The following is a 288,358-nucleotide window of genomic DNA, read 5'->3' on the forward strand; positions in this document are numbered from 1 at the left end:
TCCTCACCCAAAGGGATCTGGAGACTTCATAGGGGAGGTGATGTAGTAAAGCTGTTCCCAGTTTAAATACCATTGTTTTTAACCATAGGTTCATTTTCAGAATCCAGGTCCTGGTACTCAACGGACATTCACCCGTTTCTAGGTACACAAGAAGTTACATTTAGAAGATCTCTTATAAACCTTGCTTGCACTCTGCCTAAGTTTATAGTCGAATGTTCATACCATATGGCAAATAACATTTGGAAGAACAGTCCTGAAAGCAGTCGTTCAAAAGGACAGCAGCCAATCCTGTCCTTAAGGCAATGATGGGCAACCTTTTGCATTTGGTGTGTCAAAATTCACCAAAAAACCTAGCATGACTTGGGTGGTGTGTCACTTCGAGAAAAAAAACCATAATTTCACAATATATATACTTTAAATAACAAAAATATATAATTGTAATATATAACTGTATTTAATAAATCAAAAACTATTTACTACAATTATTTCCATGTACAACAATCTATGGTACCTCTTGCAGTTTCCACGCTGATTTCTCTCTATTGTAGTTTCAATGTAGTCATGAATAATGAATATAATAATAATAATAATAATATAATAGTAATAATATAATAATATACTACAATAATAATAGAATATATATATAAATGTAATGTGCATAATTCCCATGGAGTAAACAAACAACAAAACCACTGGACCAAATCACATCAAATTTGGCCACAAAAGACATTAGTCATCCAATCAATCTGCATGCGGCAGCGTGTCAGCAAAAATGGCTATGCGTGTCAGTGCTGACACTCGTGTCATAGGTTGGCCATCACTGCCTTAAGGGGTGAAATTTGAATATATCCTACTAGTTCTGGATTGTTCTTTTCTGAAAATGAAAGGTTGATACCTAATATAATTTATTGTTCTATAGCATGGCTAAAAGAGAAATCCACTTCTGCTTTGTGGCTGCAAGCCCACCCCGCAAACCTTGCCTATTAAAGTATTTTCCTGTAAGTCTTCAAAACTTTTAAGTGTAAGCAAGGCTATGTTTTTAAATTATCAATTAGGAATAAAGAGAAGACGTCTTTAAAATTTTAAACTCTTGCTTCAATTAGCCAGCACAGTGGTTCTCATCCTGTGGTTCGCAAGAAATAAAATATTGTCCATGACCTCACCGTTACTACTATGGATAATAACACTTTTTTTTCTTGGTGTCTTCATTTTTAGGCCTGTTCTTGGGGTTATTTGGGGTGCTAATTCAGAAAATTGCATTGGATAGACCACATCAGCTCTAAATTATTAAATATGGTTTTCTGTGGGCAAACAGATGGTGACTACTGGATGGTATATGTTCTGTATCAGAAACTAGATCTGATGTGGTTTATACAATGCAGTTTTCTGAATCAGCACCCCCAATAACCAAACCGAATGTAAAGTTGACCAAAGACTGATTCGTAACCCTTTTAGTACTGATGCTGGAGCGTGGTCCCTGGTCGAAGTGGTCCCTGGTCAAAAATAGGTTGGGAACCACTGAGCTATCATAATGGAATGACCCAGAATGATTATTCATATAGATATCAACCTCTCACTTCTTTATAAGACACAATAAGTTGTTCTCCGAAATTATGTCCAAAATCTTCAGAGCAGTGGTTCTCAAACTTCCTAGTGCTGTGACCCTTTAATACAGTTTCTCATGTTGTGCTGACCCCCAACCACAAAATTATTTCCATTGCTCCTTCAGAACTGTAATTTTGCTACTGTTATGAATCGTAATGTAAATATCTGATATGCAGGATGTACTTCATTCTCTGTACCAAATTTGGCACAAATACCTGATAGGCCCAAATTTGAATACTGGTGTGGTTGGGGGGGGGGGGTTGATTTTGTCATTTGGGAGTTGTAATTGCTAGGATTTATAGTTAACCTACAATCAAAGAACCTTCTGAACTCCACCAATGATGGAATTGAACCAAACTTGGCATACAGAACTCCAATGACTAACAGAAAATACTGGAAAGATTTGGTGGGTATTGACCTTGAGTTTTGAAGTTGTAGTTCACCTACATCCAGAGAGCACTGTGGACTTATACAATGATGGATCTGGACCAAACTTGGCACAAATACTCAATATGCCCAAATTTAAACACTGGTGGAGTTTGGGGATAATAGACCTTGACATTTGGGAGTTGTAGTTGCTGGGATTTATAGTTCACCTGCAAAGGAGTTCCTAAGACCATCACAAAATTGTTGACAGATAGTTGTACTGGACAGTAGGTCTACTGCAAAAGCTACCCTGTTTCCCTGAAAATAAGACATCCCCGAAAAATAAGACCTAGTAGAGGTTTTGCTGAATTGCTAAATATAAGGCCTCCCCCGAAAGTAAGACCTAGTAAAGTTTTTGTTTGGAAGCATGACCACCAAACAGAACACCAGAGCATCCAGGATCGGTAAATGTACATACCAGTTGTACATGGAAATAATGGTAGTAACAAGAAATTATTGATAGGATTCACCGTTTGTCTGGTTATGCTGGTTTATGATGACAACTACTGTACAGTATATAATAAATGTTCATTTTTTTGTTCAACAATACATGTGAATTCTTCTTCATGGAAAAATAAGACATCCCCTGAAAATAAGACCTAGAGCATCTTTGGGAGCAAAAATTAATATAAGACACTGTCTTATTTTCGGGGAAACACGGTACATTGCCTCCCCATTGTTCCAAGACTATTACAGACAAGCAACATATTTTAGGACTGCAGAAAAAAGTTTATCAAATGAAAATTGGGGCTTTGTGATGGATGCAATGAATGTTTATTTAGCTTAGACAAATGGTATACCATGTTTTAAGAAATGGTGGTTGGAAATTTCAGTGTTTACAGCCTTTATAGGGCCCACAATAAGCACATGTATGCCTGTGAAAAGCTTATATGAACCTTTTTGGACCTACAGCAGAGGCAGACAGATGTGACGCAGCTGGGAAATGCTAGTTGGACTACCAAAAGTCCACACAATTAAACAGTAATGGCTGAACGTTCAGTTTTAGTTTTGAAAACTCATTTTAAAATGTAAATGCAAAGTGCTCATGCATCTGAAAGAGTCGACAATTGCCAAAGTCTAGGGAATCTGGAGGAGCTGGATGCTGCAATAGAAACCATGGTAAGTTGTTCACTCCAACCAGTATTCTCTTTATATTTGTGGTGACAGGATGTCCCTCCTGCAGCACAAAAAAATCAGGTGCCATGCTTTTCCACTCAGATTTAATTTTATCACCACAATGGGAGCACCCAGGGAAACATTCCCATGGTTTTAAAGTCAAGCCACATCAAATTGTAGCATCCTCTCCTTCTTTGCTGGTATCTCCCTTTTCTGCTCCATCTACCCTGAAGGCACCAGATCCAGTCTGATCTTGAAAGCAAAAGCAGAGTCATTCCTGGTTAGTACTTGGATGAGAGACTACCAACAAATGCCAGGTGCCATAGGCTATATTTCAACAAGACTGGCAAAATTAATGGGGTTGCCATAAGTTGACAGGTGACTTGAAGGAATTTACATTCAGCTCTTCTGTCTGTCTTATTGTTTCCTTTTGGTGCAGCAGCTCTCCTTTGAGGTGGTTCAAAGCCTGTGGGATAAAAATGCCACTTCAAAATAGACATGACCATCCTTTTCTCCTTGGTAGATGAGTAAAGTGTAAGTTATTGCATTTTCTGAAACCTCAAGCAGGTCTGATGTGACTACATACTGCTTGGCAATAGCCAAGTATAATGGTAAAGGTTTTCCCCTGACATTAAGTCTAGTTGTGTCCGACTCTGAGGGTTGGTGCTCATCTCCATTTCTAAGCCGAAGAGCCGGTGTTGTCCGTAGACGCCTCCAAGGTCATGTGGCCGGCATGACTGCATTTTCCCGCTGGAGCGTTACCTATTAATCTACTATTGATTTACATTTGCATATTTTCAAACGGCTAGGTTGGCAGAAGCTGGGGCTAACAGCGGGAGCTCACCCTGCTCCCCGGATTTGAACCGCCGGCCTTTCAATCAGCAAGTTCAGCAGCTCAGAGGTTTAAGCCGCTATGCCATTGCCAAGTATACAATTCTTTATTTTCTGTTTTGACAGCTACAATAAAGCCTTCTGGATAAGAGGTTTGTCCCGACATGAGAAAAATGTGGGAGGTACTAAAATGTATCAATGATAGAACAGCCCATGAAGCCTGATTAACTCTTGGAACCATTGCAGGAGACTTTAAATCTTACAATGAATATTTTTGCCTATTTCTGGGATCTCTCTGCATTGTTGAGTCCCCAATGGAGCAATCCTTGAGCAAAAGCAAAGCTGGCTGGAGGCCAATTCCTGGATGGGAAAAATAAAATATTCAATTCTCCACTTTGTTAATTGAGGCCCATGGAATCATTGTGCCCATGTTGTTTATTAGCATAAATCCCTACCGGTGCATTAACCCCCTCCCCAGATTATTGATGCAAATACTTATCCGCCTCCTTAGACACTTCAGCGAGGGGAAATGTTGTAAATCATATTGTTACTTCTCCTTCATAACCATGGCACTGTCTTCAGGAGGACATTTGTTTTTTTCTTACCCACTGTTAATGGTCACCACGTTGGCCAAATATTCTCCAGTAACTGTTCTGAAGAGCATCGCTTTTGGTTTTCTTGTGGCATTCATTCATTCCCTTTGGAGAAAGCAAAGAAACACTTGGGGAAGGTACCATGCCATGCAAGTGAGGACTCCAGCCTGGCTTAGGATTCTGGCTGCCAAGGAGGGAATAATGCTCAGCCAAAAGGAAAAAAGGAAAAGTATGGTATATAATATTAACTAAGTTATGTTATAGTTATATACTTCTATAGTGATATAGTCACTTATGATTGTAGTATCAGTTTATATATTCCAACTGTACAGGTAAATACATATAATTCAAAATTGTCTCACATTTGCTGAGCAAAATTCGGTTTGGATTACCTGAAGAAGGTCTACCTGAAGAAGGTCGCCGAAACTGGATGCATACCTGGGAGACCAGTCGTATCAACCAGATTTGATTGACCACATTATCTCCGGGATCCATATACTGTATAGACGCTGGAATCCACCAATATACTCCTTTAACCAGGGAGTTATCCTTCTTTGTTACTATTGACATGGAACTTTGATTTACTTTGAATGATTGATTTTGAAGAATAGTGTTACAAACCTTGAGAATATCATCAAGACTTTAATAAGACTAATTTGTGTACCAATAATTATATGTGTTAGAATTGGACATTGAATTATACGTGGTTTGTTATATTGATATTGATACTATACATAAGTCTACCATTATTCATTGTGTAAACGACAGGAACGGAGTTATGGTCTATCATCAGGTTTATTTAAACCCAATTTAGATTTGAGACAATTTTGAATTATATGTATTTACCTGTACAGTTGGAATATATAAACTGATACTACAATCATAATATATGTGACTATATCACTATAGAAGTATATAACTATAACATAACTTACTTTATATTATGGGGCCCCTGGTGGTGGCACAGTGTGTTAAAGCGCTAACCTGATGAACTTGCAGACCGAAAGGTCCCAGGTTCAAATCCCGGGAGCGGAATGAGCACCTGCTGTTAGCCCCAGCTCCTACCAACCTAGCAGTTCGAAAACATGCCAATGTGAGTAGATCAATAGGTACCGCTCCGGCGGGAAGGTGACGGCGCTCCATGCAGTCATGCCGGCCACATGACCTTGGAGGTGTTTACGGACAGCGCTGGCTCTTCGGCTTAGAAGTGGAGATGAGCACCAACCCCCAGAGTCGGTCACAACTGGACTTAACGTCAGGGGAAAACCTTTACCTTACCTACTTTATATTATATACCATACTTTTCCTTTTTGCTGTATATAATAGACATCTGTGCATATAGCAGGGAATAATGCTCCCCAAATTTCTCTACCCGCATGGGACATGTCCTAGCCCAGCTCCCCAATCTCCACTCTTGGAGATTCTCCTCACAGTTGCTAAGCATACGGCAGATTGTGGGCCTATCCTGCACAGACTCAAAACAACTCCTGGGAAAGCATTAGATGTTCATACATTTTATGTTTGCCTGTAGGGATAACAAAATTTGTATGTTTTCAGGAGTTGGAGTTAAAGGAATCTTACCTCACAAGAGGATCAACAAGTTCAGCTTTGAAGCATGGCAAATAAAGAAAATGACACTTAGCCTGAGTGGTACTTGTGATTGGTTAAAATAACGTGTGAGCTTGACGTTTATGTACGATGTTGAAGAAAAAGAAAGGGAACAGACAAAAATATGAAAGAACTGAACTTGAGAGGCAGAATTTGAAGCTAGAGCACAGTTACAGTTAGAAGCTGGGAGAAGTGCAGGGAAGAAGAAGGAAGGAAGGAAGGAAGGAAGGAAGGAAGGAAGGAAGGAAGGAAGGAAGGAAGGAAGGAAGGAAGGAAGGAAGGAAGGTGGGTTGGTTTGCTGACTAGCTAACTAGCCTGCTGTCAATGCAGATTGTTTAACTGACAGAATTGGAAGCTGCCTCTTGAATTAATATTTGTTGGGTTCTGAACACTTATTTATTTACTGGTTATTTTTATTTGCCTGTAACTAGCAAAACTTCTAAAGATAGTTCTCCCACCAAAAAAAGATTTCCTTAAATGGTTGAATTTGTTCTATTTCCAACATCTTTAAATAAAAGTGCCACTTGTTTGAAAGGACATTCTTTTGAAAACTTGACTTACTTGGGCCCCTTCCACACAGCTGAATAAAATCCCACATTATCTGCTTTGAACTGGAATATACGGCAGTGAGGACTCAACCCAGTTCAAATCAGATATTGTGGGATTTTCTGCCTTGATATTCTGGGTTTCAGTGTTCCCTCATTATTTTGCGGTTCACTTTTTGCGGATTCGCTTTATTGCAGGTTTTCAATAAACTCTAAAAGACTATTATAAATCATAAAAAATTACAATTTACAGCCTAAGGAAGAGAGGAAGGAGAAGCCAAAGGGAGAGAAAAGGAGCCCAAGCGGCAACGGGAGGAAAAGGAGGCGATTTATCAACACAGGATTTGTTGATAGACTTAAAATAGTGTATAACTATTAAAATAATGTATAAACATTAAAATAAATATAGTATCCCTACTTCGCTGATTTTCACTTATTGTGGGTGGTTCTGGAAGCTAACCCCAGTGATAAGTGAGGGAACACTGTACATGGCTGTGTGGAAGGGCCCTTGCTTAATTACTTGTTTCTGTTTTGCCTCCCAACCAACAAGGCTCCTTGAGGTGATGGAAAAATGAAAACTAATTAAAACAGAGGTCCCCAAACAAAGGCCCGCTAGCCAGATGCAATCCTCCTAGATCATTTACCCAGCCCTCCTTCTAAACTTAGGGTCGCCTTAAGTCTGAAATGACTTGAAGGCACACAACAACAACAATCTTAATTAACTTGACTCTTATCAGCCAAAAGCAGGCCCACACTTTCCATTCAAATACTGCTAAGTTTATGTCGGTTAAAATTGTTTTTCTTTTGATATATTGTATTCTTTCATTTTTTTTGCACTACAAATAAGATACGTGCAGTGTGCATAGGAATTCGTTTGTGTTTTTTTCAAACTCTAGTCTGGCCCCCCAACAGTCTGAGGGACTGTGAACTGGCCCTTGGCTGAAAATTTAAGGACCCCTGCATTCAAACAATACAAAAATAAGATCCTGGGGTATAGGGCCTGTCTGTAAGGGCCCTAAAGGTAAAGGTAAAGGTTTCCCCTGACATTGTCCAGTCGTGTCCGACTCTGGGAGTTGATGTTCATCTCAAATTCTAAGCCGAAGAGCCGGCATTGTCCGTAGACATTTCCAAGGTCACGTGGCCGGCATAACTGCATGGAACGCCGTTACCTTCCCGCCGGAGCGGTACCTATTGATCTATTCACATTTGCATGTTTTTGAACTGCTAGGTTGGCAGAAGCTGGAGCTAACAGCGGGAGCTCACTCCGCTCCCCGGATTTGAACCTGGGACTTTTCGGTCTGCAAGTTCAGCAGCTCAGCGCTTTAACACACTGAGCCACCGGAGGCTCCTCAATACAAAAATAGAAACAAACAAAAAGTTTTCTAGAAAGAATTAAGAAGCACAGGTTTGTCTTCTCCCGCCTCTCACGGGCACAGGTCACATACCCATGGCATCACACCTTCAGGTGTGTCTTTCACAGATGAGTGGCTTCATGGGGATCCAGCCTCGTGTTGCCCTGCTCACCTGCCGTCAGCCAGGCCTGGGCCTCCCCTTGGCTGCACAAACACTTTGCTGACTGGAGAGGACAGGTTCCCGCCTCAACTGTGTGCTTTTAATGGCTTAGTAGTTAGGGAGGAGGAAAAGAACAGTGTCTCTGCAGTATTAGAATGTCTTAACAACTGGATGTCGAATTGTTCTGCATTTTCATCCATTCAAATGTCAAAGGCGTCCCCTTTTTGTGGTTTGCTAAGTGAAGCAGGGTCACAGCAGGGTTAGTGCCAACACACAGTGCAGGAGTAAAAGCTGTTCATTGTGGAGCAAAGGATATAACAGCTCCACCTCTACAACTGTGCCTGTGGTAGTGTATTTTTTCCTTCCCCCTTTCCATTTAGTGGATTTCGTGTGATTCCTGCGGGCAAGTGGAAGCAAGCCCCTGAACAGCCACGCTTATGGGGTTGCACAAGGAAATGGAGAGGAGACTGGAAGGGAACTTTTTTTTAAAAGCAAAAGAAAAGAGCCCTGATATAAAATGAAGGAAAACAAGGTTTGGTCAAGTGAGGTAGTAGCGTGAAAGTTGCATTTCAAAGCAAAAAAGAAAAAGAAAAAAAGGCCTGGCCTGAATTTGACTCTATGGAAACTTTTTCAGTATGTGAGACAATCTTCAACTTTTGGCCTCCACCATCTGAGTGTGAAACTGGAGAAAAGCTACATGAGGATGTCGTTTACCCCCACTCCATGAAAAAAGTTTTCCCCCATCAGGTTTTCCTTTGGTCCCTACATTTCTTACACTGTAGAGTACAAGACCCTGAAAAACGCCTGCGAAACGTGGACTGTGTACAGACGTCACAGCAAACTCCTGGAGCGTTTCCATCAGCATTGCCTCAGGAAAATCCTGCAAATCTCTTGGGAAGACAGGCGGACAAATGTCAGCGTGCTGGAAGAAGCAAAGACTACCAGCATTGAAGCGATGCTCCTACGCCATCAACTCCGCTGGACTGGCCACGTTGTCCGAATGCCCGATCACCGTCTCCCAAAGCAGCTCCTCTACTCCGAACTCAAGAATGGGAAACGGAATGTTGGTGGGCAGGAAAAGAGATTTAAAGATGGGCTCAAAGCCAACCTTAAAAACTGTGGCATGGTCACTGAGAACTGGGAAGCCCTGGCCCTTGAGCGCTCTAATTGGAGGTCAGTTGTGACCAGCAGTGCTGCGGAGTTTGAAGAGGCACGAATGGAGGGCCTAAGGGTGAAACGTGCCAAGAGGAAGGAGCGTCAAGCCAACCCCGACCGGGACCGCCTTCTACCTAGAAACCGATGTCCTCACTGCGAGAGAATATGCGGGTCAAGAATCGGTCTCTTCAGCCACCTAAGAACCCACCCCCAAGATGGAAGACAATTGTCCTCGAGCTACGAGGGATCGCCTAAGTAAGTACAAGACCCTGAAAACTGTGCACACCCTAGGGCCCTTCCAGATAGGCCCTATACCCCAGGATCTGATCCCAAGTTTTCTGCTTTAATCTGAATTATATGAGTTCCCACTACCAGATAATCTTGGATAAACAGAAAACCTGGGATCAGATCCTGAGATATAAGGCCTGTTTGGAAGGGCCCCTAGATACCCTAAAGGCACCAAATCTGGGCTCATTTGGACGTGATGCAGGGTCAGCCCTGGTTAGGACTTGGGTGGGCGACTGCCAGTGAAGACCAGGGGGAGGGGGGGGGGGCTTCCACACAGCCATATAACCCAAAATAGCAAGACTGATAATCCAAAATATTTGCTTTGAACTGGATTATCTGAGTCGACACTCCCATATAATCCAGTTCAATGAAGGTTTTTTACAGCTGTGTGGAAGGGGCCTCAATGAGATATTATTTATTGAAAAACTATAGCAACATGTGCTGTAGCAGGATGTTCAGCAACAACCAAGTTTTGACAGTTTCATAAACTTTCCCCATGTTTTTATGATAGCACCAATTAGGAAATGACATTTGTAACCCAGGAACAAAAAATGTGTTACTATGTGCCCCTTTCACACAGCTGAATAAAATCCCATATTTTCAGGTTGGAACTGGAATATATGGCAGTGTGGACTCAGATAACCCAGATATTATGGGATTTTCTGCCTTGATATGCTGAGTTATATGGCTGTGTGGAAGACCCCATAGTGTAATTGTTTTACATAGTTTTACATACTGTGTCCAATTCTGGGCACTGCAGGTGAAGGGAGATGTTGACAAGCTGGAATGTTTCCAGAGGAGGGCAACTAAAATGATCAAAGGTCTGGAGAACAAGCCCTATGAGGAGCGGCTTAAAGAACTGGGCATGTTTAGCCTGCAGAAGAGAAGGCTGAGAGGAGACATGATAGCCATGTATAAATATGTGAGGGGATATCATAGGAAGGAGGGAGCAAGCTTGTTTTCTGCTGCCCTGCAGACTAGGACGCGGAACAATGGCTTCAAACTACAGGAAAGGAGATTCCACCTGAACATTTATGGATTTAATTTCCAAAAATGTTGCTACTGTAAGTTCATTTTATGCCATTCTATCTTTATTTTGAGTCAATTTGTTAGTAGCCAATGTTTTTGTAGTCAATGTTTTCAATATTTTGCGATGTTTTGGTGCTAAATTCATAAATACAGTGACTCCTCAACCTCTGAGGATGCCCGCCATAGATGTGGGTGAAATGTCAGGAAAGAATGCTTCCGGAACATGGCTATACAGCTTGGAAAACTCACAACAATCCAGTGATTCCGGCCATGAAAGCCTTCGACAACATATTTTAGCAGTCTGTTCTTTAAGCATTCTGTTTCAGTCTCTTGTCTGATGTATGAAGACTAACACTCTGTTCTGATGCATACTGTACTCAACTAACTTCTAATGCATATTGACTACTACATTCAACTATACTGATTTCTAAAATGGATTGTCAGTCTGAAGAGTCTCAGATATGGTCACATGGTTTGTAGTCCCTCCCAGAACTTCAAGCAACATAGAGTTAAGGGAAAAACTGCAAACTAAATTACAGACATACAATATAGTAAGTGATGACCGTGACCCCGGCTTTCAAATTGATTTGAACCCGCAGCGGAGAGTTCCGCAGATCCATCACCAAAAGGAACGGAGAGGGACCGCAGCAGACTATTATTAAAAGATCTTTTTTTTCTTCACTTTCCCCTTTCCTGAACTATGTAACCAATCCCCCAATAAAAGTAGCATTCATTTTTAACAGTAACACTCTCTACCTGGTTATTTTGTGTCTTTCCCTGACTCCTTCTTTTGCACGCAATCTCTCTCTCTCTCTATCTAACCCGTCCGTCCTTTTAACTCTGGCTGAGGCTTCCCCGCCATAGGTTAATACAGCGGACGATACAAATTGGCTCATATCTTTATCAAAATTACCCCTAGCACGCTCTTCTTTTAGTCCTAATCCTTTCTAAGGCTCCTGACTCAAGGACCACCAACGGAACCAAAATCGGTCCAGTTCTCGGCGCCTCATCAGCTGACTGTCAAACGGAACCGACTGCTCCTTTCAAGCCAGACTGCTCTCTTCCAACCTTATCCCGGACTTTCCTCTCCCCGCGACCCGCGGGATGGTTTTAGGAGATCCCTGGTCCCTTTCTGTGAACTGTGGATGGGGGATCGCTCTCCCGTTGGGGAGACATAGTTCTCCAAGGACCTTCACCCTCTCTACAGCTGCCAGGAGGGTGCCTGGACGGGCGCCCTCCACGTTTCATTCATACCTTCATAATTTTATGAAGGAGAAGAACACTCTTCCCCAGACCTATCCCTGAACTTATGAAATCTTATACTTCCAAAGACTGCAACCCACATGTGCCTCTTCCCATGCCATCTCTATGAATTCCTTCCACCACAGATGAACTCTTTTCCTCATGTATCCATGAATTTTCATATTCTATGTACCTGGACACCCTCATGAATCACTGTTGTATGAATTTCTAATCGTTGGGCTAACTTCATGAATTGTGAGATCATGCTGCTAGAACTCCACTTCTATGAATTTCCATATTGGGTTCCCCAGATGTTGTGAACTTCGTTCTTATCAAATGTTTTCAATTGTTTATATCATTCATGATTCCCCTTTATGCAATGTAACCCACCTCTATGGATTCTCCCTTACTTCCGTGAAATCTATCTATCTGCCTATATGTATTTGTACTCTTTGGGATCCCCGGAAAATATGTATTTTTCCCAGCTGGGTTTATATTCCAACTTTATTTTATTTTTCATTTTATTTCATATAATTGCCAAGACATGAAATCAAATAGGGAATATTTCGAACTCAACTTGAACCCCGGAACCTGCCCCATTTTCTATGACCCAGGCTTACCTTCCCAAAAACAAAAGGTTAATCCGCTGCCGCTAAACCCAATCAAATTCAGATTGCATGGACAATATAGGGCTTGAGTCGCCGAATTCGGAGTATTTGACCTAAAGGTGATTCGCCCTCAAGGCAAACATTGTCATATCTCCTCCAAAAGGAAATCCAGGACACCTCAGGAAGGCGCCCTGCTGAGCCCATCACCACCCATCCCTACTTCCACCCCTGACACCCCAAGACATATCTGAAATCTGTATACGTGACAGGAACCCTTGATTGCTGTCATTAATCCCTTTAGAATTCGGCCGGGCAGGAATTAATCCGATCTTTCCTGCTCAGTCACTTCATTGTTTCAATAACTCCCGCCTTCTCCTCCCTGATTGGCTCGAGTGGGGACAAAAAGCAGCTCCCTATTGGGCCAGCAGAGCAAGGCGGGAAACGAAAGCCCGCCTCGTTCAACCCTCTAGCCTATCCGCGATCAGATGGGCGGGGGAGCGGGGCGGGAAATTCAAGGGGCTGTCAGACTGAAACACTGTATAAATATGGCTTTATTTTTGATATATGGTACCCTAGTAGACTGAATGATCACTACTAGAGTCCTTTTCAGCTGAATCGCTCAATAAAGACTCCTTGGCGGATTTTCCTTCAACTTTGGCGGACCTTCTTCATTTCGGCTTCAGGTTGTATTGCGGCTCATATTTTCCTATTGGCTCCGCCAAGGTCCGTTCTCTCAGGACCGGATCGGGACTCTCCTTAAGGGCCCGATCCCCTAAAGCGCGGTCGACAACATAAGCAATCTCTATATACATAACAACTAGTACAGGAAGCTTGTAGTAGGTTGCCATTTCCAACAATTTGCTTCCCCTTATGTTCTTGAATGACAATTCCCATCCCTTGTGATGATCCGCCATGCAGACTTGGCATCACGGAAATGGCAACCCATCTGCACTTGTGGCTCTGAGGTCAGAGAAAGGTGAAAGGGCACTTTAAAGCCACGCTTCCTCTCCACAATCATTGTTATCTAAATCCACTGTCCTGACTAAACAGGGCAAAGGGCAGCCTTCCAGATGTGACTGTGGGCTCTTCCACACAGGCCCTATATCCTAGGATCTGATCCCAAGTTTTCTGTTTATCCCAGATTATTTGACAGTGTGGACTCATATAATCCAGTTTAAAGCAGAAAACCTGGGATCAGATCCTGAGATATAGGGCATGTCTGGAAGGGACCTGTATGGCAACTCCCATCTGCGCTAGTCATGATGTCTAATGACGTGGAATATGGGAGTTGGAGCCTCAGGGTGAAAGCAGAGGGACAACGATAATACTATGCAACAAAAATTGAAAAAAAATCTGTTTTTGGTTTGAAAGTGCTCTTTCCTTTTTGTGCATTTGATAGGGATTAGGCAGTGAAGGGACCCAGCAGAGACCTACTCCAGGTCGAAGTGGAAGAAGGTTTCAGGGAGCTTTAACAAAACTGTGTTGTCGAAGGCTTTCACTGAGTTGCTGTAAGTTTTCCGGGCAGTATGGCCACATTCCAGAAGCATGGAATGCGTTTCTCCCACATCTATGGCAGGTATCCTCAGAGATTGTGAGGTCTGTTGGGAGACTAGGCAAGTGGGGTTTATATAACTGTGGAAAGTCCAGGGTGGGAGAAATAACTCTTGTCTGTTGGAGGCAAATGTGACTATTGCAATTGGCCACCTTGATTAGCACTGAATAGCCTGGCAGCTTCAAAGCCTGGCTGCTTCCTGCCTAGGGGAATCCTTTGTTGGGAGGTGTTAACTGGCCCTGATTGTTTCTTGTCAGGAATTCATCTATTTTATGAATGTTGTTCTTTATTTACTGTCCTGATTTTAGAGTTTTTTTAAAATACTGGTAGCCAGATTTTGTTCATTTTCATGGTTTCATGGATTTCCCCCAGGCAGGAAATAACCAGGCTTTGAAGCTGCCAGGCTATTCAGTGCTAACAAACATCCAACACCTCACAACCACTGAGGATGCCTGCCATGGATGTGGGCTAAATGTCAGGAGAGAATGCTTCTGGAACATGGCCATACAGCCCAGCTTCGAAGCTATTCAATGCTAACAAAGCAGGCCGATTGCAACATACAACAGGCCTCACAACCTCTGAGGATGCCTGCCATGGATGGGGGTGAAACGTCAGGAGAGAATGCTTCTGGAACATGGCCCGGAAAACTCACAGCAACTCCCTTAACATAACTGTTCTGTGCCCCGCGGCTACCAGTGTCTTACAAATCCCCGAAAAAGTTAAGAAAGGAAGGCTGTGACTCAGGCAAGGGAAGGGAGTGCGTGTTGGAGCAGTGGGAAGCGGGCTGGCTTGTGGGCGCCGTGGCCAATTCCTCGCCCCTTCTTCTCCCTCCAAAGCCCGGCCTCTCGGCCCAAGAGCGGCGCCCTTCAGGGGCGGGCCTGGGCCTGGCTCGCTCACTCGCTCCTCCTCGGGGGAAAGGGGCCGGCAGCCCAGCTCGGCCAGCCCGCAGAGAGCTTCAGTGGCGGCGGCGCTGAGGAGTCTTCGGAGGCGGCGGCGTCGAGGTGGCCGATGGCGTCGGCGGGGCGGGCGGGGTCCCCCTCGCGGCCCAAGATGCCCGCCTGGGCCGCCCTCCCGCTCGCCCTCCCGGCCTTCAGCATCAGCGGCATGGGCCTCGTGTGAGTGGCTTCTCCCTCCCCTCCTTCTCCTCCTTCCCCTCCTAGGCAGGCATCGCCCTCCTGCTCCTCCGTAAGGATCCCAGATGTGCTGCGTGAGGCCTGCCTAATAAGGGGTCTTTGTAAGGCCTGCCTCCCCTACACTGTCTCCCTATGTAGACTTGTCCACAGCTGCCTGGCGTAGTGGTGAGAGGATCCTTCTCCTCCTTTGCTGAAAGTAGCATTTGCTGCCTTTTCTTTTTGGGTCTGTAGATTGTTTGGAGGTTGTGTTTCTTCACTAGTTTCAGTAGGCCAGGTATGGGCAAACTTGGGCACTCCAGGTGTTTTGGACTTCAACTCCCACCATTCCTCACAGCCTCAGGCCCCTTCCTTTTCCCCCTCAGCCGCTTAAGCAGCTGTCTCACTTATCCAAGCCTCGCTTATCCAAGTTTCTGGATTATCCAAGCCATTTTTGTAGTCAATGTTTTCAATATATCGTGATAATTTGGTGCTAAATTCGTAAATACAGTAGAGTCTCGCTTATCCAACGTTCTGGATTATCCAATGCATTTTTGTAGTCAATGTTTTCAATACATCATGATATTTTGGTGCTAAATTCATAAATACAGTAATTACTACATAGCATTACTGTGTATTGAACTACAGTAGAGTCTCACTTATCCAACGTTCTGGATTATCCAATGCATTTTTGTAGTCAATGTTTTCAATACATCATGATATTTTGGTGCTAAATTCGTAAATACAGTAATTACTACATAGCATTACTGTGTATTGAACTACTTTTTCTGTCAAATTTGTTGTATAACATGATGTTTTGGTGCTTAATTTGCAAAATCATAACCTAATTTGATGTTTAATAGGCTTTTCCTTAATCTCTCCTTATTATCCAACATATACGCTTATCCAATGTTCTGCCGGCCCGTTTATGTTGGATAAGTGAGACTCTACTGTACAGTAATTAGGTAAAGGTAAAGGTTTTCCCCTGACGTTAAGTCCAGTCGTGACCGACTCTGGGGGTTGGTGCCCATCTCCATTTCTAAGCCGAAGAGCCAGCATTGTCCATAGACATCTCCAGGCATGACTGCATGGAGCACCTTCCCGCCGGAGCGGTACCTATTGATCTACTCACATTTGCATGTTTTCGAACTGCTAGGTTGGCAGGAGCTGGGGCTAACAGCGGGCGCTCATTCCGCTCCCGGGATTTGAACCTGGGACCTTTCGGTCTGCACGTTCAGCAGCTCAGCGCTTTAACACACTGCGCCACCACCAGGGTCCCACAGTACAGTATGGTGATATTTTGGTGCTAAATTCGTAAATACAGTAATTACAACATAACATTACTGCGTATTGAACTACTTTTTCTGTCAAATTTGTTGTATAACATGTTTTGGTGCTTAATTTGTAAAATCATAACCTAATTTGATGTTTAATAGGCTTTTCCTTAATCCCTCCTTATTATCCAAGATATTCGCTTATCCAAGCTTCTGCCGGCCCATTTAGCTTGGATAAGTGAGACTCTACTGTATATGGATGATTTGGTTTCATCTTTGGTTTCATACTTGTCATTTGCCTTGAGAAAAGATGTAACCTATCTCCAAAGTAAGAAAACCTGCAAATGTGAGTAGATCAATAGGTACCGCTCGGGTGGGAAAGTAACGGCGCTCCATGCAGTCATGCCAGCCACATGACCTTGGAGGTGTCTATGGACAACTCCGGCTCTTTGGCTTAGAAATGGAGATGAGCACCAACCCCCAGAGTCGTACACGACTGGACTTAACGTCAGGAGAAACCTTTACCTTTACCTATGAATCATAATGTAGGATGTATTTTCATTCACTGAACCCAATTTGGAACAAATACCCGATACACTCAAATTTGAATACCGGGGGGGGGGAGGTTGAGGGGGTTTAATTTTGTCATTTGGGAGTCATAGTTGCTGGGATTTATAGTTCACCTACAATCAAAGAGCCTTCAGAACTCCACCAACGATGGAATTGAACCAAACTTGGCACACAGAACTCTCATGACTAACAGAAAATACTGACAGGGTTTGGTGGGCATTGACTATGAGTTTGGGAGTTGTAGTTCACCTACATCCAGAGAGCACTATGGACTCCAAACAATGATGGATCTGGACCAAACTTGGCACAAGTATTCAATATGCCCAAATGTGAACACTGGTGGAATTTGGGGAAAATAGGCCTTGACATTTGGGAGTTGTAGTTGCTGGGATTTATAGTTCTCCTACAGTCAAAGAGCCCTTTGAACCCCACCAATGATAGAATTTGGCCAAACTTCCCACACAGAACCCCCATGACCGATTCTATTTAAGCAGAGGCTGGATGGCCATATGTCGGGGGTGCTTTGAATGCGATTTCCTGCTTCTTAGCGGGGGGTTGGACTAGATGGCCCATGAGGTCTCTTCCAACTCTACTATTCTATGATTCTACCCTGTTTCCCCGAAAATAAGACATCCCCGAAAAATAAGACCTAGTAGAAGTTTTGCTGAATTGCTAAATATAAGGCCTCCCCCAAAAGTAAGACCTAGCAAAGTTTTTGTTTGGAAGCATGCCCAGCGCCTGACAAACAGAACACCAGAGCATGCAGGATTGGTAAATGTACATACCAGTTATACATGGAAATAATGGTAGTAACAAGAAATTCTTGATAGGATTCACAGCTTGTCTGGTTATGTTGGTTTGTGATGACAACTACTGTACAGTATTTAATAAATGTTCATTTTTTGTTCAACAATAAATGTGAATTCTTCTTCATAGAAAAATAAGACATCACCTGAAAATAAGACCTAGCACATCTTTGGGAGCAAAAATTAATATAAGACAGTCTTATTTTCGGGGAAACACAGTATGATTCTACTGACAGAAAATACTGGAGGGATTTGGGAGGATTTGACAGTGATTTAGTGGTGATGTATTTCAGCTACCTCCGGAGAGAATTGAGAATTAATATATGTTTTCTGATGGTCTTTGGTGACCCCTCTGACACCCCTTCGCGACCCCCCCCCCGGGGGGGGGGTCCCGACCCCCGGGTTGAGAAATGCTGCTCCAGGTGGATTTTTGTCCTTACTCTTGCGGCTTGTTCTTGGTTTTGTATCTCTTCTGATGTGTGTAGTGGAGTACCCATTGGCCTGTAGAACCCAGTTTAGGTGGTTCAGGTTATCTTGGAGGAGGTGGGGTTCGCAGAATCTTTTTGCACGGTCTGCCTAACCTGAATGCAGCATTGCCCAAATGCGAATCAAGGAATATGAAAGACACTGCAGATAGCAGTACATATGAAAAAGATCTTGGAGTCCTCGATGCTACCCTTTTATTCTGCCTTGATCAGATCACACCTGGAATCATACTGTGTCTGGGCACCACAACTTAAGGAAGATGTTGACAAGCTGGAATGTGTCCAAGGAGGGCAGCTAAAATGATCAAGGGTTTGGAGAACAAGCCCTATGAGGAGCGGCTTAAAGAGCTGAGAATGTTTAGCTTGCAGAAGAGAAGGCTTAGAGGAGACATGATAACCATGTATAAATATGTGAGAGGAAGTCATAGGGAGGAGGGAGCAAGCTTGTTTTCTGCTGCCCTGGAGATTAGGACACGGAACAATGGCTTCAAACTATAGGAAAGGAGATTCCACCTGAACATCAGGAAGAACTTCCTCACCCCTGAGAGCGGTTCAGCAGTGGAACTCTCTGCCCTGGAGTGTGGTTGGAGGCTCTTTCTTTGAAGGCTTTTAAGCAGAGGCTGGATGGCCATCTGTCAGGGGTGCTTTGAATGCGATTTTCCTGCTTCTTGACAGGAGGTTGGACTGGATGGCCCATGAGGTCTCTTCCAACTTTATAATTCTATGATTCTATCTCAACAGAGAAGTCAGCCATAGCAGAACACTTGATGAACCAACCTGGACACAGCATATTATTTGAGAACACAGAAATGCTGGACCACTCTTAAAAACCACCATGTCAGACTATATCTATTGAAATCCACAAGCATGTGTACAATTTCAACAGAAGGGAGGAAACCATGAAAGTGAACAAAATCTGGTTACCAGCATTTAAAAAACACCAGAATCAAGGACCCTTCCACACAGCGGTATAAAATCCCATATAATCTGCTTTGAATTGGAATATATGGCAGTGTAGACTCAGGTAACCCAGTTCAATGCAGATATTGTGGGATTTTCTGCCTTATCATTCTGGGTTATATGGCTATATGCAAGGGCCCCAAGACAGTAAATAAAGAACATCACTCAAAAACAGGGGGGACACCTGGCTAGACAGCAGTACATGTGAGAAAGATCTTGGAGTCCTTGTGGACAACAAGTTAAACATGAGCCAGCAATGGAACTCTCTTCCCCGGACTGTTGTGGAGGCTCCTTCTTTGGAGGCTTTTAAACAGAGGCTGGATGGCCATCTGTCGGGGGTGCTTTGAATGCGATTTCCTGCTTCTTGGCAGGGGGTTGGACTGGATGGCCCATGAGGTCTCTTCCAACTCTACTATTCTATGATTCTAGGGATTCCTGACAGCCAACTATCAAGTGTCAGTTAATGCCTCACAAACAAAGGACCCCCCCCCCCCCCCGCAGCAACAAACAGACTTTGAAGCTGCAATGCTAATCAAGCTGACAAATGGCAACATTCACACTTACCTTAAACAGACAAGAGTTTGTTCTCCCACCCTGGACCTTCCACAGATATATAAACCCCACTGCCTCATTTCCAACAGACCTCACAACCTCTGAGGATGCCTGCCATAGATGCAGGTGAAACGTCAGGAGAGAATACTGCTGGACAGCCCAAAAAACTCACAGCAGCCCAGTGATTCCAGCCATGAAAGCCTTCGACAACATGTTTTAGCAGTCTGTTCTTTAAGCATTCTGTTTCAGTCTCTTGACAACACATTCTATGATATCTTTCCCCTCCTGCCTCCGTCCCATGAACCCACCACCCATGACTTCTAACACTATGAGTCCCATATCTCATAAAATCTACCCTTATATCTCCTTTAGTAAATTCCCCTTCCGGCTGTTTTAAAGTCGACATTTGTCTTCCTTTCCATGTATTCAAATGTCAGCCTCAATTTTTTTTAACAAATGTCATTATTTCCTCCCTGGATACCATTAGCTTGGCCTTATGAAAATAACATGATGCACCTTAGTTTGAAATGCCATTTGAACAAGGTCCTGTAGGAACTTTCAAATGGCATTTCAAACTAAGATGCATCATGTATTATCTTCATAAGCAACCCCTTGTGGCAGAGCATGATTCTCTTCCAGGAGTAGATTCTTGGCGGTGGGTCCGTAAGTGACTTTGGACACCTTTTCTGGGTTATTATGATCTTTTGCAATGAGGACATAGATTTCCCAATGGAAAGTGGTCCCAACAAAAGTTTGCTTTGTCATGGTATGTTTCTCTCTTTCACCTTCTATTTGAGCCTCTTCAAAATCCACATCACCTATGGAAACATCTGCCCACCAGTTATAAAGCTCCCAGTTCTCTGTTTATACTACATTTTCTAATGTTACCTTTAAGCCCATCTTAAATCTCTTTTTCTGCCCACCAACATTCCATTTTCCGTTCTTGAGCTGAGAGTAGAGTGTCTGCTTTGGAAGACAGTGATCAGGCATTCAAACAATGTGGTCAGTCCAACAAAGTTGATGATGGAGGATCACTGCTTCAATGCTGGTGGTCTTTGCTCCTTCCAGTCCGCCTGTCTTCTCGAGAGATTTGCAGGATTTTTGGGAGGCAGCGTGATGGAATCTTTCCCGAAGTTGAGAGTACAACAGAGTTGGAAGGACAATAACTTTATAAACAAGCATCTTTGTATCCCTCCGAATATCTCAGTACTCTATGCATAAGGCTTCCCTGAAAGAACAAAAAAGGAAGGGATCCCTAAATTGAAAACCAAGCCTTTTTTACATTGTATCTTTTACATCTTTGACTTTTATTGGGCCCTGCTTTAGGAGACTCTTTGAAAAATAATCTAAAAAACGGGCTTTTAAAGATAACGTTTGTTGATAGGATTGTGTTTTCAGCAGTAGTCTGTGACTCCCCTTCTCTGACCGGTGTGTTTCCTTAAGACAGGCCTCAGTTCACCCAGCCAGTGGTTCATTCCTGTCGATCATTAGCTGTTGTTTATTGTCCGCTAGTCCGTGTGACAGCACTTGTATCTACGCCAGTTTGCATTAATTTTGAGAACAGTGCTTCGGGAGCTGCTGCCTCAAACCTCGTGGGCAATCAGCAGGAGTAACAGCACTGGGAAAACTGCTGCTGGCGAAGAAAAGCCTTTTACGTTCAAACGAAGGTCTCATGTGTTTGTTGCCTGGCTCCGGCTCTCCTATGCTGGCCAGTCTGTAAAACAGGAATCGTGGCAGTCTCCTCGGGGGTCTATTAAGAACACAAAGTGGTAGTTATCACTGATCTGTGAAGACTGGTGTGTAGTCTAAGTTCAATAATTGTCAGCCTAAATTGCTTTCAAGTGTGCTTTGTGACTAATGCACTGTTCTAAGTTCATTGGAGATGAGACAAGGCATCAGTTTGGACTTTAAGGCTTTTACATCCAGAAAAAGGCAGGTTTGAGTCTGTGTTTGGTTTTGGGATTAGCCAGGTCATTTGTGCACTGACTAGGAGTGTCACATGGCTGTTTGGTGAATAGTCGTGGCCTATATTCCAGGAATCCATGGGGTCCCAAAAGACTAGTTGAGCACAAGAAGAGCTCTTTCCCCCTCTCAGGACCCTTCCACACAGCCATATAACCCAGAATTTCAGGGAGGAATAACCCACAATATCTGCTTTGAACTGGGTTATCCTAGTCCACACTGCGATTTATCCCAGTTCAAAGCAGATAGTGTGGGATTTTATTCAGCTGTGTGAAAGACCTCTGTAAGTAGTACATACTCCAGCATTGTCAATTTTGTCTTCTCGCTGTGAGCACATTCAGAAATAACCTTGTTGGAATTTCTTTGGATTTGTTTGCCTGAGATTTTCCAGGATGCGTTTTAAAGGTGTGTCTCAATGAAAGGAAGTACAGCCATGAGTGGGCTTTTGTTGTATAGTTGTTTTTGCGTTTACGCTATAAACTTGAACTGCTGAGAAGTAAAGGTTCCATACAGCACTGCTTCCTAAATTGTGAGTCCCAACCCTACATGGGATCCCCTTAGCTCAATGGTAGCGTCTCAAATTTTATTTCTGAAAATTACCTAGTGACTTTTACACAAATCTGTTGTGTAGTGTTTGCAGTGGAATCTGCAGAAAATGCTTCAGATATACTTCACAAAAAGGAAAATAGGCCTTTTAGCAAGCCTTGCAAATGCTGATATGTTATCAGTAAATGTTTTATATTTATATGCATTTTATATAGCTATAAACCTGGGGTCATGTACAAATTTCTCAGATCAATAGGGGTCCCAAGTAGAAAAGTTTAAGAAGCCCTGTCATAGAGCATCATTCACTGAAAAGCATCAGTACTAAAGGAAATGGGAAAGAGAATGAACTAGAATTAAATTAAATGCAATGAAAGGAGGGGAAAATAGAATAAGCTACAATGAAAGAAGTATCTTGTTCAGACAGAGGAAGCCTAAGCAATCCTACCACTTGAGATAGGGAGCAAAGCAGTGTCCCCCGATTGCACCTCCGATTGCACAATGCCAGGGATTTCTAGCTCCAAATCACTTGTTCATTCCCATGTATCACAAGCATGCTTGTACCCACATACACAGACCTTTGGTGCTGCGTTAAAGAGCCCTTCCCTGGCCAGAGGAGTTGCCAGCCATGGCAGCCCCTCTGCCTCCCCAGCCATAGATTTTTTATCGTGTCAGAAGTGACTTGAGAACATACTGCAAATCGCTTCTGGTGTGAGATAATCGGCCATCTACAGAGACGTTGCCAAGGGGACGGTTGGATGTGTTACCATTCTACTGGGAGGCTTCTCTCATGTCCCTGCAAGCTACAGCTGACAGGTGGGAGCTCACCCTGTATTGCGGATTCAAACTGGCAACTTTCAGGTCAACAACCCAACCTTCGGGTCAGCAGTCCAGCTGGTACAAGGGTTTAACCCTTGCACCACCACGGCTCCTCCCAGCCATAGATAAAGAGAAGGAAAGAGGAAGAAAAGAAGACAACAAGGAAGGCAATGCTAGATGCTAGCAGCCCTACTGGAGCAACCTACTGGGCTGCTTATAGATTCCCTAAGGTCAAAGGCACTGTGCAAAGAAGTGGCAGGAGAATTGGCTGCACTATGGAATACATAATTTTTCAGATTCAGAACTCCATTAACCAAGTTGCCACTGTTGGTTAGATCATATCTAAAGTAATTGATCTCCTTGTTGCCTCTTCCAACTTCTGGACAATCACATTGTTTGCAAGACAAGTAAGGAATTTGTTGGACCTGATATTTTTGACAGAGTTTATCTTCCAAGGGCCCTTCATAGAATCATAGAGTTGGAAGAGACCTCACAGGCCATCCTGTCTAACCCCCTGCAAGAAGCAGGAAAATATCAGCAGAATAAAAATCCCTCATTATCTGCTTTGAATCCTTCCACACAGCTGAATAAAATCCCACATTATCTGATTTGAACTGGAATATATGGCAGTGTTGATGCAGATATCCCAGTTCAAAGCAGATATTGTGGGATTTTCTGCCTTGATATTCTGGGTTATATGGCTGTGTGGAAGGACCCCAAGAAATATCAGGATAGTTGAAAACTTCCATTACTACTACATCTCTGGTTTTTAAATGTGTGGTAGACTCCCACAGTGACACCCCTGTTGTTTTTCCCCCCTTAATTTTTACTCAGATTCTCTCAAACTGGCTTCTAGGATTTACGCCATGGATCTCCCTACAAGTGTAAACATCTTAGACATACAATACTCCTCCTCCTCTTTTCCTGTTTGGTTTATTTCTCAGAAATGATTACACCTCTCTGTTAATACATTCCAATCTTGAGACTCATCCCATAAGGTTTCACTTATGCCAATTATATCATATTTGGTTTGTTATGTTAAGAACTCCAGGTCTTCTTCGTGATCTGTGCATTGGTCTGAGACACCAGAAGCTATATCCACTAGTTTCCTATTTATCTTTTCCCCCTTTTCTCTGTGAGTTCTTGTATTTTTGCTCTATTCTTTCTATATCACTTGGGGTATCCTCTCCTGATCAACTCCTATCTAGCCAAATACTGTCTCCCTCCCCTAGATGACTCTGTTTAAAGCTCCTCTGATTAGATTTGTGAGATTCTAACATATGATATTTTGTGCTATCCCATGCCCAACCCTTTTATAACCTGGTCATGTCCATTTTTGTAATTATGGTCATTGTTTTTTTTTTAACACAGTCTGATGGAGCCTCAATGCTGCTGTTTTGCTCTTATGTTTAATTGTGTTTATAAGGATTGTTTTATTTTATGATGTTCTTATTTTATTTTAGTGGTGGTTTTGTTTTAATGGATTGTTTGCTTTTATGTCTGTTGGACTTTCTGTTCTAGATGTAAGCCACCCGAGTCCCTTCAGGGAAATAGTGGCGGGGTATAAAATAATAATAATAATAATAATAATAATAATAATAATAATAATAATAATAATAATAATGGTTCCTGCCAACTTCTATGAGGTGCAAGCTATCCCTTGCCAGAAGCCCAACTTCATTAAACCTCAGATCATGGTTCAGGAAGCCAAATTGTTCCCTAAGGCATCACTTATATTATCCTTCTTTTCTGTGTCATGTCCTTGATTTGAGTGACCTGGGGTCAGTTGCTATCTCTTAACTTAACCTATGGTACTTTGCAGAGTTGTTGATGCTAGCCTAGGAGAGCAATAACTACTGGTATATATTATATGCAATTCAGCAGGCAAGAAGCATGAAATAACATAGCACTGTGACCAAAAGAGGACTTCTTTCACTTTGGATGTCTTCCAGATAAGATTGGGTAATGCAAGTACAAGGGAAAGTTAGGGTAGTCACAGCCAGCAGAAAATATTTCATTCTTCTTTCTTTCTGCCTTATGAACCATATGTCAGCGGATTCGTGCTCAAATAGTGATGGTAATAAAAATGTTTCCAGTGCAGACGTGGCAGAAGAAAACCCACAAAAGTACACAATGAACCCCACAAAGGTTGTTATGAACTGGGTTCTTTGTGCCATTTTTACCTGCTGAGGAAAACTGAATGAAATTTCATGGTACTTGCTCTCAACAAGACAGACTTTCTTTCTATTCTCTCACCCCAGATGTAAAGGGGGAGGGGAAGGATTTGGTGGCTCTAACTCAGGCATGAGCAAACTTCGGCCCTCTTGGTGCTTTGGACTTCAACTCCCAGAAATCTCAGCCAGCTTATTGGCTGTTAAGAATTGTGGGAGTTGAAGTACAAAACACCTGGAAGGCCAAAGTTTGCTCAGGCCTGGCTAGCAAGAAACAACAGCCCAGCAGATGTTTTTCCAGTGCCTCACATGTGGTGCAAAGTGTTGCTCTCCTGGGATAGTTACCCCAGTTGACAGGTTGTGGCTGGTCTAAGCAGTTGGAACAAAGAAGGATTTTGCTCCAACCCAGTTTTTCCTTTTATTCTGCATAGCAAAGAGGCATCACCAGGTCGTAGAAATGAAATAAATAAAGCCACACACACACGGGTTGTGTTTTAAAAAAATATATAGCTCAGAACTTGCTTCTATTGAACATGTTCCTTCAGCAAGTAAAATGCTTTCTGGCTTCTAGCAGGGGAAAACAACTGTCAACCTTAGCTTGTAGCTAAATAGACTCTTTATGCAGCCTGAAAGTATCATCCACAAATTCTTGGCATACAATATATTTACTTTTGGGGAGGCACATCTGTGCAGTTTTAGAAAGATTTTTGTTTGGGCCTTCATGGAAGGGGAAGAAAATATTTTGTACTTTGGTTAGAAGTCACAAAATTAATATTGTATAAAATTAAATATGTGTAGCTTAGAATAGTATTTATGATACTTTGCTACAATGTGAATGTCTCTTTACAGAGAGGCTTTAACTGGATTGAACAACAGGGTTATGGATTCAATTTTAAGAGCAGGGTTATGGATTCAATTTTAAGAATCAAAAATAATTCGATGTCTTTGGAAGTCCAGCATTACATTTTTTTATCCCCTTCATGACCGCAGTTCTAAATCATAATCAAATTATGCTTTAGCCAAATTAGCCATTTGTAGATTATTAATTAATTGTTCAGTCATAGCTAATTGCTATACCTTATTATTTTGGGCTCGCACAGTTATCCCATTTAAATCTCATGTTTAAGAATTGAGTAATTTTGAACAAATAACCCATTATGAGCTAGCCTTGCATTGCTTTATTGAAAGGGGCACGGGAAGGCCAAATCTAACATCTTCAGAAGTATGGGTCAATGATGTTATTTATGCCGAGAGAAAACTTTATTCAAGAATTAACATGTTTTGCTGCAGAGTTGCCTTAGATGTTCAAAGGAACCTCTAATTTTCATATACTTGTCAGCAAAGGTCAGGCAAGAGAAGGAACAATGTATGAGTGTCACACTGGAGTCAAAAAATGTTTTGTGCCAGGAGTGACTTGAGAAACTGCAAGTCACTTCTGGTGCAAGAGAATTGGCTGTCTGCAAGGATGTTGCCCAAGGGACGCCCAGATGTTTTTTCCATCCTTGTGGAAGGCTTCTCTCATATTCTTGCATGGAGCTGGAGCTGATAGAGAGAGCTCATCCACGCTCTCCCCGGGTTGGATTCGAACCGGCAACCTTTAGCTCATCAGTCCTGCTGGCACAAGGGTTAACCCACTGTGCCATTGGGGGCTCCTGGAGTCAAATGCCATCAAAATATATAAATGTGGGGCTTGTTTCCAAAAGATACCAAATTCTTCTGATTTTACAGGAATAAAACTTAATAGGTACTGTGTACATTTTTACAGGAATACATTTTACAGGAATAAAAAAAACTTGCTGATGATACCATTCTTTTGCTATAAAATGCAATTTTAAGCCCTGTATGGAAGTGATTTGATATATTTTGATCTACAGTGTTCCTTCACTTATCGCGGGGGTTACGTTCTAGGACCACCCGTGATAAATGAAAATCCGCAAAGTACGGAAGCTGTTATTATTTTAATATTTAATATTTATTCATTTACTCCATTGCCGCTTCTCTTCAGGGCTGCCTCCTTGCTTCGTGCCTGGTGTGTTCTTCTGGCTGCCTCTGCTCCTGCAGCCAGGGAAAAAGGAACACTGCTCCCCCCGGTCAGTGAGCGAGCAAGCGAGGGAGGGTGGGTGAGAGAGTGAGGGCGGGCGGCAGGAGCCTGGAAGAGGCAGCCAGGCGCTTCTGCTGCTGCTCCAGCCAGGTCATGCTGGAAATGTGGAGGATTTGGAAGAGAGGGCGGGACTCGTGGAGGACTCCGCCCCCTCTTCCAAGTCCTCTACATTTCCAGCGAGACCCAGCTGGAGTGGCAGCATAAGCTCCTGGCCACCTCTTCCAGGCCCCTTCCGCCCGCCCTCACTCTCTCATTCTCTCACCCACCCTCCCTCCCTCGCTCGTTTACTGACCGGGTGGAGCGGCGTTCCTTTTTCCCTGGCTGCAGGAGCAGAGGCAGCCAGAGGTACATGCCAGGCACGAAGCAAGGAGGCAGCCTTGAGGAGAAGCAGCAATGGGGTAAATAAATAAATAATTTCCCCGCGAAAGAGCGAGTCCACGATAAGCGAACCACAAAGTAGCTAGGGAACACTGTATACACAATATTCTACTCCTAGCCAACAATGTGATGCCACCTATAGCTCATTTTTCCTTTCCTTTTTGATTTGATACATTTTGGATACAAAATGTCTGTAGATAGATATTTTCTCTCTTATTGAAGCAAAACAGGCCTAAAAGGGAACTTGCCCAACATATTACTATTGCCTTTTGATTTATCTATGAAACACATTATCTGGATCCATCTCAATCTGGTTTCAAGCCAGGTTACAGAACTGAAACAGCATTGGTCGCCTTGGTGGATGATGTACAAAGAGAGCTAGACAGGGGGAGTGTGTCCCTGCTGGTTCTCCTGGACCGCTCAACGGCTTTTGATACCATCAACCATGGTATCCTTCTGCGCTGTCTCTCTGGAATGGGGCTTGAGGGCACTGTTTTGCAGTGGCTCCGGTCCTTCCTGGAGGGCTGTACCAAGATGGTGGAGCTGGGGGACTCCTGTTCGACTCCCTGACCTGTGGCCTGTGGGGTCCCGCAGGGTTCAATTCTGTCCCCCATGCTGTTTAACATTTAAATGAAACCACAGGGAGAGATCATCTGGAGTTTTGGAGTTCGGTGTCAAATTTACACAGATGACACCCAGCTCTATTACTCCTTTCCACCAAAAGCCAAGGATGCTGTTCTGATCTTGAACTGGTGCCTGTCATCAGTGATGGACTGGGTGAGGGTCAACAAGCTGAAACTAAATCCAGACAAGACAGAGGTACTTCTGGTCAGTCGGAAGGCAAAACAGGGTATCCTGTGATAGGCGGGGTCGCACTCCCCCTGAAGACACAGGTGCACAGCTGGGGGGGGGGGGGGTAATCCTGGACTCATCCTGACCCTGGAACCTCAGGTGTGGGCAGTGGCTAGGAATGCTTTTGCACAGTTAAAATTTCTGTGCCAGTTGCGCCCGTACCTTGAGATGTCTGACTTGCCCATGGTAATCCACGCCTTGATCACATCCCATTTGAATTACTGCAACACTCTCTACATGGGGCTACCTTTGAAGATAGTTCAGGAGCTTCAGCTAGTTCAGCAATCAGCAGCCAGGTTACAGAGAGAGAACCACTCCCATATTATGGTAGCTCATCTGGCTGCTGGTCTGCTTCCAGGCTAAATACAAAGTGATGGTTGTTACCTATAAAGCCCTAAACGGTTCGGGTCCAGGCTGTCTGTCAAATCGCATCTCCCTATACAGACCACCTCGCACACTGTGGTCAGCGGAGGCCCTGCTCTCAGTCACACCCTCGTCCCAAGTATGGTTGGTGGGAATGAGAGAGGTGGCCTTCTGTGATCGCTCCCTGTCTCTGGAATCCCTTCCCAAAGAAATAAAAATGGCCCACACCCACCTCGCTTTTAAAAATCTTTTGAAAATGCACTTATGTACTTTAGCATATGGAGAAGAGGAGGACTAGCACACCTTAAGGCAATTTCATTGGAACGCTGGCAAATCTACTTATATTTTATGAGCTGCTGTGATACATTTTAAATCAGTACGGATATGTTAGGCACTTTTTTGTATTTTATTGTTTTAACTTTTTGGGGCACATGTGTCTCTGTGTTATGTTTCATTTAAATATTAGTATTTCTGTCTCAAGTTGAGTCTATTGATATTCTGCATTGTTTTGATTTGGTGTTTTTAGTGACTATGGCATTGAATGCTTGACTTTTTGTATGTAAACCGCTCTGAGTCTCCTTGGGGAGAGAGGATGGTATATAAATAAAGTATTTATTATTTATTTATCAAAATGAAAATCTCTGTCAATTTCTGATATTCTTCTGAGACTCTCAATCAACCAGACTGCTGTATATATGGGAAACAAATTCCTTCACTTACCCCTTTATCATATTTAATGGAGTTTCAAATAGGATAAGCTCTTATAAGGCTTGGTTTTTAGTATCTGGTTGCCTGATACAACCACCAGCCTGACACCATGTAAATCTACTTTTGTTTAAATCCTTAAGTTGGCTGTTCCACAGATCCTATAGGACTGGCTAGTTTCAATATAAACATCTCACACCAGGCCTACTTTATAAGAGTGTTTTATATTGATTTTTTTTCTGAATGAAATTCTAGATAGCAATTTAATGAGAAAAGGGAGGAATTTTGTTTCTTTCACCTCAAGACCAACTGGGAGGTTCTGTTTCTGGTCCCAGTAACTCTGAAGACAATAAGAGTGAGCATCTCGGCCAGCACCATACATCTCTCTGGATCTCTCAGTAATTTATATTAATTACTCATTCAAGCCACATCAAGTCGCTGAATAGCTTTAAATAAAACAACTTATAATAAAGCAGGATAACATTCAACATTGCTAGAAAACGAATATGCAGATGGAGGTTTAAGATCTAATGGGTTCAATAATGTATTTTAGGATGGTAGGTCACTGCTGAGGGAGTTCACTCACCAGTGTAAGCGTAAACGGTTTTGAGCCTTCATATGTTTTGAGCCTGTGATTCCTTACCATTGACTTTTGTGAATAAGATTGGTGGGAGTAGTAGTACAACAATACCTGAAGCCCATGATTGCCAAATCCTGCTCTTGTGGCTTCAATTTAGTCAGAAGTTTATGGTTTTTGGTATATATATATATATTCAAACTATGGTTGCTTTGCATCTGAATATTTAAAAGATAGAGGACATGGAGTAACAACATTTTTTGTTAGAAGCTTTGTTCGCTAGGGACATTTATAGACGTCACTGTGGACTAGTGGCGATTTATTTTTAGTCTGGAATAAGAACCAAAATCTCAGGCCCCATCTGCCATATAATCCAGTTTCTAAATTCAGATTATCTCATTTGAACTGGATTATATGTCAGTGTAGACCCATAATCCAGTTCAAGCAGATAATTTGGATTCAGAAACTGGATTATATAGCAGTATAGATCCAGCCTCAAAGTCTTTTTTAGTTCCAGTTCAGTTCATTTATTGGGATCAATTATGTGCCACAAAATATTCACAACATGCATGCTAAAAAAACATTATTTTCCAATGTTAGCTGTGATCTACTGTTTATACAGGCAGTCTCTGTGTTACAGATATGATAGGTTCTGTAGGTTTGTTTTTAAAATGAAATTGTATGTAAGTCAGAACATGTACATTTTAAAGTGTAATTCCAGCCAAAAATATATAGCATAACATAGAAAAGAATTAACACTTCTGTGGTTTATTTGTTTTTTATCAAAAGCATTGCATAAATAAATAGGTTTAAAACTGATAAAATAAAGGGATCACAAGCAGCTAAATAGTTTTAGACCAAAAACGGCCAACAGTGACTTCATTGTCTGTAGCTTTACACAGTTATTCCTCTGTGCATGAGGCAGGGCGTTGTGGGCAAGTATACAGATGGTGAGTTGTTTGTTCTGCTTCACAGTCGCACAAGGTGGAGGATTCTTCTAGGTAGCGCCATTTTGCTAGATTGTCTTTTGATCTGCCCACTCCGCTTCTGAGCCTGTTCAGGGACTTCTAAGTTGCCCATTCTTGGTTTGCTCCTGGAGGAAGACCCCCATGGGAGGCCATCCAGTTGGAATTGCCTGATTTTGGTGTCCACGGGGATATTCTTGCTGATGCTGGGGAAGCATTTAGAGGAGTGGTGATTCTCATAAAACTTTTCCTTGATTTAAGTCTGCTGGGAGGAGGCTGATAGCCATACAGTGGGTGGCTTTCGCGGTGTTCAACCTTATTTCTCTCGCACTTGGCAACAACTTCCCATCACATATCAGGGGGGGGGCAGTGCCAACTAGCTTATAGAGTTTATCAACAGCTGTAGGTTTAAGATATCCTGCGATTATTCTAGATGTCTCATTCAGTGCTATATTCACCTGCTTCGCGTGGACGCATTTATGCCAGACAGTGCAGGCATACTCAGCAGTGCTTGTTTTACTCCGTGCCTCTGTTCAGAAGATTTTACCTCACTTTCTGTCCCTGTGATAATTGGATTTTGAAAAATTTGGCTTGTTGCGGAAACAAGGATTAGTGAGAAAGCTTTAGTTGAAATACCTTTTCCCCGTGATAACTCTCTCAGGAGTGATTTTCCCTTCCTAGGGGTAGATGTCTTTCACTTCCTGTTGTCCCAACCTGTACTTAACCATGAGTCATATGTAAGTTGGATATCTGTAATTTGGGACTGTCTGTATAACAAATCCATGAGGCCTTACTGAAATTAAAAAAACATTGTTTAGATTGTAAGCTTCACTCTAATATAGTATGCACGTTGATGCTGTTGTTGCTTGATGACATCATGTACGATGTCACCTTTGATTTCTGGTCACACTCTGATGTAGAGGCCTCCTTGATAAACTACCATTAGCAGCCCTATTCAGATCCTGCAGACCCAGGGCTGTGGCTTCCTTGATTGAATCCATCCACCTGCAGGGTACTTTCCCTCTTTCTCTGATGCCTTCCATTTTTCTGGGAACTTTTCCAATGAGTCATGATAATGAAATAGTCTTTTCCAATGAGTCATCATAAATAATAAAATTTGAATGATGTTATTACAGTGTTGCAAATGGCTGAATATATATCATGGATCCAAGAGTTGGAAATTTGTATGCTGAAATTTGTGTGGAAAACTTGCATTTGTGCAAGATAGATAGGCAGGCAGATAGACAGCTACATGTGGGCTTTGTTTTGGAAGCACAGACAATCAGTCTTGTGCCAACTGTTAAAGCCGCAGCAATGGTAAGGATGTTTTATTGACTTTTCTGGAGGGTGTAGGTTGCGACAGGAAAGGTACACATTTCCACCATGGGCTGGTGGTTTTAGTGGTTGGAGCAACTTGCAGTTAGAGGTAGACCAGCTCTTGATTCCTAGGAGTCTTCTGTGCTAACAAAACATGTGAAAGCTATTTACAGAACTATAGAAATATGTGATTCCCACTTAATTATTTATACATACCTTAAATAAAACATTTGTCTTGTCCTTCAACCAAAGTTCATGCCGGATTGCAGAAACTCAAAAAAGCAATATGCAGTATGTGAAAGAATGAAATAAGTCTTGTTAATGTCTACAGCAATGGTTCCCAACCTTTGGTCCTCCAGATGTTTTGGACTTCAGCTCCCACAATGCTAGCAGCTGGTAAACTGCCTGAGATTTCTGGGAGTTGAAGTCCAAAACAACTGGAGGACACGTTGGGAACCACAGGTCTATAGCAAGGAGAAGTTACCCAATAGTTGGACATTTTTGTTTGATGCACAGAATTGTGCCTACAGTTCAGTTGTGAATGGAGATGAATGTTCTCAGTCAGGGAGTGTCTGCCGGACCCTACTGAAATACTGCTCTTGGCTGTACAGTCTGCTGTGCCTGTAGTTGTGAAATTCCTACTTTATAAAGGTTTTGGAATTGAATCCAAGGTGGCTGGTACTCAATAGTGCAAAGACAGCATCCACTTTTTTTTTTTTACTTAGCACAATATTTTCATTCTGCCCTAAGAAAAACTATCTCAGGTACAAATAGCAAAGCAACAATTTAAAAATAATTTATTTTAAATAGTCTAAATTCCACAGAAAGGGGAAATTGTGGCACATGGAATTTAAGATTATGCCTTTAATCCCAGAGATACAGTTGAAAGAGGATGAGATAAAAATTGTAGCATCTTCAGAGCAGTAAAGTGGACTTTTAAACCTCAAGCAAGTAGCAATCCTTTCTATGGAAAGGGGAACCAGGAGAGTACCAGCAAACCACCCCCCCCCCCCCACACACACACTTTCACAAAGACACCATGAGTGTGTAACAGAGATGGGCAGGCATTGGGGAGGGAGTGGGAATCTTAACAATCAAAGTGAAAAACAACTTATTCACAACTTGTACCACAGAAACTCAAAGGACAAACACTTTATTTTTCCCCACAATTCAGTGCTCAGGAAGAAAAAGTGAGGCATGTTTGTCAATGTTAGGATCAGCAGTGCTAAAGAAAGACTGGTACAGGGTATTAAAAATGACCAAATCCCAAACAGTTAAAAAAAACAAACTAGAGTCCTCTCAATACAAACAACAACAAAAAATTAAACCTGTCTTTTCCATTTCCCCAGATTTTATTCACTTTCTCACTGGTACTTGTCTGCTATGCTGGCATCTCCTTTGGTACTTAGGCCACTCATCCATTCATAACATTTACTGTTCCTCTATTATTATTTTTTTGTGTCAGGAGCAACCGGAGTTGCTTCTGGAGTGAGAGAATTGGCTGTCTGCAAGGACGTTGTCCAGGGGACGCCCGGATGTTTTGATGTTTTACCATCCTTGTGGGAGGCTTCTCTCATGTCCCCGCATGGAGCTGGAGCTGAAAGAGGGAGCTCATCGGCGCTCTCCCCGGGTGGGATTCGAACCTGGCCGCTTTCAGATCAGCAACCCAACCTTCAAGTCACGAGGCTTTTATCCCCTAGGCCACTGGAGGCTCCTTCTCTATGAGAGCAGCAAATGGCATTTACAGAGAGGGTAAACCAGGATCACCTGCCCTGGAGCTGGGTGTCATGGCCATCTTGGATAGTAAGGGCAAGGAGTTTCCAGAACGGCCAGCAAGAAGAAGGAGGTCAGCAGCTTCCAGCAGTCTGCTACGCTTAGTTCAGCCACTGTCGAAGATGAGCCCCTAGTTGAAGCAAAAACTCCACAACAGTCTGTGCAGACCCCTGTAGGTGATGCCAAAGCAACACATCTGCGCAAGATACAGAGAGGTTAAACATACCCACATCTCTAGAGCATTGATTAGAGCAGTGGTTCTCAACCTGGGGTCCCCAGATGTTTTTGGCCCTCAACTCCCAGAAATCCTAACAGTTGATAAACTGGCTGAGATTTCTGGGAGTTGTAGGCCAAAAACATCTGGGGACCCCAGGTTGAGAACCACTGGGTTAGAGTATCAGGGCTTTGCTAGATTTGTAGATTTGCTGAAAATCACTTGTTAATCAAGCAGCAGTTGAGATCTTGAGATATAAAGCTCTCAGTGCTGAGGCTCTCTCACTGCAGACAACATCATATTCTGGTTTGAGTCCAATGGTGATTTGGTCTTGATCTAGGACCCGATTCTGCTGCTTCCCAATTTGTTACCAAAGAACTTCTGACTTCAATTTCTGGAACTCTAAATCTTATACTTCATGTTTCTGACTGTGGCCAGGACTTCTGCATATTCTGCTGTTTTCCAAGGATCTTGTATTCAGCATTTCTGACATTGGACTGTTGACGTTGGCTAGCTTACCCTCTTCAGTGTATTTTTTTGGATTTAGGTCATGTTTATGACACTGGATATGTTCCCTGTTGCCCACATTCCCAAGATCCCATATAGATGGATTCTAACTATGCATGATGGAGCTACTGGCCTCATGTGCCCAATCAGGCCCAATATAATTTTTCCAAAAGTTGTGAAAACACATTGTGTAGATGAATTATTAACAAGATTGCTAACAAAAACAACTGTCATTCAAAGGGAGGATAGGTAGGAGGAAGATAGAAGCCTAAATACAGTCTAAGCCTCAGAGAAATGGTTTTATGCCCTTTGAGATGATCCAAGTGAAATGCTCAGGTCTAGCTTAGATAGCCTCCCTACAGCCAACCAGGCTCCGTTTGATTGACAATTTGACTGCCTTGTCTTTGGAAGTTCATGAAATCAAGCAGGCTCCTGGGAGAAAGCCACTGCCACCTCCAAAGATGGTTCATCTCCTCCAATTTCCTCCTCCAAAATGTACCACACACACTCTTGGGTAGGGCTTGATTCACATGAGCCTCCCTCAGATCTCCAGTCCTCTGGTTGTCCTTTGGGAAGCAGGGATGCACATATATGCACAGTGCTTTCTGCTGACTCTTCTGGTGCCAGATCATGCCCTGCAGTGGAATAGCTAGACGCTGTACAGCAATCTGCTCCTTTTTCACATGCACAGCCTCTCTGCTTCAACTGGAAAACTGCCACTCACTTAAGTCTTGGCTAGCTAGTAGTGAACCAATGTCATTAGCAACAAATCACAAAAAGGAAACACACATTTGAGCAGAGTATCCATGCTGTTTGGAATTTTTTACATGGGATGCAGGTAGAGTCCCCTGTCTACACTCGATGGTTCCCTACTTCTGGATGTAATGGGACCTGGTTGTTAACAGATAGAAATATTATGAATTAATTTAATACAAATTCAGAAATATCAGTCAGTAGTAGTGCATTGTGCGGAATAGCTAAATTCCGCTTCGCTGTGCAGCTTGCCTGCCTACTTACCTATTGAAAAGTGGGCAAGCGAGACTGAAAACACTGATTTGCTATAAGTTATACCATGAATCCATGGTTGGAAATGTAAACAAGATTTTCTCTATTGTGTTCTGTTAATGGTGGCCTGAGTTATTTGATGCAGAGAATTGGGAGACATGTCTTGGGTGTTTGAGGATACCAAATGTAACCACATTTGTCTTTTAATTCCCACAGATATGGCATGGCACTCTACAACAATCACATCTGCCCAGTTCACAACTGGTAAGAGTTTCTTTACTATTATTGTTGGTGGTGAATATGTGAGCTGGTTTTTCTGTGCCCATTTCATCATATCTCAATTGCCTTTTAACCAGTGCTGGAGAGAAGATTTATATCTGGCATTAAAATATATAAAACAGGGAGATTTATTTAGACTCAGAACTAAGTAAGGAGCTGTGCTTTTTGTTTAGTCTCTTTCAAATCAAATTTGGCTGCCCAGATGTCACAAGATATTATTTAACCAAAAGGACTTTAACTGTGAAAGCTGGATGCTGTGCAAGTCTGTAATTACCAGAACCACAAGTATGGTTTGTGCAGTCAGCTATTTACCATGTAGAGCAGTGGTTCTCAACCTGGGGTCCCCAGATGTTTTTGGTCTTCAACTCCCAGAAATCATAACAATTGGTAAACTGGCTGGGATTTCTGGGAGTTGTAGGCCAAAAACATCTGGGGACCCCCAGGTTGAGAACCACTGTTGTAGAGTATTGCCTTTTTTGTTTTTAAACCAAGAAGGTAGCCTTCATTTTCTGCAAACCACCTCTCTCTCCAGCCAATCCACAACCCTAGTTTAAAATTAACGTCATTCAATTTTCATGAACTTATAAATGTTTTAGCTTGTGATATTTCACTAACAGAAACTACTGTCTGGATTGGTGATTCAAATGGAGGAGAAAGTGCATATGTTTTTTTAAAAAACGACAGGTTGTTTTTCACTGCTTTCCCTTTACCATCTTTGAGGTCTTTTTGGGTCCAGTGCATGACCTTCATGCACATATCTTACAAGTCAAGTACCATCCAACTATAGGATCTTGGTGTTTAGAGACAATACGCCCCTCTTTCGCAGGCATGCTTATGGCCTACTGTGGACCACACTGCTTTTTGTGTTTGTGGCCATGGAGAGTTGTATCTACTGTACATCCGTCTGCCTAAGGGAATGCAAGGACTGTGCAGACATGAGTAGATTAGAGAGTGAGAACCAGGGAGTTGTCCCTGCCAAAATTGAATCAGGAGACCACATGGAAGTAGGGGAAGGGGAATATGCCCAACAAACAGGAGGAGGTGTATTCCTTGGCATCAAGTTGAAGGAAAATAAATAAATACAGCCTCAAGTTTTAGCCAATACCCCATTGTTCTCTTTTCTTATATTACTGTAACCTGCTCGGCCGCCCACATCCTTCTTTCATGAATTCTTTGAAGCCCAAAATGGCTGGATTCAATATTGGCTGTTTGGGGACTGTAGTCCAAATGGTATCCTTAGGCCCCATCTACATTACCATATAAAATACAGATTATCTGCTTTGAACTGGATTATATGATAATGTATAATATTATATCTGTCAGGGGTGCTATGAATGCGATTTCCTGCTTCTTGGCAGGGAGTTGGACTGGATGGCCCATGAGGTCTCTTCCAACTCTACTATTCTATGATTCTAGACTCAGAATCCAGTTTAAAGATGATAATCTGTATTATCTGCTTTGATAATCTGGATTATATGGCAGTGTAATTCCAGCCTCACAGAAGATGAGTGACAACAAAAGCAGAATTGGGTGAATGACTTTTTTTAGCATCAGGTCATTGCAAGGTTTGTAAAATCTGTTTATCATCAAATCAAGATAGTTTGTCTTATCAGTAGAAAAGTTAGAATTGAAAAGCTGGTTTGTAAGGAGTGTAATCTGAGCAGACTTTGATAAAACTATTTGTTCTTTGTTGTCTGCTGTCTTCTGCTTTGTTGAGTGCTATCACCAGTTCTTTTATAGCAGCTATGAAATGTTGTATTTGGAATTGTATTTGTAGCTAGTCAAAATGCAAATGTTTCTTTTAGACAGTTTAGTTATTAAAAAACCAAAATAATGTCGCAAAGATGTTGCAAAGATGTGCACATACTATGTTATCACACCATAACAGACTGCTTTAAAAGAGGCAGCCTGCATTTCTGCTGCCTGCAGAATTCTGGGAAATGTAGTTTAGGACGGGTTTTTTTGAATTCTCAGCTACAGAGGTCTTTGCTTTCCTAGACTACATTTCCCAGAATTTTGCAGGCGGCAGAAATGTGGGGCTGCCTGCTTTAAAGCCATGGTGTGATAACCTGTTAGGGCCTGACAAACATTTGCTAAAGTATTTGGTCTAAAAGATAAGGCAAACTAAGAGGGAGAAGCTGAAAAAGAAAGATCTTACCTGGTTTTTGGACTTTGTCCTGATTAACAATCAGATCTATGTCTATTTTGATATCTTCTTTGCTGCATTTATTTAGTTCACGATTGATGCCAGTAACACTGAGTGGCATTTTGGAAACATTTTAAAACTACTGTCATAGCTTTTGCCTTTTGCCAACCCAAGTGCATTTTTTGATAGACTATTAAGAATAAATGTAAAAACCAGTAAAACTGTAGGATAAGCACTGGATTTTTTCTATATTTATTTCATGTTATTCTGCAATCCATTTACTTTACAGATTGCAGAATCTGTAAAATAGACATATGGAAATAAAGATTAGTGGAACATCTATAATGTCTGAAACTCGGACTTCCGGTGGGCTGACATGGCGGCAGGACGGGTCTATTGAGAGCTCTCGATAGATCAACGTTCCAGCGGTTGGGTAGAGCATCGGCTCCCCTCTTCTTGTGGATCGATACAAGAAGGGACGCAAGGCCCCAACACCCCGTCGAGCCGACCCTCCGAATTCTGTCGGGGGGGAACGGATCCGGGTTGTTGTTGTTGGGGAGCGCGAACCGCGGGGACGGCAGCGGGCGGTAAGCCGGCACAAACTGCCGACCTAGCCCCTTTTTAACTATTTGAGAAGACAGAAGAAACCGAAGGCAAGGAAGGGCAAGGAAACGTAAGTTTCAAACAAACTCCCCTTCCTGCTAGCACGATAAAGTAGACAAATATTTAAAATTAATTTGCAAGACAACTCAAAGCAACAATCCAACAGTGCTAATCTAAGAGAGACGAAGGAGCGAGGGAGTACAAACCTCGGAGCGCGTCCGGCCGATGGTGCCAAACGGGGTGCCTCCCTCAAGGAGACACCTCTAAGATGCCCGGCAGCGGCGCGCACTAAGGTGCTGCTCCCCGATTCACCTCCCCGATTCACCTCAGGGAAAGGAGCAAATCCACCCTCACTCCACAAACCCGGCTATCCCCTCGGAATCCCGTGGAGACACGACGGTTACTAAAGAGCCACTTTCCGTGTTTATATAGCCAAACAACAAAGTTACAAAACTATTCCCTATCTGCCTTAAGAAGGGCTGAACTGTCGTTTTGAGTGCTTAGCTAAACGGGGCGATTTGGATGAGAATATAGAGAAGAAGCGAGGAACTCTCAGGGAAAAACGCTCCAAACGTATATAATACATTTAGCCATGTGTTAAGACTCGAACGCGGAGGAGAGACTGCTTAGAAGGACACTGACACAAACCAGAAAGGTGTCGCCACAAAATAATCAGATTCCTACGACCTTGACATAAATTGTTTTGACTACCTTACCCTCCTCCTTATCTGAGTGCCAGTGAGGAAACAGCGGAACTCTCGCGGGACCAAAGGGGGCGGAGAGTGGCGGCAACAAGCCGGAAACGGAACTTCATATCTTGCCCTGAGAAGGGAAAACTTCATCTGCCCAGGAAGTGCAACTGGTCCGGCACTTTCTAAATCCCGTTAAGGAAGAAAGAGGAGAAGATAAAGTCCAGCTAAGAAGGTAGGAAGACGAAGAAGAGGAATACTTGACTCAACCACAGGACAGCAGGAGGCGCTTGCAGATGCTATTTGGAAACCTGGTGACAAGCAGACTGTGCTAATAGTGACCTAAAAGACCCAAGTTTGTCTTTTTTTTTTTCTCCCTTTTCTTCGTTCTTCCATCCTTCCCTGCCTTTTAGTCTCCTCTTTCCCTACTTCTTTGCCCCTTTCTCCCTCCTACCTCTTCTGGCTTGCCCTCACCCTATCTCTTTTACACCTTTTTCTTCTTTTTACATCCTTTACTTCCTTGTCTTCTCCTTTTTTTTTTCCTAAATATCCACAGGACAAACTGTTCATCTAAAATAACTCAACCCACACCATGGCGGTCCATAAGACCAAATTTGTAAGGACATAAAAGACAACAGAGGATTTGGGAGAAGACCCTCTCAATCCGAGGAGGTCAATCTTAAAGATATCCTTCGAGAGATCCAGAAACTAGCAGAAAGACAAGAAGAACACCAACAACAATCACAAATGAAACTTGACCAACAAAATTTACAACAAAGAGAGCTCTATCAGGAAATGATGGACATGAAAAAAGAAATTAAAGAAGATATTGGACAGCTGAAAAAAGAAATGATTAAATCCCTCAAGGATATTAATGATCTGAAAATGGAAAATCAAAAGCTAACTAAGACTCAAACACAATTACAAAATAAATTAGAAAGACTAGAAGCCAAGAATGAAAAAATGGAGAAACTGCAGGAAAAAACGGAACAGCATGAAAAAGAATTTCAATTAAGATTCCGTAATATTCAAGAGGAAACCAATGAAGATATCAGACAAATCGTTATCAAACTACTAGCCAAGTTGCTATCCCAATCTGAAGAATTCATCGAATACGAGCTAGACAAGGTCTACAGAATACAAACGAATTTCTCAAGAAGAAACAAGGCCACGAGGGATGTGATTGTGCATTTTGTGAGGAAAAAAATACGCGATGAAGTATTGCTGAAAAACAATCGAAACCCATTAAACTACAAAGAAAGAAGGATTATAATACTAAAAGAATTCCCTCAACTAACCTTAATTAGAAGGAAAAAATACTTCTTCCTAACGGAGGAATTGAAAAGGCAAAAGATTAGATTCAGGTGGGAAAGAAACGAAGGCATTATGGTAACCCTGGAAGGAGAACAATACTGGCTCACATCTGAAGATAAAGCAAAAGACTTTTATAGAAAACACATACAAGGCAAAGTAAAACACTCTCCAGACACAACTCCGCCATCAACAAAAAAGAAAAAACCAAAAAAAGCAAGGCATCACTCTCCATCAGCTTTGAGCTCCAGGACAACCAAAACTCGGCCCGCCTCGGATATGTCGGATGTGGGGGGTGAAGACGAGGAAGAAGAAAAAAACGTAACAGAGGAAGAAATAATAACTGAAGAAGAAGAAATTACCAACAGAGAAAGTAATAAGAAGAAAGAAGCACACGATGAACTCGGACAGGAATGTATGTAAATTGGAACGCCAATTGAAATTCTACTCTAATAATATTAACGGAATTAATTTACCAAATAAAAGGAGAATTTTGTTCAATCAATTAATTAAAGGAAAGTATGATTTTGTGGCCTTACAAGAGACACACATTGCTCATAAACACGAGGCCCTGTTAATTAACAGAAAAATTGGAAAAGAATTCTGTTCCTCAGATCAAAAAAAAAAAAGGGTGTAGTGCTTTATGTTAACGAAAATATCCCAGCCACGTTAGAGTTTAAGGATAGTGAGGGAAGATATGTGGCAGTGCTAATACATCTAGACATGCAGAGAATACTCATCTGTAATATCTACGCTCCCAACGGCCCCCAGCGTCATTTTGTTAGCGAATTAAGAAAACAGATAATCAATTCGGACTTTGACCAATTGATTATATTAGGGGATTTCAATAGTATAATGGATATAAATTTAGATACAAGTAAAAAGATAAAAAATAAGAAACAGGCAAATTCGAGACTTATACCACAAAATTTCAAAAAATTAAAAGAGGAATTATACCTCCAAGACATCTGGCGGATTCACAATTTGGAAAGTAAGGACTATACCTTCTACTCCCACAGCCACAGGTCGTGGTCAAGAATCGACATGGTATGGCTGTCTAATTCTCTCTGTACTAAAGTAGACTATATTAATATCTTACCCAGAGATAAGTCAGACCACTGTCCAATAGAAATGCAGATAAATCAAAAAAAGACAATGAAAAAATGGAGACTGGATGATAATTTTCTTAAAAAAGAAGAAGATATAGATAATTGCAAAAAACTTACACAAGAATTTTTCAAAATTAATTGGATCCCTGAAACAAGTGACCACATTGTATGGGACACATTTAAGGATGTCCTAAGAGGTCACTTCATTCAACAAAAAGCGATAAGAAACAAATTGAAAAATCAAAAAATGAATGAACTTAGCAAGGAAATAACTTTAATAGAAAAAAAGCTAAAAGAGAGACCTCATGAAGAAGGACTAGCTAAACTTCTAATGGGACTGAAAAATAACAAAAGAAACTTGGAAATGGAACAAACAGCAAAGCAACTCAAATTCATCAAGCAGTATAGCTTTGAAAATGCAAATAAGCCAGGTGCTTGGCTAGCTCGGAAAATAAATAAAAAAGCGCAAAATCAACAGATAATCAAAATCAATAAAGAAGGAAAGACCTTGACAAGAGATGAAGATATAGTATTACAATTTCAAGACTTTTTTACGGTACTCTACCAAAAAAATGATATAGACCCAAACGAAATCTCACAATATCTGAGCAATCAAGGATTGCAAAAAATAACAGAGAGCCAAAGGGAATTACTAAACAAAGATATAACAGACGAAGAAATTAAAAAAGCTTTAAAACTGATGAGATCCAACTCGGCTCCTGGCCCAGATGGATTTACAACAATTTTCTATAAAATTCTGGCCGAAGAGATCACACCTTACCTAAAACAAATAATGAACTCAGCATTAAAAGAAAAAATAATCCCAGAATCTTGGAAACAAGCGGATATAATAGTAATACCAAAGAACAACACAAACAATTCGGACGTAAGAAATTTCAGGCCGATCTCACTATTAAACACGGATTACAAAATTTTTACCACAATTCTAGCAAATAGGTTTAAAACATTTCTGAATAATTGGATAGGAAATGAACAAAAAGGTTTCTTACCAAACAGGCACATGAAGGATAATGTCAGATGTGTACTTGATATCATTGAATATTACGAAACATTTCACCAAAAGGAAATCGCCCTAATAGCTACTGACGCTGAAAAAGCATTTGACAATTTAAATTGGGTTTTTTTTAAATTACTCGTAAAAGAATTGGACATGGGTTACTATTTTGCAAATGCTATCGAGGCGATTTATACCAAACAGGAAGCAAAACTATTAATTAACGGCCATCACTCAAAACTAATTCCAATTGAAAAAGGAACAAGACAGGGATGTCCCCTTTCTCCTCTGATCTTTATTTTTGCTTTAGAAATCTTGATCAGGAACATTCGGAAAGATGACCAGTTAAAAGGCACCAAAATAAGAAACCAAGAATACAAAATCCGTGCTTTCGCCGACGACATTATATGTTTCATTGAGGAACCACGTTCGCAGCTATCAAAATGGATCAATAAAATTGAAAGTTTTGGCCAGTTAGCAGGACTCTCAAATTGGTTTCAATGACTCCAGTACGATTTGGGATAAAATTATGCAATCAAAAAAGAAGACAATCTCCAGGATATACGATACATTACTAGAATGGTCAACCGAGACAGTAACAATTAAAAACTGCATGGTGAATTGGGCCAGAAACATAGGATATCCAATTATGCTAGACGACTGGGAACTAATATGGAACAAAAAGCTGAAGTATACATATGCAGCTGAACTGAAAGAGAATTGGCTAAAGGTCTTTCACCGCTGGTATATGACCCCAAAAAAACTAGGACAGATGTATAAATCCTACAATAATGCTTGCTGGAAATGCAAGATCCATGAAGGCTCTTTTTATCATATCTGGTGGTCCTGTGAAAAAGCAAAGAAATATTGGAAGATAATACATGAAGAGACACAAACCATATTAAATAGGAAATTCCCAATCAAACCAGAATACTACCTACTAGGAATAACAGATTCAGACACACAATTTGAAAAAAATGATGATATTTTATTCATGTACAGTTCAACAGCAGCAAGAATAGCATTTGCTAAAAAATGGAAATTGGCAGAAATCCCAACGAAGGAACTTTGGCTACAGAAACTAGCAGACATACAAGAAATGGATAAATTAACATTTTTACTGAAAGAATCCAGAGGAAAAAGTATCAAGGAAACAAATTGGGAAAAATTTAGAAACTACTTATCAAAGTAAAAACAAAAAGAATGACTATTACAACCTTACTAAACTTACTGATATGGAAGCAATTGGAAGACTCTTACCATACCCTCCCTCCATTTCCCCACCCTCTACCCCCCTCCCCTTCCTTTATTTTCCCAACTTCCTCACACCCTTCCCCACCCTTACCTCACCGATTCCCCCTTCCTTCCCCGATCCCCGCCCAGAATATCCCCCCCTTTCTTTTTAGCCTATGTAATTGAGAAATCTTTAATAAAAATTATTAAAAAATAAATATAATGTCTGAAACTCTTTCAGTAACAGGACCCTTCAACACAGCCATATAACCCAGAATATCAAGGCAGAAAATCCCACAATATCTGCTTTGAACTGGATTATCTGAATTCACACTGCCATATATTCCAGTTCAAAGCAGAAAATGTAGAATTTTATTCAGCTATGTGGAAGGGGCCTTGAAGAACAAAGTTTTCATCCCTATATCACCACTGTCATTACATTTTACCCCAGGAAACTGTACCCCAGAAAAAAGTTTATCCCAGTAATGTGGGGACAAAACTGGTAGATTTGAAAGGGCTCTGGGGAGTGGGGTGTTCCCTGGGTGGCACTCTGCATTATATACAGTTTTGAAAGTATCAATAAGCTCTTACAAAAAATGATTCCAAATTTCAGAAGGATTCCATTAATCTGTTTAAGGAAAAGCAGGCAGTTTGGGAGGAATTGGGGCTATTTGTGCCACAGCCTACCATTGGTGAATCACTCTTCAACCTTTCCAGATCTATGACAAAAAGAGAGGGTGGCAAATTGCACCCACAGAAGCTGTTGGGGGTGCCATTTACCATTTTAATGCCATTCCTTAGACCTATTTTTGATCAGATAAGCTCTTAACAATCAGGAAGGCACTGCCTGTGAGTGCTATCGTGTATCACATACTTATGACTGGGCATTCATCCATGTGAATCAAAACAGGGTTTTAATATAACCGAGGCCCTTTCTACACTGCCATATAAAATCCAGATTATCTGCTTTGAACTGTAGGGATTATATGTCAGTGTGGACTCAGATAATCCAGTTCAAAGCAGATAATGTGGATTTTCTGATTTGATAATCTGGATTATATGGCAGTTTAGAAGAGGCCTGAGATAAACTTGACCTCCCTAAATGTATCTCAGTTATGTTTAAGAATGCTATGGCTATGACATCAAAGCAAATATCCCCTGCAAATCATAGAATGCAATTTATATTTTCTCTGATCTGTTGATTGTAATAAATGCCATTCATTCAATTTATATCATTGAGTATATATGTCCAGGATATCAGACGTATACATCATCAGTCTTGATGAGGAAATTAGAAGAAAAAAACACCTCTCCCTGTCTGATATACTGGCTATTGCTGTCTGATCAAAAGACATTGGAAACAAGAGATGGCATCTGGAAATATAGGCTCTGTGTTTTAACACTACATATCTCTCAGACTGGAAGACAACTTGTGACATTTTTTTATTAATTGCAAATGCCACACTCTGCACTTTTGCCACAGAAATGCCACACTCTGCAAAAGAACTGCCAGTTTTGCTAAACCATACTTTAATTAATCTTAATCCAGCTAAAGAAGGCAGGAAGCAAAATCCTTTTTCTGCTCCCTTTATTTTCCATCAAAGCAAGTTGAACTCGATGTCCTATCTATTTCTTTGGCTGCAGAAAGATTATCTTGGACTATTCTTCTGCATACATTATGTTTGCAAATTAGGCACTCCTCTCTCTCAAGAGTTTTGTGGGTCAAATGTGGTCAGATTATGCCTTTTTATCATGCAGAAAATCAATAATACCTAATCTTTAAGGAGTGAAGATTTCTCCAGTAAAGGGCTAGGCTGACCTCCTTTCCAATGAATTCAGGGGGCAACTCTGTCTCAGTTTTCATAAGGCAAAAATATCCTTGCTATCTTTATAATGCAGTCAAGGATGCAATTATTCCAAAGGAGTTACAGGAGATGCAGGAAAGTGAGGCTGGGAATTGGCAGGATTTGATCCTTGGAAGCTGTTCTTGCAAACAACCAAGAAAAGGACTATCTTTGAAAGTTGGCTTCCGCTCAACCATCTGGGAAATATTTGATTCAAACTGGGAAATAAAATGTAAATACATGCAACAAAATACTTTATATTGTCTTAAAGGAAAGGAATGCACTAAGTTTCCAAACTACTTCTGTACACAAAGAAAATGATAAGACTGAATTGGGCCAAGGTCATTCTGGGGGAGGGAGGGGGAAAGGAAGTTGCCTGTGTTTGTTTGTTTACTTTTTATCTTTAAAAAAATCCCAGTGTGTAAACAAAGCAGAAGCCAGACTGGAGTTGGAGGGACACTGAATGTCAACCTGTGGTTTTTAGGGAGTACATGTTACTTAAATAATGCATTGTCAGAGGCTTTCATGGCTGGAATCACTAGGTTGTTGTAAGTTTTCTGGACTGTCTGGTGATGTTCCAGAAGTGTTACTCCTGACATTTCGCCCACATCTATGGCAGGAATCCTCAAAGGTTGTGAGGTCGGTTGGAAACTAGGCAAGTAATGTTTATAAATCTGTGGAATGTCCAGGATGGGAAAAAGAACTCTTGTCTGTTGAAAGCAAGTGTGTTTCAATTAATCACCTTGATTAGCACTGAAAGGCCTTGCAGCTTCAAAGCCTGGCTAATTCCCCCTTGAGGAAATCCTTTGTTGGGAGGTGTTAGCTGGCCCTGATTGTTTCATGTCTGGAATTCCCCTGTTTTTTGAATGTTGTTCTTTATTTACTGTTCTGATTTTAGAGTTTTTAAAATACTAGTAACCAGGTTTTGTTCATTTTCATGGTTTCCTTTTTTCTGTTGAAATTGCCCACTTGCTTGTGGATTTCAATAGCTTCTCTGTGTAGTCTAACATAGTGACTGTTAGAGTGGTCCAGCATTTCTGTGTTCTCAAATAATCTGCTATGTCCAGGTTGGTTTATCAAGTGCTCTGCTATGGCTGACTTCTCTGGTTGACTTAGTCTGCAGTGCCTTTCATGTTCCTTGATTTTTGTTTGGGCACTGAGTTTGGTAGTCCCTATGTACTCCCTATGTAGACTTGTCCACAGCTGCATGGTATACAGTAGACTCCTGCAGAGGTGAGTGGACCTTAAAAGATTAATTGCAACATTCACACCTGCCTCCTACAGACAAGAGTTCGTTCTCCCACCCTGGACATTCCACAGATATATAAACCCTCTTGCCTGATTTCCAACAGACCTCACAAGTTCTGAGGATGCCTGCCATAGATGTGGGTGAAATGTCAGGAGAGAGTTCTTCTGGAACATGCCCAGAAAAGTCACTTGGATCGTCCACTAACTGATGCTAATAGCAGCTCCCAATAGCATCAGTAGATTCAGGGCTGCAGATGAAGGGCAGTAACTATAAATATATGTATTGTATAACTATGACAAGGAGGGCTAAAATCTCAAATATTGGGCTAAAAATTCTGTGACTACAATAAGTTGGGATATAGTATGAACAATCATATTGTGAACATTGTTTATACAATTTTGGTTCATGAAGAATTTGCTGTGCCTCCTGGCTGGTTTAGAAGAATGGAGAGCATAACCAATGCCCAGATTTAATCAAGAGACAATGTAGGTAGCAGGTCCATTTCTGACCGTTGGGGCCACTCTTTGTATTCCTTCTCTTTGTATGAGCTCTCATTGGGCTCTGCTCATATTATTGTCTTTAAAGTAGATAGGGCATTAAGAAAGAGAAATATTTTCTGTACCTTTCCTCAGTTATTAATCAAAATGGGGAAATCAGAAGAAGACTAGGCCTTGGAAGGGCGGCTATGAAGTAACTAGTCAAGATCCTGTGCTCCTCATTTCTTTGGAAGTTGGGGCTGGTGTCTTCTATTTTGACAGGATGCTAACCATTTTAAGTGATCCTCTCTTTTAAGTGATCCAGTTTAAAGATTGTTTGTTTGGAGATCCAAGGCTTCATCAAAACCAATACTTTTCTTTTTACACGGCAGGATTTATAACCAGTCCTGTGAACTGAATATCCCTTTCTGCTGCACTCTGGATCATGTTCCTCTTGTCAGGTAAGGAATGCTGCATCTTCTGTTTGGGGGGAGGAGGAATGAGAGAAGGAGTTTGTGAACAACCTGAAGGGGCTTTTGTAGCTGGCCTGTTTCTTCCTTATCCCAGGTGGCATTTCTACAAATGTTCAGTTTATTGGGACTGAGTGTAATTTAGCAATGAATTCTCAAGCATGCCTTATCCTGTTATGGCTGTGTTAAAGGCAGAGAAAAAGCCATTGGTGACAAACAAAAATCTAAAGGCTGCTGGCTTATTTAGTTTGAAAAAAAACACAACAACAACAAATCATAGATCTGGAAGAGACCACAAGAGCTATCCAATCCAACCCTCTGTCATACAGGAACACACAATCAAAGCACTCCTGACAGGTGAACATCCTGCCTCTGCTTAAAAACCTCCAGAGAAGGGGGAGACTCTACCACCCTCAGAGGCAGCAGATTCCACTGCCAAACAGCTCTTACCATCAGAATGTTTTTTTTAATGTTTAGGTGGAATCTCATTTCCAGTAACTTGAATCCATTGTTCCGTTGTGCCCTGGAGCAGCAGGAAAAAAGGTTGCCTCCTCCTCAATGTGACATCCTTTCCATTATTTAAACTTCGCTGTCATGTTCCCTCTGTCTTCTTTTCTCCAAGTTAAACATATACAACTCCTTAACCTGCTCCTCACAGGGCTTAGCTTCCAAACTTTTGATGGTTTCAGTTGCCCTTCTCAGGACACGTTCTGGCTTGTCAGTATCTTTCTTGAACTGTGTTGCCCAGAACTGGACATAGTATTCCAGGTGAGGTCTGGCCAAAGCAGAATAGAGTGGGGCTGCGACTTCCCTCAGTCTAGATATTATTCTCCTCTTGTTGTATCCTATAATCACATTTGGTTTTTTAGCTGCTGTATTACACTGTTGACTTATTTTCAGCTTATGGTCTACTAAGATTCCTAAATCTGTTTAACGTGTATTGTTTTCAAGCCATGTGTCACTCAACCTATATCTGTGCATTTTGTTTTTATTGCCTAAGTGTACTACTGTATAATTATCTCGATTGAAATTCGTTTTTCTTAGTTTTGGCCCAGCTAACTTAGGGCACTTCCAGACAGTGCCAAAATTCGAGTTTTAAATCTAGGACAAAAAATCCCAGCAGCAGGTCCACACAGAGAGCTTCAATTCCAGGAAATGGTCCCTCGCCATCCTCAGCCTTCCTTTGTAGCAGATCAAAATAGAGGGCGGACGGGGACATTGGGCAGAAGTTTTTTTTAAATATCACTATGTTGCACGCTGGATCTCATATGCACACATGCAAATATCTTAATGTAAACACAGGCAGATTCGTATGTGCGCATATGAGGTCCAGCACATAACGGAGATAATAAAAAAAACTTCTGTCAGATCTCTCTCTTCACCCAATTATTAATTCAAGCTCAGTTTAATATTATAAAGTTTAAAAGAGTTTCAGAGAGTTCTAGTTGCTTTCTAAGTATGCTTCCCTTCAGCTACCTGTGTATCCGTGGTTCCATGTTTTGAAAATCCCATCAGCTGAACAACTGTTTCAAGCTTTTAAAAAGCGCATATGCGTTGGTGCAGTCCACACAGGGGAAAACAAGGAAAACACGTGTTTTGCATGACTGCAGGGATATGCAGTCATGCAAAGGTGTGCATTGGGGGGGGGGATCAGGTTTTAAGTGCACCTTTTAAATGCACACTTTTCAGCTGGCAACCCAAATCCACCCACACTTTGGCAAATCACCGTTCAGCTACACACACACGTTTTATCCTGGTTACTTCCAGATTTTTAGCCATGTGTAGAAGGGCCCTTAATCGATTAAGTTCATTTTGGATTCTGATCCTGCCCTCTGGAGTATTAGCTAGCCTTCCCAATTTGATGCCATCTGCAAATTTGATAAGTGTACCTTCAATTCCATTATCCAAGTCATTGATAAAGTATATTGAATAGCACTGGCCCAGGACAAATTGCTGTGGTATCCCACAGGTTACTTCTCTCCAGGATGAAGAGGTGCTAATACTTCCATCTTTTAGTGTTATACACAGTACACCATTACAAAGGTTGGCATCAAGCATTTGGAGGATGATGAGGGATAGGCTGCTGGGGATGTTGTGGATTGGATTTTGCAGGGATGTTTAGTTTTTAAATATACTGGTAGTTTTAATTGTATTTTAACTGTATTTTAACTTTTATATTCATGATATAAATATTATATATTTTTTGTATTTGCCTGGTTTTAAATTTTATTGGAATGTATCATGTTGTTACCTTCCTTGAGTCTCTGTGAGGAGAAAGGTGGGATAAAAATAAAGTAAGTAAATAATTAAATGTAAAATATTTCATTTCACTGACAATCAACACCCATTTAGTAAACTGATTTAAATAGTATTGACTTTCTTGCTTGATTTGAGAGTATGTGTGGGGTGTAGAGGTGAGGCTAACTTTTACTCGTCAAAGGAAGAATCCTGGGGATCATGAGAAATGCCAGGACTCTTGTCGCCTCTAGTTAAATTAGCTTAGCATCCTCACAACCTCTGAGGATGCCTGCCATAGATGTGGATGAAATGTCAGGAGAGAATACTTCTGGAACATGGCCATCCATCCAGAAAACACACAATAACCCTAGCTTAAAACATTTTTTTTGAAAACAGGCAATTTATTTATTAATTCAGTTGAAGCATTTATAGCCAGCTCTTCAATCACAAAGCATCTCATACTTTGGAAGTATTGTAATGGGTTATAGTCTGAGGGTAAAACAATAATTGTATGGTGATGTGGGTACAGTTGGACCTCTATAACAATGGATTTTGTACCCCCAGATTCAACCATCCATAACTATATATAGATATATATATAGATATAGATATATATCCAAAACCTTGATCTGCCCTTTTATATAAGGACACAATTTCAGGTCACTATTATATACAATGGGACTTGTATCCATGGATTTTGGTATCCATGAGGTGTCCTAGAACCGAACCCCAGCAGATGCTGAAGGCCTACTGTGTCTTTAAAAAGCCTTTCAGCATAATCTCTTTGTGTGAAAAGTACCTTTTCATTCTTAAAGAGTAACCATTGCAAACGTGCCACTCTTCAAATATGAGTAGCAGCAACCTTCCATCCCTAAAATTAATAAGTAATGAATTACATGTTAAAAGTTTGTTCCAAGTGTGAACTTCTACTCTCTGATTTATGCTCTCTGACTGCTGTTCTTTTAATCTTCTACATTTGTGGAATTTACGAAGTCATTGAAGGTGAAAGAAAGCTAATGTGTATCTGTATGTTTTATGTGGACTCTGAGTTCTGTTCCTTAGGAACAAGTCATGTCTGTTTCAAAAGAAACCTGATGATCAGGCATGCCAACGTTGCCTACAGAAACTACTAATGTTAGCAACTGAAATAAATTAACTCTGTTTCCAGACATTTTCTATAATCTGCGTGCTTTTCAAAAACTTCTCAATACTTTTAATTTCAAATTCTGTGGATTGCTTTGCACATTGACCTAAGTGGTCAGTTTAGATGTGTCCTTAGAGCAGTGGCTCTCAACCTGTGAGTCCCCAGGTGTTTTGGCCTACATTTGACCAGCTGTTAGGATTTATGGGAGTTGAGGGCCAAAACATCTGGGGACCCACAGGTTGAGAACCGCTGCCTTAGGACACTGTCAGTTGGAAAAGGAAGCATAAGCTGGAGCCGCTACTTAGAGTTTCCCAGGACCCATATCGACCTATTGAGAAGGAACATCCTGAATGCTTCTGTTATTTCTCTTCCTGTGAGGTGTAAGAATACATACAAGAGGATGGTAGTATTCTAAAGGAGCTGTTCTCTGTCCTGGTCCCCTAATGCACATGTGTCAAGGTCTGTGGGCCACCATATCATTTTGCGTGGCCTTCCAGAGGCTAAACTACATTTCCTGTATTTCCGATCACTCGACATCATGACTAGAGGAGATGGGAGTTGGTATACAGTAGCATCTGGAAGGCTGTAGTTCTGTTTAAGTCAGGGATTTGAATTTAGATATAAGGCTCATGGATATGATGTATGTCCTTTAACCTTTCCTCAACCTCAAAGCCACAAGTGCTGTTGGGTTGCAATTCCCATTATCCTCAGTCCACAAGGCAGATAACACTATGTAACAAAATTGGGGGAAAAATATGTTCCTGATTTGAAAGTGTTGTCTGCTGTTTAAATTGGTTGAGACTATGGGATATTCATTAAAAATCTATAGCAGTGTGCTGCAGGATGACTTTGATAAACGTTTTCCAAGTTTTTATGATAGAAACAATTCGGAAGTGACATTTATAACCCAGGAACAAAAATAGTGTTATATAGTATAATCAGAAGTGATGGGAGAGATGTCCTTCAGTAATGTCTGGGGTAAAAATTATGGAGCACCAACCACTATGTAAAAAGTATCATTGGCCCTCTGTATTCACAGATTCTCTGCCCATAGATTCAATGACCCTTTGAAGGCAACCATAAGGCTGATGTGGCCCTTAATGAAAATGATTTTGATATCCCTGCCTAATGCACCAAGGTGGATTTGGCAGATCCATATAGCTATCATCTTGTCACGCTGCATACGTAACATATGTTCTTCACACAAAGACACAAGTACAATAAAAAGTATAACACAAACTACACAGCTTGGGAAGCATAATGCAAACAGCTTTACTTTCATGTAGAAGGCTAGTATAGAAATACGTCCAGTTCTGATGCCTCCTTCATATCTTTCTCCACAGTAAGTGTGGTACCTTCCCACCAGAGAGCTGCTTCTTCAGTCTGATCTGCAGCCTGGGCTCCTTCATGGGTGAGTCTGAATCAAATTCGTCTTAAAATGTGGGGTTTTGTTGGTTTGTCTGTCTGTAAGGAGAGAAGAAGCAAAATATGGGATGAAAAAGGCCTGACCCTCTACGTAGGAAAAATTCACAGAAGGCTGTGAAGGAGGGAAAGCCATAACTTGTCGTTGCATCTGTTCTCATGAGGGTGGAGCTGTTAGATGTTACCACTTTCATGTTTTTAGACTTCTTAAACCAGAGGCTGTACATTGGTTTCTTGTTTTAAAAATACAAAATTACAGGTGTGAAGCTGGAGGATTTGCTCTTTGTTTAACTATACCCCACCTCACAGCCTTAGTGGTTATCTCCTTCCTGGCCTTGGAGATAACCACTAGCCTAACATTCATTTGCATGAGGAGTGAGAACCCATTTGTTGGATCTTTCCTATTCTTGCCCTTTTCCTTGTTTCTGATGATGATGTAATAGGGAGCTCATGTTCACTGTGTAAGTGAAAATCAACATCTGATGCTGGCTACTGTTTTCTTTTTCTAGTGGTGCTGGTTGGCCTGCTAAGATATGCCCATGTCATGGAGCATTATGGCCCTTCCCTTCTCAACACCTTGGGGCTAGCTACAGGCTGGATCTGTGCAGTTGGCCTCATTATGGTTGGCAACTTCCAGGTAAGTCAGCGTCTCCCTGCATAAGTCACAAGAAAGGAACCCATTAGAGTTTGAAGGGGAAGCATCACATTTATGCTGCTTCTCTTATTGCCATTTATTTATAAGGTACAGTAGAGCCTCGCTTATCCGAGCCCTGCTTATCCGAGCGTCCGTATTATCTGAGGCAAATGCCCTCCCCCCCTCGCTCGCTCTCACTCACTCACCCCGCCGGGTCCCGGTGCTTGCCGGAACCCAGCCGAGTGAGTGAGCGAGGGACAAAGGGTGGGCGAGTGAAGGAGGGCGGCAAACACTGATGGATCTGGAACACACTTGGCACACATACCTGATATGCCGAAATTTGATTACTGGAGGAGTTTTTTTGGGAGGGGGGACTGACTTTCTTTTTTGGGAGTTGTAGTTCATGCACAACCAGAGAAACTCTGACTTCAACCGATGATGGACCTGGACCAAACTTGGCGCACAGACTAACCCAACCTATTGAAGGGGTTTGAGGGGAATAACTCACCATAGCAGGTTGTAGTTTACCCTACAGCCAGAGAGCACACTGAAGCCCACCGATGATGCATCTAGAGCAAACTTGCCCAACATAACAAACTTTAAGTACTGATGGAATTTCTTGAGGTCAACCTGGCATGATGTCAGTTGTAGTTAGTCTAAAATCTTATGCATTTTGTACAATTTAAAATGTGACTTTTTCAAATAACCAGGACAACGGCAGGTACCCAAGCTAGTATAGTAATAACATATGCGAAACGTGGACGGTCTACAGACATCACACCAAACTCATGGAACGCTTCCATCAGCGTTGCCTCAGAAAAATCCTGCAAATCTCTTGGGAAGATAGGCGGACAAATGTCAGCGTTCTTGAGGAAGCAAAGACCACCAGCATTGAAGCGATGCTCCTACGCCATCAACTCCGCTGGACTGGCCACGTTGTCCAAATGTCCGATCACCATCTCCCAAAGCAGTTGCTCTACTCCGAACTCAAGAACGGGAAACGTAATGTTGGTGGGCAGGAAAAGAGATTTAAAGATGGGCTTAAAGCCAACCTTAAAAACTGTGGCATGGTCACTGAGAACTGGGAAGCCCTGGCCCTTGAGTGCTCTAATTGGAGGTCAGCTGTGACCAGCAGTGCTGCGGAGTTTGAAGAGGCACGAATGAAGGGCTTAAGGGAGAAGCGTGTCAAGAGGAAGGAGCATCAAGCCAACCCTGACCGGGACCGCCTTCCACCTGGAAACCGATGTCCTCACTGCGGGAGAACATGCAGATCAAGAATAGGTCTCTTCAGCCATCTACGGACACACCCCCAGGACCCCACGACTGGAAGACCATCGTCCTCGGCCTACGAGGGATCGCCTAAGTAAGTACACCCAAAGAAAAGCACATCTTCCAACATTTCATAGGTGAAAACTGGGATGCTCGTGGATAAGTGATATAAGAGTGTGGTCAAATTGCAAGTTGTTGTCAGTGATGAAGATAAGACAAGTTAGGAGACACTGGCAAAGTTTGCTTTGACCTCAGCCACTGGGGAAGGGCAAGATGCAATACCCTTCCCTCCTCCCACCAGTTAATTGAATACAGCAGAAAATGTAGGAGGATGGAGAATGAATTCCTGTCAAATCCAAAAAGATGGAGGATATGAAAAATAGGTGAAAGGAATGGGTACAAAGCAAATAGGTGCAAACTATTTTCAGAGTCTCACTCTGCAATACTAAAAAGTCGGGGACAGAAGAAAATTTCATTTTGGTGGAGGGAATTCTTACTTGGAGGGAGGCAATGCCCTCATCCTCTCCTCAGCTCTACTCTTAGAGCTGTTTCAATCGGTTGTGTTAATCTCTGCTCTTGCCTTGGCCTCTAACAGTCTCTGGGTCTTGGAAAGTTGCTAAGCACATGATTACCGACCTTGAGGTTTCTGCGACCCCTCCATTTGCTTCCATAGAGTTCAGAATGCTTGGCCGAGTGCACTGGGAAACCCAGAGGAGCCAGGCAAAAGAGTCATGGTTGTGTTTGCTTTCCCTTTATTGGTAGCCATGCTTTGAATAGTTGCTGTGCCTGAATGAGGAGATGCCAGAGGAAAAGGGCTTTGTTTTTTTTAAGTGTTTGGGCAGCTGTTGCTTTCTTGAAGTGTCTGGTTTTCTCTTCCTGGCTTTGGCAGTGCTTCATGGAGATAGAGCGATACTTGTTCGATTGCAAAATTGGATCAGCCCTATAAACCTCTTGGCAACAAGCTGCTCCTAGCCCTGTGAGTTACTGTGTGTTGCAGCAGACTGTGGCTACTGATAACCAAGCCCTAGCCAGAAGCAGACAATTGCATTGCCACTCTTCAGATTTCCAAGATTCACAAAGCCATGTGTCCTAACTAATGTGAAGAGAAGATACTGTCTTTCCTGGCATCCATCAATTTCCCCTGCTCCAGAGATTTGCAAATGCTCTGAAGTTAACATTTGAACTGTAAATATAAACATTCTCATCCTTTTCGATCCAAGTTCCACACCTCACATTCCACAGTGGAAAATACAAGAACATCACATTCATTGAATAGTTAATGTTAATGGTAATACAGGCAATATGCATTTAGATGAAATTTAAATCTTTGCTGCCTCTCTCTGTTAGGGACACAGATATACACTGAGGTGTAGGGAGAGAGCAAACCAAACCCATTAGGGGCACACAACAGTAATGGTATAGTGTTGAGCCTCTGAAAAGCCTTGGAAATACGTGGCTGTCAGCATGCTGTCCCCGCCTGTGCAACTTGCAAGAGTACACTGGGCTGAGACTGGGCAGCCTATGTCCTAACTGGCTATTTTGGATTCCTCAGCAGGCCTGTTTCTCTCTCTTGCAGGTGGACCATGCAAAAGTGCTGCATTACATCGGGGCAGGGGTGGCATTCCCAACCAGCATGCTTTTTTTACTCCTTCAGTCGATTCTGACTTATCGCATGGCAACATCCAGAGGCCATTACTGGACTGGCCACCTGCGCAGCATCCTTGCAGCCCTAGCATTCATCACCCTCATCTTCAGTATCCTTTCTGCAGCATTATAGCTTGGGAAAAATAAGGGAGTTTAGAGGTAAATAAGATTGATGGATGAAATTTAATTAAATTGAATTTTGCTAGGCAATCTGGAACAGTCGGGAAAAGATCTGCCTAGGACCCTTATTTGAGTATAAATCATGTTGAATTCAGTGGGAATTAGCTTTCTACAAACAGGCCAGAGATTGGCTTGCATATGTACAAATATAGATACTGAAGCTTTTTAGCACGTACCATTGGGAATTCTCAAATATTCCATTTTTAGACAAAGTACTGGAGCATATGGGGGAGTTCTGAATGAGACAGATTATCTAGATTTATTTTAGTTAGGCTTTAGGTCTGATTCTGGGACAGAGCCAGTTTTAGTTGCTGTGTGGTGTTCCCATCCACATCATGTAGTGGGAATTCTATGCCCATGTATTCGGTATCAATGCCGCTGATAGTTCATGAAGATGAAGTGTACAAAACCCATTTTGAGCTGGAAGGATGGGGTGATACGGGGCCCTTCCACACAACCATATAACCCAGGATATCTGAGTCCACACTGCCATATATTCCAGTTCAAAGCAGATAATGTGGGATTTTATTCATCTGTGAGGAAGGGGCCACAGTTTCCTGAACAGAATGTGAGATTGCTTCTCTTATGGACACAAAAACCATATATTGTCAGGACCCAGGCTGCAGAGCACCAATAACCATGCACAGAGACCAGAATCTATCTAATATCTTTATTAAAGGAATATATAAAGTCAATAAAAACAAGTGAGGAATATAGTTCAGAAGTGGACCTTTCAGGAAAGGTCAAAAATAGTCCAGGAAATCAATGTCCAATATGAGATATTAGAGTCCAAAGTTATAATCCAATAACCGAAACACACACTTTGCCGAGCAAAGTGTGGAGAAATGACAGGGTCCTTTAGTCCAATGGAGCTTGATAACAAGGCTGGAGAACAAACTGGATTCTTGGCAAACAAGGCTTGATTCAAGGCAACAAGAAGCAAGGAACAAGAACAGGGTCCGTGGCAAAATCCGTGGCGAGGTCCGGGAAACAAGGCAGGGCTGGAACGAGAACAAGGTCCTGGAAACGAGGAACTGGAGTAGCGTAGTCTACACACGATCTCACTCCTGAAGCTGACGAATTGACTCCGCAAGGATCTCCTTGCAGGTAAACACCTATATAGGATCTTGTTTTCCCGCCAAGGAACACTTTCCCTGGGGAACAAGAAGTGAAACCCATACTATGTCCAGATGCGTGACTCCTTAAGATTTCCCAAGGGAAACAGGCTTAATCAGTTAATTGTCTGGCAGCGATCCTGGCGCTTCGGCGATTCGCCTCCCTAGCGCCTCTATCTCGATTATAATTATCCCGGCGAGAGAACGGGGGAGATTTCTGCCCAAGGCTTGTTTGGCTGACTTCTGGAGGGCAAACATCCTGCAGGTACAAGGGCTCCAATTCTGGCTGAAACGGTGGGAAACCAAAGTTTTCCTCTTCGTCTGCCACAATAGTACTTGGAACGGGACTACATGGCCCATGAGTCATCACATATATGTGTCTGTGAGCTGACTATCTTCCTTGAATGTCTACAACAATGCAGGTGGGGGAGAGTTTTTCTAGTTTGACATTAGGTTAGACTGTCCTAGACTAAATAAGGTGAGGAAGGAGACTATAGTAAATGTGAATTAAGGTATTAAATTCTCAAATGAATATGTAATCCAGCAATTAAATTAGGATATGTGTTTATAACTCTTCATTCTTTTCAAAATAATAGGCTTTGTTTCCCATATGCATGGCATGGGTGTTTTCTACATTCTCCGGTGTGCGTGTATGGGCATGTATTGTAAGTGGACCTTTGCAACAGAAAAGAGTGTAGATAACACCCATGTTATTGTCATAGTGCTTAGCTTAGGTTTGTCACCTTCCTTCAGCCTAAAGAGTTTTTAGGCTGAATGTATATTTCTTATTTGTCAGATGGAGAAATGGCTAATTCTTGAGTTACAAGAAAGAGAACTGTCCTTCTTTCAGATAAAAATTACAACATTTCATTAGATAGGGATATTTGCATTTTCAGCAAGTTTTGTTTTTAATCATTGTATGTTGCAACTAGAAGCAAGGGCGTGTTTGTTTTTCATTTTTGCCTCTCAAAATGTAGAAATTCCTATTTATATCACACTGTTAGGGTATTTCACAAGGAGAGGTATATGATCCTAATATTAATTCCCCCACAAATAATTTATAATTCCCTTTAAAATGAGAAATAAGAGATTTAGACCATAAATTTCCCCAGTTTACAATTTTGTAATAGCCCAAAAATGTCTCCTTACCTTAAATTACTGGGCTTGGAATTGAAAACAAGACTATCATGAATTTGTATGCTGATTTGGTAAGTTCCTGGATGAGGCTGCATTTCTTAAACCTGATCCTCAAAGCTGAAAAGCAGTTGCCAAGCTGATTTCAACTTGTAGTTGAGAAGAGTTGCCCAGGGCTACATACAATGTGTTTGTTTTGCTTGTTTGCCTTGTTGCTTCTGCTTTTTCTACATCTGCCTTTTGATCTTGTTTGCCTTGACTATGCTACCCCCAGGTGGTGTCTTTTTTATCCAGCAGAGCTTTGTTCTTCAACATTTGGCTGCTCTCTGCGAGTGGATGTTTATCATAAATGTGCTTGTCTTCTATGGCACCTTTACTGCTGAATTTGGCGCCATTTCCACAGACACCTTCCTGGTTCTCCTGAAAGCCAGACGGACTTCTAAAAGCTACAAAGTGGACAGCAGCACTCCAAGCATGTCACATCTGCACAGTCACTTGGAGAACTTGGCCATGATGTAGAATGGCTACTGGAGGACGATTCCTTGTGTGCGCAAGAGCTCCCACAAGAAGCCAGGACAAACTGTGCATATTGGGATGCAGAGCAATCAAAAGGGGACATAACATTATTTTGAATCATGCCTGAGCATCAGATCACTTCTTTTCTATTTTGTGTATGTGCTACACTAACAGTGACATGGACATTCCGTTATAAGCACACCCTCATACCATGTCCCACCAGTGGCCTTTAGGGAGCAAGATTTTCTTGCTCTTGCGTCAAAGCCTTGCTGTACTCCCAATACCTTCCACACAAAGGAATGGAAAGTGGCAATACCAAATAGTCTGGGTCATTCGATGAGGATTAGACTTGATATTAGTGATATAATACAGCTTAATAGTAGGGGCATGCTCTGATTCCAGCATCTCCATCCAGAAACTTGGCTGGTGAAGAGAGACCTTGCTGGGTAGGAGTTGGGTAGTAGGACCATCCCATTGCAGCCATAGGGCTATAGCATCCTCATTGAATGGGCTGACATTCACCAGGGACTTTAGGACCCATATTACTGTCAGTTACTAAAAGGGGTGTGTGTGTTTTCCTTTCTTGTGGCCTTATTTTTTTTACAACCAAAAGTGAGTTAACTTTTGCCAGTTTAGTCCAGCTTAGTTTTATTAACTCCTTCATCTTCTCCTAAATGAATGAGTACTGAGCAATAATGAATATAGGCTTAATCATACATTGCTTCTTGAAAGTGGCCCACTTGAGTTAGCATCAGGTAGCTTTTGGGCTAAATCTTGCTCTTATCCTCAGAATGCTCTCAATTTTAGCTGCAGCACTTTAGTTCGACTGGAAGAATCCTCTGCAGTACAGGTTGACAGCTGTGGTGCTGACTCCTTCCTGTGTGGGAGGAAGCCTGGGAAACCCATATCTTCTGCATAGCTGTTCTTAGAGGTGCCATCCAATCCCTGTTCAAGGTGCTACAAATAGCTGGTACCTCCAAAGAGTTCAGCAGAGGTTATTTTTATAAGCTTTCTCTTCATCTTCAGTCCCGCTATCCCCATCCGTTCAGAACACTTCAAAGCTACGAGTTCCAGATACCAATGAGCACACCTTTTTCCCAGGGAGTAGGACTACAGATATAAGAAGGCAAAATTGTGGTAGCCAGATCAACAAAGCTCAGCTTCGGGACTCTTGCCTTATGAACAAATCAGGTCATGCTTCATTCAGTATTTTACTACATATTGAAGTGTCTTTGATACATTCAACAGTATTTTGTTCAGGAATTCATTGGTTCTGAACTCTGTGCTTTTAATCCCAAAGTGGATATTTTTGTGCCTTTTGTCGTTTTTCAAGCGGGATTTCTCAGGTCTGCTTTTCATGTTGTTATTATTATTTTGGTGGGATTTTTTGTTGCAAAGATGTAGAAACAGAAGACACAGTGAAATACCCAAAGATATAAGCCTTACTATAATCCTTGGAATTCTCAACTTGATTTATTTTCAAAAATTCCTAGAAGCTGCTTCACAGAATGTGTGATAGTTTTTATGTTACAGAAACTGTGTGGTAACGGCATAGGTATAAGCATGGTAAGTAGCCATGTTGCTTGTTGGCTTCTCCAGCATCATCTCTGGCATGGGAAGACAACTGTATGAGGTGGTAATGCCATGATTTTGGTAGTGAAAGAAAGAATTCTGGGTAGTTTGTTATTGCAAAATAGGTATTTTGGCGTGCCTGTTTACTTAAAGTCTAATGAGCCATTGAATCTAATACACCATCGAATTTAATGCACACTTCCATTTACAAAACCCCGAAACAAAAAAGTATTTGCTGCCAAATGTAATGTGCAGTAGCAAAAAAGTACATTTTTTTTTGTAATTTTGCCAAAAAGGTGTGCATGACAGTGGCTGCCTGCTTGTAATTCCTTCTTTAAAAACAAAAGTTTTAGAACACCAAAGCTTATAGCAATTGAAAGGAATACCTTGGGGTGCATCTGTGCTGTAGAATGAATCCTCTTTAACTGTTATGAAATCAAGTTGTTTCACAAGGTCTTGAGCTTTCTCTGCCAAAGAATGCTGATGCCTCACCAAACTATAAATCCCAGAATTGCATAGCATGGAACAATGGTAATTAAATTTAGGGTGACATCCCTCAAATAGGAGCTCAAGATGCAATTCCTGAAGCAGCTTCCTCTTTTGCTTTGGCTCAGTACTAAAATTACCATATGACGCGAATCTAATGTGCACCCTAATTTTGGCCAAAAAAGGTGAGCATAAGATTTGAGTAAATAGGGCATTTCTTGAAACTTCCTTGCACATATCTTTAGAAAGAGCATGGACATAGAAGGACACGTTACTGGTCATTTGTGAATTCACATAAATGGGTTGCCTGCACAGAGCATCTTTCAGAACTTTCTAGATCTATTAATCATTTTAGTGGTCACCCTGTACATCCCCTACATGTTGTAATTAACACATTTCCTGCTTAACCCTTCACTTTTATGGTAGCCAATGCAGCAGTCAATGATCTAAGGACAGGCGAGACAAAACAATGGGGTAAGGGTGGGGTTGTGTGAATCCACAGATGATTGCTTAATGAAATACAGTTACAGCTAAGCAACCTACCTTCCTTCTTCATGATCTCTGCAACTCATACAAATGGGAAACTAGTAGCCATATGAGGACTTGTCATTCTACACAAAAGAAAAGCACAGCCCTCCCAAATGCAATCTTGGCTTGAAAACTTGTGTCTAGTCTATACTAAGAAATAAAAGTCAAAGGTTTAGACTAGCTTAGAGATACACCATGCAAAAAGGGTGCAAAAAGACATAGCCATAGATCCAGTTGAGTGACTTCTTGGTCGTGCAGGAGGGTCTCTTGCCAGCAAGTGCATATGCTAGTCTGATTGTTGCTCCAATCCATTTCAATAAATGCTGCAACAACATGGGAAAAATCTTTATGACTTCCAAAAAGGAGCATTAAAGCAGTGGAGAGAGCATTTCAGATCAGTCATGGGATTTTGTAGGAAAGTGGGAAGCATGATGTCTGTGAAGTCCTAAAAGCCGTGTGTGAAAAGGTGGAAAAGACTGTCAAACTGGTGGGTTTGATGATGTAGAATCCGAATATGTTCAGAGTGGAAGAAGTAGTCAATCCTAAGCTCTGAAATAGACAGAATGCTAACAATAGCGAAGGATAAATTTCTAATACGGAAAAAGTAGGAGAATGAACCCCAGATTAAGATGGAACTGTGGAAGAGGTAACATTGTAGATTTTCCCTCTAGTAAGGCACGGTGTCTAGCCTCTGACTGAGATTTTTGCTGTGACAATATAGATGGCTCAAGAACTGAAGAAGCCAATGTCTTAAAAGTTCTACATTCTGACTGTCCAATCCTGTGGTAGAACTCATCTTTCTCATGATACTGATGTAAAATATGTTTAAAGTCTGTAATTATGTGGATGACCATAATCTCTGCAGTAAAGGTACTCTGGAGAAGGTAAGTAACTATTGTGATAATAGGGAGAATCACCATACCTACAGTGTAGCCAGTGGTATCTTGACAATATCTTGTTGAATGTCAGCAAATACATCTAGATTGAAACCTACCAAATGAGTCACTGAATGAACTCAATGTAGACTGTGCAGGTCTATGCCTGTGCTTTTGCGAAGTATGGCTCTGCAATGGAGTCGGGAAGTACGGGTCTGGGAGACTAAGCAGAGTAGGATTTTGAGTCAAGAGGAGGATTCCAATACCTCAGTCTCTGAAACAGTACCAAGAAATGTAGGCTAGGAAGGTCTTTTGGAACTGGACCTGCAGAAACTGCCTCCACTGTCTTTCAAGAGGGCCTAACCGCAGTGAGAGTAGTACTAATGCCTGAGTCTCATTGTTTCAGAGAACTATATGAAAGTTCTTTGTTTCTGTGTTCTCTCTTACCTCCCAATGAGAAAATGGTTTGAAATCAACCAGAGAATTGAATTCAGAAGAAGAGGATTCAACTTCTGACTTGTTAGCCATCTCCTGTGTTGGGAATCTATTGAGCTGTTAAGCTCAAAATAATCCTCTCTTGGGGTGTTTCCACCAAAAATATAGCAGAGTGCCGGAAACACACTTCTTACTTACTTACTTAGGCGATCCCTCGTCGTTCGAGGACGATGGTCTTCCAACCTTGGTATCTTGGGCGTGTGTTCTTAGGTGACTGAAGAGACCGATTCTTGACCCGCATATTCTCCCGCAGTGAGGACATCGGTTTCCAGGTGGAAGGCGGTCCCGGTCGGGGTTAGCTTGACGCTCCTTCCTCTTGGCACGTTTCTCCCTTAAGCCCTCCGTTCGTGCCTCTTCAAACTCCGCAGCACTGCTGGTCACAGCTGACCTCCAATTAGAGCGCTCAAGGGCCAGGGCTTCCCAGTTCTCAGTGTCTATGCCACAGTTTTTAAGGTTGGCTTTGAGCCCATCTTTAAATCTCTTTTCCTGCCCTCCAACATTCCGTTTCCCATTCTTGAGTTCAGAGTAGAGGAGCTGCTTTGGGAGACGGTGATCGGGCATTCGGACAACGTGGCCAGTCCAACGGAGTTGATGGCGTAAGAGCATCGCTTCAATGCTGGTGGTCTTTGCTTCCTCAAGCACGCTGACATTTGTCCGCCTGTCTTCCCAAGAGATTTGCAGGATTTTCCTGAGACAACGCTGATGGAAACGCTCCAGGAGTTTGGTGTGACGTCTGTACACAGTCCACGTTTCGCAGGCATAGAGCAGGGTTGGGAGGACAATGGCTTTATAAACAAGCACCTTGGTCTCTCTACGGATGTCCCGGTCATCGAACACTCTCTGCTTCATACGGAAAAATGCTGCACTCGCAGAGCTCAGGCGGTGTTGTATTTCAGTGTCGATGTTGACTTTTGTGGAGAGGTGGCTACCAAGGTAGCGGAAATGGTCAACATTTTCTAATGTTGCACCGTTAAGCTTATTCCTGGCTTTGCAGAGGGATTAGCTGGTGCCTGTTGGAAGAGCACTTTGGTTTTCTCGATGTTCAGTGAGAGGCCGAGCTTCTCGTATGCTTCTGCGAAGGTGTTTAGAGTGGCTTGTAGGTCTTCTTCTGAACGCGCACAGACTACGTTGTCATCAGCATATTGGAGTTCTATAACAGATGTTGTGGTGACCTTGGTTTTGGCTCTCAGTCTGCTGAGGTTAAATAGCTTGCCATCTGTCCGATAGATGATTTCCACTCCGGTGGGAAGCTTCCCATCAACAAGGTGAAGTATCATAGCGATGAAGATGGAAAATAAGGTGGGGGCAATAACACATCCCTGCTTGACACCTGATTCAACCTTAAATGGGTCACTTTGGGAGCCGTTGCTGTCCAAGACTGTTGCCATCATGTCATCATGGAGGAGCCGCAGGATGTTCACAAATTTGTCAGGGCACCCGATTTTTTGGAGGATGGTCCAGAGAGCGCTGCGATTCACTGTGTCGAATGCCTTTGCAAGGTCAATGAATGCCATGTACAGAGGTTGGTTTTGTTCCCTGCATTTTTCTTGGAGCTGTCGAGCAGTGAAGATCATGTCCACTGTTCCTCTGGAGGGGCGGAAGCCATTCTGGGATTCTGGGAGGGTGTCTTCTGAGACAGGGAGAAGGCGGTTTGCAAGGATTCTTGCGAGGATTTTCCCGGCGGAGGTTAGAAGGGAGATACCACGATAGTTCCCGCAGTCTGTTCTGTCCCCTTTCTTGAAAAGGGTGATGATGGTGGCATCCTTGAAGTCTGCTGGGATTTTCTCGGTCATCCACACCTTTTCAATGAGCTGGTGGAGTTGTTGCATCAGCTCAGGTCCACCCTCTTTGAAGATTTCGGCGGGAATCCCATCAGGTCCGCTAGCTTTGTTGTTTTTTTGTTGGCTGATGGCATTGCTGACTTCTTCCAAACTAGGCAGTGCTGCAAGCTCATCCCTGGTTTGTTGTTGCGGGATTTGTGAGAGGGTCTCTTCGGCCACATTGGAGCTGCGATTCAGCAGGTTCTGGTAGTGCTCTTTCCAACGTAGTGCAATTGATGTTTTGTCCTTCAGAATTTTGGTTCCATCTGATGAGCGTAGGGGCTGTATGCCATGGTTTCTTGGTCCATAAATGATCTTTGTGGCTTTGAAAAATCCCTGAGCGTCATGGGTATCTGCAAGGTGTTGGATTTCTTCAGCCTTCTTTGTCCACCAGATGTTCTTGAGTTCTCTGGTCCTTCTTTGGACCTCAGCTTTTGCACTGGCATAGATCTTTTTCTTGGCAGCACAGTTGGTGTCTCTCTGCCATGTTTGGAAGGCTTTCCTTTTGTTATCAATCAGCTGTTGGATCTCTTTGTCGTTATCATCAAACCAGTCTTGATGTTTCTTAGTTAGGTATCCAATGCTTTCTTCGCAGGCTGTGATGATGGAGGTCTTCAGTTTGTTCCAATGTTCCTCAACATTTTCGGGGTGTTCTGTGGGTAGATGATCTTTGAGTGTTGTTTGGAGAAGGGCTCGTTTGGAGGGCTCCTGAAGGGCTTGGGTGTTCATTTTTCGCCTTGTTTTTCTTCCTTGGAGTCTGCGTTTGGGGACGATCTTGATAGCCATCGTGGATCGGATTAGCCTGTGGTCTGTCCAGCAGTCATCAGTACCTGTCATGGCTCTTGTGAGAAGCACATCGCGGCGGTCTCTGGCACGTGTGATAACATAGTCCAGGAGGTGCCAATGCTTTGACCGAGGGTGCTTCCATGATGTCTTGAGCTTGTTTTTCTGGCGGAAGAGCGTGTTGGTGATGACAAGGTTGTGCTCTCCGCATTTGGTGAGAAGCAAGATGCCATTCGAGTTGCTGTTTCCGACCCCGTCTTTTCCTATGATCCCTGGCCACAGGTCAGAGTCCCTTCCGACTCTTGCGTTAAAGTCCCCCAGGAGGATGATTTTGTCCTCCTTAGGTATCTCTGATAGGATGGTATCCAGCTGACAGTAAAATTTTTCCTTGATGTCTTCGTCAGCATCTAGAGTTGGTGCATAGGCGCATATGATGGTTGCCTGTTGGTTTTTGGCAAGGTTAATTCGGAGGGTTGAAAGTCGTTCGTTGATGCCAGTGGGTGCTTCAGTCAGGTGCTTCACCAGGTCGTTTCTGATAGCAAAGCCAACTCCGTGTATTCTTCTTCGCTCTTCTTCAGGTAGTCCCTTCCAGAAGAAGGTGTAGCCTCCCTTTTCTTCCTTCAGCTGCCCCTCTCCTGCTCTCCGGGTCTCCTGAAGGGCTGCTATGTCGATCTTGAAGCGTCCCAGCTCTCTTGCAATGAGAGCAGTCCTGCGTTCGGGGCGCTCGTTGTCAGTGTTATCTAACAATGTCCGTACGTTCCATGTTCCAAAGTTCATTTTTCTTTTTTGGCCGCAGAGTGGTGACCCCTCTGGACGCGGCAGTCCAGTCAGGGTAGGAGAGGCAGACTATGTTTAGGGCACCTTTTCTAGCCCCTTCCCCGTGTGGGGTGAGCAGAGCGGATCCTAAAAAGGGCTGCTCAGTCATGGATACAGCTGCCGGACTACTCAACTGCCTCGGTCCTTGAGGTAGAACGACTGAGTCCATATCCACCGCCCATGTGCCAGTCTGTGACTAGGGGCTTCCAGATTTCACAGTCCTGCCCCCGTCGCCACTCGCTGATCGCCATGGGACTTTTGTAGGTTTGTTTTTATTTTTGTTGGAAGACGCCTGTGCGTGATTTTTTTTAATGTGTGGAGGTCGGTGCACGGCCGGTCAACACACAGTCTTCACAGAGTGAGGTTCCAGCAGTGGTGTGGTTAACACAACGACAGTGGCTTCTCAGTCTGTTGCAGCCTTCTTCCGCCTTCACAGCCGTTGTAACATGTACCATGTTATCCTCCGCCTGCTCCGCCGTTGAGGTCTTTGGGTCTTCGGATTGTGCTTGGTCTGGAACCTCCCCTGCGGCCACTCCTGGGAGTGCATCACTCCAGTGCCCACAGGTTCATCGGAACACGCAAGCCCCCTCACCACGGCAAGGTGACAATCCATCGAGGGGGAAACACACTTCACAACCAGCAGAAACTTACGTGTGGTGAGCTGGGATAAGCCTCTGTTGCTTAAGATGGCACAGGATTGCAGAGCCAAAAATATAAGTTCAAAAGTATTTATTGAAGTAAAAGAAATACATTCTGGATAGGAAAGGTCTTGGAGCTAACTTTCTAAATCCCATATTCTAAGGAAGGCAAAAGGTAAAATATCAAAGAATGCATTCGGCTACATCTTGCCTGGAGAATGGCAAGATACATCCTTACAGGAGGAGACAAAAGGCAGAAGAGAAGAAAAATGGAGGCCAACCATGTGGTCAAAACCTAGGCCCAAACAAGATGGCAATAGAGAGGAAGTTACCTCACACCTCAAAGAGATCACATTGCTACATCAGCAAATGCGGGAGGAGATAGTAGCAAACTACTATCCGTGGATGTAGCGTATCTGGATTTCAGTAAGCCCTTCGACAAGGTCCCCCATGACCTTCTGGCAAACAAGCTAGTCAAATGTGGGCTAAGCAAAACTACGGTTAGGTGGATCTGTAATTGGTTAAGCGAACAAACCCAAAGGATGTTCACCAATGCGTCTTCTTCATCTTGGAAAGAAGTCACAAGTGGAGTGCCGCAGGGTTCTGTCCTGGGCCCGGTTCTGTTCAACATCTTTATTAACAACTTAGACGAAGGCTAGAAGGCACGATCATCAAGTTTGCAGACGACACCAAACTATCTGGAGGGATAGCTAATACTCCAGAAGACAGAGTAGAATTCAAAACGATCTTGACAGATTAGAGAGATGGGCCGAAACTAACAAAATGAAGTTCAACAGGGACAAATGCAAGATACTTCATTTCGGCAGAAAAAATGGAATGCAAAGATACAGAATGGGGGACGATGCCTGGCTCGACAGCAGTACATGTGAAAAAGATCTTGGAGTCCTCATGGACAACAAGTTAAACATGAACCTACAATGTGATGCGGTGGCGAAAAAAGCCAATGGGATTCTGGCCTGCATCAATAGGGGAATAGCGTCTAAATCCAGGGAAGTCATGCTACCCCTCTATTCTGCCTTTGTCAGGTCACACCTGGAGTACTGTGTCCAATTCTGGGCACCACAGTTGAAGGGAGATGTTGACAAGCTGGAAAGCGTCCAGAAGAGGGTGACTAAAATGATCAAGGGTCTGGAGAACTACGAGGAGCGGCTTAAAGAACTGGGCATGTTTAGCCTGCAGAAGAGAAGGCTGAGAGGAGACATGATAGCAATGTACAAATATGTGAGGGGAAGTCATAGGGAGGAGCAAGCAAGCTTGTTTTCTGCTGCCCTACAGACTAGGACGTGGAACAATGGCTTCAAACTACAGGAAAGGAGATTCCACCTGAACATCAGGAAGAACTTCCTCACTGTGGGAGCTGTTCAGCAGTGGAACTCTCTCCCCCGGACTGTGGTAGAGGCTCCTTCTTTGGAGGCTTTTAAGCAGAGGCTGGATGGCCACCTGTTGGGGGTGCTTTGAATGAGGTTTTCCTGCTTCTTGCAGGGGGTTGGACTGGATGGCCCGCGAGGTCTCTTCCAACTTTATGATTCTATGATTCAAACAGGAAGAGAGGAGTAGAAACCGAAAGGCCTTTCTAGGAAGGCATGCATAGGAATAGAGAAAGGAATCTCTCATTCTAATCCTGTTTTCTTAGCCTATCTACTCATTGGGGACTGGAGACTTGTGGAGTCCAGAATGACACCCAACATTCTGTATCATGATTTGTATTTGAGTAATGGGGTTGCACTTTGATCCATTTTGCATAGGAACTAGAAACACTTGTAGTCCATGAAGCACTAAAGGTATGTGTCATGAAACTGAGCCCATACTTCACTGATATAGGAGTAGCTCTTAAGACATTTTCATATAATAGAGCTTTCAGAGTAGATGCTTTGTTCTGTTTGGCCTGAGGGGTAAAAGCATTTTCTCCCAGACAGAAAAGACACAAAGGACCTTATCATATGGAGGTTTTTCACCATTTCTTCCTGTTTCTACACATTTCAAAGACTGACTCCCATGGAGTCCATCAAACAATTCAGGACTGCTTCCAGTGGTTCCTTATGGGACTCTATCTCCATTGGTGGATTAAAGACGGTGTGGGTCCCATTGAAAAACGTGGTTTTAAACGTGTGCATGTCTCCTTTATTGTAGAGGTTTAAGGGGGCCCCTGGTGGTGGCGCAGTGTGTTAAAGTGCTGAGCTGCCGAACTTGCAGACCGAAAGGTCCCAGGTTCAAATCCCGGGAGCGGAATGAGCACCCTCTGTTAGCCCCAGCTCCTGCCAACCTAGCAGTTCGAAAACATGCAAATGTGAGTAGATCAATAGGTACCGCTCTGGCGGGAAGGTAACGGGGCTCCATGCAGTCATGCCGGTCACATGACCTTGGAGGTGTCTACAGACAACACCGGCTCTTCAGCTTAGAAATGGAGATGAGCACCAACCCCCAGAGTCGGTCACGACTGGACTTAACGTCAGGGGAAAACCTTTACCTTTACCTACTTAAGGGGAATGATCCCATAGAAAGTGGTGTTTTGGAAAGAATGCCTGTTTTTAAAAGTGCACTGGTATCCTTGAAATGGTTGAGCTAAGGGGGTGATCCTGTGTGACGGGGGTATCTCCGTCTTCTTTAAAGACAGAACCCCATGAAACACCACACAAGGACAATTCCATCCGCTCCCTGCCCCTCTTGTGGGATGAAGTCATGACAGTCTCATTTGGGATTTTAGCCCTGCATAAGATATTTCTTAAAGGTTGCCACAGAGGCCATAAATCCCCGTGCCTAAGAATGTCTTATACCATGGAGTCACAGAGAACAAGAAGCAGCAGCTTTACATTCTTAGCAGTACTGTCAATGTCAGTCATATAGTATCTTGAGACAGGATCAAAGTGAACCAATCCTACCAAATTTCTTGTTAAATGGGAAACAATTTTAGTTGAGTTAGATCTAACACTTGTTTTGGACCAACTTTGGCATCTGAATCTAAAAATGACCCCTTTTTCCTATCGTCAACTTTTTAAGGTACAGGATACCTGCCCTTTGTCCCAAAAATCATACAAAATATACATACAAAGGAAAATAAAGAAAAATGACCTGAATATATTATTTAGGCTTATTTTATTCACACAAAGGCTATATATTGTTACTGTAAGTCAAATTGTGTACAAATGGAAAAGTTCTTCTACCAAACATGCATATTAAATTTAAAAAATCCTGGAATGTTTAATCTGTGGACAATCGTGCCAGAAGCTTCCACAATAGTCAGCTATCATATGCATTTTGGGATAGTCCCACAAGAACTCTTCCAGGAGTTAATTCCCTTTCTTTGGGGTAGATTTCTCTCACTTCCTGTTGTCTCACCCCTGCTCTTAATTGTGAGTCATTTGTATGTCAGACATTTATAACTTGGGGACTACCTGTACATGCTTTAGAGCAGTGGTTCCCAACCTTTTTTTGACCAGGGACCACTTTGACTAGGGACCACTCTCCAACATTAGTACCAAAAGGGTTATGAAATAGGTTTGGTTTGGTTATTTGGGGTGCTGATTGAGAAAAATTGCATTAGAGAGATCACATTATGATATTGAACATATTCCATCCACTAGTCGCCATCTGCTCGCCCACAGAAAACCATATTTAATAATCTAGAGCTGATGTAGTCTATCCAATGCAATTTTCTGAATCAGCACCCCAAATAACCCCAGGAACAGACCTACAAACAAAGACACCAAGGCACCCCCGCTTTCAGGCATCACATGGAACAGCTCCGCTCAGGGGGAGGGAGGAGAAGCAGCAGTCAGGAGGCTTGTTGTCCTGCCTTTCTTGAGTAGACATCCCTGTTGCCTTGGCACTATAAGAAGGTTTTGCTAGACCAGTCACTCTCATTGCAGCTGTGTAATAATGTTTTTGATGTAACCCGTCATCATGATAAAGGAAATAAGAAGAAAGCAGAAGAAAATAGAAATAAACTTCTGCCAATTGTGGAAACAATTGTCTTTTGTGGCCGACAAGAACTGACTCAAAGATGGAGCAGGGATTCAGGACCTATTACCTGTGAAGAACCTTTGCATATGTGTTGTTGAGGGCTTTTCTGGCCAGAATCACTGGGTGGCTGTGAGTTCTCTGGGCTGTATGGCCATGTTCCAGAAGCATTCGTTACACCCGCATCTATGGCAGGCATCTTCAGAGGTTGTGAGGTCTGTTGGAAACTAGGTAAGTGGGGTTTATATATTTGTGAAATGTCTAGGGTGGGAGAAAGAACTCTTGTTTGTTTGAGGCAAGTATGAATGTTCCGATTGGCCACCTTGATTAGGGGGTTGCTGTGAGTTTTCCGAGCTGTATGATCATGTTCCAGAAGCATTCTCTTCTGATGTTCCGCCCACATCTATGGCAGGCATCCTCAAAGGTTGTGAGGTATACTGGAAACTAAGCAAGGGAGGTTTATATAAGGTCCAGGATGGGAGGAAGAACTCTTCTCTGTTGTAGGCAAATGTGAATGTTGTAATTAATCACCTTGATTAGCACTGAATGGTCTTGCAGTTCAAGTCCTGGCTGCTTCTTGCCTGGGGGAATCCTTTTTTGGAAGGTGTTAGCTGGCCCTGATTGTTTCATGTAATGAGCTATATAAAACACAATAATGGTTCAAAACATAAGTAGTACACAATATGTATATTAGAGCATCATACACATATTATATTCACAGAATCAATGCTCAGTCCTATGGTATATAACCCAAAAGTATCTAACTCAGTATTATAAATCAGACAAAATGATATAAGTCTCTGCAGTCCTAAAAGGATTAGATTGGCTTAAAGGCAAACCAATTCAGAGTCTCTGCAGTTCTGGAAGGATTCCTCAGGACTCCACAGGTTTGGGATCAATACGGGTTATATATTATAGGACTGAGCATTGATTCTGTGAATGTAATATGTGTATGATGCTCTAATATACATATTGTGTACTACTTATGTTTTGAACCATTATTGTGTTTTATATAGCTCATTACATTGTTTAGAATAGACATCTGTGTTTATCCTGATTGTTTCATGTCTGGAATTCCCCTGTTTTCAGAGTGTTGTTATTTATTTATTGTCCTGATTTTAGAGTCTTTTTTAAATATTGGTAGTCAGATTGTATTGGTAGCCTTTGACAACACACCTTGATTAGCATTGAATAGCTTTTCAGCTTCAGGGTCTGGCTGCTTAATGCCTGGAGGAAACCTTTGCGTAATAATGGAAACGTCAGGACCTTGTTGAGAGCAGGAGACACTGGTCTGAAAAATTACTTGAGCGGGGGGAAACGGTTTCAACCCCCTCCTGATTTGTTTTCTGGCAAGGGGCATGCATGGGTGCATGTATTCCTTTCTTTTTGCCCAGTGACCTCCTGCCTTAGAGGTCAGCTCCAAGAGGGAAACGCGCTGTGCTCCTTCCTAGATTGACTTCCCTGCTTTTTGGACCAGGCTGAGGAGGAGGGAGGGGGGAGAGGAGGGCGCGCGCCTCCCGTTGCCCTGGAAACCTGCACCCGCCTCCCCTCTCCTGTCAGAGAGGAGGCCCCGCTTCCTCCATCCGGGGCAGTCAGCTGATTGCGAGGAAGCCCCGCGCGAGGGAGAGAAGGGGGCGTGGCTTAGCGTCGGTCGCGAGGGGGCTAAGCAGGGAGTTCCCAGCAAGTTGATGTGGCTCGGGGCCTAGCCGCCCTCCCTCACTGGAGAGACGCACGAGTTGTGAGGGAAGAAGGGAGGAGTGCCCGTCTTTCCTTCCCTTTCTCCTCCCCTTGACTCGCTGGGCTTCTAGGGACTTTCCAGAGGCGCTTCCTGGCCCGCCCCGTTTCCGCCCGCGGCTCCTTCCAAAGCCAAGGCAAGGCAAGGTGGCGGGCAGGTTCCTTCTCCTGCCCTTCTGCGCCATGGACTGCGAAGGATACCGCGGGGTGAGTCTGAAGGACCTGAGGAGCCTGAAGGGGGCGGGGCTTCGCGAGGATGGGGGGCAAACCAAGGGCCCTTCCACACAACCATATAACCCAGAATATCAAGGCAGAAAACCCCACATTATCTGCTTTGAACTGGGTTATTTGAGTCCACACTGCCGTATCTTCCCGTTCAAAGCAAATAATGTGGGTTTTTCTGCCTTGATATTCTGGGTTCTGTGGCTGTGTGGAAAGGCCTCAAGTGTCCCCCGGGTTGCGTGCTTGGGAGGCCCGGATGTGCCCCTGGCTCGCGCTGCTCCCGCGTGTCCCCGAAAGGGCTCCAAAACATGGGCTAGGTACATACTTCGGGAGAAAGAAACTTAATTCCAAAACAGTCCAAACTTGCTTGCACACAGTGCATTAGGGCTCTTCCGCACAGCCATATAATCCAGAATATCCAGGCAGGAAATCCCACAGTATCTGCTTTGAACTGGAATACAGTAGAGTCTTACTTATCCAACACTCGCTTATCCAACGTTCTGGATTATCCAACGCTTTTTTGTAGTCAATGTTTTCAATACATCGTGATATTTTGGTGCCAAGTTCGTAAATACAGTAATTTCTACATAGCATTACTGTGTATTGAACTACATTTTCTGTCAAATTTGTGGTATAACATGATGTTTTGGTGCTTAATTTGTAAAAGCATAACCTAATTTGATGTTTAATAGGCTTTTCCTTAATCCCTCCTTATTATCCAACATATTCACTTATCCAACGTTGTGCCGGCCCATTTATGTTGGATAAGTGAGACTACTGTATATGGCAGTGTGGACTCAGATAGGCCAGCTCAAAGCAGATATTGTGGGATTTTCTGCCTTGATATTTTGGGTTATACGGCTGTGTGGAAGGGCCCTAACTGACCAAGAAGAAGGAGCCATGGGAGGCCAAGGATATCATTCCCATTTTCATGCAGGGCCACATCGCTCTTATGGTGACCTTTGTTGTTGAGTCCATGGATAGAAAATCTGTGAATACAGGGGTCCGGCTATACAGTAATAGCTCTACATCAGGCATGGGCCAACTTCGGCCCTCCCTCCAGGTGTTTTGGACTTCCACAGTTCCTTGCAGCCTTGGCTGTTAGGAATTGTGGGAGTTGAAATTCTGGGCCTTTCACGCAGCCATATAACCCAGAATATCAAGGCAGAAAATCCTACAATATCTGCTTTGAGCTGGGTTATCTGAGTCCACACTGCCATATGACACAGTTCAAAGCACATGTGGGATTTTATTTAACGGTGTGGAAGGGGCTTGAGTCCACACTGCCAAATAACCCAGTTCAAAGTAGATAATGTGTGATTTTATTCAGCTGTGTGGAAGGGGCCCAAAAAACCTGGAGAGCCGAAATTTGCCCATGACTGCTCTACATACCCTGTTTCCCTGAAAATAAGACATCCCCAGAAAATAAGACCTAGTAGAGATTTTGCTGAATTGCTAAATATAAGGCCTCCCCTGAAAGTAAGACCTAGAAAAGTTTTTGTTTGGAAGCATGCAGGATCGGTAAATGTACATACCATAGATTGTTGTACATGGAAATAAAGGTAGTAACAAGAAATAATAATAATAATAACTTTATTCTTGTATCCCACCTCCATCTCCCAGAAGGGACTCAGGGCAGCTTACACAGGGACAAGCCCAACAACAACATAAATTTACACACAAACAGAAATTTAAAATAGTTATTAACATCTTGGGAAACCTTTACCTTTTAATTTAAAAACAGTATAGCAATAAAATATAATATAGAAATTCTTGAAAGGATTCACAGTTTGGCTATGCTGGTTTGTGATGATAACTACTGTACAGTAGATAATACATTTTCATTTTTAAAAAATTCAACCATAAATGTGAATTCTTCTTTGTGGAAAAATAAGACATCCCCTGAAAATAAGACCTAGCGCATTTTTGGGAGCAAAAATTAATATAAGACACTGTCTTATTTTCGGGGAAACAGGGTAGTGTTGGCTGCTCCTTAGCCCCCTTCCACACAGCTGTATAAAATCACACACTATCTGTTTTGAACTGGGTTATATGACAGTGTGGACTCAGGGCCCTTCCACACAACCATATAACCCAGGATATCAAGGCAGAATGATCCACAATATCTGCTTTGAACTGGAATATCCGAGTTCACACTGCCATATAACCCAGCTCAAAACAGATAATGTGGGATTTTATTCAGCTGTGTGGAAGGGGCCTTAGAGTCCTTCCACCCAGCCATAACCCAGTATATCAAGGCAAAATAACCTACAATGTCTTCTTTGAACTGGAATATCTGAAGGCCCTTCCAGATAGACCCTATATCCCAGGATCTGGTTTTCTGTTTATCCCAGATTATCAGACAGTGCAGATTCATATAATCCATTTTAAAGCAAAAAATCTGGGATCAGATCCTGGGATATAGAGCCTCTCTGGAAGGGCCCTGAATCCGCACTGCCATATATCCCGATTCAAAGCAGATAATGTGGGATTTTATTCAACTGTGCGGAAGGGGCCTCATATAGCCCAGTTCAAAGCAGATATTGTGGATTATCTGCCTTGATATTTTGGGTTATATGGCTGTATGGAAGGGCTCAAAGGGCTCTTCCACACAATATCTGCTTTGAACTGGAATATATGATGGTGTGGACTCAGATAGCCCAGTTAAGATATTGTGGGATTTCCAGCCTTGATATTCTGAGTTATATGGCTGTATGGAAGGGTCCTTAGTTCTTACCCAGTTTGAAGCCTCTTCCACACAGCTGAATAAAAAATGCTGCAATATCTGTTTTAAACTGGAATATATGGCAGTGTGGGCTCAGGTAACACAGTTCACAGTAGATATTGTGGATTTTTCTGCCTTGATATTCTGGGATATAGGGCTATGTGGAAAGGCCCTTAGTCCCCCAATATTATTGACTGACAACTCCCATCACTCTTGATTACACTATGCAACACGATTGTTGTCCCTAAGTTATAAATGTAATTTCCTAATTGGTGCTATCATAAAAACAGGAAAGGTTTATGAAACTGCTAAAATCTTTGTTTTTGTGGGGCATCCTGCTATAGCATATTTTGCTATAGTTTTTCAAAGAATATTCCATCGAATCTCGACCAATTCAACATAGTTTGTGGCAGCCACAAAAATAAAGTTTCTCGAGTATAACAACTACTTTCGAAATAAGTACTGCACAATTAAATATGAATTACACTTTCAAACCAGGAACAGAACATTAATTTTTTTTGTTACATGCAGACTGGGAATAATGGGAATTGCAACACACGAGCATTTGTGGTTCTGAGGTCTGAGAAAGATTAAATGACATTTTAGAGTCAGGCATCCTATCCACAAGCCTTGGATCTAAATTCAAGGCTCACTATCCTTACTAAACAGAACCAATTACAGCCTTCCAGTTGTTTCTGTATCAAACTACCATCAGCTGTAGCCATGGTCTCCAGATGCTGGAGTTATAGTCCAGCATTTGGAGGGCCATGTAAAAGACATGATGGGTCGATTCGACCCATGGGCCTTGAATGTGACATATAGTTGGTAGGTCTTTCCCTGAGTCTCAAGGATGGCGGCCTGTTGGGCCTGCCCTGCTCTTGGCTTATCCCAACCCAGCTGGGAGGTGTATTGGGGCCATCTCAGGCCCACTGCTTGGAGGGCAAGTCATCTTAGGCACTGTAGTGAGGCATTGGATCAGTTAGGTAAAAGTACCAGAAAAGGGGTCTGCTGTTCCTTCTCCATTCACTTTGAGATCAGTTGAGTTTCACATGGGGAGGGCAAAGGTCTGAGCAGAAAGACACCACTTTCCTATTCTTATTTATCAAACACAATTGATGTATGACGAGCACTTAACTTACATTTTCAGCATTGAAGTGTTGGGGTACTGTTTCATCTTTCATCAGACTTTGGAGGGGCACACCACACAGTGTTTTTCTCCCCCACCCCCGTCTATTCTGGGCCATTTTATCCAACAAATGCATTTTTTACCCCCAACAGGGAAAGATGCAAAAGTTAATGTTAAAAAAGACCTCCTGGACCTAAAATGACACTCTCTTCACCAAATTAGGGGAAGTTACTCACCCCCCAAAAGGGAATTGGGAATAATATGGGACAAATTGGGATGCACTTTCCTTACTTTAAGTAGGTAATAGTAATTTCATACAAAACATAATATCATGGTTTTGTTCTGTGAGATCCAGGGATTTGTGTTTGTAGCACAGTATTCTAGTAGGTAGGTACCTGAACTATCGTGAAATACTATGGCCAGGTAATACTAAGCGTATCACAAACTATGTATCCTAATTTTTTAAGATGAAGCAATCATAAGGTGGTATACAACTGATATGATGGCGTGGTGTAATTTATACAGAGCAGCTCCTCATTAACACAAGAAAATAGCAGGCATTAACTCCCCCCTCATTGCTTCATGTGAGAATATTCTTTACCAGTAGTACCTACTAGTAGATGTTTCTTTCTAGCTTTAAAAGTATCCAAACCAAACTTTTATTCTAGAGTTTATATATTTCCAAAGTAAGGTCTTGTTGTTCTCTTGATTATATCCTATATGCAGTGCTTGGATGGTTTGGACTATGATGATTTCCAGTTTGGCTCCCATTTGATTGAGCAGAAGGAGTTGCATATGGAGACAGGTAAGGAGCACTAAGTGGAATTCTATGCCTGAGGACAGTACAGATGATATCAGAATCTTTCAAAGTGGCGGGAAGAAGGGTGTTTTCAATTCCATGTGTGTTTTGGATGATAGTAGCACAGCGTCTTTTGACTGCATCGCATGGGGCTGTGCCCATATACAGTATTGGCTCATTCAGGATATATTCTTTTTTCCCCCAATCCTCAGCTGAAGGCCCATTCCTCACTATCATTGAACAGCCAAAGCAGGTGAGTTTAATGTCTCGTCTGTCTTTTGTTACCGCTAAGCATTTCTGACAGCTTAGTCATCTGATGGGATGTCTTTATTTTTATTGTAATTCTTGACAGCGAGGTTTCCGATTCCGGTATGGCTGCGAAGGGCCGTCACATGGTGGGCTGCCTGGAGCTTCTAGTGAAAAGGGACACAAGACTTATCCCACTGTCAAGGTGAGCATTTGTTCTGTGGTACCGCTATCTGAAAATCTACTCTCTACACAGTATAGGCTTTAAGATTTGTAGACAGGTATCTGGTATTTTATTAATGGCATAAAGTTCAAGGAAGCACTTAACAAGGGGCAGTGCATTCCTGCTGCTGCTCTCCTTCCTGAAGCTGCATCGGCAGAGAAGTCAGAGGCCCCAATCAAAGCCAAGCCTGGTTTCAGTACTAAGTTGATGGTCAAAGGGGGCTGGTTGGTAAAAATTCCCCAGTACTGTTGTCTTATAAGGTATCAGTGACTTGAAGTAACTTTGGGCAATGGATGACAGCCCGGGGGGGGGGGGGGGGACCCTGTGAGGCAAGCATTCTTGGTGATCTCCCATTCCTGTCTCCTTTGCTATCATGCAGTTATTGTCTTCCATGTGCACAAGTCCTTGAAACAACAGTAATAAGCAAAGTAATAAGGAGTGGGGGGAGCACCCTGTGAGGAAAGAATTCTTGCTGATCCCCTGGCTCAGTGGAGCACAAGACCCATCCAACTCTGATTAACATGCCAGAATCTAGTTACATTTACACTTCCATGTGCATAAGTCCTTCCAGTGAACACATTGGCTTCGTGCAAAACAAGACCTAAGAATATGCTCCCTGTCCCCAGGCCTTGCAGTTGTTTCTGCTCCTGCCCTGGGATTCCTTGTCAGCCTGGTTGCACTATTCTCAGGAATTTTAAAAACTGTTTATATGGTATTTACATATTACCAGCAGTGGGAGAAGGTTGCTTTGCAGTGTGCCTGCTATCTAGGAATTTGTTCTGCCTCTGCTGCTGCCTTCCACCATTTCATTAATAGCGATTTTATCATTCATGGTTTTTGGTATCAGTGGGGAGTCATGGAACCCTTTATTTCTATCACACATTTTCACTTAATTGGGAGTTTATTTATTTATTTATTTATTACAATATTTATATCCTGCCCTTCTCACCCAATAGGGGACTCAGGGCGGCTTACAATGAAACACATATATAAAATTGTACAATACATTGTGAATCAATTAAACAGTTATTTAATTACATCAGACATTCATAAAAACACTTATAAGAGTTAAGATGGCTTACAAATAAAACCAGCCACAACATGTTTACAGAAGAAGGCATAAAAAGTTATAATTACCATGTCACTAACAATTTAAAACTAGGTTTTTCTGAAGAAAGAGTACAAAGGATCTAAGACAATACACATTTTACAGAAAGATGGCCTTTTCTCTCAGCAGGGTGGGACATTATTCTTCTGGACCTTATTTTATCCTATTTGTTTTGCAGATTTCTAATTATGTTGGACTGGCTAGGATAGAAGTGGACCTGGTGACTCACACTGACCCTCCACAGGTGCATGCCCATAGTCTGGTGGGAAAGCAATGCAATGAAGATGGCAACTGCATTGTGACAGTGGGCCCGAAGGACATGACTGCGCAGTATGTATGAGCTAGTGGGGAATGTGCCATGTTGAAAATAATTATTTCCTAGTAGTGTATAGTTTTCTGTTGAGTTAGACTGAACCAAATGGTCTGCCAGCACTTGGCGCAACTGTTAACTTTTTGTAGAATAGGTTTACTTGCTTACCATAATGGTTGACAGTTTATGAGGTGCCCTCCTTAAACAGCAGACTATACTTTTCCTGTTCTCAGATATACATTATCTGTATAGGGGGAAAAACACTCCAAACAAATTTACCAACAAAGTATTAATGAAAAGTAACTCATGCTATAAAGCACAAAAGAAACCTATAGAAAATGCAGTAAATCAATCTTAATTATCTAGACCAGATCTTTTTAAATTTTTCCATTCGGGGCCCCTTTTGGCTCAGGAAATTTGTATGTGATCCTGGGTATACGCGTATGTAAAATAGGTCTAAAATCAAATATTTGCTAATAACAAATCAGCATTTGCAAGGCTTTCTAAACAGACTGATTTTCCTTTTTATGAAGTATAGCTGAAGCTGTAGAGTCCACGGTAAACACTGCACAACAGATTTGTGTAAATGTTTAAGACAGTCACTGAGTGATGTTTAGAAAAAAAAAAATTGGGACTCCAGCATTGAGCTAAGAGGTTGGGACCCACAGTTTTAAGAAGCAGTGATCTAGACACAGTGCATGCTGTTCCTCAAACTGTCTTTGAAGAGCACTAGCTGATTCAAAGAGTTGATGTAAAACTATTGACCAGATCTAATTCTAGGAATCATACAGCCCTCGTACAATAGTTTCACTTGGCTTTTGGTCTGTTTCTGTAAGTACTGCTTGTGACCTGTGAAGCCTTATATTGCTCAGGCCTAATATGAGGCTGGCTTTGTGTTACATTCTTCAGTGTGGCCCTTCTCTTTATCCCACTATCCCCACAACATTATCTGGTAGAAACACAAGAGAAGGCCTTCTTGGTGACCATTCTTAGACTCTGAAACAGCGGGTATAGTGGCATCTTCTTTTGATTTCAATAGGCCTTTGGGAATTCCCTGCCCTTTAGGAAAGGGTTTTTTTTATTATGTACTGTAGAGTCTGAGCTTAGTTTTTTTTAGTGGGTATGTTTTAAAATTTCTTTTAATACTATTTATAGTTAAATCCCTTTTTCACTTTGTATTTTTTCATGGTGTAGAATGTTATTACAACTATTCTAACTTTGTCATATGCCTTTAGTCATAGGCCTGGGGAAAAGATGTGTGGCAAATAAATCCAATAAACTCACAGCAACTGAGTTATTCCAGCCATTAAAGCCTTCAGCAAAACATATAAAATATTTCTTTTTTTGATGAGTTTTATGTTTGCGTATGCGAAACCTAGACTTAGCAAACCATCCAATTGGCTCTTGGAATTTAGTTACTATTAAAAGCAGGTTTATAATCCTATGATCATAGAACAGAAACCACAGATTATCAGATGTTTCATTGCACTTGTCCCTCTTGGACCTTTTGGCCATACTACCTGCATAGCCGTGCAACCTGCTGGTTCTTCCTCAGCCTCTACTTGTTGTATTTAGTGTCCTTTATTTAAGGGGTTGGAGGCCCCTTTTTTAAAGGTATCCATATTTTCTGGCATTTTCTTCATACTGTTTAATAGTATGATGCAGTACAAAGGAATTCTTGCAGGTTTTGTGCTTTATCTTTTATTAATTGCTTAAGAACATTTTCAACTGAGGTAGTGATGAATCATGGACATTATGCCTATTGTAGGACAGGGTGTTATCTGACATTTTGTGGCATTAAAGTAAGCTTGTTGACTTTTCAGATTTAATAATCTGGGTGTGCTCCATGTAACCAAGAAAAACATGATGGAGATCATCAAGAACAAGCTACAGAAGCAGAAGATGCGAAATAGGAGCCAGTCTCTGACAGGTGATTTCTAACTAGGATCAAAATGGATGTGGGGGAAATAATTTTTTTTAGACGTTTAGGAGAAATAGGATGTCAGGATTCCAGGGATGATGTTGATTAATGTGTGTATGTTATCTGCTCCTCTCTTCCCCATACAATTAACAGAATGAATATTTACTCCCTATGTATTTTCCAGCTGCTGTTATCTTCTTATTCTCTTACAATCAGAACGAGACCACAAGGTGTCACAAGCCTTCACTGGAATTCAGCTGTTATTGTCTCTTGGTCATCTAGCCATCAAACCATTTATAATATTGTGAAGAGTGAAATTACAGTTTTGACACATTAATTCAATTCCATTTCACACTGACTACGAATATATTGTTTGGTTGAGTTTCCTCCTGTGATATTCCTAGTTTACACATAAGGAATGAAAATCAGAAGTTTGCTAAATGCAATACAATGAATCCATAAATCAGGATTTACAGACTCATTGGTTTCCATGAAACCTGTAGTCATGTGTTGGATGTCTTTCTCCCAGCAGAGTCGCCAGATTCACCCCTATTCTATCTGAACTAGAAGGATTTATTTAACTAGAAGGGCCCTATTTCTAGATGGTCTTGAAACTGAGAAAAACTGTGGGTGAAAGAATTGGAAGTTTAGTAGAGAAATTGGGGAAAGGGGAAAATAGGGACAGGGTTGACACCTATGGGCAATAATTAATGTGGAAAAACGTGGCTTTCCACAATCTAGCTCCAGTGACCAGGGTTGGTTAATTTTGAGGAGTGCTATCTCTGTATTTTTCTTTAATTCGTAAGATCAGATTGGATGGTTTCTGTCAGACTTGCCTGCTAGCAGTTGGCACAGTTTAAAACGTGAGGGAAGTGGAAATTGCATACCTAAATGAAATACTTGATCACTGTCCAACCTTACTGGGACAGTTCTTTTGAGTCCTCTATTCTAACTTTGGGCTCAATGTCAAAAGTCCATTTCCCCCAGTGGTGACAAAAATAAAACATTGCATATAGTATAGGGAATGATAATAACACAACAAGCAACAATGGGAACATAGTGATCCCTAGATCTCATATTTTGCTTACATCTGTAGCATGGAAGTTTTAAGTTGAAGCTGTATGCATGCTGAAGTTTGCAACTTATCCAGGAAATAAATTTCAAACATTTTCCGAAAGGATCTTTGATATATTGTCTAGATTAATTCCATGTGAACATGGCATTGTGTCTCCTATCAGTATATATAGTATTCAGTATATCCGTTTCTTCTTCTCCCCCACCAAATCATTTTAGCCTGATTTATTCTGAAAGAAATTTGGAATACATGGGGAAAGTGAACTCAGGCTATCTTCTGTTGCCTGTAATGTATCTGTGAAGATCTACTTATTTGAAAGTTTTTCTTGTTATGTGAGATGTTGGGTTTCTAGTGTCATGGCTTAGCTCTTTCTTCATCAGACTTGTAATTGAATGTCTAATTTGGCAGAATCTGATCATGATGAGCTTGAGCAAGAAGCAAAAGAGCTGAAGAAGACAATGGACCTCAGCATTGTTCGCTTGCGTTTTAGTGCCTACCTCCGTGACAGCAATGGAAACTTCACTCTGGCATTGAAGCCAGTTGTCTCAGATCCTATTCATGATAGCAGTGAGTCAACCTTTTTTTGTTCATAAACTACTTATAGCTGAAGTTTCCATCTTGTTAGAGGAGAGCTAAGGGGTGTCTGTTACTATGTTTCCTCTTTTACCCTAATTTTCCCCAAAGCATTTGGCCATGAAGCCCTAAACCTTACAAGTAATTATGTATATTATGTAAATTTATCAATTCTTTCCTGAGGACATGTTTTGTACAATCTCCTAATCTGCAATTAGGACCTGCAGAACAGGACTTTACTGTTACAATTTTTTCTTGAAATGTTATTCCTCTCTCATGCTTCCATATACAAACATGTGTCTTGTACTCTGGTATAACAACTAAACAGCACTTGTTCCAGAAGATGCTAATTCTAGAGGAAAGTCTGTCACCCTTTATCCAGGCGTCTAACTCATTTTTGTTGGGTCACCTGGGTCTTGCAGATATTGTACTGCACAATGACCCCTCCCATCTTTCTGTTTTAGTGTGAGAGATATTACTGATTAGAAAAAGAAAAACAAGTCTGTTTATCCAGATGCCATGAGACTAATAGCAGCCATAAATCCTTGGTTTCAGGCATATCTTTTCTAGAAAGGTTTGCATGTGTCGCACAACAGTTCTTAATTTATCTGATGTAGGAGCCTGGGAGTTTTTCTTCATTATGCCCAGGACTGGTCCATTATATGTCTCCATTGCTACAGTTATTTCTCCAGGACCAGCAATTCATGACTCGTGGACAATCTCCACTCGATGTGTAACACTGTTATAGAGAACACATAGGGTGAAGCATTGTTTTTTCACAACATCAGATGGCAAAAATTCAAATTGAGTTAGTCCATTCTCTGAATCCTGTATGTCTGTGTCTCTCTATGTGTGTTTTAGTTAGAATACATAAGGGGAAAGGTGGATGGTGAACATAAATATAAAATGGGTTAGAAAAGTATCCCCATGTTATAACTGGGTTGCCCTTGATTGAAAAACTGAGCCTTTGCTGTAAATCTCTCATCAAATTCACACAATTATATACAAGCTTATTCAGTTAAAATTTTGCTTTTCTCTGTAGAATCTCCTGGAGCTTCCAATCTAAAAATCTCCCGTATGGACAAGACAGCTGGTTCTGTGCGAGGTGGGGATGAAGTCTACTTGCTGTGTGATAAAGTTCAGAAAGGTAAGCACTATTCATTGGCTTCTTATGTTCTTCTTATCCTGTCTTTTCCTCTTTAGTTTGCTTATGCTTTTGGAGCAGCAGCTGAGGTCTTGTGTGATGCATATTTATTCTTGCACAATTAATCTTTAATGGCTTGGTATCTTCTGTTAATATTAATCATGCATCAGTGATCCAGATATAGAGATTAAATGGTGAATGGATTTTTCCATTTATCATCTTTTTTCCACACTGTTATGCCTTTCCCCTGCTTTGGAATGATCTTCCAAATATAAGCATTCATCCTTGTTCTAGAAAAGGAAGTCTGCTCTTTAAAAATGGCACCAGAAGGTTCCTGGGTTTACTTAGTGCAGCAGAAGCAGTGAAAAAAAAAGAGCATGTGCTGTTGCTGCAGAGAAGCAGCCAAAGCCTTACCAATTATTTGGGAAAATGTGGTAGGAAGATAGAGATTGCTATTTAAATATGTCAGATATTCACTTTCCAGTCTTTTTTTTTTTCATATTTTGTCTTTCTCTGACCAGAAAGGGTTACAAACCAGCATCCTTTTCCTTTCTTGTAAAGGGCACCTAAATGTGGTTGCTGACAGTGTGTTTCTTTTCCTTCTTCTCTAGATGATATTGAAGTACGATTTTACGAAGATGATGAGAATGGCTGGCAGGCCTTTGGAGATTTCTCCCCTACTGATGTTCACAAACAGGTACCTGTATGATCCTGAGAGCAAGTGTACATTTTCGACCAGGATTCAAATCAAAGCTCAGTCCCATATGGCCACAATCAAACAATTCTCTGTAACATTCTCTGTTAATGCAGATATCAAAGATATAACTGCAGTTGTGTAAAAGACACGCTCCCTGTGCCAGTTATTAGGGAGTTCTAATTTTAAGATTATGAGTCCGTGCACTTGGGATTTTTATCACAGGTAAAGGAGAGAAAGGAGAGCTTCTTTGCTGATTTTTAGGGCTCCTGAGTTTGCCTTGGTACTGATGTTGAGGTGCCCTACATCTTTCTTTGTGACTAAATTCATTTTGTGCCGCCTCATCACTATCTACTTGTCACTTTGAGTCAGTTCTTGTTGATATGGCTGATGCTCCATAGAAGCATTTATCCTGTCTCTTGCTTATGGCCAGCAAAAGCAACTCAGAACTAATTGGGCCTATTGCTGATGGCAATGCTGCTTTATCAGAAGGAAATAAAGGGTGATCTATACCGTTTTGGGTCACAATACAGGTGTCCATTTTGATTGCTATTCCTGAGTGAAATGAGTTGATAGTGGTAGGAAGGTTGGTTGGTGGTACAGTAGAGTCTCACTTATCCAACACTCACTTATCCAACGTTCTGGATTATCCAACGCATTTTTATAGTCAATGTTTTCAATATATCGTGATATTTTGGTGCTAAATTCATAAATACAGTAATTACTACATAGCATTACTGCATATTGAACTACCTTTTCTGCCAAATTTGTTGTCTAACATGATGTTTTGGTGCTTCATTTGTAAAATCATAACCTAATTTGATGTTTAATAGGCTTTTTCTTAATGCCTCCTTATTATCCAACATATTCGCTTATCCAACATTCTGCCGGCCCGTTTATGTTGGATAAGTGAGACTCTACTGTATTTGTAAATAAGTCAGTTGGGGCTTAGGGCCAGGATGTAAAGCTGAAACTGTATTAGTTGTTCTCTTGTATGATAAATATCTAGAAGTGGGTTCATCTGGACTTCTCAGCTCCATTCAGTACAATGCATTCTTCAGCTTGGATCTGGGATATACTTGTATCTACTGCAGTGCATTTAATGAGTTAACTTGGACTTTCCTGTGACTTTTTAAATGTACTCTATTCCCTGTAATCCATGTTGCAGTGCACATTGGTGGCATGAATTTTGTAGCTGCGGAAGTTTGAAGTCATTTTGAAGCTACATTAGTCTGTGAGTGTAGATGGGGTTTGAGATAATATAGAAGCTTTAGCTGGTGTGAGACTCCAATGGTTCTTCTGTGAGCAGCAGTGGGTGTCCTGTTGACTTTATTTTCATGGATCCCACTCAAAAGCTGTAACTCTGTATAATCTGTCATAATTAAAGAAGTTATTCTTTCCCTCTGCACATCTCCCATATAACAGCACTGACAGGGAATGGATACTTCCTAGGATCCATCATTTTGGGAGGCAGGAACAATGCCTGAAAAATAGTGCCCCTACCATAGAGCTTCCTACCCAGACTAAAGAATTTTCTATCAGCATGTTGAAACTATTTTGTTTTCATGAACCTTTCCCAAGTTTTGCATTTCCCCAGTGGTTTTGAACATGTTTTTTTAATTGCTTTCCTTTTTAAAACTATGTTTTTCATGTTTGTCACTCTGAGCATTTTGATATATTACAACATGACTAAAATATATATCTCCCCACTCAGGTAAAATGGGTTGTTGTTAGTGTAAGTAGAGCACTGCCCAATATTTAGCATATACTGTATTGGGAGAGGTGAACCAGTATGCTGGGAGAGATCTGGCTGTATGTTGTGTGACTTGTCCTCTGGCATCCCGTTGCCTTGTCTTCCTACAGTATGCGATTGTGTTCCGCACACCTCCCTACCACAAGACGCAGATTGATCGCCCAGTCACTGTGTTCCTCCAGCTGAAGCGCAAGCGCGGGGGTGATGTGAGTGACTCCAAGCAGTTTACATACTATCCAATTGTTGAAGGTAAAGACTGTTTTGAAGGTATTACTTGTTCTTTAATACTGTGGCAGGATTTAACTGTGATAACGCTTCCATGTTTTTGGCTTCAGATAAGGAAGAAGTGGAAAGGAAGCGTAAGAAGTTCTTGCCTCAGTTTCCTCAGCACTTTGGTGGAGGTGCCCCTATGGGAGGAGCTGGTGGTGGAGCTGGTGGATTTGGCTCTGGTGGAGGTAGAGTCTCTCTTTTTATGAAGACTTTATGGACTTGTGCTTCTTGTTTTTATGTGATATACTACTATTAATTTGAGATCACAGGATTTTAATGTGAAGCTGCATAATCATCTTGCAAAAAAGTGTGTGAAGCCTGGAAGCTTTGGAAAATTGTGGAAAGCTATACTTTAACAACACTATGTAACACAGTTTTTGTTCCTGAGCTATAAATGTAATTTATTAATTGGTTTTATCATAAAATATGGGAAAAAGTTTATTAAACTGCAAAAAAAATGTTTTTGTGGGACATTCTGCAGCACATTTTGTTATAGTTTTGCAATCAATATTTCATAGAGTCTCAACTAATTCAGTATAGTTTGTGGCAGCTACACAAACAAAGTTTCTGGAGTGTAATAACTTCTTTCAAAGTAAGTACTGTAAAACTAAACAAGAAATAACACTTTCAAATCAGGAACAGAAATCTTTGTTACATAATGCAATATTCTATTCTTGTTGTTACTGTAGCAGCTCTATTTATTTATCGGGTCAGAAGTGAACTGAGGGTACAAGTTGCAATGTATTTGAAAACACAAGCAAAGTTTAGAAAACCTTGGCATTATACTAAATGTCCTTTGACCAGTAACTAGCCAGTTGGAGTGCCTCTGGTGTTGCTATAAGAAGGTCCTCCATTGTGCATGTGGCAGGGCTCAGGCTGCATTGTAATAGGTGGTCTTTGGTTTGCTTTTCTCCACACTCACATGTCGTGGACTCCACTTTGTAGCCCCGTTTCTTAAGGTTGGCTCTGCATCTCGTGGTGCCAGAGCGCAGTCTGTTCAATGCCTTCCAAGTCTCCCAGTCTTCTGTGTGCCCAGGAGGGAGTCTCTTGTTTGACGTCAGCCATTGATTGAGGTTCCGAGTTTTAGCCTGCCACTTTTGAATTCTCACTTGCTGAGGTGTTTCTGCGAGTATCTCTGTAGATCTTAGAAAACTATTTCTTGATTTAAGGTGTTTGTGTGTTGGCTGATATCCAAACAGGGGATGACCGGAGATGTCATTGCTTCGGTCCTTTCATTGCTGGATGCTACTTCAGATGTCAGGTGGTACAATGCTGGCTAAACAGTATAATTTCTCCAGTGGCGTGGGGTGTAGACATCCTGTGATAATGCGGCATGTCTCATTAACAGCCACATCCACTGTTTTAACATGGTGAGATGCATTCCACACTGGGTATGCATATTCAGCAGTAAAATAGCAAAGTGCAAGGGCAGATGTCTTCGTTATGTCTGGTTGTGATCTCCAGGTTGTGCCAGTCAGCTTTCGTCCGATGTTATTTCTAGCACCAACTTTTTGCTTGATAGTCAAGCAGTTCTTCTTGTAAGTCAGAGCATGGTCCAAGGCAACTCGGTGTGCTGCAATGCTCCAGTGGGAATCCTTCCCAGGTAATACTCAGAGCTCAAGATGCTTGTCTGTTCTTAAGGTGAAAAGCACACGTCAGCTCTAAATATCTAGCTTTGGATGTTGCGCGGAGAAAATTTAAAGCAGCTGAAAGTGCCACTGTGTTTCAGCCTCTCTGTTTGTCTTTGCCTATCTTGTGGCTTTCATTTTCACTATTCACCTTCCATCTTTAATTTATTTTTTGCCTGTCTTGCCATAGGATGGTAGAGTTTCGAGGTGTTACATGGTTTTAGTTAAATCATGTTAAGAATTCATAATATAGACAGGCTGTGATATATGTTGAGGGTATGTTCCTGGTCTTGCAATATAAATTGAGCCAGTTCCATAGGAGGCTGTGGGGATACTATTTGGCAGAGGTGAAGTAGCCACAAAATTAGCACTACCACCCATTTTACAATGATGGAAAGCATAAAGCACCAGAGGTTACCTTTTCCAGGTTAGATGAGTATGCAGGAACTTTCTAAAGCTGGGCTTCTTAAACTTTTTCCACTCATGGTCCTTTTCTTCTCAGGAAATTTTTACATGACCCTGGGTTTATAGGTATATAAAATCAGTATAAAATCAAACATTTCCTGGTAATAAAGCATCATTTTCAAGTCTTGCTAAAAGGCCGATTTTCCTTTTTATGAAGTACAACTGAAGCATTTTCTGTAGAGTCCACAGTAAACAATGTGTGTTGTTGCTACAGATAAGTAAATGTCTAACATAGTCACTAGATGGCATTCAGAAATCTTTTACTGTTGCCACATTTTTATTACTGCAACAGTGAGGTAAAGGGACTTCAACCGAGGATGGCAACTACAGTTTAAGTAGCAGTGTTGTAGAGCAGGGGTTCTCAAACTTAAGGTTTCTCGTGGAGCCCCAAGAAATGTTTATATATTATATTATATATAATGTATATATATCAGACATGGGCAAACTTTTGGACCAACATAAATTTAACAGTATTTCAGTGGAAGACCCCAGGGGCCTTCCAGTCTAAGTTTTTTCTGCCATGCAGGGAAAAACATAATCAAAGTACCTCCAACAGATGACCAGACAAACTTTGTAACAACAACAACAATACAAGAACAACAGAAAATCCAGTGGCTATCCAGTTCATCTGCCATGCAGGAAAAACACATGAAAGCATTCCCTGAGCGGTGGGAGGAAAATAGAGTTTTGTAAGCAAAGAAGGTGTGGGGAAAAGAATCTGGGTGCCCAGGAAGGTGAGGAAAAAGGCTTTTGGTGGCAAGAGAGGCAGAGGAGGGGGAGGAGCAGGAAAAAGTAGGGAAAGCTTGGAGGAAGGAGGAGGAAGGGGGAACCGTGGAACTCCTCAGTATGGAGTACACTTTGAGAACTGCTGCTCTAGGAAGCAGAAAGAGCAGCAACTGCTGATAGCAAAGAGGATTTGTAGGGTGAGTCAATTTGCTATTTGACTACAGTTCCGCTTCACAGGAGCACATACAGAGAACTACTGGTTGTAAGATTGTGTTCTGCTACTCTTCCTCATGTCAGGGAGAACACTTTCTGTGCCTTCTGCAATAGGTGCAAGGAGCACAACAAGAAAAGGCATATCTTCCACTCCTTTCCAGTTGGTTTGCCAAGTGAAGTAAGCAGACAATTGCTCACTCCCCATCTAAGCAAGCAGAGGAAACTCCTTCCAGACACATGAAAGCTTTCAAGATTCCAGCTTCTTCCTCCTTTTCACCCTTACCCAACCCAACAGGCAAAGGCAATCCCTTGCTGCAGTTGGCTTTCCTCCTTCCCTACTCCACTGTCAGGTAAAATAAAACCAATCTAGTTATCTTTTCTTGCCACTCAAAATTCCAAACAGTTTCACTGTTTCAACTCACTCTCCTTATTATCTCTTTTGCACCCTTGTACCTCTCTCAGCTACACAGGGAGAGCTATTCGTTGTAGGCAAGTCTTTCATGTATTTATTTCTGTTGAAATATAAGCATGAAATATTGTCAACTGAGACAATGCAAATTGAGAACATATCTGTTATTCAGAAAGCTCATGCAGTTCATTTTATAGCCTTCCACCCTTACCTTTACAGTGGCTTTTCTGCTTTGAATTCCTAATATCTTTCTGTACCTATCTAACAGCACCCCATTATCCTCTTCCTGAACATTTCTTTACAGGAATGAATAAATGGTGGATATTTTCATTCTTTATCCACATTTTAAGTAGATGCTTAAGGGGGACTAATTTGAGGAGGTAACAAATTGTCTTTAAAGGTATTGGACTTCTCATATACACCCCTTTAAAAGACTATAAATGTTATCTAAAAACCATGGGACATACCAAAATCCATAATAGCAAAAGGAGAATGTATTTGAGATGACTTGTGATGATTCTGTAAATATATATGTGAATAGAGTGGTGGAAATGTGTGTGGGAAGCAGTGAAGAGGCATATTTCTGAGGAAAGGTTTCTGTGAAGTGAGATTAAATAGCTTGTATTGATTTGTTGAAGTACAACTGTAGAATGATTTGATTTTAAGGCCAACACTGCTGTAACCTAAAGCTGTAACTGGGGAGTGAAACTTTGAGTGCTGCCACTTGGATGGATGCCCTGCTGCTGCTTGAACTTTTGGATGAATGCCACTTGGCCTTGGAAAAAATATCGATTTTCTCATTTTATAGTTGCTTCCAATAATTGCTGTTATTACCTGCTGTCAAGTCAGCTTCGTGGTGATTCTGTGAATGAGATTCCTTCAAGTCCCACTGTTACTGAGACCCCACTCAGGTCTTAAACACTTTGGGCTATGGTTTCCTTGATTTCAATCTACATTACATCCCCCATACTCTCCATGGTAGATCCTCTGTGGTAACTCTTGGCAAAAGTTATTCATTTCAGTAGGATTATCTCTGATTACCTGTTTCTACAGAACCTATCATGGTGGATACAGGGGTCTTAGTCTATATATGGTCTTCCTCTTTTTCTACTACTTTTTGCTTTGCAGACATTGTCATCTTTTATGTCTTCTCATGATTGGTTCGAAGTACAGTGGCCTCAGCTTTAATCTCCTTGGCATTTTGGGGAGAGTTTTGATTTGATTGGCTCTCAGACGTATTCATTTGTCTTTTGGCAGTCCAGGGTATCTGCATATCTTTCCTCCAGCACTCCATTGAGTTGATTCTCTTCCTACCAATGTCCAGCTTTCACAACCATACATAGAATTTGGAAACACAATGAGTGGACAATCCTAACTTTAAGATTAACAATATACCTGTGCACTTTAGGTTCAAGTCTAGTTCCTTCATAGCTGCCCTTCCAAGTTCTAGTCTTCTGATTTTTTGAATGCAATCTGTATTCTGAGCCAAAGTATGGAACATCTTTATTTCAACATTTTCATTAAAGTTGATGATGAAAATGCTGAAATAAAGATGCCCCATACTTCGACTAGGTATATAAAGCATCTGTTATTATTGTTTACTTAATGTTCAATTGAATCCCTGCCTTTATTTTTTTTCCTTGACTTTCTTCCATAGCTGTTCCAGCATTTGCTATTTTTTGCTAGTAGCATAATATCTCTGGTTATTATTATTATTATTATTATTATTATTATTATTATTCATTTCACTTACTTGAACAACAGTGACTGTTGTTTAATTTAACTTTAACAGTTTATTAGTAGTTGATCATTATTAAACCAGTTGTTTCATTTGAACCATTTTATTTTATCATGCAAGAGATGCCGTTCTGAAACGAATCCTTCAATTAATGTAAGTTTGATCAAAACAGTTTTGAAAAGAAAAAAAATCGATTCGTATTTAAGCTAGTGGATGTATAATCTGAACTGCATTTTGCTACTTATACTGATATAGTCATATATTCCTATATATAGGCTACCAGTTTGTTAATATAATGCCCAACAGTTGGGAAATTCCCCTGTATATGGGATTTCCCAAGTTTCCTATCATAAGGAAGTTCCCCTGGTACTATCCCACATCCGTTGGGCAGGACCAATGTGGTGAGATGAGTGGAAAGGAAGGCAGGCTGGATCTACACAACCCTATAATCTAGTTTCAGAATGTGGAGTAACTGTATTATATCAGTTTATACTGCCCTATAATCCAGATCAATGCAGTTCATCCATATTCTGAAACTGGATTTTAGGGCAGTGTAGATCCAGTTTTAGTGTTTGGCTATCATCTGATCAGATGAAGAAATAAAAACAGAAGAAATTTTAGCACTTAGTGCAAGAAATGTGCTTATGTGCTGGAAGGCAAAGTGCACATAACCAGAATTGGGGTGGGGGGTGTTATTTAAAATGTGCATTAATATTTGCATTAATATTTTAATGAAAAACATTGAATCTTGGTTATTATAGTACTGTATTTCTTTGACTCTAAGATACCATCGAGTGTAAGACACACTAATTTCAGTACCACCGTCACCACCACTAAAATGCATAAGATATACCTCTAAGTCACACTTCATTTTTAGAGATATTTATCTAGGGAAAATGTGTGTTTTAGAACTGAAGAAATACAGTAATACTGTGAAAGTTTATTTTATGTCTTAGAAAGCTTAATCAACCATGCTTTAACACTTTCTAATATTAACACTTCAAGGTTATTAGGCTTTGATATGTTTTACATCTTTCAATAAAACCCCATTTGTATTGCTTATTGTTCCAATTAAGTCTGAATAGAGGCCAAACATAATACAATATGTGAAGTACTTTCAGAGATAGATGAAAATAAGAATAACTTAATGTTCAGCATTAGTCGTACTTCTTGCTTATAATTAAATCTGAATAAATAGTAATGCAAAAATGTGAAAGCACTTTTCATAGAAGCACAGGCAAAAAGAAATTAAGCTTTAAACACTTTGAATAAAAACACTAGCTTAGAGGCCTCTTCAGTTCCCAGTTTCTTTTAGTAATTAATGTATGTTACATTTTCAAAATTTAAATTGATTTCATTTTATCTGGTCTTGTTACTGTATTTCAACAATTTGTTTCTATGTAATATTTTACTGTCTTTGACTTTTCATTCTCAATATTCTTATTTCAACAATTCATCCCCTCTATAAAAAGTTTTTATTTTTATTTTTGGTATTGACAGAATTCTCAGTTTAGTCATTCCATTCTTAATATTCTTCTTGTACATCAGGCTATCATTTAACTAGGAAATTGTCTATTTAGGTTTTTCCCAACTTAATGGATTTTTTTTACATTTTGTTTTGGCTTTATATTTTTTTAACAAAGCTTGAAGATTTAAATATCTTTTCTCCTGTGTTTTCTTTTTCCTTAGTCTGAAGATAAGTTTGTATCTGCTCCAGTAGTTCAGTCATATCTTTGTTGGCACTTTTAACTATTGTTGTTTTAAGCTGTTTGTCGGTATCTATTAGAAAACCTGATGTATACTTTAAACTTGCAAAATCAGGTCCCAATTTCTTCTTGTCATCATTTAGTTGCAGTTTAGCATTAAGGAAGAAAATGAACTGAAGTTAAAGCCATGTTAGTAGTGAAAGATTCAATCATTACATTTTTAAAACTGTTGGGGTGAAACATGCTACAGTGGTAGAACACATTTATCACTGTTAGCCCACCAAATTTCAGAATGTTTCACTTATCCATGGATTTTTGTGGAATTTTCAGTTTTTATAAACAACATTTTTTTAAAAAAAAAACTAGAAGAGCTATCTCCTTGAATTTTCTATACTATGACAGGAAGTAACAGGGGATCATTCCCCCTAACTTTCAGAAATATTCATACATCTACTGATTTTAGGGATTTTTAAAGAAGTTTTGACAAAAACAATTTTTTAAAAACGCCACAACAGCTATCTCATTGAATGTCTCTATTAACCAATAGAAACCAATATTAATGAATTCGACATCTTCATAGAATCCTAGAGTTGCAGGGGACCCGCAAGAACCATCTGGTCTAACCACCTTCCAGGCAGAAGGGCACCATCAAAACTCTCTATTGACAGATCGTCATCCAGCCTCTAAACTAATTAACATGCTTCACCTATAGTAGGGGGCCATCCATTTAGGGATTTGGGGAAACTGACTTTGGAAGCCTTCTGAGATTTACAAAACTAAAATGAAAAAGTATGGGGTAAATTCTTAAATTTTTGGCACAGGCCACACCCACATATCAGATATTGCCTTGTAAGTACAACAAATTTGATCCAAATCATGAGGCAAAAGAAAAAAATGCACACCTCTATTGATTATCTTGCAGATTTTTAGACCTATAGGTCAGCCTTTAATGTCAGCATCCACACAATCCACTAAACTGTTCCTATAGGTTTCAGCTGACATGATCACTTTCAAAGCACCTGATCGTCTATTGATTCATTATGGATATTTTATCATCCGTTGATCCCTACACAATTTTAATTTTTACTCTGAAAAATATGTGTTTTTTCCCCTTTGTCGTAAACGGTGCCCAGTAAAGAACCTCCTATTCCTTTTGTTTTGGGGGAAATTATAACCAGGATGCAGTTGCTACATTCGCTGGACAAACTGTGGGCCATCCACGTTTTGAAATGCAGTGTTGATAGCATATGTAAATTGAGCTACTTGTTAATCTAATGAATCTAATGTTCACATGTAATTTTCCTTGCAAACAATTCCAGTGAAGATGGTGCTCCTTTTTGTGCTGCAAGGGTACTCTGATAATATAACAATGCTTGATGATTTGCTGCTTATAAGGCTGGATCTACACTGCCATATAATCCAATTTCTGAATTCAGATGGGGCCTAAGTGAGATAGGGTCTGGGGGTAGGGAGAAACTATTTCTTTGAACAGAAAAATCCGTGTTAAAAACTGGTCTGAAATAAATTGATTGATACAAGCGTTAGGTATGTGGGCTTTATGACATAAATTGAATGGTGTTTCCCATGCCACAGTGCTCTTATTAAGAATGATTTATTTTGCAACCACATCAAGGTACAATTTTGCAGGGAGAGCTATCTTTTTCAGCATACCCATCTTTGTGACTGCATTGTTTCTTCTGTGTCTGCTTCAGGTGGAAATCCCTGGCATTCTGCGGGATACAGCCCCTATAATAGCAACATCTACTTATCTGGCACCCACCCTGTGGGCAGTTATCAAGGAGGGAGAGGCATTCAGATGCCTCAAGCTGTCCCAGTGGAAGATGGGGACCATCAGCTCTCAGAGGATGGGAAACAGGCCTTCACAGAGGAAAAGGATTGCCTTGAACTTCTACAGCATGGTATGGATAGGAAAGGTTATGCAACCAATTGTCTGGGTTGAGAGGCATCTAGGAGCTAGTTTGTGTCGTTGAGAGCTCCATGCGATTGCATGATGTCTCCAACCCCAAAATGTAGTATTATCCAGTATTATGTGAATACATATAGGGCAGTCATTACAATAAGACATTATCTCCTTACCTTTTCTGACTGGAAAATCATGTGATGTAAATCCATGTGATTTCAGGAATCAAGCCAGCACTCATATTTATTTGTATTTAATTTATATGCCTCCTTTATCCCAGAGCAGCACCCATGTTTATTTATTTATTTATTTATTTTAGATGTCTCCTTTATCCCAGGCAGCATCCATATTTATTATTTAATTTATATACCTCCTTTATCCTGGAGCATGCCCTAAGGTGGATTCCAAGCACAATAAATTTACATTGCATTTACTGTAAAATTTGAAAAACTGTTAAAATCAGTTCATAAAAGTGTTTACTCTTTTAATTTTGTATGGATTTTTGGTTGAACTTAGATATAAGAGCAATCTAAATACAATAGTTCTGTTTACTTCTACAACTTTCAGCGAAAGAGTGTTTAGAACAGGATCAGTGGCATCAGGTTAATTATAGTTGCTCTGCTCTGGTTCTGCAGGAAATATACCAATATTTATTGGAATCTAATGTGCCATTAAATCTAATGCTTATCTTAATTTTCAAAACCCTGTAGCCAAAAAAAGTATTTGCTGGTGAATGTAATGCGCAGCGGGGAAAAGAGCACTCTTTGTAATATGGCCATTACAGTTGCTGCATGCTTAGTATTCCTTCTTTAAAAACCAAAGTGTTTGGAGCACCAAAGCTTTCAGCAATGGAAAGGAAAAGCTTGGGGTGCATCTGTGCTTTAGAATGAATGCACTTTAACTGCCTTGGTTCAATGCTATGGAGTCATGGGGGCTGTAGTTTTACAAGACCTTGAACCTTCTCTGCTAGAGTGCGGATGCCTCATCAAACTACAAATACCAGCATTGTATAACATTGAGCCATGACAATTAAATTACGGATGACATTCCTCAAATAGAAGCCCCAGGTGTTCTTGAGGCAGTTTCTCCTATTGCTTTGACTCCATTCTAAGATTACCCTATTATGCAAATCTATGCGACCCTAATTTTGGTAAGGTAATTTAGCCAAAAAAGGTGAGTGTTAGATTCGAGTAAATACAGTAATTCATAGCCCCACTTCAGCCTATGCGAACATTGCCTAGGTTGGCAATGGTTATTTGTTATTTATTTATTGAATTTATCTTCAACTTTTCCCCAAAATGGAATTCAAAGTAGCTTACCATATTTTAAAAAAAAACATAAACAGCAAAAATATTAATTTACAAAAACTTAAAGAAGTAAATATTACAATATGATTAAAAAGTTTAAAACCCTCAATTTAAAAAAAAATATATAGTTTCGATAAAATATTAAAAATGCAGCATACAATTTTGCACATGATTTAAATTCAAAAGACCTTGAATCAAATGTTTCCTTGCTGGGAGAAAGAGAGCAGGGAGTCGCTTTCCAAAGTCTCAGACAAAGAACAGCCTCCCTTCATGCAGTACAGTATCTTTTTCTCAGGAAACCCCAAGGGCCCCTTGTACTTTGCCATGGCCCTTCTCCAGTTGGAGTCAGGTTTGACCAGATAGAATAGTGTTGGAGTGGTTTATTCATAATGACTTGGAGGTAAAGGCAAAAAATTATGATTGATCAGGATTGTATTAATGGTTTTTAGCTCAGGAGTGCAGCTCATGGATGCTGATGCTGGCTCGACGCAGCGCTCGGGCCCTTCTGGACTACGCCGTCACTGCTGATCCACGTATGCTCTTGGCTGTGCAGAGACACCTTGCAGCATCTCAGGATGAGAATGGAGACACGTGAGTGTGTTCTGGAAAGAACAGGTCTGAAGGACTCTGAGGGGAGAATATCCTGCAACTTGTTTCCTTGGATATTTCTGATGCTAGGTAGAGAGATTTCCCTTGACACACTCTGTGTGCAGGGAATACTTCCCAGTTTGTTCTCAGCTCTCTGCTGAAATGGAGGGTCTGCAGAGTGAAAGTAGGCTGAGTCACCTTTTTCACCTTTCCTCCATCCTTGTTTTTTTATTTTATTTTTAAACATGCCTACTTTCTAAAGCCTTTTTTGCATTCTGGGCATATAGAAATGTTTCTGAATTTGTCAGCTGTTTGAATACAATCTTAAAACAGCAGGGCTGCCAACTGAAGATTGGATTAAAGTGTGGGATTGTTAGTCACCTTGAATCCACACGGGGAGAAGGGCGAGGGGTATAAATAAAGTTAATATAAAAAATAAATAAAAATAAGTAAATTGATGATGATGATGATGATGATGATGATGATAATTGTAGTCGAAAGAGCTTGGCTGACAGTGTTCCAGTTTAGATTTACCTCAAAGCTGGGGTCCTCAAATTTTTTAAGCCAAGGGCAGGTTCACAGTCCCTCAGACTGTTGGGGACAGATGGAATGTAGTTTGAAAAAAACATGAACAAATTCCTATGCACACCGCACATATCTTATTTGTAGTGCAAAAAATCATGAAAAAACAATACAATATTTAAAACAATTGTCACCAACATAAACTTATCAGTATTTCATTGGGAAGTGTGGGCCTGGTTTAGGCTGATGAGAGAGTCAAGTTAATTAGATTGTTGTTGTTGTGTGCCTTCAAGTTGTTTCAGACTTAGGGTGACCCTAAGTCTAGAGTTTAGGGTGGGGGCCAGGTAAATGACTTTGGAAGGCTGCATACAGCCTGCAAGCCTTTGTTTGGGGACCCCTGACTCAAAGGGACACCTAATTGTTTTGAATCTTTTATCTTGTGTTCCTCTTTTTAACAATCAAGTTGTTCATTTGCATAGCAGTATTCACTGCTTAACAGATTCTTATTCTTTAAATGTAAACTTTCCAAATATTAAGAAAGCTTGGATTTTCCTCCTGCAAGATGGCATGCTCCAACTAGAATGGTGATTGGGCTTAGCCCTTTTGCTTGGTGGGGGCTGTTGGTTTCTGAAACTGATTAGGGTAACAATGAGCTTTGCATTGAAATCTTATTCTTTTCCTTTAGGCCTTTGCATCTGGCAGTTATCCATGAGCAGACAGCTGTGATTGCACAACTGGTTCAAGTGGCAGTCAGTATCCCCAATCAACAGATCATCAACATTGCCAATCATTTGCAGCAGGTATAACAGATGGTGTCCAAGGACACCTTTCAGCCCTCCTCCCAGTCTCCAGCACTGTCTCCACTGCACCCACCCCTTTCTATGTGTACTTTGGGATCTCAGGGTTGTCTTACCCAGATTTGCCATGGGCATATGCTAAAAGTGATTTTTTTTTTTGCTGTGCCATGGTGTTAAAGCACAGCCTCACCATGAGTTCCTTTATGAATTGCTTCATGGCTGCTTTCATGTGAGCCCTTCGTTAGATAATCCATTAAGACTGAGGACTGACGTAGCCTATTGGGTGCATAGCTTCATTGTGAATACAACTTGCAGAGACAGAACATTATGCTTTGTCTTCTTATACCCCATTACTTGGATGGTGGCGGCGGCGGCATCTGGGCCACCTGTAGCTCTAGGGGAGTGCTTGTCTGGTATGGCATCTTTTTGATTGTGTGGCTCATTCTTTTTTTCTCTCTCTCTGTCCTTAGACACCTCTGCATTTGGCCGTGATCACACGTCAGCCCAGGGTGGCTGGTTTCTTGCTCCAGGCTGGTGCAGATCCCACTCTGCTGGATCGCTATGGCAATTCGATAATTCACCTTGCCCTTCAACTGGGAGAGGAAGAGATGCTGAGAACCCTTCTATGTCACTTGGGGCCTCATACACTCCACCTACTTGAGACACCAAACTACCTTGGTAGGTGATAGGAGAGTAACAAGGAAGTCTTTTATTCCCAGCCTCTTGGAGTGAGACTGGATGCTGCAGGAGTGCTTAGAGAGCTCTTTATGTCCTTCACTTTTGCTGCATCTCCATTGTACAGGATGGAAGGGGTAATTGCCAATACTTGTCCCCTCAGGGCTTTTTCCTGTTCATCTTGCTGTAAAATGCAAGAGGCTGACCTGCCTTGAGCTGCTCGTTGAGAAGGGAGCAGATGTGAATGCAGCTGAGAGGCAGAGTGGCCGGACACCCTTGCATCTCGCTGTGGAGATGGAGAACCTGAACCTAGCCACTTGCCTGATAAAGAAGGTATGTGAGGGTGAGATTGTTTTGGGTATTGGTGGGGAGAATTGAAGGAAACTCTGTTTCTACAGCCTACAAGCCGTAGTTGAACATGTCCCGGGGATTTGTAGACCCATGAACAAGTGAGCTTCCAGTGGTGAAAAGGGATCATGGTAACTCATTTGTGAATGAAGCAGGATGAGTTGAGTTAGTTTATTCTTGAGTGGAAAGACATACTTTCCTCGCCTTCTATCCCAAAATATTCTCCTTGTGGCTGAGCTGCTGCATGAAGTTTTATGTCCTCCCCTGTCTGGCCACTGTCTGTCCTTGGGAGCAGTCCCTGCTACTTTCACTTACTGGGGAAGTGGGGGGGGGGGGGGGAAGGGAGATTCAGACCACGGACAAGCTGCTGATCTCATCTTGGAGAGGGTAGGAAGTGAGCTGTATTGGTTCTGTGCACCTTCCATTGGAGTACCAGAAGCTACTCTTGGGGCTTGACAGTTGCCTGGAATGGGAGGTTTTTGAATGGAGCACAAAGACACAAGGATAGCTTTAAGCATGGGGCTTAAGCGTGCATACGTATGGATTGGATGATGAGTTGTGTTTGTAAGTAGAAAGGGGTGCATCCAGGTCAGTTCCTCTTCTTCAGTTACGGATTTGCAAGTTGATCTCTGGTCAGAATGAAACCTGGCTTTTCTATGTTTTGGATTCTACGTCCTGATAGCTATGTGGAGTTTTGGCTTTTTAGTCTTCTGCAGGTATGGGTTTTATTTTTTGAGCCTCTTGAATACCATTCATATTTTGTCTTTTCTCTTTAGTTGGGAGCTGATGTGAATGCACAGACTTCTGCTGGGAATACGCCTCTTCACTTGGCAGCAGGAATGGGCTCTCCAATCCTTACTAAAATGCTGATCAAAGCAGGTAATGTAAGGTGCCAGTGTTTCCTAGTTTTGATGCAAGGGTTCCTCCTTGGAGAGGTGGATTAATTCCAAGGGAATGGGAGGGAGGGGATGTAACTGTTTACTTCCTTATATTCTTATGAATAAGTGGTTTCTGGTTGCCTGTTGTTTGGCGATAAGCCCATGAATTTCATAGGGTTTCCTCAGGCAAGAAATGTGCAGAGATGGTTTTGCCAGTTGTTTCTTCATACAGCCTACATTAGTTGGCAGTCTCCTACCGAAGTATTGACTTGTTCTTTAAAAGCAATACGAAACTTTTTGGAGTTTGAAACTTTGCATTATTTTAACTCCTGCAGGGTATATTATGAACTTGGATATTTTCCCCACATGCATTCACTTGCCATATTGATTTCTCTTTTTGCTCAGTCTTTGTTTCCCAAAAAGTTATCTAAAAATTTTTGTTAGGAGATTTGAAGGTTTTGCCGGATACCCAAGGAAGTCTTGGGAAATCTTTCAATACAAATTGTACTCAAACCAGAATTTTCAAGAGGAATTTACATTATGCCCATTTGGTTGAAAAAAATTCAGTGCATTTAAAATGAAAGTAAAACTACAAATACTCCAGAGTTTGAAAGAGGAAGGTGGGCCATACAATGGTGGCAAACAAGAGGCAATTGCAGTGAGACTCCAAAGTTTTGTGTACAAAGTGATCAACCTTGCACCTTGGTTCCCTTAGGCTTTTGCTGCTGTCAGACATAGGTCGAACTGCTTGTGATAATAAGCACATTGTTGATATTGTCTTGTCTCTACTCAAAAGAAACACTTGTTTTTAACTCTGCATCTCTTTCTCCAGGGGCTGACATTCATTTTGAGAACGATGAACCTATGACAGCTACCTCCTCTAACTCAAGCAGTGATACAGAATTAGAGGAGGATTGGGTCATGGAGCTGGAAGATGAATTTTCCAGTCAATTCATTGAGCGAGATGTAGGCCTCATAGGAGATCACAAAGAACCAACTCCATGCAAGAAAAGGCAGCGACGAGGTCACATCCCATTGGACTTGACAACTAGCCAGAAAGTAGGTAACATGGATGGGAAGGGATAAATGGGTTAAGTGGGAATGATGTAGCAGTGGGATCATATTTTGTTGTGGTGTGGATAATTTTGTTCTAGAGAACTTCTGTGAGAATGTTAAGACCTGAAACTTGGAGGCTTCCCCTAGCCACTCGATTGGTCATAATGTAAACAGAATGGTGGAGTACAAAGAGCTTTGTGGTAATCTAACATAGTCCTTACTACAAATAATTCTATGGCAGTTCTGGCCACCATCTACTTCTGTTCTACCTTCTGGTAGCCCTTAAGACAGTGGTTCTCAACCTGTGAGTCCCCAGATATTTTGGCCTTTTAAATCCTAGAAATCCTAACAGCTGGTTAACTGGCTGGGATTTCAGGGAGTTGTAGGTCAAAACACCTGGGGACCCACAGGATGAGAACCACTGCCTTAAGAGGTCAATTGCCACCATATTTTATTATCACATTGAGTCAAATGATGCCTCACTTACTGCAGGCAAGGTTCCTTCTAGCTGACATCACCCTCAGGGGCTTGTTCAACCTTATTTCATTACAGGTGCGGGAGATACTGCTTCTGGCTTCACTGGAGGAACCTGAAAGGGAGCAGTCTGCAGCTCCTCCTGTTTCTAGGCAAGGTTTGTGAACTTATGCATTTTGTTGTTAGGGGCGCACTGAAACCTTTTCAGTTCTGTTAGAAGCCCAATGAGATCAGTATGCATAAGATTTAGTTTGGACATAGAATAGTTATGCACCCATTTGTTTCTGCTTATGGAGAGTGTAGGATGCCAATTTGTATGCTTTTCTGGACACAGCTGAGACATGAGGGCTAAAACTGGTGCTGTTTCTTAACTACAGATTAGTGATATTTCTCATGCTTTCCTCCGTCTTTCTCTTGTCTCAGGGAGCATCCTGTCTCTGAACAGTGATACCTTCCAATGCCTGGAGCAGCTCCTGAACCGGGACTGCCACGGAGCAGACTGGGTAGAACTGGCTAAGAGGTTGGGTCTCTGCAGTCTGGTGGAGACTTACAGAGACACGCCTTCCCCATCCCGGAGACTCCTACTCAGCTATGAGGTCTGTGACACCCCTCCCCCCCTCTGTGTCTGTTTTTGTGCTCTCGTTTCATTCTGGAGGTTAATTTCTGATCATAGGTCTGTTTCTCTCTCTCTCTCTCTCTCTCTCTCTCTCTCTCTCTCTCTCTCTCTCTCTCTCTCCAGCTTGCTGGTGGCAGCCTTAAGGGTTTGTTGGAGGCCCTTGACACAATGGGACTGACAGAGGGAGTGAAGTTACTACGTAGACCAGAGTCTTTTCCCAAAGTCCAAAGTACAGGTAAAGAGGTGGTATCTGAGGGAGTTTCCTGGTGACTGGGATGGGTCTGACTGGTGTGCCTTGCTGATTATTGCTGTCTGTCTGCCTCAGAGCTGAAGGAAGACAGTGGTTATGGGAGTCAGTCGGTGGAAGAGGAGTCAATGCCCCCACCTGGGAAACGGTCATCAGCACCTTTATTGGACCCACCATCGCTCTCACTTCACAACCAGGAGGAGCAAGTGCACTGATGTTTGGAGGCCCAGAACCTGACTGACTGTATGGGGAGGTGCTCCCCAATTCCAGGTTCCAGCAACGATCACTGGGAATGCTGCACAATGTTGATCAGCTCTGATTTTAATGGTTGGTCTATAAAAGAGAGTTCAGCTTGTCTGCTGGCCTCATTAGGCCTGGCCCATTGTGGGGGGAAAACACTCAACTTTCAATCTTGTTTAAGTCAAGCTGAGTTTCAGGAATATTATCTGGAGTCTTCATCCTGTTTTCTCCCCTCTTCGTCTGTAATGGTTGTGACCTGCCAGGCAATAGAAACTACTTCTGTGCAAGCTGCCAGGCTCCTGCAAGTCTTACCCACACAGTGCCTTTGCAAGCCTTCTACATTCTGGTGCCTCTTTTTTGGAAACTAATGGAATCAAGCCTTTTTTCTGAGCAGAATCTCCAAAATTGAACCAAAGGTAGGTTGTCTTAGCAGGTTGAATTCCTTAACTTCATTCCTACGAAGAGCGACGCATAGCAAGTTGGAAGTTGAGTTGGAAGGGATCCCACAGGGTCCAAGCCCCCACTGCTACACCATCCCATGCAATTGCTTATTCATATGATGGCCATTTGGGGTTTGAGTAATCCCTTCAGTTTTATAGTTAGGGCAGTTGTTTTGGCCATTTCCTTAACCATTTTAACACTTGTTGAGTGACAAATGGCACATTCTGAGAATGCTAATGATATCAGTAGGCACCTTCTGCAAATGGAGTTGCTGATGTCTTGTTCCAAATAGTAGCTTGTAATTGCATTCCCTATTCAGAAAGCCACATCTTATTGCAGAGTATGTCATTGATAACATGCTATGTAAATAGCAATCCTAGTGATATGAAATTCCTCAGTGGGGAAGAAAGCTGATGACAGTCCTTGCATAAATTGCTCATATTCTGAGGGAATAATGATTTTCAGTTCTGAATCTGAGTTGGCATATTATCAGGAATTTTAAGCTAAAATTTCTTCACTCAGAAAATGCTCAGTTCTGTGATGAATAAATGATTCAAATTTGTATGTGCTGGTTGCTCTGTTGTGGGGCTTGGAAAAAAGGGGCATGGCTTGAGGACGCATGTTTTAGACTTTAGCCCAGTGCTACTCAACATTTTTATCAATGACTTGGACAATGAAATAGGAGGCATGATTACTGAATTTTGTGTGGGGGGATAGCTACTACCCCATAGGACAGGATTAGATTCCAAAATGATTGTAAAAAGAACTGGGACAAATTTCAACAGGGAGAAATGTACTGTGTTACATTTAGGCAATAAAAATGAAACCCACAGATACAGAATGGAGACACCTGGCTTGAAAACTGGGCACTTGAAAGGTATCAAGTAGTATTAGTAGACAATATGCTGAACATGAGTCAACACTGTTATTGAGAAACTAAAAAAGCCAATGCAATTAATCTCACCTAAGTGCTATGTACATTATAACTGAGAAAAATTACTCTATGTGTTTCTATACTGTAGTTGATTCAAGAGCTAGTTGTGTAGGAACTGAAATTCACTAACTGATTTTGGCTTACGATCTCTGGAAACCACTCTTACCCTTTCAGCTGTGCAGGAAGGATTTCAAGGAGAACCAGTTACTCTAGGTGCTTGTATAGGTTTTACTGCAGTAAATGAAGGAAGAAACTGTACAGAGCTCTTTAGGGTTTGTTTTTACAGTCAATTCAAGAATAGAATAAAAAATTGACACATTCAGAGAGTCAGTGCTGGAAACAACCAGCCCCTTCCACTAGTGGGTGGGCATTCCCCTCCCACTCACTGCCACAAATACACCAACCGTAGAGGTAACCTCAGGCCTTCCATGTGTGCAGGCTCCATTTCTTTATCTGGCTCCCTCTATGCCATGGTCTAGGGCTTTCTTTTTCCACTGCATACATGCAGTTGTTATCAAGTATTGGAGATGTAGCCTTGAAGCCCTTTGAAATTCAAAGTTAAGAGAGCAGGCTGTCTGTACAGGGGCTGTAAGGGCACCAGCTTTCCTTCTTTCTTTTGTAGGCAAAGGTCTGGGGAGTGGAAGTGCTCCTGGCAGTTTCGGAACCCATCCCCACCCACAACTACACACCCATAATCCCCAGGCTGGAAAATGTCTCTACTTTCTCTCTAGCTAGGTCTTCCGAGAGCAATGCCGCTTGGCTCATCTATTCTGATCCGTGCAATTTGTAAGAGTCATATGAAAGCCAGGTTCTAGTGGGGCCAGCAAGACCCATCATCCACAGTGATCTGTATGGGGAGGAGGGAGAGGGATTCAACAGGGAGGTGTGCTCATGGGCCACCCTGCTATGGCTTTGGCAGGCTGCCAGCTTGGCGGCATCCACTATCCCTTTTTAAAACCCTGTTAACGCTGGCTGCATTGCAAACCCTGGCCGATTCTGTAAGTGCTGAATGAGGATCAGGGTGAAGCTAGGTCCCGCACATGCTGGTGGAAAAATAATTGAGCCAGTCCAGGACTGTTGCTGGTGGTGAAGGAAGTGGGCATCCATGCAGGAGGTGCTGGTTCTCCTGTAGGCAGCCAGTGCAAGCATTGTGTCTGCAGGAGGGATGGGACCCTCTCCCCCAAACTAGGCAAAACTGCTGACAAAGTGTAGGAAGTGTCTGTCGTTTTAGTAGCAGCAGGATTATCCCTAACTCAATGTGATGCAACTTTTATCAGGTACTAAAAAATTTAAAACGTTGTATCACAAGAACTGTAAGAAACTGGCAAGGAAAGGGTGCAGTGTAGAGCAGCCAGACACCCCCCCCCCCTTCAAATTTTTGAAAGAAATGTTAAAAGATCCTTTCTGCGGTTATGCCCCTGTGTGATCTCAATAGCAGCCCTGTTGCTCTGTTACCCGTGTGGTCTTTGCTTAATGCATGCAGGAGCCAGAGTCTTATGAGACCAGGGAAGGCTGCACACACAGGGACTGCGGGCACGATCGGACACTGCTCCTCTTCCTGGCCGGTGAAGCTGACACAGGATCTGGTCCGCAAGAAGGTGCCCTCCGACCTCCTACTGTGTCCACAGAGGATGAAGTCATGCAAGTTTACGGGATGGGCATCTGCTCTCCTTGCAGGCACCGGGCCCTTCTAGGATTTTTGCAGGTTGCCAGTAGCTTGACGACTGTTGCGCTTGATCCGGGGCCCTGTGCCTGCTGGCTCCTGGTCCACAGAATGGCTGGACTGGGATTTTTTGAGGTTGTCCTCGGCACTGCTTGCGGCATCAAACAGGGCAGCCTCCAATGCTGCCAGGTCCTCAGAACCAGTCTTCAGCTTGGCCCGCATCAATGTAGCATAGACACTGTAGCGTGATTTCTGCAGAAAGCGAGAAATGGCAATTTGGAGGATCTTTGGCCTTTCTCACATAATGATACTCAGTGAGCCAAGTCTCAATGATCTCTATCCTTCGAAAGCCTTAAACAAAGTATGGGTTGGAGGAGAGTAGCATATAACAAAGCTTTTAAAAAGTATGTCTATTTGGGATGTGTGTATGGGGGGGGGGGGGGACTACAATGCTCACACATCTGCTGTATATCTACCCTTTCCAGTGAAGGTCTCTGTGCTTACTAGTGTGTAGTTTTTATGTTTTTGTATCTCTCAGTTTAGTTCCAGGTTGAAAAAAGTTCTTTCCAGGCTAAAATACACTCATGCTCCATTGCACTGCATTTCACTTCACTTTCTGTTCCTGTGATAAATGGATATTGAAGCATAGCATTGCATTGCATTGCATAATGGCTTGATATCCCTTAGGGGACATTTTTAGTAGAAAAAAAAGAAAGAGGTGTATTGTCTCCCAGCCTCAAAATTATGCTTGGAAGGACATGCTTTTATATACTACGCTATCCCCAAGTTATAGACAAGATAGGTTCTGTAGATATGTTCCTAAGTTGAATTTGTATGTATGTACATTTCTTAAGTGTAACGCCAGCCAAATATATGTACAGTATTAGATTTGGATAGCATAAGGAAGGGTCAACACCCCTGTGGTGTTTGTTTTGCTGTCTGTCTGTGCCCCTGTTCAGAAGATTTCACCTCACTTTCTGTCCCTGTGGTAATTGGATCTTGAAACATTTGGCTTGTTGTGGAAACATGGATCGGTGATAATGCTTCAGTGGAGACCTTTTCCCAATGATAACTCTTTCAGGAGTGAATTTCCCTTCCTAGGGGTAGATTTCTCTCACTTCCTGATGTTTCATCCCCATTCTTAACTATGAGTTGTTTTTAGCTTGGGGCTGCCTGTAGTTCTAATTCATTTTCCTTTCTGCAAACTTCCTACCATGCATCTCTACTATAGCTTGGCAAATTCTGTAAAGGAATAGGTCTGGCTCCCCATTACACTGACCTCAAATATCAGATACTCCTCCTTCTGCTTCAGTTCTTCATACTCTTTGCCCTTCACTTTCTTCTCAGGTAGGGAAGAGCGGTGCTCTAGCAGTTCGGCTGCCATAGCTTTGAATTTGGTCTCATGGTTCTTCACTTGCTCCTCCTGTGGAAAGGAAATGAATTATATCACTTGGCAAAGCTGTATTAAAAAAAATCACAAGCTGTGTTATCCTGTCAATATCCTGTCATATTAGGCTGCTTTCATCCACTTTTCTGAAAGGTTGGGAGCTGACGACATGCTCTTTATCATTTGCTTTTTTCATTGAGTTGTATGTGACTCATTTTTTAAACCTGTGTTCTCTCTGAATTGGTTATTGTGTTCTTTCAAGTCATTTCCAATTTACTGGGTGGCTCTAGTGGTCTCTTCTAACTATGATTCTGAAAACAATCCTATCTGGTTTATTGGGGGAAAGATTTGTTTACAGAAGGTTGCCTTTACTGTCTTCTGAGACTCAGATAATGTGGCTTGGTCAAGAGCCCTCAAGTGAGTTTGTTTCCATGGACAAGTGGGGATTTGAACTGGTCTCCAGAGTTGTAGTCCAATGCTCAACTACTACAACATCTCTCTCACTGTACTGAGTCTTCCTGAATAAATTTCTGCACAGTTACAAGGACAGTTTAATCTTTTTCCCTTCACCCTTCCTCACTGACAAAAGTGCTATAACCTCCCTTCCCTATTTTCAGTTGCAGTCCCATCAGACAATTTGGTTAATCTCACTATAAAAAGAAATGAAAAGGGGTCAACTTTCAGTTTACTTCTGCTTTAAGCTTTTGTGAACTACATGCCACTTGCATGTAAAGAAGTTATCTATAATCAATGGAAACCTCTGCAGAAAGAAATTGTTGCATCCTGAAGATAACACCACATAACATTTTCCTTCCCTTTTAAACCTATCAGTGATGTTACTTTTCTCTCCAAAATCTCATGATGCTATACAAAATGTAGCATAGTATATAGCATTGCACAGGACAGGGGCTCCACTTACTTGAGACAGTCGTGTGATGGAGCTGGGCAACAGTGGGCGGCTGAACTTCTTTTGGGACCCAATGGCAGCTGGAAATGGGGGCGCAGAGAACATGGCTGCTACCACATTGATCCGTGTGATCCAGGAATGCATTTGTTCTATGTTGCTGAAGGAAGAAGCAGGAGGAATGAAACACACAATTCTCCAGGTAAATAAATGTTTTACGACAACTCTTGATTCCAAGTTTTATATATAGGAAAAAGCATTCAAAGAGGAGGAGTTCTCTGGCATGTATCTGTATCCCAATTAAGTGAACTGTGGTATTTCCAGGGCAGCTGCTGCCAGCTAATCACTAATCTGACACAAAACAAAGGAGACAGTAGTCTGAAGCACCACAACCCCTTTGTGTGAGCGCAGTGGTTCTCCTTGACTAATCGCTATTCTGAGACTACTGTGCCTGCTAAGCGGAGGAACATTTTTGGGAAGAGAATGGGGCAGAGCAATCAGATATAGTATAGCCCAACCTTCATACAAGTATATTTGAAAAGGGAGGGAACTGTGTGCCATGTACATCTTGACAGAAACTACTAATTGTTGGCTGTTCTTCAACATAAAGCAAGTTAGAAGCATAGGCAAAGGCCAAGTACCTTACATACTCATGTACAAGTCAACCTCATGTATAAGTTGAGGTCCACAATTATGGATGTTTGATATGACCCAGGGATAAGCTGAGGGCCACCCTAGGGATAAGGGGAAAAGCCATTTTTATACCCAGCCATTTAGAAAGGCAGAACTGCTGCAATGAAGGGAGTAGAGGGAGTTGGTGGGTCTTTTAGGTTCTTTCGGGACAAAGTAAGCTTTTGCTTTTTGTCATTCTACTCAAAGAAGTGGATGTTTCCCTTTTAAAATAAGAATTAAGGCGCAGACAGTCCCAAGTTGTGAACAAGATAGGCTCTGTATGTTTGTTCTTAAGCTGAATTTGTAAGTTAGAATAGGTACATTTTTAAAGTATAACGGCAGATATATATCACCTTTGGATAGCATAGGGAAGGTGGTTGTTTTGCTGCCTGTATCCCTGTTCAGAAGATTTCACTGCACTTTCTGTCCCTGTGATAACTGGATTTTGAAAACTGACTTGTTGTAGGAACATGGATTGATGAGAAAGCTTCAGTGGAGACACCTTTTCCCCATGATAACTTTTCCAGGAATGAATTTCCTTTCCAAGAGGTAGATTTTTCTCACTTCCTGTTGTTTCACCCCTGGATGTAAGTTGGATGTTTGTAACTTGGGGACTGCCTGTACTATACTTAAGGGGCCAGGTTTAGCACAGGGGGCTGAACTGATAGCTGCTGAAAATCCTGCCAATTGAAAGGTTGGCAGTTCAAGCCCGGGTTGGGGTGAGCACCTGCCATCAGCCCCAGCTCCCAGCCCACCTAGCAGATCTAAAACAAATGTGAGTAGATAAATAGATACCGCTTTAAGCAGGGAAGTAATAAAAGGCACCCTTGGCGATTTGATTGAGAGTATATCTAAGGACAGCAAGGCTCCCTGACTTGGAAGATGAAGCGACAGCACCCCACCCCCCCACCCCAAATTGGCCAGAGTCGAGCATAGCCTCCAAATGCAGGAAATTGATGAAATCTCTGTTTATGTATTGTCTGTCCTTGTTAATTGTATAATGGCACTGAATGTTTGCCGTATTTGTGTTCTGTAATCCGCCATGAGTCTCTTCGGAATATAAATAAAGTATATTATTATTATACTTATACTGCCCTGTGGATAAATTGACCCAGGATTTTTGAATCAATAGTTTGACTAAAATTTCTAGACTTAGGTATGACTATATACAGTAATTCTTAACTTAAAATGCTCCTGCATCCTTTTAAAGTCAGCTAGGGGTAATGGTGAAACAAACACTGAACCATTTCTGCTGAGGACAGGTGGTGCAGAGTGGACCAAGAGACAAATCCAAATGTCCTGAAAGAATGGCTAAATATGACAACAAGAGAAATATGGAGAGCCCAACTAAGAATAATCTAAAAATGGGATGGCCAATCAAACGGTAAAAGATTTCCAAGTCTTGCAATTCCATATAGGTGCTAAGCCCCAATACTTACGGAGCCTGGAATAGGAAGACTCTCCAGTCAGCTGTCCTGAGGTAGAATACGTTGGGTCTTTTGCTGTAATCTGACGCTTGGGTGGCCAAGGAGTGATGGATACTAATGGCATTCTTAAGGTCTTCCTCTGCCAGGGCTTTACCAGGCTTATATTCCTCCTGAAATGTGAGTAGATGTTATGCATGTGAGGCAGGAGTCTTTCCTCACCTCTCACTTAGGCTGGTGTCTTGAAGAATCCTAGACAGAGATTCTGTATCATGATTCTAACTACAGTTACAGAGTTCCATCATCAGACTGAACATGCACCCCCCCCCCCACCCCGGGCCAGCAACCTATCTTTTCAGCCTGGCAGCATCTGATTACATTTCTGGGTGCCGGAAATCAGAGCATTAGGAGAGGATGGTCCACAGCTTGTTCCGGGCTTGAGAAGAAGGAGCTAGAGAACCCCCTGGGGGTCCTGCCACAACTATATCTCCTATGGCACCTCGAGAACAGGAGTGGCTGCAGACATCATTTCCCGATGTTTCAGAAATGCTTTGATTGGGCTGCAGCTAGGCTATAAAGGCAGTCCTGTGGATTGTATTTTATCATTCATAACCACAAATGTGAATTCCCAACATTTCCGATATCACAAGTCAGGTTTTCAGTGTTTTAACTGCTGAACAGGTTATCAACTGTGTTTTTGAGAATGCTATAACACAAGAAGACTTCTAGGAATGGAGACTGGGACTATGTATACTTCTGCACTAGAAAAAAACAAACAAACATGAGGATCTCCAAATGGCCCACAAAGATTAATTTCAGAAAGTAATACTGACTTCGTGAAAATTGTTTCAATTGTAAAGTGTGAAGAGATCTTTGTCAATTTTTTAGTTTATGATTTCACATTCACATAATGAAGGCAATTCAGAAAATAGGTAGGCAATTCTGCCAAAGGCTTGAGAAATCAGAGATTCGATGAGAAGAATTTCTCATCCACTATTGCTAACTCCCCGTTCTTCCATCCCTTTTCTGTGTTTAACTCCTATATTTCAAATCACATGATTACACAAGTCCAGCTAATTTCCACGGAAACATGTGTGTTATAGATTCCTCATCTCCCTGCCCTTGCCATTTTATGCTACAAGGCTCATTACAAAGCGAGAAAGATTTCTATTTTAAGGTGTGTGGGAAGAGGAGTACAATAATTTATTTTCCAGCTCTCTGCCAAGGCAGGCTCTCTATGGATTGCCAGATACTGACTACTTATTTGGTTATTAGAAGGGTGGGCAGTTATCTGTCCCTGGTTTGTTTCCAGCACTATTAGTCTTCCAGGGAGGGAACTCTCTTGATACAAATGTGACTTCTTCAGTGGCTGCTTTGCTAGGCCACCCTCAGAGTGTTACTCATGTTTCCTCATCACACCACCTGCCACTTGGGAGCTTTGGCACCTCCTGTTCCTGTTCTTTCCCTCGGCTAGCAGTGACTGGGGTCAGCATCATTTCTCCGGTGTGACAGACTGAAACAGAATTTGTTCCTGCCATTCCTTGCTCCCCTGTGGCTTCCATCATACAGACATGGCTATGTGAGCCAATAGCTGCGGGATTAAATATAAGTGGTAGTTGCTCCCTAACACTCAAATTCCGTTAGGCGGTTTCTTTATGGCTCTGCAAAGATGCCAGTTTGCAGTGGCAAGGCAAGCAGCTCAGTTTGTGAAGAAGTCCTGAACCGTGGAAAGCAAAGAAAACATTTGAGCATGGGGAAATATGTGTCCTTGTACAAAATGAATGAAATAGTTAAAATTACATGCAGACCCATCATAAAGTATATTAAGACACTGATTCCTGATTCTGGATTAAAAGAATCAGGAAGAATCAGAAATGCCTCAAAATATGTGTATTAGAGAAGTAGGAAATAGCACTGCTCCATTTTTAATGACCCACTGCTGCTTTTTTTTCGTGTCAGGAGCAACTTGAGTCACTTCTGGAGTGAGAGAATTGGCCGTCTGCAAGGACGTTGCCCAGGGGACGCCCAGATGTTTTGATGTTTTTACCATCCTTGTGGGAGGCTTCTCATGTCCCCACATGGAGCTGGAGCTGATAGAGGGAGCTCATCTGTGCTCTCCCCGGGTGGGATTCGAACCTGGCAGCTTTCAGGTCAGCAACCCAACCTTCAAGTCTTCAACTGGCTTTAGTCCACTACGCCATCAGGGGCTCCATTGCTGCTATTGACTTGTGCCCAAAGCATCTCAATTTCTTGTCTCCTTTTTGTTTAGTGCCCCACATTTCTTAGTCAAGAGTTCGGTTTCATGATGATAACGATGGATTGCATTCACACTTAAGAGTAGATCTAATTATATCAAGGAACTTTCCTTACTCATTAATAACTTCAAATGCCACTGGCTTCAAATGCATTACACAAGGTCTGACTAAGTCAGGATTGATCTCTTAGTTATATTGGAAGCATAACAATCCATGCACAAGTATGTTTCCAGATGCTCTTAATTTTGCAGACTATGTGAAATCAGGGAGGTTTGGTCCCACTTTCAGGGGGGGGGAGGCTTTGTACCTTTTGCAAATAGAGGATCATTCCCTTCAGGATTCCATGGAAAGTCTTCCAACCCCTCTTTCCTCTTGGGGCTGTCAAAGCAAAAGAGACAGTCAATAAACAGCTTTAAAAAAATTGTGTCAGACGCAAATTGAGAATATAAAGCAAGTCGCTTCTGGTGTGAAGGAATCAGCCATCTACAGAGACGTTGCCCAGGGGACGCCCGGATGTGTTATAATCCTGTGGGAGGCTTTTCTCATGTCCCCCACATGGGAAGCTGGGGCTGACAGATGGGAGCTCACTCCATCTAGCAGATTCGAACCACCGACTTTCAGATCTTCAGGTCAGCAGTTCAGTTGGTACTAGGGTTTACTACACCACCGTAGCTCCCAGGTAAAGGCTGTGGCAGGGCTAAGAGATGTGTTTTGCATATGGGGTGGTGATGGGAGGTAGTGCCTGAAATGAAGAATGGAGCCAGGACAGGGCTGCAGTCTGGTCATGGCTGCCTGCCTTCGAAGGCATGACTGTGGATGCCGCTCTGTGCTTGCTGCTTGGAGGAAGCAGGCACAGCAGGTAAATTGGACTCAACAGCAGATACAACACATACAGGCAGGATCTAATCAGATCAGGGAGGCATTCACAAACTGGAATTAGGGGGGGATTTTTTTCAGGGATAAATGAGTGAACGCTGTAACTGCATTCAATGGGGAAAGAAAGAAACTTTCGAATCATGCAAACGATGTGGTTCCCAACCCATTTTTAATTATGGTGTCAACAACTAACACCAGCCATGATTGATGTTGTTAAGTTGAAAGCACAATTTAAAACCTACACCAGGAAAAAAATGGGGGGAGTGAATATTAAAGGGAGAAGGCTGTCACCTGGCAGATGAGCTCAGCTGATCCCTCCAGGCTTACTAGCAACCCTCCCCCTCCATATAACCTTCCCAATGCCCTTCTTGAAAATGGTGCACTCATAACCAGTAAAACATTGCAATCTTACTAGAAATTGCTTGCGGTGAGAAATAAAGGACCTTAGCAAGCAGTGATGCAATGTCCCAAAACAAGGAATCTGAAATGACATCTATTGTCCCTGAACAATTCTGTGCAACTTTTGAAAGCTGCCCCCTTTGTTCTTGTACTTGGCATCATATAGATTTCATTTGCAATTTCTGTACCCACTGACACAAAAGTATATAATGTTGTCCATACACTAACATCAGAGAATGTATGTCTCTCAACACTATTTACTGCAGAACATAGACATAACGGTGTTATTGCTCCTTTTTGCTGTCTTCCCTGAAGTAGCTGGATAGCCTCTTTTGGAACAGAAGGCTAAAATAGATAGGGCTGAACCAGAGTGTAGCTCTTTTTGTGTTCCTACATTGCACTGGACTCAGTGCCTTTACTATGCAGGATGCTTGCATCGATTGGTGTTGGCCATAGGCCTTCTTACAAGTGACATGTGGCTCTGCATAAAGCAGAAAGTGGGCAGAAGCTTTACTCTCCCAGAACAAAATCTATGCTGGTGACTTCACGCTGAGTCAGTTTTTATTTACCCTTCAGTTAATAAAGGAGATGGTGCACACTGAACACTCCTACAGCTTTCATCATTTGTGAATCTGGGAAGTTGTCCAGCTCTGTGTTCTCAACCAGACAATTTCTGCTGCAATTGTACCCATCTCAAGACTTGTCTTCCTACTTCCCAGCCTAGTGCTATTGCTAACATGGAAGATGGGTACAGGTTTGATGTGGAGAAAGCTACACAGGCTGTGAGAAGACACCGAATTTCCTTTCCTCCAGAAATACAGAAAAAATTGTGCTGAATGCACTACTTTCCCTTCTCGGGCTGAAAAAATAAATCAGTTCCTACAGTACAGTCTGCAAGAAAAAGCTAACCATAGTGCTAATGTGGAATGCTTTTGCCCAGAAACAGAGAACCCTTTTCTATGTAACTCTCTTGAGGCTGCAAGTCAGGGGTGGATATGGCCAAAAACAAAATTAAAATCTTTCTTATCCTTTCCTTTGCTGCCCACTCAGTGTCATGTCTTCTCTCATTATATATCTTCTCATTCTGGATCATCAGCTTGCTATGATTCCTTAATGTATGGAGAGAAAACTGTGTGGATTTGGTAATAGTGGAGTGTGTGTGTGAGTGAGTGAGAGAAGGAGTGTGAGGTGAGAACCATTTATTTATGTGGTGCCCATTCACTGGGCCAGGGACCAATGAGGGGTATGTGGATGCAGAAAGGCTTGGCTAAGCAAAAATGAAGCTTATAATGACAACTGCTTGTCAACAGAGCTCTCACTGAATCTACATTAGTAGTAACAATTGGATAAATCATCCAGCATTTTTTGAGAATTGTGCTGTGTGGATTGTAAGGGCCACAAACCACTGCATTTCAAAAAAATTCAAGTGGTCATTTGTACCCCGTTTTGAACAGTTAGGGAAGAGAAGGGGGGTGTCAGTGCTAAAATGAACAAGTGTCATGCAGAGGATAATTCAAATTGTGCATTGGCTCAGTGAGTGCAGAGTTGTTTTTTATCTCGTGTCAGAAGCAACTTGAGAAACTGCAAGTTGCTTCTGATGTGAGAGAATTGGCTGTCTGCAAGGATGTTGCCCAGGGGACGCCCGGATGTTTGATGTTTTACCGTCCTGTGGAAGGCTTCTCTCATGTCCCCATATAGAGAGCTGGAGCTGACAAAGGGAGCTCAACCTGCTTCCCCCAGATTCGAACCGCTATCGGTCATCAATCTTGCCGGCACATGGGTTTAACCCACTGTGCCACCGGGGGCTCCCCAGAGGAGTTGGTAATATGGTAGGGAGTTTTTATGATAGTTAAGGACACATGCAGAAGATAGGTGTCTGCTAGGGTGAGCCAGATCACAGATAATCTCTACAGTGGTCAATAGCCATTTCTGCAGTTGCAGCATCTTTTCCTGCCACATAAGATCTTCGGGCTTTTATGGACATGCTATGTTACCAGTCATCCTTAACCTGCAGCCATCCAATTGTTTGGGTCTCCAACTCCTAGAATTCCTGATCATTGAACAAGCTGGATAGGGTTTCTGGGAGTTAAGAGTCCTAAACAGCTGGAGGGCGCAGTTGGAGGATGCCTGAACTATGCATTTGTGGGTGCTGGAAAAATCGTCTCACATCTAAAAAAACAAGGGTGATAGGTTTTCTAAAAATGAGGGACACAGCAGGTTTAATTATTTGTGGTTTTTTTTTCTCAAGCTCTCTGACTACCTCAAGGAAGTCTAATTATTTAAGAGGAAGCATGTTTCTGGTCAAGAGATAATTCTGAACAACGTTAAAGACTGCCCAGCAAAACACCTCCTCGCAGGCAAAACTAAACCATCCTGTTGGTTACTGCCTAAGGTTAGCTAATCCCAGCCTACAGAGAACAGCAGGAAAGACTGATGGTTTTAGTCAATGCTCTCCCCTTGCCCCACTCCCGATATACACACACATCACTACTGCCCCACATACTTTTTTTGCAGTCTGGCTCAGCATGGCTCTTGCGCACCAGGATGCCATATTTGTATGTAGCAATGCTGGGATCCTGTGAGAAGTCCAGGAAAGGGTTGCTGCAGCTGCTGATGCGTTTGATGGACTTTGGGTTGGGGTCTGCCAATTCTGAAAGGGACTTGCGCAGTTCTTCTTCATCTCTAGAGGGGAAATAAACATCAGGGATGCACATCTTTAAACCACCCCACTCTCTTGAAAACTGGAAGTTGCATACCAGGAGACCCAAAGATGGAGCTGCTAGTGAGACCAGAGTTGCCTGTTATTCTGTCCTTCTAAGGACATGGACCCAAGTGTGGCTTTGATAGAACCGAAGATAACAATTACCATATTCACTCAAATCTAATGTGCACCTTTGTTGAGTAAATTACATAGCACAAAGTGAGGTGTGCATTAAATTTGATGCTGCATTAGAACTGCACATGTAAACCTGCTTGTGCCCCTCTATCAAGCCAGCCTTAGCCCGAAGGGGGAATGGCCTCCCGACTGGTATCATTTGCCATCCTTTGAGTGGTGCGGTGTCCCTTTGCCATTTGGCAGTTCTGAAGCAGGCGGATTGGCTGACAGGCAAGGGAAAATGGTGCATTAAATTCAACAGCATTTTTTTCTAATGTGCACCTTCAAAATTAAAGTATGCATTACAATTTATGATGCACTATACTTGAGTAAATATGTTATTTCTATCTGGGATAGGAAAGTTGGAAGACAATCATTTTGGAACCATGAGCACTGTGACGTCGCGAGTGGCGCCATCTATATGTGGATCTGTAAGTTGCAAGATTTGAATTGTGTCATTCCTGATTTTGCCTTTACCCTGTAAATGTAGTTGGATTGGTTATTTATATCTGTCAATCAATGTTGTTTGTACCTGTTATATTGCTCACTCAGCTAAATTGTTTGGCTCCACCTCTTCCTGGAATAGGACTGTGTTTCCTCCTTTTCATTCCACCAGCAAGCTCTCTATCAGATGGACGTGAGAGAGAGACTTGGCTCTGAAAGCCCTTGAAAAATTACCTCTCAGCACCAATTCTGAGGTTCTTACCCTTGGGACTCACACTTCATGTTCAGGGCCAACCTGAACAACGTTGAGGAGTCTCAAGCGCCTTCACATCAGTCCTTTGGCAACAGAGGAAGACTCTGTCTTCAGATATAGGTCATTGGACTGAGGCTGAGTTTGCTCCGGCATTCACAACCTGAGAAAGAGGGATCTGGAAAAGCTCCACGGACTTAAACAATCAAAGACTGTAATGTATATTTTCTTTTACCCCCTTTGTGAACAATAAACCCAGTTTTTGAGTTATCTACAGTGTTTTGGTCCTTGGGAGTTCCAGTTTCCCTAAAGGAGGGCAAGAAGCAATCCCCTGGGGAAAGACCTAACCCCTGGTCCATGCCTCTTTCACTAAGAGTACAGCCCCAGGCGCGACGGCACAAGCACCACAGAATATGCATTCTCTGTGTTTAGGACAACCAACCATACAGAGTAAGCAGGTATGGTGCGACAGGGGGTGTACTCAAAAAAACTATTTCCACAGAGTAATAGGGTGAACTACATTATGCTACTAGTTTTGATTACTATAATACATAATAAAGGCAAGGAAAAAAGAAAAAGTCCCAATGAAGAAAATTATTTTTATGGCATTGTAATAGGAGTTGCTTTTGTTAGTCCCATACATGTTAACAGAGCTGTGAAATTGATAAGACTATCACACACAACTTCTGGTCTGGTCTGCTTAATTACAAAGATGTTACAATAGAAGACAAGAATGGGGTTGTTGTATGTTTTCCGGGCTGTATGGCCATGTTCCAGAAGTATTCTTTCCTGACGTTTCACCCACATCTATGGCAGGCATCCTCAGAGGTTGTGAGGTACCTCAGAGATGTGGACAAAACGTCAGGAGAGAATACTTCTAGAACATGGCCATATAGCCCGGAAAACATACAACAACCCTGTGATCTGGCCATGAAAGCCTTCGACAACATAGAAGAAAAGAATGTTTTTGTCTGAAAGACATTTTCAAAGAGAAAATAACTCGTAAAAGCAGTACAAGTTAAGAAAGGATGGGGCATCACTGTATAGTAAATATCTTATAGTGTTATCAGAGCAAGTAGATATATACACATCCTCCATTTTTCTGAACTTTCAAAACTGATCTAAACACTGGGTTATTTGCATGTTACTCATCGTGAATCACGGGGGACCATCTGTTTTATTTTTAAAGGGTTGGATGGCTGGTTATGTGCATACAATTGTTCTCTGTGTTACAACAAAAACTAAAAGCCCACGGCATATGTAAGAAAAACTTGAAACCTATTTACATCTAAAGGGTATTGTGCACTGTTTATTCATCACCAAAGATATGTCTGCCGAGGGTGGTGGACAAAAGAAAAAGGAGTTATGTGTACTGTTGCCAATGACATCCTTATCGAACGAAAGCAAGATGACATATAGAGATGTAGAGGTATCGTATCTACAGTCTACAATATAGTTATTGTTAAACTTAATGGTCTAGATCAGCACTCCACCTTGTTGAAATACACTCACCATAAAAGCAGCAGAGGTGAGAACAATGAGTAACAGTGAAGAATGGAAGCTCTGCTGCATGGAAATCCTTGAGGTCTACTAGCACAACACTTGCTAACACACATTTTCGTGCCTCAAATGCTAGACCTGTTTCTGAGTATATCTGACCTGCTGATTCCAAAAATGGCACAATTTTCCCCAGTTCTCGTTTTCAGATGTCGAACATATGCCATATACGAGTTTTCACCTGCTTGCCCATAAGAAATCATGATAACCTTATCTAAGTAACCAGAGCTGATGTGGTCTATCCAATGCAATTTTCTGAACCAGTGCCCCAAATAATCCCAGGCCTAAAAATCAAAACACCAAGACTTTTATTTTATCTTGCAATCAGCTCCATGTATGAAGTTGTCCATCCTTCTGCCACTTGCTAACCCCAAAGGGAGCACTAAAGAACTACACAGAGGACAGAAACACACAAAGCAGATGATTTGTGTTGGGAATGGACGAGCCGTTAAGCTCTAATCACCCTCTTTATGAGGTAAATTCCCATTAAAATAGCAGAGTAAAAATTGCAGCAGCGGTGAGACTTGAGACTTATGCGGTGTGAGTTTGGAAGGCCTCTGTGTCATCAGGAAGGCAAAGGGATGCAAAGTTAGCTTTAAAGTTTAAAAGCATTTATTGAGGTAAAAAGAAATCCATTGATGGATAGAAAAGGTTTGGAGCTAACTATGTAATCTATCCTGTTCTAATACACATAGACGGATTAAAATAACAAAGGTATAGATAGCTACATTTTGACTAATAGAGGACAGAGGTGCATCCTCTCTGGAACAAAGCAGGAAGCTGGAATGGTGACCAAGCCTGGTGGGTCGCTTCTTCTCTAGGGCCATAAACATTCCAAAGGCCAAATTGGGGAAGTTATGTCAAAGCCCTAGGAGGGAATCACATTTCTAGAAACTTGAGTAGTCCAGGGTGATTCCCAACAATTTGAAGGAGAAAAAAAAACCCTCCTTAAATAAAAGGGCCAACTGAATTATTTTGGCATCTGGACAAGAAAGTCCCCAATTTCTTCTTTCTTGCAGTAAAAATACATCTAGAATAATTCAAATAATGGCCCTTTCATTAAAGCTAAAATCTTCTGCCTGAAGTGGCTACCATGCTCTGTCTTATTATAGCAGATCCTAGGAAAAGTCCTGGTAGTAGGCACCTGGATGGAAGCGAATTTCAAGCGATCTGAAAAGGGATACAGCAACAGGCTTTCAGCACTTTCCCTTGTGAAGCATGACTTGGGACTGCTCCACATAGTGCCAGGGTAGGGAGCTGACGTGCTGCATTTTCCACTTCAAGAGGATGTCACTTAAATGCATCAGCCAAAGCTGAGTTGTCTCTATGACGACAGCTTGGGCTATTCTGGATCTCTGCCAAGGTTACAAACCAGGATGATTAATCCCAGCAAATCCACTAATCAAGCCACTGGTGACAGTGGGGGGGGGGGGGGAGAGATGGGGGATGGCACAGGCCCATCACCTACAGTGTGTGCGTGGAGGCCATGGCTCTCTACAGAGATCAAATGCCAGAGATCCTGGCCTTCCAGGTCAAAGCCTGCCCTTCCGCACAGCGCTGATTCCAAAGGGGTCTGTGTTGCACCATATGGGCCCATTGTAAGATCTAACAACTTCTGTGACTCTCAAAATTAATAGTATTAACAATACAAGTACTACTATGTATTGTCTATATTGCACTAAAGATACAACACAGAAGTTAAAAGAAGACAGCTCAAAGTCAAAGGGCTGAACTACATAAGATACTAGATGACTCAATAGGAATCATGTCAGTTTTTCATTAAAGTAGTATCAGGAAAGGTCCCAAATGACATAAAGGCACCAGATGGTATATGATCTTGGAGCTAAGAAGGACCAAGCTTGGTTAGTACTTGGCTAGAATACTATTGACAAATACCAGGTGCTATAAGCTGCAATTCAGAGAAAGGAGTGAGTGAACCATGTCTGATTATTCAGTGCCTAAGAAAACTCAATGAAAACCATGGGGTTCACTATGGGTTGACACACAATACCATAATACACACAATACCACAATGACACACAATAAACTCTTTGTTTAACTAAGACCGCAGTACACAGGGAAGGGAGTTTTAACCAATACTGCAATACTCATCTGTGGAAAAGGGAATCAATCCTTGCTTGTTTAGTGGAAGGTCTTCAAATTACAGGTCTAGCATTGTGGATTAAGTATTTCCTCACATTTACTGAAAGCAGCTTTTTTCTAGTCTAGTCTTTCTGTAATACAATTTGCAGGAGAACATGGTCACTCCCATTTAAGAATCCTGCCACTTCCACTCCATGAATCTTGTCGGATAGAAAAGCATGGGCCTTCTAAGAAGATCAATTAACATTTTGACAATCATTCGATTTGGCAGAGATTGCTTAAAAACCACAACACAGTCATTTTCTTGCAATTGGTATAGATTTTCAATCCTCTTTTAAGTCAACATGGTGTTGTACATAAATGGGACACACACTGGTCTAGTTATGACTTATTAATGGGCAATCAGTTTAAAAATCTATAACTAGAATGGGCATAGATATCCAACTAGGTCTTTTATCTCAGAAATGGCTCTTTTGGGTCCATTGGTTGCCATAGCTTTTATTCAAGAAGAGGCTTTCTAAATCAGAAAATTGTTGGAGATATAATACAGGTTGAAAATCTCTTATCCAAAATGCTTGGGAACAGAAACATTCCGTATTTGCAACTTTTCCAATTTTGGAATATTTGAATATATATACGTAATACAATATCTTGGATATGGGATCCAAGTCTAAACATTAAATTCATTTGTTTCATAGACATCTTATTTGCATAGCATGAAGACTTATATTTGGACATTTATAGAAACATACAACTAAGGTTATTTTTCCTCAATTTGAATTTTTATTTTCCTGCCTTGGTTATGCCAGTGGTTCCCAACCTTTTTTTGACCAGGGACCACTTTGACCAGGGAACACTCTCCAGCATTGGTACCAAAAGGGTAATGAATAAGTTTTTGGTCAACTTTAGATTCGGTTTGGTTATTTGGGGTGCTGATTCAGAAAATTGCATTGGATAGATCACATCAGCTCTAGTTTCGGATACAGAACATATGCTATCCAGTAGTCGTTAAACTATATTTAATACTCTAGAGTTGATGTGGTCTATCCAATGCAATTTTCTGAATCAGCACCCCAAATAACCCCAGGAACAGGCCTAAAAACGAAGTCACCAAGGTGCTCCCGCTTCTAGGCGCCACATGGAACGGCTCCGCTAAGGGGGATGGATGGAGGAGGAGAAGCAGCAGTCAGGAGGCTTGTTGTCGTGCCTTTCGTTGGTAGTCAGCCTCTCCCCTCCCAACATCCCCATTACCTCAGCACTATAAGAAGGTTTTGCGGGACCAGTTGCTCTTGTTGCAATGCTGTAGTAACAATGAGGCCGCGGACCATATTTTAGTTCTTGGGGGCCACTGGTGGTCCACAGACCACAGGTCGGAAACTACTAGGTTATACAGAAGATTACTGTATGAAAGTTTTTAATGTACATTTGTTAAATAAAAAAATGTTTCCAAAGGTACAGTTGTGCAGATGCTGGATGATTCATTTTGTGAATCACAGAGACCAGAAAGTACCAGAATTTGTTCCTTTCATTTCATTTCTATGTGTGATAATGCTAAACTTCACTTCCCATAATTTAATGCTGCTTCATATATATGACGTGTTTCACACAAAAGAAAGACATTCAGAACCACATATGCTGATTGTATTGAGGTACTAGGGGCTGTATACGTTGCATCATGATCCATATATAAAGATGTTTCTCATTCTTAGTCCTTATTCTTGGATAATAATAATAATAATAATAATAATAATAATAATAATAATAACAACAACAACTTTATTTTTATACCCCGCCCCATCTCCCCGGAGGGACTCGGAGTGGCTAACATGGGGCCACACCCAGGCAAAACAGACAATATAAAACTCATCAATATAAAAACAAATCGATAAAAACAGATAAGATTGCATATACAAAAAACATACTTTGATAAAATCTTGGGTTGACTCCTAAAATGAACTGGGCCAAAAAGTGTGAGTAGTGCGAACTATAATTAGGGGAGAGGTAGGTACCCAGAACAGTTGTCCCGTTACAGTGCTAGGGAAGGAGTACACAGAGAGAATATGTCTGGTTAATGGAGTGGAAAATACTATAAAAATAAAATAGACAACAGGGCGATCCCAAACTATGGAAATCAATCACCAAAGGCCTGTTGGAAGAGCCAAGTTTTCAGGCTCTTCCGAAAAATAAGGAGGGTAGGGGCCTGCCTCAACGTATGCTCTTTAACAGATTCTTGGTCCATTTTTTCATATCTCTAGGTTTGTTGTAATTGTGTGCCTTCAAGTCAACTCTTGTCATGTTTTTTTTCAGAGAAGGGTTGCCATTGCCTTACTTTGAGACTGAGAGTGTGGTTTGCCCAAATTCACTAAATGAGTAATTGCAATCAATTATTGGAGACACTACTGAGCTAGAGGGACCACTAGTCGGATATATAAAAACGGTGATTTCCAATCTTTTCCCAGATCTGTAATTAAACTATGCTTTACTACCGATTTTGAGATTGGTATTAGTATCCTGTTCTAATATATTGTATTAAAATAGAACTGTATTGTTTATCACAAACATCACCAGACTTTAACGTTTACTACCCCGATGTTGTGACGCAAGGAACATTTGATGAAATAAATACAAACAAGAAGCCACAATGTTTTCAAACAATAAGACAAATCTTAATTGTGTAACTACTAAAGGCAATCATTTACGTCATCATTCTATACCAATGGTGTCAAATCCAGGTGTTTTGGATATCAGCTTCCCGAAGCCCTGGCCAGCTTGTCCAACAGTAAGGAATTCTGAGAACTGAAGTCCAAAACATCTGGAGGACCAAAGACTGGACACCATTGCTCCAAACCTACTGCCTACAATTCATTCTTAAGGCTATTTCCCATTTTCCTACTCTGCTGAGCCAGTGGCACATCACATGCATTTTTATTGTAACACACTTTGAATATAAGAAGGTAGAATACCAATGATAAAAAGAAAACTAAAATAAAGAAATAACACTCAAAAAAGAGGATGAATTCGGGAGCTACTCAGAAAAGGGGAAGTAGAAATACATGCAGGGTACTCACATGGCCCACTGCAGTTTTTCATTCTTGATGGAGCTATATAGAGCCTGCAGAGATAAAAGAATGATTAGTGTTTTCAGACCGGCTGTGTAATTACAAAAACACAATATTTCAAGACATACTATTCCCTTTAGAGTAATCAAAATCTATTAGAGAAGAGGTAAACCCTGAATTTAATCCTCACCAGTAGGTTCTGTTGAAAGATAACATGGCACCTTCCCTTGTACAGGCTTCTTCAGATCAATAAAGCTATGTCTACACTGGCCCGGTGGTATCCACATCGACAAGGGATCAGGCCAAAATAGAACTGATCCGGCTGTTCAAACTGCTGCAAATTTCCAAAATACTGTCTCATGGAGCCAGCCATCCATAGCTACCTGCCTAGGCATTCAAAAAGGCCTGGTATAATCCTAAATATTTATTATTTCTGTTGTTGCTGTTTTTCTCCAGGGATTGACTAATTGCCTTTCCTTCTGGGTTGAGTGGAGAGGTATCAGATTACTCACGAATAAGCAAGTGAAGATAGTTTCTCCCTCCTTTGCTCCGTCTGCCTCCCATCTCACCCACTGCCACTGTCACTATTGCCTCTTCTACTAGTGAGGCTCTACACTTGCACTGCTCTTTCAGCTCCTTCTTTGATAGCGATGGTCCACCAATTCTCTCACACCAGAAGCAACTTGCAGTTTCTCAAGTCGCTCCTGACATGCAAAAAGAAAAAAACAACCCTCTCCTCTGGCTCCAGGGTGGCAGGATGGTCACAGCTAACCTAAGGATTAGCGGAGGCTGCATCTCATAGGAGAAGAGCAGTGTATCATTGTTTCCAGAACCAGAAAAGGAGCTGAAAGGAGTGTGAACATGAGACCTCACTGGCCAAAGAAGAAATGGTAGCAGTGGCCTGAAACAGAATTAAAACGAGAGATGAGAGGCGGCTTGGGCAAAACATAGGAGGAAGGGTGACCATTCACTGACTTTTTTGTGAGTAAATCACCACCACTAATTAGTAGACTTTTATATATTAATTAGATGAAGCATTTCATCTAGATTAATAAGTAAAACAAGTTGAGTTTTGATATGAAAATTCTGCATAATTTTCAATTTGCCCCCAAAATGCACTTTTTTCTGGTTGAAAGAAAAAGAACATTCACCAATGGCTTCAAAATATGTCCTAATTTGCACTCCCAGGCACATCTGTTTGGATGCTAATGACAGTTAAACTTTGTTCCCTTTCTAAACCCTCAATCCATCAAGCATATTCTTATTGAAGAACAATGGATCTGGATCCACAATGATTCTAGGACAAGTTGGCAAACTTAAGAAAATTTGCAAACTTGATGTGTGCAAAATTTGTTTTCAAATGTATTTCAAATTTAATTTTTTTCTGTATAGTTTAATAATTAGTAAAGTTCATAGAATATGGCAAGAAAAAAATGTTTTCATAGGTAAACATTACAGCCTGGCCATCTTTAAGGAGCATTTTGCAGTTCACATTCTTCTACAATGGAGTCCTTGTTCCATTCATTTCTTTCTGCCTTTTGCCACTTGCATATCTACCTTTCCGTAGCCTTTTTTCCTGTCTTTCCCCTCATCTTGTGCTGCCATGCCAACATTCTTGTGCACCTTTTCTCAACCGGCCACACTTCCTATCCCTCCTCCCTTCCCCATAGAGACTTTATGACATGTTTTCCTCCCTTCCTGCTGGACTTGAATCTCCTATCTCCCCACAGAGATCACCATCTAGTTGTCTGCCTGCTGCTAAGAACCAAGGATTGCACAAAACTATCGCTGGTGCTTCAAATAGAAGGCAGTTAACACAATAATGAAGGCAGGGAAAGTGGTAGCAGGGTCAGTAGTGATGGAGAGGAAAGATGGGATGTAAAAAAGGTGGCAAAAATGAGGTCGGACATTTTTGTAATTGTCCTTTATAATATCAAACTGGATTTTCCCCTGAACACCTAATAAAATGATATTGTTACATCAAAGAAGTCAAAAAAAGCAGCAAACTCCAGGGAATCTTAAATACTAATGTCTTTTACTCTGCTTTCTTGCTTCTCTCACCCTTCACTTTTACAGCTTCACTGTTTTCTGTAGCACTACAAACAGACTTCAGCTAGACCCCCTGAAAAAGTAGACTTTCCACTTGAGTTATAAAACTGGTCTCAGGAACTGAAAATCAGAATTAAGAGAAAGCAAATCAAAGATATGAGTCTTCACTCAGGTGCTCAAAGACAGGTTTTCTTCCTACAAAACTCTTGGACAAATCCATACAAGGAAAAGCCATCCAGAATTATGCTACATCATTTGTAATTGACAATTTCTCGGGGAATATGGGAAACACAATAGCAGTACATGTGATGAGCTGAGTGACAATCCTACTTCAGATGAGCTGTGTAAATGTGATGAGCTGAGTGACAATCCTACTTGTATTATTTCATTCTATTTATAGCCATCTGTCTATTTTTTTTTCTAAGATGACTTTCAAATGGTATCATATTTTTTTCCTTTTCTTCCTGCAAAAATACAGACTGCAGCAGATATTGTCTAGGATTTTATCCCTAAGGTCTTCCTAAGGAGCACAAACTGGAAACAAAAGAGTGCTGCTGCTGCTGCTGCTGCTGCTACTACTACTACTACTACTACTACTACTACTAATAATAATAATAATAAACTTTATTTTTATATCCCGCCCCATCTCCCCGAAGGGACTCGGGGCGGCTCACAACAGGACAAGCCTGAACAACTACACAGCATATTTGACAAAACTTAAAACATTTCAACGATACACAAAATAAAATAATGGACAATACATTAAAATCCAAGCAGATAAAATTAGAGCAATTAAAAGCAAACCAGCGGGGACAGGTTTCGTAAAGTGCTGTATCATGGTAATGAGTAACAGTGATAAAGTGCCATATATTATGTATCTTTAACAATTCTTTATCACACAAACAAGCTTCTTTCTCCCTTAGTTAGGACATGGCTATAGACTTGCTTAGTCCCGATTTAGGGCAAAATATAATACTGGATTATTCTCCCAACTTTTTATTTAAAATACTGTAATGTAGATTTGCTATGGCTGAAAATTGAGTACAATTGTTTTAATAGAACTGACTTGTTATACAAGATTTCACGGTGGATTAAAGATGTGCTCTTACGACCAGGGTTTATCTCAATTATTTAGGTTTTTTTTATACTGTATTAGATCAATCTAAATTTGGTATTAGGTATCGGGGGTTTCCTCTGTATTTTTCTGGCGGTATCCCATTCTAATTTTGAGATATGTTTGTTGGTTGCTATTTGTTTCTCTTTGTTTGTTGTTGTTTTTTTATTTTTATTTTTTTCATTGTATCTCTCTTGTTTCCACTACTTCCTGTGTTTGTTCTTTTCATTCACTACTATGTGCAAAACTCAATAAAAATATTATATATATAAAAAAAGAACTGACTTGTAAATAATTAGGGTAATATAGATATTACAGTGGGCTTTCAATATCCTCCACAGTTTGGTTCCAGGACCCCCTCTCTCCTCCCATGGATATTAAAGTCTGTGGATGCTCAAGTTCCATTATATACAAAGGTGTAGCAAAACAAAGTAAATTATATAAAATGACAGAAAAATTCAAACGAGTGTTGAAGAAGAACCTGAGGATTTGTGAAATGGCAGGAGGCCACAAAAGGATAAGCCGACACACCAGCAAAGTGCTTGGCACACAGCAAAGCCAAGGTTCGCTTTTGGGATTCTCCCCCCCCCCCCTCACACACACACAAACATTTTTGAGTGGTGGTTGGTTCAATCCACGGGGGCGAATCCATGGATATGGAGGACCAACTGCATATCTATTTCTCTCTGGCTGCAAACAAACCCCATGATACGCTTTCCCCACCTTCTGGACAGTAGAGGAAGCTGACAGTCAGGAATCCAATCAAAGAGACTGGAATTACAAGCAGCTGAGAGTAAATTGGAAAATGATGGCCATAAAAAAGAAAACATGGACATCTCTGCTTCAGTCAGGTAGGGCTTCCTCTTTCACATAGTAACAATAAGATTTTTGAAAGAAACAATCTCCAGAAGCTAGATATTTATTAAACATTGGTTATCATGGTCTCTAGAGGCCTGCATAATGACATTTTCAAGAAAGAAAATTGAGCATCACATCTTTTTACAAAAAAGAAAGGTTCTCAGTAGAGTCCAGAAGGAGGAGGACAGAAGAGGAAATTGTGGATCTCCCTAGATGCCAGGAACAACCGAGTGAAAGTGGAGTGGAGTTACAGCACTGTTTATTAATCTAAACTTCAATTAGAAACAGCCAGCACATCTGAGGTCCAGAAATTATCAATCAAAAGCAAAAAGAATGTATTTTTGCAGATGATATCTTGATTCCCCCTACAAAATCCCGAAGACTCCTTTCCCAGGGTGAATAAAGAAAAGTGAAAAAATACCCCAATTCACCAGCAGACTTAATGACAAAAAATGACAAATTTATGATGGATAGCTTTGGAATTTAGCTACCCATATATCACAATAACTTAAAATGATTCAATCAACTTGTCCTTAGATATTACAATCAAAGCACTAGTTGGATGGGATCTAAAACGTATACGTAAAATGGATGAATCTAGACATTAGGATCACTTCTCAAAGGACTTCACTTTGGGTTGCTATGAGTTTTCCGGGTTGTATGGCCATGTTCCAGAAGCATTCTCTCCTGATGTTTCACTCACAAGAGAGGATGCTTCTGGAACATGGCCACACAGCCTGGAAAACTCACAGCAACTCAGTGATTCCGTCCATGAAAGCCTCCAAAAAATTCATCTTTTTAATTAAAACCTCCAAATTAAATATTTTTAATAATTTTATTGAATTTTATTAACATTGGAAGAGTGAGAACAATTGATTATATAGAAAGTAGGAAATTAAAAATGAGAGAGTGGAGAAAGAGAAAGACGAAAGAAAAAAGAGAGAAGAAAAAAAACCCCCTATATATGTATATATAAAAAACACTATATATACACATATACATACACATATATATTAAAAAAGAAAAAAAATATAACATAATTTTTTGTTGACTTCCTTCTTTCTTTTGATAGTCTGAGAGTTCATTCTAGGTTTTACTGTTATTGTTTCTAGTCTTCTTCCCCTCTGTCATCCTCCTGAGAATATCATTTAAAATCAGGAACAAATGGAAATCAGTACTTGCCCCAGGCCACTCTTCTACTCAGCCTCTCCCACATATTTTATTGTATAACACAGATAATCCAGTTCTTTCTTGTACAGGTAAGTCCCCGAGTTACTAATATTATTTATTTATTTATTTATTTACAGTATTTATATTCCGCCCTTCTCACCCCGAAGGGGACTCAGAGCGGATCACATTACACATATAGGCAAAATTCAATGCCTTGACATAGAACAAAGACAAGACAAATGCAGGCTCCGAGCTGGCCTCGAACTCATGACCTCTTGGTCAGAGTGATTGGTCTCAGCTGGCTGCTCACCAGCTTGCGCCACAGCCCAATACCTGACTTACAAATGACTCACAGATAAGAACAGGTGTAAGAAAACAGGAAGTGAGAGAAATCTATCCCTTGGAAGGAGAAATAACTCCTGAAAGAGTTATCATGGGGAAAAGGTGTCTCAACTGAAGCTTTCTCACCAATCCTTGTTTTTACAAGCCTAAAGAACCTATCTTGTTCGGGACTGCCTGTATATGGAGATAAACAATCTACAACAACATCATTAACAATATTTGAAAAAGAAGTGTCATCAGTCTAGCAACATACACAAGGATCAGACCTCTCTGATTTACAGATGTCTAGGCAAATCCCTTCTGAACAAAACCCTGTGATTGGTTTGCCTTAGAACTGTCATGAATGGGAAACAACTCGAAAGCACACTAGAATGACAACAACAATAACAATCCAACATAATATGAATGGGGCAAGTCTCTAGAACCAACTGGGAGCTGGAATTGAATTTCAAAATATCAGAAAACGAATGGTATTATTTCTGGATCTTTGCTCCTTTCAAATGTAGGTCAGCCTATTTAAAGAAAATACCTTTAAGATTGTGCACAAACGGTAAAGTTAACACCATCAAATTAGCCAGATGGGCCAAAAATACTGTCTCTAATTGTATTGTTGAAGCCACAGGAAATAAGACAAAGGAGTCACCTAGAGGGAAAGTGTTTTTACATCAAGAGAACCACTGACGACATAGGAAAACTGATGAAGAAACACAACCTACAAGCAATCTACAGACCCACCAAGAAAATTAAAAAAATGCTATGGTCGGTAAAGGATAAAAAGGATCCTCTAACTATGAAGCTGTGAACAAGTCTACATAGGGACCACCAAACGCAGCACCCAGACATGAATCAAAGAACATGAAAGGCACTGCAGATGAATTCAACCAGAGAAGTCAGCCATAGCAGCATACTTGATGAACCAAGCAGAGCATTGAATATTATCTGAGAACAGATACATTCTCAACCACTCGGGCAGCCACCATGTCGGACCACACATAGAAGCCACTGAAATCCACAAGAACATGGACAATTTCAACAGAAAGGAAGAAACAATGAAAATGAACAAAATTTAGCTACCAGTATTGAAAAACAGTAGAATCAAGACAGTGACTAATGGACACCATCCAGACAGTAAGCAATCAAAGCCCATTATTTATACCCCGCCCTTCACACCCAGGAGGGAACTCAAGGTGGCCTTACAATAGGCAGCAATTCGATGCCATACACATATATTAAAATAAACAGTTAAGTTAAAATTTTAGGTGTGCGTGTGGGGGCTTGACCTCAGCTTCAGGAGTCAGATTTCCCTCGAATTAGCTTAGCCCAGGATAAAGCCACATTATGGCTTTGCCATAGGTTAATTCTCATCACCCTTATGTGGCACTTAGCTGTCACTGGGTGATCATTTTGAAGTGTAGATTGGTCGTAGGACACAGAGCAATGGGTAAGGACCATAGGAAAAGTGATCCCATCTAACATTAAGAACTTTGGGAAAGGAAAAGAAGTTTGACAGTAAATATGCTGCCTTGAATGTGAGGAGGAACTGAGGGGCCTTCTCACCAAGGTGAAATAAGAAAGCGCAAAAGCTGCAGTTAAACATAAAGAAAACCAAGATTATGGCAACCAGACTGATTGATAACTGGCAAATTGAGGGAGAAAACATGGAGGCAGTGACAGACTTTATATTTCTAGGCACAAAGATCACTGCAGATGCAGACTGTAGCCAGGAAATCAGAAGACGTTTACTTCTTGGGAGGAGAGCAAAGGCCAACCTTGACAAAACAGTGAAGAGCAGAGACATCACATTGGCAACGAAGGTCTGCATAGTTAAAGCAATGGTATTCCCCATAGTAACCAATGGATGCAAGAGCTGGACCATAAGGTAGGCTGAGCGAAGGAAGATAGATGCTTTTGAACTGTGGTGTTGAAGGAAAATCCTGAGAGTCCCTTAGACTGCAAGAAGATCCAACCAGTCCATACTCCAGGAAATAATGCCCGGTTGCTCACTGGAGGGAAGGATATTAGAGGCAACGATGAAGTAATTTGGCCACATCATGAGAAGACAGGAAAGCTTGGAAAAGATCACGATGCTGGGGAAGATGGAAGGAAAAAGGAAGAGAGGCCGACCAAGGTAAAGATGGATGGATGGTATCCTTGAAGTGAATGGCTTGACCTTGAAGGAACTGGGGGTGGTGACGGCCGACAGGGAGCTCTGGCGTGGACTGGTCCATGAGGTCACAAAAAGTCGGAAGCGACTAAACGAATAAACAACAACAAATGCTGCCTTGGAGTGTGGTGGAACTTCTTTCTCTGGATGTTTTTAGACAAAACCTGAGTGATCTGCTCTTGGAAGCGTTTTGATTTTGTATCCCTGCAGCATGATTTTCTTTAAACTGTTCTCTTTTGTGCATCTGCTTTTCTCTTCTCACTCTCATGTTGTTGTTGTTGTTTTTAAAAAATATATCCCTCAAAACCTGTGAAAATTGCTGGAGTTCATGATGCCTCTTGTGTGACACTTTTCTTTTTAAAATATAACACTTCGGTATTAGTAGTGTCAAATTCTTAACGTTTTGTCATGCTGTGTAGGCTTCTAAGTGTCATGTTACATGACACTGAGCAATAAAGCATGCATAGAAACCAAAAGATAATGTGCAGATATATTGCAGCATGAATTATAATTCCCCTGCCCCCAGAAATAATTATTATGGATGCTCATATTGTGTGAAACGTTCCCATGCACAGGATTCAATTTGTGAGAAAGTCCTGGACAACTGCTGCTTGATTCAATAGTTGTGGAATCCTGCAATGTTTATGTTGCCCCATCCAATGCTTCTTGTCCCCTCACACTTTGCTTTTTGACTATGTATGGGGCCATCTGCGGATCTGGAGTGATGCTGATGGTACTTGGCCCTTTTTCTCAGCATCTTCTGAGATAAACCAAAGCTTTGGTGATGCTTGATTTTTTGCAACTGGATGGGTGAGTGCAAAAAAGCCTGACTCCTTCTAAGAAGGAAGCATGTAGGTACTTTTAAAAGCCACAGGGACTATCTGAGCTGCATGTAAAAAGGCACAAATAATTGTATTTAATTTTTTATTGAATATGTGTGTAGGATATCACAATTCACAATCACGTCACTGAAAAATCAGAAGAAATAAACATGATTTTCCATTAAACTCTCCTGTTTTGGTATATCCTATTTTCTTGACCTTTCCAATTCCATACATATGTATTACATATCAATAAGTTTTACCCCCTCCCTTCCCCTCTCATCCCCCCACTCTCCGAGAACAGCTGCATCTCTATTTCTAATATTATTTTAACTGTCCCAAGGAGGGTGACTAAAATTAGGAGTATGGAGAACAAGCCCTGTGAGGAGCGGCTTAAAGAGTTGGACATGTTTAGCCTGCAGAAAAGAAGGCTGAGAGGAAACATGATGAGGGCCATGTATCAAGATGTGATACGCCCATTACAGCTGCTGCCTGCTAAGAATTTCTTCTTTAAAAACAGAAGTGTTAGAGCACCAAAGTTTTCAGCAACAGAAAATAAAACCTTGGGGTGCATCTATATTGCAGAATGAATCCACTTTAACTGCCTAGGTTCAATGCTATGGCGTCATGTGGGCTGTAGTTTTGCAAGGCCTTGAGCCTTCTTTGCCAAAGAGTTCAGATGCCTCACCAGACTACAAACCCCAGGATTACACAGCATTCAGCTATGACAAATTAGAGATGACGTCCCTCAAATATGAGCTCTGGGTGTTTCCAAAGCAGCTTCCCTTATAGTACTAAAATTACCCGTATTGCTCAAATTTTATGCACACCCTAATTTTGGCATGGTGATTTAACTTTACAAACTTTAGATTTGAGTAAATGCAGTATTTTCCTTTTCCTTTGACTCTATCAGTTTTCCATTTTGAATCCCAGTTCTCATTGGGACAACTATTTGTGTATTTCACTCTCCTTTCAAAAATACAGTCCTGAAGCATATAATCCACTAAGTATTCGAATCATTTTTAAATTTCCCATTTTCTTTATTCTTGGGAAGCTTTTATTATACGTTTTACAACATCAGTCCATTCTTTGTTGCTACCTTTAACTTCTATTTTCTGAGTAAAAAATTGTGTTTATTCAGTTCTACTTTTAGCCCTAAGATTTCTTCCATCTCTTACTCTTTATTTTATTATAGAATTTTTGTATCTTATCACAATACCACCACATATGCACAGAGATACCTGTCCCACCACATTTGTGCCAACATAATTTTAGATTTGGTGATACGCTCTAGTTGATTTGGGGTTCAGCATCATTCAATCAATATTTTCCATTGTGTTCCTTTCTTTAATCCTTATGTTTTTAATTTTTATTGTCTGGATCCAGTGTGCAATATCCTTCTCAATACTCTTTCCTCTTTCCAGACTTCGATCAGTGTTTGTTTCAAATTATATTGTTTTTCTACTATTTTCCTATATATGAAACCCACAAAACCTTTCTCCTTTTCAGTTTTCCATTTTAAAAATTGTTCTAAATCTGTATCTGAGCTATCTTTTCTTTTCCAGTCTATAATCTTCTGTTTCATTATATTCCATAAAAGCCAGTTACTTTGCTGCAGTTTTCTTTTAACACCCCTGAATCTTTAATTGGCACACAAACTGTATTAAATTGAAAAAAGAAAACAGAAAAGATAGGCACTGGATGAAAGCACGAAAATATAAAATGTGCTAGTAATCATCAACAGATCACAATGCAAGAAGTCATATGCTCAGACGCCAGTAAATCCGACTCCAGCTTCTAGCCTTGATATGTATAAGCCTCATCATGAATGTAAGATCAGTGACTAGTATCAGGCTAATTCTTTTCTTTAAAAGAGAGAAGCAGATTAGTTTATTCACACAGCATCAGAGTGAGGATCACACTAGATACTGAAAGGCTTGTCTACATAATTTCAGGCTGAATTCAAAATGCCTGTGATGACATTTAGGACTTCATCATATGGGTGAGAGGAAAGATAGTAAAGCTAAGGGATCCATCTTACACTACTCCTTCCCCAGCCATCTCATGTGCTTATCACATCTTTCCCGTCTTTTCCCCCATTCCCTGGCATTCTTCAGCCTGGAGTTGGGTAACACCTAACTCCTGAAGGTGGTCTACAGGCTCTGTTTCCGTGCATGTAGTTCCACTGGAAGTGCCCTTATGTTATCTGATGGCCTCTCTGGGACTCCTGAAGAATCTCTTATGAGGTCTTTAAAACCCCAAATGACTTGGGACCTGAGTGCTGGAAGGAGACCTCTCTTTATATAGATTCCTGCCCAAAGGTTGAAGTTGCTGGAGAGACTGGGGGAAGATGTGGAGACAGCCCTCTCACCAATTGCATCCTAACTAAGAAATGCTCCCTGCATGGAAAACCAATAGGTACCAGGACTGGTTTCATTTTCATCCCCAACAAAAACATGGCTATTTATGAAAGCCTGGGGGACTGTCTATGTACATGGTTTCAATCTGTCTAAACCTGTCAAATCTGTTTTTAATTTGCTTAATTAACAGATGTTTAAATTATTAAATTATTAACAATTTTAAAAACTTAGAAACTGTGTAATAAGCATTCTATACTACCCGCAGATACTGTAATACAGGATGGGATATAAATTGTGCAATTAATAAATACAGTAGAGTCTCACTTATCCAAGCTAAACGGGCTGGCAGAAGCTTGGATAAGCGAATATCTTGGATAATAAGGAGGGATTAAGGAAAAGCCTATTAAACATCAAATTAGGTTATGATTTTACAAATTATGCACCAAAACATCATGTTATACAACAAATTTGATAGAAAAAGTAGCTCAATACGCAGTAATGTTATGTTGTAATTAATGTATTTACGAATTTAGCACCAAAATATCATGATATGTTGAAAACATTGACTACAAAAATGGCTTGGATAATCCAGAAGCTTGGATAAGCGAGGCGTGGATAAGTGAGACTCTACTGTACCCCTAATAATTAACCCAACACATTTATACTTCCACCACAGGATTTCTTCATATGTACCTCAATAATCACATTTGCAAATTAAGGTCATGTTTACCTTCTAACGACGAACTACAAATCAAGACACACTAAAGGGAAGATGCACTTGTCCTTCTATGTCCGTGGATTCCCCATCCATGAATTCAACCCTCCATAGAAAATGTTCATTTTATCATTTATATAAGAGTTATCTCTTTACAATGCCATTGTGTACAATGGGACTTTAGTATCAATGGATGTTGGTATCCACAGGGGGAGTTGAGAGTGTGTTCTGGAATATAAATCTTGCTACTTGTAGAGCAATTCTACAAAAAAAACACGAGAAATATAACATCTAATTTGATCCTCTGGCACAAATTCTCCACTACTTCTGAGCATTTCCTTCACTACAACATCGTAAGTGAACAATGCTATGCTCCTTCGGAGAGAAAGATTAGCCTCACAGTACACTGAAAGGGAAGGTGGCATGCCTTCAAAGAATATTCTGCCCCAGCATGAGAGGAAAAGGTCAACCCCCATCACCATCGTAAAGATATACAGACATGAAAACGACCAGACAATTTTGCAGGGAACCATGTGTGATTTTGTTTCCCAAAGTGCAAAATTGCACATTTAGCAGAAGAAAAATTGGAAATTTTCAGGGCATCATGAACAGAATTATAATGAAATATTTTCTTATTTAGGACAAAAGCAATGCCTTTAAAAATTAGGTTTTACTCAGTCAGAATGCTAGGATCTGCACAGTATGGAGATGAGTATGCAAGGCAGTCAACCAAATTAAAGAATGATAGTATTTGTGCCTGTGGTAGCCATAAAACAATACAACAGAAAACACATTCCTGCATTTAAAGAGGAGCACAGCAGGCGGTCTTCATTGCCTATGATGATTATACATCAATATTTTCAGTATTGAATTAAATTTTATATACTAATATAAGCTGGCCTCATCCATAAGTTTATTGTATGAGATAGTTCCTGACCATGAAATTGCATGAGATCGTTCCTATTTATTACAAAGCATGTGGTTTCTGTTTTCATTTTTCTTCTACATTTCATATTGCAAAAGTCAAGGTAATAGGCAGCATGGGGTACAGCCTATCACTGCTCTCTCTTTAATAGAGGGGAATATTGATATTTTTTGTTTTTTGTAAGTATATCAAATACTATAACTTTCCATGCAACATTATGAATGAAACATTTTATTTTGTCAAAGCAGAAAAACAAATTCATGTTCACTATGAAAATAAACATGGCATATATTTAAAGTTTTCCCCAAATTGCTATCTCCTCTCTGAAAAATGCACGAAAAGTTGTTTTTTTAACAACTACACTCACTACACTCTGAGGCGTTCTATTCCACTGTCAAATAGCTCTTACCGCCAATGGCAGACTGGTCAGGGTGTCAGCTTTCCCAGTGGCAGGTAGGGTCCCTTAAACATTAGGCAATATGTAAAAAATGTTATAACCTTTTAGCTTGAAAATATAATAGAAGTATTATTACTGGGATAAGTGTATTATTACTGGGATAAGTCCCTGGGATAAGTGATCCATGTAGTGCCACCCCTAGTCTCTGGAGGACCAAAAAAACCCCAAACTTTTTCTATTTTCATATGCCATTCTTTCAAATATTTAAATATGGCTAGCATTTCATCTCTTAACCTTCTCTTCTCCAGGCTAAACATTAGTCTTCCTCATCAGATCTGTGAGACTCTTTGGAAAAACATTCCTGCCAGGTCTGGCTCTGTTACCATTAGTAAGAAGTTCCCTATCACCACTACATGTCTCTTCTGGGATTGGCAGGAGCCGTCCCATGTGCTGCATCGTCCAAGGTCATGAACATATTCTCTGAGGACTGATAGTGTTGCTCTTGTTCCTGTGTCTCATTATCACTGATAATGGAGAGAGTTTCAAGTTGATTCTGTAACTCCAAACTCTTTTGGTCTTTCTATTTCTGTGTCAGTGCTCCAAATGTCTGCCTCCTTGTGTTTGGGAACATACCTCCAACTCAGAGACATACTTTGTGTGTTTCTCATCCAAGAGAATCTACTCTGTTCCGTCCAAGAAAACTTCATGTTGAAGAATGGATACATAGGCCTCAGGTTGCTGGATTTTCTCTTCCAAGGGGGCCACTAATTTGAACTTGCTAAGGTGTAACTACCCACATCCTCTGGCACAGCCATTGCAGATAATTGTAGCAGCTCCCTAATGATCCATATTCATCAGTCTTATGTAGGCACTGAAACACAGAAGACTGATATATACCTCACAACCTCTGAGGATGCCTGCCGTAGATGTGGGCGAAACATCAGGAGAGAATGCTTCTGGAACATGGTCATACAGCTCAGAAAACTCACAGTAAACCACAGAACACTGAGTTTTCCTTCAAATCTTCATTCTTCAACACCCACAAAAACACACCTATTCATTGAGCTCCTGGACAACAAGTGCCGGGGACTGCAGCTATAAAGAGATTCCCCACTCCACCCATCTCTTATTCCTTTCCTCCTCATAGATGTCCTGCCCTGCTAAATTACTTGAGGCTTCGCACAACAGAATAATAGAATGCTAATGAGCCCTTGAGAAAGCCTCCACTCAAGTCACACAAACAGTCAGGCTTTACTTAACAGACTTAAGATCACCAGAACACAATAGAATGCTAACAATCATGCACGCAAACAAGCTCCCACTCAGATCCCACAAATAAACAGGCTTACCCCTACAGACACAACAGCCTTAACCAAACAAATTCTCCCAAAGGACTCTCTATAGTTAGGGAAGTTTAATCCAACAGACGCAAGCTGTCACCTTATGGGGTTTCTTACACCATATTCATACAAAATACCCCTATTGTCCTCACTTGTTCACGGAGCTCCTGTATGCTCCCTATACATCAGGGGTGAGCAGTATGTGTGCTGTGGGCAGCATATAGCCCTTGGGACCCTTAAAAAGCAACCCATGGGACCCCAGAAGCCCTTAAAGCCTCTAGATTCCCCTGATTTTAAAACTTTTTTTGAGCTTGGCGTGATTTTTGCCCCAAAACATTGCAAATCTCCCTAAATTGCTAAAAGGTGACAGTTTGCTCCCCTAATACCCTAGGCATCAAAATCTCCCAAAACAAGCTCTCTCTCTTAAAAATGGCCACAAATAGCAACAGCAAAAGATATCCTATCATTTTGGGCATGCTGAAATGAGTAGCTGTGAGTAGCAAGGAGGGGAAAGGACTCCTGCCCTACTTGCAGTTGCCCACCATAAAGCACCTGTGTACTTCAGTGGGAGTAGCAGGGATGGAAGCTATTAGAAAAATAGCCTATCAGAATTTGTGGTTTCCTGCTAAAAGAACATTCTTCTCTCAAAAAAGGAAAAGGGGAAAATAACACGTGAGACTAAGTAACATTTCTAGCCCAGCTTTTTATTTTCAAACTGTATAATAAAGCAGACTTGCTCCTAGAAAATATTAATATTTAGCACCTGGCACGGAGCTATCTTAAGTGGACAGTTGAACCACTGCAGCAAATTTTAGAGCTAATATTTCGGAACAGAAAACAGTAACAACTTTTTAACCATTCCTACCCATTTTCTGCACCTTAATATATGAATGTTTAAAATTAAGGTATCTATTAATTTGCCCACTGTGTCCACTAGACCCTATTTTCCCATATCACATGCTGCACTTATTTACAATGGAGCCCCCGATGGCATAGTGGGTTAAAGCTTTGTAACTTGAAGGTTGGGTTGCTGACCTGAAGGCTGCCAGGTTTGAATCCAACCAGGGGAGAGCGCGGATGAGCTCCCTCTATCAGCTCCAGCTCCATGCGGGGACATGAGAGAAGCCTCCCACAACGATAGTAAAAACATCAAAACATCTAGGCATCCCCTGGGCAACGTCCTTGCCGACAGCCAATTCTCTCACACCAGAAGCGACTTGCAGTTTCTCAAGTCGCTCCTGACACGAAAAAACCCAAAACAAAACTTATTTACAATGCAACTCTCTTACTTTCTCTCTTGGTATTTGACCTGATTTCTTTCTTTCCTCATCCTATACTTGTTGGGTTTTAATTGCTGCATTTATTTTTGTTAGGCTAGAAAGATTTTGTTTTGTTGACTGCTGTTTTTCATGCAGTCAACGCCCCCATTCCTTCATTGCGTGTGGTATCAGTATTCACCAGCATTATCATCACTGCATCTCAGTCTTCTGTGCATGCATATCCTGCTAAAAGAAAGGAATTAAAATCCCAGAGTGACACAATCAAACTTAACAGCACTTTTACCTTACAGTAGGAAAATGCCTAGGAAAACCAGTGTATGCTGTTAAGGCTGAGTCTTAACCTCTCTCCCCTTCTGTTTTCTAAAATAATTTCCCATCTTTTCTACCAAGGCCTGTGTGTGTGCTCTGCAAGTGGGTTCCCAGCTGAAGTTCCTCCTCTACCCCCATCTGTTAGGCAGAAGCTTTCAGATGAAGTTGTTCATTTATTCCGATTAGAAGGCAAATAACAGCAGGGCAGCTTGTGGACAAAGGTGGTGATAGGTAAATACAAGATTTGCTTTTCAAACCTCCTCCTCAATCCAACAGATGGATAAAATGTATCTAAAATTTCAGTTCTGTTCAGAAAACAAGTTATTTTTTTAGATTATAATTCCCAGAATCTCCCACCCAGCAAGAGCAGCGTCACTTTTTTTCTAACGAGTCATATGAAATCTTGAGTAAAATTAACCCAGAAATTGAATTACCCAATGAAGAATTAATAAGAGTAACCAAGAGAGAAGTCATTGTCCTCTTTGTGAAACCACAGAATGTATTGGCCTTAATAGAAATTTCATTTCCAAAACTGGGTAAGTCTTTTCAAAATGGATCAAGGAAGGGCATAAAGAGCTCTGTGGAACTGGGTCTGGAGAGAAACCTCTGTGACTCATCAACAGACAGAGGAGGAAGATGGAAATTCCTAAAAGCTTTTCAAACTAAGACAGGAAAACATTTAGCTAAGAATAAAGAGAAACCAAATAAATTACTTTTCTCACCAGATAAATCAATGCTTCTCAACCCAAGGAGTGGGATCTTCAGAATGGAAGACAAACTGAAAATCTCAGCCTGCCAAAGTTATGGAAAATGCACTCTATATCTCTGATCCATCTGTTCAAAAACTGCTCCCAGACTCCAGAATTGCCTTCTTGGAGACTAAAGACATCATCCTTGGTTTCCTTTCATAAGCAAGTGGTGAAGACATTCTGTTTAGTAGAGCCCTTGCAGGCTGAATACTCAGAGGAAAGGGTCACGAACCCATGTTATAGTTACACCACCAGTTCCAGGAGCTTGGTGCACAGGCTGAGACAAACAGGCGAAACAAATAGGGGCATTTCCCTGGATGTGGAGGATGAGACTGCAAAAAACGAGCTTGTGCCTCTTGGAGAAAATCTCTCCAGTTTTGCAGTCATTTGGGTGAGTTTGTTGAGCTACGGTTGTGGTCTTATTGAGAGGAAAAGTTGTTTGTTTGTGTGCAATGAATGGAGGCTTCCTTACTCCTTGGGGTTCTATTATTCTGGTGCGAATAGCATGAGATCAGCCCCAAGTCACCAGCCTGAGCAACTGGTTCCAGAAGGGAGGGACATCTGCATGGAAGACGTAGGTCAGAGGAAGGAGGTAAAAGGCTGGTTGGAGGAGGAGCTCATTGTCACTAGATCTCTATATCGCTACACCATCAGTTCCAGGAGCTCGTCACACGCCAGGAAAGTTTGAAGTGGAGGCCCAGATTTCTATTCCATTCTCTACTTAATTTTCTACTTGATTCTATTAGAAACAGCGAGGGAGCTCATGCAGTCACTTGCAGCAGCTATGGAATGTTTACGTTCTTGCCCAAGGACATGGATAGTTAAACTTCCAGCAAGTGTAAATTAGTAACTCTCATGAAAGAGAAGGTCCAATGCCTTGAGGCCCATATATCCAAACTCCAAGAGGTTGCCTTGGATGCAGCAGTCTTGCAGGAAAATCACAAAGGGAATGCCTTTTAGGAAGAGATCACTCCCCAAACACAAGAGACAGAGACTTGGAGGAAAGTTCTACATAGAAATAGGAAAAAAACAAGAGCTACAGAATCAATCTGAATTCTCTCCAGCATCAATGATGAGGCAGCTTGTCCTTGGAGTGTGCAGGTGCCCATGGAACCGTCAGCACATGGAATGGCTCCTGCCAAACCTGCAAGAAGGCGTATGGTGGTAGTAGCGGGTTTTCTGCTGAGCAGTAGGGAAGAAGTGATTTACGGACTTGACAGGATGACTCAAGAGGTGTGCTGTCTCCCTGGCACTAAAAATCCGAGATGTAACTGAGAAGTTGACAAGGCTTATCAAACCCACAGACTGTTACACCTTCCTTTTGGCTCATGTGGGAATCAATGACACTGCAAGACATAGACTTAGAGAGATCACATGGAATTATGAGGCTCTGGGTAGAAAGCTGAAGGGCCTTGATTCCCAGGTTATCATTTCATCTCTCCTCCTAGTTCAAGGGCATTGCCCAGGAAGGGAGAGAAGGATAATAGAAGTGAATAATTGGCTTTGCAGATGGTGCTGCAAAGAACTAGAACTCTCAATACAACAAAGCAATTATGATATAATTGACATCACTGATGCCTGGTGGGATGGATGTCTTATGATTGGAATGTAGTTATAGAGGAGTATAATCTATTTCTGAGAAACAGATCAAGCAGGAAAGAGAAATATCAGCCTCACATGTCACAGGTGTTTATGTCTGTGAAGAGATCCATGATTAAGTTCTGGGTAAAAATTAAGGCAATGGTTCTCAATCTGTGGGTCCCCAGGTGTTTTGGCCTATGACTCCCTGAAATCCCAGCAAGTTTACCAGCTGTTAGGATTTCTGGGAGTCGAGGGCCAAAACATCTGGGGACACACAGGTTGAGAACCACTGAATTAAGGGGTAAAGAATTAACAGGCTTGCCATTGTGGGGATCTATTATGGATCATCAACCCAATATGAGATTATGCTTAGATTATGCCTTCCTGTAACAGATGACCAAACACTCAGAAAGGAGAGATGTAGTAGTTAATGGGAGATTTCAACTATCTTGTTATTTGTACAAAGTCAAACTCTGCCAAGAATAGCAGGTCTAACAAATTCATCATTCCCCTTGTAGACAATTTCATTGTTCAGCAGAGAAAGAGACAACAAGATCAGCTAGTTTAGATCTGACACTAACCAACAGTGATGATCTGGTCAATGGGCTGGGAATAATGGAATCCTTAGGTGGAAGTGACCATACCCTCCTGAAGTTTGTTATACAATGGAAAGGGAGACATCCATTCTAGACCTTAAGAAAGCTAATTTCAGTAAATTAAGGGAAATATGAGATGTGATCTTCTGGTCAGGAATACTAAAAGAGAAGGGAGTTCATGATGGGAGTTTTTAAAAAGTGGGATATTGAAGGAACAGTTTTAAAAAGTTTGAATGAGGAGGAAAAATGGGAGGCATCTAAAAAAACTAGAATTAATGTCTAAATAACTTCCAACTGAGATAAGATTTAAAAGGTACAAGTGCAAAAAAAAGGGAGGGAAATCACAAAAGGAATTCAAACAAATAGCTTGCAGAAATAGGGAGAAAGTCAGAAAACTGCTCATAGGAAAGAATATGGGGTGGCAATTAAAACAGCAAAAAACCCCTATGTATTCTGATACCATAGCAGTGGCCACTAACAGACATTCTGTTTAAAGTGGTATGTGGATTAATACATCCTAAAACTGAAGATCATTTATACTACACAATAGCACACTGTGAAGACATTGCCCACTACTTTGCCACCAAAATTTGATGGATTCATTCTGATCTGGAAGCCATCTTTTTTACAGCTCCGGTGGATGTACCCAAAGTACCACCTGGTCCCTTTTTCATGGATAGCTTTCAATTTATGTCAGCTGAAGAGGCAGGCAAAATCCTTGAAGAAGTTAGGACCACCACCTGTATGCTCAACCTGTGTCCCTCTTGGCTGGTCAAACAAACTGATCAATGCCTCGCTCCACCAAGGAAAGGTCCCCACTGGCCTAAAAATAGTGATGGTCCAACCATTGTTGAAAAAACAGTCCCTCAATCCAACTAGGCTTGAAAACTACAGACTGGTGTCCAATTTGCCTTTTATCAGCAAAGATTTGGAGTGAGTGGTGGCCAAACAATTTCAGAGGTTTCTGGATGAAGCTGATTTTCTAGATACATTTCAATCTGGTCTCAGGCCGGGTCATAGAATGTAAATGGCTTTGGTCACCTTGGTAGATGATCTACGTGGAGAACTAGCAAGAGGAATCTGATGCTCTTGGACCTCTTAGGGGCTTTCAACACCACTGACCATGGTATCCTTCTGGAGCGTCTCGAAGGGATGGGGCAGAGAGGCATGGTTTTGCAGTGGTTTCAGTCCTTTCTCTCGGGTTGTAGCCAGAAGGTGGTGTTGGGGGAGGAGTCCTGCTCGACCCTATGGCTGCTAGACTGTGGGTTCTTGCAGGGCTCATCACTACCCCCAATGTTATTTAACATTTACATGAAACCGCTGGGAGAAATCATCTGGAGTTTGGTATCACCTGTATGCAGATGATGCCCAGCTTTATTACTCCTTTCCAGCTGACTCTAAGGAAGCTACTCTGCACCTGAAACATTGCTTGGAGGTAGAAATGAACTAGAGGGTGAACAAATAAAACTTAATCCAGACTAGACTGCAGTTCTACAGGTCTCGCGTATGATGGATCCGGGAATAGGGTCATAACTTGATCTAGACAGGGTTACACTTCCCCTGAAAGCCCAGGTCTGCAGTTTGGGGGTGATTCTGGACTCCTCCTTAAATCTGGAAGCCCAGGTGGCAGAGTTAATGAGGATCACCTTTGTACAACTAAATCTTGTGCGCCAATTGCGCCCATTCCTGGAGAAATCAGATCTGGCCATTGCGGTACACACTTTGGTGACATTCTGACTGGACTACTATAATGCGCTCTACATGGGGTTGCCCTTGGAGATGGTTTGGAAACTCCAATTAATTCAGAGAACGGCAGCCAGGCTGTTAACAGGAGCAGATGTAAGAGATCACACTACTCCACTACTGAAACAGCTCCATGGGCTGCCCATTAGTTTCTGAGCCCAATTCAAGGTGCTGGTTTTGACCTTTGAAACCCTACACAGCCTTGGTCCAGGCTACCTGAGACAGTATGTCCCCCGTTACAACCCTGGGAGATCTCTTAGATCCAGTGAAGAGATTCTGGTGTCAACAATAACCTCTTCCAATCTTCACCTAAAGCTTTTGAGGGAAAGTTTCTTTTCTGGGGCTGTGCCCCTAATGTGGAATGCCCTCCTGGGGGAGATCAGATTTGCCCATACCTTACTAGGCTTCAGAAAAAGTATTGAAACATTCTTTTTCAAGAAAGGTTTTGGCTGATTGGGTCTATTGTAATTAGATGTTGGCATCTGGGTGGCTTCTAGGAATTCTTGATTTTAAGGATTGTATAGTTTTATTTTATAGAGTTTAATGTTCTTCAGCATTGTAGAATATCTGGTATTGTTTTTAATGTTTGTATTGTTTTATTTTATTAATGCTGTTAGCCATCTTGGACCCTTAAGTGAGGAAAAGCAAGATAATACAACCTATAGCACGGAATGAGCTCAGGTTTGCTACAGAGATTAAAAACAATAAACATCCCTTTGTCCATAGAGAAAATACAGTATAGAATAGGTAAGAGGCACCACAAGAGTGTCTCACCACTCTTTGATAATTTCTGGAGAACAGGAAAAATGCCAACAAACTGGAGGAGGATACATATTGTCTCCACTTTTTCAAAGATAAAAAGAATATCCAAACAATTACCACCCAGCCAGCCTGACATCAATATCAAGAAAGAGTCTAGAGTTGATTTTTAAAACAGACGGTCTGTAAGTACTTAGAAAAAAAAATGTTGCTACTGCTAAAAGTCAATATAGATTTCTCATGCCAGATTAATTTTATCCTTTTTCTGATAAAGGTACAAGCTTGATAGACAAAGAGAATGCTGTTGATTGAGCATATCTTGAGTGGAAAAGGTCCCCCATGCTACTTCTGCAAACAAGATAGTAAAATGTGGGGTCGACAATGCTACTATTAGGTGAATTGGGAATTGGTTGACCAACAAAAAGAATAGGCCGCTCCCCAATGGTTCCTCTTTATCCTGGAGAGAAGTGACTAATGGGGTTGTGTCCTGAGCCCAGTGCTATTTAACACCTTTATCAATGACTTGGATGATGGAACAGTGGCTATATCAATTTGCAGGCGGTACCAAATTAGGAGGGGTATCTAATACCTCAGAGGACAGGATAGAATCCTAAATGACTTAACAGATCAGACAGCTGGGCCAAATCTAATCAACTGGAGGATATAAGATGGGTTACACATCTTGAGAACACTACACGTGAACGAGATCTAGGAGTCTTGGTAGACCATAAGATGATCATAAGTCAACAGTATGATGTGGCAACCAAAAAAGTCAATGCAATTTTAGGCAGTATCTATGGGAGTATAAGGAGCCCCGGTGGTGGTGAAGTGTGTTAAAGCACTGAGCTGCTGAACTTGCAGACTGAAAGGTCCCAGGTTCAAATCCCGGGAGCGGAGTGAGCGCCTGTTGTTAGCTCCAGCTTCTGCCAACCTAGCAGTTCGAAAACATGCCAATGTGAGTAGATCAATAGGTACCGCTCCGGCAGGAAGGTAACGGCGCTCCATGCAGTCATGCCGACCACATGACCTTGGAGGTGTCTATGGACAATGCCGGCTCTTCGGCTTAGAAATGGAGATGAGCACCAACCCCCAGAGTTAGACATGACTGGACTTAACGTCAGGGGAAACCTTTATCTTTACCTTTTTATGGGAGTATAGTATCTACAACAAAAATAAAATGAAACCACTCTATTCTGTGTTGGTCATATGTCACCTGGAATACTGTGTCCACTCTTCTGGGCACCATGATTCATGAAGGATATTGACAAGCTGGAATGTGTCCAGAGAAGGGTGACCAAAAGGGCAAAAGCTCTGGAAATTATGCCTTATGAGGAGTGGCCTGCAGATTTGTATATGTTTAGCCTAGAAAGGGAAGGTTGAGGGGGGCATTATAACCATGTACAAATATTTGAAAGGAGAGAACAAGCAAGGATTCCACCTAAATATTAGGAAGAACTTCTGATAGTACATTTTTCAGCAGCTCTCTTAATGTGTAGTAGAGTCTCCTTCTCTATTTTTTTTGAAACAGTAGTTGGATGCTCATCTGTCTGGAGGACATTGACTGTGTGTTCCTGCATGACAGGGGGTTGGATTGAATGGCCCCTTGTCTCTTTCAATTCTATGATTCTATGAACTCCCCAAATCGAGACTAACTAAACCAGAAAAAAGAGGAACACACAGGGAAAATTCTTTACATTGCTGCATTTCTTCAGAAAGACAGCTACAATGGTTTGACCATTAGATTATGACTCTGGAGAGCAGAGTTCAAATCCTTGCTCGGCCACGGAAACCCACTGGATGATCAGAGACAAATCACACTCTCTCAGCCTAGACCTGAGTTAAACTACGTTGCAACCTCCCCTCAACAAATCTTGCCAAGAAAACCCTATTTGAGAGTTGCCCTGATTTGGAAACAACTTTCAAGTACTCCACAACTATTTATTCAGATAATCTTTTGGTCTGATTCTCTGAAATTCTCAGGTAGCACTGCTATCCTCAACATCAGTGGAACAAGAAAACAAGACCCAGACAATAAAACACGCCACACCTAATATGCTACTTTTGTTTGAAAGAAGAAGGAAAAACCAATCAAGGTCCTGATCAACAGTTGTTGCTGAGGAGAGTCAACAATCTCCTCACTACGAACACAAAGAGGGGGAGGAGAAGGGACTCCTCTAGCTCTACTGCTGGCCACAACTGCTCCCGCCTGCCTTTCTTCCTCTTACTCATCTCGCTTGTGTGTTCTGGCAGGGATAACTGCCTCCTTGGAGCTTCCCAGAGAGAAGCTGTGAAGAGCCACCACTGCCAGTGTCCTCTCCTTCCTCTTACTATGGTGCAAAGCAGAGGGATCCTCATCAATGGAGCAACCAGATCTCCCACCCAGCAGCCCCAGAAGTGTTTACTTTCTAAGAAGCCAAATCCTCCCTATCGTGCAAGTGAAAGTGAGGCGAAGGTCCAACATTGCCTCAATCCCTGGTTGGTATAATGGATTTGTGGGGAGGGCCAGTCCCACCACAGATAGTCTAAGAGGCAGTGCAAGGAAGAGACGGTAGCTGCTCCTTTTGGGATGAAGTGGGGCAGCAAAGAGGGCCACTCACAGCTCATCCAGGAGAAAGGACCCACTGCTCCCTGACTCAGGAAGCAAGAGAGGTGAGGCATGAATGATGGCTGTTTCTTCTTGCCTGCAGTGTCCCCACTCCAAACACCGACTAAGTTGGACGTCTGCAATGCGCTTTACATTGGGCTACCTCTGTACCAAGTTCAGAAATTTCAATTCGTTTAAAACACAGCAGCTGTTACAAGAATATCTAGGAGTGAGCATATTAACTCCATGATAAAGTCACTCCACTGGCTGTCAATTTCCGGACAAAGTACAAAGTGTTGCTGTATGTCTTTCGGGCTGTGTGGCCATGTTCTAGAAGTATTCTCTCCTGACGTTTCGCCCACATCTATGGCAGGCATCCTCAGAGGTTCTGAGGATGCCTGCCATAGATGTGGGCGAAATGTCAGGAGAGAATACTTCTGGAACATGGCCACACAGCCCGAAAGACATACAACAACCCTGTGATCCCGGCCATGAAAGCCTTCGACAACACAAAGTACAAAGTGTTGGTTTTGACCTTTAAAGCCCCACATGGTTTAGGTCCAGGTTAACTACAGAAATGCCTTCTCCCCTACAATCCACCCCAGACGCTGAGGACCTCTGGGGGCATCTATTCCATTCAGCCAGAACCCGACTGGCGACCGTCACCCAGAGGACCTTTCCACCAGTCACCCAAAGATTGTGGAATCACCTGCTGGAAGAGCTCTGACTTAGCTGTTGGATTTAAGATGCAACTGAAGACCTATCTTTTCTGGCAGACCTACCCAGTCCATTTTAACTTGTGAATTGTTAATCTGTATTTTACTGTCTGTATTGACGGTATGTATTTTAATAGTGTTTGGTTCGATCTCATTGTTAATTCAGCCACACTGTGCCCCGCCTTGAGCCAAAAGGAGAGTCCGGTAATAAATAAATACCCATGTTTACTCGAGTATAATGCGCCATCGATTGTAATGCACACCTCCATTTTGAAGGTGTGCATTGGGGAAAATTGATTTGTTGTTGAATTTAGACCCCTTTGACACAGCTGTATAAAATCCACATTGAACTGGATTGTATTTATTTATTGTTTATTTGAGAAATTTGTATCCTGCCTTTCTCTGAGCAAAGATCCAAGGCGGTTATATGTTCAAAGCAGATAATGTGGATTATCTATCTGGCTTGGTATTCTGGGTTATATGGCTGTCTGGAAGGGCCCGAAGTGTGTGGCTTCCCACTGCCTGTCAGCAATTCTGTTGCCCACCTCAGAACAGCCGAGAAATGGGGGGAAGCTGTGCCTCCATCATGCCCAGGCTGGCAAGTTTGGATGATGGATGAGAGGCAGCTTCTCAGCTAAGGCCTGTTCATGAGGCCTTCAAAACTTAGAAAGATGACATGTCCCTGCATCAGTTTGAGAACGGCAAGTCCAGCAGCCTCAGCCTGATGGAAGGGCACAGGAGGGTTTATGTGTGCGATTCTACCACGCCATCAAATCTCATGTGCACCTAATTTTTTTCCTATGTAATTTAGCCCCAAAAGGTGAGCATTAAATTGGAATAAATAGGGCAAATGCATAATGTGTTTTCGAAGGTTTTAATGGTCAGAATCACTGGGTTTCTGTGACTTTTCTGGGCTGTATGGCCATGTTCCAGAAGCAGTTTCTCCTGACGTTTCACCCACATCAATGGCAGAGGTTGTGAGGTCTGTTGGAAACTATGCAAGTGGGGTTTATATATCTGTGGAAGGTCCAGGGTGGCAAATGCTGATGGTAATGTTGGACTGGGGCACTTGATTCTGCCAAGCAAGTCTGGCATCTGTTGACGTCAGTGGCCACCCTCAGCACTTGTAATCCATTGGGCGGCATGACAAGAGAAGATGGACGGGTGTTTGGATGGATACTCTTGATTAGGGCGAATCCGAGCTGGAACCGCCCTCGAGTTTCCCCCAAAAGGTCCTGTCATTGTGGAAATAAAATTATCCCCCAAAAAGTGGGAAGATTCTTTCCCGCCCTGCTTTGGAGTGAGGAGAGCTTTGCAGAGCGGGGGCGGGGGGAGGCGTGGGCGAGGAGGGAAGGCGGCGATCCCGCGCGCAGGGAGAAGAAGCGCGAGCCCCGACCGCAGCCTGGGCGCGAGACCCCCTTTGGTTTGGCGCCGCCGCAGCAGCAGCAGCCCGTCGGGGCGTTGGCGCGCGCGGAGATACATACATGCAAGCAAGAGAGCGAGCGCGCGCCTCGCTGCGATTCCTCCCTCTCTCCCCAGCCCCAATTTCCCTCCCCTCTCCCCGTCCCCGGGGTTCTGCTTACGGGCTGCTGCTGCTTCTTCTTGCGCCGGTTCTGGAGGCGGCTGACCACCAGGTCTGTGTAGAGGACGGGCTTGAGGGTGCGCGAGCGCTGGGGCCAGCCGTAGCAGAAGGTCTCCACGCCGCGGCAGTTGCGCCCGTAGCGCACCGAGCACATGGAGCGCGAGCGGAGCCGCCCGGCGCTGCCGCTGCTGTTGATGCTGTTCACGCCGATCATGGTGGTGGTGGCAGTGGCGGCGGAGCCAGGCTGGGGCCGCCGGCTGCCTGTTGCAAAGGCGTCTCCGCGAGAAGGCGACGCCGCCGCCGCAGCCCCGCCTCTGCCCCCCTCCCCTTCCGCAGGCAGGCAGGCACGCGCGGAGGGAGGGAGGGGGCGGGGGAGGAGGGAGATCAAGGGAGGAGGAAAGCCGCCCCTCCTTTCGGTCCAAAGGGTGCTCCCCGTGGGAGACAGGGCTCGCCTCTGGGCGACAACGAGCGCCGAAGGAAGCTCTTTAAAGACTGTGTTGTCGAAGGCGTTCATCTGTGTTCATCTGGCTGTATGGCCATGTTTCAGAAGCATTCTCTCCTGACGTTTCGCCTGCATCTATGGCAGACATCCTCAGAGGTTGTGAGGTCTGTTGGAAACTAGGCAAGATGGATTTATATATCTCTGGAAGGTCCAGGGTGGGAGAAAGAACTCTTGTCTGTTGGATGCAAGTGTGAATGTTGCAATTGGCCACCTTGATTAGCATTGAATAGCCCTTCAGCTTCAAGATTTGGGTGCTTCCTGCCTGGGGGAATCCTTTCTTGGGAGGTGTTAGCTGGCCCTGATTGATTCATGTCTGGAATTTCCCCCGTCTTCTGAGTGTTGTTCTTTATTTACTGCCCTTGTTTTAGAGGTTTTTTTAAAGTACATTTAGCCAGATTTTGTTCATTTTCATGGTTCTTCCTTTCTGTTGAAATTGTCCACCTGCTTGTGGATTTCAATTGCTTCTCTGTGTTGTCTGACATGACAGTTAGACTGGTCCAGCATTTCTGTGTTCCCAACTAATACAGTAGAGTCTCATTTATCCAACACTCGCTTATCCAACATTCTGGATTATACAACACATTTTGTAGTCAATGTTTTCAATACATTGTGATATTTTTGTACTAAATTCGTAAATACAGTAATTATTACATAGCATTACTGCGTATTGAACTACTTTTTCTATCACATTTGTTTTATAACATTATGTTTTGGTGCTTAATTTGTAAAATCATAACCTAATTTGATGTTTAATAGGCTTTTCCTTAATCCCTCCTTATTATCCAACATATTCGCTTATCCAACATTCTGCTGGCCCGTTTATGTTGGATAAGTGAGACTCTACTGTATACCATGTCCATGTTGGTTCATCAGGTGCTCTGCTATGGCTGACTTCTCTGGTTGAGTTAGTCTGCAGTGCCTTTCATGTTCCTTGATTCTTGTTTGGGCAATGCTGCATTTGGTGGTCCCTATGTGGTGAAGTGTGTTAAAGCACTGAGCTGCTGAACTTGCAGACCGAAAGGTCCCAGGTTCAAATCCCGGGAGTGGAGTGAGCACCCACTGTTAGCTCCAGCTTCTGCCAACCTAGCAGTTTGAAAACATGCCAATGTGAGTAGATCAATAGGTACCGCTCCGGCGGGAAGGTAACAGCGCTCCATGCAGTCATTCCGGCCACATGACCTTGGAGGTGTCTATGGACAACACTGGCTCTTTGACTTAGAAATGGAGATGAGCACCAACCCCCAGAGTCAGACATGACTGGACTTAACATCAGGGGAAACCTTTACCTTTACTTTATGTAGTCTTGTCCTCAGGTGCATGGGTATACGGTAGACTCCTGCAGAGGTGAGAGAATCCTTCTTGTCCTTTGCTGAACAGAGCATTTATTGCATTTTCTTAGTGTGTCCGTAGATAGTTTGAATGTTGTGTTTCTTCATCAGCTTCCCTATGTGGTCAGTGGTTCCCTTGATGTGTGGTAAGAACCCCTTTCCTCTGGGTGGATCTTTGTCTTTATTCTCCTGGCTTGTTCTTGGTCTTGCAGCTCTTCTGATGTCTCTGGTGGAGTATCCATTCGCCTGTAGAGCCCAGTTTAGGTGGTTCAGTTACCCTTGGAGGAGGTGTAACTGAACCATGTAGCTGTGGACAAGTCTACCTAGGGACCACCAAACACAGCATTGCCCATACACGAATCAAGGAACATGAAAGGCACTGCAGACTAATCCAACCAGAGAAGTCAGCCATAGCAGAGCACTTGATGGGCCAATCTGGACACAGTATATTATTTGAGAAAACAGAAATGCTGGACCACTCTGACAGGGAAGCCATTGATATCCACAAGCATGTGGACAATTTCAACAGAAAGGAGGAAACCATGAAAATGAACAAAATCTGGCTACCAGTATTTTTAAAACCCTCTAAAATCAGAACAGTAAATAACACTAAAAAAAGAGGAATTCCATACAAGAAACAGTGCCAGCTAACACCTCCCAACAAAGGATTCCCCCGGGCAAGAATCATTGAAGCTACAAGGCTTTTTAATACTAAACAAGGTGATTAATTGCAACATTCACACTTGTCTCCAACAGACAAGAGTTCTTTCTCACCCCAGACGTTCCACCGATATGTAAACCTCACTGACCCAGTTTCTAATATACCTCACAACCTCTGAGGACGCCTGCCATAGATTTGGATGAAATGTCAGAAGACAATGCTTCTGGAACATGGCCATACAGCCCGAAAAAATCTCACAGAGAGATCATGGTGCACTTCCGATTGCTCCGCTTCTCATCTCAACAGATGATGCGTGTTTGATGCGGGTCCAGGCTGCCCATTGGGAGCAAGGCTCCTCCGCCCCCTCTGCCGACCTCAGTCCCAAGACGCCCCTGTCTGACTTGCTTTGCAGAATGAAGTGCTCCAGTCCAACATTAGTTTGGGAACCCATGTTTTTAGGGACTTGGAAGGCACACAACCAAGACAACAATCCTAATTCACCATCACAGGCCCACACTTCCCATTGAAACACTGGTGTAAGTTGAAATCAGTTAAACATTGTTCCTCATTTTAGATACAGTTCTTTCATGTTTTTTGGCACTACAAATAAGATGTACAATGCACAAAACCATCTGTTCATGTTTTTTTCAAACTACAGTCTGGCCCCCTAACAGTCTGAGGGATCCTAAACATCAGCTCATTCAGACGTCTGCAAAGTTTTCAAAATTCTGTGTAGCAGGGTTTGTTTTTTTGCCCCTCCAACAGTAGTCCCTGACATTTGTGCCGCTGTGTCATACGCTATGAGAAACCTAAACCAGGAGCCCACAAACCTTGAAAGCTGACAGTCCCTCAGATGGTTGAGGGGTAGACTATACTTTGAAAAAAAATGAACAAATTTCTATGCACACTGCAATATCTTATTTGAAGTCCAATTTTTTTTGACAGAACGCAAGATTTAAAACAATACTTTTAACCAACAGAAATTTACTAGTATTTCAATGGGAAGTATGGGGTTTCTTTCACACAGCTGAATAAAATCCCACACTATTTGCTTTGAACTGGAATATATGGCAGTGTGGACTCTGATAACCCAGTTCAAAGCAGATATTGTGGGATTTTCTGCCTTAATATTCTGGTTTTTTGGCTATTTGGAAGGGCCCTGGCAGATGACATAGTCAAGTTAATTAGGATTGTTGTTGTTGTGTGCCTTCTAGTCGTTTCAGACTTAAAGTAACCCTCCATCTAAAGTTTAGGGCAAGGGCGAGTAAATGACCTTGGAGGGTTTGCATCCAGCACGTGGTCCTTAGTTTGGGAGCCCATGTTCTGCACAATCAATGTGTTCCTTTGGAATAATATCCCCATTTGCAAAATTATAACAATGGCATTTGGAGGGAAGAAAAACATCCAAAACGTACAGCATTTCTTCAATTGAAAGATGCCGTTAATTTTGAGACACACCCTAATTTCAATACCATCACTGCCAACATAAATACATGATACACCTGAATTCTAAGACACAACCCATTTTGAAGAGGAAAAGGTGTCTAAATGGAAAAGATACAGTATTTTATTCAGTTCTTCCATTGGGCCCCATAATCTAACTGTCATAACGTTTCCCCTTTTGTACAAAAGCCAAATTCCAGACAGAAGGGTCTGGGCCGCTAGATTCCACTATTATGCCCAACTGTCCTTTCAAAGGTGGTATCTTTTTTAAAACAAAAATTGCAGGACTATATCACAGTCCAAAACTGAGTTGCAACTGAGAGACTAGTAAAACATTCTCAAAGTGGATTCAGCAGGAGATCTGCCTAGTAATGTGTAACCGAAAGGCAGCACGGTGTGATGTTAGTGTTTCCCTGCTCTGCTGTTTGATGGGCTCAAGAAATGCTGCGTTAGTGATGTCACATCACACTTTTCACACTTTACTAGGGAGACGTGTCAGTAGCGGCTGCCCACTTTTATCAGAAGAGCTAGACGTCGACTCCTTGGATACAAGCTTTTCTAAGAGCCATACCATCTGAAGGATATCAGTAATGTTCACACCATCCGGAAATGACTTGAGGAATCCTCTGCCACAAAAAGCAGCTTTTGCCATAAGGTACAGTATAGACTCATGCAGTATATACACACATACGATGCAAGTGTTCTATGTCATCTCCCTCTCAGAAAATAGAGGTCTTCCTTCTTTTTGTCAGCTTTAAAAAAAATTATTGCTAATATGCACCGATGTTGCAGTTCCACCTTGCTAGTCCTGCCAAATCCTAAAGTCTCGAGGTCTCTACTTCTGCCTTTTACTCAAAGACAGTACCAATTATAAAGTTGAAATCATGGTTTTTCTAGCAGCCCTCCTTCCTCATGTAATATTAGCTTTAAATGGTACATGTCAAATTCAGACATATTTTCCAAGAGAAAGTAACCAAGTACATGGGTAACACTTCGTAGTATGCAGTGGTTTCCTTTAAAGCAAAACTTTCTAAGCATTTCACATTGGTGAAACACTTTTTAGATGGTGCCTCATTTCGTAACACAGTAATTCAGTTTTAATGGCAAACCAGAGGTTAAATCAACCCCTTGTTAGAGCTACAGACACATATATACATTGTAATGATGAATGTATGGTGGCAAAACATACTTTATTAAATCCTACTATATATGTGTGTGTGTGTGTGCGTGTGTGTGCGTGTGTGTGTGTGTGTGATTTGCAAGATTTCTGTCATTTCTTGTTATGTTGATATGATACGCCTACGCATTGCATCCAAGACTTAGGTGTGTGACAACACACAGTATGGAAAGCTCTGCCTTATAGGCTCATCTAGGACTGGCTGAGGGAAGTTGATCTGCTTTGCCATTGAATCCACCTTATCTATTAGGTAGGGTTTGCTTTATTGTTGTGGCTCCAATGACTATATTAGCAATTTTTTTTCTAACAATTTTTTTTAAAAGGAAGAGATTAAAAACATGGTTTGTATAAAACACAAAGCTAATATCAGAACTATACCTGCAAAATACAGACATTTGAAATACAGCTCGTACCCCTGCTCTGTATGACAACTCAAAATATGGCCAACCAATGGGCCATCCATATAGAAATCCTTGCATCATGTGGAGCAGGACAAAACAGATGGAAGTGAGAGAAAAAGAAAGAGGGACTCGAGGGAGGAACCCGGTTATTGTGATATCTTGAGTAAGAGAAACAGGTTAATTTTGATTTTGGATAGCATAACTTTCCTTTGTTCTGAAACAATGCAACATAAATTGGAGAGGAGGAACTCATTTGTTACTAGGTAAAGGTAAAGGTTTCCCCTGACGTTAAGTCCAGTCGTGACCAACTCGGGGGGTTGGTGCTCATCTACATTTCTAAGCCGAAGAGTCGGCGTTGTCCATAGACACTTCCAAGGTCATGTGGCTGGCATGACTGCATGGAGCGCCGTTACCTTCCCGCCAGAGTGGTACTTATTGATCTACTCACATTTGCATGTTTTTGAACTGCTAGGTTAGCAGGAGCTGGGGCTAACAGCGGGTGCTCATTCCGCTCCCGGGATTTGAACCTGGCACCTTTCGGTCTGCAAGTTCAGTACCTCAGTGCTTTAACACACTGTTCCACCAGGGCCCCCTCATTTGTTACTAACAACTACTACAGTAGAGTCTCACTTATCCAAGCCTCGCTTATCCAAGCTTCTGGATTATCCAAGCCATTTTTATAGTCAATGCTTTCAATATATCATGATATTTTGGTGCTAAATTCATAAATACAGTAATTACAACATAACATTACTGTGTATTGAACTACTTCTTCTGTCAAATTTGTTGTATAACATGATTTCTTGGTGCTTAATTTGTAAAATAATAAGCTAATTTGATGTTTTATAGGCTTTTCCTTAATCCCTCTTTATTATCCAAGATATTCACTTATCCAAGCTTCTGCCAGCCCGTTTAGCTTGGATAAGTGAGACTCTACTGTATATCAAGGGATCCCAGCAAATTGTAGCTCAATATATTGAGGGAAATTCTGAGAGGCCTCCATCCTAATTCTGCTAATTTGCAGGCAACTGAGTGTATTCAAGATATCTCCACTCCACTAACATCCAAAGAGAAACAAGTGAAAAAAGAGTTTTCAGCAAGGCAAGAAATACCTTGCAGCCGACTGATATTCTACTAACAGCAAAAGAACAAAAGTACCTTCTGAACCTCTGATGCTACATCAGACTGGTACAACTGTAAAGATGAACAAGCAGAGCAAAAGATAGTTTGATCTCTGGTGCTCATACCGCTTTCACTGAGTCATTATTTCTTGTAGACAGAAAAGGAGGGAGAGGAGAGAAGAAGGTACTGGTGCAATGAAGAATAAGACTGCTGTCTGCAATTTCCCTACAGAATACTAGCTCTTCCTGCAAGAATACAATTGTAATCAGAAGCACATTCCCAACTCTGTTTCACAACAGTACAGAAAAGGAGCTTTACTCTTGACTTCAGGATTTCCTTTCTAGTGGAGGAAGCTACATATCTTGGGCTTCAGAAGAACAGTGAGATAACAGAATATGAATATAGGAAGAGAGTCGGAGACGACTAAACGACTGAGCAGCAGCAGCAGCAGATGGATTCCCCCTTGATGGATTGTCACCTTGACGTGGTGAGGGGGCTTGCGTGTTCCAATGAACTTGAGGGCACAACCACAGGAGTCACACACTCCCAGGAGTGGCCACAGGGGGGGTTCCAGACCAAGCACAATCCGAAGACCCAAAGACCTCAACGGCGGAACAGGCGAAGGATAACATGGTACATATTAAAACGGCTGTGAAGGCGGAAGAAGGCTGCGACAGACTGAGAAGCCACTCTCGTTGTGTTAATCACACCACTGCTGGGACCTCAATCTGTGAAGACTGACCTCCACACATTAAAAAAAAAATCACGCACAGGCGTCTTCCAAGAAATGGAGGACCATCATCCTCGAACTATGAGGGATCACCTAAGAAGATAGGAAGATAGACATATCTTCCACTTGGCCAGAAACTCAAGCAAGTTCCTGCGGAACTAGGTGTTAAATGCACATTTCCAGAACATGCCGTAACAGAAAATGAATATTTTTATTCAGGGAGTTGATTTCCATTTTACTGCCTTGATGGCTCCTTACATGCTGGTCACTCCCAAAGCTCCTCATTTGCCAATTCTGGCACTCTGCTCCTCTTTAGTTGGGGGTCTCTTGGAAGGAGAGTTCAACATGATTCCACATGGTCAGGTTTCATTCATTGCATGTTAAGGTTTCCGTAAGGTTTGGTAGACAAATCTGTATCTATATGGGTCATATAATGTGAAGTCACCTCTCAGTTGCTGTAGGGTATCCGCATGACACACTGCTGGATTGGCAGCAGAAGCACTGCATCCATCTGTTAATCTGTCTCAAGGGGAATAGGAATTTATTCTAAATCTTCTAGGAATCTCAGGGGTGATCCCTGGAGTTTGGAGCTGTGGATACTTGAATTGGAACAGATCTGGTTGGATCATGCCTGATCTATTGTACACATGTCCAACAGAGCTACTGCTACATTGCCAGTCTCAAACAGCTCCCTTGCGGAGCCCTGCTGGCAATGTCACTTCTGGCGAGGTCACAACAGTACACCCTGCCATTTTACTAGGAACAGCAACTTCACTAGCAAGCCTCTATGAAGGTGCTACTTGTGCCTGGTGCTGTGGCCCCAATGTAGGGGTCCCCAAATGGGTCGGATGTGCCCTCTAAGGTAATTTACTCGCCCCTTTGCCCTAAATTTTAGACTGAGAGTCACCCTAAGTTTGAAATGATCTGAAGGCACACAACAATAATCCTAATCCGCTTTTTGGCTTCTCATCAGCCAAAAGCAGGCCCACATTTCCCATTGCAAGACTGATAAGTTTATGTTGGTTAAAATTGTTCTTCATTTTAAATACTGTATTGATCTTTCATGTGTTTTGCACTACAAACATGATATATGCAGTGTGCATAAGAATTCGATCATGTTTTTCCAAACTATAGCCTGGTCCTCCAATAGCCTGAGATACTGTGAACCGCCCTCATCTTAAAAAGTTTGAAGACCCCCGCCCCAATGCATCCTCAACTCATAGCCACCTGGGCACTGAAAAACATTAGGGTAGCTCTCAAAGGGTTTACCTGGATTAATTGGGTCAGTGTAGACATGGCCAAGATTAGAGATGTGCTACTAGAAGGGTTTTCAGCTCTTCCCTCCATACCACAGACCTGATTCAAATATAACACAAACTGTATTGTTTCTCTCCCAGCACCCCTCTGCCCCTCTGCCATCAAATGCAGCTTCTTGAGATCTGTATATTAAATTAGATGCCTGCAGTGGCTGCTGCTAGCCACAGGGACTGGTGGAGGAGAATGGTATAATGAGGCACTGAATTTTTGGCTAGACATATGATGTACACTGCTCTAAGTCCCCCACGGGGTGAGAGGAGTGGGATAGAAATGAAGTAAATAAATTGTAAGTTCCCAGAAAAATAACAGTTTTGGAGAAACCCAGCAGTCCACAGGAAGTGTAACTCTAAGATCACAATGAATGCAGAACAAAGGGAATCCACACAACCCTACAGAAGCACCCATTTGGACCTGTATTGTCCTGCTCCTGCAACATCTCCCACGGTACAGGAAATTCAAAGGACTTTAAGATCAAGTGTGAAGTATTGAAGAGGTTCCATCTTGCCACACAAAGTAACAATAGTAACATCACCATAGTAATAGTTACAATTTTTGGAAAAATGCAACAGAGAACCCTAAGAACATTCATGATCTTTGTGGCCACCAATTTCTTCACTCTGTGCCTACTCAGAAGTAAGAGTGAGAAGTCACAGATCAACAATTCAACCAATGTATATTTTTTTCCACAGCAGACGTACTATTATTCAGGAGTAACCATGGGCAACATGTTCTTTAAACTTGATCTACTTTCCAATAAATGCTAAGAGGTATGATTTAATGAAATGATTGTACAATGGCTGTCTATTTGCTGCCTTTCTCACACACTTACTTCACATTATGGGTGAGTGTGGAGGGAGTAGGACTCCAGGAACCACAGGGGGAAATGAAGATTCTAACAAACCACACTTTTGACACTACCAGGTCTAAACCAAAATTGTAACAAAACACGACTGAAATAGTCACAATGCTTCAAATGAGTAGTGAACCCTGATTGCACAGGCTTCCCAGCTCTGCAAAGATGTAATTCAAATTTCAAATTCATTAGCTCAACTGTTGTGCTTTTTAAAATAGGTGCCAGAATTCTGGGCCTTGGGTCCTATGATGAAAGAAAGATGAGATAAATAAATAATATAGGGAGGAAATCATAAAACCATGCTGATAGTGATCAGGTAGCATCCTTATCTTCTGAGTCTCACCAGGAAAAGCTCAGCAACCCACGTTAGTGATATGAATGCCAGTGACGTCAAGAGTATGTTTCCTTAATGATTAATTCTAACCAGAGATTAATGTTGTCACTAATGATTTTGGCACATGTCTATAATGAGAAATAATTAATAAATGCACTTGAATGAGTTCCTTTTAAATCATTTAAATTATAAAGTTTATAAATGATTAATCAGTTAAATGATTAAATATTGTAGCCCTTCTGATGCTTATTTCTTCACAGATGAGACTGCAGGAAGTGTTTTGGGGATCCCTTTATTAGCAAGGTTTTTAAAATCGTGTCAGAACTAGAAGTGACTTGAGAACATACTGCAAGTCGCTCCGGGTGTGAGAGAATTGGCTGTCTTCAGAGATGTTGCCCAGGGGACGTCTGGATGTGTTACCATCCTGCTGGGAGGCTTCTCTCATGTCGCTGCAAGCTAGAGCTGACAGACGGGAACTCAACTCCTCTTGCGGATTTGAACCGGTAACCATCAGGTTAGCAACCCAACCTTCAGGTCAGCAGTCCAGCCAGACTAGGGTTTAACCCACTGCGCCACTGCAGCTCCTTATTAGCTAGGTAAGACTGATTTAACGTTTGTTTTGGTGGAATGCAATGGTTTCATTTCTCTTACTTTTATTGTTGATATTGACATCATTCTTAGTTACCCTTTCTGTTGTTAATCCTTGCTTATCGTTCCACTGCAGTTATTGTTTATGCTAATGCTAAGTTATATTATTAATAAGAAGCATTTTGCTAAAAATGTGTGTGATATTAAATTTTTATATCAGATTTTGTCAACATCAGCAAGAAAATGGCCTGGGAGTGGAAGAGGACACAAATATTTTGTCTATAACTTTTCGTTTCCCCATCAGGAAAGGCCCCAATGCAGCTCTGGACATCTTACATTTGGACATACATATTCTTACATTTTAAAAGCACATGTTCTTCAGCTCTAGGCAAAATATTTTTAAATATAGTAGAAAAATGGCTTTGTGGGCTTTTTTTTATTCAGCAAGCTGGAGAAACCAATCACGATTAAAGACTAGGGCAACCTTAGAAGAGAGCTCCTTGTAAGCTTTATAATGGCTCATCCAAATCTATTAGGATTATTTGTTATGCCTCTACTGCCCCTCCCGCAGCATTTGTCACTTCTGCCTGGCCTATATCATCCTGTTTCTTGCTCCAAAAGTGCTCATTAACCACAAAAACCACCTTTTCTAAATCTAGTAAGCCTAATAAAACCTCTGCATTTTCTTAGATCATGACAGTCCCTATATCTCTTTGTGGACATCAGGGTCCTGCAGCAAACAATGGAAGATCCATTTTCCAGACACTGGAATATTTTGTAAAAGTTTGTGGAAATGTTTTCAAAACATTCTGCTCTAATACAAGATATTTGCTTTTGTGTGTGTGGAAGGATAGAACGCAAGAAGAGGCCAGAGATTTCAGAGAAGCAATTCTGAAATCCAATTTTATTAAGACCTTTGCATACTTCAGATGGTTGGCCAGTGCTAGTGATCCCTGTTCAGTTGTGGAGTGCAGGCAGAGCCCCTTCTGTTTTGAATATCGGGGCCCTGGTTGGAGAAAGCCCACTTTTTGAAAAGGACTTCAGCCTGGACAATACTCTTACTTGCCAGAAAACCCCACCAAACATGCCAGTCCTAGGTGAAATATCCAAGTAAAAGTGGCATGCAACTCGATCCCAAGTACTGTACTATTTGTCCAAAAAAAGCTCTGAAATTATTACCTTGAGAAGCTCCCGGGGGAAATCACTTCCTTCATTGAGTCCTTCCAGGTTGCAAATAAAATCTGAGCAGGACATTCGTTTCCCAATGTTCTACAAGGAGGAGTAAGGGAAAGAACAAGAGAAACATAGCCATGAGAGCTACACCATTAGTCGTATCAAGATTATCAAGGCAGAATCCCATGTTAGAAGATAAAGTAATGTGCTCTGATTCCTATTAGTCCTTTCAATGAAAGACTTAGGGCTCTTCCAGACAGGCCACTATATCCCAGGATCTGATCCCAGGTTTACTGTTTATCTCAGATTATATGGCAGTGCAGAATCATATAATCCAGTTTAAACCAGAAAACCTGGGTTCAGATCCTGGGATACAGGGCCTGTCTGGAAGGGCCCTTAGGCCACATCTACACTGCCATATAATCCAGTTTCTGAATCCAGATTATTTGCTTTGAATAGAATTATATGAGTTTACACTACCATATAATCCAGTTCAAAGTAGACAATCTGGATTCAGAAACTGGACTAAATGACAGTGTAAGATGGGGCTTTAGACAACTTGACGTGGGAGTTGTCTATCAGTAGTTATGACAGCTTAGGGCAGGATGGATAGCTACAGTAAGTACACATATATATATATTCATGTGTACAGACCTTCAAGTTGCCTGGAAACCTATGAAGTTTTCTTCCGGTTGGTCATTATAATGCATGCTGCACTAGGGGTTGGTGCAGAGGAACATTGCTTTCAATATGTGCTATTACAACAGCACACACAGTACATTTTGGGCACATTTTTCTTCCAGGCTGAGTTCCAATGAAATCTGTTCTTTTGATCTGCGCCAGTGCCTTTTTTCAACTTTGTGCAGTGGTACCTTATTTCTCCTTGAAACAGTTTTTATTTTTTAAAATTGTTATAAATCTTTATAATTGCAATATTCTTGTCTTCCAGCCCATGTTTTTTTCTTTATCTCCCTTTATAGTGACGTGTTTTATCGCATTTCCTTTTCAATCTCTCACTATCTATATCATTTATTCCTCCCCCCTCTTTTTATGCTCCCCTTTCTCTTTAATCTTTTCTAGTCATGTAATCTGTTACAAGGGCATAGGGAGGAGAAAGTGAAACATTTTACCATACTCCAGAATTCTGTATCTAGTTAAATCTGCCCCCTCTTTTTCTCTTTCAGCACTGGTGCATAGGAGCAAATCCATCTTTCCCTTCCCAAATTCACAATCAGGACATATTTTAGTATATATAATCATTCTACTTCCAAAATAGGACAGCTATGAATGTTTCAAAATCCCCTATAGCAGTGGCTACTCTTCTTCTAATTTGCCCTGGGAAAATTTATTCTGTTTTCTGGGTAGTGGGGCAAGGGGCTTATTGGAAATAGAAAAAAAAACATATTTGGTACTCTAAAGCACTGTAATTGCCCAGTTTGGGTGAAATATAATACCATGTGATTCATTTAAGTGAGGACAAAGTATTCCTAGCCCAGGAAATTGAAGTTTTCATGCATTGTGCTTTGATATATCTCCCTAATAAACTTTCAAGAGTAGCGAGTAGGAGGACCAGTGCACTTACATGTCCATGAAGGTCAGTGTTTAACAGCATCAATGCACACGTCAGCGTGTGGGCTCCATCTGTAGAATAAGCATCCAAGAGAGATCATCAGCCCGAGCCCAACCAGCTTTCCTTTTACTGCATGTTGCTCAAATGTTTGCATGACGTAGACCATACCTGAACTGAAGGTCTCATCGAAATAGCCCTAAAAGCTGAATTCTCTAAAGCCCCTTCCACACAGCTCTATAAAATCCCATAGTATCTGCTTTTAACTGAATTATATGGCAGTGTGGACTCAGATAACCCAGATATTGTGGATTATCTGCCTTGATATTCTGGGTTATATAGCTGTGTGGAAGGGCCCAAAGACAGGTAAAATCCCTACAGAACTTTGTCAACTCTGTGTTGTCGAAGGCTTTCATGGCCGGGATCACAGGGTTGTTGTATGTCTTTCGGGCTGTGTGGCCATGTTCCAGAAGTATTCTCTCCTCTGAGGATGCCTGCCATAGATGTGGGCGAAACGTCAGGAGAGAATACTTCTGGAACATGGCCACACAGCCCGAAAGACATACAACAACCCTTTGTCAACTCTTTCACAAACACAGAAATAAATCTTTCAAATGTGAGTTATATAAAATGTTCTGCACTGTATTATCAACCAAAAGGTTTTCGAACAGAAAGCAAAGTGAACATTTCTTGATATTTTCAGTTTCATGAATACGCTTTTCCAAACATTGCAATAGACATATCTTAAATTATTGAAGTTGCTGTGTTTGCTGTGGTTTTAAATTTTTACAAAAGTTGATTGCTTTTCTTTGAGACTATTTTTATTTTTATGCATATGTAACTGCAGTATAAGTGGTTCAATGAAACAAATTCTTTGCTGTGTAACATACTCTGTGTATGTGTGTGCATGCACACATGGGGGTGAAAAGATACAGTTTTTCACGTGTTCTTTTAAAGATATGGAAAGAGACAAAGAATGAGTAAGCTGTAAATGGGCTGAAAGTGTAGCATGTTGGAGTGTCATCTCTCTCTCTCTAAGGAACGGAGGAGGGGTAGTATCTCTGTTGCCCTCAGTCATGTCTCTTTGCCTTCACTTATGCTTCAACTCATACATATCTTTCAACATTTTAGGCAAATGGCCAAACAATGGCTGGTCAAAATGGCAAAGCTTATTCATGAGGAGAAACTAGGAAAGGCTGCAGCAGTTTGCTTTTGTCTAAGTCAAGTAGAAATGGCAACACTCCTTCCTCTCCTCTTGCTCTGCTCACTTGATAAACCTTTGCACTTTGAACTCAGTTTGTAGCAGTGGAATAAGCTGAGGACAAAGGGAGGGAGTGAAAAAGGGGAGAAACCGGGACATTTTAAAAGCAGGTAATAAAGTGGGATGACAGAGTCCCCAACAAATAAGGAAAGTTGGAAAGCATGCTAGTATGTTGGGATTCATAAAATATTAAAGATAGGGCACGGCTCAACTGCTATATCTTCCAAAGGGTACTAAGCTCCTAGAACTTTCTGTAAATGGGAATGTAAAAAAATATTATTGATTTTAGAATGCAAAAACCAAGAGTATAATTCTGGTTTTTATACGCAGAGAGCAGGGTACATAAGGGAGCCAGAAATGAGGGGAGGAAAACTGTCAGGATCCTATGTTTAGGACCTGCCATGTTGGAGATTATGATGTATTCATGTTATGTCTTATTGTTGCATCCATACTGTAATACCATATTCATACTATTCATTGTAAGTAATAGGCATTTCATATAGCTATGCACTTGTAGCTTTAGAGCAGATGGGAATTAGAGTAGAGTTAGATAATGACAAGCTATAATTCATGGTTAGCCAGAGAGGTGTGCAGCTTATTGCAGTAACAAGGCACCTGGAGGAAAAGGGGGTTGAACTTCAGTTGGAGAGAGGGAATGTCCTGGGACCCAACACTGTTTTCAAGTGAGTTAATACTTAGCCCAGTAGTTCTCAACCTGGGGTCCCCAGATGTTTTTAGCCTACAACTCCCAGCCAGTTTACCAGCTGTTAGGATTTTTGTGAGTTGAAGGCTAAAAACATCTGAGGACCCTAGGTTGAGAACCACTGACTTAGCTTAATTGACCAAGAATGGATAAACCGCAAAAAGGGTAATGGAGGGTACAATTTAAACCAATGTTTCAATGTGCGCCAAATGTTTGAATGCCTGGCCTTTAAATTGTGTATCCTTGGAGCAATCTACAGTTCTGATAATAATACCCTATAGTCACCTGTATTGTAGTTTTCAATAAAGTTCTTCAATCTTAAAATTGGACTTATTTTAGAAACAGCCTAGGTTTGCAGTTGACAGAAATTTTGTTCATTGCAGACTTTCTTTCCCAGTCAGATATGGGGATCACCTCCATTAAGCCAAAATCAAACTCCTGCTGCTGTTAGCAGAGCAATCTACCCTGCACTTTCTTTCCCACCAAAATCCAGGTTTTTTGTCCTTCATACTTCCTTTTGAGAAAGCAAACGGTGCAGAGTCCTCAGCAAACAGTACTTAGTCCCAATTCCAGCCTGTGTGGGCTGCTGTAACCCAGTGATATTACAATGCAGGACCCTCCAGTTGATCTGCTTGACTGGCCCAACACAGATCTCTGGTTGTGGGGAGCAGAAACAAGCCTCCCAATTTCACCTCCAAGCCTCCCAATTTCACCCATCATTTTTTCTCCTTTCATGATATCTCACCTTCAGAAGAGATAGCTTTAGGATTGCACTCATAGTAACGCTGTGAAAAGTGAGCTAAGACTCGCTCCCGCTCCTGGGTCTCACCCATAAGGGCCAGTTCTTTCAGAAAGGACCTGGGAAAAACAAGGACCAAAAGTTACGTGGAGTAATAATACCCACTGGCCCATTGGAATTTGCTACTGATGGGAACCCCAATAATGTTTCTTCTTTGGGCAGTAAAAATGTAGAAAACAATTCCATCCTGTATACTGGCATGAACCCATTGCCTCCCCTCATCACATAAATGCCACAATTAGTTCAGACAACACAATGCTCCCTTAGGACCATCAGTAATCCAGTTGTATCATTTTCGCATCTCTCCAGGCATCCATGCACCAGTAAGTGTAATCTCAGTCAAACTGGTTATAATAGGTCAAAAATTTGGAAGCAATTTTTCTTAATGCATGCATTTCTGTGTGTACTGTCCCCTAATGTATACTCTTTTAAATATTATATTATCTGGAGTACATTTTTGCATCTAGCTTCATCTAATGTAAACAATTTGGATTGAAGAAAGGCACTGAAAAGTGCAGGGGACTGCAAAGGTTACACATCAGAAGATATTGTGTTATGATCTCCTCTTTAGTGAATTTTCAGTAGTGAAGTGATGATGGGGAGAACTAGTTATAGGGAAAACCAGGAAGGGTTCAGTTGGAAGATAGTCATTTTTGGATCAGCTCTAAAATGCTGAGAACAAGGCAGGGATGTTGCATAATAGATGTGAGTTCTAATGCGATGCAGGCCAATAGTTGGTTGAGGAGTAGGTGAGGGTGAGTGGGTGTTAATCTTTTCCCTCATGCCCCATTCTACCAGGCAGAAACCACTCCTTGCTTGGAAGAAAGACAATATAGGCACCTTGCTTTCCCTCTAGAAGAATGGATACTGGTATGGAGGCTGCATGAGTTTGATTACAAAATGAAATGTAGAGAAAAATGAGCCCCCCCCCCACCTCATCCACAGCATTGCTGATTTACCCTATCCCTTCACCCCGCCACCTTCCAGTACTCCTTGTCTGCTGAAAAAAGAAGGAATGGGTTGTTTATGGCTATCTTATATCACGTACACACATGTATATCTTATATCATGTACACACATTTAATTTTGTTTTATGAACTGCAGACAATGAAGCAGGGGAATAAATTTCCAGCAATCAATGGTTGACATTATCCTCAAGGTGACTATGACAATCTCAGCATCACATATGTACTGAATCTGAATAGCCATTTTAGGAAGAGAGTAAATGATTTTGAAAACACTTTTTCTCAGCACATTTTAAGCACCTGACATATTATTAAAAAAACATCTGCATTTCCTTTGACAGACGCATGTCTAGGGTGACCCCACTACTTCAGAAAAGAGCAATCGAAATCTACTCTAAATCTGAGACCGTCTTTCACAACTAGTGATCCACTCATTCCTGCTCCACAGCCTGCATGGAGCCCATTGGCTCTGTGTTGTTGCCCTCTAGGTGCTGGATCCACTCTGCCTAGTTTGTCAATTTGGGGCTGGCAGGGAAAACAGAAGGCTTATCCAATGCTGATGAGCTGCCAGGGCTGCTTAGAAGTCTAATGAGAAAATTCAGAACTGCTGTATTTCTATGGATATAAATAAATGTTAATCCTGAAAGCAACTGCAGACATCTTCTGCTGAATTCCTTTTAAACTCAGTTTTCTCAACTTTACCATTTCAAGTATTGCACATATCCTGACCACTCACCTTAGTGCTTGATCCAAACTCATTCCAGTAAATTCAAAGAACTTGAGATACTCCCCTGCGACCATCTTACTAAAATCATTACTAGAAAGAGAGGGAAAAAATGATTTTAAAAACTTTTGTTGTACGACAGAAGGATAATAACTAAGACAACCAAAACACGAGGACTTCATGAATACCATAACAAGAAGCACAAAGACAAGATTTAAGACAGAATTTATACGAAGCCAGCAAAGGCGCCTAGAAGTCTTTGATTAATATTTAATTCCACGGTTCCTTATGTGCCTTAATTTCTAGTTAGCTTTATTCTCTAGTTGCTGGATATACATTAAGAGTGAAGGCACACGTGGTTAGTGCAAACATTTTTGTCAAGCTACAGAAAATGCAGCATAGATCACCCTCGGGCCATAAACCATGTGGGCCATGCAGAAAACACTGCCATGCCGAGTGTCTCATGAAGCCAAGCTAGCCAGAGGTTTACTTATTATTCTTGAGTGAAGGCAGTATCTTATCTGATGTCCTCCACGAGGCTTTCTCCTCAGGATATTTCTGCATGAATGTAGCTGGATTCCCTCAGGGGGTTAACAGAGCTCTGGGTGAACAGTCTTTTCTCCTAATACCCACACGTACTTCTTCCCCAGGTGCCGGGCTACATCTGCTTTTTTGAAACCATCCAGATTGTAGAGCCTCTTTGCCAGACGCTTAGCAGCCTCCAGATCAGCCTTGTGCCCATTGGAGAGTGTGTCTGTGCTGCCCAGGGCCAGTTGCTCGGTGCTGTCCATTTCAGAATCCGAGTCAGAAACCAAGTGACTTAGAGGATGTTCACTAAAACAAAAACACAGATGCTGTTCAAATGAATGGCAATTTTCCCTTTTTCATGGTTAAACATGAAAGTAAAATGCTTCAACTGGAATAACAGCAGAAAAAATTACTAGCTCAGAAGAGAGGAGGTGGAAAATCCCTGCTGAGTACTAAATCCAAATAAAAAGAACTGTATTATGAAAAACCCCACACCTGAAAATGTTGTCTCTAATGCTGCAAGTCCCCTTTTTTCTATCTGTGCCAAATATCTCTTTTTACAGGATCTTTTGAACAGATATCTCTCTGATGTGGTTTATAAAAGAAAGGTACAAATAATAGAATATATAATACAATGAAGTAAAATGGGCAGAAAACGTTTCTTTAAAAAATCAAGGGGAGCAGATTTTTACTGAGCAATAGCACAGTCCTGATTCAAACATGTATTAGATATGGCATTACGAATAGGCAAACACCTCCTATGCCACAGCTGAAATAGTCTTCCGATATTTATACTCACCAGGGCCAAAGCCAGAAAAAAAATTCGGTGTGTGTGTGTGTGTGTGTGAAACTTTTTTTTAGCAAGTTCCATAACGCAAAATAATTTAGAAATTAGGCTCCACTGATAACTTCAGTGGACACTCATGGGGATATGGTTAACCAATTAAAATTCATGAATAAACCAGGGTTTTTTTTTTAAACCTGAAAATTTTCAGAGGTTGGACCTCTAATCCGCCCCCTTGGCTACAGCCCTGATGCTCACATAACTCCTGTCTGCTACCTGATTTCAGAAACTACTCAGCAGAGGGATTTGCCATGACAAATGCTGACTGTCACTGTGCTCAATGAGCCCAAAACGGAAGCAGCAAAGGGACAGAGCAAGGAAAGAGCTGCATTATGCCAGATTCAAATCTATCTCACCCCAATGTCGTGGGCACTATGCCAATAGTCACAATGTTAGGATAGATACAGAGTAATCCTAAATAGTTTGCAGTACCTATAGCCTGAGACCAGTTTAGATTTAGCAGAACTTCAGGTTTAATGTCACTCAGATGGCTCTAAGCTACCTTGGTGAGTCTGGATTGTATTCCAATAACTGGTTATAAAACATGTTAAACTATTACTTCGTTCTATTTTTCTCCTTACATGGCTTAACTCATTGTATGTTACTGAGGCTGATCCTATACATAAGCTGCCTCATCACACTAGAGCATGAATCCACTTTAAATCCGGTTTCTGCCTCCTGCATAATTTTGGGGTTTGTAGTTTGGTAAGGCTCAGGACAGGGGCCCCTGGTGGCATAGTGTGTTAAAGCGCTGAGCTGCTGAACTTGTGGACCTAAAGGTGCCAGGTTCAAATCCCGGGAGCAGAATGAGCACCCGTTGTTAGCCCCAGCTCCTGCCAACCTAGCAGTTCGATAACATGCCGGCCACATGACCTTCCCGGTGGGAAGGTAATGGTGCTCCATGCAGTCATGCCGGCCACATCACCTTGGAGATGTCTATGGATAATGCCGGCTCTTTGGCCTAGAAATGGAGATGAGCACCAACCCTCAGAGTCAGTCACAACTGGACTTAACATCAGGGGAAACCTTTACCTTTACCTTTAAGGCTCAGGACCTGTCTGGCTGAGCTGTTCAAAGCCCCCTCCTTAAAGTGGATTTAAAATGGATCCAAGCTGTAGTGTGATGAGGTCCTAAGAGGTGCCTAATGCCAACCCTCTATATTAAAGAATTATAGCATGTTTGAATTCATTAGGGCACAGGACTCTTTTTCTGACATTTTGTGAAGAAGAACTGGGAATGGAATGAATGCCTCATATGGCTCTGTTGCTAGGCAAGCTAATCGTTTGCTGCATCATACTTCTGGAGCAGGAACAGAGATAAAGTAAGTTCTGGAAACCCATCAGAAGAATAACTGAAAAGCAACGGAAGAGCTGACATTGGGAAACAAGTGTAGAATATAATCAAAGAAAAGGGTGAAACTTTGTTTTGAATGGTAGGGAAATAGGGAGGACATTGTATATTTAGTCATCAAGCAGCCACTGTTGACCTTTTAGGTCTGAAAGGCTGGTATCTTTGTTATCGAGAAATCGGACTTGCCAACAATTTGAATAATCTAAAATATATGAATTCCACTGGAAAATATAGCCAGTCACATGGTAATTTCTAATCACCCTAAAAAGTAAAATTTTCTATGACATTCTCTAGAACATGAACTCACTTCGCCTTTGCCTCACCCTCACCGAGAAAATCATAATCCAATTTTCTTTATCTATCTGACATGATATGATCTAGGCTAACCCTGGGAACATTGCCTCATCTATAGCACCTATCTGGAACTGCTCTGCGAATCCTCCATTATATGTAATTATGCCTTAAACAGCTTTTGTACATCAGCCAGCACCTCTTTTGTCTAGCTGGCATTGGAACATCAGGACCCAACAATCACCCATCAAACCGCAATTCACCCAGAGGCTCCCAATTTCTGGGAAGGACTCACAACAGACACACAACTTCAAATCCACAAATGACAATTTATTAAATTTCCCACCTTGCCTCTGATTGGCTCAGAAGCAAGAGCAGACCTGCACCTCCTCCAGTGACACTGCGGATCGTAGCCGGCACCCTTCAGGACCAATGGGAAACCAGCACGGCAATTTTCTATTGTTCTGTACTGCTTTTTTTCTGTTGAATGTACTATAAATAAACCCATGTGTTCACAGTTGGGGTATTTCAGTACTTTCTCCGCGGACATCTTCTCTGGCCATTGAGAATAAACCTCTCGTTTTGCCTTCTATCCCATCCGCATCTGATTTGCTACGCTGGGCTCCTCAAACCCATGATTTTAATGGAGCTAAAATCACATAACATCTTGCTACCCTATTTATTGATCTGCATAACTTTTAGAGAACTAGGGGGCATTGTGACTATATTTCTCCTTTGTTGTCATTCTGGTTTCTACTATATAATGTAAAATATTTGCGTATTATTTGCAATAAACTACAATGAACCACTTTGCAATTGTTTAGGATTCCTCACAAACCCATTGCTAAGCACTTGAATAATTATGAGAAACGTGTTCCTCATTTTTACCTGCCCTGTTTTTTTCCTTGGCTTTTCTATCTCCCCATCTTCTGCTTTCCATCACACCCTGCTTCACTCAGGTCACTTGCTTTGAGTGGGTTGGTAATATTGGAGAAAGAAGATTCATTCAGGAGAACATGCCTTGTCTTCAGAAGGAAATCTCATGGAATCCTTTTGTAATCTTTTAATATGGTTATTATAGCTCACTCTGCGCTATTGGAAAGTTTTCTTCATCACCCCCATTCCCCCTCCCCCCAGGTTTGTTGTCACATTTTATGAGATTTGGTGAGAATTTAATACCTGGTTCTAGTAAAGATGTTGTGGATCACTGTATGTGCATGGATATCCACAAATTGCCAAAAGTCTGAAGTCCTTTGCTTGTGTGTGTGTTATATTTTATTAAACTCAATGGGAATTTAGTAGATGTCCTAGTAAAGACATCTTGGATCAGGTTACATTTCTGAAACCATCACTTGGAGGTAAGTGAAGTTCATTGTCACAAACACTTGTGTTCAGTTAAGTGCCAGAGGGGAAACATGAATGCTTAATGCTTCTGCCCTACTGTTCATTAACAGTGTGATTTTATGTTTCTATACAGAAGTCCAATTGAGTTCTGTGAGACTGGCTCCTTGATAAGAGGACAGACATTACAGCCATTCTGGAGAATAAATTCCTCTGGATCTAGATTGAATTAGAGAATCAAAGAAACAAGGGAAATGTTGGGCTGCCATTTTTCCTGGATTGGAGCCAACAGGTTGACAAACTTGCAGTTCCACTCTCTACATTTTAAAAAAAATCCTGTTAACTTTGAGGGAAGGTTATGTGGGGAACTTGAAATGGGGAGCTTTGTACTGATGTGACGTCAGGGTGCAGGAACTGTCTGGCTTTCAAGATCAATATAAATTTGGATGAAAACCAGTGGGGATGTTAATGGGGGTGGTTTACAACAGGATACTGTGAACCGGAGCTAGGAAATAGCTCCCATATGGATTCAGACTTAATCTGTACTAATTCAATCAAACTACTTCAATTATTGTGTCAGTGGCAGTGAAATAGTCCTCCAATTTTATTTTTTTAAGATTATCAAATTAATTTTAAAACCTAACTTGTCAACCTTTGGTTTTCATTACATAGGGTATTTGTCTGTAACAGTCATTTTGTTTGTAATTATGTATATGTGAAGAAAGCAGGAAAATGAATAACGTTTAGTTGAACTGGAATATTTGAAAACATAACACATACAATTATTATAGGGAGGTTTTCTATAATCTAGAACTCTCTCAGTTCAAATGTCAGAAAAAATCAATAACAAACTCCAGTCGCAGTTGTGCATTGCTCATTCTAGTCCACCTACACAGACTCAGAAATTAATTAAGATTATTTACTTGCATTAATTCTCTTTAGAATTTTTTGTTGGAAATGAACCACTGGCAGCAAAAACAATTTAACAGGAGAATATGTTTATCTAGCAGCCTCCATCTCTGCTAATGGGTGTAAAAATAGCATTGTGGAGTGAAGTGAATTGTTTGATATATGTTCTGAGCATCTTTGTAAAATTTCACAAGCTTGGATTTCTAAAACTCTAATTCTGAAAGAATATGCAAACTGATCAAACAAGCAGAAATTGGAATCACTTTTGGCAAATCATAGTAAAGATGCAACTGACATTGTGGCTTTTTCTCCATTGACAATTACAAAATACTGACCAAAACCAATGGAAGAAAATGTGTTGTTTGTAATATGGTCAATGATCTATACAGGCAACAAGATGTAATGGTATTCGTGTTAAATAAAGGGCATATCTACACTAACCACTTAGGTTAGTTTGGAACCAGTTTGGGAGAAACTGGTTTTGTTGTGCAGATGATTAAATTGACATGGCTGGAACAGGTTAGAGGCCAGGAAGGTGATTACATTAACCATGCAAGGGGGCCTCAAGCCGGTTCCAGAATCCACGGATCCCCCCCCCCCCCCATTTCTGAGCAAAATGTGCATCAGCACTCTGGAGGCATAATTGGTGAAGGTGGAGAAAGAAAAGCGATACCGTAGCACATGGAGGTAATATGTTGGGGTGAATGATCCCAGGAAGTCAATTAGCACCCTGCTGCCCAGCTTAGGTAACCCACTTAGGTTAGTTTGGAACCAGTTTGGGAGAAACTGGTTTTGTTGTGCAGATGATTAAATTGACATGGCTGGAACAGGTTAGAGGCCAGGAAGGTGATTACATTAACCATGCAAGGGGGCCTCAAGCCGGTTCCAGAATCCACGGATCCCCCCCCCCCCCATTTCTGAGCAAAATGTGCATCAGCACTCTGGAGGCATAATTGGTGAAGGTGGAGAAAGAAAAGCGATACCGTAGCACATGGAGGTAATATGTTGGGGTGAATGATCCCAGGAAGTCAATTAGCACCCTGCTGCCCAGCTTTTTGGCAGCCTCCTTCCATTCTGAATACATGCTCCAGTATGGGCAGGTGTCTATAAAGTGCTTTGAATTCTGCAAAGTGTGATTTAGATTTAGGGGTAACTGAAGCACATTCAGGGGCTTAACTTGAACTCTCTTGTTACTTTGTTAAAGCACTTTAAACTTTTAAATTCATGCTGCAGCACACTTTGGCAGCATACATTTTCTAGATACCAGTTTGAAGTCGTCTTTAAGCTTCATTACATGGTCAGTGTAGATGTGCCCAAAGACACTAGGAGACCAAGGCTTTGAATCCATCCTTGTCCAAGAAACCCCACTGGGTGACTCTGATAGACAACACTCTCAGGCTCAGAGAAATGCAAGAGCAAACCCACTCCAAAAAAAATTCTGCCATGTGACTGGGTTGCCATATGTCAGAAATTACTTGAAGGCACGCAGCAGCAATCTATGCTATTTCATTGTTTTGTCTAATAAATATGGTTCCATTGTTTTTTTCTTACAGTTCTGTTTTAATTTGCTTAATAATTCATTCTGATCCTAAATAACAGAATCAAAAATTTTGTTTTCTAAGAAATTGTCAACATTGCAACATTAGATTTTACTTCTGGATTATATACTTCAATAATTGTGCAGCCCACAGAAATAGGTTGTGCTATCTTTATTACAGGCCCTGACACAACTGCTGATGAGGCTGGTTTAAAAGCAAATATCATTTGAGCCCTAGGGAATTGTCTGGACCACATAGATATGATTGTCTCTGGTTCAAGTACACACCATAGCCACTGCCTCTAAAATATGTGCCTGGAAAATACTGCCCTTACTGTCTTTATTGCAAAGTTGTACAAATAATGATATCTTTTCCAAGAGAAGAAAATACCATGGGACTAGTGGAATGATAAAATGATGGTGTTCTTCTGTGTCTGCAAATTTCTATGAACATTGTTCTGTACTCTACTGTGATTATTAACAGTGGAGAGAATCTGGTTTCAGGGCAAAAGACATACGAGACTCAGGAAGAGCCTGGGATTTACAATCTCTAAACCAATGAAACCAGCAGATCATATATGATACCAGGGAAGGAACTGTGCTTATCCCAGAAAATAAGAAAACTGGTTTCCTCCCAAATCTGTCACACCCAACTTTCAATTTGATGAGAACTTTGTCTATTTTAAATGTAAATATTCCTACTTTGTATACTGCTGTATGACCCTTACCCAGCGTCAGCAGCTTTGAAGATCCAGGTCACATCAGCAGGCCTTCACTGTCCACAAACATTCCTGGGACAATATGGATTAGTACCTCAGTGCTTAATGGGATAAGACATTGGCAGCATGAAAAGAGACAGGGAGAGCTTATAATTTGTGACTTTTGCTCCAAGATAAATCTAAAACTATTGGTTGGACACCAGGAACACTGGGAAGTAGAGTGAAGAAACTATTGACTTATTTTCTTCTCCTCCTACCATTTTCCTTCTCATATTGCTGCTAGACAGCTGGTATCCCACAGTATTTATGGGGAAAAGAAGAAAAAGAACTTGGAAGAGAAGATAAAATATTTTTGGATGGCTTCTTTGGTACTTTGTAATCTTTGGACACATGAAGTCAGAGTTATTTATAGTAAGTAAAGAGATTTTTGAAGGCTTCTGGCATGAGAAAACAATAGTGGAATTAACCATCTGAAAACAAAACAGAATGGAGTGTTTCATTTAAAAAATCTAATATGTTATCTTGCCATTTAACCCATAAAACTTCTCGATAGTGCCCAGCAATGAGCTAAAACAAATGTTCCCTCCATGGTTCTCATAGCCATAATCTCAATTATACTTCATATGTGACATTTTTATTCCTGAGGTACAGGTAAACCTACACAAAAAATATTAGATGTGAAAATCGTTCAAAGAGTATTATTGCCATACAGCCCAGAGTGTTTCCCAGACACCTAATCTATGTCTTGCAGTTCTACCTACATATGTGTTGCCAGAAGATTTGCTTGTTTTTAATCCAATAGGTACTGATAGCTGCAAATGGCTCACTCTAGTTAAATTCCTGATTTGTTGTTAACCTAATGTTAACAGTTTCTTGCGAGCTTTCCTCTTACTTAGTTTTAGGACTTCATCAGACTGTTTTCTTCCTCCATTTCTACACACTTCAAAGATGGTTCAGAGGGACTCCCACGGAGCCCATCAAACAACGCAACACTGCTTTCGGTGGTGGCTCATCTCCTTAGCATGGGATTCTGCCTCCACAACGGGGGAGGATTTCTAAGCTGGGCACAAATTGACTTCACTCAATTGAATGCCCGTGAAAATGGGTATCTGTCAGTGGGATAGAAAGTGGATTTTTTTGGCTCTGTTTTGCGAAGTGCCCCTCCATGATCCTTCTGTGCATTAGTGGTTTAAAGACAGTTTGGGTCCCATTGAAAGAAGTTTAAAAAGGGTGCTTGTCTTCTCTAGACTAAGGGGCTTGAGAGGCAAAGGACTGTATAGAAGTGGTGTCTTAGGAATGATGCCCTGTGTTTCCTCTAAGCGGATGGTTGAGCTAGAAATGAGAGGAGGCGATCCTGTGTGATGGGGTAAGTAAATGATCCATCTTCCTTAAAGACGGTACCCCATGAAATGCCACACGAAGAAGACGATTCCCCCCGCTTCCCCCCCTCCACTTGTGGGATGAAGTCCTTATTAAGATGAAGAACTGCTGCATTCTCCCAACTTCATTTCAGAGAAAAGATTCTGATGGATTTAGACCACTTCACTTTTGCATTGTACTCTCCAACAATGCTATATAGAGATGTGAGTTTCATTGTCAGCAAATGGAAGGGCTTATTTTGCTATTTCCATCTGACAGCTCTCCATGATCCCCTTGCTACCCCCGTTTCCCGATCATCTCTCTCCCACTCCTCCATCGGTTGCTCTCATTCAGTTGCCATTTCCCAACGGGGCTTAGAAATCTGCTGCCAGACCCTTCTTGTTGCTAGGCACCCCGTCCTTCCTTCTCCTTGTTGCCATAGCACCCACTGTTAAGGTAGGCAAAAACAGGAGAGAGCAGCAGGCACACACCACTTCTGGTTAATAACCCATGTTTATTAATTAACTGGCGAGATGCCCATCAATATGACGAATTGTGCTTGTTTTCTCTCGCAGAACGTAATCAGAGTCCCTGAGAACCGTGTGAGAAAGTACAGCAGCTGCAATTAGGGACACAATTGAGGCAAGAATAAAGACTTGCCCTCATCTTACACTACAGTGAGCCCAAAGTCAAGAGTTGGAGGAGGTTATTTTCTCCACATCAAGAATCTTCCAGACTGCGGCTTAATTTACTTTGCTTCACATAAGTCACGGGGAGCCAATGATGTGTGTGGGGAAAAAAAAGAATGGGCTGCATCAGGGTCAAAGCAAAGGCAAAGCCAAACTCTACCTCTCGCCCCAGCAGTCTCTGGGAGCAGCAATTTATGTCCTACTGTAGGCGATTCACTTGTGGCAGAAAGTAAAGCAAGCAGCAAGTATGACTCTAGAGGACACTACCACAACTGGTAATATGAACAATAAAATCCCTGTGAGTGCATGGTTAGGGGAAGAAATTCCCTCTGCCCCTATGGCTGGCTTGTTTCTTATAGTCCCAAGCCTTTGTTTGTTATCTTTTCCTCCTCATATATAAGTACAGGGCAGGTTTTTGGGCCAACATTATAGATTATAGTGGATAAATTGAGGGTCATTCTGTGGAGACGGGTAAGCGCCAAGGCAGCTCCAGGAAGCTAGTCACTTCTGGCTGGGACCACCCTTTCCCCACCCAAACATTCAAAATGGCCAGAAGTCGAAACCTGCTAGAGAAAATACAGGGGATCAGTGCTGTAGGAAGGACTGAGGGCACTTCTACACTGACACTACCATGCTGCTTGGAACTGATTCCAAAGAAACCAGTTTCACTGTGAGTTAAATCAGATTGCCACGTCTGACCCTAGTTTGGAGCCAGAAAGATTTTTTCATCTCGTGTCAGGAGTAACTTGAGAAACTGCAAGTAGGTTCTGGTGTGAGAGAATTGGCCATCTGCAAGGACGTTGCCCAGGGGCCGTCTGGATATTTTACCATCCTGTGGGAGGCTTCTCTCATGTCCCCGCATGGGAAGCTGGAGATGACATACGGGAGCTCACCCCATTCCCCGGATTCAAACCACTGACCTTTGGGTTAGCAGCCCTGCTAGTACAAGGGTTTAACCCATTGCACCACCAGGGACTCCAGCCAGCAAGATGAAACCTGGCTTCAAATCACTTTGAAGGGTCTCCCCCCAGCTCCATTTCCAGCTGAAATATGTATCAGTATACTGGAGGCATACGGGGTGAAAAAAAAAGGGAAAGTTAGCAGCGGAGCTAATTAATTACCCCTCATTAGGATGTTATTCAGAAGCCCCCAATCTGGATTCTTCACTGCATTTCATCAAAAGTGTGTGTCTACAATGCTCTCTGCATTTTGAGGAGCCAATTTCACTCTGGATCTGGGATACGTTGGTATTTACTGCAGAATTTATTTTGCTGAACTTGCATATTCCTGAGACTTCTAAAATGTACTGCTTCCTGTTTAATCTGTGCTGCAGTGTGCATTGGCAGTATGCATTTTGTTGCCACTGTGGCCTTGAGCTAGCTTCAATGAGTATTATATGGTCAGCGCAGAAGCACTCTAAACTCTTGCCTTTTGCTGTTTTACTCAGAGAAGAGAATAGTTCCTTTTTAAATGAGAGTTAAGGTACACTTGTCACACTGACTTGGGATAAGTCAACCCAGGTTTTTTTTCGGTTCATATTTTGACAAAAATAAATCTAAACTTATCAATGAGTATATAGGAGAGTACAGTTATGCCCCAACAAAAGCTGTTGCTATATCAGGCACAGCTTTCTTTAGATGAGTGATTTTAAAAGAAAAATATTCTTTCATGTATATTATTTTCCTTTTTCACTAAATGTAAAGGAAACTGTTCACATAGGTGGCCGAGATTACTTTCTGATGGTTCAAGGTAAACAAACGTTATTTCATGCACACAATTAGTAAAATATTGTATACATTACTTTCAGACAATTTGTATAAGGTTCACATGACGCATAAATAAATGTTGCATTTATATAAGGCCCTATCTTCAAGATATCCCATTATGTACATTTGTTCAAATATAGGTATTCCAAAATCCAAAATATTTCTGGTGCCAAACATTTTAGACAGTATGCTAGTCACTTTACATTATTGCAAATATTTCAGTAAATACACAATTTTTAAAATGTTTGAATATAACATTGAAAACAAGTACACTAATCCAGATAATATTATTTAGGGCACTAGAAATTTTCTGGAAATTTTTCAGTTCTACTTTTTTCAGGAAGCTCTCATCACTGGTTTTAAGACCTGCCATAACCACCACCCCAAAAGTATTGGAACGGGTATGTGTAGGATCAAGTCCATATACAAACCTAAAAATTATAGACAAAAATCATCTCAAAAAACCTGGACCAACATATCCATGGGTCAGTGTGAGTATTACATCATAACCCTTTTTTAAAATAAGGAACCATCCCCTGTCTTGGTAGACTGGTGAGAAGCAAAAATTTATCCACGGATCATTTCAAATTCAAACCTGCCCTAGATTTATACGTGTCAATTGATACATGAGTAATCCCAATCTGTTTGTGGGAGTTGTGACATTGAGAAAGGTCTGATGAATCTTCAGTGTGCAAGGTCTATCTACATGTAGTTTTAAAGACTAACTAAAGGAAAACTTTGACACGCTGCTATCCATGCCTACCTAACAGAACAAACATCTTATTCATTTCGACAGGGTTTCATAAGAATCAAATCATAACCTCATTTGTTCAGAGTTCTCACCCATTTCTTACTGAGGAAATCAGATTAGAGTTCTTTGTAGTTGAAAACTTTGAATATCTCCTGCCAATGTTATAGAAAACCCAGAATATCTCCCAGGGAACAGTTAAAAGTGAATGCACATCAGTCCAAACCTTCAGCTAATCATCTTCAAAGCAGGCAATGCTATCAGCGCTGCTATTTTCATGTAATATGCTGTTCTGCTTTTGATGCTCGACTTCTCTTCCTTGAATATGCAGTTTACTGATGATGATCAAAGTTGAAATATTAGGTTTCAAAATTATTCAATAATATTAAATTAAATCACTATCATAAACACAAATAGTTTAAACTGTTTAATTAGTTAAGCTATTGTTTATGGTTGGTTGGGATGTTAAGAGTCAGGCCACATAACTGGATTTATATAGAATAACATGGAGATTGTCATTGCTGACCTTAGGAAGGATCAAGTTTTATAACTGGTCTATTTTAAAAAAAGGAGGAGTTGCTAAAATATAGACTATGGGCTTGTCTACACCAGCAAAACAACCCTACTGTAATTCAGGTGACACATCTCTGAATTCATATTTTAGCAACACATCTACTTTAATTGACTTAATTTAGTTTAATTAATTAATTTAGTTTAATTAATTTACTTTAAAAGTAATACTGAAATTCTATCGCATCCCAAATTTGAATCAGCACCGTTTTTATTTCTCCTTCTCCTCTGAAGTGAGTTGCCTGCTGCTGGCCAAACAGCTTCCTAATAAGAGTCCTGATAGGAAAGTCATTTGCTTGGACATCGGAATAAGGTGCTCAGACATGAAATCGACAATGAAGAGGTAGCCATTATGACACTAGGCTGCTTATTCTGAGCAAGGGATTTTCACAGCAGAATTCTACTGGAAAGCTGTTTGATAGGGACCTCCTTTCCCACCCTCTACCCCTTCATTTCTGCTTGGATTAAGCAGGTCTGCTTGGAGAAACTGCTTTGCCATTGCCTTCCTTCCCTCCACCCCCTGCTTCTTACTGCAAAAATAAAGGGATGCTTAATGTCAGAAAGCATTAAAGTGTGCAGCAGTGGACATGTAAAAGCAAAAAGGCAATGCTTGCCACCAAGCAACCTTTCTCTCCCAAAGTCACCACAATCTAGATTGTATACTTGGAGCAAAATGCAGCAAGATACTGGATTTTGCTGGAAACTGCATCACAAAAAGTGAATTTTGGGATATTATGTTAAAGCTCAGAAGAAGCACTTTCACTGTTACCGGGGTTGTACATTGTGAGTCAGGATCAAGGTAGCTATAAACCGAGAAATATATGTTTCTGCCTTTTGGGAAGGGCTGAGGAGAAAGAGAGAAGAAGCCAAATAAGAAGAAAATGGGAAGCGAAGAAAACTTTTCACTTATTCATCCATGTGCATCAAACTGTGTGAGCCACAATTGGAAAGACATTCCTTGTGCGGTATCTCAAATAATATATAGAAGATTCAATATTATACAGTAATATATGATAGAGATCAATCCAACACATGTTTTGTAGAGAAGAAGGCACTGAAAAGGGTTATAATGCACACACCTTGCCCAGAAAGACTCCTAACACCTTTCTTCCATAGAGGCCTCCAAATGGATGACCCTTGTTGTACAGGCTTAAAAATCTTGACATTTTGCAACAGCCCCAAAATATTATGTATAATTCTGTAACAGGCCATATTATATAATAGCCCAGGATATAATCTATAGAGGAGAAGTTACTGAAAAGAGTCAGAGAGCATTGTCATATTCCAGAAAGACTTCAAACCCTTTTCTTGCATATGGATCTCTAAGAGGCCCGATATTCTGAAAGGAACACTGCTATTTGAGGACTTTGGTGTCCAGCTAAGCGAACAAATCAGTCATTTCTAACCATTCAATTTCAATTGATTTTTCTTCCTTTTTTTCCTCCATAATTTTCTCTTTTCCCAAATTTAGCTGATATTCTGCACCACAAAACAGCTTTTTTGCTCTGAACTAGATCCCAGATTATTGTCTCTATCTCCCTGATATCTTGCGCAAGAAATCTTACAGATTAGCCGGATGAATAAAAGCAATGCAACACATTCCCTGTAGTTCTAATATTTCTTCTCCTGGCCTTCCTGTTTTACTGAATATTGTAGAAAAGGAGGGGTGCACACACCCAATCAAATTCTTAAAAATTCTAATGATTTAATCCATCAAAGCATATTTTTACTGAAGTATTAATAGAGGAATCTAGTGAGCCAGATGAAATTGCTAGAAAAATAGTGAATGAATAAATTAATCAATGACCTAATTCTAAGATTTGATAATTATAGTCTATTAAAGCTTATAGTGAAGATAAGTAGATGAAAGGTTACAGAGATAATTATTAATTGGTATTATTGTGTCTAATACAAGTGCAATAAACACCAAAACTGTGGGGAAAGATTAAATATTTAAAGATGCCAAGAGAGGGTATGCCTTTGCATGAATGTGATTTGCCCAATGTCGCCCAGTGTGTTTATATGGTTGAGCAGGAATCTGAAGCCTGGTCTCCGGAGTCATAGTCAAGCACTCAAACCACTACACCATGCTGGTTCTCTACCACAGAAAAAAAAATACTTGCTGATGTGAATGTCTATTAGTGGCTCAGTGAGTGATGCTCATCTTGGGTAAAATAGAGATATAAACAAAACGTAGAAAGCACATGTGGGAGTCCCTGGTGGTGCAGCGGGTTGCTGACCAAAATGTCGGTGATTCAAATCCAGGGAGCGGGATGAGTTCCCGCTGTTAGGCCCAGCTTCTGCCAACCTAGCAGTTCGAAAACATGCAAATGTGAGCAGAAGAATTGGTACCTCTCCAGCAGAAGATAACTGCTCCATGCAGTCATGACCTTGGAGGTGTCTACGGGCAGCGCCGGCTCTTTGGCTTATAAATGGAGATGAACACCAACCTCTAGAGTCAAACACAACTAGATTTAATGTCAGGGGAAAACCTTTACCCTAGAAAGTGCGCGTACACACACACACACACACACGCATACATAAAATCCTAAACAAATTCTTCTCCTGTCTGTCATAAGAAAATGCTTTTTGGTAAGAGCCTCAAGTTATTAAAAAAAAAGTTAAATGGGGTTCTACAAGGTAATATAAACAAATATAAACACATGCTGTCTTTCTTTGGGATATACTTTATGTCAGACATCTGTGACGATTACAAAAGAAAGAGTAACAGTTTAGCCCCCTGCATAATCACAGAATTCTCTAAAGCCACTTCTGTACTGGTCTCTCAATCCAAGGCCAGTCTGGAGTATAACGCACTAGATTTTATTTATTTATTTATTTATTTATTTATTTATTTATTTATTATTCAAACTTATATGCCGCCACTCCCCTAGGGCTCGGGGCGGCTTACAAGAACAGGCTAAAATCTAACAATTTAAAAACATCTTAAAAACATCTTTTAAAAACATCAATAACATCAAAAGCCTGCCAATGGGCTCTGATGGCAAGTCCCATTCACTTCATTGGGTCTTACCTGCCTATGCTCAAATATGTGTGATTATATTTCCCAAATATTCTGGAAACATGCACAGGCATGCAACTTTGTACTTGCTGTTAATGCATGTTTTAATTCAGTTCTTGTACCAGGAAGAAGGGGAGCTGATGTGTCTTGTGGATGGCTGGATGAATCTCCAGCAATATACAGTATATGGCTAAAAAATAATTTCTAGTTCCTATTACAAATTTTAGAAGATAGCTTACAGCTCACATGGTCACACTAAAAAGAATATAACATTGGGATTTTTACTGACCTCTTATGGAGGAATGCAGGTGGATGCTCCTTACTCTTGTAGTTATTCCTACTAGGAAGCTTGTTGGACCAAATCCTCCTTCAGAGAGTCAAATAATCCCTGGATCGAACTAAAAAAGCCTGTGAACCCTTGCCTTGTAACATAAAAATCTAACACACATGCCAATGCTGGTGGTCAGTGTCTTCACTCTTATGTGCCTTCAAGTTTGATTTGATTTATCATAGGATTTTCTTAGACAAAGAGTTCCCAGATATGGTTTACCATTGTCTTCATCTTAGTATAGCTAACAGTATCAGGTGTTCCCTGGCAGATTCCCTTCCAAGCACTAACAAGCACAGATGTTTCATAACTTCCAGTTACACAGAATACCTTCAGGGTATTTAGGTACATTGGCAGTGGACCAACATATATATGCAATGATCTAGGAGGAGTCCCGACGTGGACTCATAAAATTGGGAAAATTCAATTCAATTAATTATTACCACCCATTTTACTATACTTTCAAGGAAGAGAACTAACTTTTATAAATGCAGATAGCCCCACCCAACTCTTGGCATGTAGCCTATCATGTTCAACTGTGTGTGATGTGTGCAAGGGCTTTCCTTTCCTTTTGAACAGGAGTTTAAAATAAGCAGGCATTCCTGTTTTCCTCAGAGGATGCAAGAGGATAATATTGAAAGTGGGCCCAAGTGAAAGGGTTAAAACTATGAGACCATATTTTGTTACAAACCCGTGTAGCACACGCCATTCTAGAACATTATTTGCTGATGCCAATAATGGTGGCAACACTGCTTTTGGAATTTACAAAGAAAAACAACACGAAGTGGTTTACAGCATAAAATAATTAAAAATAGTGAGAGAATAAGATATAAATATTTATTTCATTTGGAATTATCAGCTGGTAATTATAACAGTGATTGTTGTAGTTGGGCCAAGGGGCAGTTCTGGTACTACTGCTAGTAGGAAGAAAAGGGGTAATGGTGAGCAGGTGTCTGATGAGGAACAGCAGGTAAAGCGGATTCGGGAAATACTTATGGCTCTGTCTGAGGATGAAACGTTTGAAGGATTCTCTAGTGAAAAGGAGTCAATGCTGGAGGATGATGAGTTAACAGAAAGTAGAGGAACTAAGAGGTCAACTCAGGAGCAAGAATCAGATGAGGAAAGGGAAAGGAAGAAGATCCGGGAAATACTGCTCCCATGGAAGATGAAACGTTTGAAGGTTTTTCTGGGGATGATGGGTCTGGGAGTGGGATGGAAGATACTGCAGATTGGACTCAAGTGAATGTGTGTGCAGCACCAGTTTCTGAGGGTGAATCAGAAGACTGGCAAACTGCTGATACGCTGGGGACATGGGGAAATCTAAGTCTTGAACAAAGATGGAGCAATTGGAGGGCTGATGGGCGAGGTTCACATATGAGATTGAGATCAGCTGTGGATAATGATGACAGGGTGGAGGCGTCATCATCATCAGACTCCGAGGTGTAAGTTAAAAGTGGAGTTGGAAATGGGAGGTTCCTTGCAGAAGGCAAGGTGTCTTTTTGGGACATTGCTTTGTCGCTGCCTGTCTCCTTGGATCCTGGCTGTCCAGCTTCGTGTTCCTGAATCCAGTTTGGCTTCTGATGACATCGTTCGTTCCTGACTTGGTGTTTCTGGCTCCTGAATCCGGTCTGCTTTCTGACGACGACATCGTTTGCTCCTGGTTTGGCGATTCCGACTTGGCGTTTCTGGTTTCCACTGGCTCCTGAATCCGGTCTGCTTTCTGACGACGACAGCGGTTGCCCATGATTTGGCGTTTTTGGCTTCCCTTTTGGCTTTTTAACTTGGCTTGGCTTTTGACAACGGTTTCGTTTGTACTCTTTACTTGAGAGCGTTTGGCTCTTCCCTGACACTCTGTGCCACAGCATAGCGTGGTGCTTGCTCCAGTGAACGTTTTGGTTGCATTTGAACCGGATTATCAAGCTAGATAATCCGGATTATCTTTCTGTTCTTACTAAAGTGCTTTTCTTGAAGCAGAGACATTTTCTTTTGGTTGAAACACTGAAGTTAAGTGTTTCTAAGTTTAAAATATCATTTAATAAACATTTGTTAACTCTACTTGTGTGTGTGTGGCACTTTAAGAGGAGTCGTGACAGTGATGGTGTTGCTGATTATGAAGGCACTTTAAGAGGAGTCTATATTTTGTTCTGGGCAGGTTGTATTCTGCCTCTAGATTACATGTGTTAAATGCAAGGCCTGTGGGCAAAATCCAGCCCACTATAGCATTTTATGTGGCCTGTGAGGTTTTCAGTTCCAGGGCAATATAGTTACATTTATACAGTCTTACAATTACAAACAGTCCTTTGAATGCAACCATAAGGCTGATGTTGCCCTCAGTGAAAATATATTTCACATTCCTGCTCTGGGTCCTCAAACATAACATCATTGTAGCTTCAAAAAAAAGTATAATCAATTCTGGCCTGAAATCTATAAAACTGTCAGAAAATCTCTTTGACTTACTCTAGTTTCTAATTTTAAGACATCGTCAGGAGGCAATATATTAATGGCTCTCAATTTCCATTGTTATGAGGTTATTTTTCTTGGCAAAATTGTTTTTATAAACTCATTTTCTGTTGTGCTGTGAGAAGCACCACAAATTCCTCATCTGTGCTGCATGTAGCCATTTCTTTCACTGTTTTCTGTCATAGTACAATAGTTTTTCAGCCTTGGATTTTCTTACTTCCCTTTGGTGGAGCAGGATCGCATAAACAATGTCCTGATGGATGATCTCCTGTAGACAGTGTGATACCTTAGACAAGCAGGAAATTTATCACATTGATCATAGTTGGCCAAATGTTTGTTTGTTTATTTGTTCAGTCGCTTCCAACTCTTCGTGACTTCATGGACCAGCCCACGCCAAAGCTCCCTGTCAGCTGTGGCCACCCCCAGCTCCCTCAAGGTCAAGCCAGTCACTTCAAGGATACCATCCATCCATCTTGTCCTTGATTGGCCTCTCTTCCTTTTTCCTTCCATTTTCCCCTGCATCATTATCTTCTCCAGGCTTTCCTGTCTTCACATTATGTGGCCAAAGTACTTCATCTTGCATCTAATATGCTTCCCTCCAGTGAGCAGTCGGGAATTATTTTCTGGAGTATGGACTGGTTTGATCTTCTTGCAGCCAAAGGCACTCTCAGAATTTGCCAAATGTACATGATAAAGAACTGTGCTGGCACATTGGGTGACTGTTATTTCCTGGTTATCATTACAGCTGACTTAGATGTGTTTCAGTTTGAGCAGAAGATGGTTTGTGATGAGATCCCCTTCCAGCAAATTTTCCTACATGTTGGACAGTGGAATATGCTGCCTTGGAAGGTGGCACTGTCTCCATCTCTAGAAGTTTTTAAGCAGAGGTTGGCTGGCTATCTGTCGAGATTGCTTTGATGATTGTGTGTTCTTGCATGGCAGAGGGTTGGATTGATAGCTGTTGTGGTCTCTTCCAGCTCTACAACAGGACAGAGGAAGGCTTGGAGTGTATGGTAGCATCTCATTATGTCAGGTCCCTGGCTGCTGGGCACCAAAAACCTTACACGGAGGCCATTCTCTATCTAATATCTTTATTAAGGAAATATATAAAAGCAATAAAAACAAGTGAAGAATATAGTTCAGAAGCAGACCTTTCAAATGAGGTCAAATATAGTCCAAAAATGTATTGTCCAATAAATGATATTAGAGTTCAAAGTTTTAATCCACTTGACCGAAACACACACTTTTGCCAGGCAATAGTGTGGGGAAATGTCAGAGTCTTAGAAGTCCAATGAAGCTTGACAACAAGGCTGGAAATAAACTTGGTACTTGACTAGGTCCGTGACTAGAAACAAGGCAAAACGTGAAGCGTGGAACAAGGTCCGTGGTTAAACAGCAAGGCAAGGCAAAGGCTTGAATGCTTGATCCAGGAAGCAAGGAACTGGGGTTACGAAGTCCACACACGATCTCTCTCCTGAAGCTGATCAATTGACTCTGCAAAGAATCTCCCGCGTCAAACACCTATATTGGGTCTCGTTTTCCCGCCAACAGAACTCTTTCCCTAGAGAACACGAAGCGAAACCCAACTCTGTCCAGATGCAAGACTCCTTAGAATTTCCCAAGGGAAGCAGGCCTAATCAGCCTGTTGTTTGGCAGCGATCCGTAAACTCCTCCGATTTGCTTCTCTGACTCCTCTGTCTCTAGAATAAGATTCTTTCCTGGGAAACGGAGGGGAGTAATGCCCAAGGCCTGTTTTCCTGAATTCTTGAGGGCAAACATCAACATCCGGCAGGTGAAGAGACTCCGGCTCTTGTTGAACCGGCGAAAACCCCATGTTTTCATCTTCATCTGCCACAATAGTACTAGGAACAGGACTACAAGGCCCATGAGGCATCACACATTATTATAATGGTCAAAGTGGCTTTATAATAAGGAAAACATAATCTGTCTTAAACCATTATCTGGAGAAACCATACAGGACATGGAAGAAGGAGTTTCATGGAGGAAAGGCCGACAAACATCATAAATGAAAGGACCAAGAAGGAAGTCATTTCCTGTTCAGTAAATGGAGATGTGATGTCAGCAATGACTTTGCTACCCAGTGTGATGCTTTGTTCTTATGGAAGAGGTGGCAGATGGAAGAGTGAATCCAGGATATATGAAGTACTGAATTACTGCTGCTTTTTCCTAATAATTGAGTAGGAACCAACCTGCTCCATAATTGGGGTTTCCAGTACCTGTAAAACTACCAAAGAGTATTCTTAATAGTCACTCTTCTCTGCTGAAATTCCATCTTTGGAATGAGAAGAATCCTCCAGAGTTTGCAAGATCTTCCTGTGCTAGCCCTGATATTTTTCTTTTGCAGAAAATGCTGCATTTGTGTGTGTGATTCAAGTATTCCCATATTTCAGAATCCCGGTCTGAGTAGACAGAATGAGTTCTGTGTCTGGCTGCTCCTTGCAGTTATTCATGAATGTATGAGGAAAAGACTACTCTCCAAGTCTCACACAAAGAGAAACATCTCTTAAAATCTAGGGAAGCTGGTCAGTGCTCTAAATTTATGCGCCATGCATTTGATTAAATGTGACTTGATATTTGCTGCCCTAGCAATTCATCTAGCTAAGATACAAGGAACAGCTCTGTCAACAGAACTATAATTATTGGCTCAAAAAGCTATGACTGACTAAGCCATGCCCAGCAGAGAGGCCATGCAGAGAACAGATGTACTATAAATGGGTTGATTAGCTAACCCCCACAGGAGTCATCCTATATGCATAAGGAAAGATCTTAAATACTTCAACTTGCAACCTAGCATGATGTTAAAAAGACCAATCTGTCATTCGTACTAGAATGCAACCTTTTGTCCAGATTTTTCTAGAGAGGAATAGTCTGTACAAAAGGTTAGTGTGGTTGCATTTACAAGGAAATATAAGGTCTTGGATGATACACTGCAATTGGAGCCCAAAGGATGCATTGTCCGAGCAGAAACCAGTGGATCTGGAGCAATGGCTATAAGCTAAGGAAAAAGGTAGTCACTGAGGCTAGTGGGGACATATTAGGAACCCATTGTGCCGGGGGGCTCCAGTTTGGAGATGAAAGGCCCTGGCTGAGAAACAAGCTGGCAGGAAGGATATGACATGTCTCCTAGGACATTTGAGGCATTTTGAATAAAAATCAAAAGTGCAGAATAGCCTTGGGGGCGGCATGTTGTCTGTGGGCCACACTTTCCCCACTTTTGATGTATGACTTTCTTGATATCCATGAAAATTATGATCTCTTCAACACTTATTTGGAAAGCCAGGCCAGCCAGTTTAATCGCAAAATCTAGACCACTTGCTCACTTTCTTTATTTCTTACTTTTAGAACTGATCACATGGCTACTTTGCTTCTGAGAAGTGCTGTCCATGCTAATGGGCTGACATTCAATTTATCACCATTTTTAGTAGAAATACTTTGGGCTGGCAGCCCCTGAGTTTCCAGCACTCTAAGCGTTTTGTATTGATGCTCTGATACAAATTGCAGTCAGGTCCTGAAAGGGTCCCAGGCAGCTACTGAAGGAACTTCATGTCAAATCTAGGCTACCAATCATATCCTGAAGGACAGGATATATAATTGCTTGTCAGGGAGATCAGCATAGTCTCCATTGCTTGTGAAGGCATATGCAGAACTAATTAATATCTGATGGCTTATAGTCTGTTGTACATTCAAACAGCTCTTACTATGACTTACCTATAGTCTCTGAGGCTCCATCTACACTGCCATATAATGCAGTCTCAAACTGCTGCTACTGCTGCTGCTCAGTCGTTTAGTCATCTCCGACTCTTCGTGACTTCATGGACCAGTCCACGCCAGAGCTCCCTGTCGGCCGTCACCGCCCCCAGTTCCTTCAAGGCCAAACCAGTCACTTCAAGGATACCGTCCATCCATCTTGCCCTTGGTCGGCCTCTCTTCCTTTTTCCTTCCATTTTCCCCAGCATCGTGATCTTTTCCAAGCTTTCCTGTCTCCTCATGATGTGGCCAAAATATTTCAGCTTTGCCTCTAGTATCTTTCCCTCCAGTGAGCAGCCGGGCATTATTTCCTGGAGGATGGACTGGTTGGATCTTCTTGCGGTCCAAGAACTGCCATATTTCGAAAAACAGGAGTATGGTGAAGAACTAAGAACTCAGGATTTTCCTCCAGCACCAGAGTTCAAAAGCGTCTATCTTCCTTCGCTCAGCCTTCCTTATGGTCCAGCTCTCGCATCCATAGGTTACTATGGGGAATACCATTGCTTTGACTATGCAGACCTTTGTTGCCAGTGTGATGTCTCTGCTCTTCACTATTTTGTCAAGGTTGGCCATTGCTCTCCTCCCAAGAAGTAAACGTCTTCTGATTTCCTGGCTGCAGTCTGCATCGGCAGTGATCTTCGCACCTAGAAATATAAAGTCTGTCACTGCCTCCACGTTTTCTCCCTCTATTTGCCAGTTATCAATAGTTGTAGCTGCCATGATCTTGGTTTTCTTGACGTTTAACGTTTCAAACTGCATTACATGGCAGTGTAGATGGGGCTGAAGTAAGGTTGAATGAGCCAGACCTAAATTCAAAATTGTGACTCCTATATAAAAAGTATCATTGCTATCCATATGATGCATGTGCGAGTGCCTCTGAGAAGTCTGTTGATGCCGAACAGTACCCTTTTCCCCAGTGAAAACACTATTAGCTTTTCCAGGACCTGCTTAGTCCACATATCCTTGCTCTTCTTTAGAACTAAGAAGAGGACAGAATAAACCCTAAAAAACCTCTGTACCTTTGGCTTTAGTTCTATGGCAGCAATGTCTTAGGAGATGATGAATTGCAGCCATCATACATCATTATTTTTTCCTGATCTCTGGACTTAAAAAATGCAGTAAACTTGCTTATGACTGACTTGTTCCACTATGCATATTTGGAAACCATTTTCCTGTCTCACCTATTAAACGTTATCGAGAACAGGTTGTTAGCAATGTAATGAAGGAGATAGAACTTTTCTGGTGAGGCTTAACTTGGAATCATAGAATCATAGAATCGTAGAGTTGGAAGAGACCTCGCGGGCCATCCAGTCCAACCCCCTGCAAGAAGCAGGAAAATCTCATTCAAAGCACCCCCAACAGGTGGCCATCCAGCCTCATTGCAACATGGTTTCTAGCTTATTTTCAGAGAACAGAAGGAGCAACCTCTTCCTATTCTATCACCACCAACTGTACCTAGCAATTTGATCATTAACAGAGCCTGCCATTCAGCATCTAGCTCTCAGTTTCTGAGATCGATGTTACATCTTGCTTGGCTATTAGTAGGCCTGGCCTTGAACATCAACTGTAATGTATCATCAGAACCAGTAATAAGGACAATTGGATTACATAATTTCATTCGTAAGCAAATATCCTAGGTGATTAATGTCTTCAGTGTCACTGCTTCTAGAAATCTGATCTCTTTGTATAAGCTGTATAGCACTATCTCTTTAGTATTTTTTGCCAAAGAAAACCCCATGAAATCCATAATTCTACAGGCGATTTGATAGCACAAACACAGGATCCAGTATGTTTGTTTTAATGTACCTTAATGAATTTTATGATTTGTGTACACTGCCTTGTGGAGATTATGCCCTGAAAGGCATCTGAAAAACGTTAACATGAATAAATTACACAAGACAAATATTACAGTCCCTAAAGGTTTTCCCTGAGTTTTTAGTTTAAGTGGAAACCATTCGCTTCTCTTGCTGTTTTGATCTTGTATAATTCAGTACTTTTTTGAAACTGCATAAATATATTCCTTGAACAAAGATTTTGCAGGCCGCACTAGAGATGAAGGAACCCACCACAAACTTCATGGAACCTCGGTACACAAAATCCTGATCCTTACTGCAGTATCTGCTTTTTTGCCTCCAAGAGGAAATTCAATAAATGTCACATGCCACCTACTGGATAAATAATTGCATGGCAATTGGATAAACCAGATCCAAGGCAAAGCAGTTCCTCACCTGGCATTATTACGTGCTGTGAAATAAAAGTTTTCACATTTCCAAGCATATAAACTGATATTCCTAAATCTTCATCTGCAGTTCTGATTTGTATTATTTCAGTGTTCTCATGAACAAATCTATCTGTTGAGTTTTATCACAAATGGGTTCATTTTCTAATGCATTATATGGTCAAGAGATGTCCCAAGTATGTTTTGGGATACTGATGTCTGCTTTACGTTAAGAATTAGAACTCAGAAAAGAAACCCTATATTTCCGTCTCCTGGTGTTTATTTGATCATATCCCTCTCTCATATTCCTCAATATTGTTCTTTAAATAAATGTGCTTTTTATGTAAACTGGAGGAGAGAAAAGGGAAGACACCAGGTGCAAAAGAAAGGAGGAGGGAGAAACTGACTCCAATAAATCTGGATGGCCATTCTGCGAATCAAACAATATGTTCCATCCAAGAATGACTGGAGTTGTACTGCCACCAATAGTTTAGGTGCAATGATTCAAAGGCATCAGGGGGCCTAAGGACACTCCCCCATGCAGGCCTGTAGCGAGGGGGCGGTTTTAGGGGTTCAAACCCCCCCCCCCCCCCGAAATTTTTCAGGTTATAAAAAAACCTGGTTTACTCATGAATTTTAACTGGTTAACCAAATCCCCATGCTAAGTCTATGAGACACAAAACATTAAGAGTCCCTCCAGGCACTATTTCAAGCAGATATTGACAGGTTTGTAGCGGGGAGAGGTGTGTGCTAGGGGTTCAACCCCCCCCCCCCGAAATTTTCAAAACCCCTCCCGAAATTTTTTTCTGGCTATGGCCCTGCCCCCATGTACTACTACTAAGGACACTCCCCCATGTACTACTACTTAACCATCTCCTGCTATTCTAAAGAAGTCACTGGACACTGGAGGAGGACAAATGTTGTCCCCATCGTCACAAGATGCGGAAAGAGGACCCAGACAACTATTGCCCAGTCAGCTAGACATCAATACCAAGAAAGATTCTGGAGCAGATCATTAAACAGACAGTCTGTAAGAAAGGAATGCCATACTCACAAAAAGTCAGCATGGTTTTCTCAAAAACAAGTAATGCCAGACTGCCCTTGTCTCTTTTTCTGACGGAGATACAAGCTTGATGGGTGAAGGCAATGCTGTGGATGTAGCATATCGTGATTTTATTAAGGCCTTTGATAAGGTACCCATGATATTCTCATAAAGAAGCTAGCAAAATATGGGGTAGAACAATGCTACTGTGAAATGGATTTATGATTGGTTGACGGAGTGAATGCACTTATAGCAAAACTTCATGCTGAAGTGAAGTGACCAGTGGAGTGCCACAAGTTTCTCTCGGTGCTCAGTCCTTTTCAACGTCTATCAATAGCTTGCATGATGAAATAGAGGGCATGCTTATGAAATTTGCAGATGACCCCAAATTGGGAGGGATATCTAATACCATCAAAGGCCAAGATCAGAATCCAAAACGACCTTAAAATATATATTTTTTCATATCAGGAGCGACTTGAGAAACTGCAAGTCGCTTCTGGTGTGAGAGAATTGGCCATCTGCAAGGACATTGCTCAGGGGACATCCGGATGTTTTATCATCCTGTGGGAGCCTTCTCTCATGTCCCTGCATGGGAAGTTGGAGCTGACAGAGGGGGGCTCACCCCGCTCTACAGATTCGAACCTCTGACCTTTCAGTCAGCGGTTCTGCCAGCACAAGGACTTAAAAGAGTAGAGAGCTGAAACAAGAGTATCAAAATTACAGTAGAGTCTCGCTTATCCAATGTTCTGTATTATCCAACGCAGTCTGCCTCCCACCCGGATCCACAGCTGTTTCTCTAGGCAGCAATTCTATCTTTATTTGTAGTTAATTTTTTAGTAGTCAATGTTTTTGTAGCCAGTGTTTTCAATACATGGTAATGTTTTGGTGCTAAATTTGTAAATACAGTAATTACTACATAATGTTACTGTGTATTGAACTGCTTTTTCTTTCAATTTGTTGTAAAACATGTTTTAGTGCTTAATTTGTAAAATCATTACATAATTTGACATTTAATAGGCTTTTCCTTAATCCCTCCTTATTATCCAACATTTTCACTTATCCAAAGTTCTGCTGGCCTGTTTATGTTGGATAATGAAACTCTACTGTAATTTCAAACAGAGAAATGTAGGGTACTATACGTAGGCAGAAAAAGAGAAAGCAGATATAAGATGAGTGACACCTGGCTTGACAACAGTACAGGCGGAAGTGATCTAGGACTCTTAGTAGACCATAACATGAACATGAGTCAATAGGGTGATGTGTGGGGCACACACTGGACTTGGTCTTCTGTCAGGGATGGGAGGAAGGTGGCGGTGTGGAGGAGCTCACCATCGCTCCGTTGCCATGGACCGACCATCACCTGATCAGGTTTAGACTTACTGCTCCCCCCAACCTCCGCAGGGGTGGTGGACCTATTAAAATGGTCCGCCCCAGGAGGCTTATGGATCCAGAAGGATTCCTGACGGCTCTTGGGGAATTTTCCGCCTCCTCGGCAGGTGATCCTGTTGATGCTCTGGTCTCTCTCTGGAATGGAGAGATGACTAGGGCAATAGACACGATCGCTCCGGAGCGTTCCCTCTCGAGTAACCGAGCTAAACCAGCTCCTTGGTTTACTGAGGAGCTGGCAGCGATGAAGCGAAAGAAGAGGGAACTAGGGTGCGTGTGGCGATCAGAGTATAACGAGTCAGACTGAACACGGCTAGGCTCCTATCTTAGGGCATATGCCGCGGCAATCAAAGCCGCAAGGAGAGTCCACCTTGCGGCCAACATTGCGTCCGCACAGAACCGTCCGGCGGCGCTGTTCAGTGTCATCAGAGGGTTGTTAACTCCCACCAATCAAGGTGGGAGCCCTGATAACTCGGCAGCCCGCTGTGAAGCATTTGCTCGGTTCTTTGCGGACAAAGTCGCTCTGATCCGTTCCGACTTTGACACCATGTTAACGGCAGTCTCTGAGGATGTATTGAGTGCACCTGCTTATCCAGTTTTGTTGGATTCATTTCAATTGGTTGAGCTCGAGGATGTGGACAAGTTCCTTGGAGAGGCGAGACCGACCACATGCATCCTAGACCCCTGCCCATCCTTGGCTGGTGAGAGAAGCCAGAGGGGGTTTGGCCGAGTGGGTGAAGGTGGTGGTGAATGCCTCCCTCTGGGAGGGTAAGTTTCCAGCGAGCCTAAAAATGGCTGAGATCAAGCCGCTGTTGAGAAAGCCATCACTGGATCCCACTCAATTTGGAAACTTTCGGCCTATCTCCAATCTCCCCTATTTGGGCAAGGTCTTGGAACATGTGGTTGCCTCGCAGCTCCAGGGATTCTTGGTTGACACTGATTTTCTGGATCCGGCACAGTCTGGCTTCAGGCTGGGGTATGGTACCGAGACAGCTTTGGTCGCCTTAGTCAATGATCTGCGCCGGGAACTGGACAGGGGGAGTGTGTCCCTGCTGGTTCTGCTGGACCTCTCAGCGGCCTTCGATACCGTCGATCATGGTATCCTTCTGGGACGCCTAGCGGGAATGGGACTTGGAGGCACTGTTCTGCAGTGGCTCCACTCATTCCTGGAGGGTCGGTCCCAGATGGTGTCATTGGGGGACACCTGCTCGGCCCCACAACCATTGACTTGTGGGGTCCCGCAGGGCCCTGTGTTGTCTCCCATGTTGTTTAACATCTACATGAAGCCGCTGGGAGAGATCATCAGGAGTTTCGGGGTCCGGTGTCATCTGTACGCAGATGATGTCCAGCTCTGTCACTCCTTCCCACCTGTCACTAAGGAGGCTGTTCAGGTCCTGAACCGGTGCTTGGCTGCTGTGTCAGACTGGATGAGGGCCAACAAATTGAAATTGAATTCAGACAAGACAGAGGTCCTCCTGGTCAGTCGGAAGGCCAAACAGGGTATAGGGTTACAGCCTGTGCTGGATGGGGTTACACTCCCCCTGAAGGGGCAGGTTCGCAGTCTGGGGGTGATCCTAGACTCATCGTTGAGCCTGGAGCCCCAGGTCTCAGCGGTGGCTAGGGGAGCCTTCGCACAGTTAAAACTTGTGCGCCAGCTGCGACCGTACCTTGGGAAGCCGGACTTGGTCACGGTGGTCCATGCTCTCGCTACATCCCGTTTAGACTACTGCAATGCACTCTACGTGGGGCTGCCTTTGAAGACTGTTCGGAAGCTTCAATTAGTCCAACGGGAGGCTGCCAGGTTAATAACTGGGGCGGCGTACAGGGAGCGTACTACTCCTCTGTTACACCAGCTCCACTGGCTGCCGATTAGCTACCGAGCACAATTCAAGGTGCTGGCTTTAGCCTATAAAGCTCTAAACGGTTCCGGACCAGCTTATCTGTCCGAATGTGTCTCCCGCTACGACCCACCTCGAAGCTTAAGATCATCAGATGAGGCCCTGTTCACGGTCCAGTCAGCCTCACAGGTGAGGCTGATGGGGACGAGAGACAGGGCTTTTTCAGTAGTGGCTCCCCACCTATGGAATGCCCTCCCCATTGAAGGCAGGCAGGCTCCCTCCCTCCTATCCTTCCGTAGGAAGGTTAAAACTTGGTTGTGGGGCCAGGCCTTCGAATAAGAATCAGCAGCATTAATTACTATTATGTACGCTGGAACTCAATTGACAGACCCAGTCTTTTAAACTTGAACACGCCTATCTGTATTTTATAATGCATTTTATGAATGTTTTATGTAAGTTAATTTTTAACTGATTTATAGTGTATTGTACAGGTTCTATATGTGTGTTTTATTGTAAGCCGCCCTGAGTCCCCTGTTGGGTGAGAAATATTGTAATAAATAAATGTGACAGCTAAAAAAGCCAGATTGATTCTAGGCTACATCGTCAAATGTCTAAATTGAGGGAAGTATAAGTACCATTCTGTTCTGCTTTAGTCAGACTTCATCTGGAATAATGTGTCCAGTTCTGGGCCCTAAAATTCTAGAATTATATTGACTAGCTGGAATGTGTCCAGAGAATGGCCCTATGATGAGTGGCTTAGAGAGCTGAATATGTTTAGACTGAAGAAGATAAGATTATGAAGGGACATGATTATAACCATGTTTAAATGTCATATTGAAGCCAGATTGTTTTCTGCTTTTCCAAAGACTAAGACATGGAGCAACGGATTCACAATACAGGGAAAGAGATTCCTTCTAAACATTAGGAAAAATCTTCCTAGTGGTAAGGGCCGTTCAACAGAGGAATATGGTGGCATTGCGTGCAATGAAGTCTCCTTCTCTGGAGGTTTTTAAACAGAGGCTGGATGGCCATCTGTTGGGAGTATTTTGATGGTTTATTCTTGCATTGAAGGAAGTTGGAGTGGTTGGCCCTTGTGGTGTTTTCAACTGCTTGATTCTGTTCTATCTTTTGGACTCAAAGTGGTCAGTTTCCTTTGTGAAATGTTATTAGCCATAATGAACAAGGGGCCCTTTTATACTGACCCACCATGCAGGCTCGACCCATTCGTCTGTGAGATTTTCTGGGACACAAAGTGGGGAAGACTCAAGTCAGAGAAATGATGGTTCTCTCTGGGAAAAACCTGACTCGGACAGTGCAGGACCTCAAGGTCAGTTAGAGAAGGAAAGTTGAGGAGAGAATTTGTGGGAAAGGAAATGACTTCATGGGTGTCTATTACGTAATTGGCAAGTTGTTTACCTAAGAGTTAGTTCAGGCAACATAGCGTTCAAGGGAGAAGCTAGATCTGAGTTCCTGGTTCTTACTAAATAGCAGCTATAAGGAGGAAGGTTTTATGTTGAGAATGTGATACCAGAATAATAATAAAAATAAAACCCTTCCCTTTAGTACCAGAGCTGACCGGTTCCATCAATGCCTACTATGAAACATTTTTTACAGATGCATACAAATACAAGTGATGTGCTTCAGGCTTGTGCAAATATTGATTAAATCATCAAATGTAGGGCAAAATAGGGATGGTGAATATGCAGTGTTGCAGATGCGTTTTGACTGTAAAACCCACATTCCTTCATCTGTAGCTGTGCTGAACATTTCACTCAAACTACATTTAAAGGGTCATGTATTCTCCATTTCAGACTTAGAAAGAGCCTTACCACATTTTCTACCCACTTTTCAGAGTACAGTGGGAGATCCATACAGGCATTGTTATGTGCTTTTAAGTCATTTTGGTGAGCCTAAGATGAACTTGTCATGGGCTTGTCTCAGAGAGAGTTTGCCTTTACCTTCCTCTGAGGCCTAGTGTTACCCAGTGGGTTTTCATGGCCAAGCAGGGATTTGAGAGCTGGACTCTAAAGTCCGAGTCCAATGCTCAAACTACCACACCACATTGGCTCTTGTACACAGACATGAAAACCTAGCTTCTTGGGGAGACGAAAAGCATTTTTGTACAACAAATATTTCAATATTTTTCTCTTTTTTGCCAAGCTATTTTATGCTGGCTCCAGGAAAGGTAAGGTAGAGAGTGAAGGGAATAATTTTGGAGGCTGCTGTTGTTGTTCACAGAATTCGCATTGTTAAAACTTCCAGGTTTCATTATCTTTACCAGACAACAGCTTGTACAAACTTCACACCAGTTTTTATATGGTAAAAATGCTATTACTGAGAGCTAGAGGCTCAAAATAACAACTTTTCTCATTCTCATTTGAGCAACTTCACATAAAAGGAATAATCAGCACAATTAATTTATTTTTACCTTCAGCAGGATCCATTGTTTTTGCTTGTATTATCGCAAAGCACCACGTACATTGGATACTATATAAATAGTTGCTGTACTCTGTAAAGTAGTTTTCTTATTCTTATTAGTTTGAACTAAAATATGCAATTTTGATTTGTATAGAATCTTGATTACTTTTACTGTTGAAATGAAATGGAGAGGAGGGAAATTCTATCATGTTTTCATCTCTTAAAAAGTGCTCATCATGTTTGATCATATTTCTGTAAATGATGAAGGTGTTTTCAAAGAGTAGGTTTCTAGGTTTGAAAAATTTAGTCAAAGCAACAGATTTTTCAAAAGTCTTTGCACACACTTTGGTGCATAGAAACAACTGTGTGTGTGTGTGTTTTTTTTTAAAGCAACATCCTTTCAAGTTTAAAAAATGGAACCAGGACAACACTGGATTGTGCAAACAATATTTTTCAAAACATCTTGGAAAAAATGATAAAGTAGGAAGTAAATGTCTTTGTAAAAATCATAAAGGTCTTATCACTCCTTTTGAAATGTTACTTTTCACAGTTTAAATTGAACAGCATGAACATTTGGAACAGAACTGTACATTTTGGCACAGGCAACCCACTTCCACTTTGAAAAGAGCATCCCTTCAGATTACCACATGTCCACTTGCAAAGCTAAAAAACCAAAGGGATAGGACTCAAAGGCATGTGGTAGCTCCTCATATTACTTATTTTTCTTTCTAGTAGAATGGAAATAAACCAGAAGGACGCTGCTGAATCTATGTTCTATAATGATTTCCATCTTACATTGCTAGGATGTGGGGAAAATGAGTATATTCTGGAATCCTGAATGAAAAGATCAGGAATTCTCTACCTATAATTAGCCTTTTCCACTCACCTTAAGATGGAGGCCAGGGGGATTCCCAAGCTGTCCTCAGAATGGCAGGGACTCTGCAAGACACCTTTTCTTCCTCCTCGTGGCTCCTCTTCCCGCTCAGTCCAGGGAGCATCAGTGGCAGAGCTGGTTCCAGAATCTGGTTCTACAGGGGCCAGTGGGGCAAAGTTTTGTTCAATAAGTTTGGCACTATCTCGAATTTGCTCTTGTATTTCTGGGGTAAGAGTAGGGAGATCAAAAGTGAAGTATGTCCCACTATGTGTGTGAGCTGGGGAGGACAGGATGTCAATGGAATCTAGGCTGGTGTAAGACGTCCCTTTGGCTCGGTGGGACTCCATGATGCTCTCAAAATGTCTGCTGAATGAATCCATGCCATCCCTGGATAAGCTGTGCCCAAGAAGGAAGGGAACAGGGGACTTGAGCAACCCATGGGCTTCTCTGTTGATGATCCTGGAGATGTATGGTTAAGAAGAGAAAGAAAGAGAGGTTTGTTACAAAGAGACAAGCACTGCCCCACTCTCTTTTTTCCTGATCACAGTAATAGTAGTAGTAGTAGGAGGAATAAAAACAACAGCAACAACAATTTTTATTCAGTACCCACCTGTCCTTTTGGTAAGTATGCTGACTCACATTAAGATAGTACAAAGTTATGCCAGAAAAAGACGGCATCATCTTGCTATAAAGAGTTCTAGTAAGTGTTTATGGGGAGGAAAAAGAATGTCACTGAAAGCTGAAGGGATGTTTCTTTTGTTCATAATCTGATCACGAACAGCAGATTGAAACTGGGACAGGGACAACTCAATAATTAGGGGAGGGAGAGATTTTATTTGCACAGACTAAGGAGATGGGTGGATGATAGGGATGGATAAGCAATACCATGTTTCTAGATGAATTGAGCTGTGCAGAAGAGAGAAACAAGAAAGTGGCAAAGAAAGCCACTTGGATTCTTGCCTGTTCATAGATCTCTCTCCAGCCTTGTTTCGCATTTGTTCGATACTTGTGTTGCATATGAGAGATGCATGTCTGGAGAGAGACTGAGAATTTTTGAAATGGTTGTGGTGCTCAGCACAAGTCCACGCCTTTCTTTTGTTTCTCCAGCCCTGTAAATACAGTATATGCTGGGTGTGTGTGTGTTCATTCACTCAGTTGTCTCTGACTCTTCGTGACCTCATGGACCAGTATATGCTATGCTACTTCTATTAAAAAATATAGAGGGGATGAAACATTTCTGGTCCCAGGCATTTAGGATAAAGGAGGCTCAACTTCTAATCGGGTTGCTTGATGGCAGTTACCATCATTCTAACTGTCTTATGATTGATATGTTTTTAATTATTGGTTTTAATTTAAATGTTGGTTTTACTTATGTATGTATGTATATGTGGCATCGAATTGTGTCTCTTTTGTGAACCACCCTGAGTCCCCTTTGGCGTGAGAAGGGCGGAATATAAATGCAGTAAATAATAAATAAATAAGAAAGAAAGGAAAGAAAGAAAGAAAGCAACCTGTATATTTGTGTAGTTGCTAGGGTAAGAAAGAAGCCTCAACAAATCAAAGCTGTAGATGCTGATGGCTAAGAAGGGACTACCAGGACTACCGGGATTAGGATCCTCAGGATGGTGTTTACACAAATAGTTTTGTCAGAAGCAAAGGCACCCTTGCTGATGCTTGAAGATCTTCACAGCCATTAGGATCAGCTATTCTGCAGTGATGCAAGAAACATGGCTAGGAAAAAAAAATCTCTGCTGACTATACATTTTTGTTTTAACAGAGCATGGTGTAAAAGCTGGACTGTGGAGATTCATCCATTCCAAAAAAGACAACAGAATACATTACACTTTGTGTGTGCGTGTGCGTGCTTGTGTGTGTGTGTGTGTACACGCAAAGGAATACAAAAGGATATGAAGAGAATGACCTTCCATCTTTTGTTTTCCCATGAATTATTCAGGTTTCTCTGTGAGCGCTAAAAAGACTAACCAGAATATCAATGTATAGTGACCATTATCCATGCAAAGTCCTATGGGAAGAACATTAGGGCCTCTAAAAAGACTCTTAACTGCCAAACTGCTCACAGAGTGTAATAAATACTTTTGCTTTTATGGAGGTTGGCACATGTTTGGTGATTTCACAGGAATAAATGCAGGTAATTATAGGATGCAGTCCTATGTTATTACAGTGGGGTGCAGGAAAGAAGTGAAAGATAGTAGCACTATTGGTTAGAATAGATACAAAATTGAAACAAACATAACAGGAACTGCATGATAGTAGAATTGCATGCAAATATGAGGTAGAAAACACAGAATTTAATATTAATGGTGGAAGTTTATGAGCTCTTCGAGAGAACATGAAATGTTTGGCCAAGCAAATCTTAGACCAACCGAGACATTGAGTAATCTCATTAGCAGCTCTTCAGCAAAACAAGGATCATTGACATAGGTTTTAGCAGAAGATACGATGTCCCAGAGGGGTATTGGCCAGACTCAGTCCTATCCTAATAGGTATTAAATTGCCCTGCATAACCAGCTCTGTTATTCTGAATCCAAAGAATTCCCTATTTCTGTTGTTATCTGGGCATGTAAAAAACAAATAGAAGATAGGCACCATTACTAATTGAGAATGAGATGTTAAGTACTGTCCATTCAAGATAATCCTTACCTCTCATGCTGCTGCTGTGTAACTTCAAATACATCATCACTTTCAATGTCTAGGATCTTATTCCTTAAACACTTGCTGTTTTCCTCTTCCTTAGTGTGCTGAATCAACTGGTCCTCCGGAACAGTATTTCCTTTCCCCAATATTCCTGTGAAACTCGGATTGCTCTCGCTGTCCTTCTGACTCTCAATGGCTGAATCCACTTCATCTTTTTCAGCCAAGATGTCATCAATGTTGGTTTCATGGTAGCATCGCAACGGGACAGAATCCAGGTCAGTTTCTGAATATTTCAGTGTTCTGCGGATAATTCCAGTTTCACAGTCTCCAGGGTTTGTACTACTTGGTGGGGCCATCTCAATTTCTACCTCTACGTGACACAAGTTATGTTCTGGATGCACCCAGTCTTGTTTCAGTTGCACTGGTTGGCTGGATTTCTTAAGGAGATGAGGTAGAGGATCAGGTTTATTCTGAGGTGATACTCCTGCAGCACAGAAATCCCAAATTACCAAAACCAAGAAAAACCTCAATCCTTCTTAACAAATACTGGTTTTCTCTGCTTTTGCACATGACATCCACAACATCAGGCTGTGTAATATGTATCCAGTAAAAATAGCAAAGCGAATGAAGGAAAAATTTAGGAGAAAGGAAAGCAGAGTCTTTTACTACCACTACTAGCTCCACCATTTTAATAAGGCTTGGTGATAAAGTTCTGTATAAAAGGTGTTGAGGAAGAAACACTCTTTTTGTACCCCAAGACTTTAAAGTCCCCCAACACACAAAATTAAATGAAATTTTTACTCTTAAAATGCCCCAGTCTGCCTTGGGAGTAGCATTATACTTCAAAACATCTCCTCTTACGTTTTCAAAAATTAACTGAAAACAAGCAGAAAATAAGATAAATTGGGAATTGATTTTGTAACCTTTCTCTCTCCATTCCTATAATGAGCCGGAAGATCTGGAGTACATGGCAATATTGTAGAGCTATTAGCTTGCTGCTGCTGAGGTGGGAATGATAAGGAAATCTCAGGGTTTTGGCAATCAAAAAACAACTCCCCAAGGGAGCCTGCCAAAGGGTACAAGTGGGCAAAGGGAGAGACTCTCTTCCCAGACAAGAATTGGCAGATTTTTCAAAAGGCAACTAACCGGCAATAGCAGAAAGAAAAAGCTCTGGAGCCAAATAATTTTAATGCTCCAAACTGAACATTTTATGGTCCAAAGAATGCTTGCCTGGAGTCATAGGATGACTTGGAAATTTGCCTCTGAAGTCATCAGTGTTGCTCCCACTTCTAAGAAAAAGATTCACTCTATAATTCCAATTGAAGGTCCAATTTACAGGTTAACCTGCCCTGAGAGCCAATCCAAGATCCACCTCTGTATAGGTTGCGAAAGTGACTTATTTCTAAGTAGACACGAATTCTTCTAATCTTTTGAAATGTAAAAGATAGCGAGATTCGGAGCCAGTCTCGCATCATGGGGAGAAATTTAGATGAGAGACAAAACATATTTAATTTATTTAATCCCATCAATTTCAAGTAAGTGGGTAAAACCTTGGGACTGGGGATTGAAAGAAGGAAAAAGATTCACTGAGGAAAAACCAGGGGGAAAAAAGAACTCTACTGATACCTCCCCTCTGCCAGCAACAGTGTAGCTGAGCTTATGATGAACAAGAATTTGTTGCCTTCCTTACCCTCAAGACAAAAGTATCATGCTGCCTGGGTGGCCAGATTTTATGCAAAATGTCACCTACTGCCAGAAGCTGTCTACAAGTAAAATGCCACCTGATGCCAGGAGCTGTCTGGAAGTATTCTTAACCAGCTTTTTTGTTCTATTTTTTGCATGAGTTCCTTCTAGAAGCACTAGAAGCAAAGCAGAAATAGAGGAATTACCCACAAATAGAACTCTTACTCATGCAGAGAAACTTTCCAATCTGCTGTTTTGTATGGCAGTATACATTTGTTTTACCTTTACCTCAAGTGCTTCTGCTTAAGAGGACAGCCTGCAAATTATCTTCTGCCTTGCTCTCCTTTCTTTTTTCTGTTTGCTAGGTAGGATTCCAGCCTCATGCTTAACATTTGCTCATAGTTAATCTTACTTACAGCACCTATCTAAACATTGCGAAGAATATTTTAGGGCAACAGAGCACCCCTCTCTATTCTACTAAGCATATAGCAGCATCTGAATAAGCAGGATGTTAGAAGTGCCCAGGGCACTTCTTTTTTATTAGTTTTATTAAAATACATCCATACATCAATACCTTCAATACTCTATTTCATTCTTAATTCATTGCATCAACTATATAAATATATATATTGTATGCTGTTTCTTTTCACCTCTGTGCCCCCCCCCCCCCTCCCGAGCCATTTCAATTTACATTCTCTTTCCAAAATACAATTTCTTCTTGTGGAGGTAATTTCCCATCTGCTTCTTTTAAACCCTTCTCAATAAATTTTCCCCAAACCTCGTCAAAGTCATTTTCCTTCCATACCCCTTTCCTAACTCTTAATCTACATGTTAACTTATCGTTTATTGCTAATTTCCATAGTTCTTTATACCATTCTTCTATTTGTATGTTTATTTTACCTTTCCAGTTCCTTGCTATCAATAGCCTTGCTGCAGTTAACATATTATTTATTGCATCCTTCTCTGTTTTTTTCCCCTCAAATTCTTGACATTACATAATGACAACAAGGCAATACTTGCACTTTTTCCTATCTTCTTATCCATTATAGCTTCTATTTCTCTAAATACTTTTCCCCAAAATACATTTACATATTTATATTGCCACCACATATGTATATATGTACCCACCTCCTGGCAACCTCTCCAACAAATTTTTGTAGCATTTGTATCAATGTTTGCTATCTTTACTGGTGTTAAATACCATTTCCAAACCAGTTTATAATAATTTTCTTTAACACGTATCGATAGGTTCCTTAAATGTCTTTGATTCCATAACTGTATCCAATCCACTTCGCTTATCCTAATCCCTAAATCTTTCTCCCATATCTCTCTTAATAATGCATCCTTTAAGTTTTCCCCCTTGATTTCAATTAATATACAATTTACTGGTTATTCCTTTCATCCTATGGTGTACTTCCATTGCTCTTTCCTTTTGTATCATTTGTTCAAATTGTGTAGGATTGCCTCCTTCCCCATTATTTTTTATCCAGTTCTTGGACGATTGTTCTAGCTGTAAACATTGGAACCATGAGAATTTAATATCTCTAAATTCTCTCAGTATAGTTTCTTTCTTCATGTCCGTTTTTATCCAATCTCTAATTTTGTCTATATTCTTCTCTCTTAATTTTTTATCCAGTGTATTTTTTAGATTTTTTGGGAATTTCCTATCTATTATTATTGGTGACAATAATACTTTCTTTTATCTATTCCAAATTTTTAGCACGCTTCTCAACATTGGGTTTTTTACTCCCTTAATTTCTTTCCTTTTTAAATCCTTAAAAAATGTTCCAAATTTTTTCCTCTACTTCACTCGAACCTTCCTCCAACCATTCCAAGTCCTCCTTATTTGTCATCCCTTCTATAACTAGTCTCATCCTGTTTGCTTCGTAGTATTTTTTAATGTTGGGGAGTGCAAGACCTCCTACCTTCTGTGACCAAAGTTGTTTACTTAATCTGTTTTTCATGTTGCCATTGCAATATTTGTTAATTATTTGTTGTCATTTGTTTAATTCCTCTTCTGAAATTTGTAGTGGTACCATTCTAAATATAAAATTTATCTTTGGAAGAATTTTCATTTACCTTTTTAAAAGCGGATCATAAAGAGTAGTTCCATAATGCAAAATAATTTAGAAATCAGGCTCTATCGATAAACTTCAGTGGACATTCATGGGGATTTGGTCAATCAGTTAAAATTCATGAGTAAACCATTTTTTAAAAACTTGAAAAATTTGGGGGGAGGGTTGAACCTCTAACCCCCCTCCCTTGGCTACAGTTCTGGAAGTGCCTTTAGGACTTGTAATTGTTGTGAAAAGCTAAAACATCATGAGAACCTGCCTTACCCATACAAAGAAAAGCTTTGTAATATTCCACTGATCCCAAGCATTTTTAAATTTCCCAAATAAAATGTATTACATATCCCCAACTAGTCTCTTTATATTCTTCTCAGAAAATCTACAGAGTTTACATATGTTTCAATTTCCACTTCTGATGTACTCTACATTTATTCATTACTGAATTTCAGACTACTGTTTTCAACCAGCTGCCCAGTTCTGATCTGGATATAGTTTTGCATTTGTTATCTAAGACATAAATGTGCATTGTCTCAAGTATCTGCACTATTAGTATTTGAAAAATATGCTGTCCGTTCCTTAATTAATGTCCCATGTCCAAATGTAGAATTACATCTATATTAATCATTGGTTGTGGGATTATGGAATTAAGTTTTCAGGCGGTGAATCTTAAGTCCTGACAATACTACTAATGAACTCATTACCTGTCCCTGGAGAATCCAGTGAGCCATAGAAAAATTCCCATTTGGCTTTAGCAATGCGCTGGGCATGAGCAGAGCTCTCTCGGGAATATGTCCATGAGTTTCCCTACAAAAAACAAAAGAGAGCTTTATTTGGAAGGATCCTTAGTTAGGTGTAATGTGTGTTAATTTAGGGGTGAACAGGGAAGACACCATTCCTGGGAAGAACATACCTGGTATTGTGAGTTCCCACTCTGTGGGCCTCTCCTCAACAATGAGATATCATTAGAAGGGCTGCTCATTCCATTGGTGAGAGAACTGGAAAGACTGCTGGCATTGAGAGGATGTGGGCTTCCATTGCCCAGGCTCAAAGAAGATTGTGCACCTGAAAGGAACCTATTTCCAGCCAACAAAGGGTCTGAAGCAGATGTCTCCAGCTTCAACTTTTGACCAACATGTTCCTTTCCTTTACAACTGTGGGTGAAGGCAACTGGGACCTGCTCATCTGTAGAGCCAGAAATGGCCAAACTGTATTCATTTGTTTTCTGTCTGAAACTTTGGTTTGTATCTAGGGCAACAGGTTCTAGAGATACTGTGACTTTGTGCTGTGGGGAACAATGATTTTGAACAGTGGGACAATGACTGCCTTGCTTGTAGGAGCCGAAATGAGGGGCCTCCCCATACTCCAGGCTCCTGGTCAGTCCAGTTTCCTTCCTGGACCCTAGTAATGGGAGGCCATTCAAAGTTTTTACATTGGCCTTTTCAATAAAGCGGAAAGTCACTACTGAGCTCTGGCCACCAGAAATTGGGGCCACCAAGGGAGTGCGACTACCTGGGGAGCAAAGGGATGATGGAGGCCTGCTTCTCAGTGGCGTGCATGGAGCTGTCACCCTTCCTGAGCTGGGACAGCTGCCATTGCCAAGGTACCCTATCTCTGTGACCTTCCGGATGAGGGAACCTGTGCTATTATACATCCCCAGTTGGGATCGCCTGGCCTCTGGAGTCAGTCCCTTGCGGAGTAGGTGAATTCTGCCAGCATTGAGATTGGGTGTGAGACAGCGTTGGGGGATAAAGGCCGCAGGATTGGCATTCTTGGAAGGTGACAGACATGGCTTCTTCTCCAGTTCTCGGGCAAAGTGCTGAGGTGACATGATGTGGTCTCCCTCAGGATGAAAACACATGAGAGCTCCAGCCTGGGACATTCTGGAAGAATGGGTCAAGTGCAGTGATGACAGGGAAGGAGCAAGGGGAAGAAGGAAGATTTGAAGCACTGCTAAGATGAGAAATCCAAACGAGGCAGGAGGATTACATGGCCCTGGAATAGAGAAAGTAAGAGGTCAGGAAGGGTCCCAGAGACTCATTAGACAGAGGGATGAGCAAGCACACAGTACGCTGCATCAGTCTAGAAACAAGGCCTTTTATTTCCTGACTACTTTGATTAGAATTCTACATTGGGTTTTATTGTGAAATACATGCAGATTTAATCTATTCAGTAGTAGTTCACTGCAATCATCTTCCATCAAGGTTACACTTTATTTATAGAGATAAGGTTTTCTCAATAGAGAAAACGGGGAAAGGCACTTCTCCTCCCCAGTTATGGTGGTACCATGAATAATCATAACATCAATGCATGCATATGGTTGCATATTGTTCACAGAGGAATGGTTGGTTGCTATTTGATATGAATGACAATCATGTATAAGTAAGACCCATATATGTTGGATTAGATTACTAGTCAGTTTCTATTTATGCTCATCACCAACACATCCTCACTTCTTAGGGTGGAAGCAACAGAGTTGCTCTAAACTGTAGAGAACATAAAGAAAAACTCCCACTGTTTCTCTTTCTTCAACACTTAACACTAGCTAGAGTACAGGGGAGGAAATGTGTGCTGCTGGACACACTCTTTACTACAAAGCTCTTCCTTACTGTGAGCAGATTGGTGGACGTCAAGGAGTGTATAGAGGCTTTGCCATAATACTATAATAATAATAATAATAATAATAATAATAATAATAATAATAATAATAAAACTTTATTTATACCCTGCCACCATCTCCCCAACGGGGACTCGGGGCGGCTTACATGGGGCCATGCCCAGGACAATACAATATAGCAAAATATAAAAACAGCATATCATAATACAGTTAAACAATACAATAAATAGTCATATACAGTACAACACAAAATCACAAAAGCAATATAACAGGGCGGGCCGCATGAACACTCAGTTAAAACTTGGGGTGAGAAAAAGATAAGAATAAAAACCACGGGGAACGGGGACATAAGATAAAAAACAGTCTAGGGGATAGATGTTGGGGGGAGTAACAAAAGAAGTGCCTAACAGTTACTCTCCGAAAGCACACCGGAAAAGTCTTTCCTAAAGGCTAAAAGAGTGGGGGCTTGCCTGATTTCAATGGGCAGCGAGTTCCATAATCGGGGGGCCACAGCAGAAAAGGCCCTCTCCCTTGTTCCCACAAGGCGGGTCTGGGATATAGGCAGTGGCGACAGAAGGGCCTCCCCTGATGATCGAAGAGATCGGGCAGGTTTATGGTAGGAGATACGGTCACGAAGGTAGGTGGGTCCCAAACCGTTTAGGGCTTTATAAATGATGGTCTGCACCTTGAATTGGTATCGGAAAATGAACGGCAGCCAGTGGAGCTCCTTAAACAGGGGAGTAGATCTATACCACTGGTGCATTCATTCCAGCAAACAGCAATGGTAGTTTTATATAGGAGCCCTGATGACAATGATTTCAACTTGCTGAGACTTTAGTATCCATGTCTTGTATATGAGTGTCTGTGTGTGTCTATATTATATGGGCACCCTTCCCTTCCTAGAGAGAACTCTTAATCCTGATGATGCATGGAACTGGGGTGGAGAGTCACACCAGGAAGGGAAGGGTTAAACCTCTCTCTCTACACACTGCAGCCTAATCAATTACCCCCTCCATGTCTAATACAAAACGAACAACCACAAAAACAAGACACAATTGCTAACAGTATAAGTAAAACAATATCAGAGATCCACCTCCTCAGCATATAACTTGACCAGTTCAGCCTCATGGCCAATCCTCTTTAAAAATGGTTTGCTCATATATATTCTGTACCAACAGTGGAGATCAAAGAACTTCAGCAGGTTCTAGGCAGTGAGATTACTGTGGAAAAAAGGAACTCTCAAGATTGCAAAAATCCAGGCAGAATAATGCTGCTCTTGCCCATGTTTCTCTGCTCTCTTTTCCATATATTAGCCTAGGAGACAGCATGTTCTTTCTTGCATAATTAAATGCTCTTCCTCCCCTTCCAAAGAGATATTGTGACAACTTGGGTGAACTACATGTCTCATTGTCTGCCATACCAAGGCTCTCTAGGGCAATAAAATAAAACCGGCAATTGAAACAGTTTTATTTTATCCCTTCCTAAATTGGGTACATTATCACAGGAGTGAGCACTGCATGTTCTCCAAGTCAGGCAAGATTTATGGATTCACGTGTATGTGGAATATATTTGTCTTCATTGATCTGTCAGATTCAGAGGCGGTTCAACCACCAGGCCAACTAGGCAATTGCCTGTGGCGCCATCTTGTTGGGGGCGCCATTGAGGCAACTCCTGTCTCCTGTGGCCTGCCTTTGCAAGGTATTGAACTGCTTTTTCTGTTGATTTGTTGTAAAACATGATGTTTTGGTGCTTAATTTGTAAAATCTTAGTGTAATTTGATGTTTAATAGGCTTTTTCTTAATCCCTCCTTATTATCAAACATTTTTGCTTATCCAACGCTTTTATTTTTCAGTGATTGGTTTGGGGGGGGGGGCACCAAAATTCTGTTCGCCTACACTTGAAAAATACCTAGGGCCGGCTCTGGTCAGATTATGTATGCTTCATGTATCAGGCAATATTCCTTCGGTGGGACAGCTTTTGTGCCTTCTCAGTGGGGCTCAGAGTTCTATCCTCTTGATATTTCCCATTTACTTATGCTCAGTTCATAAATGCAGGTGCTATTTCTGAGTTTTAACTTGCAGTCAGGTTCAAGTCTCTTAAAGCTCAACATAGGGTACATCTACACTTTAGAATTAATGCAATTTGAAACCAATTGACATGGTTCAATGAATCTTGAGATATGTAACACTTTGGCATAGAAATCTAAAAACCTTATAAAACTACAACCCTGTTACCTGGATTTTCAATGTATTTTCCTCAAAGCGAATACTGTCTTTTAAAACAGAGAGAGAATGCTGAATAGATGACTTCGGTCAGTGGTCTCTCAATTCACTCTGTCAAAAAGAGTATAATGCAGTGATCATAACATGCAAGTGCCACCACCCATGGGAGTACCTCACTGAGCATATCTTACAAACACAAATCTCAGGTATGGATTTCATGTTTGATATAGCAATACAGCCCATGGAGGAAGAGAGTGTTGCTTTGAAATAACCCTAAGAACTGCTGTACACTGTGCAGTTATTCCAGATTTGAGAGAATTATTATAATTAGAAGATTTCACCTCACTTTCTGTCCGTGTGACAATTGGATTTTGAAAATTTGGAGTTGTCATGGAAACACCTATGCATCACAAGAAGCATACAATCCCCATGGCAGAGTACCCTGTAGGGAAGACTGGACTATCTCCAATGTCAAAATTGCACTTTTCATCTGCTTCTGTTCCCTGCTACCTGTGAAAGGCCACAAGAAGCTGCTCTACCACAAAGAAGCTTTGTTAAAAGTGAGGACAAGGACCAATTACTCTCATCATTCAGCAAAGAAAGAGCAGCAGATTATGGGATAGCAGTAATGGGCTTTGGCAGCATCTGGAGGTGGCTAAGAACATGTTCATCTGTGACAGACCTCCCCCAGCAAGTCACAGTAGGGATTAATCAAGATCTGCTATTGCTTATGGCACAGAAAGCTCATCAACGGGACACACAGAAATGTCTGAAGGAGCAGCACCTTCTCTCTCCAGTGGGAACAAAGCAAGAGCAATGAACAAAGGGTGTGTGTGCTGCATGGTCTCTTTGCCTGTCAATAAATAGCACAGTAATGTGATATTGTTTCAAAAAGCCAGTCTGCACTGTGAATTTCCATCAGATTGTTAGAAAGTCTATGCACATATTGAACCCCAATAAGCCTGGGGTAATATTTTAAACAAACATATTTCAAGTGAGCCATTCTCTTTTACTACTGTTTTGACTAGAAATTATCACCAGAGCTTTCAAAAAGTTCCCAGAATTAGTAGGTTCTAGCAAAGAAAAGAGCATTCATTGCCCAAGAAGTATGTCAATAGCCTCAATGTGAAAATATTGGTTGGGTTTCATCTGGTTTTGGATTATCATGTATTGTCTCTAAGTGTGGGTGTCTGGAGCTCTTAAAAACATGAATACATTTGGATGGTTTAGGAGGACATTAAACACAAAAAGAAGATGTTAAAGATAGGATATATTTATTGGGCATACAGAGAAAAGAAATTTCAATGTTTGTTATAAAACATGAAATTGGTCAGTTGTATATTGTTTCACTGGAGCTTTGTAGAATACTGTTAATTGACAGAAGACTGCCTAAAAAAAATTACAAAACTGACAAAAAAAACCCACCCCTACAAACTGGGGAAAGCATATATGGTTCAAAGCTGGAACAGGGACTCAGTGTGACGGCAGTGACAAAAGGCAGAGGTGAAAAGCTTTCCCACTCTTTGTCCAAACCGGAGAAAGGAAGGTGGCCCATTTTGTCCAATTGAGTAGAGTACCAGTGGCCATTTCTAAGAAGGGCTTTTATTTTGCATATTGCGCCCCTCTTAAAAACGGACATCACAGTCCCTCTGAAGAAAAAGCATATCTTTAAAAAACCATCTTTAGCATGGCCATCATTCCTTCACTCCACCTCAATTGCCCAAAATAGTTCCCTTATGTTGCTGCTGAATTATGTTCAGTACCAAAAAGGAGGTGAAGAAGGGAAGGCTGTCTTTTTTCCTCTTCAATTTGGGTAAGGGAAGGGTAATGGGGTGGGAATTTCTTCCCTCCTTCTCTTCTCACTGCCTTCACACTGGGTCTCTAGCAGAGGCAGATGGCTTTCCTTGTTCTCTTCCCTTCCCCCCCTCCCCAATTGCATTCTGATTATTTTTCCTCATTTATATTCCTTTCATTATCTGTATTTGTATAAATACAGTCATTTTACGACCAGCAATGCAATTTACATGCACACACACTATTGTAACCCCTAAAAAAACAATACCCTCTCCTCCTCTTTAGTTCTTCCTGTATCCCAGAGCTTTCCAAATTGTGTCCTGTGACACATGAATGTATCGACTGCAGAGTGTAGGCATGTCACGCAAAAGTAACAAGAAATCGTAACAAAACTCTTGGAAATATATGTCTTATCTTAGAAATCATAGATATTTAAAATTATAAATAAAATTTTTTCATGAGATACACTTCATTATTACAATTTATGTCTGCACCCATACCTCTTGTAAGGAGTTGTTTCACCCTCCGCTTTGCTGGATTACTGTGTCACGAAACAAAGCATGTCTAAAAAGTGTGTCGCCAAGATGAAACGTTTGGAAAGCTCTGATCTATAAATTTTTAAAAGACAGGAAAAGATTTGTTTTTTACATGCCCCTAACATTTACACTCAACTGATGGGTCAAATTAAAAGCCATCCATCAGGACCCAAACATGAGTAGGGCTTGAGTACGTGAGTACTGACAGCAAACACTTAACCTTAAAGAAATAATGAAGTTCCTTAAGTTACCTCTTCTCTGTTTAAGCCCCTTACCAGTTTTACAGGTACAGTAGCTAAACAGAGTGGTTTACTCCCTGCCCAGGATCAGCGAGGCATGATAAGGACATTCACCATCCCCTTGCAAAGTCCATTCAGAGCTAAGCTGAATCTTGGAGTTTTGAGAACAAAATCCTCTGGGGAATACCAGCCATCAAATATTTTATTTCTTTTTAAAATAATTATGTATTTATTTAAAAATAATTAAGTAATATGTTCTGCTTCTAATCCAGTTTCTCATAATGGAAGTAATAATGCCATACTTTCAAAAACATGCTCCTTTTAAAAAAGGATCAATTGGTTTAAATTGGTGTAAACTGATTCACCATACCCTTTGTCCTCAGGCTACCAACAGCCCTGGAGTGAGGGGAGTAGACTGACCACTCTTAGGTTTATGCAAGTAGTTACACTGCAGAGGGACAGAGGTCGCTTGAGCATGAAAAATCATGCAGGGTGGGTCAAACTAACTTCTCATCTGGTGAATCCATTACTCTGGACCACAGATTCCGATCTTAAATATGTACAGACTTATCATGCATATCCTTCTCACACACATACAATAATATTTACATCTCAACTTTCTGATAAAAAGTGATGAAATGGCTAATAATAAAATACAGATTAAAAATGGTTAAAATATACAATTAATCTGACTGAACAGCTGACCAAACCTTTTCAACAAAATTGGAAAAACTGACTTGCCTTCTTAAAGATAAATCAATGCAATGTTTTTAAAATAACTGAATTTTTTGTGGCATATATAGGTAGAATGTTTGAATAATGGCTTGTAAGATTATTTATTAATTGATTAAAAACCATTGATAGAAAGAAGAACAATATTGACAAATGTGATACACCTAGATTACTATTTGTCACTAAAAATAATTTTTTTGATATATTGTTTGTTAAGAGCTTTGATAGTACAATGTATTGTATGGTATTAACCTAGGATAGGGTCAGGAAGTTTTCCAAAAATGTTTTATAATGTATCATTACTAGAATATTTAGAATTACTACTGTTGGTAAACTACATTCCATGGAGGAAGCAGTATATGATGGTTCAAAGAATAGAATTAGAATGAATGATTAAGGTAGTTAATTAACAAGGGATAACTGCCATCAGATAAAAAGTGGGAAGTTTGTTGTTGTTTTTGTCACTGTTTCTGTGTTTAATTTCACTCTTTCTGTTTAATTATTCTTAAACATTACTTAGTATAGTTTAGTAGTAGTGGATACTATTTAGATGTGTAGTTTTGGGTGGCTTTATATATCATTTTTGGGTTTATTTTTCCTTTTTCTTGAATTAAGAATTACTCTTAAAATGTACAATCAACCAATTATAAACATAGCATAAAATATTTCAATAATAAAAAATAACAATACTCCCTATGCTACACTGTTCATAAGATCAAAGCCTTCTGAAGCAACAAGTTCCTTTAAAATTCAAATATTTATCTTAATTAAAACTCCTTTGTCCTTTTTAGACAGTAAAGAGAGATAGCTTGGTCTCCTTTAAAAGAACCCCCAGAGCCTGAAGGAAGGTACCACAAGTCAATAAATAATTTAGGATCTTCAAGGTAAAGGCTAAGCCCAGAACTTGACCTTCAATCAGTGTAGTTGCCATAGAATTGGTTCTATATGCACCTTATCTGTATTCTGCACTAGATGCCGCATGCATTACAGGAGTCTGGGCATTAAATGACTAATGCATAGGCAACTGCAAGGCCCAGATAGGGGCACAGCTGGTAAATCAGGTGACATATTAACATATGGGAAATTAACATCTGATGAAGGGCAGTTCTGGCCAGCAATGCCACCTGCCCCTCTTATCAAGATCACCATGCCCAAGAGACAGCCTCAACACACTGCCAAGATGGGGCCCCTGAGCCTTCAATTGTATCTCTCTTAGCCAGATTGGCCATCCCAATCTCCACCTAATCTACAACAATGTCATTTGTGAATCTTCATCAAAATTAGACCTGGCTCTACAAGTGTATTTCTAGCCCATCCCCGATTAATTGATAGAGATGTAAGGAAGAACTGCATGTTGTCAGCACAGTGACATCACTCACGCCTCTCAGTCTTACCCCAACCAAGCAGCCCAGAAGGATATTATAGATTATACAATAAAGGACAAGTGAGAAGTCCAGGGAAAGCAACAGGGTTGGATTTGTCCCATTTAACATCCATCAGTTATCTGCCTGGATAACCAACCTATTTCCCCCTGATTCAGCTTAGAATCTAGTCTGAAATAGATCCAAACGATCCTTATCACCCATGCCCATCTGATCAAAGAAGGCACTGCTTTTTCAGCATCTTAATCAAATAATTGTACACACAATATGCTGAGGGAGTTATCAAAACCATATGATCCTAAACTTGGCTTTCAAAATAGCATTCTAACCTTTTCAGCGTAGTAAGCTCTGTAGTTTTCTTTATTAATATCTTTGATATCAAAACATCAAGTCCTTACCTGTGATTAATAACATTTAAACAACTCTATGAAGTGACTTGAAGTTGTGTAGCTGTGACCTCCACTTGTATCCTACAAAAATTAATGCTGGAATTTGAAATTTTTTTTTCAGGTCTGGTTTAAAACACAGAAAGAAGGAACTTTTGATTTGATCCCGCCTTTCTCTCTTCTGTGACAAAGATTGCATCTGCAAATATCCTGAGATTTCACAATCCCATGCTGAGGCCCTAAAGCAGTTCCTTACTCAATAAACTAGCAAAATTACCAGCATTAGGGACAGCTTGATTTGTTGATTTTTGGCCAATGTCACTTCCATATAATGTCTGCCTACCTGCGATTCAAATAGTATTACAATCCATACTGACATTATAATTTTGATAGGTTTAAACTGCAAGTATTATATTCTAAAATTTGAAGAAGTACAACACATTGTGAATGGTCACATTCTGACCATGCAGTCATCTGAGAAGTTCAGATAACAAAGAATTTCCTTAAAACTTCACAAAGATTGGATTTCTCAGAAATAATTAGCATGGAGAGGATGTACACATTTGTGTAATCACAGCATTTTGGTTTTTTTTTTTTAAATTTAATGCTATACTCCAGATATGAATTATGCATAGATAATCAATGTGTAACATAATAGATGTATGGAGTATCATTAACGTTCATCCCTCCATAACTGCAGTTTCTTCTCATGATCCAGTTTTACAGTGTCTTCCATGTTTAGGAAGATAGGCATCATAATACCCTTTGCTGATTCCTCTCAATCTCTGTATTCAGCAGAAGATAAAAACGGACACATTCAGTTGGAAGTTCGTACAGTGACTTCCTACCTCCTATTCAATACATAGTAGATGAGGGACTTCCAGCCACAACCCTCCTCTTCCTCCACACTTCAAACAAACATAAGAATGGGACATAGGAAAAGCATTTTTACTTTGGAAATATCTGCATATTTAATGTGGAGAATATTAAAATGTGCTAAAATTAGTATTATGACATTTTGTTCACAAATATATAAACAATGTACAGTATTTGGAATGCATTCATATAAAGAGAATGAACTGTTGTGTCTCAAAATATTTACCGATTCTCTCCGTTCAAGCACCTTTGCATTAATTTAAACCTAACATTTAAAACAAAGTAGTGCTCCAATCCTAAACACGCTTATTAGAGCGAATGCTCCACTGCACTAAATGGGACTTGTTTCCGACTGCATAATTCATAATACTACACTGTAAGTGTGTTTTGCTCCCCCTGCCTTCTCATTCGTAATTATTTCACTGCCCATTCCTTCAGTTATTGGTAAAATATTTATCTAATGCATAAAATTATCATGGCATATTTATGAAAAGTATTTTTAACTTCAATTAAATAAGCATATTAATTCAAGGCATTTTAAAATTACAGTGGAGTGTCCAAACAGACATCCAGTTCTAGTTATGGATGCCTGGTGGAGACAAATAGACAAATACCAATTTGATGAACGAACCAAGAATGGAGATTCAGATTAGAACTGAGAATAAATAATGTGACAATATAATGCTTTGAATTCGTTTAGGGACATATGGAGCAGGGCCAAACAATTACAATTATGCAAAGGTCATATTCTGCTGATAGTGGTGGAAACAGAATTGCACAGACAGTATATGCCTTTTATTTGCACTCACTGTGGTTCTGCAATCTACAGTATACAGTAGAGTCTCACTTATCCAACCTTTGCTTATCCAACATTCTGGATTATCCAATGCAGTCTGCCTCCTGCCCGGATCCACAGCTGTTTCTCTAGGCAGCAAGGACTGAACTTTTTACGGATTTAACTTCTGACAACATTGTTACTATAAGTTCAATTTATGCAATTCTATCTTTATTTGTAGTCAATTTGTTAGTAGCCAATTTTTTTAGTTAATGTTTTGAATACATTGCGATATTTTGATGCTAAATTCATAAATACAGTAATTACTACATAACATTACCATATATTGAACTGCTTTTTCTGTTGATTTGTTGGAAAACATGATGTGTTGGTGCTTAATTTGTAAAATCATAAGGTAATTTGATGTTTAATAGGCTTTTCCTTAATCCCTCCTTATTATCCAACATTTTCGCTTATCCGACGTTCTGCTGGCCCGTTCATGTTGGATAAGCGAGACTCTACTGTATTTCATATTGTGATTATGCATTGTGGTTGTGCATCCTATATTTTTCATTGCAATTGTACAACGTGAATTTTTTACATTTCACAATGGCACGCAGTCACTGCTGTGTGTTGCACGATGTTGCTGTTCTGCATGGGGGTTGTATAGTGCTGTTGTGCCATATGTCCACATGAAGATATTCATACTATGCTAAGGGGAAACTGAATTGAGACCAATGTGTGTAAAGGCATTTGTTTACCGTATTTACCTGTGTAAAGAAAAAATGATAAAAACCACCCTTAAAAACATTGCTTGACTTATACAGGGATCAATCTAGAATTGGTATCTAATGTGAAGACAGTGAAAGGGAGAATTGGCAAGACACGCTCCTAGCCCACTACCCTTCCCTTGCCCCAACTGTAGCAAGATAGGAATCCCTCCCTTTTTCCTCACCTTCAATTCCGGACTGAGCAGAGATTATCGGGAACACGAGGAAGCTGTTTTGGGCCCTTGAGGTGGAACTAAGAAGTGGTGGCCATTTTTAATGAGAGCTTTCTGCACAATCCTTTCTACAGAGAGGCTGTGATAGCCCATTTTTGATACAGGCACTCTACTAATGGCAGGAGTGCAAAATATTTCAGACTCTGCTATGTTCCTCCTGAATGCAACTCACGCCAAAAACAGAAAGTAAGCTGCCTTTCTCCAGTTTTGACAAGAAAGTTAGGCCCCCTCCTTACTTTCTGTTTTTGGCTTTCAGCAGGAACGTAGCAGAGGAAAAAGAATGAGGTAGATTGTTTTCCTTGCTCTTCTCTCCTTTTTTTCAGGCTACATCCTCATTCCTTTCCCTCATTCATGGAATTTGTTTCCAAAAGGTACCAAATTTATCTGAATTTTTTTTTACAGGAACTGGAAAAAATGTGCTGAGGATATGCACTTCTTTGCTAGAAAATGCAATTTCCCCAGATACATTTTGATAGTTTTGTTCTGTACAAAATATTTTACTCCTAGCCAACCATGTGCTATCCCTATAACTCATTTTTCAATTTTTTTGAATTTGTTACCTTTTGGAAACAAACTCCACATTTTTATTCCTTTCTCTATCGGTAGCCCTAGCCCCTCCAACAAACAAATTCTCTTTTCTCTAGTCTTTTCTAAACGTATTCCTTCTATGCACATGTATATATGGTACACTTATTTTTAATCACTTTCACCTCAATCTAAATATCAGGATTACATATAGCAAAGTAGCCCCCACTCATAAACCCTCTGAATAAAAAGCAGACATGCAGTAGATTTTTAAAGAAACAATGCCTTCTCATAAATCAATGGAATGAAGTGGACTTCCCTTCCTAACAAAAAGCAAATCAGTGGTTAGAATACTGTCAGGGTATATTTCTAGCAAGCAGAATAAAGGAATTATATAACTTAAAATCTATAGAAATGTATCCAAGTTGTATACAATGGGCACTTGGTATCTTCTGGGATTTAGTTCCAAGACTCCCCGCCATCCACCCAAAAAGGTGGGTGCTGAAATCCCATTATATACAATTGTGTAGGAAAATTGTATCTCTTTATAAAATGACAACATCAAGTTTTGCTTTGTGGGTATATTGGGTGTGGTGGTGGGTTATTTTCAAGAAGTGGATGGTTGAACCTGTGGATACGGAGGGCTGTTTTGTATAAATTTAGTAAGTCTTGCTAAAGTATGAATACCTGGTGCAGCATTCATTGCGGTCACATCTGGTGGCACTGAAATATATTACCAAGATACAGCATATACTTTCATTATGTAGCAATTAATCCCAAAGTCTCACCATTCTCTATATTTTATAAATAAAACTCCTCTTCCTCCACATGTGAATTACCCTCTATGTATCAATATACACGGACAAAATACAAGGAAGAGAGGAAGGAACCCATTTTAACCAAGTGAGTTGGGATTTCCAGTATTACTATTACATCAAATAGAGCTGATCACATTCCCTGGAACCGGTCATGGATGAACAAGAACAGAGGTGGGAAATGTACAGCAAGACAGCACTCCTCTTGGTCTTCTCTTGGGCACAGATTTCTTGCCATGCTGGATTCACAACGAGACAGAATTATATTTTTACACCTCTTCCAATGTCTTCTCCCCACACCCTCCCTTCCCCGCCTAGGAAAGCACAATCAGCTGATCCTCACTGTAGATCAGCCCAGTTCTCTTGGCTCAGCAAGGATCAGCTCTGAGTAGATGTGACATCCATCTGGATCAGAAAGGAACAAGTTCCTTTGGAATCCAGTGCTCTGAGACAGTAAACAAGTTCTGAGCCACTTTAACCCTTAGAGAAAAGCAAAGTGAGTGAAGTCAAGATTCTGACATTACAACAGGTCTGATAGTTTATCTGCCAAATTGATGCTTGTTCCGATTAAGTAAAAAAGCCCTGTCCATCTGTTTTTCTATCTCACTGAAGCCATTACCATGATATGGTCAGAACCACAGCCAGTGTATGTTGGGCAGATAGAGAAGGTAATTTCACTAGGGATGCATCTACACTGTAGAAACAATGCAGGTTGACAACACTTTATCTGCCCGTGTCTCAATGCTATGGGATCATGGGAAATGTATTTTCCCAAGGTCTTTAGCCTTCTCTGCCAAAGAATGCTAGTGCCTCACCAAACTACAATTCCCATGATGTGGCGTGAAACTGCATTGATTTAACACTGTAGATCAGGAATCCCCAAACTAAGGCCTGGGGGCCGGATGCGGCCCTCCAAGGTCATTTACCTGGCCCCCGCCCTCCATTTTATAATATAATATTTTTATATCAGTTTTAATAATATAATATATTATATATACATATAATATTGATAAAATATTATAATGTTATACAATATAATACTAATAATAATACCATTTAATAATATTAAATTATATGTTATATATTACACTAGCTGGCCCCTGCCACGCGTTGCTGTGGCCAATTGGAATGGCACTGAATAGCTTCGCTGTTCACTTTTCCTGGTTTTTGGGGTTTTGCAGGTCCTGGTTTGGTTCTGGAGGTTCGGTTTCATGGTAGGAACCTAGTGGCAAGGCCGTAGTAAATGTAGTAAATAAATGTAGTAAATAAATAAAGGAATAATTTTAGACTCGGGCTCGCCCAAAGTCTGACATGACTTGAAGGAACACAACAACAACAACAACAACAACAACAACAACAACAACCCTAATTAATTTGACTATCTCATTGGCCAGAAGCAGGTCCACACTCTCCATTGAAATCCTGATAGATTTATGTTGGTTAAAATTGTTTTCATTTTTAAATATTGTATTTTTCTTTCATTGTTGTTGTTGTTTTGCACTACAAATAAGACATGTGCAGTGTGCATAGGAATTTGTTCGTTGTTTTTTTTTTCAAATGATAATTCGGCCCCTCCACAGTCTGAAGGATTGTGGACCGGCCCTCTGCTTTAAAAGTTTGGGGACCCCTGCTGTAGATGAACCCCTAGCTCTGTCTTTAATCCTGCCTTCAGCACAGTGGTTCTCAATTAAAACCATTAAAACCCAGAAATCCTAACAGCTGGTAAACTGGCTGGAATTTCTGGGAGTTGCAAGCGAAAAACATCTGGGGACCCCAGGTTGAGAACCACTGCTTCAGCATAAAACGTGAAGGTTACATTCAACTAAAGCATAATACAAACCCAAAGATGCGTAAGTGAAATGGAAATGGGCCTATCTGCCATAATTTTGTTTTCAAAAAATTCATTAAATTTTGACGAGTTTGACAGCATTTTTATTTTCTTTTGACAGTCTCCACCAAGGTTATTGAACTACTGGAAACATGTAACTGGAAAAGCCTCATCTTTCTTTTCTTTTTTTTTTCTTTTTTCTTTTTTTAAATAAATTTTTAATTTTTTTTACAATAATTGCTTTTATTACATAGCAGATATTTAGTTTATCATACAATACTTGCATCATTCTTTTATATCTACTGTTGATTAATATCTACTACATCGTTAACATTTGTCTATCTATATTTCTTCACCACTGTGTATCCCCCCCTCCCTCCCCGAGCCATTTCTTATGTGTTGTCTAACCAAAATCTCATTTCTTCCTGAGGCGGTAGCCCTCCATCCCTTTTTTGGAGTCCTTTCTCAATAAATTTCCCCCATACATCTTCAAAATCATTTTTTTCCATATCCCTCTTTTAACTTTTAATTTACATGTTAGCTTATCATTTATTGCCAATTTCCATACTTCCTTGTAGCATTCTTCAATCTGTACATCTATTACTTTTCTCCAGTTCCTTGCTATAAGCAGTCTTGCTACTGTCAATAAATTTGTTATTGCTTCTTTTTCTATCTATCTTATTATTATTATATATTGATAATAATGCAATACCAGGGTTTCTTTCCAATTTAATGTTCATTATATCCTCTATCTCTTTAAATATTTTGTACCAAAATTTCCTAACATATTTACAATGCCACCACATATGTATATATGTTCCCACTTCCTGACAGCCTCTCCAGCAATTTTTTGGATGGTTTTTATTAATATTTGACATTTTTAATGGCGTTAAATACCATTTCCAAATTATCTTATAATAATTTTCTTTAACTCTTATTGATAAATTTTTCAAGTGCCTTTGTTTCCACAATTGCGACCATTCCATTTCATTTATTTTCATCTCTAACTCCTCCTCCCATAATTCCTTAAGAGTAATATTTTTTCTCTCTCCTTCTTTTATTCCACCCAATATTCTATAGATTCTACCAGTTACACCTTTCATTTTTTTATAATCATCTATATCCCTTCCATTTTGTATTATTTGTTCAAATTGGTTAGGTTCCTTCCCCTCTTTATTATTTTTTACCCAATTCTTATACCATTGCTCTAGCTGAACACCATGGAACCATGTCAATTTTATTTCCCCAAATTCCTCCTTTATCTTTTCTTTCTTCATTCCCCTCTTAATCCAGTCCCCTATTTTATCTAGGTTTTTTTCCCTTAATACTTTATCCAATATATTTTTAAAAAATTTTGGGAACTTCCTTTCCATTATAACTGGGATTATTCTTGAACCCTCCGGTATTAACTTTTTCTTATATTTAATCCATATATCTAATACATTCTTTAACATTGGGTTTCCAATTTCCCTAATTTCCTTTCTCATGAAATCCTTAAAAAATATATTCCGAATTTCTTCCTCTACTTTTTCAGAATCTATTTTTAACCATTCTATATCATCCTTGTTTATCATTCCTTCAATAACCAGTCTTAATCTATTAGCTTCATAATATTGTTTTATATTTGGGAGTTCTAGTCCCCCTTCCTTTTGCGGTCTGTACCATAATTGTTTGTTTATCCTATTTCTCTTATTACCATTACAATAATTATTTATCACTAGCTGCCATTTATTCAATTCTTTTTCCGTAATTTGAAGTGGTAGCATTCTAAATATAAAATTTATCCTTGGAAGTATTTTCATTTTTATTAATGCAATTTTCCCAAACCATGATAAATTTAAATTTTCGTATTCTAATAATTGCTTTTTAACCTTATCCCTTAAGACTATTATATTTTCCTCTTCCATTTCTTTTAAATCCTTGGTTATAATTATTCCCAAATATTTTAATTTATTCTTAATTCTTATTCCCATCTTGCTCTGTTCTATAAAATCCCTTTCTTCCTTTTTTGTGTAATTCAATAGCATCATTTCTGATTTATTCCAATTTATTTGTAAACCTGTTGTCCTTCCAAATGTCTCTAAATAATCTTTTATCCTATCCATTTTATCCACCATATTTTTTATACATAACAATGTATCATCTTTCTTTTCTAAATGGAAAGTGGGCATTCTCTGTCTCTCAGGTTCTTGCAGCAGATTTACAGAGCTCGTTTTCTTTCTTTGATGAGCATACTAATATGAAATGTCCTGATTAGTAAATTGAATTAATGTCTCATGTGGGAGGAAGAAAGCTGGGGTAGAAATCTAATGAATCAAATCAAGTAAATAAAAATAATAAATAATATACTCTTTGTTGGTATACTAGACAGTTAAACAGTTGAACAATTACATTACATTACATAAAATACAATAATAATAATAATAATATAAAAACAAAAGCTAAAGCATTATTTTTAAAAAATAAAGAACAGTTTGGAAAGCTAAAGATAGTCTTCTCTATATACTTAAAAGTCCACAGGGATAGCACCTACTTAACTTCCCTTTAATGTGAATTACACATTGGGGGTGCTGCTACTTAAATATCCTTGTTTATGCACCTACCAACCGTGCCATTTTTGTGGGTGGGCATAATTCAAGGCAACTGATGAAAACTGCAAAACACAGGTGGATCCATATGAAGGAGGCAGCCCTTCAGATAGCCTGTTCCAAACTGTTTGGGGCAGAGATGTCAAATTTGTGGCTTTCTGTGTGGGACTCCAACTCCCAGAAGCCCTAGCCAGGAATTCTGGGAGCTGAAGTCCAAAACACCTGGACGGCGACAAGTTTATTGATCAAAGCCAACTCCCTGAATGGGCTCAAAAGCAAAGTTGAAGCTGGGACAGTTGATTCAAGTTGATTTGGTGTGCTAAAGTACACACCAAAGAGGTTTTTCTAGTCATAATTCTGAAACCATCAAAGCAATTAAAGTAACGCACATATTACTGGGGTAAGATTCACCTTTTCCCAGAAGTGTGCAGCTGAAATACTTGTCAATACTTGCTAGGGGTCTCATGGCCATAGCAGCCACCTTGATATCTTGGGACAATACTGGATCCAAGCCAGTGCCACCTCAATGCATGGGCATGCTAGACAGTTGTCCAGGGGCCCAGCAATGATAGGGGCCCATGCTAATCCATGCAAAGAACGAAATTTAACATTAGTTTTCTAATCACCTTCCTCAACATTCAAATTCCCCACTAACTCAGTAGAAGGAGAAAAATTACAGTAGCAGGGAGACTGCATATGTGAGAAAAAAATTACTGTGAAATTACACCAACATTTCATTTTTTCTTGTTTCTTTATATCTTCCCTTTCCTACTTCTCTCCCCCTCCCCATATGTGTGTGTGTGTAAGGGGGAGGGGGAATCAAAAAGGGGGTACAGATGCCATGTGTAAAGCAGGGTGCATTTAGCACCATGGGTGTGGAAAAAGAGAAGTGTCCCCTCTCCTTTGACTGAGTGGGTCCCCTTCCCTTCCCTTTTTATTCCTGTGAATTTATTGTGTAGGCAGGACCCAGTGCACTGCTTTGCCTGGTGGTCAATAATGCTGTTAAGACAGCTCTGATCCAAGCTTTAAATTTGTTTCTTCTGAGGGAATATAACCATTTTGAGCACAGGTGGTATTCCAACTCCAATTAATCACCTTCTTCCAGGAAAGTCAAGAGTTGTCCTGATTGTCTGGCCAACAGGTTGTATACCAACCAACTGAGATTCTTTTTTTTAAAGATATTTTTATTGAAAAGTTACGTACATACATCATAACAACATACAGTAACAAACAACAATAAAACAAGTGCAACACACCTCTCACACACAAAAGGGACGGGGGAGTGATAAGGATTGATAAGGGGGAGAAAAGAGGATGGGAAACAAAAAATACAATAAGGGTTAGGGAATGTGAATAGTGGACACAATAGGGGGGGGGGAGAGAGATTCTGATTTGTCTTATCTGAAACTGAATGTGTTTACCCACATTCAGTGCTTTGTGATCTCCTTGCACGTGTTAAAAAAAGAGGGGGGTAGAATTGGCTTTTTCCTTGGGACAACAACAATGCACAATTAGAATCTTTCACATAAATGTTAAAACACATACAATAAACCCTGAGGAGCCCCATATAGAAACAGCCATGAATTCAAGCAATCGCTCCTCAAAGGTGCCTGATGTGAACTTTCAACCCAACCCTACTTGGCTCTGCCATCACAGGTCACATATCAACAAAACAGTCCAGATGCCATCAATCATGACAGTTTATCACTTTGATCAATGGTATCAACTGCCCCTGAAATACTGAGCAAAACCAAGAAGGGCAGACTTACCCTGTTCAGATTCTGGTATGTTTCATTAATTAAAGTGGTCCAAATGGTTTCTGTTCCAAAACATGGCCTGAACCTGGTTGGGAAAGGAACTAAATAATCTACTTTGTCTTCTCTGGCTGGTATGTCTATAGCCAGGAAGAAGTTACCAAGAAAGCATGCAAGCCATTTAAAGGTAAAGACAATGGCATTGAATTAAGGTAGAAGTGCTCTCACAATGAGAGTGACAGATGCGTATTTGGCACACTCATTGAGGGAGCACTTCAGCCTTAATTCAGTGTCATTGTCTTTACCTTTAAATGGCTTGTGGACTTTCTTGGTAGCAACACCAATTCACACTTCACTCAAAAAGTCTGTTTGGCACAGTGGTTTGAGCGCTGGAATTTTCACTTGGCCACAAAGACCCTGAGAAATTCACACTCTCTCAGCCTCAAAGAATGCAAAGCTCTTTTGAACAAAGAAAACTCAGTTATAGGGTTGCCTTCAAGTTGGCAATGACTTGAAGTTACACAACAACACCTCAATTGTCTTAGTCCATTACAAGTGAGCTGAGAGCAGTTCTGTACCAATCAGCAATCCCTGGAATCGTCCCGGATATTACATTGATCTACTTGGGTTGTAAATGGACAGCTATGGCAAGATCCACTCAACCTGGAGTGGAATTGATTTAGTTTATCAGCTTCTTCCAGGGAAGCCTAGAGTTGTGTTGTCACTCTAAGGCCTTATTTAAAAGAGGAAGGTTGGAAACAATCTAGTAGGAACATAGTGTGTTCAGATCCAATGATGTCTTTTTTAAGCAAAGGTCTTACAATAAGTCCCCTGTTGTAACAGTCACAGGGTTTTTATTGTTTTAATTGGATTTAGATATCAGCTTTTAATTGTGTTTTACGACTGTTGGTTTTATTACATTTTGTATTATATGTGGCATCCAATTCTGCCATTGTGTAAGATCGTTTTGGGTCCCCCTGAGGGAGAAGAGCGGTATCTAAAACAAACAAACAAACAAACAAACAAATAAATACACTGGCTTCTTTTGGAGGAGCTGGGGTCTAATCATCTTTCTGCCACACAAATGGCCAAACCTCCTCCAGCAGCTGTTCTCAGTCATGAGGGACACCACTCTAACGAACAAGCTAAGGGTCTCATTCACACCTTCAAGATGAATAAACCAAAATGCCATTGTAAATTGCTTTAAATAAAACAAACAAACCCATCCATCAATATGATTGCCTCAATTATCACAACAGAATTTCCACTCAAAGTAGAATCCAAGCTAGAGCATAGGTCAGTGAGGGCATGAACAATTTTCTTAGCAAAGTGTTTGGCACTTTCATTACAACAGGCTTCTCAGCGCTCCTTCTCATTACCTTAGGGTCTGAAATGTAATTGCCCTTTAGAACACCCTGAACTATTAATGCAATTGGACAACACCATACTGAAGCAATGGCAGCAAATAGCTTCCTTGTTACACTCCCCTTCACAGATGAGGTCCTAAAATCGTCTCTGCTTGGTGTTTGATCATCTTGTCCATCATTTATCTAAGTATCTAACCAAGCAACTGATTGCTCCAAAAACTAAGGAGCCAGTGCTGTGCATTATAGCAGGGGATACTTAGGAGCAATACATCCATTGCCTGCCTCATTGCCCACTCCTCAGACCAAAAGGATCGCCAGCTCTAGAAGTTGGGAAATCTCTCAGAGCATTACAAGATCCGTTGTTCTCTCTCAATTAATCATTTTAACAGAACTAGATTCCTTCAGAGGTAAGAGTTCATGTTGTCCTGCTTAGCATTTGTCTCTTGGGGATGTCCATTTTTATTTTTTAAACACTGCTTGTACATGCACTCAGTGTAAGCTTACTGTCTTAATGCAATCAAAAGAAGGAGAAAAATTATTTTGACAAGAGGGTGTGAATAGGAGAAACTGCACCCATAGAACAAAGTATAAGAATCACACTGCATGTGCCTGAGCTTTGAAGGGCCGATCCAATGGCCCAGTGATCTGGAAGCCACCAACCATCACTGGTATTGGGTTACTGTGAGTTTTTTGGACTGTATGATCATGTCCCAGTAGCATTCTCTCCTGATGTTTTACCTGTATCTGTGGCTGGCATTTTTAGAGGTCAATTGTCAGCCACAGAGGCAGGTGAAGCATCAGGAGAGAATGCTACTGGGACATGGCCATACAGCCCAAAAAACTCACAGCAACCATGTGATTCTGACCATGAAAACCTTCAACAACACATCACTGGTAATGAAAGGTGTGATGTCTTGTAAATGGAGTAAACAGAACAGCTGCTATGAATGGGCTTATCCTAAATGAATCCGCCTATTCCTCATTCAAAGGCGTTCACATTGGTGGCCATTAATGAGCTCCATAGTTTGATCATGGGAAAGTACAGTAGGCATTTCCATTCACCCTGCATTTCAATGAATGATGTAGTTTCTAATACTGTAAGAGATAAGCGTTTCTGGAATTTTGAAAGATGGGAGAATCTGTCCCCCTGACCTTTCTCCCCACCGTGCAGAATTGTATAAGTTTTCCCCTCAAGTCTGTCATCACTTGCTTTTCCACATGACTCTTAACCAAAGAACCCCAAAACTTGCAGTCTTTCATCCTAGAGGAGCCCCCCACTTGTGCCATCAAATCTGCAGTCTGTCCTCCAGGCTGAGATGCTACTTGGGATTGTCAATTTCCCTTCCGAGGGGCAGATTTCTCCCACTTCCTGTTGTCTCAGATTCCTCCTTGACTATGAGTTGTTTGTAAGTCATAAATTATAGAATAATAGAGTTGGAAGAGGCCACACAGGACATCTAGTCCAAGCCCCTACCATGCAGGAAAAACACAATTAAAGCATCTCTGAGGGATGGCCATCTGGTCTCTGCCTAAAAGCCTCAATCACACTCCCAGGCAGAGAGTTCCAGAGTTTTGAACAGTTCTCACGATCAGGAAGTTCTTCCTAATGTTCAAGTGGAATCTCCTTTCCTGGAATTTGAACCCATTGTTTGAGTTCTAGGGCCCTTCCAGATAGGCCCTATATCCCAGGATCTGATCCCAGGTTTTCTGTTTAACCCAGACTATTTGGCAGTATGGACTCATATAATACAGTTCAAAACAGAAAACCTGGGATCAAATTCTGGGATATTGGGGCCGTCGAGAAGGGCCTATAGTCTCCAGCTTCCTGGTCAGCTGTCATTTTATGACTGCTGCTTCCATGGAGGAACATTTTAAAATATGTTTAAAGCTGCTCCAGCTAAATCAGTGGTTCCCAACTTTTTTTGACCAGGGACCATTTGACCAGGGACCACTCTCCAACAATAGTGCCAAAACGGTTACAGATCAGGTTTTGGCCAACTTTAGATTCGGTTTGGCTATTTGGGGTGCTGATTCAGAAAATTGCATTGGATAGACCACATCAGCTCTAGTTTCTGATACAGAACATATACCATCCAGTAGTTGCCATCTGCTCACCTACAGAACACCATATTTAAAAATATAGAGCTCATGTGGTCTATCCAATGCAATTTTCTGAATCAGCACCCCAAATAACAGGCCTAAAAATGAAGACACCAAGGCGTCCTCGCTACCATGCACCACATGGAATGGCTCCGCTCAGGGGGAAGGAGAGAGGAGGAGGAGCAGCAGTCAGGAGACTTGTTGTTACGCCTTTCTTGGTAGTCAACCTCTCCTCTCCTGACATCCCCATTGCCTCGGCACTATAAGAGGGTTTTGCAAGACTAGTTGCCCTCATTGCAACCGTGTAGTAATGGTGAGGTTGCGGACCATATTTTAGTTCTTAGGGATCATTGGTGGTCCACGGACAATGGTTGGGAACTACTGAGCTAAGTGGATGACCGTTCACCTTAGGGCTCTTCCACACAGCCACATAACCCAGAATATCAAGGCCATTAATCCACAAAATCTGCTTTGAACTGGGTTATCTGAGTCCACACTGCCATATAATCCAGTTCAAGGTGGATTTTATCTAGCGGTGTGGAAGGGGCCTAAGAAACATCAACACAATGTTGAATGTAGGTTGCTGTGAGTTTTCTGGGTTGTATGGCCATGTTTCAGAAGAATTCTCTCCTGACATCTTGCCCACATCTATGGCAGGCATCCTCAGTGGTTGTGAGGTCTGTTGGAAACTAGACAATGGGGTTTATATAAGCTGAATGATGTCTAGGGTAGGAGAAAGAACTCTTGTCTGTTTGAGGCAGGTGTGAATGTTGTAATTGGCCACTTTGATTAGTATTGAATGGCCTTGCAGCTTCAAAGTTTGGCTGCTTCCTGCATGGGAGAATCCTTTGTTGGGAGACCTCACAACCTCTGAGGATGCCTGCCTGATGTTTCGCTCACATCTATGGCAGACATCCTCAGAGGTTGTGAGGTCTGTTGGAAATTAAGTAAGTGGGGTTCATTTATCTATGGACATGCTTCTGGAACATGGTCATACAGCCTGGAAAACTAACAGCAACCCAGTGATTCTGACCATGAAAGCCTTCAATAACACAATGTTGGATGAAGGCTTTAGGCCTGCTTTTAAATTATGTTCTATTATGTCATCTTTATTATTTTATTATTTTACTATGCCAATGTGGATAAATGTGTTTTATTTTGCTTTGTTTTGTTTGATGTATGTATTTTATATTGTTTTATTGTGATTACCTGGGTATGGCCCCATGTTATAGCTGCCCAGAGTCCCTGCCCAGAGGAAATAGGGGTGGGATAAAAAAATTAAATTATTATTATTATTATTTGCTATGATTTATTGTCTAGAAATATAATGTCACCAAATCTAAGCACTAATGAGTGTAAAATGAAATAAAAATACAGGTTGGGGTGCCTTCATTGGTCCTCTAGATAAAGTTTTCCCCTGACATTAAGTTTAGTCGTGTTTGATTCTGAGGGTTGATGCTCATCTTCATTTCTAAGCCAAAAAGCCAGCGTTGTTTGTAGACGCCTCCTAGGTCATGTGGAAGGCATGACTGCATGGAGCGCTGTTACCTTCCCATTGGAGCAGTACTTATTGATCTACTCACATTTGCATGTTTTTGAACTAAGTTGGCAGATGCTGGAGCTGACAGCGGGAGCTCACCCCACTCCCCGGAATTGTACCACCGACCTTTCGGTCAGCAAATTCGGCAGTTCAGCGGTTTAACCCACTGCATAGTCCTCTAAGATAAAAGTTTCCCCTGACGTTAAGTCCAGTCATGTCTAACTCTGGGGGCTGATGCTCATCTCCATTTCTAAGCCGAAGAGCCGGCATTGTCCGTAGACACCTCCAAGGTCATGTGGCCGGCATGACTTCATGGAGCGCCGTTACCTTCCCGCCGGAGCAGTACCTATTGATCTACTCACATTGGCATGTTTTTGAACTGCTAGGTTGGCAGAAGCTGGAGCTACCAGGCTCGGGCTGTGGCGCAGGCTGGAGAGCAGCTGCAATGAATCACTGCAATGAATCACTCTGACCAGGAGGTCATGAGTTCGAGGCCTGCTTGGAGCCTATGTTTGTCTTGTCTTTGTTCTATGTTAAAAGGCATTGAATGTTTGCCTATATGTGTAATGTGATCCGCCCTGAGTCCCCTTCGGGGTGAGAAGGGCGGAATATAAATGCTGTAAATAAATAAATAAATAAATAAATACCAGCGGTTACTCACGCTGCTCTTGGGATTTGAACATGGGACCTTTCGGTCTGCAAGTTCAGCAGCTCAGTGCTTTAACACACTTCACCACCGGGGCTCCTTGCAGTTAGGATTACTAGTATGCCATTACTGCCACAGTCTTCTTGCTCCTTTTTAATGAGAAGATTTTGGACTTCCAGCCACCTGTAGGCAGCAGCCCTTGGCGCTTGGCCTACGCTCTCAGTCTAAGAAGGCCTCTTGTGGGAAGAGGTTCCATGGGCTCAGGTGGCCCAATCTCCAAAATGCTCACCCCAAAAGAGGAGGGGAATGAAACAGCTCTGTTTAGTCTGCATTAAAACAGGCAGAAAGGGATTCAGTTGCGGCTTCAACGGATAACGGGGAATAGACTCAGAAGCCAAAAAAAGGGAAGCATGGCTCGAAGGGAAGCCTGGGGAAGGGAGCAAGTTCAAGATGGCCTCTCCTTCTGAGGGAAAGGCACCAGACCTGAGGCGGAGGAAGGGGTTCTTCTTCTTAAGCCCGCCGCCCCACCAAGACCTCCCTCCGGGGCAGAGCTCCTCCGTCCTCCAGGTGTACAGGGCTCCATGGGGTGCAAAGGGATGCGGAGGCGCCTCGGCTCCCCCGTCCACCTCCCTTCCCCAGAGGCGGCTCCCCGCGGTCCGAGGGGTTGAGCAGAGACTCCTCTTCCGCGCGGCACAAAGGACGGAGACCCCCTCCCCTTCCCCCTCCCCTCCCTCCAAAAGAAACCTGCAAAGCTGCCCCTCCTCCGCAACCCTCCATCTGTCCCTCAGTCATTCTCGAAGCCAGCCCCGCTGCCGCCGCCCTTTGTCTGGCCCGCCGCCGCCTCTGCTCACCTGGGCAGACTGCCGCAGGGCTGCCCCGTCCTTCCCCGCGGAGGAGCCTGGCCTCGGGTCCCGCAGGGATGAAGAAGCGCCTCCTCCTCCTCCTCCCGCAGCAGGTAGACAGACAGCGGGGCCGCCGCGCTTGCTGCCCGCGGATTGCAGCAGCCCCCAGGCCGCCGCGCCCCGCCTCGCCTTGTCCCGCCCCTCCCCTCCCGCCGGCACCAATCAGCGCCCTCTGTGCCCCAGCCCCGCCCTTCTGGCAGCCTAGCGCGCGCGGGGCTCTGTCAGGAGGATCCAGGTGCCAACCCGGCACGCGGCACCCGGAGCCGAGGGAAAAAAGGCGGGCGGGCGAGCGGCCGGACGAGTGGGCGGGGCCGAGCGCGCGAGGAAAAGCACAAAGCATCCCTGACAGATAGCCATCCAGCCGGAGCCTCCGGTGGCCTAGGGGACAAAAACCTTGTGACTTGAAGGTTGGGTTGCTGACCTGAAGGTTCGAATCCCACCCGGGGAGAGCGCAGATGAGCTCCCTCTATCAGCTCCAGCTCCATACAGGGACATGAGAGAAACCTCCCACAAGGATGGTAAAACATCAAAACATCCGGGCATCCCCTGGGTAACGTCCTTGCAGACCGCCAATTCTCTCACTCCAGAAGCAACTCCGGTTGCTCCTGACACGAAAAAAAAGCCATCCAGCCTCTGTTTAAAAATTTCCAGGGAAGGAGCTTCCACCACATACTCTGAGGCAGAGAGTTCCACTGTTGAACAGCTCCTGCGGTCAGGAAGTTCTTCCTAATGTTCAGTCACAGTGCCCCCTCTATTCCGCTTTCGTCAGACCCCCACCTAGAATGTGTCCAATTCTGGGGACCACAATTCAAAAGAGGTTTTTTTTTCCGTGTCAGGAGCAACCGGAGTTGCTTCTGGAGTGAGAGAATTGTCCGTCTGCAAGGACGTTGCCCAGGGGACGTCCGGATGTTTTGATGTTTTACCATCCTTGTGGGAGGCTTCTCTCATGTCCCCGCATGGAGCTGGAGCTGATAGAGGGAGCTCAACCACGCTCTCCTCGGGTGGGATTCGAACCTGGCAGCCTTCAGGTCAGCAACCCAACCTTCAAGTCACAAGGCTTTTATCCCCTAGGCCACCGGAGGCTCCAAAAGAGTATTGACGAACTGGATGGTGTGCAGAGGAGGGCGACTAAAATGATCAAAGGTCTGGAGACCATGAATCCCTATGAGGAGTGGCTTAAAGAGGTGGGGATATTTCACCTGCAGAAGAGGAAGTTGAGAAGAGACATAATAAGGTAAAGGTAAAGGTAAAGGTTTCCCCTGACATTAAGTCCAGTCATGTCTGACTCTGGGGGTTGGTGTTCATCTCCATTTCTAAGCCGAAGAGCTGGCGTTGTCTGTAGACACCTCTCAGGTCATGTGGCCGGCATGACTGCATGGCGCACCGTTACCTTCCCGCCGGAGCGGTACCTATTGATCTACTCATATTTGCATGTTTTCGAACTGCTAGGTTGGCAGAAGCTGGAGCTAATAGCGGGCGCTCACTCCATGTATAAATATGTGAAAGGAGCATAAAGAAGAGGAGCAGGCTATTTTTCTGTTGCCCTTGAAACTAGGACTTGCAGCAATGGGTTCAAATTACAGGAAAGGAAATTCCTCCTGAACATTAGGAAGAACTTCTGGACCATATGAGCTGTTCAGCAGAGGAACTCTCTGCCTAGAAGTGTGGTGGAAGCTCCTACTGTGGAAACTTTTATATAGGCTGGATGGCCATTTGTCAGGGATACTTTGTGCTTTCCCTGCATGGCAGGGGGTTGGACTAGATAGCCCATGTGGTCTCTTCCAACTCTGTTATTATTCTATGGTTCTATGTTCATCTTACAATGCACTTCACAGGCCCCATCTCTTGCAGGGGGAAGGGGAGATAAACCACATCTCTATCCACAGTTCTCTTGTCTGGAATGAATGGGCACCTTCTTGTATGAGATCCATGGATCCCAACCCCTTTGCTCAATGTTTAAGTCCCATTGTGTCTGTGTTCAGGACATCACTTTGGCCCCATTTTCACTCCCATATAATCCAGTTTCTGAATCTAGATTATCTGGATTAAATGGCAGTGTATATGCATATCGTCCAGGTCAAAGTAGACAATTTGGATGTTATGGCAGTGTAGATCGGGCCTTTGTGGCTGTTTCAGACATTTCCACAAATCTGTCATGCAGTGTTCAGAGTGGACTGATGCTTCCTCTGTGCTTCATCAAAAGGAAATCAGTCTGTTTAGCAAGCCTTGCAAATGCTGGTTATAGGTAATTATTTGATTTTATACTATTTGAATTGATATACCTATATACCCGGGGTCACATGAAAATTTCTCAGCCAGAAAGGGGCCATGAGTGAAAAGTTTAAGACGCTATGGTCTAACCTACTTCCAAAGATCTAGGATTAGGAAGAACGAGAAAGATCCAAAAGTATAAAAATATATTACTGAGCATTTCTAGCCTGTCCTTCCCTGAGGCCCTCCTTCATTAGGATCTGCTTGAAGACAGTCTAGATGCCTCACCTCACTTCAGGGCCTAACACATCCTGGAGTTAATTTCCACCTATGATTGCTGCTTTTTAGGTTTTTTAAAATATATTTTCTTTGTATTCAATAATATTGTAACTATTCTTCTAATTAATTTGGATACTAGATTTTAAGGTGCCATGTAACTCTCAGAAATAAGTAAGACCTTCTGAAGCAGGTCAGTCCTAGAAAATGAAGTGAGAACAGGAGGCAAAACTGGTTTCTATTTTTATTGAAGCCTTATGTGGAGTTGTTATGGTAACTGCACATAAGGAAACAGAGAGAACAGTGCCCATCTTCCTTCTTATGGGTGTCCTCAAGATACAACATGCCTTCTCTAAATTGCTAAAATCAACATTATATGCTGTGGGTACACAATGTTATACTTGATTGGGAAAGCATCATGTCAACAGCTAATCTGACAGTTATCTTTTGCTCTTTACTGTATTAATACTATGTATTCTACAAAACATATTATATAGAGGATATGAAATAGGTGGCTATTGCTCCACAGACTTTATGATATGTTAACTGTGGCCAGTTTCCCTTCTTCCCAATTATATATGTATCTATGTCTTTATCTAATAATGTTTTCGACCACAAAGATAGCACTAAAGTGTGATCAACGTTGCCTGTCTTCAGGAAATGTGTTCCCTGTGAATTCTAAGTTACAGTTTGTGTTTGTGACAGCTTCAGTATCACAGTGTTGGGCTATTTAGGCTTGCCTGGTTGGTTTGCATGACCAAGTCAGGATTTAAACCCTGGCCTCCTAATCCAACACTCAAACCTCTCTGTCATGCTGGTTATGTTCTCTCTGTCATGCTGGTTATGAACAAAACGGAGAGTGGCAAACAGCTCTGAAATTGTAATCTGAGTAACTGAGATAGTGCTGAAGGGACAGCTCCTCACCAAAGGATAATCAGTCACAGCTCACTTTTGCTGAGCGCTAACTTTCCCAGAACCAAGAATCACCAGCAGTTTCCAAATCATTGTGGGTTATTCAAATGCTTTTTCTATAAGACAGTGATATTTTTTCTCTGTATATTCAATTGTGTTGCTTGAAAAGCACCACTTCTTCTTGCTCTTTTCTTCCCTCTGTTTGAATTCCATGTAGAATGTGGTTACACAATTGTTAAGGGCAAATATTAAATATTGCATGTTGTTCTACTATATAGTATGATGGGATACTTTGACATAATAATAATAATAATAATAATAATAATAATAATAATAATAACAACAACAACAACAACAACAACAACAATAACAACTTTATTTATAGGCCACCCTATCTCCCCAGGGGGACATTGCATTGTTTTTAACCCCCAAATGCTACTATATATGAAGAAATACCAAGTTACGGTTCTTTTTGTATTTAGAGTTTTCTAGTATGACCTCTTATAGTCATAAACTATGTTTTTTAAGGTTTTACATGGCATTTACTGACTGCTAGGATCTCCTCTTCTCCCTGTGTTTTTCTATATGTGTGTGTGTGACTGGTGAATGAGAGAGTGGAGATGAGATGACAGCATGGGCATTGACATATCTGCTGCCTTGTATGGACAATGTGACATAAATAAATACACAGTGCACAAATGTGTGCTAAAATATTACTTCTTGGAATATGCAAAAATATCAATACAGTAGAGTCTCACTAATCCAAGCTAAATGGGCCGGCAGAAGCTTGGATAAGCGAATATCTTGGATTATAAGGACTGATCAAGGAAAAGCCTATTTAAACATCAAATTAGGTTATGATTTTTCAAATTAAGCACCAAAATATCATGTTTTACAACAAATTTGACAGAAAAAGTAGTTCAATATGCAGTAATGTTATGTTGTAATTACTGTATTTACGAATTTAGCACCAAAATATCACGATATATTGGCAACATTGACTACAAAAATGGCTTGGATTATCCAGAGGCTTGGACAAGCGAGGCTTGGATTAGTGAGACTCTACTGTAATTGGGTTGTGATAAATGAGTATATTTCAAGATCTTACACCAGGACTTAAGAAATTATTAGGGCAGGGGTTCTCAAACTTTTACATCCACAGAGTTTCTCATGGAGCCCCAAGAATTGTTTATATACTACACATTATGTTATATATAATGTACATATATCAGGCATGGGCCAGGCCAGTGGCAAATGAATGGAGAGTGTTTGTTTAAACAAATTCACACAGTGCAAAGAAAAAAGAAAGAAAGAATGATACAATATTTAAAATGAAGAACACTTTTAACCAATATAAATTTAACAGTGTTTCAGTGGAAGACCCCAGGTACCATTCTGTCCAACACCCTCCGGCTATGCAAGAAAAGCACTATCAAAGCACCCCAAACAGATGGCCACCTAGCCTTTGTAATTAATAATAATAATAATAATAATAATAATAATAATAATAATAATAATAATGTAATAATAATAGCAGAAACCCCAGAGGCCATCCAGTCCAATTCCCTTCTGCCAATCAGGAAAACATACACCCCAACAGATGTCCATCCAGCCCTTGTAACAACAACAACAACAACAACAACAACACAATAACAACAGAAGCCCCAAAGGCCATCCAGTCCAACCCCCTTCTGCTATGCAGGAAAAACACAACCAGAGTACTCCTTGAATGGGAGGGAAACGGGAAGCAAAGAAAGGGGGGTCTGAGTGGAGAGAAAAAGTCTGGGCAGCAAGGGAGGTGGGGGAGAAAGGGTCTGTGGCCCAGGAGGATGCTGCTACTGTTGTTTCCGGCTTTAATTTCTTTAATTTCTTTGCATTTCTCAGGAGGAGGAAAGAGGAGAAACTGGGAAGCAGCATGGTGCAACGGAGCCCCTCACTATTGGCTCCACAGAGCACAGTTTGAGAACCCCTGTATTAGGGATACATAAAACTATCCAAGCCCTTAGGAGTCCTTTTAGCTATACTAATTGCAAGCAAAATGACATGCATTCTAGAAGTATACATGGTAAACTGTGGAATAATTGGTCTGATAAAATGTTTATGAATTGCATGGACCATATTCAGGAACATTTCAACCCATCAACACTAGCTCAGTCTTCAACCTATTCTGCTCTGTTACCTGTTTCCAATTTCCCTGTGATTGCACATTTTTTTAAAAAAAAATCCATATAAAAGTTGATAAAACATCTATTTAGTGTTGGAAAAATGTCATCCTGCACTGCCTTAGTCTCTATGGTTAGATAGGAAGCCTAAAAAAGACTTAGGGACACCTTCCCACTGTCCTATACATGCTTTGATTAGGCTTCACTATTGTTTCCTCCTTCCTGTCCTGTTTAGGTCAACCCCACCCTTTGATGCTTTAGAAATGTGATCTCTCCTAGGGGTTGATATAACAATTTGGCCTTTGAAATGTTTATGGCCCTAGAGAAGAAAGTGACCCACCAGGAGGTTGGTTGACATTCATTCTTCCTGCTTTGTTCCAGAGAGAGGATGCATTTTTGTCCCCTCTTGTAGTCAAGATGTAGCTATCTAGATCTTTGTTATTTTGATCCGTCTATGTGTATTAGATCAGATTTGATAAGCTAGTTAGCTCCAAACCTTTCTATCCATCAATGGATTTCTTTTTACCTCAATAAATGCTTTTAAACTTTGAAGCTGGCTTTGCGGTCCTTCGCCATCTTGAAGAATACAAAGGCTTTCCTAAACTCACACCCCGTAAGTCTCACTGCTGCATTGGAATAAATGCTTCCATACATTCTGCTATTTTAATGGGAATTTACCTCATAAAGAGGGTGATTTGAGCTTAATGGCTCCTCGATTCCCAACATTTAGTAACTTATTTAACTATTTTAAATTAAAATATGAACAATCAAATGTAATAGAACACTAGAATAAATTAGGCTTGCCTTGGACAGGCTGTAGACAGATAAAATGCAAATGGTTTGTTGACATTTGTCTTTAAAAAGAGAGTAGAATCTGCAGCCCTCTTTTTAAAATACAGATAAAAATGTAAACAGCTTTTAATTTAAAAGTCATACACATAATATATAGTCACCACAAAAAGAATTAAATCAATTAATGTTGACTTCCCCAGAGGAATTCTTCAGGGCTATTCATTTTTCCTGTGTTTTCAGAGCCATTGATTATTTCACTTGGTCAGTGTCCAACATAACATTCAGGCTGCACAAAGAGCATTAAGATATAATCGTATCCAGGTGATATTATAGGATTTTAAAAGAATCAATCCGCTTCAATTAAAATCTGTTTTTCCCTTTCCAATTAAGATACAACATAGATCACAGCAAAGAAAACAAATGAAATAGGATCCTCGAGGTCAAGGGGAAAAATAGAACAATAAGCGGAAGCAAAGCAAACCAGGTAGAAGTAATTAAAACATCAGATGTGAAAAACAAATAAACTAATAAATGTCCACTGAAACAAAAATGACTTTAAGAAAACCAATTGCAAGTAAATTTCTAGGTATATGGATGGTGTCAACTGGAGAGATTTGCCTTCTGGAACCGTGGTCTTTACTTCTCAGATGGAAGACTCTTGGCTACAGATGAACTGCACTTCACAAAGAACGTCTTTGGCAAAAACATAGCGAATCTTATCAAGAGAGCTTTAAACTAAATTGCTGGGGCTTGGAAATGACCTATCCAAAGGCAAACTCTAATAACAAATATGGGAATTCTAGAGGAGCAGCTGAGAGGAAGGATAGGAGCAACAGTGAAACAAAATAAAATAAAAGGTGAGAACAAACAAGGGTTTGTATGTTTATAGAACAATACACAGAGTTTGGGAAAAACAGATACAAACTTCAAGTTCTAGTCCCGGAGGGCAAATATTAGTTTATAGCTATAATGGAGACTTAATGGGATGACTTATTAAAAATAATAATAAAAGGGTGGAAAGGATGGGAAGTAGCATAATAGGTAAAAGGCAAATGAACTTGTACAGAAATCCACAAGAGAGAAGAGTACAGAGCAGTAGAGAACATATGTAAAGCAAAAACAAATAAATAAAAGAGTGTTTTATAATTTACTACAGGCCACCAAATGAAGAAGAGATAGAGGACAATACTTTCTCGAAACAAGTCTCAGAAAACTGCAAGATACAAGAATTGCTAAGCTAGCTACAGTAGTTCATGCACTGATAGATTTCTAATTAGACTACTGCAATGGAAACTGCAGCTAGTGCAAAATGCAGCACTAGCTGGGCCATGGACAGAAAAAAAATTCAGAGGGGGGAGGGGTTGAAACTTTTTACCAAATCATGAAGAGTAGTTCCATAATGCAAAATAATTTAGAAATCAGCCTCCATCGATAAACCTCAGTGGACACTCAAGACAGATAAACCAGATTTTTTTAAACCTGAAAATTTTCGGGGAGAGGGGGGGGGGGTGTTGAACCACCACCCTTGGCTACAGCCCTGAGCACTAGCATTTTGTTGTTGTTGTTAACTGCCATCATTTTGGAAAATGCCATTCGTAACCTTTGGGAAAAACACTTTTTGGAGATAATAAACATTTTTAGAAAAGCATGACCTTTCAGAGAAGAGCCAAAATCCCTTTAGAAGATTCTCTTCTCTTGTGGTATACAACCAGATTTAATTATGCAAGGTAATAGTTTCAGTTGTTAGATTGAATGAAATGTTATCTCTTGTCTTTTAGGAAAACAGATGGTCTTGGAATATGACTTGGATTATGTGATTTTAATTCCTGTTATGTTTTAATTGGTTGGTTTTAATGTTTGTTTATTCAATGATGTTGTGACATCAAATTGTTGCCTTTCTAAGGCCGCCTTGAGTCCCCTTTGGGGTTGAAAAAGGCGGGATACAAATAAATAAATAAATAAAATAAAAACAGATTTTGCATAAAAAACAGCAGAGTTTTAGAAGTGTTTTTCAGTGCCCCAAAATAGATACACTCTCCCATAAGATAATTTGTTTTATATCATGCAGTCAAGAGACAAAAATGAAGTAGACTTTGATAAAAAATAACATATTTGGTTTACTCACAACCTTTATGTGTTCAGCATACATAGGTACAAAACGTATCAGTCCAGTTTCAGATATGTTTGAGATAATGTTCTGTACCATCTAACCAGAACATTTATTATAGCAAAACAGCAAGCAAGTGTGTGATCTGAGGTGTGGAGTAGTTTGTAGTCAGGGCTGTAGCCAAGGGGGGGGGGGGGAGGGGTTCAACCCCACCTGCAATTTTTTTTAAACCTGGTTTACTTATGAATTTTAACTGATTAACCAAATCCCCATGAGTGTCCACTGAGCCTGATTTTTACTTTGCGTTATAAAACTACTCTTCATGATTCGCTTAAAAAAAGTTTCACCCCCACCCTGAATTTTTTTCTGGCTATGGCCCTGTCTGTAGTAGTCAGTCTGTTTGCAGTAGTGATCATGTAGTCTGCAGTCCCTTTTATAACTTCTCAGGAACCACAGAGTAAAGGAAGCTGCATACCAGTATATACAGGAAACAGTAAGCAAGAGAATAGATAAACATTACCAGAGATATCTTAAAGAAGGTTATCATTTCCACCACATCAAGTCAACTAGATTTATCGTGACCTTACAAATGAGAGACCTCCAAGTCCCCCTATCAACAACAGCTCTGCTAGGGTCATATAGGGTCAGGACAAAATGGCTTCCTTGATTGAGTGTATTCATCTGTAATGCAATCTTCCCTTATTGTCTGTCTTATCAAGCATCATTGTATTTTCTAGTGAGTCATGCCTTCTCATGATATGACTAAAGTAAGTAAGTTGAGTCATCTTAGCAGGACCCATTAATTTGCAGGGGCCATTTATTCAGGCTGGTGAGCAGCCTGCTGCAATAAATCATTCTGACCATGAGGTCATGAGTTCGAGGCCAGCCCGTGGCGGGGTGAGCACCCGTCAATTAAAAAAAAATAAAAAATAGCCCCTGCTCATTGCTGACCTAGCAACCTGAAAGATAGTTGCATCTATCAAGTAGGAAATAAGGTACCACTTATAAAGTGGGGAGGCAAATTTAACTAATTTACGACGTTGGAATGAGGAAGTGCCGTCACAGTGGATGATGAAGCAGCTGCTCCCCCCTGTGGCCAGAATCGAACATCCCCTCAGGAGAAGATTAAATTGCCTCTGCGTCTGTCTCTGTCTCGGTTCTATGTGTATATGGGCATTGAATGTTTGCCCTATATGTATATAATGTGATCCGCCCCGAGTCCCCTTCGGGGTGAGAAGGGTGGAATATAAATACTGTAAATAAATAAATAAATAAAAATAATTTGTTGTATCCCACAGTACCCCCATAATTCATCTTCAATTAGTTGTCTTCTTATGAACATTCTTCACTGTCCAGCTTTCACAATATATAGAGGTTGGAAATATGACGGCATAAACAATCCTAACTTTCGTACGTAATCATGTATCTTTACATTCAGGATCTTGTTTATTACCTTCATAGCTGCCCTTCCAAGTCCTAGTCCTAGTGTTTCCCCCTATGAGCCTGCACGATCTCTTAGATCCTCAGGGGAGGCCCTCCTCTTGTTCCCTTCACTATCACAGGCTCAGCTTGCTAGAATGAGGGAGAAGGCCTTCTCTGTGGTGGCCCCCCGGCTCTGGAATTCCCTCCCTAGGGAGATTAGACTGGCCCCAACCCTGTCTGCCTTCATCAATCAGCTGAAGACATGGCTCTTTCAGTGTGCATTTGAACAGCACCCAACATGATAGACCCTTATCTCCAACACTTTGCCTCCTAGCACTTTGTTTCCCTTCCTATTTACCCTATATCACATTATTCCAGCCAATGCTCTGTCACTGTCCATGCACTTTATTAAAAGGCCTTGAAATCATGTATCTTCTTAGGCCTAGCCCCCCTTTTACCCATAGTGGTTGATGTCTGTATTATTACTTTATTTGCTTGGTTATTTATGTCTTATTGTATGCAATGTTTTTAATTGATTATTTTCTATGACTGTTGTATCTTTGTTCTAAATTTTTGCCATGTGTTTTAAACTGTTTATACTTTGTTTCTGTTTGGGCTGTGCCCCCATGTTAGCCGCCCCGAGTCCCTTCGGGGAGATGGTGGAGGGATAGAAAAAATAAAGTATTTTATAGTATTATTGTTATTATTATTATTATTATTATTATTATTATTATTATTATTATTATTATTATTATTATTATTCTGATTTTGTGACTGTTGTTTCCATTTAGATTAACTACATTCTCAGCTCCCAAACAATTTTTTTCTGATCTCCTCCATTTCCCTTCTTCTAACTGACCTAATCTAACCATTTAACAGGCAGTCTTCTAGGAGCCTATATCCCTTCTCCTGTAGCCCCCAGTTCAAAACGTTTTGAAAGCATTGATTGACAGGGTCTATCCTGGCCTGCTCTCTGCTTCACATCCCTATCCGCATAGGCCTGAATCCACTGCTGCCTTCTCTAGGATGCTCAATAGAAAATTGCTACTATTGTTTTCCTCAGAAGAGGAAGGATATTGCAATTTCCTATCCCCTCAAGGCATCTACTGCAGCTTAGCATCCCGCATCTGTCAAAGTAAGGAGCCTCTGCTTATTCCTTCATGATTCTTGAGAGATGAACCACTGGTGTTCCTCCTCCTTTGTCTTTCAAGAGGAAAGAAATTGTAATTCTCAGCTCCTGAGAAATGAACCCATCATCTGCGTAAGCCTTAAAAAAAACCCAGATATTGCATATTATTTCTGGAGCTGATTAGGATTCATTGACACTGAAGAGCAAGGCAAGATTTGGGCTTGACCTAGGAGAGCGGCACACTTTGTGCAAAGCTGTGGTAACAGGCTGATATACATTTGACCCAAGCTTATGCAGAAGAGCATAATTTCTTAAAAACCTGAAAAACAGTAATGAGAGGTTATGTAGCTGCAGAGATGTGTGCCCCTTGCATCTCCCTTTCCAGAAGAAATCGAGTTAGACAGTGAAGTGTGAAAATACGGTGGCCAGCAAAAATGTAAAAATTACACAAGAATACATAATTTAGACTTAACAATCTAAAATGATTTTCCTACTAAATCCTGTTAAAATATGAAACGGAACATGATCAGTTCCAATTTCTAGTTCATTCTGAAATAAAAGTCCTCTCATGATAGGAGTTTTCCACCTCTAGTCTATCCACAGGAGAAATAAAACCTTTAAAGCAGGGGTCCCCAAACTAAGGCCCGGGGGCCAGATGCGGCCCATCAAAGCCATTTATCCGGCCCCCACAGCACAAGGGCAGAAGGGGGTTGGGCTAAATGACCCAAGGGGTCTCTTCTTCTCTTACAATCATTATTATTATTATTATTATTATTATTATTATTATTATTATTATTATTATTATTATTAACATTGTGGCTGGGTGGCCATCTGTCAGGGATACTTTGCTAGTGCGTTTGGTGCACAAAGGCAGAAGGGGGTTGGACTAAATGGCACAAGGGGTCTCTTCTAACTCTTTTTATTACTATTATTAACATTGATTCTGGGTGGCCATCTGTCAGGGGTGCTTTGTTTGTGCTTTCAGTGCACAAAGGCAGAGGGGGATTGGACTCAATGGCCCAAAGGGTCTCCTCCAACCCTCTTTTTTATTGTTGTTGTTGTTGTTGTTGTTGTTGTTGTTGTTATTATTATTATTATTATTATTATTATTATTATTATTATTATTATTATTGCTCCGTGGCCAACTATAGTTTGGCCCTCCAATGATCCGAAGGATTGTGAACTGGCCCCCTGTTTAAAAAGTTTGGGGACCCCTGCTTTAAAGTATTCCACAATGATGTTTGGTTGTTTTGTTTTTTTTAAAGCAACACCCACATATACTATATAACAAAATTTGGGAAAGAACTGTTTCTGGTTTGAAAGTGTTATTTCCTGTTTAACTGAGCAGTACTTACTTTGAGAGTAGTTGTTCTATTCCAGAAACTTTGTATTTGTGGCTGTCACAACCTATGTTGAATTGTTTGCAACTCCATGAGATATTCATTGGTAAACTATAGGAAAATGTGCTGCAGGATGTCCTACAAAAACAAAACTTTTGCAGTTTAATAATTTTCCCCATGTTTTTATGATAGAACCAATTAGGAAATGATATTTATAACCTAGGAACAAAAATCATGTTACAAAATGTAATCTGGATTCAGAAACTCAATTATATGCAGGGTAGATCCAGCCTGGGTGGCAGATTTGTGCCCCTTCTACACTGCCATATAAAATCCAGATTATCTGCTTTGAATTGGAATATATGGTAGTATAATCCAGGAACAACAATCGTGGGCCCATCCCACACATCTGAATAAAATCCCACATTTTTTGCTTTGAACTGGAATATATGGCAGTGTGGACTGCAATTCAGATATCGTGGGAATTTCTGCCTTGATAATTCTGAGTTATATGGCTGTGTGGAAGGGACATAGTGCTATTTGAGGTTGCATTAAAATCTGTGTTACACAGGTGACATCTACTGGTTGTGCCTTCAATAGCATGTGGGTTACCTCTGATCCTTAGAACAGGGCTGCTTAAACTTTTTCCACTCACTTTCAACGGAGACATTTTAAAGTGATCCCAGTCATGTAGGTATATAAAACAGATATAAAAATCAAACATTTGCTGAAAATAAAGGTTGTTTTTCCTTTTTGTGGAATACAACTGAAGCATTTTCTGCAGAGTGTACTATGAACACTGAAGCAATGTTGCTAACAGATTGATGTAAATGAGTGGATTTCAGAAACCTTTTACTGTTGCTAAATTTGTCATGACCCCAACATTGAGCTAAGGGGTCCCCATTTGGGGTTAGGACTCACAGTTTAAGAAGCAATGTCTTAGAAGATCTATTGCTGTTTACTTATTTTTTCATTCTTAGTATCTGAAGGCTCTTTCATACCTCCAACTTTAAAGATAGAGAAACACGTTTAAACAATATTTTAAGTATAAAAACATTTTATTGTTATCTTGCAATTTTTATTTCATGTTAAAACATATTGGAAACCTCCTTTTCATTTTGAGGACATAATCCAGAGCTTAAACAGTTGGAAACCCCCATCACAGCCTCCGAAAAAAAGGTAAGTGTGAAGAGGTCCATAGTTGTGGTGAGAAGATAGGAAGGAGGAAGGGGGGAAAGCAGGAGTTTTGCAACTAGATACAGGCAGTTCTTGACAAGATAGCTTCTGTGGGTTTGCTCTTAAGTTGAATTTGTATGTAAGTTGGAACAGCTACATTTTTATGTGTATGGTGTTTTCTCACTACTTCACGGTTCGCTTTTCGCGGATTCGCTGTTTTACCGTGTTTCAATAAACTCCAAAAGAATATTATAAATAATAAAAAATTACAATTTACAGCCTAAAGAAGGGAGGAAGGAGAAGCTGAAGGGAGAGAAAAGGAGCCCATGCGGCAATGGGAGAAGGAGGCAATTTATCAACACACGATTGGTTGATAAAGACTTAAAATACTATATAACTACTAAAATAAGAAAGTGCAAAAGCTGGGTTGCAGTTAAATGTCAAGAGAACCAAGATCATGGCAACTACACCTATTGATAACTGGCAAATAGAGGGAGAAAACGTGGAGGCAGTGACAGACTTTATATTTCTAGGCGCGAAGATCACTGCAGATGCAGACTGCAGCCAGGAAATCAGAAGATGTTTACTTCTTGGGAGGACAGCAATGGCCAACCTTGACAAAATAGTGAAGAGCAGAGACATCACACTGGAAACGAAGGTCCGCATAGTCAAAGCAATGGTATTCCCAGGACTGGCCCGAGGAAATTCGAAGGGGTACGCAAATTTTTTTTTGCGCCCCCTCCCCTGCGCCGCAGGAGGCGTGGCCAGGACTGGCCCCACCCCCTGCGCCCTAACCCCGCCTCCAACGCTGGGCAGCCACGCCTCCCGCGGCGCAGGCGGCATGGGAGGCAGGGCCAGGGTGCGCAGCGCAGGAGGCCGGGCCAAACGTGGCCCCGCCTCCTGCGGGGCGCGCCCTGGCGCAGCCAAGCTCCGGCAGTTCTTCCAGGCCGCAGCCTGAAAGGACTCCTGCTGCAGTGGGCGCGCGCCGTGGGAGGCGTGGCTGGTCCCGCCTCTCGCGGGGTGCGCCCTGGCCTGGCTGCGCCATGGTGCGCCCCGCGGGAGGCGGGGCCAGAGCTGGCCACGCCCCCACGTCACATGGCCCCGCCTCCGCCAGGTGTGGCCCCGCCTCCCAAGGGTTCAATAGCGCCCCTGGGAAGGTGGCGCCCAACGCGGGGGCGTGGCCAGCGTGCCGTGTTGGGCCGGGCCTGGGTATTCCCCATAGTAACCTATGGATGCAGGAGCTGGACCATAAGGAAGGCTGAGCGAAGGAAGATAGATGCTTTTGAACTCTGGTGCTGGAGGGAAATCCTGAGAGTGCCTTGGACCGCAAGAAGATCCAACCAGTCCATACTCCAGGAAATAATGCCCGGCTGCTCATTGGAGGGAAGGATATTAGAAGCAAAGCTGAAGTATTTTGGCCACATCATGAGGAGACAGGAAAGCTTGGAAAATATCACGATGCTGGGGAAAATGGAAGGAAAAAGGAAGAGAGGCCGACCAAGGGCAAAATGGATGGACGGTATCCTTGAAGTGACTGGGTTGACCTTGAAGGAGCTGGGGGCGGTGACGGCCGACAGGGAGCTCTGGCGTGGACTGGTCCATGAGGTCACGAAGAGTCGGAGACGACTAAACGACTGAGCAGCAGCAACTAAAATAATGTATAAATATTAAAATAAATATAGCGTCGCTACTTCGCGGATTTTCACTTATTGCGGGTGGTCCTGGAACGTAACCCCCGCGATAAGTGAGGAAACATTGTAACTCCATCCATCCGTCTTTGAGAAAGGTTAATACCCCTGTGGTGTTTGCTGTGCTGTCTGTGCATCTGTTCAGAAGATTTCACCTCAATTTCTGTCCCTGTGACAATTGGATTTTGAAAAAAAAAATGCTTCTTGTGGAAACATGGCTTGGCAATTAAGCTTCGATGGAGACCCCTTTTCCCCATGATAACTCTTTGAGGAGTGAATTTCCCTTTCCTAGGGGTCTATTTCTCTCCCTTTCTGTTGTCTCACTCCCGTTCTTAACTATGTGTAGTTTGTGAGTCAGATGTCTATAACTCGGGGACTGCCTGTATTAGGAGACTTGTAACAGACGAGGGAAGGGATATACTTCAATAGACTGATGAGATCCATTCAGACAACAAAATGCACGTTAATGGACTACCATTGTAGCAATGTGACTGGAAGATAACAGTTGCCCATGGATTCTGTACCCATGGATTCAACCATCCATGGCTTGACTAAACTGTATAAAAAAATTAAAACGCAAGCCTTGATGTTATGGTTTTACTATGCCATTGTATATAATTGAGCTTGAACATCCATGGGTTGGTTTGAAACCAAATGATAGCAGAGGCTAAGTACAAAATGAATCAGAAAATTAACATATGGTTTGTTTATCCAAATCTGCCACCTAGGCTGGATCTACACTGTATATAATTGAGTTTCTGAAGCCAGATTATACTATGCAACATGATTTTTGTTCCTGGATTATAAATGTCATTTCCTAATTGATATTTATGCTAGAACTATAATAAAAACATGGGAAAAGATTATTAAATTTTCCCACTTAAAAAAGTTTTTGCAGGACATCATGCACCAATTTTTGCCATAGTTATTCAATGACTATCTTGAGCAGGGGTCCCCAAACTAAGGCCCGGGGGCCAGATGCGGCCCTCCAAGGTCATTTACCTGGCCCCCGCCCTCAGTTTTATAATATAATATATTGTATATACATATAATATTGATAATAATATTATAATGTAATACAATAATACAACACTAATAATAATACCATATAATAATATTAATTATATATTCTATATTACATATAATATTACTAATAATATTACAGTATAGTGGTATAGTTCAATATAGTAATATATAATGCTAATATTGTGCTATGCTAATAATATAATATATTGTATGTACATATAACTTGTAAGCCACTCTGAGTCCCCTTTGGGGTGAGAAGGGTGTGATACAAATGTAGTAAATAAATGCAGTAAATAAATAAATAATAAATAAATAAATTTTAGACTTAGGCTCACCCAAAGTCTGAAATGACTTGAAGGCACACAACAACAACAACAACAACAACAACCCTAATTAACTTGATTATCTCATTGGCCAGAAGCAGGACCACACTTCCCATTGAAATCCTGATAAATGTATGTTGGTTAAAATTGTTTTTATTTTTAAATTTTGTATTGTTCTTTCATTGTTGTTGTTGTTGTTGTTGTTGTTGTTTTTGCACTACAAATAAGACATATGCAGTGTGCATCGGAATTTGTTTGTATTTTTTTTCAAATGATAATCCGGCCCCTCAACAGTCAGAAGGATTGTGGACCGGCCCTCAGCTTAAAAAGTTTGAGGACCCCTGATCTTGAGTCTCAACCAAGTCAACATAGGGTTGCTGTGAGTTTTCCGGACTGTATGGCCATGTTCCAGAAGCATTCTCTCCTGATGTTTTGCCCACATCTATGGCAGGCATCCTCAGAGGATGTGAGGTCTGTTGGAAACTAGGCAAATGAGGTTTATACAGTATAGTGCAGGCATGGGCAAACTTCGGCCCTCTGGGTGTTTTGGACATCAACTCCCGGCTGTTAGGAATTGTAGGAGTTGAAGTCCAAAATGTTGTAGAAAGAAGGGAGAGATAACAAGAGAGATCCTTCTGAGAGGCCCAAAAAATCCGGTTTATTATTTCAGCTGAGACTCTGGAAGTGGAATCTGTTCCAAAAAGCAAACCAGAGCCACGATCAAGGCGTGGACTGGCCTTTTTATACATTTTCAGACAAAGAACATGCTTTTACATACATCTCGTCATTAGTACGTCACTTCACATGCTTACATACATGGGCATAAATATGCACAATCAGCATTTTCCTATCTAAGCACTCTTAAACTTGTAGCAAGTCACAGACACAAAGAGAAATCCATCAAGAGGCTTACTTCTGCCTTGTCAAAAGGGAGGGGGAGAAGTCACTCTCCCTCCATTCGCATACCTGGCACTATCTCGTACTGGAATGAAGAAGGCCCCCCTTCTCCCCCCTGTCCTGTCAGCCTGTGCATCCCAAAAATCTAACACAGAGAGAGAGTTTGATTTTTCTACATTTCACTGTTTCTAATGTGCATACAATATATGTCTAAAAATCCATATTTTCCGTTCCTCATCAAAAACGCCCGGAGAACCAAAGTTTGCCCATGTCTGCACTATACTATGTAACACTATTTTTGTTCCTTTCATGGTAAAGAAGCAAGAGCTGTATTTAGGAGTCAGGAGAGGGCTCTGAATGCTCATCTTCGGGTTTCCTGCTCCCCCCCCCCCCCCCCCCCCAATTTCGGCTCTCATGACATGATAAGGCTGTTGTAAATACCAGAGTGAACCAATTTTGGTTCTGAATTCTATGGGCTTTGATTCGGCTTCACAAAATGGCGGCGGTGGCGGCGGCAACGTGTAAAAGACGCGCCGCTCCCTTTGCTCGTGACGTCACGTCGGCGACTGCAGCGGAGCCGAAGTCTGAGTCTTGGCAGCGGCGGCGGCTGAGAATGGAGCTTGTCGGCGGCCGGCGGGACCCGGATGTGGCCAGGTAAGAATAGCGAGAGAAGGAGGAGGGGAGCTTTCCTTCCTTCCTTCCTTTACTGTGGAAGCCCAGCGCTTTCAACCAGGGTTTTTCCGAGTGAGTGGATTGGAAACGCCTCCCTCATTTCGCTGCAAAGGATTCCAGTCTCCTTGCAGTCCCTCAGCCACGCGATGAGTGCCCATGCCTGCACTATATTATGTAGCATTATTTTTGTTCCTTTGATGAGGTTGAAAGGTCTTTTCACAAGCACAAGCAGTCCGGGTTTTCTTTTGGGCCTTCTTTTCTTTGCTCCAGGGCAAGGGCTGCAGTTGCAAAGCCAAGACACCGGGCTGGGTTTTGAGTGATCCAAAGGAGGATGAAAATGGGTGCCTGGCCTGAAATTGGTCCTCTGCAGGCCCTGCAGGAAGCATAGAATTGAAAGAGACCACAAGGGCCATCTAGTCCAACCCCCTGCCATGCAGGGAAAGCACAAAGCACAATCAAAGCACTCTTGACAGATAGCCATCTAGCCTCTGTTCAAAAGCGTCCAAAGGAGGAGCTTCCACTGCGCTCCAAAGTAGTCTTTAGTAACCTTAAGGCCCTTCTACATTGCCATATAATCCAGATTATCAAAACAGATAATCCGCATTATCTGCTTTGAACTGGATTATATGAGTCTACACTGTCATGTAATCCAGCTCTTAGCAGATACAGTAGAGTCTTACTTATCCAACACTCGCTTATCCAACGTTCTGGATTATCCAACGCATTTTTGTAGTCAATGTTTTCAATACATCGTAATATTTTGGTGCTAAATTCGTAAATACAGTAATTACTACATAGCATTACTGCGTATTGAACTACCTTTTCTGTCAAATGTGTTGTATAACATGATGTTTTGATGCTTAATTTGTAAAATCATAACCTAATTTGATGTTTAATAGGCTTTTCCTTAATGCCTCCTTATTATCCAACATATTCGCTTATCCAACATTCTGCCGGCCCGTTTATGTTGGATAAGTGAGACTCTACTGTAATGTGAATTTTATATGGCAGTGTAGAAGCAGCCTTAGGGGGAGCCGCAGTGGTGCAATGGATTAAACCCTTGTGCTGGTTGGACTCCCGACCTGAAGGTTGCCAATTTGAATCCACAAGACAGGGTGAGCTCCCGTCTGTCAGCTTTAGTTTGCGGGGACACAAGAAGCTACAAAGATACAGAATTGGGGACTCCTGACTCGACAGCAGTACATGTGAAAAAGATCTAGGAGTCCTCGTGGACAACAAGTTAAATATGAGCCTACAGTGTGGTGCGGCTGCTAAAAAAGCCAACAGGATTCTGGCCTGCATAAATAGGGGTATAGAGTCTAGATCTAGGGAAGTCATGCTACCCCTCTATTCTGCCTTGGTCAGACCACACCTGGAATACTGCGTCCAATTCTGGGCATCGCAATTGAAGAGAGATGTTGACAAGCTGGAAAGCGTCCAGAGGAGGGCAACTAAAATGATCAAGGGTCTGGAGAACAAGCCCTGTGAGGAGAGGCTTAAAGAACTAGGCATGTTTAGCCTGCAGAAGAGAAGGCTGAGAGGAGACATGATAGCCATGTACAAATACGTGAAGGGAAGTCATAGGGAGGAGGGAGCAAGCTTGTTTTCTGCTGCCCTGCAGACTAGGACGCGGAACAATGGCTTCAAACTACAGGAAAGGAGATTCCACCTGGACATTAGGAAGAACTTCCTCACAGTGAGGGCTGTTCGGCAGTGGAACTCTCTCCCCCAGACTGTGGTGGAGGCTCCTTCTTTGGAGGCTTTTAAGCAGAGGCTGGATGGCCATCTGTCGGGGGTGCTTTGAATGCAATTTCCTGCTTCTTGCAGGGGGTTGGACTGGATGGCCCATGAGGTCTCTTCCAACTCTACTATTCTATGATTCTATGAGAAAAGCCTTGCAGTAGGATGGTAACATATCTGGGCATCCCCTGGGCAACGTCTCTGTAGACGGCCAATTCTCTCACACCAGAAGCGACTTGCAGTATGTTCTCTGGTCGCTTCTGACATGATTAACAAAAGCCATGTAATCCAGAACATCAAGGCAGAAAATCCCACAATATCTGCTTTGAACTGGGTTATCTGAATACACACTGCCATATATTCCAGTTCAAAGCCGATAATCTGGATTTTCTATGGTAGTTTAGAAAGGGCCTTAGTGTTGCTCTATGAAGAAAAAACAGGCACTCATGAATGTTTCAGGTGCCTGGTCCTGACAACACATTGGAAGAATTGAGGCATCAATAGGATTGTCTTTAAGGAAACGGGAGACTTTCCTGGATAATACTGGTCTTTTGATTTATTTACTGGTAATTTCAAAACATTTATTTCCAGAATCTCAGACCAGTGTACCGTAAAGGTCTTGTCCAATTAGTCTTGCTACTGCTGTTTCTTTCTCATTTTAATATTTTTTACAATTCAGATATGCAAAACAATTATATAGTTATCCAAGAAGAACACTATGTAACAAAAAAAATCCATTCATGTTTTGAAAGTGTTCTCCCTGTTTAATTGTGTGGTACTTAATTTGAAAGGAGTTGTTCTGCCCCAGAAACTTTGTTTTTTGGCTGCCACAGATTTGTTGAATTGGTTGAGACTCAATAAGATATTGAAAAACTATAGCAAAATGTGATGCAAGATGTCCTACAAAAACAAAGTTTTTGCAGTTTAATAAACTTTCCCCATGTTTTTATGATAGAACCAATTAGGAAATGACATTTATAACCCAGGAACAAAAATCATGTTACTAAATGTAATTTCAAAATATTCATTTCCAGGAATCTCAGTGTGGAGTACTGTGAAGGTCTTGTCCAGTTAGTCTAGCTACTGGTGTTCTTGTTTTAATGTTGTTGTTTTTTAATTCAGATAAGCAAAAAATGTATATATTTATCCAAGAATAATAGAACATACAAAGATCTTGTATGGTTATTTGTTTTAAAAATGACACATCTGCATTTCACCTACTACAACTACAAGCTCAACAACTAAGTACCTGTTGAAATGCGGATTGTAAACACAAAAATAAAACACATGAGTAAACACACTTGCCCAAGCCACAAATCCAATAGACAAAAAAAGCATACAAATCATTAATTTACAAACCTCTTACTTTTTACTTGATGGTTATATCTCTTATTAATCTACTCTCTTTATATGGTATTATATAGCCACACTTCTACTTTTAATGACACTTTTCATAAATCCCACAATTCACGAATGCACCCATTGTTATTATAACAAAGTCACAAAATAAATCCCAGTCTTTTAAAAAGTTGGATAAATATTTTCCTTATTCGCCCTAGTCAGTTTGACAACTAATTCACAAATCTTTATTGGTCGTAACTGCTGTCTTGATCCATTTTGCTTTTCTTCCCTGCAGAAAGCAGTTTCTGGACCTGCCCTGGGAAGATGTCCTCATTCCCCACATTCTCTCATTTCTCCCTCTGAGGCAACTCTTGAGCCTACAAAGAGTCAGCAAGGCATTCCAGTCGCTCATTCAGCTTTATCTCACCAATATGCGCTGCTTTGATTCGAGCCAGGTATCAGAAGTAATGTAACATTTGATAAATTCTTGCCATTTTTTTCATATGCAAAGCAGATGTTGTTTACAACTAAATTTAAACAAGCTGGAAGTGAGCAGTATTAGGTATGATCACTCCCTAGTTCTCCAGATCATCACTGGAAATGGATGAAACTGGCTTTCAGCATTAGTTTCATTCAGCAATTGAAATAATGTCGAAAGAAAGCTTAATGTACAGAACGGTTTGATTAGGAAAGACAATTCAGTCTATCTTTGTTTCCTCCCAGATATCTGACCTAAAATACAGCTTGGGAATCATCATTCTTTAGTATAACAACTGTGTTCATCATTGACCAGAGTTCTCTGGAGAAATAAGCTGGGCCTAATCAGTTGGTGCAGACATGTGATGTTTAAAACTTTCGACTTGTGCATTCTCACTGGCTTGTTGATTAAAAACAGGGGAAAGAATGGTCTTCTTGCCTTATAACAGTGGTTCTCAACTTGTGGGTCTCCTGATGTTTTGGCCTTCAACTCCCAGAAATCCTAACAGCTGGTAAACTGGCTGGGATTTCTGGGAGTTGTAGGCAAAAACACCTGGGGACCCACAGGTTGAGAACCACTGCCTTATAACGAAGTGGCATTTGAAAGTGTTCTGCTTCTGCTTTGCTTTTTTTTCCATACAGGGATGAAGGCATAGGTATCGCTTTCAAAGTACATGAGACCCAGAGCAGAAAGGTACAGGCAGTCCCCAAGTTACATTCAAGATAGGCTTGTTCTTAAGTTGAATTTGTATTTTAAGTTGGAACAGGTCTGAGCTGCACTGCTAGCAGGTGCATGCGGGGAGTGCTGTAGCAGCAAAAAACACACTCTTTGTAATTTGGCCAAAAAGAGGTACACATTACAGTTGCTATGTGCTTAGAATTCCTTCTTTAAAAACAAAATGTTAGAACACCAAATCTTCGAGCAATGGAGAGGAAAACGAAATAGGTAACCTTTCCCTCAAGGACCCTCTCCTGTTTATTTTGCTTCAGCTTCCTTGGTGTTATAGAATGAATGAGCTTGACACCACTTTAACTGCCTTGGCTTAATGCTATGGAATCCTGGGGGCTTTGCATGGTCCTTAGCCTTTCCTGTCAAATAATGCTGCTGCCTCACTAAACTACAAATCCCAGGACTGCATAGCATTGAGCCAAGTCAAGTATAGTGGTGTCAGACATGGAGCAAAGCAAAGGGGAGGGGAGAGACCCAGGGATGTTTTGTCTCGGCACTAAGATTTCATGGCAGGGCAGGAGAGGACAGGCCCATTTATAACTACGAGTTCTACGTAAGTTAGATGTTTGTAACTCGGGGATTACTACCTAACAGATATGTGAAACTGACGGTTTTATTATTTCATGCAAAGCTTTTCATGTATGCTTATTTTACAGAAGGTAAGCAGAAATGTTTCCACTTGACCATTCTTTTCCCCCCAAACCATCCATTCATTTATTTTTGTTGAATTGTTTGATGGCTTTCTCTTTAGTTCCAGTGTGAAGGTTTCTTGTCACAGCCGTTGCTTTAGGGCAGGGCTTCTTAAACTATTCCACTTGGTACCCCTTTTGGTCCAAGAAATGTTTATGTGACCCCAGGTATGTAGCTATATAAAATAGATACAAAAATCAAACATTTATTGATAATAAATCGGCATTTGCAAGACTTGCTAAACAGGCTGATTTTCCCTTTTTATGAAATGCTGCTGAAGCATCATCTGCAGAGTCCACTGCACAACAGGTTCATGTAAATGTTTAAAACGATCATTAGGTGAAGTTTAGAAAACTTTGCCTGTTACCAAGTTTTTCAGGACCCCAATATTGAGCTAAGGAGATCCCATTTGGGGGTGGGACTCACAGTTTAAGAAGCCTTGCTCTAGGGAATATTTATGCTTTTGATTACACCATCTAAGCTGTTTGATCATTTGTTTTTGATACAAAAAAGGATTGTAGAGCACTTTACTACAATAATTAATAAGACAACCAAGTCTAAATGCCGTGTCTTCCATATACCATTCCTAGAATGGGGATGGTAAATGGGTCGGAGGGGAGAATTGTGGGCAGGGTTTTGAGATGCTGCTGTAATCCATTTTATGTTTTTATTTGTGGCAGGTTGGAGCCCACATTCCAAAAGCTGCATTCTGTATTCTGCTGAAAGATAATGAGGTGCTGCAACAACTTTCTGTGCAGAACTGTTCTGACTGGCTATCAGACAAGGAGCTTCTGCCTATTATTGGCCAAAACCACCACTTGCAACATATTGACTTGAGTGGTTGCGCGCAGCTGAGCAGGCATGCTCTGGTGGCTATTTCTCTGAGCTGCCCCAATTTACGCCGGCTCTCTCTGGCCCATTGCGAGTGGGTGGACAGTCTCTCTTTGCGGAGCCTGGCTGACCACTGTAAGGAGCTTGAATCTCTGGATCTTACAGCCTGCCGGCAGCTGAAAGATGAAGCCATCTGCTACCTTGCCCAGAGGTGCCACAAACTGAAATCCCTCTCATTGGCTGTTAATGCAAATGTTGGTGATGTAGCAGTAGAGGAGGTTGCCAAAGCCTGTCCTGAGCTGGAGCACCTTGATCTTACAGGCTGCCTGCGGGTCAAGAACAACGGCATTAGGTAACATAATACTGGGAATTAAATAATTGCATGTACATATTACACTTATATCCCATTTTTCCTAGTGTGATCTCAAAGTGGCAGTTATAGTTTTATCTCCATAATAACCCTTTCAAGCATGTTAGGCTTAGAAAATGTGACTAGCTATGTAATGGTTCTTTATAGCTAAATAAACATAATAATAATAACAACAATAACAATAAGTGGAATGTTCAGCACTAATTTCCTGACTACCATCTGGATCTGTCTACACTGCCATATAATATAGTGTAATTGCATTGAACTGCATTAAATGAGTCTACACTGACCATATAATCCAGTTTCCAACTGCATTATATGGTAGTGTAGATGGGTCTATAATGGACAGAGTATAAACCAGTTGGAACAGGTAGCCTATGGTTCTCCTGAAGTTGCTGAACCACAACTCCTGTGAAGTCCTGCCAGCATAGGCACTGAAGGATAGTGAAAGTCTGCTACCCAAGAAGGTTGGAGGGATACACATTACCATTCCCTTATCATAAGTCTTACCATTGACAATAAAGGGCTTTGACAAACCTTTAAGTAAAAATTACTTTTCTCCACAATAAGGAGGGCTCGTTTTTTTAAAAGTCTATCCATCAGTAGGTATGGGTGTGTATGTGTATGGATGTGTGTGTATATATATATATTTGCATTCTGTCCAATGAGTGTTTCTCATTATCCTGTCCCCTCAGACATATAAATTCACAATATAAGATGTATAGAACGTACAGCTGACAAAAAAAACCCCCAGAGCTTCCATGAATGCTGATCTTACACAGCATTTGGCCCAGTATAGTGTAGTAGCACCATATATGTAGCACAGTGGTTCTCGACTTGTAGGTTTCCAGATGTTTTGGCCTTCAACTCCCAGAAATCCTAATAGCTGGTAAACTGGCTGGGATTTCTGGGAGTTGTAGGCCACAATATCTGGGGACCCACAGGTTGAGAACCACTGATGTAACAACTTGGTTGCTTGAATAATGTATTTATGATGGACTGACTGTTAGCTTCATAAAGTTTATCATCACTTTGCCTACTGATCTGTGATCCTTGGCCAAATTTTCCTACAATCTTTGGTTCTGCTCTGTCGCCTACATTTGCACACAATTTGTTAATTGTCTACAATTAACAAGAAGTTCTATTTTGGTGTGCCATCAATTTTCTCTGGGGGTCCAGAACAAAACCTTTCAATTTCTTCTTCTGTTGTTGTTGGATAAACCTAGGTTATGGCTATATTGATAGATCTTTTTCTGAAGTGTTATTGATAAGATTCGGTCAAACTTTGCATTATATCCTCACATCTCTCCTCACTGTTAATTCTCATCCCTGTTCTTAGAGTTTCATTTCCTAACTATTATTCAAGCATACTTCAAAGTGCTGGTGAGGACCTATAAAGCACTATGCAGCTTGGGTCTAGGCTATTTGAAGGACCTTTCTGTGCCTTTTAGCCCACCACCATCTTGGGCACCTTTGGTGGGAACAAGGAAGAGAGGCTTCTTGGTGGCTATTTACAGACTTTGGAACTCCCCCTCAAGAAAGACTTAGGGCCCTTCCACACAGCCATATAACCCAGAATATCAAAGTAGAAAATCCCACAATATCTTCTTTGAACTGGGTTATCTGAGTCAACACTGCCATATATTCCAGTTCAAAGGAATTTTATTCAGCTTTGTGCAAGGGGACCATGATGACTCCAACCTTGCTCCTTCCAAGCCAAAATGCTGTTATGCCATTAGGCTTTTGGAAACTGAGTGTGATGGGCTTTTTAATGATGTGCTTTTTAATGAATGTATATAGTCTTTTACAAAGAACAAATCTTGCTAAGAGGACTCAGTGATAGGTTCACCTTATGGTTACCTTAAGTCCGAATTGCCTTGAAGGCACTAAACAACGTAGTCTTTTAGTAAATTTTAACATTATGAAGGCATGTGATGGATTTTTAATGATGTGCATTTTAATGAAGATATATAGTCTTTTCCAAAGAACAAAGAGGAGTCTGTGATAGGTTCACCTTAGGGTTTTAAATAGTGTTTATATTTATACTTTATTGAAGTTTTTGTATAGTTTTTAATGTGTATTTTAAAATATGTTGTAAGGTGTTTTAAATTCTATTACTTGGAAAAAGGCGGGATATAAAGGTCTTCCTCATTCCTGTTACCTGAACAGCCACTGGAGATGGTAGGGACTTCTACATATAATTCTTATGCAATTCTCCCAGGATAATATGGTGCTTTTCTAGAAGATACTGTTGATGGGACAATTGCTTTCTGACTATAATTCCTGACATTTCACATTTTTTTTGTAGGACTGTGGCAGAATATTGCCCAAAGCTACGGGCTTTGAAGGTGAAGCACTGTCATGACGTGGTGGAATCCAGCCTAAGCATCTTGCGCAATCGTGGTGTGGAGCTAGATGTGGAATTTCCACTGCAGCGTGCCCTAGTTCACTTGCAGGATGTTGTGGGCTTTGCGCCGTTTATTAATCTTCAGATCTAATGAGAGTACAATTCAGTGGTGCTTGGAGACTGTCTGCATCTAGAACTGTCAGAACTTCTGCTGAAAAGCCCACAAGGCAGAGGGTTCCAGTTCCATCACTGTATCGGGCTACAAAGACTCCTTGTAGGAGACTGTGTGTGCTGCAAAAACAAACTTAGTTGTATTATGATGGACTGAGTGTGACTACTATATGCATGAAGATTCATTCTGGTTAACTGATAATACAATATATATGACTAGGGATGGGTGCTGAGTTTGTTACTATTGAAGTGGAAGCAAACTACAAACAGTCGCATAGGTGCTAATGTTGTTTTACTCAGTTTTATGTGGGTCTCCACAGATAAGTGCAAATCACTTTGGGGAAAATGGTAGAAATCGAATCTGAAGCACAGCTCACTAGTTTGTTAGCAGGCAACATTTGTTTGAATTTTCTGCTTTGAATTGAGAGCTGGAGTTTGCCTGCTGAAACTTCCTACAGTATTGAAAAAAGGTCTTTTATTTACCTCTGCAGTTCCCTGTTTTTGTGTGTAGGGCAGAATAATAGATGTTCATGCATTCTAGAGTACTGAAAGATTTCAGACCTCAATATTGTTCTGCTTTTAAAAGTACAAGAAACACACTTCTGTCCCGGTGTGTTGTGTCACATGTTCCCTTTGTCACTGATGAAGATGGCCATGTGTGAGCTGCAGACCAAAAATAAGCCCATTTGAGGTAGAATTTTACTTAGAAAGTACAGTTACAGGTTACTACAGCTAGACATCGCCGGTACTGACCACTTCTGAAAGATGACACCATATAGTGTCTGAGCGAAGCTAATAGAACTAGTATTCAAAATGCAGGAAATCAGCTGGATTCTAAAATCCTAAAGGGAAGCACAATAATGGATATTATTTTCACTTTCTGGTAGACGAACATGATCACATTATGTATACCTTTTAACACTGTTTGGACACTTATTATAAAACAAGTAAACCCTTGTGAAGAAGAGTACATAGACATTTGTGGTGGCAGCAGCATCTACCTTAATTACTGTAGATTCTGTCTCTATACAAGAGGCCAGGCTGAAGCTAAATTTCCACCTGGAAAGCTCCATGTCACAGATTAGTAAGACATTGTCCTAGCTCAGTGGTTTTCAAACTATGGGTCCCCTGATGTTTTGGCCTACAACTCTCAGAAATCTCAGCCAGTTTACCAGCTATTGGGATTTCTTGGAGTTGAAGGCCAAAACAACTGGATACCCACAGGTTGAGAACCACTGTTATATTGCATCGTTGCACAGGATGCTAACATAGCTGAACTACTTTTACTCTACCTGTACATAGGGAATTCTGCTGTTGCAGTAGTGTATCATTCCTCAATATTTTCTAATCTAGACACACTAGCTCCCCGAATTGTTCTTCATAAGACTTGCTTTCCAGACCTTTCACCATTTGGTTTCCCACATCTGGACACATTCTGTTCCCAGAACTGCGCTATATTCCAGTATATCTTTGTTTATTCAAAAGACGATGTATCCTATGTGAATTCTTCTTTGGACAGAATGCAGATATACTTCATATAATGAATTCAGAGACATAGCTGGACCAGTATGCTGAGGGCTCTTGTAGCACCTTTGAGATTTTTGTTTGTTTGCTTTTGAAATATTAGACTGCTTCCTTACTACCTAACCCTCTTCTCTCTGGAAATGCTATAGCCTGGAACCTAGAACTTAAGTATGGTAGAACACTGGATTTTTGAAGAACAACCTGGTTATTACTATGAACTTGAAAGGCTGTTGCAGATGGCTTGCATTTTCTGAACACCAGTGACTACCTGTAAATTTTTGTTCGTGGAAGGCTTTATATGACATTTGCTGATCTGGGGGATTTAGATAACATTAAGGTTTGAGGAACATCCATAGTAAAATCCTTTAGATGGAATAGAAAATCTCAGTGTATTTGGCCATTTGGAGCTGTTACTGTAAGTGAAGTCTGTCTTAATGTAGAATGCCTCTAATTTATGCCAGTAAATGCTCAGTGCTAGAATTATGAGCTAGTCATTGGCGTCAGAAATGCAGCTGCCCAATAAATTGGCTCTAGTAGCACTTATCCCCTTCGCTGTGAAGATTTCTGTGGGTTAAACTCATGCTTCTCATCTGTTGGACCTAAGGCTAGTATAAATAGCAGACTAAATAAAATTCTAGTTACACCAAAGGTAGATCTATTTAAATAAATAAATCTTGCAGTAGTGCTGTCTTGATAGCTTGGGTTCTTTTCAGTGGATCTGCTTTAGTTGAACCGAAAATAGATTAAGTCCAGTGACATGAACTAAGGTAGATTAGTTTTCCTCTGCTCCCACAATCTACTTTGCATAGGTTGTAACGACTTATCTCCTTATTGTGTGCTGGCATGCATATTTTAATTATATTTGTTATTATTTCTGTGAGACCTAAGCACTGCATGACAAAAGTGCCCTCAGACACTTGTGAGGATTTTTTCAGATTCTAATCTTAGTAAGAAAAGACATCTCCTTCATCCAAAATACTTTTGTTAGGTCATGAACCTGAATGCCAAAGTACGAAGGTCATAAGGTACCACCATAACTTCAGGTCAACTTTGACTTCAGTGCAGTTCACAACCTGCCTGCCTTAGGGGGTACCTGAGTGTTTATTTTTAAGAGGTTAACTGTTACTTGAAGCTCATGTGTTGCTTATTTTAGAGATGCCCCTCCCAGCAAATTATTCCTGGGCAAACAGTTCTGAAAAACTTCAGATTTCCTCTGGGTGTAGGCCATGAAAGCTTAGGCCAGATATACTGCAAGTTAATGGAGAGGGGCAGTGCCTTCTGAAAGACTTAGGGGATTCACTTAGTTTCGTTGCAATGTTATGTGCTGAACAAATTTCTTTGTGTCCAATGCAATAGACAATTCCTTCATGGGAAGGGAGCAGAAAAGAAATGACGATAATTTGACTGGGCTGATAGTCAAATGTGAAACCTTTGAAAAAAATAGAATCAATTGTATTAGTTTTGATGAACCAATACTTGAAACTGGCTGCTGTACTTCAGTTTGTTAAATCTGTATCAAGAAATAATGGAAATCAAATAAATAGAATCTTGTCCATCTTTGTGGCAACATCAGTGAATCCTAGATATCTCCTCTTTTGTGTGAAAGGAACACTTGGAGCTGCTTTGTACTAGTGTTGTGAATTTATATGGAATTGCTATTTGTTTCTGTATGTTCCATTCATATGGACCCATTTTTGTTTTTGGGCACCACTTCTGAAAATGGACTCCTATACAAATGTCGTTTTGTAAAAAGTCCGAAACAAAACAAATATTTTTGTGCCTGCCAAGGCTGCAGGTCCTGGGAGACACAGGCACTTCTCTCTTCTCCCCCCTTAACTGTGTAAAGCAAAGGGAAAAAACTTACTGTAACTCAATCAGCATGTGTGGACACAGCACATCTTCAGGGTCTGGTGCGCGCATGCGTTTTGGGCCTATTTGCCACTTTCCTTGGAAAAAGATTGTGTCTGGCGAACAGGCTTGCCAGCAGGCCCTGAAACAGAGTGCCAAAATAGCACATCTTACTCGGCACTCCAATTCAGACCGAACGCCAAGCGCATCTTCAGGGTCTGAACTGGAGTGCTGAGTATGATGTGCTATTTCGGCACTCCACTTCATGGCCTGCTGGCCCAAAACGCATGCATGTGCCAGACTCTGAAGATGTGCTGTGTCCACACATGCTGCTTGAGTTACAGTAAGGTTTTTTCTCTCTTTGCTTTACACAGTTAAGGGGGGAAGAAGAGAGAAGCACCCGTGCCTCCCAGGGCATTCAGCCCTGGCAGGCACGAAAATCAGACGACAAAAGTTACCATTCCTACTTTTCATTCATTTCACTGGTGTTTCCGAAACGGAGGTGGGTGAGTGTACCGTTTTGTGTATTCCAAATAAGTACGAACGAAATGGATGAAACAGTAACCGAGTCCATGTCTACTTTGTACCCACTAGGTTACTCATAAAAGTTACTGTATCCCATTGACAGTGAAACATCTTAAAAGATACATGTGTATTTTGACTCAGTTGATAGACCTAGGACAGTGATGGGCAACCTTTTGCACTTGGTGTGTCAAAATTCACCAAAAAAACTTGGGTGGTGTGCCACTTTGAGAAAAAAACCCCCATAATTTCGCAATATATAGTTTATATAACAAAAATATATAATTGTAATATATAACTGTATTTAATAAATCAAAAACTATTTACTACCATTATTTCCATGTACAACAATCTATGGTACCTCGTACAGTTTCCACACTGATTTATCTCTATTCTAGTTTCAATGTCGTCATGAATAATAAATACTATAATAATATAATAGTAATAATATGATAATATACTACAATAATAATAGAATAATAATAGAATGATACACACACACACACATATATAAATGTAATGTGCATAATTCCCATGGAGTAAACAACAAAACCACTGGAGCAAATCACACCAAATTTGGCCACAAAATACATAGTCATCCAATCAATCTGCATGCGGCAGCGTGTCAGCAAAAATGGCTAGGCGTGTCAGTGCTGACACGCGTGTCATAGGTTGGCCATCACTGACCTAGGAGATAGTTGTTGCAGTTTACTAGGAACATTGTGGTGGCCCCATTTACAGTGAATGCCTTTTGGGTTATTAGGATCCCCAGCCCTGTTTGAAAACATCATTAATGAAGTATTGAGAGAACACTTGTATCAGGGTGTGCTTCATGATATCCTCATTTATTCAAAATACTATGTCTCCCATGTCAATTTAGTAAGGACAGTCCTCAAGAAACTGTTAGATAAGAAACTCCCCATCAAATTATCAAAATGTGATTTCCATAATGAAAAACTAGACTATATAGGATTCAGAATTTTTACACATGGTATAGAATTTGACCCTTGCAAATTACAGGCAGTCTTGGGGTGGGAGCATCCCCAAACCATCCAACAGCTACAAAGCTGCCTGTGATATGCCAGTTTTTGCAGGCAGTTTATCCCAACTTTGCACAAGTGGCACTGTCTTTTACCAATTCATTAAAAACAAAATACAAAGAGGAATCAAACCCCCAAAAAATTCAAGCCCAGCACCAAATTGAAATGTATTCGTGAATGCCAGGGGGTGGATCAAGAAACATAAACAGCTAATTAGTTCAGAGCCAATTTTAAAGCATCCAGATCCACAGCAGGCATTTGTTGTCCAAATTGATGCTAATGACATGGCCAGCAGGGGGTTGAGGTTGAGAGTTATTTTAAAAGGACAAAAGAGGCAATTTTTGACCTATGCCTATTTGTCACACAACTTTACTGTTATAGAACGTAACTAACCAATCTGGAAATTATAGAAGGTTGGAAGGTCTTGTGGAAGGGTGGATATTTTGTGCCATGCCTGTCAAACGTTTCCAACAAAAGGACTTCACCGTCATCTACACTACAGCTTGTACAGTAGAGTCTCGCTTATCCAACGTAAATGGGCCAGCAGAACGTTGGATAAGCGAATATGTTGGATAATAAGAAGAGATTAAGGAAAAGCCTATTAAACATCAAATTAGGTTATTATTTTACAAATTAAACACCAAAACATCATGTTAGACAACAAATTTGACAGAAAAAGTAGTTCAATACACAGTAATGCTATGTAGTAATTACTGTATTTACGAATTTATCAACAAGATATCATGATGTATTGAAAACATTGACTACAAAAAAGTGTTGGATAAGCTAGTGTTGGATAAATGAGACTCTACTGTACCTGTTTTCTCAGTGTGCTTGTGCAATGCAGTGAACAGGGAAGATAGATGTCCAAGAGAAAGCTGAGAGCTTTGCAAAAGTTTATGACAGAAAAAGCCTTTGCCCTCCTCTCAATTTAGAAAAGACAAGCTCAACTGCACAAAAGTCAGCTACAGGAACTAATATCAAGTAAGACATAAAGTTGGGAACGTGCCAGGGCAAAGGAACAACTTAATTAAAATTATTTTTAACGAAAATATTGACTTAGGTTGGAATTTTGGTGTTCATGTTTGTCCAGAATTAAGTTATTAATCAAATGAGCCACAATGCAGAGTCAAAACACTATACCCAGTTAGTGCTTTGCCAGAGTCTTAATTTTCTTGGGACCCCCCCCCCCCCAATGCAACAACTGTTTTCTGTTAGCCCTCCAGGCTGAGGAACTGCATTTGGTAAGAGCAATTTGGATGGGATGTGGTTGCTTTTGTATCCACATGGCCTTCTCATGCTTTCCACTGATCACCATGGAGAGGTGTCCAAGGAAACTGAATTTTGTGGCATTTAACCTTAGGATTTTGTTGGAATCCCATGTGGCCATCAGTAAACTGAGGAAGGTGGGATGGCAATGAGATAAGATGGTGAGGGAAAATAAAGGGAAAGCAAAAGAAGTGCATTGGTGGGTGTCCTGAGTAGGAACTGGCTGCAATTCCAGACCATCTCAAGACCTTATTGAATACCAAAAACCACAAATACCATTGCTGCCGGATATTTTTTTGGTGGTAAATCAATGCAGTAGATTGCTTACCACAGAAGAAAACATCACAGCCCTTTAGCTGAAGGGTGCCTTCATCTCCTTGAGTGGTAAGCCTGATCCACTAAACAACAATTCAGTTCAGATGCAGTGGTGTTACTAGGGTGATCTGGAAGATGTGGGCTGCACCAAGTGATGTTATCAGAAGGGGTGGCACCAACTGTGGAGGTTGGGAGAGAGCTGGGCAAGGAGGGAGTTAATGTACTGGATGCCACCAACCCTAGTGATACTAGTGTCCAGATCAAGGGTCCCCAAACTTTTTAAACAGGGGGCCGGTTCATGATCCTTCGGACCGTTGGAGGGCCGGACTATAGTTGGCCACCGAGCAATAATAATAATAATAATAATAATAATAATAATAATAATAATAATAATAATAATAATAATAATAATAATTCCAGCATATCTATCTTGTTTGCTGTGTCATACAATAAAATAACAACAACAACAACAATAATAAAGAGGGTTGGAAGAGACCCTTTGGGCCATTGAGTCCAATCCCCTTCTGCCTTTGTGCACCAAAAGCACAAGCAAAGCACCCCTGACAGATGGCCACCCAGCCTCAATTTTTATTATTATTATTAATAATAATAATAATAAAGAGGGTTGGAAGAGACCCCTTGGGCCATTGAGTCCAACCCCCTTCTGCCTTTGTGCATCAAAAGCACTAGCAAAGCACCCCTGACAGATGGCCACCCAGCCTCAATGTTAATAATAATAATAATAATAATAATAATAATAATAATAATAATAATAATAATGTGATTTTGTGATACGAAATCCAGCATATCTATCTTGTTTGCTGTGTCATAAAATAATAATAATAATAATAATAATAATAATAATAATAATAATAATAATAATAATCGCACAGACAGACTACAAACAGAGGCACAACTACGTGGCCCAAATGATTCATTGGAACTTATGCCTGAAGTACCACCTTCCAGCAGCAAAGAACTGGTGGGATCACAAACCTGCAAAAGTATTGGAAAATGAGCACGCAAAGATACTGTGGGACTTCTGAATCCAGACTGACAAAGTTCTGGAACACAACACACCAGACATCACAGTTGTGGAAAAGAAAAAGGTTTGGATCATTGATGTCGCCATCCCAGGTGACAGTCGCATTGACGAAAAATAACAGGAAAAACTCAGCCGCTATCAGGACCTCAAGATTGAACTTCAAAGACTCTGGCAGAAACCAGTGCAGGTGGTCCCGGTGGTGATCGGCACATTGGGTGCCGTGCCAAAAGATCTCAGCCGGCATTTGGAAACAATAGACATTGACAAAATTACGATCTGCCAACTGCAAAAGGCCACGCGACTGGGATCTGCACGCATCATCCGAAAATACATCACATAGTCCTAGACACTTGGGAAGTGTTCAACTTGTGATTTTGTGATACGAAATCCAGCATATCTATCTTGTTTGCTGTGTCATAAAATATAATAATAATAATAATAATAATAATAATAATAATAATAATAATAATAATAATAATAATAATAATAATAATGGTTGTAAGAGAAGAGACCCCTTGGGTCATTTAGTCTAACCCCCTTCTGCCCTTGTGCCATGGGGGCCGGATAAAGGGCTTCGATGGGCCGCATCCGGCCCCCGGGCCTTAGTTTGGGGACCCCTGGTCCAGATTATCCCAGGGCCAATTGCCAATCCCTTCACTGGAAAATGAATCTCTTGGTTGGGTTGTGCTACTATAGCCAAACAAAACAGGAGAGGGAAAATGGATCTCTAGAGTTGTATAGGAGAGAATGAAACTGAATGACACAGGCATGGCCCATTCTAATAGATATGAGAACAGTACAAGTAAGTTGCCAAGAGGAAGATTTAGTCACAGCTGCCTAGCTATAGCATAGGAGCCCCCAGATGGCGTAGTGGACTAAGTGACTTGAAGGTTGGGTTGCTGACCTGAAAGTTGCCAGGTTCGAATCCCACCTGGGGAGAGTGCGGATGAGCTCCCTCTATCAGCTCCAGCTCCATGTGGGGACATGAGAGAAGCCTCCCACAAGGATGGTAAAAACATCAAAACATCCGGGCGTCCCCTGGGCAACGTCCTTGCAGACGGCCAATTCTCTCACTTCAGAAACAACCTTGGTTGCTCCTGACACGAAAAAAAAAAAGCTATAGCATAAACATTATGAAACCGAATATGCCACAGTCCTGGTAATGGGTCATAGGGAGGAGGGAGCAAGGTTGTTTTCTGCTATCCTGAGACTAGGACATAGAACAATGGCTTCAAATTACAGGAAAGAAGATTCCACCTGTATATCAGGAAGAACTTCATTACTGTGAGAGCTGTTCAGCAGTGGAACTCTCTGCCCTGGAGTGTGGTGCAGTCTCCTTCTTTGGAGGCTTTTAAACAGGCTAGATGGCCATCTGTCGGGGGTGCTTTGAATGTAATTTTCCTGCTTCTCTGAAACAGCATTGTCATTTGAGACCCTTTTTTTTGTGTGTGTGTCAGGAGCAACCGGAGTTGCTTCTGGAGTGAGAGAATTGGCCGTCTGCAAGGACGTTGCCCAGGGGATGCCCGGATGCTTTTTGATGTTTTACCATCCTTGTGGGAGGCTTCTCTCATGTCCCTGCATGGAGCTGGTGCTGATAGAGGGAGCTCATCTGCGCTCTCCCTGGGTGGGATTTGAACCTGGCAGCTTTCAGGTCAGCAACCCAATCTTCAAGTCACGAGGCTTTTATCCCCTAGGCCACCGGAGGCTCCATGAGACCCGTTTAGATGGACACTTAGGCTATATCTGCACTGCTAATAAAGCAGTTTAAATCTGCATTGTATGGTCAGTGTAGGCTTGTATTTTATTGTAATTGATGTTTTTATTGGATTACTGTGTTTTGATATTTGATTGTTTTATCAGGCAAGGCCCCATGTAAGCCGCCCCGAGTCCCTTCGGGGAGATGGGGCGGGGTATAAAAATAAAGTTGTTGTTGTTGTTGTTGTTGTTGTTATTATTATTATTATTATTATTATTATTATTATTATTATTATTATTATTATTGTATAATATAGTACAGTGCATTATATGGGTCTACAATGCAGATTATATGGCAGTGTAGATCCAGCCTAGGTTGCCTTCCCTCTTTCATCATGGATTTCAGGAGACATTACTACTTGACTCAGCACATATGAGTGCAAACAAGGTTATCAAGCGGCAATGCTGCATTTGAACACAGGATGTCACTTTGAGGCCACAGTATGAGTACAAAGGTGGCTCCATCCATCAGATCTAATCAGTTGTAACAACAACACTACTGCAGCACATAACAAAATTTCCCCCTGGAAAAAAACAGGCAGTGAGAGTTTGCTTTAGAGTCTGATTTGGATTGATCCTCATTTTAAACTCTGTTCTGTCTTTGCTCAGATACTAGGAGGTATTTTTTTTTTGAGGCAGGGCAAAAACAGGACTGAGGGACAGGCAGGAATATTATGTTCCTTGAAAAGGGAACATTTTTTATTAGTGTCTCTGGATTTATTTTGTTTTACCTGTAGATTTTATTTTATTCAGCACAGTGTGTTAAAGCACTGAGCTGCTGAACTTGCAGACCAAAAGGTCCCAGGTTCAAATCCCGGGGGTGGAATGAATGCCCGCTGTTAGCCCCAGCTCCTGCCAACCTAGCAGTTCAAAAACATGCAAATGTGAGTAGATCAATAGATATCGCTCCGGCATGAAGGTAATGGCGCTTCATGCAGTCATACCGGCCACATGACCTTGGAGGTGTCTACGGACAACACCGGCTCTTCGGCTTAGAAATGGAGATGAGCACCAATTCCCAGAATCGGACATGACTGGACTTAACGTCAGGGGAATTTACCTTTTACCTTACTTTTTTTTAAAAAAAAAGAAATTTATTATCAAATGCCATCAGCAAATGGTAAAAGATCAAATTATTGTATAATACACACAGAACGTGACATACTGCTACAGTATTGATTAAATGCCATTGTTTTCAAATAATTAAATGAACTCAGATTTTAAATGTCCAAAATCAATCGCCAAATATCAGAAGTCAATTATAAATTTATCAATTGTCACTTATGAAATTCTGCATATGCTAAACAGGTTTCAAATACCATTGTCTCAGTTTTCAAAAAGTCTCCGGTATCAAATAGAAATGATATTGGATGTCAAATATTAATACAGATTATAGATTTGAATTTTCTGTGATTTCCAATCAGAATGATAAGAAAAGATGTTTCGGGGGATTTATAAAAGTGGACGTTGTTCTAGATGTGGAAGACATGTTCCTGGTATTGCCTGATTGGTTTATCAAGTTGATTGCTGCTGATTTATTCAAATTGTGGTGGATTTGGGAAGTACTTGACATTATGAACCACTTGCAGTCTCCAAGACATCTTGTCCCAAGCACACTCCACATAAGCAAACAGCCTTTGTCTCTCCTGATCCCTTAAGAGCTCTTGTTTTGAAAGAAAGGGGGCCAGAACCTCTTATGTCACACTAGAGTTTGCACAAGAGGAGACTAAAACCATGATTCTTTCCCATTTGCCTAGTGCAAAAGAAACATCGGATATATTACACAGAAACTCCCTTGGAGCTTGTCTGCTTTTATAATTTGCCCTTTCTCAATTTTGCTATTAAATAGTTCTCTTTCAGGCCCCATCTACAGTTCCATATCATGCAGTCTGAAACTGCATTATGTGGTGAGTGTAGAGTCATATAATGTAGTTTTGAAATTGTGCATACATAAATCAGGATTTTTTTGCAATGCTTTTACCGAACCTTAGAGTTCTGCAGAACACAGTTTGGGAACCAGTGCTCTAGTTTACATAATCCGACTAGAACTTTGTTTCAACTAGTTATAAGTAATTAGTTACCAATATTTGTAATTAGTTTCCCAATATTTGTAATTAGTTTCCTTCTCCAATAATGAAGCATAACCATGCTTATTGGAACACAACTTCAGTCCTTCTCTGATGTTAATTTATAGTTATGTGAACTCCATAAGTGGTGGACAAAGAATATTTTGTGATTCAGGTGCTGAGGTGTTGTTGTTCAAATCCCGGGAGCGGAGTGAGCACCTGCTGTTGCTCCAGCTTCTGCCAACCTAGCAGTTCGAAAACATACCAATGTGAGTAGATCAATAGGTACTGCTCCGGTGGGAAGGTAACGGCGTTCCATGCAGTCATGCCAGCCACATGACCTTGGAGATGTCTACGGACAACGCCGGCTCTTCGGCTTAGAAATGGAGATAAGCACCAAGCCCTAGAGTCGGACATGACTGGACTTAACGTTAGGAGAAAACCTTTACCTTTACTACTTATCTTAGACCTAGATAAGATAAGCTAGTTAGCTCCAAACCTTTCCTATCTACAATGGATTTCTTTTGCCTCAATAAATACTTTTAAACTTTTAAGCTGACTTTGCGATCCTTTGCCATCCTGAAGAACAAAGGCTTTCCTGAAACTCACTTCACGTGAAGGGGCATTTCCACACACTCTGCTGTTTTCTTGGGAATTTACCTCACAAAGGAGGGTCATTTGAGCTTAACCGCTCGCAGATTCCCAACATCCCCAGATGTTTTTGGCCTTCAATTCCCAGAAATCCCAACAACTGGGATTTCTAGGAGTTGTAGGCCAAACTGGGACCCCAGGTTGAAACCACTGCTCTACTTACTTCAGACAATCCTCACATTCTTTGCGTTCTTTTACCCTCCATCCTTTGGCTCTTGTAGAGCAAGAAAATAGAAACCCCCAACTCAAACTCTCATTGGTTATTCCAGCAGTTGGCCTTGGGAGTCATTGGGGGGATACTCCTAATTAAACACCAGACAAAGGAGCAAGGAACTGGGACCCAGAAATCCTGGGTTCTGGCCACTGGTGGTCATGCACACACCGCGCTTTTTAGCTTCATGGTCAGTCAATGCCATGTAGACACCTCCTTCCTTCACAATCCCCCCGCACAGCCCTCCTACCTCTCTGGCATGTGGACTTTATGAATGAAACTTTCTGACAGTTATGGGTTTGGCAGGATCCTATTCATTCAGTCAGGGAATGTGTGACCATCAGCCTTCATTAGAGACTTCTTCTAGTCAGCTGAGAGCTCATTAACTTAAAGTGGCCTCTTGTTTTAAACCTCTGAGACAGAGGTTGGGGCACCGAGAAGGGGGAAGTGGGCCGGGAGCTGAGGGCCCATTGTTCCACATGCCACCGCTCCTGTGAGATTAGGTGCCCTGAGAGGCGTGTGAGAGAGGCTAAAACAACTTTAATTAGTTATTTTCAAAGATTTTTCTCTCCCTTCCCCCTTTTGTGTATATCAGAGGGGGGGGGGGTCTTTCTGTGGTGGTTTTCTGCATGAAGGAACTTCTTGTTATTATGCTTAAATCCAGGTCTTTAGCCTTTGTCCCCCTTCCAACAATAGGAGAAGTTAGTCAAAAGCTTCTTCCTAAATTCCTGGATCGCTCTGCTGAAAAGGAAGGCCATGAAGATGAGGAATCCTTCAGTACTGATGCCTTTTCAAAGGGTGCTGGGGGTGGAGTAGGGTGCCAAAATATTTTTTCTCTCTCTTAAAAGCAGTAAATAGTTTGGAGGCTGGTGTGAATACTGACTGATAACAAAACCTCATGACGTTGAGAGATTGCACCCAAACAGGGAGGTGGATTATGGAGTCTTTGAGCCCATGGCTCAGTACCACAACCTGTTGTTTCCAAAGTCCTGGTTTGTTTGTTTGGTTTTTTTTTTAGTACAGTAGAGTCTCACTTATCCAACATAAACGGGTCAGCAGAACATTGGATAAGCGAATATGTTGGATAATAAGGAGGGATTAAGGAAACGCCTATTACACATCAAATTAAGTTATGATTTTACAAATTAAGCACTAAAACATAATGTTTAACAACAAATTTGACAGAAAAAGTAGTTCAATACGCAGTAATGCTATGTAGTAATTACTGTATTTACGAATTTAGCACCAAAATATCATGATATATTGAAAACATTGACTACAAAAATGCGTTGGATAATCCAGAACGTTGGATAAGCGTGACTCTACTGTACTCACCAGTAATGGCTTATTCAACAGCTGGCTTTAGTGCCCTGTTCCCCCAACCAGGATTGGACTGTAATCCGGGGGTGGGAAATGGGTGTGTGAGTGTGTTACTGAGGCAGGATATGTTTGTGAGGTCCAAAAAGTCCAATCTTGCCATTTTAAAAATTAAAAAATCCATAATTTCTTAAGCAACCCTTCACTTATAAAATTTTGCTGCTTGAGTCTCTTACTGGAGTGCATACAAGATCGGATACTTAGGTTCAATGGGGCAGGTGGGTTGGAAGCAGGTTAGATGGCAGCAACTGAATCTCACTGGAGTGGATGGAGTGTGAATGAATGGATAAGGCACTGAGGCTTGGGTTACACTGCCATATACAGTAGAGTCTTGCTTATCCGACATAAACGGACCGGCAGAACGTTGGATAAGTGAATATGTTGGATAATAAGGAGAGATTAAGGAAAAGCCTATTAAACATCAAATTAGGTTATGATTTTACAAATTAAGCACCAAAACATCATGTTATACAACAAATTTGACAGAAAAAGTAGTTCAATACACGGTAATGCTATGTAGTAATTACTGTATTTACGAATTTAGCACCAAAATATCATGATGTATTGAAAACATTGACTACAAAAATGCGTTGGATAATCCAGAACGTTGGATAAGCGTGACTCTACTGTACTCACCAGTAATGGCTTATTCAACAGCTGGCTTTAGTGCCCTGTTCCCCCAACCAGGATTGGACTGTAATCCGGGGGTGGGAAATGGGTGTGTGAGTGTGTTACTGAGGCAGGATATGTTTGTGAGGTCCAAAAAGTCCAATCTTGCCATTTTAAAAATTAAAAAATCCATAATTTCTTAAGCAACCCTTCACTTATAAAATTTTGCTGCTTGAGTCTCTTACTGGAGTGCATACAAGATCGGATACTTAGGTTCAATGGGGCAGGTGGGTTGGAAGCAGGTTAGATGGCAGCAACTGAATCTCACTGGAGTGGATGGAGTGTGAATGAATGGATAAGGCACTGAGGCTTGGGTTACACTGCCATATACAGTAGAGTCTTGCTTATCCGACATAAACGGACCGGCAGAACGTTGGATAAGTGAATATGTTGGATAATAAGGAGAGATTAAGGAAAAGCCTATTAAACATCAAATTAGGTTATGATTTTACAAATTAAGCACCAAAACATCATGTTATACAACAAATTTGACAGAAAAAGTAGTTCAATACACGGTAATGCTATGTAGTAATTACTGTATTTACGAATTTAGCACCAAAATATCATGATGTATTGAAAACATTGACTACAAAAATGCGTTGGATAATCCAGAACGTTGGATAAGCGTGACTCTACTGTACTCACCAGTAATGGCTTATTCAACAGCTGGCTTTAGTGCCCTGTTCCCCCAACCAGGATTGGACTGTAATCCGGGGGTGGGAAATGGGTGTGTGAGTGTGTTACTGAGGCAGGATATGTTTGTGAGGTCCAAAAAGTCCAATCTTGCCATTTTAAAAATTAAAAAATCCATAATTTCTTAAGCAACCCTTCACTTATAAAATTTTGCTGCTTGAGTCTCTTACTGGAGTGCATACAAGATCGGATACTTAGGTTCAATGGGGCAGGTGGGTTGGAAGCAGGTTAGATGGCAGCAACTGAATCTCACTGGAGTGGATGGAGTGTGAATGAATGGATAAGGCACTGAGGCTTGGGTTACACTGCCATATACAGTAGAGTCTTGCTTATCCGACATAAACGGACCGGCAGAACGTTGGATAAGTGAATATGTTGGATAATAAGGAGAGATTAAGGAAAAGCCTATTAAACATCAAATTAGGTTATGATTTTACAAATTAAGCACCAAAACATCATGTTATACAACAAATTTGACAGAAAAAGTAGTTCAATACACGGTAATGCTATGTAGTAATTACTGTATTTACAAATTTAGCACCAAAATATCATGATGTATTGAAAACATTGACTACAAAAATGTGTTGGATAATCCAGAACGTTGGATAAGTGAGACTCTGCTTACATTCTGCCTGCCCCATCTGAATCCAGATTGTCTACTTTGAACTGGATTATATGGCAATGTAGACTCATATAAACCAGTTCAAAGCAGAAACTGAATTACAGCAGAGTCTCACTTATGTGATGGGGTGTTCTGAAAAAGCATTCTTTTAAACAGAAGCCAAGATTTAGTGCCGGATCCTACCTCCGCCCATCTGATCTGCTTACATTCTGCTGTAATTCAGTTTCTGAATCACATAAGAACCAGTCAGCTCTACTAAAATGTAAGTTGATATTCGTTAATTAAAGGGGGTGTAGCAATTTTTGTTAAAATTATTGAAAATTTGATTTATATTCCTTCTCAAATATTTTCATGTCATTTATATTTTCAGAAATTCTGTATCTCACAGACTTGTGGCTGGGATGGCAACCCAAGTGTCTAGGACTGTGTGATGTATTTTCGGATGATGCGCGCAGATCCCAGTAGGGTGGCCTTTTTATTATTATTATTATTATTATTATTATTATTATTATTATTATTGATTTCTATCCCGCTTTTCTCCCATGGGTGGGATTCAAAGTGGCGTACAGCATATAAAATTCATACAAATACACTGAACAGCAATACATAATCAATTAAAACATCATATCCCGATTAAAATCCAATTAAGATATCAAATAAAACAATTTTAAAAAATGGATGTCGAAACAAGTGACTACAATGGATTTTTCTTACCACACTGCAAAATGCATTTTATAAAATCCCATTCCACTATTTTTTCTGGATTGCATTACCTTATCATAAGGCAAAGTAGGTAGTAGTAGAGCACCAGTCTGTTGTTCTGTAGATGGGGAGATCACATCTTCCGGTATCTACTTTGTTTGTTGGTTGTTATCAATTCATGAAGTTTACTATTTTGATATGAAACCCCCCCCCCAAAAGCAGACATAGCAGGACTCAGTCACCTCATCTATAGAACAACTGACGATTGATCTAGCACTACATTACTTTGCCTTGTGACAAACAAGGTTTCTCATTGCTTCTTTTTTCTAGATAGCATTTATTAGCTAAATGAAAGACATTGAGGTGATGAGGATACTTTAGGGGGGGCAGTACTAGTGAGGACACGCTACAGAGTTATCTGTGTTTTTCAAGTTTGTAATCGAATCTAATACACAATCAAATCCCAATTTTCGTGACGTATTTTGGCCAAAAAAGGTGTGCATTGCATTCGAGTAAATATGGTAATTCAACATATAGCTACCCTTTGAAAATGGCATCTTGAAGTCCCCCTATCACACTTTTTTCCTCTGAGACTAATCTCACTTTACACATAACATTTTTGATATACTCGTACAAGTAAAACAGAAACCGGGCCAGTTTTCCATGACATCTTTGTCAATTGGGAATCGTTCTGTTTATCTATGTTTTGTCCTAACAATAGCAAATTGTTCTGACTACAGGTTTCACATTGGGACAATCAAATGTTGTGGCTCACTTATTTCTTTAACAGTGATGCATAGTTTATCATGCTATACATTTAAAGAGTTTGCTATAATCTATAAAGTACAGACTGGTTTACTTTTGAAAATCTCTGGTATGTTCCATTATCCAATCCATATTGGAAATGTCTTGTGTGTTTTGTTTCTGAACTCAGATTGGACAATATGGCATTTCTAACTCTATGTATGGTGAAATCTTTACTGTAGAAAACATCACTTTCCTTGCACGGAAGATTAATGTAATGGTCTTGAGGTTACTGCAATCCTCGGTGTCCCCTTTGTTGTGGATCAGAATGTATATTGGAATGTATGTGTTGTTGTTTTGTTTTCTATATTTGTTGACATAATTCAATTAGAAGTAGAGTAGATTCTATTTCTGTAAAATTGAATAATCTCTGTTGGTATGCCATCTCTTCCTGATGATTTGTTTCTCCTAAATGATTGAAGTGCAGCTTCATTTTTTAAAATTGGGAGGTTTTTCTCTGTAGGTTCTTTTTTTGAACAAATCTGTCATCTTTTCATTGCTTTTTAAGTAGTTATTTCATGTATTTCTTCCAATTTATTTTTATTTCTACTTCTTCATTTATTGCATTTCCCTGCTGATAGTAAAGCATCCCCTCTCTTGGTTTAAAGTTCCCTTTGATTTCATGGACTTTGAAAGATATTATCTACCAGTACAAAATATTCTAATAGGGTAGAGATTGAAGGGTTGTTTTATGTTTTCCGGGCTGTATGGCCATGTTCTAGAAGTATTCTCTCCTGACGTTTTGCCCACATCTATGGCAGGCATCCTCAGAGGTTGTGAGGTACGAGATTGATTTTCCAGTAAGAAGAATTGTAGAATCATAGGACTGGAACAGACCACAAGGACCATCCAGACCAGAGGTTCTCAACCTGTGGGTCCCCAGGTGTTTTGGCCAGCTGTTAGGATTTCTGGGAGTTTAAGGCAAAAAGATCTGGGGACCCACAGGTTGAGAACCACTGGCCAAGACTAACCTATCCTGCAGGTATACACTATCAAAACACAGATTGACCGTTCGCTAGATGCTAAAAACATCTAGAGAAGGTCCACCACCCTCCAAGACAGCACATTTCACTGTTGAACAGCTCTTACCATCAGTAAGTTTTTCAAATATTTCGGTGGAATCTCTTTTCCTGTAGTTTGAATCTGTTGTTCCGCATTCTTAGTCTTTGGATCAGCAGTAAACAAGCTTGCTCCCTTCTCAGTACGATGTTCTTTAAAATATTTAAATGTGACTATGATGTTCCTTCTTAACCTTCTTTTCTCAAGGCTGAACACACTCAGCTCACTAAGCTACTTCTCACAGGACATAGTTTCCATTTCAATCACCCTTCTTTGGACACCTTTCAGCTTGTAAATATCCTCCTTGAATTGTGGTGCCTAGAACTGCACACAAACTTTTGAAGACAAGGGCCAGTTCAAGGCACCTCAGACTGTTGGGAGGCTGGACTATAGTCTGAAATAAAAGGAATGAATTCTATGCACACTGTGCATACCTTACTTGTAGTGCAAAAAGACAAAAAAGAACAATACAATATTTGAAACAAAGAGCAATTTTAACCAACATAAACTTATTAGTATTTCAATTGAAAGTGTAGGCCTCCTTCTGGCTAACAAGATAGTCAAATTGTTGTTGTGTGCCTTCAAGTTGTTGCAGACTTAGGGTGACCCTAAATCTAATGTTCAGGACAGGGGCCGTGTAAATGACCTTAAAGGGCCACATCCAACTTGGGGACCCCTGATTGAGAAACTGTACAGTGTTCACTCACTTATCACGGGGGTTATGTTCCAGGACCACCTGCAATAAGTGAAAATCTGCAAAGTAGGGACACTATATTTATTTTAATATTTATACATTATTTTAAGGTAAAGGTAAAGGTTTCCCCTGACGTTAAGTCCAGTCATGTCTGACTCTATGGGTTGGTGCTCATCTCCATTTCTCTGCCGAAGAGCCGGCGTTATCCGTAGACACCTCCAAGGTCATGTGGCCGGCATGACTGCATGGCGCGCCGTTACCTTCCTGCCGGAGCGGTACCTATTGATCTACTCACATTGGCATGTTTTCAAACTGCTAGGTTGGCAGGAGCTGGAGCTAACAGTGGGTGCTCAAGCCGCTCCCGGGATTTGAACCTGGGACCTTTCGGTCTGCACGTTCAGCAGCTCAGTGCTTTAACGCACTTCGCCACCGGGGCTCCTTTTATTATTATTTTATTATTGTAGTAGTTATACACTATTTTAAGTCTTTATCAACCAATCATGTGTTGATAAATTGCCTCCTCTTCCTGTTGCCACTTGGGCTCTTTTTCTCTCTCTCTGGCTTCTCCTTCCTCCCTTCCTTAGGCTGTAAATTGTAATTTTTTATGATTTATAATAAATAGTCTTTTAGAATTTATTGAAAAACTGCAAAACAGCAAATCCGCGAAAAGTGAACCTTAAAGTAGTGAAGGAACACTATACTCTTATTGATGCAATGTAGAATGACATTGGCTTTTATAATTGCTACATAACACTATTGACTCATATTCAACATGTGATCTAACAAGGCTCCTAGATCCTTTTCACGTGCATTGTTTTCAAGCCATCCTATTTCTGTGCATTTTCTTTTTTTTCTGCCTAAGTGTAGATTTGACCCAATCTCTTAGGAGCCTTCGGTGGCCTAGGGGATAAAAGCCTTGTGACATGAAGGTTGGGTTGCTGACCTGAAAGCTGCCAGGTTCGAATCCCACCCGGGGAGAGCGCGGATGAGCTCCCTCTTTCAGCTCCAGCTCCATGCGGGGACATGAGAGAAGCCTCCCACGAGGATGGTAAAACATCAAAACATCCGGGCGTCCCCTGGGCAACGTCCTTGCAGATGGCCAATTCTCTCACTCCAGAAGCAACTCCGGTTGCTCCTGACACACACACAAAAAAAACAAAAAACCCAACCTCTTTAATCTATTGAAGTCATTTTGGATTCTGATCCTACTCCTCCTTATTTGGCATCATCTGCAAATTTGATAAGTACCCTCTCTTTTTCGCCATCCAAGTCATTAATAAATATGTTGAAAAGCACTTGGCATAGGACAAAAGCCTGTAGCACCCCAATAGTCACTTCTCTCCAGGATGAAGTTTGTAAGCGGAAAGCCTCATGACTGTAGAATTGATAAGGCTAAAGACGAAACGGAGCTTCATTGGCAGGAGAGGAGCCAGGAAATGCCACTATAAATTAGCCCTCAGCTTCACTGCTTTCTCCTTCATTATCCAAACCCCCTCAGGAGAAGAATGGAGGAGGTTATGACCCTCTTCTGGCACATGTATACTGCTAGCCCGTGTATTCGTCTCAACAGTGGCAAATTAAAGGGGTGCAGAGTCCACTGCTGCATTGTATTCAGGGGCTTGTATACTGTGACCCCTGTGCCATGCTCCCCACTTCTACCTCAACCTCACACAAAGAGGCAGATGCAAAGGCACTATTCACCTGGCCTGCTTATCTCGCATCCTTGCAATTCTTTCCCTTGGCATTCAAACAATAATTAAAATAATTCTTCAGTGAATTCTCTGTGTGGTAATGGAAAGGGATTTATAATCCACCACCTTAATTTCACAGGATATTAAGTACTTGGGTACAAATACCAAGAATATAATGCTTCAATTGCACCACAGTTTTCAAATAGCTTTTGTGTGCTGAAATGGCTGCTTTTCTTGGTAAAACGTAAACAGGCAAGGACCCCAACTTTTCCTGATCATGGGTCTATGTTTTTTTGCTGAGAAAAGCAGCAACTTAAATGGATATACAGTAGAGTCTCACTTATCCAAACCTCGCTTATCCAAGTTTCTGGATTATCCAAGCCATTTTTGTAGTCAATGTTTTCAATATATCATGATATTTTGGTGCTAAATTTGTAAATACAGTACAACATAACATTACTGTGTATTGAACTGCTTTTTCTGTCAAATTTGTTGTAAAACATGATGTTTTGGTGCTTCATTTGTAAAATCATAACCTAATTTGATGTTTAATAGACTTTTCCTTAATCCCTCCTTATTATCCAAGATATTCGCTTATCCAAGCTTCTGCCGGCCCATTTAGCTTGGGTAAGTGAGATTCTACTGTATGTTGCTTGCAATACATGCAAAGCACTAACATTTACCCAGTATTCCCAGTGGTAAAGGTAAAGGTTTTCCCCTGACATTAAGTCTAGTTGTGTCTGACTCTGGGGGTGGTGCTCATCTCCATTTCTAAACCAAAGAGCCGGCATTGTTCGTAGACACTTCCAAGATCACGTGGCCGGCATGACTGCATGGAGTGCTCTTGTCTTCCCGCCGGAGCGGTACCTATTGATCTACTCACATTTGCATGTTTTTGAACTGCTAGGTTGGCAGAAGTTGGGACTAACAGCAGGAGCTCACCCTGCTCCCTGGATTTGAACCCCCAACCATTTGGTCAGCAAGGTCAGCAGCTCAGTGGTTTAATCTGCTGCACCACCAGGGGCTCCAGTGAGGAGCTTCTAAAGTTGTGTGGAATAAGTACAACACCTGTATATAGCCATTAGGGATGGGCAATCGAGTAAAAAATGGTTCAAAGGTCATTACAAAACTGGAGGGCACTGGCGCTTCATTTCTAAAGTATACTTAGTGAAAAATTTGTTACTATAATGAGACTAACGAAATTTCGTTACTACAGTAGAGTCTCACTTATCCAAGCTAAACGGGCCGGCAGAAGCTTGGATAAGCGAATATCTTGGATAATAAGGAGGGATTAAGGAAAAGCCTATTAAACATCAAATTTGTTTATGATTTTACAAATTAAGCACCAAAACTTCATGTTATACAACAAATTTGACAGAAAAAGTAGTTCAATGCGCAGTAATGTTATGTTGTAATTACTGCATTGGCGAATTTAGCACCAAAATATCACGATATATTGAAAACATTGACTACAAAATTGGCTTGGATTATCCAGAGGCTTGGATAAGCGAGGCTTGGATAAGTGAGACTCTACTGTATTTCATTACAGTAATTGTGCATAATTAAATTACTATAATTGGGGAAACTTCAGGGGCTCCAATCTCCCTCATTTTTAAAGCTATTGGGGTGAAATGTGCTACAATGCTAGAACACATTTACCATGGTTAGCCCACCAAATTTCAGAACGTTTAACTTATCCATGGATTTCTGGTGAAATTTCTAAGTTATAAATATCTTTTAATAATAAAGAAAATCTGTTCCTAGTTTCAAAGTGTTATGTCCTGTAGTTCTTACTTTGAAAGTAGTTGTCTTACTCCAGAAACTTTGCTTTTGTGGCAGAAACTTTGCTAATTTGGTGGAGACTCAACAAAACAAAATTTACTATATATTGGACAATGTCCCTTGCATAAAGTCAAAGTTTTTGCTTTGTAATAAACTTTTGCCATGTTTTTATGACAGAACCAATTAGGAACTGCCATTTATAACCCAGGAATAGAAATCATAGTATAGAATATTAACAAATGTATTGCAACTCTGGCTGGCTACAGATCGATCTCATCTCCTAATTGGGGCTTTTTGATGCTGATGCACACTGGGAAATGTAGTTCGGGGCATAGCCTTTTGAATTCTTTGGCATAGGACTCCTCCCCTTCACAAACTACATTTCCCAGAGTTCAATGCTGTTCTCAAAATGCACTGCTCCATTTTTTCACCACTCCTAATGCTGAGACTCCATTAATTCCAGGGAGAGAAATGGCAAGGCAGGCAATAAGGGTAGGCAGGCAGGAAGCCTTTTTGGCTTAATGGTGTTGATTCCTTGCATTGGATATGAAACTGACTCTGGGAGCCTTCATTTACAAAATGAAAATGAAAAAGTATGGGGAAAGTTTCAATCCTAAAATATTTGGTGTGGGTCATGCAAACGCTTCAGATATGGCTTCCGACTTACAAAACTTCAGATTTTCTTATGATTTCAAACTCTTCCAATTTTTTTGCACATGCCTAATGGCCATGTTAATCTGTCATGACATTAAAAGAAAAAGGGAGGAGAGTGTGTTTGTGTATGAAAGAGAAGGAATGTAACAGCACCTTTAACATTGCTTTGATTTAGTATTAGCCTTCTTGCATCAATCCATTTCTACAGATGCACTAATGGAGTTAAAGTCAAACTACACATTTGAATTACCACCATAAAATAAATTAATCAGACATAAAAAAATGGGTAAACTAATGGAGCCCCGGTGGCGAAGTGCGTTAAAGCACTGACCTGGAGACCGAAAGGTCCCAGGTTCAAACCCCGGGAGTGGTGTGAGCGGCCGCTGTTAGCTCCAGCTCCTGCCAACCTAGCAGTTTGAAAACATGCCAATGTGAGTAGATGAATAGGTACCGCTCCGGCGCTCCAGTAACGGTGCTCCATGCAGTCATGCCGGCCACATGACCTTGGAGGTGTCTACGGACAACGCCGGCTCTTTGGCTTAGAAATGGAGATGAGCACCAACCCCCAGAGTCAGACATGACTGGACTTAACGTCAGGGGAAACCTTTCCCTTTTTTTAATGGTGATTTTATTGACTTAATTTATTTATTAATGTAATTCAAGGAATGCAGACTGCAGCCAGGAAATCAGAAGACAACTACTTCTTGGAAGGAGAGTAATGGCCAACCTTGATAAAATAGTGAAAAGCAGAGACATCACACTGCCAACGAAGGTCCACATAGTTAAAGCAATGGTATTTCCCATAGTAACCTATGGATGCAAGAGCTGGACCATAAGGAAGGCTGAACGAAGGAAGATAGACGCTTTTGAACTTTGGTGCTGGAGGAAAATCCTGAGAGTGCCTTGGACCGCAAGAAGATCCAACCAGTCCATCCTCCAGGAAATAATGCCCGGCTGCTCACTGGAGGGAAGGATATTAGAGGCAAAGATGAAGTATTTTGGTCACATCATGAGAAGACAGGAAAGTTTGGAAAAAAATCATGATGCTGGGGAAAATGGAAGGAAAAAGGAAGAGGGGCCGACCAAGGGCGAGATAGATGGATGGTATCCTTGAAGTGACTGGCTTGACCTTGAAGGAGCTGGGGGAGGCGATGGCTGACAGGGAACTCTGGCGTGGACTGGTCCATGAGGTCGTGAAGAGTCGGAAACGACTGAGTGAATGAAGAAGAAGAAGAATTCAAGGATTACTTGCTAAGGTGGCAAGGGGAGAGTCTAAACTGAGCAACAGGTATCAACCCAGCCCATCCTTGAGCAAAACACTTGACCCCAAGTGCAATCCAACTACAGTAGTCTCACTTATCCAAGATAAACGGGCCAGCAGAACGTTGGATAAGCGAATATGTTGGATAATAATTAGGGATCAAGGAAAAGTCTATTAAACATCAAATTAGGTTATGATTTTACAAATTAAGCACCAAAACATGATGTTATACAACAAATTTGACAGAAAAAGTAGTTCAATACGCAGTAATGCTATGTAGTAATTACTGTATTTACGAATTTAGCACCAAAATATCACGATGTATTGAAAACATTGACTACAAAAATGCATTGGATAATCCAGAACGTTGGATAAGTGAATGTTGGGTAAGTGAGACTCTACTGTACCTTAGTTACTCACCCACGCTGGTCATTTACTTGAAGGCCATCCCAAGGACACTCCTTCCCAAGCCTAAGAACCTTACAAGAGAGGAATGATACCTAGTAAGAGAAGAGAATTACCATGACAAATGAAAAAGCCAAGTTTTGTATCCCTAGCATTAATATACTCTTGCAGGGCCCAAACCTAACATAAGTTCCTATCAACATAGTGATTCAATGTGACAACCCTCTCTTACCTTTTTGGTCTGTTCATTAATACTGCCTTCTGTGAAAATAGCTCAATTTCCAAAGCTTGCCTTGGCAGAAGCATCACCTCATGAGCTTGCAACCTGCTCACTAATATGGAGAGCTTCCAAAAAGGCTGCATGAAATAAGATTGTACCATATCAGGAGTAATATAGTCTGCCTCATGAGCCTGCCAGATCTTTCAAAATGTTTGGAGTTAACAGGGTTTGCAGATTCTTCACCTGCCCCCTTGATCATCCTTCAAGGACTTTCCTTATCCCGAAATCCGATGTAGAGTCTGGGTGCTCCTGTGCCTTTGCAGCAAATGCCACTGCTTGATAGCAGTTTATTGAAGTGGGGGTAAATCCCTTGTCATGCGTGTATACGCAGAATTTAAGAACATGACTGATAAGTACAGGCCCCTTTTGAGAGAGTCCCTGGAATGTCCTCAATTTAGATTAGGAATGCATCTGCCTTGGGGACAAGGTAGCTGAAGCGATCATCAGCTGACACGTGAAAAAGCATCAGCAATCATATTGTCAACCCTGGCCACGTGTAAAGAGGTGAACAAAATGTTATGTTGGAAATATTGTGATACAAATGACCTCACCAAGTTCTTCAGATTTTTTTTTCCGTGTCAGGAGCAACCGGAGTTGCTTCTGGAGTGAGAGAATTGGCCGTCTGCAAGGACGTTGCTCAGGGGACGCCCAGATGTTTTTGATGTTTTTACTATCCTTGTCAGGAGCCCTGGTGGTGAAGTGCGTTAAAGCGCTGAGCTGCTGAACTTGCAGACCGAAAGGTCCCAGGTTCAAACCCCTAGAGCAGTGTGAGCGGCGGCTGTTAGCTCCAGCTCTTGCCAACCTAGCAGTTCGAAAACATGCCAATGTGAGTAGATCAATAGGTACCGCTCTGGCGGGAAGGTAACGGCGCTCCATGCAGTCATGCCGGCCACATGACCTTGGAGGTGTCTACGGACAATGCCGGCTCTTCGGCTTAGAAAAGGAGATGAGCACCAACCCCCAGAGTCAGACATGACTGGACTTAATGTCAGGGAAAACCTTTACCTTACTATCCTTGTGGGAGGCTTCTCTCATGTCCCTGCATGGAGCTGGAGCTGATAGAGGGAGCTCATCCGCACTCTCCCCGGGTGGGATTCGAACCTGGCAGCCTTCAGGTCAGCAACGCAACCTTCAAGTCACAAGGCTTTTATCCCCTAGGCCACCGAAGGCTCCTAAGAGATTGGGTCAAATCTACACTTAGGCAGAAAAAAAAGAAAATGCACAGAAATAGGATGGCTTGAAAACAATGCACGTGAAAAGGATCTAGGAGCCTTGTTAGATCACATGTTGAATATGAGTCAATAGTATTCTGTAGCAATTATAAAAGCCAATGTCATTCTACATTGCATCAATAAGAGTATAGTGTTCCTTCACTACTTTACGGCTCACTTTTCGCGGATTTGCTGTTTTGCAGTTTTTCAATAAACTCTAAAAGACTATTTATTATAAATCATAAAAAATTACAATTTACAGCCTAAGGAAGGGAGGAAGGAGAAGCCAGAGAGAGAGAAAAAGAGCCCAAGTGGCAACAGGAGGAGGAGGCAATTTATCAACACATGATTGGTTGATAAAGACTTAAAATAGTGTATAACTACTACAATAATAAAATAATAATAAAAGGAGCCCCGGTGGCGAAGTGCGTTAAAGCACTGAGCTGCTGAACTTGCAGACCGAAAGGTCCCAGTTTCAAATCCCGGGAGCGGCTTGAGCACCCACTGTTAGCTCCAGCTCCTGCCAACCTAGCAGTTTGAAAACATGCCAATGTGAGTAGATCAATAGGTACCGCTCTGGCAGGAAGGTAACGGCGCGCCATGCAGTCATGCCGGCCACATGACCTTGGAGGTGTCTACGGACAATGCCGGCTCTTCGGCTTAGAAAAGGAGATGAGCACCAACCCACAGAGTCAGACATGACTGGACTTAATGTCAGGGAAAACCTTTACCTTACTATCCTTGTGGGAGGCTTCTCTCATGTCCCTGCATGGAGCTGGAGCTGATAGAGGGAGCTCATCCGCACTCTCCCCGGGTGGGATTCGAACCTGGCAGCCTTCAGGTCAGCAACCCAACCTTCAAGTCACAGGCTTTTATCTCCTAGACCACCTGAGGCTCCACTAGTTCTTCAGATGTGCTGACTCTGATGTCATAGAATTAATGATTGCCATATTGTTGCACCAGAAATGGACAGAAGAGTTTGCAAACA

At 41.3% G+C, this 288,358-nt stretch overlaps 4 protein-coding genes across 7 annotated transcripts; 3 read left to right on the forward strand and 1 right to left on the reverse strand.

Annotated features, from left to right (window-relative positions):
* Window positions 1-14,877: 14,877 nt before the first annotated feature.
* LOC100566815 (transmembrane protein 150A) lies at window positions 14,878-61,289 on the forward strand. The gene is made up of 7 exons (XM_008114228.3): window positions 14,878-15,225; window positions 36,335-36,382; window positions 48,465-48,533; window positions 53,268-53,335; window positions 53,856-53,983; window positions 56,826-57,003; window positions 59,597-61,289. The coding sequence occupies exons 1-7, from the start codon at window positions 15,119-15,121 to the stop codon at window positions 59,839-59,841; spliced, it is 843 nt and encodes a 280-aa protein (XP_008112435.1). The 5' UTR covers window positions 14,878-15,118; the 3' UTR covers window positions 59,842-61,289.
* A 12,139-nt stretch (window positions 61,290-73,428) lies between these two features.
* On the forward strand, window positions 73,429-105,311 carry nfkb2 (nuclear factor kappa B subunit 2). Of its 2 annotated transcripts, XM_008114223.3 has the most exons (22): window positions 73,430-73,770; window positions 78,363-78,441; window positions 78,648-78,688; window positions 78,788-78,886; window positions 80,191-80,342; window positions 82,146-82,252; window positions 83,727-83,885; window positions 84,934-85,038; window positions 85,647-85,732; window positions 87,593-87,731; window positions 87,818-87,937; window positions 96,350-96,556; window positions 98,315-98,456; window positions 99,661-99,775; window positions 100,243-100,450; window positions 100,611-100,780; window positions 101,572-101,674; window positions 102,506-102,732; window positions 103,282-103,360; window positions 103,627-103,799; window positions 103,943-104,054; window positions 104,145-105,311. In XM_008114223.3, exons 1-22 carry the CDS (start codon window positions 73,747-73,749, stop codon window positions 104,279-104,281), a joined length of 2,784 nt encoding a protein of 927 aa, XP_008112430.2. In that variant the 5' UTR covers window positions 73,430-73,746; the 3' UTR covers window positions 104,282-105,311. The 2 variants fall into 2 exon arrangements, with proteins under 2 accessions (XP_062831966.1, XP_008112430.2); XM_062975896.1 differs by lacking the exon at window positions 87,818-87,937 and having other exon boundaries at window positions 73,429-73,770.
* A 578-nt stretch (window positions 105,312-105,889) lies between these two features.
* psd (pleckstrin and Sec7 domain containing) lies at window positions 105,890-234,761 on the reverse strand. 3 transcript variants are annotated; one of them, XM_008114225.3, is made up of 18 exons: window positions 234,340-234,479; window positions 214,897-215,004; window positions 208,677-209,758; window positions 208,468-208,570; window positions 204,018-204,495; window positions 201,369-201,815; window positions 169,985-170,185; window positions 169,364-169,444; window positions 167,609-167,721; window positions 164,915-164,973; window positions 163,339-163,428; window positions 125,559-125,602; window positions 117,765-117,943; window positions 114,294-114,364; window positions 111,747-111,904; window positions 109,651-109,795; window positions 108,624-108,767; window positions 105,890-107,596 (listed from the first exon to the last, which is right to left on the reverse strand). In XM_008114225.3, the coding sequence occupies exons 3-18, from the start codon at window positions 209,643-209,645 to the stop codon at window positions 107,372-107,374; spliced, it is 3,507 nt and encodes a 1,168-aa protein (XP_008112432.2). In that variant the 5' UTR covers window positions 209,646-209,758; window positions 214,897-215,004; window positions 234,340-234,479; the 3' UTR covers window positions 105,890-107,371. The 3 variants fall into 3 exon arrangements, with proteins under 3 accessions (XP_008112432.2, XP_008112434.2, XP_008112431.2); XM_008114227.3 differs by lacking the exon at window positions 214,897-215,004 and having other exon boundaries at window positions 169,991-170,185; window positions 234,340-234,761; XM_008114224.3 differs by lacking the exon at window positions 214,897-215,004 and having other exon boundaries at window positions 234,340-234,761.
* Window positions 234,762-252,332: 17,571 nt separating this feature from the next.
* Window positions 252,333-264,321, forward strand: fbxl15 (F-box and leucine rich repeat protein 15). Its single transcript, XM_003223128.4, has 4 exons — window positions 252,333-252,505; window positions 255,900-256,059; window positions 258,182-258,684; window positions 261,011-264,321. The coding sequence occupies exons 1-4, from the start codon at window positions 252,348-252,350 to the stop codon at window positions 261,198-261,200; spliced, it is 1,011 nt and encodes a 336-aa protein (XP_003223176.3). The 5' UTR covers window positions 252,333-252,347; the 3' UTR covers window positions 261,201-264,321.
* The last annotated feature ends 24,037 nt before the right edge of the window (window positions 264,322-288,358 follow it).

This window comes from Anolis carolinensis, chromosome 3, assembly GCF_035594765.1.
Source record: "Anolis carolinensis isolate JA03-04 chromosome 3, rAnoCar3.1.pri, whole genome shotgun sequence".
Taxonomy (NCBI): domain Eukaryota; kingdom Metazoa; phylum Chordata; class Lepidosauria; order Squamata; family Dactyloidae; genus Anolis; species Anolis carolinensis.

What these genes read in the sequence shown, in the direction of transcription:
- LOC100566815 (XM_008114228.3), top strand. Translation starts at nt 15,119, where the DNA reads ATGGCGTCGGCGGGGCGGGCGGGGTCCCCCTCGCGGCCCAAGATGCCC. An exon ending in ATCAGCGGCATGGGCCTCGT is followed by an intron (nt 15,226 to 36,334) that starts GTGAGTGGCTTC and finishes TAATTCCCACAG; the next exon opens with ATATGGCATGGCACTCTACA. An exon ending in GATCATGTTCCTCTTGTCAG is followed by an intron (nt 48,534 to 53,267) that starts GTAAGGAATGCT and finishes CTTTCTCCACAG; the next exon opens with TAAGTGTGGTACCTTCCCAC.
- nfkb2 (XM_008114223.3), top strand. Translation starts at nt 73,747, where the DNA reads ATGGACTGCGAAGGATACCGCGGG. An exon ending in CCGAAGGACATGACTGCGCA is followed by an intron (nt 80,343 to 82,145) that starts GTATGTATGAGC and finishes TTGACTTTTCAG; the next exon opens with ATTTAATAATCTGGGTGTGC. An exon ending in TGGATTTGGCTCTGGTGGAG is followed by an intron (nt 87,938 to 96,349) that starts GTAGAGTCTCTC and finishes TGTCTGCTTCAG; the next exon opens with GTGGAAATCCCTGGCATTCT.
- psd (XM_008114224.3), bottom strand. Translation starts at nt 234,730, where the DNA reads ATGCTTTGTGCTTTTCCTCGCGCGCTCGGCCCCGCCCACTCGTCCGGC. An exon ending in ACTGGATTCTCCAGGGACAG is followed by an intron (nt 204,496 to 208,467) that starts GTAATGAGTTCA and finishes TCTGTGCTGCAG; the next exon opens with GAGTATCACCTCAGAATAAA. An exon ending in CCCCTGGCCTCCATCTTAAG is followed by an intron (nt 170,186 to 201,368) that starts GTGAGTGGAAAA and finishes TTTTTGTTTTAG; the next exon opens with TGAACATCCTCTAAGTCACT.
- fbxl15 (XM_003223128.4), top strand. Translation starts at nt 252,348, where the DNA reads ATGGCGGCGGTGGCGGCGGCAACGTGTAAAAGACGCGCCGCTCCCTTT. An exon ending in CGGGACCCGGATGTGGCCAG is followed by an intron (nt 252,506 to 255,899) that starts GTAAGAATAGCG and finishes TCTTCCCTGCAG; the next exon opens with AAAGCAGTTTCTGGACCTGC. An exon ending in GCTGCTTTGATTCGAGCCAG is followed by an intron (nt 256,060 to 258,181) that starts GTATCAGAAGTA and finishes TATTTGTGGCAG; the next exon opens with GTTGGAGCCCACATTCCAAA.